Genomic DNA, 226,445 nt, shown 5'->3' on the forward strand with positions numbered 1-226,445 from the left:
CCACTCACGGCGCGCCGGCGGCCAATGGACTCTGCTCCTGAGCCAAGGCCCGCCCCCGGGACCCGCTTTTCACCCAATCGCAGCCGCCCATCCAATCCAATTAGCCAATGAAGAGAAACGAAAGCCCGAAAAGAGGTTACTGGGCCAATGGCACCGGGAGGCGGGGCGGCGGCCTGACCGACAGCTCTCCTCACCAGTGCTCGGAGCCGGTGGGCGGTGAAGGAGCCGCCGCTCCACAAATCACGGAGCGCGGCGCCGCGTGACGGATGAGGAAGCGGCCGGTGTGCCCGCCCACGGGCGGCAAGCGGCCAATGGGCGGAGGTTTTCTGCTGACGGGCGGCGGAAGGGGCCAATAGCGGCCCGGGGCGGGGTGAGGTGAGGACGCGGCGCGCGCGGGGTCACTGTGGGCGCTGAGGGGGCGGCGGAAGCGCAGTGCGAGCCGCGCTGAGGGCGAGCCGCGCTGAGGGCGGGCTGAGGGGCCGCGCCGGGTCCCGGTGCCCCCGCTCCCTGCTCGTGTCCTTGTGCCCTCCCACTGCCCGGTCCCGCTGCCCGCCGGCGGCTCCCTGCGTGCCCGCTCTGCTCCCGCCCGGGTCACGGTGCCCTCGGGTCTCGCTGACCGCGGCCGACCCCGCTCCGTCCCGCCAGGGCCGGTCCCGCAGCACGGGGGGGCCGGGCGGGGGCCGCCCGCGAAGGGCGCGGGGGTCTGTGGGGTTTTGGGGCCTGTTTTGTTAGTCTCTGAGAGCCGGAGAGCGGCCAAGTGCGGGCCAGCAGCGGGGCCCGTGGGCTGTGACAGCGGGCGGTGACACCATGTCACGCCGCGCGTGGGCTGCCCTTGGCAGGAAAGGCGAATAAACCGCTAATGAGAGGGTGTAGATATTCCCAGCAGCACGGCCGTGGCCCATTGCCCGAGGCAGTCTCTGCGAGGCTCCCTTCAGCGTGCTCAGAACACGCTCAGGGGGCTCAGTGCGAGGTACGTGCTAACCAGGACCCAAATATTTTTTGGTTGTTGCCTTTAGTTCCCTCACACTGTGAATCTGCATGCTGGGGAGCTGCAGTCTCTTTGGGTAAGGCGTCAGTGTTCCCTAAAACACAGGCATGGTTAAAAACTTCACAGTTTTAACACTTTCCATTTTCTCATGTGAATATTAATAATATCTGATTAATAGTTTTACCTCAGAAAAATTCTCCCAGGTACTTTTTACCTCAGAAAAACTCTCCCAGGAGCCTCTCCCATGGCGGTGCTGTTAAATTACCGTGAGGGGGATAAAAAGGTTCCTTCAGGTAAGTGAAGTGAGCGGTTCCAGAGGCAGTCAGAGACTGACGGGATCTGCTCCTGCTGAGCTGGCAGCCTCTCCTTCGCTGCCCCTGGCTCATGTCTGGGCAGGAAAAGAGCCCAGCAGAGCTGTGACTGGACAGCTGCAGTGCTCAGGTGTTAGCAGCACATCCCTGCAAGACTCCTGTCTTCTGTCCTTTCTGTTTGTCTCTGAAAACTGGACAAATGGTAATTTTTGCCTGCTCTTGGAGAATGTAATCAAGAAAAGTGATGCAGGACTGAAGATGTGTTAGTTTGTTAAAGCTATCCCTGTTGCATTTGGAAATACAATTACTAATAAGCCAGTCTGGAATTATATCAGAGTTTTACTGTCATGTCACCATTTAAAAAACAGAGACTGCACTTAAGGAAAAAAAAAAAAAACAAGCAAATATTGGTTTACAGCCATTTTATGTTACCTATTGGATGAAGAGGCAGAATACTTGCTTAGAACTTACATTTGTAGCTGTCTGGTTGAGGTTTCTGTTGGAGCTGATAACAAGCTGGGTCTGAACGTGGCGCACCCCAAGGGTTCTGGTTCCTGCTTCCCCTCGGGCTCTGGGGAGCTGTGGTGTGGGGGAGAAGGAAGCAAGCGGGTACAAAAGGACACAGGGCTGTGTTGGCAGGACTGGAAGGCTTTTAAAACTCTCCCACACAGTTCTATTATTCTTTTTCTCTCTTACTGCAAAACCTTTTCAAGTAGTAAAATGGAGCGGTGGCCTAATAATCCTTGTGTGGGAAGTTGGGTTCTCGGTGTATTTGCAGGGCAGTGTCTCAGTGCCATTATAAAAGTCCAAGCACCAGTGTCACCTTAAACGTTTGTTCAGTTAGGTGCTTTACTGGGTAAATAAGTGTCTTGCCTTAGAAGTACCCTGACAGTGTTGTTGGGTGCTGTCATGTTGGTGGATTCTCAGCAGCAGGAGCAGAAGTGCAGGGCTTGCAGTCCTGGCACTGGCACCTGTTTTCCTGACAGCCCTTGACCAGGGGTTTTGTGAACCTTTAATGCAGAAAAAAATAACATTAAGTAGAACAAAGCATAACAAAATGCACAGATTTGTCTCTGATCCACAAAAGAGGTGCTCTGAGCTGCACTATTGATAATTTATCATGTGGGTGTTTGACAAGCCCACACATACCCTGATATAACACTCTGCAGATACAGTCCTCAGTGTTCTGTAACACCCTGGAAATATTTAATTCATAAATCCTGATGCTGAAGCCCTTAAGGTGTGAGAAACATGGTGCTCATGCCTGTGAATCTGAGCAGGTTTGGTTAGTCAGATAAATACCACGCTCCAAATAGACTGTGATCCTAATGTGCAACAGAATAAACAAATACACGAAATATCATGGGATTAAAATTGCCATTCGAGTGTGTTAGCCCTTTTCTTTGCAAGGAATAATCTTCCAGAGTTTTTGTCTTTAAAATATTTTCTCTGTGAAATTAGAAAAGAATAAATTCCTGCATTAATAAAATGCAGAGAGGAGCAGGGGAATAAATATTTTGGTTTAGCTTTGGTTGTGTATAAAGGTTTCTGTTTGAACTTTTGAAAGGATGGCAGCATTCCTTCATCTAGGAGGAGGGCAGGATCTGCTGGTCTTGTGGAATGAGGGACAAATCCCTGCCCTGCTCAGGGCAACGTTCTAATAAGCCAGAGGGAAAAGAATTGAGTAATCCAACCGAGCAGGTGACCTCTGGTGGGGTTGTCAGTCAGGCCAGCAGGCAGGGTGAACTAGAGCAGCACTGTGGGAATGTCCACTGCCTTGGACAGCAGTTAAATGATGGAGTGCTTCCTGGAGCAGGGCAGCAGGATGTGCCACGAGGAGGTGGGGACAGCTGGTGTGAGTGACACATGGTGTCTGCTTCTCCCTGCTTTGGACATCCCATCTGCAGGCACCTGTGTTGCTCCCCTGGCCCGTCACCCCCTCTGGCTCTTGCAGAGCAGTTTTTTGTGGTGGGAACACAGCCCTGCCCCAAGCCTGTCCAATGTTCTGCATGTACAGATATGATGGTCAGGATTAGCACTGCAGCTTGAAATCATCCCAAAAAAAACACCTCCTAAACACTGAGCCTGTGCTCTGGAGAGCTTTCTAGCCAGAAGTGTTTTCTTTGGAGAGTTCTGAAGGATTTACTGAGTTCTTTGCTGACTGCAGCACTTAAGCATGAGCTTGGCTTTAAGTGGGAATGCTCAGGTGCTTACAGTTGGTTTGTAATAATTAATAATGTACAAACTTAAGCCTGATTGTTTAGTCCTTTGCTAAACACCAGTTGCAGGAGGCAGAGGGGACATCTTTATCCCCTGCTGCTTTCTGGAGAAATGTCAGTTCTGTGGTTCTCTCTGTTCTATATTTCTTTGCACCAGAAATGACCCTGCTGCTCTTTGTCGACAGTGTTTCCTTTTATCCCTCTCCTGGCAGCTGCTCTTGCTCCATTCTGATCTTGGAACAGCAAATGAATTCCCTCTGAAGCAAATGTCAAGCCAGTAAAGATGTTGAAGCAGCAAGAAAATCATCTCTGTCTCTGAAGACAGAATTGGAGATCTTTGTGAATGAGATGTTCTTAAAATAGCTGCACAGTGTGTTATCTTCCCTAGAAGGTGCAGAATTGAAAGCATCACCACAAGGCACTTGTCCTTGTGCGAGCAGCATCCCTAAATGATGGGTTTTGGAGAGGGGAGACAAGCAGGCTACTTAATTTTCCTCCTCTCCAGGCAAAAAGCATTGCATGATTTTAATCTCTGTGATGGTACATTTATGTTTTTTCCAAGAGTTGCATTGCTGTTTGCTGCTTGTTTAAATATGTCACGTGTTGAGTGACCTTGTTCTCCATGATCACTGTTTCTGGAGTAAGCTGGTAGCTAAAAGTGGTGCCAAGGCACAGTTGAGCAGAGGTGCTCTGAATTGCCCTGTCTGGGGATCAGGGTGGCTGTGGCCTCTGTGCAGAGCAGAGACTCTCAGCTGGTGGGGTGTGCCACAGCCTGGGTAGGCTGAGCTCAACACGGAGTCACATCGTGCACTTCAGTTCCTGTCTTGATTCAAACCTGTTGTCCAAGGAGCAGCAGCTTTGGAAATCCTCCATGGAACTTTGGGGTCACTGGTTCAGGTGGTGGAAGCTCCATCTCCGAGGTCAGACCGACAACAGGCATCGGCTGTACACGGAGAATTTGGTTAGTTTGGGAGCTTGTGCTGAGATTTTTCCACCCTCAGCTAGTTTGGGGTGTTTGATTCCCTGACAGCCTCAGGAGAGAGAAATCCAGAAAAGTCTGATACAGCCTTTTGCCAGAATCACAAATAGAATCTTTTACATGCCTGTGAATATCTGAATACTTCTATTTTTCTTCAACTTGGTGGAAGGGATAAGCAAAAATACTAGATGCAAAAATGAAATCACTAATTGAAGAACAGGGTTTTTTATAGCAGTTTCATAATTATATTCATAACATAAGTTTAACTAGGAGAAATGTTAAAATTTTGACATCTTCAGTTTTTCATCTTTTGTGTGAAGGTGGAAATAATTAGCTGTACTGATATAAACACAGAGTTTCCAGAGGTTTCTCGGTTGTTTTAAGACTATTATTGTTTTTCCTAGTCCTGTTTTTTTGACATGATAATATCTCTTTAAGGGCTTTCTTTAGCAGATCAATTCCTTTCCTACTAGGAGAACTAAAGCTTTTCAGCTGTCTGTCCAATTTATCCTTCTGGACTAAATTTCTCATCTCGAGATAACCAGCAGCAACTCTCCCCTCAGGAGATTTGTATCAATTAGTTCTGCATCACTAATTCCTGTGGTATTGGGGGACCAGTGGGTTGTGAGGAAGCTGCTCTGTAAACAGTTATGGCTGTTGGGGGTTTGTCTTTACTTTTTTTGGTCAGAGGCCGTGGGTGCTGTCGCTGGAGCTCTCACTCGTGCTTGCCCTGTCCTTGCCCACCAGGCCAGGCACTGCTTCACTGCAGAGGGCACACAGGGCTGTTCTGGGCTTGTGCTGCCTGCTGGATTTGGGGCAGGTGAGCTCTGTCTCTGGCTGCAGCAGTGCCACCCCTGGTGTCACCAGCTCTTCTCATGGTGGCCAGGTGGCAGGTGGGAAGTCACTGCCACTGTTGATAACCTGAGTGGCAAATGCAGGCTGGCAGGAAAGCAGGTTAGTGTGCAGCTGGAATGCAGGCCAGGCTTCACCTAATCCCTCCCTTAGCCAGAGAGGTGGCTTTAATCTGTTTATTCTGCATTTGGTTGTTTTTTCAGCACTGATCTATCTGCAGATGCCATTGCACCGTTAGTCTGTTTCTATCCATTTGCCATTAGCAGATGTGTGGGGACATGAGGCTGTTTTCAGTCACTCCTGTCTAATCCCAGCAGTGCTATAGGATCTTGGGAGCTGCTCTGCATTTATACAGAAGTAAATGACGTATAACATGTCATTTTTAAGAACCTGCTACCAGCAGTTTTAGGATTTTGTTAGACAGCTGAGTTTCTTTTTGCTGATGTTTTAGACAAAACTAATTTGATAGGATTATTAGAGGAGGAAAATTAAAAAGACAGAATCATCCAGGAAGCTCATTAAAATGGAAACCCTGAAAAAACTGGGTAATTGGGCATTGATTCTGTCCTCCCCCCTCACTTTATGAGCAGTATTGTATTAAAAGTAACATGTCTGCAGGATGATGCTTCAACATCTGTTACTGCTGAAACAAAATTATTTACTTGTTTATTCCTCTGTACATTCTTTCAACATCTGCATGTGTAGATCTATCCTGTGTATTTTTATCCCATCTAACACAGCTCCTTTGTAGGGAAAAGGCATCAAAGGGAGTGGGATCCTCCCTTTGGTTTGGAGGGGAATTCTGCATTGCCGCTCGCTTGGATTAGACCTTGGGTGAGTGGCTGTGAAATGAATCATGTGAGCGAGGACCCAGGGCTGCTCAGGGAGCCCAGGCACAGGTTTGGTGCTCTGAGATGTGTTTGTGTGCAACAAAGAAGTTCCCAGACTGGCAGCTGGCTGCCTCCTGAAATATCAGTGTCACATTATGTGATTAAACCTATGCAAATAATTCTCCTTATTTTCTATTCTCGAATATTTGCAGGGAAATAACATTTTTTAAAGTATTTCACTCTGAAGATGCTCTGTAATTGTACTGGGATTTAGATTTTTTTTTTTAATTTAATTTTAAAAAATTTATTCTAAATCTAGCTTGCTGAATATTTGCTATTTCGATCACTCTGGCAGTGATTTTGGGACAGTAAGCAATATACTTTCTCTGGTTCAAGTTTTTGATGTTTACTAAAATATACATGGTTGCATGTGCCAATCTTAAAATTCAGATTATTTACAAGTGTGACATTTTTCTTTCTCTTCAGTGTATGTACTATAAAAATACAATTGCATGAAGGCTCATAGCAAGAAGATAGAAAAAGCTGGCCAATAGATTTGAAATAATATTGGGAAATATTTTCTGATCTCTAGTTGTTATGACATTGTGTCTTTCAGTCTTGAAAGTAAGCATGGGAAATTTAAGCATGGTAAAGCACATGATTAAATCTATTCCTATCCAGCAAAATTCTTCCACTTGATTTGAAGCATGTGCTTTAGTTACAGTAATAACTCATAACTATTCCTTAAACCCAGTCAGTGTCAGACTGACTAAATATTAGAATTGCAAGGTAAATACTGCAGTAAATAAGATAAATATGGGTGTTGGCTTTGCCATGAACTTGTCAGTGCTTTTGATGTCTACAGTCATTTTTATGGCAGTTGAAATCAGAAAAGAATGGAAATTTCAACTAATTTTTTAATATGCTGAAATGTATTAAGTTACACAAAAGAATCCATATTATAGTAATCCTGCATATATACAGGGAAAGAGTACCCAGCGTGCATGGCAGATGGTTTCAAAGGAAATCCTCGAGAGCTAGGATTAAAAAGCAATTTTCAGCAAGTTTAAAATGGGTCTCCATATTTGGGTCACAGATATTAACTCTTTCATTGCAAACAAATGAGGGGGAAGTCTGGACAGATTGTTATGGAAATGTTTCTCCCAGCAGAAGCTGACCGGTTCGTGCTGGGGAAGAAAGGTGTGAGCAGGGCAGTTAATTCTGCTCCTGCTCCTGTTGTCACAGCAGAGTTATGGCACACAGAGACAGGGATATAATGCAATAAATGGGATTCATCATTCCACAAACAACACTGGCAGCCCTCTGAAAAATAATGTGCTTGGCTTTGATCTTTGCCCACTGAAACAAATTTCCATAAACACAAAGGGATAAATAAGTTTTAGCATGTTAGGAGCAGCAGATTTATACCTGTTTACCTTCAGTAAATGATTACCAATCACTTTATTAAAGTGCAAAGAGTTTACAGATAGCATTTCTGTATTCCTTTTGGATATGGTGAGCATGTATGGTGAAGATAAATAAGAAATAGAACAGCAATATTGTTGCTCCATCATAGATAGGAATGAACATGGGCTCCTAAGTTTTGCTTGCAAGGATGTCTGTGCACAGAGGCACACTGGTATTTTGTGATTTGTTTGTAAAGGTTATACAGTAAAATCAGCAGTACCACACAGCCACTGTTGCAGGCTGCAGCTGTTTGGAGGTGGCATAGGAACGTGCAGGAATCTTGTCACCAGTCTGAGGCACAGAAGGGATTGAGTGCAGGTCAGCTCTGTGCTGGAGGATCACGAGAAGGCACTGGGCTTTTAGTAGATAAAAATAGGGCAGCAAGTTGGAGATTATTGGCTTTAACTAACTTACACAAGTTAGTAACCGTGTCAGGAGTGTAACTCACATTGACATCAGTGCTCTTTATACACTTTGGCAGCACAAAGGAACCTCAAGTTTGACATGAACTTTGCTTTAAAAGATATTTCCACTTCCAAAGTGGAAATTCAAGTTAGATCTTAAGCACTGTTTATCACTGAACAAAGAAACTGAGCAATGATACTGTTTTATTGTGTTCCAAAGCTCAGCTGGGTCTATTTGGAGGAGGTTTGGAAAGCTTTCTGACCCAAGTGCCTGATGCTCTGCTAAGTGAATTGTAGAAGTAACTGCTGGTTTGAGTATCAGCCTAAGGAGAAGTTAATGGTGTTGCTCTCTGGGCATTGCATGGGCTGTGAGTTAGGAGAGGAGGGACTGCACTTCTGGAAGGGTGTGGTGAATGTCCCCTGGGCTAGCTAACTGCAGGTGGAGCTGCTAAGTGCTAATTAACAATGCTAATGAGAGGTGTTTTCTGCAGCACTCAGCCAAGGTATTTGTCAGAGATCCTCTGCTCTCAGAAAGGAAAATTTAGGTGATGGATGAAAATAAGGTCGTGTTTGGTGTTTAGTTCTTGTAGCAGAGCTAGAAAGTGTCAGTGGACTCAGGATGAGCTTTTAAGGTTGAATCTATTCTTCTGGGTCCTTGTTTCACATCACTTGTTACAGTAAGTCTGCCTGTGTGCATCTTGATGTGGCCTTCAGAGGGCAAATAAAAGTGCTGACATTAGATACCAAAGCTTGAACATCCCAGGCTCTTGTCAATCATCATCTGTCACCAAGCTGTGCTACTATTAAATACTTGGGGAAAAAAATTCATCTGTGGCAGCAGCTGTCTTTGATCCATGTGTTTGTAAATGTGCTTGAGAGTTTTGCCTTAGATATTTCAAAGACTCAAGTCTTTCAAAGGGAGGCAAAGCAGATCAGCTCAGAGTCTGTGTCGTTGTTATCTTCCAGGACTTTTGTTTCAAGTAGTTTTTGAAAGTGTCTGCGACAGGATCTGAGATAAAACCTGATCCAGATGTCTTTGGATAGCCAGAGAAATCTGTTTGCTTGACTTCAACAAACTTAGCATAGGTTCTAAATAAACAAATTAGTGTTGGCTTTAGAGAATGAGTTACTTTGCTTTACTCACTGTATAATCACATATTTAAGAAAAAGCAGTTTCTTGTGTGCAGTCTGTTGTCACCTGGGTCCAAAGCAGTTTTTTGTATACAGAATACTGTAAAGTAATTATGCCATTGTACAGAGTTCTGAGTGCAAGAAACTATGGCTCTTTAAAGGAGGTAAATGCTTTCTTACCTCCAGCAACTCTTACCAGGGTCAATTCTCCTCAGTCAGAATTTCTCTCGACTTGAATCTTTTTGTAGGGTATACTTTTTTTAAGCTTTTCAGAGTAGATGAGTGAAAGCAGCAGCCTGTTCATGTCAAAGCCATACATCCCTGTCTGATGTAACTGGTCAGACAAAAGTGAAAGTTCCCATAGGGATAAACTGAGCTATGGTTGGGCTTCTCAGCACTTCTTTATTAATGGCACTTCCAGTAGTGAGTTGAGGAGAAATAGATAATGAAAATTGATTCTTCTCTGCAGGTCTCTTGCTTACTTTTGGACTTGGACAGGCCTAATCTGTGAAGATAATTAAAGTTCCTCTACTCTGGATGCTGTAAGTGAATGTTTTTGTTGTGTGTATTGTATCTGGTTGAGAATATGCACCTGAGGTATCAGCGTTGACCAAAATGTCGTGTAGAGAGGTTAGAGGGCTGAAAAATCTTGTGGATGAAGAATGTTCCCATTGGCAGTGACACAGGGTGGTGGCCCTGGCTGTCAGTCAGCATGGCAGCTGTTTGAGTTCCAGGTGCCATGAGAACATAGTGGGACATTTCAACACTTTTTACTATTCAATGGACTTCTCCCAGAGAGGCCTTCCCCCTTTAAAAGCTGTCCCTGAGGCAGCAGAGCCTTTGGACATCTGGGCTAATGCCCCCCTGGAGCAGGGAGTGGGCTGCAGCTGGCACTGCAGGAAGGCAGAGCCTGTGTGGGAGGCTGGGAACAGAAGCCATGGCTTTGACCTTGTTGCAGCCTCCCTTCAGGGTCCGTAGGACACGGCTCTGCTGGGTGACTGTCACACGGGGGGGAATGACACATCTCTTATTTCTGCACTGATATCCTTCCATCAATTAAAGCATGCTAAGAGCTCTTCAGATCCCCGTTTTCTCCCCAAAGCTGTGGGAACAATTTTCTGGCTTGTAGAACAAAGAACTTGGAACAGATGACACAGCCAACATCTGCACCTGGCTCACTGAGGAAGCGAATGTTTGGATAGAAGCTGAGCTCCCTTCTGCCAAGAGAGCTGTGCCGATGCAGTTGTTCAGGGATGAGGATGGCAAAATGTCTTTTCCTTACTGATTCACCAAAGCAATTTCATTGATCTGTCAAAGTAAAAAAAAAATTTAGGAAGGAAAATGTCTTTACTTCTAAGTATCAAGAGTTTAGTCAATGGTTAATCCAATGCTGTCTAACCAACCCCGTTAAGATTTTGGTGGTGTATCACTTCAGTTCCGATGGCAGACACATCACATATGGGTTGCCATTTTGATGGCTTTGAATGGTAATCTGACCCATAAAAACTGAAGCATAATATGCAAACTGATTTTTTTCTGGCCTGCCCTGTTCTTGGTGCCATCTGTGTTAGGATGGAAACGAGCCTGCTCTAAACGTGGGCTGCCGGTTTTGAGCTGATCACAGATGGGGTTGAAAGAATAGCCCTGTGAGCACAAGGAGAGGGAGGATGCTCCTGTGCAGGAAGTTTCACTTGAAGCCATATCATGTCTGCTGAATCCTATGGCCTGTGGAGCAGCCACCAGACCTGTCCCTGAATCCTTCCATATGGATTAAGTAAACTAAATTTACCTTCTAAATATCAAGAAAACTCCCACAACTTCTAAATATTCATCTTCTTCCACCACTGCATTCTACTGCTCTCATCAATAATGGGACAGAGTACAGGAACCTGACATTACCTGCTCTGTCAGGTATTTGCTGTCCATCTGTTCAGCAAAACTGGGCACAGTAATTATTTCATGAGTTTTGTAGATGAGTTTTAATCTATAGTGTGAATCCTGCTGAACTTACATGATTCAGGCTGTTATTTCTGGGTTTCTGTCTTTGACAATTAATAAAAGTCTGTGTTGTAGGTGAAGGTGAGTACCTGTCCTCTGCTGTTGCATCTCAGATCAAAAGGTCAGATATTTCGGTGCCTAATTCTTACTGTGGTCAATGAGATCTTGGGTTTTTTTTCCTCATGTTGATAGAGTCTGTGCTCTGAAGGTAGAGATTGACTGCCCTTGTCTTAGGTGGAACCACAAGTGTCCTGGTGCTATTTATAACCCCAAGAAACACATGAAATAATTTTCACTGGTTAGCAATATGGTGAACAGAAGTCTGATTTCTTTTTTACTCTCTTTAAATCAATGACATTGTCTGAGTGACCATTTCTTTGTCAGAAAGGAAGCCTGTAGAAGGCGGCACTCATTGATGAGTTTCATAGTCGTGACACACTTGAACATCCCTCTCAAGACATCTTGAAACCTTTTATTTCCAGGCTAAATAAACACCAATTTCAGCAGTGTCTCATCTACTCCCTTTAATTACTGCTGCTGAGAGAAAGTTTCTGCCAATGCAAATGTGCTATTTTGTCATGTCACATCAAATTGCATCAGCCTTATATTTAGGAACAAAAAGAGGGGGAGGCTGAGACAGGATGTGGCTACAAATGGAACCAAAGGGTTTTCTTAAATATAGGCTGAAAATAGACAATCGAGGCAGTGATGCTTTTTCAAGCAAAAATCCATGAAAGGGAAAATGAAGGCAGTGACGGCAGAGCAGGGCTGGGATGGGCAGAGGGAGCTCTGGGGGAGCAGGGTGCTGGCAGGGAGGGGCTGCTGAGCTCCTGCCTTGCACAGACACCCTGGTGTGTCAGATGGGCAGGAGGGGCATTTGGGCTGGGTGAGCCCACACCTCGTTCTGTGTGTGCCTGAAGGGGGGAGCTGTGCTTCCCTGCAGCCTGTGCCTGCCCTTTCCCCGAGGATGGCTCCCCAGGCAGCAGTAACTCAGCTCTCTAAACTAAAGAGATTGTGGGAAATAGGCACAGATGAGTCTGAGTAGTTGTTCAGATAAATGCAGGAGACTTTGAACAATCCCTCACACCACTTTAAAATGTTGTGTCTCTATTAAAATAATATCTTTTAAAACTTGTTCTTTAGAAAACATTAGCAGCTTCCCCACGGAAAACACTTTTTGCCCCCTCAGTACTGGGCACAAAATGATCTGTTGAAATCAAATGCATAAATTATGGATGTAATGGAGCTTGCTTTGAACTGATGAGTCTGATCAGAGCCTGGTGGCAATTAAACAGTGTTCTGAAAGATCAGCTGTGTTTGAGAACGAGCAGAACTCAGGAGGGAAGTGATCTGGGGGTGTGTGAGCAGCACCTACTTAGCAAATTGGAAAAATACTATCCATTTCTTACATCTAAGCACTTGGAATCTCTCCTCAGAAGCAATTGGTGATGATAGAGGTAATACTTTTATTCTTGTCACCAAGGATAACAAAAATACAGTAGAAGCTTAGAAACCTCTGTATTTACAACATTGTGACAGGCCTGAGTCAAGCAGCACGTCAGGCTGGAGCCAGAGAGCAGAGGCACCCAGGTCTCCATGGCAGGGTGTCACTGGTCCTGCAGGGCTCTAAAACATTAAATACAGTGATGCTGCCTGTTGTTAAATTCTCACAACAGGCAGGTGCTAAATCCTTGCACACTGCTGCAGGGGAAGAAGGCAATGCAGGGTTTTCCTGTGCAGTGGGGGGGTCTGTGCTGGGCTGCACAGGGCCAGCCCTGGGTGTCCTGCCTTTGTCTGGCCTGGAACAGGCCAGGGTGCTTCCTCCAGGCTGAGGCAGCAGGGCACAGCCCTGAATATTCTTGTGCTGCTTCCAGCATTCATTTGTGTAGAATTCCCTGGATTTCATTGTCATTTAACCCACTTCCCAAGACATAACCACATCTGATTTTTGCCTCCACTGACATTTTCTTCTCCTTTTAAACACATAAGCATTAAAAAACCCTCAGCAAAATGTATGTATTTTCATAGCAAGGAAGGCATTTCTGTAATGTTTTTTCAAACCAAATCACAGAAATATTAAATAGGGGAGGAAAAAGATACATGTTTGGTTTTTAGAGTTGGGGTTTGTTTGTTTTGAACTGAATAAGTCTGAAATACTGGATAAAAACTGCAGATCAAATGAAAAGACTCCATAAGCAGCATCCTCCAGATTGTTCCTCAAAAAAACCACCCAACTGACAACAGTACAACTGAAGAGTGTTCTTAATTAACATCTTCAGTTAAAGGAGAAGCATTGTGGATCTCTTAAATGTATTATTAAATCTTCATTGTTTAGATAATTGGACGGGGACAGACACTTGTGCTGAGTGCTGTGTCAAATTCATCAGGGCCTGCTGTAATTCTAGTGCACTTGCTAGATTTCACAGCTATTTGTCTGGGTACAGGGGTAATTTGGAGGGTTGAGTAAAGCCAGATGACTGTAATGAACGCATTTTGTGTCTTTGACTCAGTTTGGGGGAAAAAAGATGCTATTTATAGGGTATTTTGTATTGTTAAGACTTCTGTTCATCCTGTCCTTCAAAGTTTCTCTGGGTTGCTGTCTTTGCTTTATCACTGATAATTATATAAAATTAATTCAGCATAATTGAGTTGATTATTAGCACCAGAGGTTACCAGCAGGACTTTGATCACACCAAAGCTTTTATTCCCCTTTTCCTGAGGTTTCACCAAATGTAAACGAACCAGAGTCATGGGTGAGCCTAAGGCAGCTCCATTTCCATCAAGTGCTTTTGCTGCTCAGAATTGTTTGTCCTACCATGCTCATTCACTCAATACTTATTGTATTGATACATGCAAAGGGAAAAGAGTTTCTCTCCCCGCCCTTCATCTCTGCCAGAGCTCTGAATTAGTTTTGTTACTCAGTAGAGTTGGTGTGCTGTGTGTAATCAGTTAAGATCAAGCCCTGTACCACCCAGAACAAACGTCCTGCGGGGTTCTGGGGGATGTCTGGATTTGCAAGAGCTGCTTGCTGCCCACACCTTTCTTTTTCTTAGACTGCCTTTCAGCTAGACTAGGCCTTGGAGAGTGACAGTGAAATTTTGGGGAAAACTTGAGCTGTGGCTTTAAGAGCTCAGAAGTGTCCCGAAGCCATGGCGGGATCTGCCCCTGATTAGCTGTTGGTATGGAAACAATCCCTGATTAGTGAGCTGGGCCAATCCCCCTAAGAGGCTAAAGGCACCCAGACCTACGTGTCCTGTAATGCTGCTGCTTACAAACATTGCTCAGGATGTGGTGGGTCCAATTCACCCGTGCTCTAATTCTACCGCAGACAGGGTTTATGCCAGGGAAGGGCTGGCTCAGATGATTGCTGTGATTGAGACTGAAGGATTGGCAGATGCTAAATTTCAGCAGGTGTGGATTTGGAATGATAGCCATGGAGTTGTTCCTGACACTGCTGTGAAGGATAATGTGAGTAGGGAAGGACAGCTCCAGGATGAGGGGTAGATCCCAGGGCAGGACACAAGCCCCATCGTCACCATCCAGGCCAAATATTTTTAAATTAAACTTTAGTCAACAGTGTGGATCACAGTGACTTCTTTTGCTGTTTTAAATTCTATCTCTCCTTTACAGGTTTGTCAACTCTTGTACTTTCCTAAGCAGAGCTCTTTCTGCACTGACAGCTCCTTGTTTTACCCATTGCATGAGCAAAGTGAGCATGTGTTAAAGAATAATAGTAAAATAAACTTTAACCAATTTCAGTCCTTCCTGAACAGTGAGAAACCAGTATAAAACCTTATGTAAGACTTACTATTCTTCCCATGCTTGTCTGAGCCATAGTCCATGGAGTTAATGTTGTCATTAATCAGCGTGGTTTTGCCCTTCAGAGGCACTTCCATGCCTCATGCTGCCAGCTGGGTATCTGTCTGTCAACAGCAGTTGTGGCAGCTTATTTGGTGCTCAGTTGGATGTTTTAGGAGGTGATAAAAGCTCAGCCAGAAAGTTGTTGCACTAACTGACATAAAGTAGTGGGAGAGAATCGCAATTGCTGAACTGGAACTGAGCGCTGGAACATTTCAAAATACAATATTTACAAGAAAGGAAGGAATGAACAGGCAGTTTTGGTTTAAAGTTGATAACTCAATTCCTATTCAGGCGTGATCCCAAAGGTAAATACTTACAGATTTGGTTGCTGAGAACAAAATTAATTTTAACAGCAGTTGAACTGAGCAATTCAGAGCTGGGAAGAAAAAGTTCTTTTGAGACTGTGCCTTTCAGAAGTTCCTTTTAGCTGGGAGAATCATTTTCAGGAGCAAAAAGTGGAGAAGTTTGAATTGCACCTAAACCAGGGAGGTTCCTGTCCTCACTAGTGAGCATGCACCAAAGAATATTGCTCTAATTAGTCTGATCATGCTTATTAATTATACAGAACAAGGTAATCTGGCCTCAGCATGGGCAGAATGTTTCCTCACTGGTGTAGGATTGCAAAAGCCTGAGTGTTTTATTTGTAGTATTGCATGTCTCTGCTGTGTGATACCAAACCAGGCTGTAAGGTAAGACATCTGCCCTGTGGCTTTGGTTAATTTATACAAGTGGTCATTATGCCCAGCTCTAGCACTCTGTCATTCTCAAGTTTTATCAATATCAGTTCTATATTTTTGTATTTATATTATATTTATAATTTCTTCTGGTTTATATTTGCAAACTGGTGATATTGTTGAATAGCATTAGGCCTGATCCTGATGCTGCAGAACTGCATGAAGGGTGTCCGAGCAGTGGTGAGTCCTTCTCAACAAAGATCTTTGGGATCTGTCATTTGCCACTTCTTAGTCCTTCATGTGCTCTACAAATACTGTGTAAAGCAAATTTTACACTGCAGGGCTGTGCCCCCAAATTGTTCTGCACAGTCACCTGACACTGCTTCTGCCTCATGCATCAATCAAAGCATAAAGGGGAGAGGAGCAGAAATAGAAGTGGACAGAGCAGGCCCTGCTAGCAGCACTCACGCAATGGGACTCTGCAGCTCGTGTTTGGAAAGGACAAAACCCCAACAATGCCCGGCCCCGGCTCGTCAGAAGCGATCACATCAAAGCGCAGAGCTCAGTGAGAGGCAGCGAGATGTGGCTGCTGGAAGTGACTGCGGCATTGTCCGTGCTCAGCCACAGTGGGGCCGGGCTGCGCACAGCTGGGGCTGTGAGCGGGCACAGACGGACGGACAGACTGACTGAGTGACTGACTGACTGAGTGACTGACTGACAGAGTGACTGACAGAGTGACTGCGGCATTGTCCGTGCTCAGCCACAGCGGGGCCGGGCTGTGCACAGCTGGGGCTGTGAGCGGGCATGGACGGACAGACAGAGTGACTGACTGACTGACAGACTGAGTGACTGACAGAGTGACTGACTGAGTGACTGCGGCATTGTCCGTGCTCAGCCACAGCGGGGCCAGGCTGCGCACAGCTGGGGCTGTGAGCGGGTACGGACGGACAGACTGACTGAGTGAGTGACTGACAAACTGACTGACAGACAGACAGACTGACTGACTGACTGAGTGACTGACAGAGTGACTGACTGACAGACAGACTGACAGACTGACTGACTGAGTGACTGACTGACTGACTGACAGACTGACTGACAGAGTGACTGCGGCATTGTCCGTGCTCAGCCACAGCGGGGCCGGGCTGTGCACAGCTGGGGCTGTGAGCGGGCACAGACGGACGGACAGAGTGACTGACTGACAGAGTGACTGACTGACAGAGTGACTGACTGACTGACAGACAGACAGACTGACTGAGTGACTGCGGCATTGTCCGTGCTCAGCCACAGCGGGGCCGGGCTGCGCACAGCTGGGGCTGTGAGCGGGTATGGATGGACAGACAGACTGACAGAGTGACTGACTGACTGACAGACTGAGTGACTGACAGAGTGACTGGCTGACTGAGTGACTGACAGAGTGACTGACTGAGTGACTGGCTGCCAGAGTGACTGACAGAGTGACTGACTGAGTGACTGACTGACTGACAGACTAACTGAGTGACTGACGGAGTGACTGACTGAGTGACAGACTGACTGACAGACAGACTGAGTGACAGACTGACTGACAGACTGGCTGACTTACAGACTGACAGACTGACTGACTGACAGGCGCTGGCTGCTTTGCCTGGGGCAGCAGAGCCCCTGACACTGCCCTGGACGTGCCAGGCACTCCCGTGCCCCGCTGGGGACTGAGGGCAGTGTGACTGTCATGGGCAGCTGTGCCCCAGAGCAGGGAGTTCAGTTCTGCTCCTGCTGCAGGCAGGACTCAGGCTGAATCTGGGAAACCTGGAAGGGAGGATGGATGTGACTGAAGAGTAAGAACCCTCTGGGTAGCAGCAGTTCACTTGGTGCCTTCCTGGACTGATGTCACAACATGAACTGAGGTGTTCTGTGGTTAAAGAGTTTTCAAAAGGTTTCCAATTTCTTTCTTATTTTGGCATTCTTATTTTTCCTGAGATCATGAGGTTTGACAAGGATGGGGAATCATAAATTCCTGAGTTAAGACTTCTGAGGGTGTAATACTTCTAAGTAGTAGAACACATGTCTAGCCTGTATACTGGGAAAAGAGAGGGCATAGCAGGAAGGGGAGCCAGCCTGTAAACAGCAACAGCTCAGGTAACTCTTGCAGTCCTTAATTAACACCTCTAGTCTCTGGAGCCCAGCTTTGGTGGCTGTTTAACTAGTTCCGAGGGATTGGGATCCTAACTGTTGAACTGTGGGGATTTGCCTGAAAAACACTCACAGTAGCAGGGAAAAGTAAAGTGAGAGCAGTGGCATAGTGTCATCTCAGCTCCATCAGCGTTCTGCTGTGCACGGGGTCAATTGTCAGACCTGCGAATGCACAGTGAAGATTAATTGGCTTTGGTCAGCCTTTGCTTCACTATCTGAATATCATTATCAGGAATGTAAATGATTATGCAATGCAGAGAAATGCCACAATAGTCTCAGTGTCTCCTTTTATACTTGTCTCTTTGTGAACGGGGCTTTATCTAAATGCAAATGTGATTTCAGCCTTCTGATTAGGACATTATACAGTCATCCATTCCAGAAAAGCACAATTAGCAGATTATTTTATTTCTGACTCAACAGTTCTTGGTGTAGATAGTTTGTTTGTTGTGCTGTGCATGATATTTAAGTTATCAGAGGGAGATATACATTATTAGTCAGGATTATAGCCAGATTTTGTGAGGTCCAGGGTTTTTGCGTGGCAGATAAAACTGGTAACGTTTGTGGGATTCGAGGGGAGATGTTTTTAGAACAAAAGGCAACAGTGCAGATTCTTACTGTGTTTCATTGTCCTTTTTGTGCTGAGGAAGGGGCAAATGACAGTAGAAGCTGTGCAGATTCTCCAGGGTGCACAAGTGCAGAGTGCAGCATCCCCTGTTGTCAGGATCTAGCACCTGTTGAGGGGTGCTTGTACAGCCACCAGTATCCTAGAACTTAACAATAGGCAGGTCATGAGATTATTTCTTATTAAACAGCCCCTTTACCAAAACAGCCATCAAGATTTCCATATGCTGTGGTAGATTTCTAGGGAAGTTTTCACTGGATGAAGTTACATCCTAAAAAAAACCATAGATCTTTGGTGATAAACTTCCCTGTGAAGCTTGCCCATATCACAGCATTTGTAGCATTTTTGGAGCTGTGAATGTGTCAGAACTCAGGTGGTTTGTTTTTTTTTAATTTGAATATGAGAGCCTCATAGAAGGAGTTTAGGTTTGATAATAGATGGAGTGAAAATTTCCATCTTCAAATAATTTAGAAAGTCCAGTATTTATGAAAAGGCAAAGAATTTTTCCCCAAAAAAAATAATCAGTGCAAATGTATTTCTCACACGAGTGGAATTCAACAGCTCATCATTTTCCTATGAAAAATTACTGCAGTGGAAAATTCCTAATTATCTATAGAGAAACATTTTCAGTTCCATTGATCAGCTTCATCTTTCCATATCCATATGTTTCCATGACTGGTTCCTTCCTCTCTCCCAGAGCTGCTTTTCTGTGTGCTGGAGCAAGCTGTCCTGAACAGTCCCAGCACATGAGGGATCTTTGCATTTGTGACAGGAAATCTATTGCACCACTTAGGTTTAATTAGAGCACAGTGACATCTGATGGGTTTGCACATCAAAGCCTAGAAACAACTTCACAAATTGGCTCTGGTCCCAAAGTGTGTTTGGGGATCTGTATTGAATTTTGGGATGTTTCACTGTATTTAGTGGGAATATGTGAAATGCAGGGTCAGGTTCTTGGGGTCAGTGGAATTATACAAATTCTTGCTAGCCAAGGATATAGCCAAAAAAACCGTGTGTGTAAAGTTAAATTTGGGTTCATATCAACTTGAATCCAACTACATGTTCCAGTTTTCTGTATTGGATGGTAAAAACTTCTCTCTGTCATGGAGAGAAGGGCAGGGAATAATTCAGTCTGTGTGTTATGAGTCACATTTTGGAGTTCTTTTCTTTCTGCTGCTGGAAGGGGAATGCAGGGATCTCTCAGCTGACTGTTGGGCGTGTAATCACCTCCCATACTTGAATGCCAAAGTGAAATGAATCCAAACCAAAAATGCACGGAGATGATGCCCAGCATAGGTTTCACTGCAAAGGAAAAAGGATATTTTATGGAAAAAAGAAAAGTTAAAAGAAAACAAGAGATGAATGTGTTGAAGCCTGGGGTATTTTGACCCCATTATGATGGGCATTTATAGGTGCATGGAGAGGAGATTTTCCCCACAGCAACAAGATCTAGTCTGTGCAAATGTACAGCCCAGGCATGTAATAGCTGTCATGGTGTACTCTGAAATACATTTGGCTAAAGAACTTAAATTGCTTAAGAAAAAAAACTATTCCAAATAATGAGTAGGTATCATAGTGGATGCTAAAACAATAGCATGCACCTACTTCATTATTCAGTTGCTTATTTATTATCTTTATTCTTAAGAGTAATGATGTAAAAGTGCTTTTTTTGCAAATGTTAATTTAGTTCTCTACAGATGGCAACCATCTGTTAAATGACAAGACATTTACAGTCTTTGATTAGCACTTTATAGGACTTGGATGGACTTACTGTTACGACATGTAAATATAATTATGGAAGTGAAACTTGGTAGATTTGTTCTTTTCCTGTTGCTGTTACCAATACATGTAAAATTTCAAACCTGGCAGTGTTTTTTCCTGTCTTCTCGTATATTTATCCATGTTGTTTCCAGCTGAAGCCTTGAAATTCTTGACAGAATGACAAAATAGGAAATATTGTTGAATTCCAGCACCATTTGTAGCCATTAGGAGCATCCTCATTCTAAAAAGCCACCATGTGGATGTGCTCCTAGGGATGCTCAAGGAAAGCACTGGAAGTTTGAAGGACTTTAGGGATCCTGGCTTAGCAAGGAGGAACTTCACTGTGGGCTGTGGTACAGCTTTGGGTACCTACCTGAAGTTACTGTGGCAGTCTGTCTGTGAAACACCGGCACACTCCCACCACAGAGTGATCCTCTGGGGTGAGCTCACACTCTGTGTTTTACTCCTGAGCAAAGGCAGCCAGCTCCTGTCCCTAAACTCAGCCAGTTCTCATTCATGTCATGTGGGGCTTTCTGCAGCGTGTGCTGTGAGCCTCACTGTGGCTGTGTTCTTCTTGTGTGCTGTCACTGTTCTCCTTGTGTGCTTTTACTGTGTTCTCCTTGTGTGCTGTCACTGTGTTCTTGTGTGCTGTCACTGTGTTCTTGTGTGCTGTCACTGTGTTCTTGTGTGCTCTTACTGTGTTCTCCTTGTGTGCTGTCACTGTTCTCCTTGTGTGCTTTTACTGTGTTCTCGTGTGCTCTTACTGTGTTCTTGTGTGCTCTTACTGTGTTCTCCTTGTGTGCTGTCAATGCGTTCTCCTTGAGTTCTGTGATTTGTTCTCCTTGAGTTCTGTGGTTTGTTCTCCTTGTGTGCTGTTACTGTGTGCTTTTATTTCTGTGCTGCTGGTAGCACTGACGGTGCTGTGGTTTGTTCTCGGTGCTCAGGTGTGCTGTTACTGTGTGGTTTGCTCTCCCCATGTGCTGTTACTGTGTAGTTTGCTCTCCTCGTGTGCTGTTACTGTGTGGTTTGTTCTCCCTGTGTACTGTTACTGTGTGGTTTGCTCTCGTGTGCTGTTACTGTGTGGTTTGCTCTCCCCATGTGCTGTTACTGTGTGGTTTGTTCTCGTGTACTGTTACTGTGTGGTTTGCTCTCGTGTACTGTTACTGTGTGGTTTGCTCTCCCCATGTGCTGTTACTGTGTGGTTTGCTCTCCCTGTGTACTGTTACTGTGTAGTTTGTTCTCGTGTGCTGTTACTGTGTGGTTTGTTCTCGTGTACTGTTACTGTGTGGTTTGCTCTCGTGTGCTGTTACTGTGTGGTTTGCTCTGCCCATGTGCTGTTACTGTGTGGTTTGCTCTCTTGCAGGCCCGGCCATGCCGCTGCCGCAGGCGGAGCTGGTGCGCAGCTCGCTGCAGCTGTACCGGTACCTGCTGCGCTGCTGCCGCCAGCTGCCCCCGGGCCCGGTGCAGCAGCACTAGAGACACGCCATCAGGCAGGTGAGTGCAGGGCACTGCAGACACCCATCAGGCAGGTGAGTACAGGGCACTATAGACACCCATCAGGCAGGTGAGTGCAGGGCACTGCAGACACCCATCAGGCAGGTCAGACACACACCTGGGCCTTGGGAGTTCTTCTGCTGCTCTGTGAACCAGCATCTCTCCTGGCTCCTGAAGAACTGCCCTCCTGCACGCTTGACACCTTAGTGGATGTGAAGGGTTATAGTGGGAGTGTGTGAAGGACCATTTCTTTTTGTTTGTTTTGAATATGAAACCTATTTTTCTTGGCTTTCATCTCTAATTCTCGTGTTAGTCAAGAGTGTGAGCAGTCATTACTTACTCCATAAGCACATCTTTTATGGTGGAACCTGCTGGTTCCTTGTCAGTCATTTATAGATCCCCCATCTGGGTAAATCTCATCTGACTGTTCATACTCCATACTTCATATGGAAGTAATTTCATGCCTTTGATCATACCTGATGTCCTGTGTCTAATTTTAACATACCAGACAATTTAAATTGTTCTGAATTGAAATTCTCTGGGTTTTTTATTGTTGATGTATGAAAGGAATAGAATACTTAACATGAAATCCCATATGACCAGATTTGTTATGGAATGAGGATGGCCAGGTATTACAATGTGTAGTTTTACCTTTTCAGACCAGCAGTTTATTTGCAACAAATATTTTTCTGAGATTTTAAACACCACCTTTATTTTGCCAACTGTTGTGTTGACAAGTCAGTGACACTTGGAATGTTGCAGAGTTTCAAAGTCCACGCTGATGAAGACGATCCTGAGCGAATCCAGCAGATCATCAAGAGAGCCATTGAAGATGCTGACTGGGTGATGAATAAAGTAAGTGCCTCGGATTGTCTGCATTTTGGTTTCAGTTCAGAACAAAGAAGAAAACATTGGAAAGAGAGTTCTGAATAGCAAATTGTTGTCCTGGGTGTTGAAGTGTCTGGGTGCAAGGAAATACCCAACCAGGAGAGATGTGATTGACACTTTTTGTTTAAAAATTCTCTTAGTCAATATAAGCTAATGTTGGATTTTTTTTCAGAGCCAGTAACAATTTAGGCGTAAGACTCTGTGTAAGTCTGTTTCCATGAAGAATTCTATTAAAAATCAGTAGTGGTGGCTAGTATCACTATTACAGGAGAAAAAATTGAAATACAGCATTTTGCAAGCCACATCTTGCTATGCATCATCTGTTTTCCTGGCAGAATCTATCCTCACACAATTTACATCAACTTCCAGAACTACTGTTGCTTTTTGTCAGACCTTGCCCATGGCTGCAGAGATCAGGGATAGACCACACAGGGGCAAAGCTGTGGGTGCACAGCTGTCACCAGTGGATCTGGCCCTGTGCTGTCAGACTGGTGTGTCAGATGGAACAATGGGGATGGTTTCCATTAGACAGCTGAGTGAGTGACCTGTGCTTCCTGGGGCTCAGTCTGGCTGGGCAGTGTGAGACCTTAACAGGGTGTATAATGAAACAAGTCAAAAGTTCAACTTGCTCTCTAAATATCTGTGATTTAATTTACTAATTGACTGTTAAGTCCTTCTCTCTGCCAGTCCATGAAATCCAAATGAGAATTGTTACAGGAGGAAGCACAGATTAGTCACAGATTATATTTCAGCAGTAACCAAATTCCAGCAGGTGCAATCTAGTCAATAACTGTGCCTGATTTATTTTATGCTGCAGAGGGAAAGCCTACCAAATTTCAGTCTAACTTGAAGAAAATGGACATAAATTTATGTGGATCATGAAGAGCTGTAAATCCTTGTTGGTATGAACTTTTACTTAGTTATGTGCTCTTTCCCACAACAAAAAATGCTTTTTTTTCAGTATAAAAACCAGAAGTAGAAGAGGAAGGATGAAGCCATGAAGCCAAGAAGGACCTTGGTAAACATCCTTAGAGGACTTGCTGTCAAGCCCAGTGCTATATTAGAATTATTGCCTGAAGTTTTGTCTTGGATAATATAAATACAATAATTTATATTTCATTGGGATGTCATGAAGCTAAATTATATTTCTGAAGTTATTTAATTCTGTAAATTGCTTTGTGTAATCACGAACTTCTAAGTTAAAGCCCAAGCTTGCCTAACATTTGAGTAACTTCTTGCATTATACTGCTAGGCCTGGATCAACCCCAGCAGTGCTAACGCTTGGTGTGCAGGATCTTTGGGGACAATGTTCCCCTGCACCAGTCACCCTGGGTGTGGGGACTGAGCCTTTCACCCAGTGTGTGACACTGGTTATGGCAGGCACTCTGCTGGGATGGTCACAGTGCCACTTTGGCCAGGTCTGTGCCTGCTGAATGGGGTCTGTGCCCTCTCAATGGAGTCTGTGCCTGCTGAATGGGGTCTGTGCCCTCTCAATAGGATCTGTGCCCTCTCAATAGGATCTGTGCCCTCTCAGTGGGGTCTGTGCCTTTTGAATGGGGTCTGTGCCCTCTCAATGGGATCTGTGCCCTCTCAGTGGGGTCTGTGCCCTCTCAGTGGGGTCTGTGCCCTCTCAGTGGGGTCTGTGCCTTTTGAATGGGGTCTGTGCCCTTTGAATGGGGTCTGTGCCCTTTGAATGGGGTCTGTGCCCTCTCAATGGGGTCTGTGCCCCTTCAGCCAGGTCTGTGCCCTGGATAGCGCAGTCGCTGCCTGGGCGATGCTGTGCACATAACAAACGTCCTTTCAGGCGGGGAGTCCCTTGGGGCAGCGTGCCGTGCCGTGCCGTGCCGTGCCGTGCCGTGCCGTGCCGTGCCGTGCCGGTTTCCCGAGGGGCCGAGCCGGGTCCGGCCCGCAGAGCCCGCAGTGCCCGTATTACCTGTAGTGCCCGCAGAGCCCGGCCGGTGCAGTTGCGGCGCGCGGCCTGCAGGTGGCGGTGCCGCCCCGAGGCCCGGGCCAGCCCCGCCGTGCGCTCCGGGCCCGCCGTGGGCGAGCGGAGTTGTGCAAGACTGGAACGGGAATGGGGCTGCCGCTGAAGTTCATAAAGTATTGGATCAAAAACCTTCATTTCCTCTGCTGAGCCTCTTCTCCTGGAATTCCTGCTCTCTGTTATACTTCCTCTGCCATCCCTACTATTGATCCTCTCTCTACTCCCGTGTCTTTCACATCACCCTTATGCACCCTTAACTTTTATTGTCCTTATTTTTACCTATTCCTTACTGCTGTTCTCATCTTGTCTCTCTACCCCACTTATTTCTCCTCCTCAAGTTCTTTTCTGTACCAGATGATACTCAGTGTTATGCTGGAGCCAGCCTTCTGCTTAACTTCAGATAAAGCAGGAAGGTAACAGACTTTCTCACAGAGTAGGTGTTTCTCCATGTGAGGAAAGCTACTTTGTCTTTCTACCTAGGTACATTATTTTTTGAAATTGCAGCCATGCTGGTTTAAACTTTCAAAATATTTTCATGCAAGGTAGAGCACAGAAAGCTTCAACCTTGGCAGTTGACAAAGAATATCCATTATGACCCTGAACACTAGTAAAAAAGCTCAAACATTTTTAATAGAAGCTCTCTGAATGTGCTGCTTCTGATCAAGACCATCGAACAGGGGACCTGTGCTGTTCTCCAGGTCTGTTCTGTGTGTGTGGTCTGTAACATGTAGATGCACTGAATTTTGTATCACTGCAGTAGTGATTAAAAACTGTGAGACTTAGTGGGATTGACAGTGTATGGAAGCATGGCAGTTTCCTGAACTTTAAATGTGGAGTGATCACATCCCTCTATGGCTTTAATTGACTTTGGTAGTGTGAGATGCAATATTTTGTTCAGTTAAAAAATAGGATAATTGTATGTGTTTAAATCATTCTTACATGCCTGTTATTTAATTTATGGCTAGTTCAAGAGGGAAAGGACCGTGGAGCTGGAAGGTACAGCCATGGCATGTCTGCAGCTCCAGATGTCTGAGGTGCCAGCTGGGATGTGGGAGCATCAGACCAAAGGTATGGTAGATGTAGTTGATATGGAGGACCAGGATCTGTGAATTTTAGGGTCTGGAAAGTGATAGAGTATTCAAGTCTCAGAATGATGCAAATGAGGAGCACGGTGAGGCAGCAGACATCATGAGTAAATATTTTGATAGTAATGATTCAGCTGGAGGCATGAGAAGATGTCTGTGGAACTTTTGTACAAACATCATCTGGTGTTCAAAGTAAAAAAACTTTTAATAGAGTCAAAGATAATTTTATTTACTCAATATACAAGTAATTTTCCTGCTGGTGAGGAGGTATGATGCTAGCAACTGTTTACTTCCTTGTAATAGTGAAAGTAACCCCCATACCTCAGACATGTCTCTGCAATGACTGGACTGAAGAGTCCTTCAGCTGCACAGCTGAGGCTTTTATGTTTCCAAGACATTATAGAAATTCCATTCTCCAGCACAATAATTTGAGACCAAAGATGTTAGAGTAACCCAGAGGTAGATGAGAACCTGAACTCTGAAAGGGGTTTTGGGCAGAGCTTCAAAATTTTCAACCAAAATTATTATTCCAAAAACTTCTGCTCAGAAGTCTTGTAACCCTGGAGCTGTCCAAATTTATCACTCAATGACCTGTCTGACCTGAGAGTTGCACAGTGAGTTCTCTTCACCTGTGTGTGAGCAGCTCTCTGCCCCCCAGCCCTGCTGAGCCCCAAGAGCTACTCCCTGTTCCCTTGGTGCTGCTGTGCTGGCAATTACTGCCCAGGGTGACAAAGACACGCTCACAGGCAGCGTCCTCCCGGGCTCTGCCATGGCAGAAAAGGAGAAAATAGCCACTCCAAACAGACTGGTGCACCTGTGTCCCCATTTTCAGTCCTCCAGGATCTCTGACCACAGGGATGGTGAGGAAATGAGGCTGTGTTGTGTTCTGTAATTATTTTTGGAGAGTTAAAAAAACTCATGATGCTCATGAGGCTGCTGACAGAGCAAGGGATAATGTCAGCAAAAGGAGATAAGTGTATTCATAGGCTTCAGTTTCTTTTACTGGAATGAGGAACCCATTTCTGTGCTAGTTCTGGTAAGTGATGGGCAGTTGATAGGTGACTGCAGTAACCCCAGGGCCAAGGATCCAGGCAGGAGGTGGTGTCAAAGCCCTGCTTTGTGGCCTCACTGCAGAAGCATTCAGTCACCACCACCATTTTCAGTGGGAAGAGTATCCTGTGCCACTGGCTAGCCCAGGGTTTTCATTGTGTTGACACAAATGTAATAACTGCATTCTGCCAAAAACGCTTTTGCAGCTGGTTCCAATGAGATCTCGAGTCAATAACTTCTCCTTGGTAGTCCACAAGTAAGAGCTGAGTGAAGTTAACAGTTCAAAGGTTGTAGCAAGGCTTTCACTGGAGGCTTGTTATGCAAGAGCAAGACAAACATTAGAACAAGGAAAGACAGTTGGAAAACTTCTGATTAATAAAGTGATAGCATGCTTTACATTTTTGAAGTATGGAGAAATGAATCATTTAAATCACTTTACAGACTTATCAGCATCCAGTCTAAGGCCAGAATCAACACTGGTGCTGTATTTTCTGTTCTGTGTGTAAACAGAAACCTAAAGCTGAAATTGTGTTAATAATGGAAGTACCATGTCAAAAGATGGAGCCTTGGGTTGGTCAATGTAATTTTAGTGTTTATGTTCCTGCTCTTAAATCCACAGAGAAATGGTAAAAACCACTTTGGTTATTAGCAGCCTTGGAGCCTCGTGCAGAAGCTTCCTGTGCAGTGAATATCTTTCCCTTTTATTTATTTTTGTAATTCATTTATTCATTTCAGGTCTTGGTATGGAAAGATTGTAAATTGATGTTTTATGTAATGTCCAGGGTAGCATTCTGCCCTTCACATGGCCAGAGACAAAAACACTTCTGATCACATTCTTGTGTCAGAACTGTTAGTGATTTCCATTCACACTTGCCACCAAAAGTCATTTGAGCCATGTGGGTACTGAATAGAATATTCCAACCCAGGCCAACCCTTGCTTAGCAGCATTTGTCAGTAATGGAATATTCTTTAAATAATTCTTGAGCACTTTGTAAACTTCCTCACGTGCTGAGTTATGTCACAGGCATTGCTTTTTGTCTAGGGCCACTTGAGCACGAGGACTTGATGCTAAACAAAAAGCTCCCCTCTGTGTTGTCTGGCTCATTTTCAAATGTCATAAGGAAGTAATCTTTACTGTGATACTGTAAGGAAGAGCAATACACGCTATTTCTGGGAGAAACAAATAATATTCTCTCACAACTTTTTAAAAGGAAACAGTTTCTTATTTTAATAGCTTTTAACTTGGCATTATAAATTATGCCTTCATATAAAACTCTGATAAGCTGCAAACTGAACAGGCAGCACATCTGTGAGTCTTAAATATTCAATATCATAATGTCTATTAATTGTGAGAGTCCTTGACCTTAAACTGTAAGAATGAGTCTTTAGAGCTTTATGCTCCACGTTGTCATGTCCCTCGGTGTCACCCCAAAGAGCAGGGGGGATTTGAGGTGAGCAGACCCTGACACACAGCACTGCTGAACACAGACCTGCACTGCTCACTGGGTCTGTCCTTTCCTGCAGCCTTGCCTGCTGCTCAGAGCCTGTAGCTCTGCTGGAGCATGAGCCAGCTGGTGCATCTTTCAACTTTTGTATTATTTGATTAATTTATCTTCTGTCAAGCCAGGTTTTATGAAATAGTGTTAACTGAAGTATACACTACTCATCAAGTACTCCTTTCAGCTTGTGATTAAGCAGGGCAGACACATTAACTTTAAAAAAACCCTGCTCTTTGAAGACTATTTTCTATTTTCCTCATAATTGTGTTTGATATTTAAAACAGTTTTTAAAAGTTTAGAAGCAGAGGGAGGCATCTGTCACTTGCACCTAAGAGCTTACCAGTGTTTGTGTTTGTCACTGGGGAGAGCGCTGGCATTGCTCCCTTCCCTTGTGCAGTCTGAAGGGGAAAGTTCTGGGGCTGCTGCTTGCTGTCCTCACCTGTGCACACTGAACTTAGCCCTTGTCTGACTATCAGCCTGGCTGACTTTTCCCCCAGAAGAATCTGCTTGCATGTTCTGCATTAATCCAATTTGAAAAGGATTACCTTGATTTTTGTCTTCTTAATCAGCAGCTTCTGAGCCAGCTTGGTTTGGGTGCTTCACAGAATCATTCAGGCAAAAGACTTGCAGCCCATGGAGTTCCAGCTGTGCCAGCTGTCCCAGCTGTGCCCAGTCCCCACCTTGTCCCCAGCCCAGAGCACTGAGTGCCATGCCTTGGACACCTGCAAGGATGGGCACCCCAAAGCTCCCTGGGCAGCCCCTGGCAATGTTTAACAACCCATTCTGTGAAGGAACTCCTCCTGATGTCCAACTGCACCTCCCCAGGACAGCTTGAGGCTGTCTCACTACCCCATAGAAAATCTTTTCTTGCAGCTGCACAGCTTCAGACTGAGTGGCCTCATTACCTGTGGGCTTCCTTCTGCCAGGGTTCAGCATCATCTCTTTAAAACACACTGCACTTAATACATTTTTATTGCTATACCTGATTTTATACCTTATCTCTGGTGTTCATTCTTGTTGAGAGGAGTTTACAACTGCTGCTGTTTTGATTAATATTCTCCCCTTCTACAGAATGGATTTTAGAAGATGCAAAATTGGCAGTAAATTCTTGTAGCTGATGAGGTTGACTCATATTCTATATTAAATAAAAAACACAGGATCTGGGATTTTCTCAATCTTGCTGCAATTTCTTAGCAGTCATTTCATCTACAGAAAGTGGTCTGTGTCTCAGCTGGTGTGGAACAAGGAACAAGGAAAACTGTTTGAAAACAAATGTAAAACAGAAGTTAGTCTGGAAAATACTACATCATGATAGTGGGCATGGGCAAAGGTTTTCTATTTTGGAACCACCTTCTTGATATTGAGCCAATACGAGGACTGACCTCTCGTGCTTAAAAATAGAGTATTTTGGTTTCCACAGTTGTGCAACTGCAGGGGCTTCTTTCTCTTTTATTTTCTGTGTTTCCCTCCCATTTGTAGAGAAATGTGTTTAACCACAATTTACACTACAGAGTGCTGACACCTGTTGAGTCTTGGAGCTTTCTCTCCCCCAAGAGCTCTTTTGAGTTTGTCCTTTTCCTTGCTGGAAGTATCTCACAGAGTACCTTGCAGCTTTCTGGCCAAGATTTCTAAAGTAATTCTCGGATTGCTTTTGAGGTGTTTAACTCGGGACACCTTCCAAGGGCAGCAGCTCTCAGGTTGGGGCTCAGGGGACAAGCAGCAGGAAATTGTTTATTCTCCACTAGCATGGCTCTGAGTTAGGGGGACTGACATGGTAATGATAATTTTACAGCTATTTCAGAAACATGCTTTAAAAAAACAGATCTCAAACCCTGCTCCCAGCTAATAGAACAGAGCCTGTAGGATGTCCCAGTGACACTATGCCAAGTCTGGTTACTTCTAATTGATTAAATGCAGTGAAAAGGCACCAAGGGTTTATTATGAAATTTGAGATGGAGAGCAAATCCCTGCACTCTGACTTCGTTATCCTCATAAGCAAAGGTGCAGATTTTATAGCTGAGGTAAATATATAAAAATGTACACAATATGAGTGGTATTTAGTGTAAAACTTGAATGAATCATGTCTGGTTGAGAGAGAACCATAAACCCTTTGATCGAACAATGAGGCTTTGAAAGGAACAGATTTGGTAGAGTGCTGAACCTGTAATCTGCTCACTTTATTGCATTATGTGAGGAAGACCTTATTTATTTGCTACTTAGGAAGTGTTTCCAATCACAGCTCATAATTATGTAGCTTTGCTCCACAGAACTCTGTAACACTAGTAAAAACCTCTGGAATTCATAGGGGCTGTGTTAAATGAGACACAAATCTTGCCTTTGTGCTCTGCCTTGGTCTACACTAACAAAGCCAGTCTGGATAATTGCTTATCTGAATATTTACTTTCCATGCTGTTCTTGGGTTCTGAGCTGAAGCCACTGGAATCAAAGGGAAAGACTTCAGTAGAGTTCACCATCTTAAACCATTTTTCACTTCCTGGAATTCTCAGATCTCAGAGGAATAGCCTATGCTAAATCATGGTTACCAGAATTAAAAGTGAAACAGTTCTGTTTATCCAGTTTTACAAAACATAGTGTCTGCATCAGCGTGGGTGGACAAGTTCCAGAGGTGGGTTTGATGCTGAAAGCAAATGTATTCTCCATAAATCAGTTGGAATCTGGGCCCAAAGACATCACTCTGTGTGAGGGGAAGGCAGAAAGAATTCTGAAGTTTCTTTGTCCAATAATGAGTTGCTTTCTTACCTCATGCTCGTATGTTCTTTTGGAAAAATAAATATTAAAAGTCTTGCTGCTGCTTTTAGTGCTGAAGAGCTGCCTTCCTTTTTTCTTGTTTTCAGCTGTGAGTGTTAAATCCAGCAGTGTATTTAAAAAGGAGCTGATGGTTTGCTGGGCAGTCATTTATACTGGGCTCATTTGTTTGTCTCATTTGCTGGTTAATCAGAGATGGGGTGCTGTATTTCCTGCAGAATTGTCATCCAGCTGGGTAGGAACTTACTACAGGACCCTACCAAAACCCTGCACAAGCTGTCATTTCTTACACCCTTTTCCAAAGGTGTCAGACACTGTGTGGGCAGAAACTGGAGAAGTCACCTTTTCTGCAATGGTTGTTCTACCAAATCAAGGCATTAACTGCAAGGATTTGTCTCTTATGAATGTGAAGTGATTGCAGGGTGCCAGTCAGCTGTCTCACACGTGCAGCTTTGCTCTTCCACTAGAAAGAAATGGGGCTTCTAAAGGAAAACATGGGAGAAAATCAGGATCAGAGATGTTACCTTGGACAAGGACTTTGACACTTCATGGAAGTACAGAAGCTGTTGATCCCCAAAATCACCACCAGGAAGAGGAGCAGTGTATTTTTGTGGAGAATTCTCAGATTACAATTAAGTCTTCGAAGCTGGTGCATGAGAAGAAAGAAGGAAATGTCATAGTGGTTTTCAGCTTGTGCTGGTCAGAGAGGTCTCTTGAGCTGCCCAAACCTAGTGGACAGTGTTGCAAGTCACAGTAAATTCCCCTTTATTTTCCCTTCTGCCAGGTTTCAGATGACTACAACGAAAGCAATCATCATAAAAACAAGGTGAGGCAAGAACGTGTTTTTGACCAAAAAAGTTTCTATTTCTTTCCCTTAAGTAACGTGGACAGTCTGCATCAGCAGCTCTTGCTTTGGAGGCTGTGCTCCAAATACCCCTCGCTGTAAGAGTTGGGTGAGACATTTACACTGAATGAAGTAGTTGTTTTGCATCTTATCCTTTCAGAAATGGAGACACAAATTGTTATGGCTAATAATAGCACCTGCTAATTAATCTGTAACAATCCTTTGATGTGTGTGCTAGGACTGTTGATTATAGATTAACCCCTGTGACTTAACCCGCTCCATAAAGCCACCCATCACTTTCTAAAACCTGACCCTGTCAACACATATTCCTCCATATCTCTTTTTGTATTTTCAGTAAGTGACTTTTCAAACTCCCAAGTGGAGTCCCCCATTCCAAATGTAGCTTCAAAGACCATCCTCACTGTGGTCAACAGTTGTCTCAATCAGCAGTGGGTTTGCTCACTGAATGAAAACCAAGGTAAATAGTATGTCCCTAGCCTGGAATTCCTATAGAAGGAGAGTGAAGGAAAAGAAACTCCACTGGAGTATCTGCATCCTTCACAGGTGAGCTACTGAGTCCAGTTTGGGCCTCCAGCACACAAAGAGTTCAGTGGAGGCCATCAAGGTGATTGGGGCTGGGGCACGGTGCTGCCTCAGGGGAGAGGCTGGAGGAGCAGGGCTTGTTCAGCCAGGAGAAGGGGAGCAGACTTGCAGGGGCTTTCAGGTCACTGAGGAGATGGAGCCAGCTCTTTGCAGGGGTGGGAAGATGAGAACCAATGGGCAGAAGTTGAAATTAGAAGTCCAGGCTGGGTATAAGGAGAAGTTTTATCCCCACAAGGACAGTCACCCTCTCCTCACAGCTGACCCTGCTTTGGGCAGAAGGTTGAACTAGATGAAGGGCTGAGGTCCCTTCCAGCCAGGGAACCTGTGCATAATGTCACTTGTTACTGAGTTCATCTCAGTTATGGGAGCCGTGTTTGAGGAATGTTTTACAAATCCCAGCACTATTCACTATCTCAGCAACTGCCTCAGGTTCCCCTAGGTGTTCCACATGAAGAAACAATTGTTCTATTCAGTGATGGAGGATTAATCAGAGTATGTGTGCCCACGTCCCCAAAGCACACTTTGTGTATGTGACAGGAGCACAGCACACAGGTGAGCCCCAGGTGTGAGCAGCACTGCCTGGAGTGAGCACAGCAAAGACTGCTCATTCCCTGCTGACTGACAAGCTGGAGTGAATGCTTCTCCACTTATACAACCATTGGATGATCAACTAGCAAATTGGAAAAGGGAAGAAGATGTAGTGAGAAGATATGTTCAGACTGAAGTATTTATTTAGATTTGTGGTAGGAGACAAAATTTCCTGAATTAGTTCAAAGATTCACTCCATTAATGGAAGTTGCTGCAGCGTGGCAGAAGATTGTGTTCTGGGATGCTGCACCCATATGGGGAAATTGTATTTCAGTGGGTAAGTATTGAGCTGGGCTTGCAGCTCGAAATCCATGAAATCTGTCTGAAGAATGTGCCATGGAAAATTGTTTTTGAATAGGGGAAGGTAGATAGTTGCTAGAGAAGGAGCTGTAAGCTCACACCCCACATCCTCTGGCACCACTTCCCTATGGGGAACAGCAGAAGGGAGGCAGTTTCACTCTCATGGAAAGTTTTGAAAATTTGATGTAATTCACACAGACACTGAAAGTTGTGCAGACATAGGCAAGGCTGGCCTAACTGTAATGCTTAGCAAGGAGTCCTTAAAAACAATGGAGGTAATAAAATGGTGTGTATAGATAAAGTAGAGTCATAAAATTACCTGAGAAAACCCCTTCATGGAGGAAACATGGAAAGTGTGCTTTGGTTTTGTGTAGACTAAGGTACACTGTCCTAAGTGTGACCCCTGAATGTGCAGGAAACAACTGAGTATTTAAAGGCAGGTGTAAGGAAAAGAGACTCAGAGTCACCAATAAAGAGATGCACTTAAGTTCTACTGAAGTTGTTCTAACAGTGCTGTGTGTTTTGGAGTAAAAACACCAAAGGTTTTAGATTCAGAACTCAAGTTACTTCTATACTTCAATATTCTGTTCTTCATTTTGGCCCAAAAATTTGTTCTAAACCTTTTCCCTATTCACATGCCACCTTTTCCTTATGCTCCACACTGGGACATCTTCAGTGTAGTGAAATGATGTCCAGGAGTGCAGGACACCAGGGTTTAGGCCCAGTCACCTGCTAATTGCTATTTTGCTCTTTTTTTGCTGTAGTTTTGTCTTTGCAGCTGCAGCTGTGGCTGAGGATCTCAGGGGTGGTGAGTCAGGGGTGTCAGCAATCACTTCTGCCTGGGCCAACGTGCAGCCAGGCACACCAGACTCTGCCTATTGATAGTGAGATGGCTTTGGTCCTCCCTCATTTCCTCATCCCTGGGAATTTTGGACAGGGTGACTGATGAGGGAATTCTGTTCTTTCTGCATGTCTGGGTTCAGCCTCACTGCCAGCGAGCAGACAGGAAGGAACGGATTTACTGGCACGTCTCTGCACATTTCCCACTCTCCTTAACTTTCATTTTCACCCTCAGAAGGTCTGACTGGGAAATTTTCCACCCTGCCCTGCCATCATTTGACATTCAATCTTCCACTGGAGAGTAGGACATGGCAAACAAAACGTTACACTTTCCACACTCAGCTGCTGCTTTAACATACCTTAAATCTGCAGAAACTAAAAAAGAGTCCAGACAGGGCTGGGACCCTACTTTTATTTGCAGATTTTCAAGAGCCTTCTTTTATGTTGCTTTTGATTCACTTGTTATCCCCACTTTGTCACGAACATTTTGAAATAATAAAGAAGCCCATGAAGAAGGGGGCTACAGTTAATGGTGAATATTTTAAAGTCCTTAAAGGAATAGTCAGCAGTCAGAACACAAACCAAAAGAAAACCCAGAGTTGTCATCTTGCAAAGTTTGGGGGAAGATTCAAACCAACCAAATTTTCTTTGGGAAATGAAAAACCAAAGCAGTGTAAAAGAAGGTGACTGAGGGGAGTCAGTGGGGGGAGATGGTTGGGAACAGCAATAGTTACTGTTGTTATTAATTGCATCTTTGCCAGAAACCACTGGACCTGAGGGAAGTCCTAACAAATCTGAGATGCCCAGTGTTCAGAGGGGCTGCAGTACTGTATTTATTGTGCTGTCACATGCACATCTCAGACAATAGTTACATCAGGTAGGAAAAGGGAGTTAGAAAGAGCTCACTAATAACCTATGAAAAGTTGGGAGAGCTGAACATTTCTTTGGGTTCCATGGAGTTGGGAGGATCAGCCCTCATTGTCATGAACTTTGCCTCAGTGTAGTTGTTCTTTGGAGACTCAAAATGCCCTGATCTCAGAGGAGGACCCTGACAAACAAAGTTTGATTTGCAAGTGTTTTCAGGAATATGACTTCTTGAGCTCATGCAGAATCTTGCAGATATTATGTAAATTGTAATATCAGACAAAATATGATTCACTTAGAAGGAAATTGCAGTGGGCTGATTGTTGAGGCTGCAGACCATCAGACACTCAGAAAGAAAACAAGATTTAACTCAAGATGACAGCATTGAATAGGTCAAAGTCTGCCCTGAAAGGGCACCTCTTTCATCAAATTTAATGCCAGATAAGGAAACAGTTTTTGCACTCTGTTGTGGCAGAGGAAGAAGTGTCTGTTCAAAAGTAGGAAATATGGGCAGAATTGGTTTTCTGAAGGAAAAACCTTCCAAGCACTGTAGAATATCTGTAAAAGGAGCGCCCAGTGAGCTTGTTTAGTTAATCTCTGAGGAATGAATGGTTCTCTCTTGTTCTTACTGTACAGAGGGAGTTTTATTATTGATTTCAAGTGAATAAAAGATCAGGTCCTGTTTGAGCAACTGGAGTGATTGAGCAGTTCCCTGAATGGCTGTACCTCAGCCAATCCTTTAACAATTCTCCTAAGGAAAGATGTTTCTCCTCCTGTGGTTATCCCAAATCTGATTTTCCATATCCAATCCCTACATGACCTTTCCTAGATTTCAGCAGTCCCAAGCACAGGGAGATAAGGAGGGTGAATACTGAAGGCTTAGAACCCACTGAATTCAAATAAACTTCTACTAAAGTACATTGTTCCTTCCAGTACTAGACATTAAGATTCCCTATGGTCTATAGAAGAAAGAAGTTAATAAGAAAGTGAAGGATGCAAAGAGAATTTTTTAAAGCCCTGTTACAAAGAAGAATGTAAAGGCAGAATTTTCTGGAATGGCATTGAGTGGCACAGCTCTCACACATTGTTTCTGCCATTGTTTCTAATTATAGCTGATGACTGAAGTATTTTAACTGAAGAGATTCACCTGCTAATTCTGGTGAGAGGAAAGAAAAACCCAACTGTGAAGATTCATGAGCAGTGGATGCTAAGCAGCACAGGCTTGATGAAGCCAAGCAGATGAATGCTCAGAAAACTCAGCTCTGTTTATCAAGAGATTCCTCTCTAGCAGTCCTGGATGGGATGCATACAGGGGATCTCGTGCATGAACACGTGTTTTGCCTCTAGAAGTGCTTTACACAATCATCTACAGTTCATTTTCAAATAGAGAAGCTAGACACAGAGAGAAGAAAACACCTTGCCCCAGCTTGCCCAGTAAAAGACTGACAGACAGATGAGAAAAGAACACACATTTCCTCATTTCTCTGGCTGCCTTATGCCTCATTTCTGTAGATCTTTGGTCAGCAACTGTAAATCTTTCCCTAGTTATCGATATACCTCATTTGACTCATATTAGTCAGCAGATTTATTATTCATCTTTAATTTGTAAACAGCTTCTTTGAAATAGCCATACATAATATCAAGAAAGAGATAAGGCACTCTCTGGTACCACACTCATGGCTGCAGCTGCGTGCCAGCCCTGTCCCAAGGGGGTTCTGCCTTCCAGACTGCAGGGAGAAGCCTAATTTTGTGAAAGGTCTGTGTCCACATGTTGCCTGACGTGGAAAATCAGCTCAACAGTCCCATCTTCTTCATCCAGCTGTCCCCCTGGTATTCCCAAATACAGCATGCTGGGAATGCTTTGTACTTCAGAAAGTTGCAGTTTCCTTGCAGTATTCCCAGTACTTTGGAAAAGTACCAAGGGACAGATCTCACAGGCAGCAACAGGCAAACAGCAGCTCTGGAGAGCAAGAATTACTCTATTGAGAAAGATCTTTTAAAACTTGATCAAAAGCAAAGAAATATATGTATGTGAAACTTAAAATTCCTGTCCTTAGTTACAAGCACGTGGTTAAATGCTTTCCTGGCCTGTACTGTAAAGCTCTACAGCTCTGTAACATTTCTCTTGAAGTCGCTCACTCGTTTCCTACAGCCACAGGTGGTGTACAGGAGGGTACCTGGGGACTGTCCACGCAGGGATAAAAGCTGTAAGAAGCCCTTCAGCATTTGTTTCTTTTAATTTTCACCCAGTGTGCAAGGCTGCAAACAGTGTTCAGTGGGATACCCTGCCCTTTCCAGGGGCACGAGCAGGATCAAGGCTGCAGCACACCGAGGCAAGGAAGGGATGCTGACAGCACAGGAGCTGCTTCCCTCCCTCACACATCATGTAACACTGCTCATCCAGCAGTCACACACCCTTCACTTCTCCAAGCAACTCAGAATCTGGGAAACCCCTAATTTCAATATCCATGTCCAGCCTTGCTGTCCTGCACTATAAAATGCTCTTGCCTTGCAGGAGGGATACAGAGCCTGAGAGGTGGAAGGCAAGAAACTCTGACAGGGAGGAGCCTCTCCTGGCAGGGCTGGGACACCTCTCACAACAGCAGGGTAAGAAGCACCATGTGCAGGTGTTCATTGTCATTCATTTCCTGCGGCTCACTGTAAACTGTACAGGTGGCAAACTGTATCTTTTTTCTGTATGAGAAACAAAGTGTGGGACTCATTCTCCTGCTTTAGTTCCAAGCTGTCTAGCCACTCTGAAAACTTTGTCCCTCCTTTCTGCTGATGTGAAGGTTTGTGCATGTCACAGGTAACGCTGGCAGTGCTCTCCACAGAGCCCCGTGTGCAGGACACAAAGCACCCGCCTGCTCGGAGTGCCACTGAAGGCAAATGTGAGTCTGCTCTCTTTCTTTTTGCTTTTTCTTCTTAGTTTTTCTTTTGATTGTTCTTTCTTTCTTCCTGTCATTAATTTTCTTTTTTTTTCCTCCTTTTCCTCCTTTTTTCCCCTGTATATTGTTTTTATGTTTGTGTGGGGTTTTTCCCTTTTTTCTGTCTTTTTCTTTCTTTCCTTCTTTTCTTTGTTTCTTTCTTCCTCTTCTTCCCCCTCTCAATTTCTTCTCTCTTTTCCCCCTGTATTTTACAAAGTTGTATAGACACACCACAGAATTTTTATTGCAGAATAATGATTTAGATTTTTTTTCCTATTTTGTAACTGCAGCGAAATGTTTATTACACATTGTTTTTCTCACCTGGAGTAGCAAACAATCCTAAGAGCTTGCAGTTTCTGCACAGATGGTTGGATGGATTTCTCTTCTTGTGTGACTACAGCAGACAGTATCTTCAGAGCCCAGCATAAATTTGACTTCTGCTGTAATAGCAATATAAATATCAAAATAAGACATAATTTACATCAGGAATATGTGACAATGTCTATTTTCTTCCTTTGTCTCTAACGTCTTGGAAACATCAGGTTTTGATTTCTGTTGTGAACCAGATTCAAATGCTGGGGCTAATTCTCTCTCTCCCTGAAATTTACTGGCTTGATCTTTCTTCTGTCACATCTTCCCTAATACAAAATCCATCTTATGTTCAGAAGTGAGCAGAAAATGTATGTTAAAATGAATAGCATGAACTTTGTATCCTCTTGTGTAAATGCTATGTGTTACATTGAAATAAGTGCTACAGATCTTAGAAACCAGACTTCAGCCTCTCAGAAGCCTGTTTGTCTCTGGCAGGTGGATACACTGCAAAATGTTGTGGTTCATTTATGAATAAGATTTTTTTTCATTACTGTGTGAATAACACAGCAACATTTCACATCCCTTTTCTAAGCTTGTGGTCTGCTCAGACACCAATATTTGCTGCCTTACTTGACCAGGGGTCATCTGAAATCATTGTACCAGTATTTTAGATTAATACATGGCTGCACATTACACTGACAAAAGTGTTAGTTTTAGTATCACTATCCTAAGAATCAAGCAATTCTCATTTTAAACACAGGATGTTAGATCAGATCAGTGAGGCTGGTGAGTTCTGAGAGATGCTAAAGGGAGTTGCCCTTTTGGGTAGAAACTGACCTTGTTGGTTTTTCTGTGTCCTTAGAAGTGTTCCACATCACACAAAACAAGGTTTCAGCACAGTGAAGCAAAACCACAAGAAGAGCATACACAATGCTGTGCCCCTGGCAGTTTGTGTTCAAACCTCACGGCGCCAGGAGCCGCTACCCCAAAGAGAAGGACATCAACAACAACGTGGAGAAAAATAGGAAGATCCATGGGTAAGATCCTGGTTTTTAATGGTTTCATAGTTTATCTTTGATTTGAAAAGGGAAGATATTAAGTGGTTTGGGTCCTGGAGAAACCCATAATGTGTTTCCAAAATACTGATATTAACCAAAGAACTGTGGGTCTCTGGGTGGTGCAACTTGGTAATGAACATAAAACACTTGTCAGAGTTAGTCATTGAGGATATAAATCGTCTTGCTTTCTCTTTCATAGTCTTAAATTTGTTTGTTATGGTTTCAGGTATTCTAAGTCTCAGGAATTGTGTATGTTTTAAAAATAACAAAGTGATTATACTGTCATTAAGTTGGTGGAGTAGTTCTGTGATGCAGTTCATGCACAACACTGTATAAAATAAGTTGCATATGCAGCTTAAATTTCTCAGCCCTCAGGGTGTTACTTATTTTAGGTTTCATACCCTGCCCTCCTTTCCTTGCACACAGTGCTCTGGGAAGGGAAATACTGTGGCTTTACTACTGAATCTGCCCACTGCACTGCTGGGTTTGGGCTCAGTACATATTTCAGAGCCAGCACTGAGCATCTCCTGCTGATGCTGAAAGCAAAGCCTAGCATAAAGCATGTTGCCTTGTACTGACTTTTCTCTCTCTCTCTGTTGAAGCTCAGAAAAGGATGATGCCAAATTGCAGAGTCCAAGCAAGAAGCAGATGGAGAGGCCACCTACCATAACTTCAGCAAAGCCCAGGGAGGGAGGAGAGGTCTGTTCCCAGCACCTTTGTTTGACAGTCACAGTTCATGAGTGGTGCTTGCTGCTCCCAGCTGCTCCACGCTCTCCTGGGAGGTCTGACTGTGGGTGCAGGGGGTTGGGACTGCTGGGACATCTCTGAGTGAAAGTTCTTTCCTGACAAAAATGGAGCATTTGTAACACTTAAAGGAAGAGGTGACCCTGTGGGGACTGGGATGCCTGATTCCTTTATATACCTTTGCAAACCTTTAGTAACAAACCTGTCCTGTCTCTAAAATTGGTTCACTGTTTTCCTGAGACTGTGACTACAATGCTCTGAGATACTCAGAGGACTTACTGAAATTATAACAGTATTTGCAGTGGCAGACACTGTTTGATTATTACAAAAATACTTTTTTCCCTCCATTTCATATTAAACTGTAGATTAGCTCAGTAGTTTTGTAGTCAAATAATCATGTTGGAGCAGATCACATTTATATCTAGTTTCTTGAATTTAATCTGAAATATTTTGATGTTAACATTGTCTAAAATTAAACTGAAAGATACTCAATAGGTCTGAAGATAGTATGCATTTTTATCTGTTCTTTTCCCAGAATCTTCCTTCAAATGACATCAAAGTTCCAAACCAAATATCAGGATGTCCAAGACATGTAAGAATAAAAAACTTAGAAAATGGATCCAGTTTTCTTGACACACTACACCTGACTGCAAGAGAGGTAAAATATGGACATATGAACAGGGATTTTTCAGAAATTTTAAAAGATACCAAGTGCAACATTGGTTTTTGACATTTTATTGTTTTTCAGGTTGTCAATTGCCGGACCAAAGCCTGCCAAGGGTCACTCATGGCCCCAAAGAGCCTGGTGAGAGGTACCAGAGATGGGCCAGTTCCACAAGAAGATCTTTTACCTCAGGCAATAGACTTCCTCAAGCAGTACTACAGTTCATTTAAAGAGTAAGTCAACTTGATTTTTGGTTTAAAATCCTCTGCCTACCTGTCTGTCTGTGAGCCTCCAGGAGGGTTTGGTTTCTTCACAGCTCTTGGTAACTATCCTGATCCACAGCACGCATTCAAAATACATAAGGATTGTGAAAAGTGCTAAATAAAAGTGTCATTGCATTTCACTGCCAGTCCTGGGAGCACAGGGAGGGACCCTGCACCATGCCCTGCTCAGCTCCATCCCTTTGGAGTGTGCTGCATTCCAGTACATTGAGGACTCTGCCAGAGCATTGCCTTCTCTTTTCTTGGGATTAGCTGCACTCAGATCAGTCTCAGTGTGGATCATGCCTTTTGTTTGTGCTGTTCCAAGTATCTTTTCTCTGTGTTCCTCTCAAGGCTTTAGCCAAAGACTGGAAGGCCAGTGTTGTTTCTGCCCCTTGCTCTGTGCTATCAACACGCGCTCACTGAGCATTGCGAGAGGGGTTTGTGTTGTCACTAAAATGGCATCCTGGTGCAGGAAATGCTGCAACAGCTGGGTGATGGCCAGGGGCTTGCAGTGACATTCCACATGATGAGCTTTCAAGCAACAGTTCAGTGTTTGCTCTTCCCATTAGAAAACATTATCAAACTTTCAAAAGGACTCAGCCACTTCTTTAGACACTTCAAACTCCTTGCAAATGTTTTTTCCCTCTGAATGTTTCTGAAAGTCCCAGGCTGTCCTCAGCAGCCTATTGCATTCGTACATCCGTGTCTCTGCCCAAGGCTGTTTGATCACATTGATTTACACTATCTCACATGCTTGCCCTTGATCTTTCATCTTGCTGAAAATGTGAAAACTCTCAGACAGTGCAGGCTATTTTCATTCTGTCTGTAAGACAACAAAACAATTTTTGTCTCTGCTCTGATAAATATTTTCTAATGTTTTGACTTTACTCTCTGTTATCAAACTCGAGAATTTTAGAGTTGGTTTCCCTGACAAAGGAGTTGCTCAGCACTTCCTTTCAGGAATGAAAATCCTACTTTACTGAGAAGAACTGTGGCCTTGTATACACAATGGAACTTTGAGAGGACAGTCACCCTCAGCCTACATGCACCCTGAAACTCACCTGTTCTCTGGTTTTCATTTCCTTGTGATTTAAAAAAAAATTAATATAGAAAATCCAAATTGAAACCAAAAACTTACACAGAATAACTTGTGGCCAATCCGTGCATGTACTGGGTGATGAAAGGATGGTGCCGCTGCTTAAATTTCTTGTGTGTTAGTTTCTTCATGAGGTCAGTAAGCTCTGTCCTTGCACTCCATAAGACAAATTCTGAAGCTAAAATATAAAGAGAACAACTGCACCTTGAATGAAATTCTGCTTGTTTCTTTTCATGGCTGTTTTCTGTTCAAAAGGCCAAAAGTCAAAGAGCATCTGGGCCGGCTGGAAGCAGTGGCCAAGGAGATAGAAAGCACAGGAACCTACCAGCTGACCAGGGATGAGCTGACCTTCGCTGCCAAGCAGGCCTGGAGGAACGCGCCCCGCTGCATCGGGAGGATCCAGTGGTCCAACCTGCAGGTGAGCTGTGCAGCTACACCTGAGCTGCAGCCAAACAGTCCCTGCTGTGCCTCAGAGCAGTGTCCTTTCCTTTGCTAGAGCATGTCCCTGTTGGGATTGAGGAGGACTCCCTCCTGTCCATATCAGGAGATTGGTTTCTTTGTAGCTCTCTGCTTCATGGCTGAATGAAAATGTGTAGCAGTGTGAGTGTAGGAACCAGGTGTGTCATGGAACCAGGTGCATGTTTTGGTCCTTGGTGGATTGTTATGGGTGAAAATGACGCATATAAGAACTATAAAAATGAACCTTTACTAGTGGAGCCACAATCTTTCCATTCCTTAAGTGCATAGAAAAAATAACTTTACATTACTGTTTCAAAATTAGTCTTCTTTACATTTCTTTTGATACACACAGGTGTTTGATGCACGGGACTGTAAAACAGCCAAGGAAATGTTTGAGCGTATCTGTTGTCATATTCAGTATGCCACAAACAATGGTAACATAAGGTAGGTCTCTATTTTTAATTTTAAACAACAAAAATCACATCCAGATCTGGCATTACAGACACATGAAATGGTTTCAACAACTTGTCTCTGCTCTTAATGCTCTGGTACTTACATTTTCCTCTCGTGTGTTCCATCAACCATATTGAAAATTTATAACTTTCATGGCTGATGTTACAAAACCTTTTGTAATTCCTGTGAGGAGATGATTTGAAGATTTGGGGAGGCGGGTAAAGAGAATGAATTATTTTATTTATAGCAATGTTCATTTCAGAGGTGTGAAGCCTTTCCTGTCGGTGCTGGTGTCAGTGTGAGCAGTGGGTGTGTTTGTGAGGGTGTTCCCTGTCCTGGCAGGTCGGCCATCACCGTGTTCCCGCAGAGGACGGACGGGCAGCACGATTTCCGTGTGTGGAACACCCAGCTCATCCGCTACGCTGGCTACCAGATGCCAGACGGCTCCGTCCTTGGGGACCCTGCCACTGTGGAGTTCACACAGGTACAGCTCCAAACTCACCACCACAGCTGCTTCCATCTTGGCTAACCCACCTCCCTGGGGCTTCTTCCTCATGTGCTTGTGCAGTGGTAGGGAGGTGAGGAGTGAATGGGATGTTCTGCCCCACAGGGTCTAGGTGCAGGCTGGATCAGTAATTTCCTACAGTCCTGATACAAAAGTGCTGCCCTCCATCTCAGAGCAGGGCGAGCTAATACAGTCAGGGGACACAACCAGGGACACAACCAATACTTGCCAACATTGTTTGAATGGCAAAGAGAACCTTTTTCACTTAGAATTTACCTCAGCAGGTTTCAGAGGGTTAAAATTCTTTTGTCTTCAGATCTGGAGGGGAAACCTGAAAAGACCACAGAATGTGCTTTCTGTATTTGCAGTTGTGCATCGAGCTTGGGTGGAAGCCGAAATATGGACGCTTTGATGTACTTCCACTTGTTCTCCAAGCAAATGGCCAAGACCCAGAAATATTTGAATTACCTCCAGAAATTGTCCTCCAAGTGCCAATGGAGCATCCAAAGTAAGCACACAGGATTTAGATAATTGCATTTTTGCCTCTGCCTCACCTTGGAAGGTTACTGGGCTGCGCCTGTGGCAGTTGTTTTATGAGTTCTTTGTCAGGATGAAATGATGGTAAATCATCCTGAAAGATAAAATGCCTGTTAGAACAATGAAATGAGATTGAAATTAAGGAAGCAAATGACAGTTTTGTTGGAAAACTTTTTCCCCAATCTATATTTCAATTATATTCAGAATTTTAAAAATCCTAATTTCTTTTGCTAGTGTAATACACATGCAACACTGCACTCATAACAGGGTTTATTGCCTTTCTCTCATGTTTTTGTTCTTGTTTGCTTTGGGACTGGCCTGCAGATTGCAGAACTCTGTAAATAGTTCTGCAGTTCCTGCAGCTGGTGATTCCCAAATACTGAACTGAGAACTCATGAGTTTCTGCTGACCCTGGTCCAGGGGTTCCTCCTGGAATTGGTACTCTTTATCTCCCTGAGCTTTCCTGGTTTTTGAGGAAGAGACACACAAGTCATAACTGCCGCTGCTTGTTTGCAGGTACGAGTGGTTTAAGGAGCTGGACCTGCAGTGGTATGCCCTGCCTGCCGTGGCCAGCATGCTGCTGGAGGTGGGAGGGCTGGAGTTCACTGCCTGTCCTTTCAATGGCTGGTACATGGGCACCGAGATCGGCGTGCGCGACTTCTGTGACACCCAGCGCTACAACATCCTGAAGGTGACTGCTGCAGGGGAGCTGGGCTGGGCTGCAGGGAGGGAGCTGGGGCCATCAACAGTTTCAGAAAAGAGACACTATCAGTGTTCACTGGGATGGGAGAGAACCACTCCCTGCTTTATGAAACTGGAACCAGAGCTCCAAAATTCCAGTTTACCTTTAATCTCAGATGTTTCTGCTGCCATCAGCATGATGACTGACTCTTTCCCCTTGTGCACAGCTTTTTCCTGATACAGAGTTGATGAGGTTGAGAAATCATGGGGTCTAGGTTCCACAGAGTAAATTTGCTTTTCCCTTTCATCTCTCTTTTTCACATTAGGAGGTAGGGAGGAGAATGGGACTGGAAACAAACAAGCTGTCATCCCTGTGGAAGGACCGAGCTGTTGTAGAGATCAACGTGGCTGTGCTTCACAGCTTCCAGGTAAGTCACTGAGTGTGACTCAGTGAACTGAGAGACACTCAGCACTCACTGTCCCTTTTTCCTCTCGCTCAATGGACATGGCATTATGATTCCAATAGAGCTATTCTTGATTTTCACCTGAGAAAGTAGAGGAATCCATATTTCCCCACAAGTAAAGGCAGAAGGAAGAGAAAAAAGAAAAGGAAATTAAGGGCAAGATTTTTTCATCCTTTTAACACATTTAACTATGTTTCAAAACCTGTGTAAAGCCATTGGATTAATATATTTTATTTTCAATTCCAGTTTAACTTATTATGACAATATGAAAAGTGGGTAAAAGTGAGTCAGAGGTTTTGCAGCATGCACTCCCAGTGCTGCAGAGGTAAAATGCTGATGTTAAAGAAAAGATCTAAGAGCTTTTAATCAAAGGCCCGCACTTTAATCTGTATCTTTACTGTAGTTGCTGATAGCATTTATTTCCCATAAATACTGCCTTTAGTCTGAGTAAAGTCCTTGAAATATTGACCAAAGCAAGAGGATTACTTTAGCAGCACCAGGAAGAAGGGAGGGTAGAGTTTGAATGCATGTTTTTGTCTTTTCCACTGTTGTAGAAACAGAATGTGACCATCATGGATCACCACTCTGCCTCCGAGTCCTTCCTGAAGTACATGCAGGGCGAGTACCGCGCGCGCGGCGGCTGCCCCGCAGACTGGGTCTGGATCGTGCCTCCCATGTCAGGCAGCATAACCCCTGTGTTCCACCAGGAGATGCTGAACTATGTCCTCACTCCCTTCTATTACTACCAGGTACACATCATCAAAAAAAAATCTGACTCTAGCAGACAAGCTGAGCAGTGCAGATGCGATACAGGACCTGAGGGAGTCTGGGTGCCAAGCCCTGGTTCATGAAAGTTCACCAGACAGATTCACAAGTAGCAGGCAGGAGCTATTTTATGTGGGAGGTGCTGTTAGTTTTGTTGAATTCTCTGGCTTTAAGTAAAATGTAGTTTAATGCACCAGAGACTGATCCCATATTTTTACTCAGTGGATTGTATATACAGATTCTATTTGATCTGGCCCCTTAAAGGTACACAGATTGTTTATTTACAATTTTGCATTCCTTACCTAAAGCATAACTTTTTTTTTTAAAGGTGGATCCATGGAAAACACATGTGTGGCGTGATGAGACCCGGAGGCCAAGAAAAAAAGAAATAAAGTTTAGCATCTTGGCAAAGTAAGTTGTTCAAATAAGATTCTTAATGCTTTGTCCAAATATTCTATTCTTGTTATGTTTCTGCTCTACTTCTTTAAAAAAAAGTATTACAGTAGGGAGCAGTGGAGTGGTTTCAATCACAGCTTACCTGTCCACCCTGAGGTAACATTCCTGTCTAAGGTTCTTGCTCAGGGCTGTCCAGAGTGTGTTGCTCCTGAACCATCTTCCAAAGAAAAGCCATGCTCAAGCTCAGTCTTTCCTAGCCTGTTTGTGGATCACCCTGAATTAGTGTGGCTGCATTCAAAGCTGTGTGTGACTGTTCCTTCCCCAGGGCTGTGCTCTTTGCATCCTCACTCATGCGAGGAGCAGTGGCCACCAGGACCAAGGTCACCGTGATCTACGCCACCGAGACGGGCAAGTCAGAGACGCTGGCCCACAAGCTGTGCAGCCTCTTCAGCTGTGCCTTCAGCACTAAGGTGAGCACTGCAAACCAGCCCACCACGTGGGGACAGCACTTTGACTTCTGCTTCTTCAAACCTGTGTTCTGAATGTTCTGTAAATACAAGTTGGACTAGAACTTTGATTTTGTATTCATTTAGTGTAATGCCATGTAAGTTTGGACAGTGGTCATCTGAGGTATCTAAGGTAATTCTTGTGTCTGTTAGCAATGTCTCATGAGCTTTTTTCCTTCCAGATTCTATGCATGGATGAGTACAATATTTGTGACCTGGAAAAAGAAACACTTCTTTTAGTGGTTACTAGCACTTTTGGAAATGGAGATTCTCCGGGTAACGGAAAGGTAATGTTCACCTCAGAAGTGTGAATGAGGCTCAGCTCAAAGACCAAAGACAAACCTGTCATTTATCTCATGTCCTTCAGTAAGACATGGATCAGGTTTCAAATCAGATTGTTCTGTCTTAAATCAGAGTATTTTTCTAACCTTAAGTGTATTTTATGTATTTTTATGCAGACCTTCAAGGACTCCTTGCTCAGACTGAAACTGCTGAGAAATAAAATTAGGTAAAAATACTTTGTTGTTTGGTTTGCATGCAACTGAGTCCTTTAGCAGTCCATATAGCATAACACAGCAATCTTCTTCTCCTCCCCTGGTGCAGATACGCTGTGTTTGGCCTGGGCTCCAGCATGTACCCAGAGTTCTGTGCCTTTGCTCATGCCATCGACCAGAAATTGGCCCAGCTCGGGGCTTCCCAGCTCGCCCCAGTGGGTGAGGGGGATGAACTCAACGGGCAGGAAGGAGCTTTCCACAGCTGGGCAGTCAGTGCTTTCCAGGTGAATACAGAAATGCACCTCATAGTCTATTCACTCATCCATTCATTGTAATTCAGTTCCATAAAAATGAGGGAAAATGAAGGAAACCAAACATGTGAAACTGATAGCTCCTTATTAGGATTATGATAATACTGAGTACATTTTTTTTTACTGTGAACAGCCTTAATTGTTGTGGTTTTTTCTATAGACTGCCTGTGACATTTTTAACGTCCGTGGGAGACACAGTATTCAGTTACCTGAGATCTACACCTCTGAGGAAAGCTGGGACCCTGCCAGTTACAGGCTGGTGTATGACTCCCAGCCCATGGACCTGGCTAAAGGTACTGCTCCCACCTTCCCCTCCCTCTGCCTTTGCTGCTCCAGAGGGGCTGAACTGTGAAGGTTGCTCAGAAGTGCTCTTGGCCCTGCTGGATGGTGGAATGCATACAATGAAGTACATGGTCAGATTTAAAAGGACACTGGTTTACATTGTGTAAGTTACCTTTTCCAGCACAGTAACACTGGGGCTATCACACATTTAGTCAGCCCCAGAGGAACAAAAGCTGAGAAGAGCTGCTTTTAGTCAGGGAGTGGGGCACACACACCTGACTGACAGTTGGCCACCTTCTAGGGCAAGCACAGTTCAGTTCTCCTCTGCATATTGTTTGAAGACATTTTAAACAAATCTCATCACAGAGTCACCAAGAGTCATATCCTCCTTTCTCACCAGCTCTTGCAAGCATTCATGCCAAGGATGTAATTCCCATGAAGCTGAAATTCAGGCAGAATCTTCAAAGTTTGAAGTCCAGGTATGCTCATTCTTTTGAATATTGCAATACTACATTTTACTAAAATCTTAAATATATCAAGTGCTGGTTTTAAACACCTTCCCCTGCAGTTATTAAAAATATATAGGAATTTTGTACTGTCCTTAGTAGAAGCATGTAAGCTGTGCAGTCTGCAGTGGGGCAGCCCATCCACTGGCTGATTCCAGGCATGGTTATTCTGTACTGGACAGGCAGAACTTCAGCACCCACTTGGTTTGGATACAAATACTTCACATGCCCGGACTCTGATTTGTTTAAGTCTCTGTGAAGCCCTAAGCTGGCCTGGTATTTGGTAATGAGCACAGGGAGCCCTTGCCAAGTGCCACTGCAGATTTATTCCTTTCCTGTGCAACCCAAGGGAAATCCTGTCAGTGTAATCAACATATGTCTCATTTCTCTTTCCTTGCTATCCAGTCGTGTAACCATTCTGGTTAAACTCCAGTGTGAGACTAATCAGGAAGTGCACTACCTTCCTGGGGAGCACGTCGGGGTTTTCCCAGGCAACCAGGCAAAGTTAGTGCATGGCATTATTGCACGTGTCAAGGATGCCCCTCCAGCTGATCAGACTGTCAGGCTTGAAACCTGCACTGATGGTAAGTTGGGTCTCTTTAGACAAAACAACAGAGAATGTTGGATAGATTCCTTTAAAATTCCTAAGAGTTTTTGTTGACTGAATTTGATTCTATGATCCTTTTCTTAAGATTCAGTAGGATTTTCTTGCTGCTTTTTAGTTATTCTTGGTTGTGATTTTGTCCTTTCTGGCAAAACCATCACCAGGTCAGAGGTACCTGGGGTGACAGTGTAATTCAGTTGCTGAATTGGCCATTTGCTGCAATTAAATTAATCAGCAGTTTGCTTATTGTTTCTTATGTAAGAGCCATAAAATAGATATGTATGTCCTGCCCATCTCCCCCATATTAGTAGGAACAATCATAGGATTCTGGAACATGAAAAGATGGTTTCCCCAAATGAAAGAATGTGACTTTCCAAGGGGTGTTTTGTTGTCATGAAGTTTTCTGTGTCCCCTTACAAAACGTTCAAAACCTCACAATAATCTCCTTCAGAAGGGCCCTGTGGTCTAGGCCTGCTGCACCCTCACATGAAGGGCATTTTAAAGGCCACTGAGTTTTGCAAAGCTCTACAGCTGTCAAATTCCACAGGTGTTGCTGAGTGTCCTTTTCTTTCCCTCATTTCCAGGTGGATACTGGACAAGTCACAAAAAGATTCCAGCCTGCACACTACCCGAGGCTTTGACATACTTGCTTGATATCACTACTCCACCCTCCCAACAGCTGCTGAAAAAACTCTCCCAGCTGGTGACAGCAGAGGGAGACAAGCAGAGGCTGGAGGTGTTGTGTCAGGTGAGCCTCAGGGCTGGAGTTCTGTTTGCAGTTCTGTGCACTGGGCCCTCTGATATAGCAGAACCTTAAGAATTTTTTATAGTGATGGATTTTTATGCCTCTGTTACATATTCTGTGGTCTTGGAAAGCCAACCCCAGTGAGAGAAAGAGGGGTCTAGAGGCTCAGCTTGGGTGTGGCAACCAAGATCCGGTGTTTCCTGTGTGGTTCTGGGTGGGTCATTTGCCTGCCTGGTTCTCTTGATTCACGGTGGTTTCTGATGTGACACCCTTGAAGACCTTACACTTTGCACGGGGAGGAGCTGCAGGGCAGCTGGTAGGTGTTTTTGTCAGAGAATTTGCTGCCCTGCCAGTCAGAGGGATGTGGCTTTAAGTAATGACTCAGGGGTGTGGTGAGTGCTGGCTCCTCCTGCCGGCTGCAGGGAGGCTCGGGAGGGGCCTGGGACTGCACAGCTTCATGGTTGTGCCATGACAAGGAGCTGAGAAATGGGTTCTGCTTCAGTTTCTGCACCCTCGCTGAGAGAGCTGCTGTCTGAGAACATTGTAGAGGGGCTTCTGAACTTCTGTGCTCAAAAGTAAATGATTTCTTAGGAAACCCCAGTGTTGGTGCTGGCCAAGTTTTGGGAATTTTGTTGATTTACCTGCATATTTAATTGAATGTAAAGCAGGAATCTTATTTATAAGTGACATTTCAAATACTCCTGCTCTTCTGAACTCAGCATGACCTGGTAACATTGTGGTGATGCCCTTTGGCTTTTAGAGCACAGAAGAATACAACAAATGGAAGTTTTACAACAGCCCCAACATCCTGGAGGTGCTGGAGGAGTTTCCCTCTGCTGAGGTCTCCACAGCTTTCCTGCTGACCCAGCTGCCGTTTCTGAAGCCCAGGTACTATTCTGTCAGCTCCTCCTGTGACATGACAGCCAGAGAGATTCACCTGACAGTTGCAGTTGTAAACTACAGGACAAGAGGTAATGAGCTGTTGTTTTCATCTCTCTCTTAAATAAATGGTATTTAGGCTACATTGTGGTTCAGAAAAAGAGCTGTCTGCCATACAGCATGAAGTGTATCTGTATGAAAAAAATTTGTGTTGTCATACTTGCAGAATGGTACCTGCAGGGCAGGTGTTCATACTGGGTCAAGATTTGCTAAAATCTGCACCATCATCAATGTATCCATGTTTTACACATCCTTACCAGCCATGCATTTATTTTAAAGCTATAATTTTAGGAATAAATTGTGCTTTTTTGAGAACAGAGGGCTTTTGGGTGCTGACAGAGGTGTTCTGCCTTGCTCTTTCAGATGGAGAAGGGCCTTTGCACCATGGAGTCTGCAGCACGTGGCTGAACACAATAGAGCTCAATGAAACCGTTCCCTGCTTCATCCGCAGGTAAAGGAAATTAAACAATCCAAATAAGAGCAGCTCTAGGTTCAGCTTCTTCAGGGGGTTCCTTGGTTTGGATGTTTTCAAGTGAAGTTGGAGCAGCTGGGTCTGAGAAGAGAGGGAATTCCCTGCATTCCAGAGATGAGATCTTTGACCATGCCCTACCTTTAGTAAAGTCACAGATCATTCGAAAATTCTGAAATAATTCTATTCCTATGACCCTATGCCCACTGTTGGCTTCTCCACTGCAGAGCAAGGAAAGGGGAGGGAACAAGCAGCACCCAGTTCAGCCCCATTGCTGCTTTCAGACTGGGGCTTGGACTGTGCTGCTCAGAGTTACTCAGGCAACTGAGCATGAGTTTCAGTCAGAAAGCAGTTACCTAATTAAGATATCCTTGCATTTCAGTACTAATGAGTTCCACCTCCCCGAGGAGCCAGCCACGCCCTGCATTCTGATCGGCGCGGGCACGGGCATCGCTCCCTTCAGGAGCTTCTGGCTGCAGCGCCTGTACGAGCTGGAGCACAGAGGTACCTGCGGGGCCCTGGGGCAGGGCTGGCTGCGGGACACCCCAGGGCTGCAGCCAGGGACACCCAGGGACACCAGCTAACGGGGCACTGGCTCTGCCAGCCCACCCCCAGAGCCCATTCCCACGGGCAGGGGTGCTCTGGGGACTGGAGGGCACGGCCTGTGTGCCAGCCCTGTGTGTGAGTGGCTGCCCCAGGCGCTCAGGGACTGTCCCACGCTGCTTCCAGGGCTCCGAGCAGGGGACATGACCTTGGTGTTCGGCTGCCGGCAGCCAGAGCTGGATCACATCTACAGAGAGGAAACTGAGGACATGAAGAGGAAGGGAGTCCTGAGAGACATCTACACAGCTTACTCCAGACTGCCTGGCCAAGAGAAAGTAAGGCTGGTTCCTCTGTTCTTTAAGGGTTAACTCCTCCAGAATCAGAGCTGGAGCAGATGGGGCATGCAGAGCCATGATGGATTCAGGAGAGCCAACAGCCAAAGCAGCATTTCAGAGCCCTGGTGTGCTGATGGTTTGTGTGTTTCCCAGGTCTATGTCCAGGACATCCTGCAGAGGCAGCTGGAGGCCCGTGTGTGCGAGGTGGTGCACGGGCAGCAGGGCCACGTGTTCGTGTGCGGGGACGTGCGCATGGCGCGGGACGTGGCGCAGGCACTGCGGGCGCTGCTGGCACGGGCCCTGCACCTCAGCCAGCAGCAGGCAGAGGAGTACTTCCAGCAGCTCAAGGTAGCTCAGTCACAGCCCAGCCCCTGATCCACCGCAGGCAGGCTCGGGTGCTGTGACTGCTGTGCGCTGCTGTGTGTGCACACGGGGATGGAGCTCAGAGGGAGCCGCTTGGTGCCCTGGGGCTGCCAGCACAGCTTCTGCTCACTCGGGGTCACAGAGGGGCTCTGCTGCTCTGCAGTTACACAGGGCTCCTGGGGATCAGCTTTGCAGGGTGCTGGGAGCATCAGGAGCTGCAGGCTTTATTGCACCATCTAAGCTGCTGCTTTTTAAGACCCTCTTGTTACCAAAACTCATCCTGGTGCAATTGTGCCTGGGATGCAGGGAGCTCCCTTTCACTGGCAGTAACAAAAGTCTGCAATCACAGAACCAGTGCTACAAATGCAAGAGGCCTTTTAGTTACTGAACTGATGGATAAGGAGTAGCTGGCAGCATTTCATTCATCTCTTGGGTGTCCTTTCCTTTTGCAGAGCCAAAAGCGATACCATGAGGATATATTTGGGGCAGCGTTCCCACCCGAAGTCAAAAGATCTTTGCAACCCACCAGCTGAAGAACAAATCCGCTTGTGTTTTAGTCAATACTCGCACCTTTGTTGTTATTTTCAAAAAACAAGGAGTCAAATCCTCCTTCTTATACTTGTTTAATCGTACATGTGTATAGGATTGCAGGATTTGACTCATAAACCTCAGCCTTAATTAAGTAAAATATTAAATATAAGTTTTGTTGCTATTTATTCTGACATGCTTTTAATACCTTATCTTAATAGTGAAAGTGCAAATTATTTTTAATACTGTCTATGCTAGTATAAATCTGGTGGGTTTTGTACATACAAGGAAAATGTTTTGCACTAAGTTAACTAGAGCTGAAATCTTTTATTTGATGCACTGTTTATCCTTGTGACCTTATTTATATCAGATTGGTTTACTTGCATATTATCCTCACTTGAAGGCAAGTGAATGGATGGTTGTGTTTCTGGGAGTTGTCTGGCCATGTGCCTGGATCTGGAGCAGTGTTTGCAAATGAGATAACAATGTGCTGGTCCCCGAGTGGCAGCACCTGCTGCATCCACCTCAGATGTGCTCAGCAGGCAGCAGTGAATTCTGCTTTGTGGGACTCGGGTACATGAACCTCAGCTCTTGTTACAGAGCCTGTAGCTGGAAGATTCCAAAAATTCCAAAGCACTTTCTACATTTGGTTTCTGTGCTCTGGTTCACTTGATTTGTTTGTAATAAAATCTGCCTTTATACTGGGACAAAGTGTGTGGGTCAGTGAACCTCTTCTCGCTCCTGGCTCCAGCCTGCAGAGGCAGAGGTTGTGCTGAGGGGGGTTTGGGCTCCAGCCAACGCTCCTCCTGAGCTAAGGGCATCTCCAGGAGCTGCAGTCTGTCTGGGATCAGTTTTGTATTTTTGGTACTGCCAGGCAAGTGTGAGTTAGTGCCAGGGAGTGAGACTGGCTTGAAACTGCCCTCGCTGTGTTTGCACTCGGGCTCTTTGTAAGCTGTGCAGTTACATCAGAACCAGTGCTGGGCTGGGCCTGGACTGGGAGTTACAGATTAACAGTTTCTGAAACAATTCGTGGCTTGTTTCATTGACGCTTAAAGCAAGTTTATGTGGCTTTCAGGGAACTCAGCATCCAGAGCAGGCTGTGTGCCAGGGCCCTGTGCAGTCACACCTTGCTCTTAGCCTGGGTCTGTACCTGGTTTGGGCTGCTGGTAAAACCCCCAGGAACTGGGCTGGACTGGGGCAGCTGGGAGAGTCCCAGGCTGGCAGAACAGGACAGGAACACTGGTGGCTGCCCAGGGTGCATTCCTGGGCTTTGGGGAGCAGTCTGACATTGGGGTATGCTTCAGTATAAAGTCACTGATTTTAATAACATAATAACTGAAGGAGAAGGAGCAGAAGGTACGGACAGAATCCATGGGTGCAGGGAGGGGACAGAAGGCTGAGCCTGTGTCAGGAAATGCAGGAAACTTGGGGTTGGTGGGACCAGGCAGGGGCAGGGAGATGAGGGATGATTGAGGCTCATTAGGAACATCTGAGCCTCATTAGGGGTGCCTGAGGCTCGTTAGGGATGCCTGAGGCTTGTTAGGGGGTGCCTGAGGCTCATTAAGGGTGCTTGAGGCTCATTAAGGGTGCTTGAGGCTCATTAGGAACACCTGAGCCTCATTAAGGGGTGCCTGAGGCTCATTAGGAACACCTGAGCCTCATTAGGGGTGCCTGAGGCTCGTTAGGGATGCCTGAGGCTTGTTGGGGGTACCTGAGGCTCGTTAGGGGTGCCTCAGGCTCGTTAGGGACACCCGAGGCTCCCAAAGGACAGCACAGGGCTGTGAGGCAGGGCCTGGCAGAGGCTGCTGGCGTTGGTGTGGTGTGCCGTGCCGTGCCGTGCCGTGCAAGGCTGTGCCGCGCTGTGCCGCGCCGTGCCGCGCCGCTGAGCTCTGGAGGCAGTGAGGCCGGGTAGGTGGAAGGTTTCTTTCTTCTCCTTGGTATTTTGGTGATCGTGTGTTCTATTGGCCTTGTGCAGAGGGGTTCTGCCTGCCTCAGTGACCCTGCAGGGAGCCGGGGCTGGAGCTGCTGCCTTGTGTGGGAGGAGCTGCTGAGCTCTGAGGATGAGGCCGGCTGTGGTGTGTCCAGCTGTCCTAGATGTGCTCCTGAGCTGTGCTTTGTGCGTTTTTATTTGGTGTCTCCTTTGAGTGAAGCCGTTTCTGTGGCTGCTCTGGGATGTTTTGCTGTTGAGCACCCAGCTCAGGGCTGGTGAAACGCTCCCGTCTGCTGGGGGGAGGTTAAGTGCCCTTGGGTGTTGCAGTGCAGCTGCAATGCTCCCTTTGTGCTGGCCTTGTCTCCTTGGGCTGTGCTGGCTGCTCCTGCTGTGTTTGCTGCGGCTCTCCCAGGGCAGAGGGACTCCGAGGTGCTGGGGTACAACTGAGCAGGGAAACCCCAAAGGGCTCCAGCACAGCCAAGGCAGAGCCTTTGTGCCTGGGGACTGCACTTGGTGTGGTTTGGGTTGTTAAATGAAACGCCTCTGCCCTTCAGGTGTAATTGAGATTAAATTTGTTATTTCTTATTATTTATGAAAGACAACAAAGCTCAACTTATCTGAAGGTTTTTCTTGTTTGCATGTGAGATGTAGGTGAGATGGATAAGATGTAAAACTCTGCTTTCTGCTGCCCTGGGTCATTCCTGCAGGATGGCACAACTGCTGCCGGCAGCAGAACCTTCCTGGGGTTAATTTTAATTAACAGCCGCTCATGGCACTTGCAGTGTGGAGAGCCGGGTGTGCCTGGCAGAGCCCTGCCCTGCCCTGCAGGACCTTGTGCAAAGGATGGAGAAGGTGCTGGGGGTCCCAAAGGGCTGTGAGTGCTGCTGTTGGGAGGGAAGCAGCTCCTCAAACAGCTCCCTGGTGGCTTCATTAGCCATTAATAACGGGACCCGTGGTATCCAGAAGGGAAAACCTTGGTTATTGCAGGGGAGATCACCTGGAGTGCCTCAGGGGAAGGGCAGGGAGCAGAGGCTGCAGAGCTGGGGGGCTCCGTGGGACTCTGAGTCAGGGGGAGGGGAAGGTCAAACCAGGACTCGGTAACACTTGCTTTACCCAGACCAAAGATTTATTCACTGAAAAGATTCCTACATATCCAGAATTCCAGTAGCATAGAGTGCACTCTTTTTTTTTTCCTTTTTTTTTCTGGTTGCATAAACTAATACAGAAACTGTTGTTAATTCTAACAATTTGTAATTAATTTAATAGCAATTCTGGAAGACACTCAGTTCATAGAAAATATAAAAAAAAAATTTGTACTGTACAAAGTTTACATCACATTTGAAAAGAAAACTTGTCCATGTTCACCATGTTACAACCATTTACATTCACTACTGACATGTGGCTCCTGTAGCAGCATTGCACGGCATTGTCACATTGACAGCTCCACCGGGACGGGGGGCGGGACTGTGGCACGAACACAACCCGGGACTGAGCTTGGTGTGCGGGGCTGGGACAGCTCCGAGTGCCCCGGAGCCCCCGGGCCCGGCCAGTGCCCCTGGCTGACCAAACCCAAAACCAGCCCCCAGGCACTGCCGGCGGCTCCTCGGGCTGCTCTGGGGCTCAGGAGGAGCTTTGTGCTCCAGGTCAGGCTGGGCTGCAGTCCCCGTGTCCCCGTTAAGGGCAGGCTGTGACCAGGGCACGTCCCAGCCTGAGCCGGGCAGGGCACAAAGGGCTCCCCGGGCACAGCCTGACCTGCCCGGGAGGGACCCAGGGACACAGAACCCGGGCCCAGCCGGGCCGCTGACCCCACCCAGAACTGTCCCAGCCCTCAGGGCCTGCTCTGTGCACCCAAAACCGGAGTGAGGAGCACTCTGAGGCTGCTGCTGCCCTGGACCCTGAGCATGGGCCAGTCTGCATCCAGCAGCAGCTCCTGCCCTGCCCTCCCCAGGCAGGAGCCCACGCAGGGCAGTGCCTTTCCCTGCTCAGGGTTTCTGTTGTGCTGCTCCCACTTGAACAGCACTTGGGCAAAACCAACTTCTGCTTCAGGCTGCTGCCACCCCGTAGTGAGAGCAGCAGAGCCCCAGGGGGACAGGGATCAGGACAGCGCTGCAGTGCCTGCCCAAGCCAAACCTGTTCCTCTTTTAGATCTGAGACACATTGAGAAATCTTTTCACACTTGTAAGATGCTACAACCGACTTGTACACAGGACTGAGGCTCTCTGCTCAACAGAACTCAGGTTTTGTGCCGCTCAGCTCCTCACACAAGGCAGCCAAACTGAGGCCTGGTGCTCTGCCTGCTCACAGGGGATGATCCTGAGCTGAGGTGGGGAAAGGGGAGCCGCTGGTACCAGGGCCTGCAAATGATTTATTTCCAAGGGGGATGATGCATCTGTAACCTCAGTGTGGTCACTGTCACCTCCACAATCTCCACACTGCACTGGAGGGAGAGTTGGGTTTTGGTTTTAAAACTACTGAAACAAGTTTGAGCTGTTTGGGTCAGGCAGAACCTCCAGGCCCAGACACTGCCTTCTTGGTTACAGGATTTCTGTCATTTGAAAGGTTTTTTCCTCAAATCAACTGCTTTAGTCCTATGTTTGTCAAACAAAGAACTTGCAAGCTCAAAGGTGGCCAACTGTAGGCAGTGGCACCGCTGTGTGTGTGTGCAGGGCTCTGAACCTCTGTGCATCAAGGCTTTAGTTAATGCATTATTGAGGGACAGCTTTTCCCTTGTCCTGTCTCTCTTGCCTTTCCCTGCACTCGAACTTGTGCCTGAACTTCAAGAGAAGAATTTGGTCCCTGTGCAGAGCTATTTTTTAAGGCCAGCAATTCTTAATTCCTCTGGGATTGTATGAGAAGGAGCAGGTTTTAGTGTGAGTTCTGTGGAGAAGAGCTCTGGAGTCATTAAGTGAGAGCCAGCCCCATGGCCAGCAGCTCTGTTCTGCTGTAGCTGAACTCAGGGTGCCCCAGCCCTGCTGAAACCAGGAGTGGTTTGGGCAAGTCCCAGTGCAGCAGGCTGGGCTTGACCTTCAGGAGAGACCTGAGCTGAGCTCTGGAGGCCAACACCTCCCCCAGCCCCGTCCCAGTGGGGCTCTGCAGGCAGAGAGAGGCTCCCACTGACCAGAGGAACCAGAACAGCTCTTCTCTTTTTCAGTGCTATTCGAGAATGGCTGTAGTTCAACTTGATTCACTGTTTATTATGTTTAAAAAAATATAGTTCACACAAAAGTATCATGTAAACATTGTTTAAATAACTGCTGGTGCTCAGGCAGGACACGGGGCTGAGCTGATGTCTTCAGCACCAGGCTCGGCGCGGAGCGGCCGCGGAGGTTCTGGTGCTGGGTGGGAGAGGCAGCAGCACGGTCACAATGCCACCGCCTACAGCTTTGGGTTACTCGCTTCCAGGATCCCCAAGCCAAATCTTTCAAATCGCAGGACAACTTTGCTACTGTTAATGCTGCAAAGAGTGGGGAGGGAGAGGAGAAGGGAGGGGGAAACAGTTACTGATGATTCATCTCACAAAGCCACTGCCCTATCCAAGGAGCTGAAATGAGTTTGGTTCTGCTCTCACATCACATCACCCAAGAGATGCTCAGGTAATTCAGTAGCAAACATACAAAGTTATTCATGCAAACCTCATCAGTGGGAAGAAACTGCACAATCTGATTCGTCCAAGGGGAGGAGCAGGAAGTTTTCCCAGGTCTCTACCATGGGTAGAAGCCTGACATTAGTTTTCAGTGGGCACCTGCTTCCCTTAAAGTAGAAGGGAAGGAAAAACTGACAGAATTTTCTTTGTAAGAGAAAGGGGAGTTTTGACAAGGTACATGAAAGGGTTAAGAAAGCCCAAGAGAACAAACCCAAACCCATTTACCCTTCCCCAGGCTCTACAAACACGTAAAGGTGTCTCTCCCTTGCTTTCACCCTGCTGGCAGAGCCAGAAGCACTTTCAGCTCACAGCTTTTCTGAGGAGGCTCAGGGAATGGGTGTGGGAGCTTGTCCTCAGACAGCAGAAACCCCCTTGGTGTGTGTCCTCCTGTGTCCCTGTCCTCTCCCCTCTGAACAGTGAGAAAAGACCTTTTCCAGAAGGCACGTGTTTGCTGTGGTAGCTGTGACTCTGCCAAGGCCCTACCCTGCCTCATTCTGCTGACCAGGGATGTAAACAGAAGCAAACTGCAACATTCCGAGCACTGGATCTGCAGGGGGAGGAGCTGAAGGGTGCTCTGGCTTTCCTCTTCTTTCACGAGGCTTTGTAACTGATCCCAGCTCAGCCACCTGGGCCTGCTCTGGACACTGCCCCAGCCCGGTCCTCAGTGGGCAAAGGACTCTGAGCTGCTCCAAGTGGAGCAAGGACCATCCTTCTTTCCACTCCAGAACTGGCCCTGACAAACTGACCCTGGCTCCAGTGCTGTCTCTGGGCCTGAGGGAGAACCAGCCTGACCTCAGCTCCTGCTGTTTGCAGTGCAAGTGCTGTGACAATGTCCCTGTCACCTGCAGTCACAGAGCTCCAGCACTGAGGACACAGCCCCAGGGGGGCTCGGGGGCCTCAAAGAACAGAGGTGCAGCAGTGTGGGGCCAGCCCTGAGCTGCAGGCAGGACACCCTGTGGCCCTGGCTGTGGTGTGCACCTGGTCAGTCAGGGCAGGTCCCTGTGCCCTTCAGGAGGAGTCCCAGCTGCTGGAGCGCTCCGGGCAGAGGAGCCGGTGTTAGCCAGGGAGGTCTCGCAGACAGGAGTGGTTATTGAAGCTACAGCCCACACCAAGCAAAAGGCAGAGAGAAGAACTCGGGTAAAGTGTTGATTATGTCCATGGGTTAATTTCGTGGTTTGATTTTGCTTTTTAATGGAAGGTGATTGTCCAAGTTGCCGGTTAGGATACGACACATGGAAGCATGCAAGGTGGAGCCCGTTATTGCACCAGTAGCTACAACCTACAAAGAAATATGGGAGGGAAGGGAAAAAGACACCATGAGAGTTAGTTTTGAGTTATTTAAAGCAAGCCCTTGAGAACTACACACTGTACAGCTTGGAGCAGGCTGCAGCAGGGGTTAGTGCAATGTGAGCTGGGGGAGCTGCACTGCTCAGTGCATGTTCCTTGTGTGAGGGTGAAGCCAGAGTCTGGGGAAAGCTTTCTGCAGTTTAAAGTTGTTGGACATCACTGGTGTGTCAAGGATCCAGTACATGTGGGGGGAATTGCACAGGAGAAGTGGCAGAATGTTCAACCAAAACTCCAAAGCCCCCAAACCCAGCAGAGACCAAACTGCCACGACAGCTCCTGTGCCAAGAGTCTGGGCGGCTCTGACCAGGTGCTGCAGGAAGAGGGTGAAGGATTATAGGAAGGGAAGGGGTGGGTTAAACATCAGAACAAAGAGAAGTAAATATGAACAGTGCAGGAGATGAAAAGAAACACAGAGCTGAGGACACAGTGAATGGACTCTGGGCACAGATGCAGCTGTGGCCTCAAACCCACCCAGTCTGAGCCACTGCAGAGGGACACACTGGGGTCTGTCCTGGGTCCTTCCCTTCCTCAGGCAGTACCTGCCATTACCAGCACAGGGGAAGCTCTGACCACCCTGGGGTCAGTGTGGGCCCTTCCCAGTGCTGCTGTGGATATTCTGACACCAAACAGGGATCAGTCAGCAGCAGAGAGGGGAGGTGGGAAATGAACTGTCTGAGGCTCATGGCTTAGCCACATCATTTCAGAACTAGAGAAGCAGAGGAGCAGTGCTCCCACCCTGCCAGGTCTGACAGCCCCAGGAAAGCAAACAAAGCTCAGAAATGAGCAGATAGCAAATGGCATGGCAGCAGTGCTGTGGGCAGCAGCAGGTACTCACTCAGCAGACTTCCAGAAGTGCCCTGGGTGGGAGAGCCGGCGGTTGAGTTTTGGCAGCTTTTCAAGCATTTCCATGAGGACAGTGAAGCTGGGCCTCTCGCTGAGGTCGAAGGCCCAGCAGGCCGAGAGGATTTCCTGCAGAGGACAGAGGTGCCTCATGATCTCAGTTCATGGGTCAGCTGTACAGACTAGAAACTGTCTGAGCACTGGGATGTGTGTGAGCCCAGGCAGACACTGCTCACAGAGGACACTGGCAGAATCCAGGAGTGCCCCGTGCTGGGAGTTCACTTCTGCACCTCACTCACAGGCTTAGCCTGGTCTCCCATTCTCATCTGTTCTCTTTCCAGTTATGAGCATAATAAATCTCTTGAAGCACCCCCTCTCTCCCTGAGAGCTGTCTGAGGCACTCCTGCAGCTGAGGTACTTACATTGACCTCTTTGCCCAGGCTGACAGTGGCCAGGACCTGTCTGACTCCCTCGCCGCTGCCGATCTGCCAGATGAGAGCCTCTGCAGGCTGGCTCTTGAACGGCCACTCCCGTGCCTGCAGCTCGTACCACACGGTCCTGCAAGGCCAGCACAGCTGTCAGCCCTGCCTGCTCCTCACAGACACAACACCCACGGCTGGCACTGCCCAGCTGCACCCCTGAGTCTGAGACAAGGGCAGCACTGACTGGGGGGCTCAGGCCAGCAGCCAGTCTCACTTAGCAAGCCCTCATGGCCCTCCTGGGAGTTCCTCCTTACCCAAAGGCGTAGATGTCTGCAGCTTTGGAGAAAGGCAGCTTGTCTTCATCCTTCCCTGGAGCCATCTCACGGACAATCTCAGGGGCCAGGTAGCACAACCAGTCATGAGGCAGCTTCAGTTCATTCTCCCTCCTGAGCCCAAAAGAAAGAAGCAGGACTAAAGCATTGCTGTGGAGGCCATATCAGTCCCACACCTGATGCTCTGGCTTTATTTACTCCACTGTTTTTGCTGATGTTTTGTTTCTGTTTTTCTGCCCTGTTAACAAATAGGCACTTGTCAGCCTGACTCTCACAGCTCCTTCCTGGCCTCAAGCTCTTGTTTATTCTGCGCTCTGAGTCTTAATCCAAACTCTCTAGCTGTGCTCCTGCAACTGCAGGGAGAACTCTGCTCAAAAGGAAAACAAAGCAAAGATGCACAATGCAAGCTGAGTGTGTATTAAACCAATGGACACTTGTCGTGCACTGCAGGAAATGTTTCCCTATTTGACCATTTGTTATTCTAGAGGTGGAACCAAGCACTGAAACCTCCACTTACCTTCCTTCCTGAACCACACCCGAAATTCCAAACAATCCAAAGTCGGTGATCACTACTTTCCCATTGTCATAGAAGACGTTTTTGGATTTCAGGTCCTTATGTACAATCCCCTTTGCGTGGAGATACCCCATGCCCTGGGAAACACAGCAGAGATGGAAATGGTTTTGGGTTTTTACTATTTCCAAGCACACTGTGCTTTCTAATACATTTCCTCTCCTAACTCCAGTGTCAAGGATTAGCTGTAACTGGGGGCAGGGCCCCTGTGGGACTGGTGCAGGAAGGTGTGGGGGAGGCTGAGGGAGCAGCTCCCAGTCCTGTGTGCAGCTCTGAGCTCTGGCTGAGGCCTTACCCAGTGGCTCCCTTGGCATAACCAGCCCTTACCTTAATGATCTCCTGTGCTATCTGCCTGGTCTTGTTGATGTCCAGGGAGATCTTGGGGTCCCTCACAAAGGAGTGCAGCGTCCTTCCTTTGCAGAAGCTACAGGGAATGTTTACATGTGAGAACAGTATTAGCTAGCTCTACAACACCTATCTCATAGAACCAATAGCAGGATCTCTCTCCTCACCTGGTAATGATTGCTAAGTGAGGGGGGTTCATGCAGGCCCCCATGAACAGCACCACGTTCTCATGCCGGGTCTGCCTGTAGTTCATCACCTCCTTCTTGAAGAGCTTGAGATGATCCTGGTTGTTGCCATCAATTTCCAGCAGCCTGATGGCCACCTCCCCGTGCCACTTGCCCTTGTAGACCTTGCCCCAGCGGCCCTGGCCGATGGGGTCCCCCAGCTGGATCTGCTCGAAGGGGATGTCCCACTCCTGCAGGTACACGCTGGTCTGGCTGGGTTTGCGGTAGATCATCCCCTGCAGGTGCGGCCGCCGGTTGGGCAAATCTTCCACCTCATCCTCATCGTCCTCAGGCTCTGACTTACTCGCCTCTGGCTCCTCCACCTGCCCAAACCAGGGAAGGGAAGGGTGAGCTCAGAGTCCCTCATGGGGCAGAGCAGCCCAGGCTGCTCCAGAGACCTCAGGGGCACACCAGCAAACCCACCTGAGCTTCCCGTGCGCCTCCGCCCGTGCCCGGCTGCTGGGCAGCACTGCAACACAAACAATGAGAACAACCTTTGGCATCTCTGGGGAACAGGGCCTGTGCTGCCACTAGGGCACAGGAGAAGGCAATACAGAACAGATCCTGACAGTTACAGAAGGTCAGAGAAAAATACAATTCCTGCTCCATGTAAAAGAGAAGGACTCTGAGCTCACTCTGGCAAATGAGTGACAAAGACTTGGAAGTGATTCTCAATAATGAAGTGGCAGGAATTGATTTGGCAGTGGCATGGCTCTGTTATCAGACTGTTCCAGGAACAGATACTCCCATCCCTGGCCCTGAAGCACCTGCAGTGGAGCAGCTGGCAGTGCAGGCTGGAAGCTTTTCCATGCCCTGCACTTGGGACCCTGAAGGAGCTGTTTGCTTGCAGCTCAGTGTGCTGTGCCCTTCCAGTTACAGAACTCCAACTTCTGTCTCATCTGACACCTCACACAAACAGGACTAGAAATTAAAGGCTTGGACTCCTTGGTGTGCCATTTAGAGTTAAGTGTCATATTCTTTATAAAACTGGGACTACCAGCATCACCCTCACTGACTAAAGTTACCCTGAGAATTCTCAGGTGTTCCAGCTGGTATTTGCCATAACACAGCACTTCTGGGCTGACCTGAGGGTTACCAGGTAAATGCTGTGCAAATGAAAGGATTTAAGATTCTACTTACTTAGTGTCTGCAGCAGTTTCTGGAAGCTGTGCTGTTTGTGCAGGACTGGGAATTTCTGGGAGAGTAGAAACAGTTATGATACATCTTTTACATCCTACAGACTGCAAGCTTTAACATTGCAATAGCAACTATTTGCTTCTTATTTAGGAATTATAAACTCAACCACAGACAATTGATTTTATACTTTTACTGATTTAAAACTATGCTCATCTCTCCTATGTCTGCATGTTGGCAGTCCTCTTCCATTTTCCCTACCTACCTGCAAGGTCTTTTGGGCAGGGACAGAGCCATAAAAGTGAGTCTTTAGAAAGGAAGAACATGGATGTGGATAGAATCCCATAGCAGGAAACAAATGTTCTACAGCTAAATATTCAAAGTTCCCTCTCAATACATAAATCACTACCTCAAATTAGGGGAGAGAGGCCTGAGTACACACAGAGCTAAGAGAAAGTCTGGGTTGTTTTAGACAGGTTTTTTAAAGCAGAATGATTGTTCTTGGGCAGCATGCAGAGGTTTACAAACAAGTTATGTTCTGGCAGTAGAAGCTGGTTAGTAGAATTAAAACAATCAACTCACCTGGGAAGACAAACTGTTGTCTATGCTGAAGGTAGTAGGCAGCTTTTTAATTAATTGGGGTTTTGTAAAAAAGGAACAGCAAAAAAATACCAGGAGAAAAAACAAAAAACAACACAAACAAGTTAGAGGATCATCAGCGAGTGCCTCACGTGCATTCAATGAATTAGTCCCAGGTCAATGCTGGGAACAGATTAGTGGATTATCAGCCTGCTGGGGGATTTCAGCACATGCATTTTGGGAGGGCCCTGACAGATGACAGGTATCAAACACAAGCTGTGCTACCTCTCTCAAACAGCCTGGTGGGCAAACACCACACTTGGATCCCCAGGGGCAGGAGCAAAGGGAGAGCCCAGGAATGTGCAAGGCAGCCCCACATCAGGTGTGGTGTGATGTGCTCCCGTGTCTCAGCTTTACAGAGGTGCCCCCACAGAAGCTGAAGTTCCTAAACCATCCACCTTTTTATTTTTTTTCAGTGAATCTGGGCAGTTTGCCCCAATGCAAAGTAGCAACAGTGGAATCCTTACACTGAGCTGCCTCTGGTCCTTTTTAGCAGACTCAAACAGCAACTGGAGTTCACAGGTCAGAAGCTGATCCAAATTCAGCAGTGTTGAAGGCCAGATGTAGCAGCTACTGATCACCTTGTGACTTCAGTCCAAGTTACAGGAATTACATTTATTCTCACTGTTTAGATCTTTGCCCTTGTCAAAGATTCTTGCCCCTCTCAGCTCTGGTTAAAGCTGCACACTTGGGCATGAAGGGTAAACTCCTCTCCACCAGTCATGCTTGACAGTGGTTTAAAAATGGGTGTTGATTGTGGGTTATGTTTTGGAAGGGTCTGGTAAAGTAATTCATTCCAGTTCTCATTTTCACAGCCTGCTCCAGCAAGCACCTCCCTCCTGACTGAAAGCCCCTGGTGAGCACATATTGCAGGCAGCATGCATTGTACAACACAAAGAGAAAAGGGAAAAATAGCTTTTTCTTCAGTCCTTTTCCAAAAAGGAAAAGGAGAAACATTCCTCAGTAATCTGTTTCCTACAAAGATATCTTACTGATAACCCTTTAAAAACTTGTAACAAAGACATTTTCATTGTATCAGATGAGATATACTGTTACACCTTGTTTAAGGCACAGCCATGCATTCAGAAAGCTGCAAGTCCCTGTGAATTGCTGGCAGGCTCTCCCTGCACAGAGCAGTTTACCTGGGAAGTTGAACCTCGCGTCCCTCTGGCCCATGGGGGACGGGTTTGGGGGCGGCGTCGCACTGGGAGGGTTGGAAGACTGGAAAGGTGCAGGAGAAGAGGGAGTGGATGAGGTTGTGGAAGAAGGATTACTGCTAGAGTCCAGGTGGTTTATTGCTGGTGGATGCTCCTGTAAAGCAGGGAAAGCACTGGTGAGAAAACCACGAAGAGGAAGGAGGAGTTCCCTCAGTGTCTGCTGGACAAGAGGGAAGCTGCTCCCAGGCTTGATCGTGGCACTGCTCTTCTGAGCAAGCACCTGGAGCTCTGCACAACCCTGTTTTACTGCAAAATCTCACATATCCAAGTCTTGCAAAGTGAAAGCTCAAGGTGCTGTTTTGGCTCCAACCAGTGAGATCCAACCTGTCCCTGCTGCAGCTCCCCAGGGACCCTGGGCACGCTTCAGCCACCTCGTACCTTTTTAGTTAGTGCCTTGGGGAGAGTTCCAAACTGGGGTTCTGTGGGTCTGTCTACTGGATTATTGATATCAGACGGGACAGACTCTGTTCTTCTTATTTTTGTTACTGAAAAACAGGTTGGAGAAGGGAGAAAAACAACTTTAATGAGACTTTTTATTCTTTCCATACCATCAATTACATTGAAATGCCAAGAATTTGTAGAAAATTACTTACTGGGAAGGAAGGATAGTCTACAAGCAGGTGCCTCTTTAGTACATTTGTTGTGACATTTTAATCTGAAAGATAACCATTATATGTTAAATAGCAACTTGTTCTTTCCCAAAAAGAGGAAGCCTCCCCTTAATTTGTAATTCTTATGGTAATCTCAGGAGGAGTTCTGGAATGCTCAGCCCCAGAGCAGCAGGCATTTGTTTGGAGAATCCTGTTATGTGTGTCATTGGGCTAATGAAAGCCATGCACATATCTTAGCATCTGATTTATTTTTAACAGAGTTACTTTCACTGACTCTCAGCCAGCAACAGTGAAGTAGTAAAATCTCAGTGCTCTGGACTAACAAGGCTGAGAGAAAAGCAAAAATTAATATCCTGGCTGTTATTTAGGGATCCAGCTCACACTACATGGTTTGCCCAGGATGAGGTAGGAAACCTGTGGCAGGGAAACAAGTTTGGTTCATTCATGTGTCAGGCTGCCAACTTCAAGTGTGAGTTGTGCCAGAGCATCCCTTTGCCAGGTCAGAAGGACTGAAAAAACAATGCCACTGCTACAAGTGCATCACAGCAAGAGACAGGAGTTACTGCAGGCTGTGCTGAGCCCAGCTCCAGGCTGTTCTGAAGGAGACCATCCCCATGTGCTCACCTGCAGTACTTACACTTCACCCCGAACATCATGCTCTTCTGGCACACCTGGCAAATCTGAGATAACCAGGACTTTGTGGAGAACCTGACAGAGACAAGAGGGGGAGAACTGATGTCAGCTGGTGCCCAAGGGAAAATGAACATTTGTGGGTAGCTGAACTTGACAGCTGAGACACCCAACCCAACTCCAAACTCATCTCAGAGTCCTGAGCCACCACAGCCCTGCCTGGGCTGCTGGGCTCTGTCCCTGAGCTGTCACCTGTGGGTCACAGCCAGAGCCAGTCCCTGGGCTGTCACCTGTGGGTCACAGCCAGACCCAGTCCCTGGGCTGTCACCCGTGGGTCACAGCCACACCCAGTCCCTGGGCTGTCACCTGTAGGTCACAGCCAGAGCCAGTCCCTGAGCTGCTCACCTGTGGGTCACAGCCAGTCCCAGTCCCTGGGCTGTCACCTGTGGGTCACAGCCACACCCAGCCCCTGAGCTGCTCACCTGTGGGTCACACCCAGTCCCAGTCCCTGAGCTGCTCACCTGTGGGTCACAGCCAGAGCCAGTCCCTGGGCTGTCACCCATGGGTCACAGCCACACCCAGTCCCTGGGCTGTCACCTGTGGGTCACAGCCAGAGCCAGTCCCTGGGCTGTCACCTGTGGGTCACAGCCAGTCCCTGGGCTGTCACCTGTGGGTCACAGCCAGTCCCAGTCCCTGAGCTGCTCACCTGTGGGTCACACCCAGTCCCTGAGCTGCTCACCTGTGGGTCACAGCCAGGCCGAAGTCTCTTCGTACCGTCTGGGGGGATCCCTGGGAGAGCTCTGATGGAGAACAAGAGGAGGGTTTAGGGCAGCACTGCTCACATGGGCTCACCACCCTGCACACAAACCAAGCACTCACTGCCCCAGGGCAGCACCTCAGCCATGAGGTGTCACAAGAGCACAGCTCAGACTGCTTCGCCCCCTGTGAAGTTGCTCTCGTATTTATTTCATGAAATTGCTCTTGTATTTGTTTCCATATCATTGGATAAATCATGATGTTTTACATTTAGGGATTACAGAAGTCCATCTGATCAGGTCTAAGCCATTCTTACAGTGGAAAGTCAGACTTAACTCCTAATTGGTTTACTTCCAACTGGTTTACCACAAATACCACCACCCAGTTTTCCTGCAGTGTCAGTAGATTTCAGAATATTCTATTTCACTGAAAATTATCTCAATTTTCTAGACAGGGCCAGCATGACCCAGAAGAATAAAAACATTCATGTGGGCTCACTTAACTAGCTGCTAAGTGCACAAAGGGAGATCTAGACTTCCAAATGCCAATCCAGCATGTGCTTAGAGCACGTAACTTCCTGAACACTCTCCAATACTCAGAATTCTGACATATTTACTGAACTAAACCTACAGAAATAATTGCATCTGAGGCAAACCCCAATGTGCACATGTCAGCAGAGCAGCAGGGCTGGCTCAGAGCCAGTCTCCTCACTTGACCATAGATGGCACCACAGCCTTTTTTATCTCTAGTCCAGGGAGCCTCTAAAGGCATCTGTGATGCTCAGCCTCTTGGCAATGGCTGCAGTGGCTAGCTGCTCTTCCAAGGAGCAGTGTGGCCATCCAAACCATCCCAGCACAGCAGCAAAGATGCTGTTAACATCGGGTCAGATGGTGAAATCCTCACTGAATGGTTCAAACAATTATCAGCCAGTTTGGGATTGTCTGGGACTCACCATAGCCCACAGAGGCTTCAACCCACCAACAGAATATGAAGAGAAGCACCAAAATCCTTCATTTCTGTTTGAATTTATTCCAATGGCTTTTGCATTTATCACACAGATTGTCTCACTCTCCCCAGGGAAATGCTCAGATTTCTGCTGCCATTTTCATTTTACTATCTTTCTATTTCTGAAAGTAATTCCTGAGATTTTTGTTTTAAAGGGCATTTGCAGTGCTATAATATCCTTATTTGGATTTTCGAACTTTTTTTATACTTGGATACTTCTGAACACTTTCCAAGCTGCTCCAATCTCTCTCCATTAGCACAAGGTTACAGGTTGTGTCTGGGACACACTTCAGGATGGCCAAAACTCCAAATGGCCCTGTAGAAACCCAGCCCAGCTCCTGCCAGCCATCACCCACACAAACAGACTCCTCAGCACAGAGGGAACACCCCACATTCCAGCACACACTGCAGCTCCCTCAGAATGCTGCACACAACTGTCTTAACTTCATTGCAGAGACACTGGGTAATGCATATCCAAAGCCACTAAATGGTTAGATGTGAAATTCCTGTACCAAGAGGCATCAGTGCCAGCTGCCTGAGGTCACAGATAAGCACCCCCCTGGCTTTAACCCTTGAAACATCATTATTCCTTTGCCTTGCTTGAGTCATCTTAGAAAACACCAGGTGCAACCAAGCAAAACCCTGCACTTCTGTGGCAGGCCAAGCTCCTGCTCAGATAACAGAAGCTCTGGGATAGGAGGGCCCATGGAGAACCTCCAGAGGCTGCCCAGGGACGGCCAACAGGGAGCTGACAAGCACAGGCTCTTCTCTCTCAGCAAGGCACTGCAGACACCCCAGTGAGAATCTCTTACCGAACCTAGAAAGAAGAAAAGACAATTCTTTGAGGCACTGATACTCCTGTGACAGGTACACGTTTTGCTAGAGCAGGAACTGCTGCCTGCAGCATGTGCTGTCAGGTTCACAGACACCTCTGGCTTTGCACAGGCTCCCGAGCTCGCTGCATTGCCAATCCTTTCCTGCCTAGGAAGGGCAGCCTCTGCCAGGGAGAGCCCAGCTCGGGTCTGGGAGGGAACTCACTTTATTGGCGGAACTTCGTCTATCCTGTTGCCCAGCTGAGACTCGTGGGACTTGCTCCTGGTGAGGGTGGGGAAGGCGGGCAGCAGCTGGAACACCTTGCGGCAGGGCGGCGGCGGCGTCCGCGGCGGCTTCAGGCGGTGCCGGCGCTTGGGCTGCGGCGTGGCCGGGGGGGTGACGGTGATGCTGTGCGGGGTCCTGGGCCTGCCCCCGGCCGCGGGCAGCACCAGCGGCTCCAGCAGGGCCTCGACCGGCCCACAGGGCCCGTGGCTCGGGGCCGGCTCGCAGGGCGGGGCTGTGGGCACGGAGCGCTGCTGCTGCTGCTGCTGGCTGCCCTTGGCCGGGGCACTCGGGGACCAGGCGGGGTCCGGCTGCGAGCTGGAGCTGTCCCGGCGCTCGGGCAGGGCCACGGGCACATCGTCCCTCAGCTCCCCTCCTGTCAAAGCAGCAGCGTCAGTGCCAGCCCGGCTGGAGGGTACAGCTGGGGCTGCCTGAGCTCCAGGGCTCACAGCAGCAGCGTCAGTGCCAGCCCGGCCGGAGGGCACAGCCCGGGGCTGCTCTGAGTGCCCACTGCACCTGGCACTGACCTCCCCTGAACCTCAGCACGGGCCTGATCTGAGCTTTAGAGACACAGACCCGCGTTTTTAAAAATGCCATTTCCTTCTAAGAGGTGAATGCCATGACTCCTGAGCGATGGCTGGTTTATAGGGTGGATGGGAAATATTTGACAGCCTGGGACAAGAAAGATTAGAAAAAAGGAAATATGAGACTGAGCTGTTTGCTGACTTTTTCCACTAACTAATCTTTATGATTTGCAAATGGATGAACTCTCATAATAGCAACAGGAAACATCACCTTCCAGTGACAGATTGATAACTGCTACAAAGAATGATGTGGTGCATGTGAGTCCCAGTCTGCTGGGACAGGCTCTGTACAAACAGATTTCACAGTGCCTGTGGAAGCACTTTGGGAAGCTTTCTCTCTGAGCTGACAATATCTGGGGAAGGAACAAGGAATCTGGTTGTATTTATGTAAGTCAAGGATGTGTACTGACCCATGGAGAATGAACTGGAGCATTAGGCACAACTCTGAACAGAAAGGGTTAACAAGGATATAGTCTACTGAGTGGGAGAGGATTCTACATACATTTATTTCTATTTCTTTATCTGCCTTGATGTCCAAACCAAACCCAATTAACAGCTCTAGCTAGGTTTGATCAGTGCACCTTTGTGCACACCCCAGAGCCACACACTGACTGTGGTTTCAGAACATCCCCAGACAGGGTCTGGAGGGCAGCAGATGGGGCTGGGCTGCCAGGACACCAATCCCACAGAACAGGGCAGGCTGGGCTCCCAGGACACCAATCCCATAGAACAGGGCACTCTGGGCTGCCAGGACACCAATCCCATAGAACAGGGCAGGCTGGGCTCCCAGGACACCAATCCCATGGAACAGGGCACTCTGGGCTCCCAGGACACCAATCCCATAGAACAGGGCAGGCTGGGCTCCCAGGACACCAATCCCATAGAACAGGGCAGGCTGGGCTCCCAGGACACCAATCCCATAGAACAAGGCTGTACCTGACTCCGTCACCTTCCGCAGGCAGCTCAGGGCCCCGTTGAGCCTGGAGCACTCCTCATCTCTGGCTCCACATCTCTTCATTGTTTCTTTCACCTTGGACTCATTCATTTCTAGTAAGGCATCCAGGGTCAGCTCCTCTGGTATTCTCTGCAGGAGAACAAGACAAGACCCTTTGTGTCACTCTGTGTACAAATAAGTGTCACCTGTGGTGTGCAGAGCAGTGGCACTGTCCCCCTGCCTGGGCTCACTCATGGCTCACTCCTTTGGGCTGTGCCCCTCTCTGTGGTGCCCACAGCAGCTCTCTCCCCTGCCTGGGGTGTCAGTGTGCTCTGCAGGACTGGCCATCCTCTGCTATTCCCCTTAGGATTACAAGGGAACAAAATACTCTTCTCGCCTTGGGGGAAATTTTTGCAAAGCTACTAATGGAACCTAACTTTTTCATTAAAAATAGAGTCAGAAATAGAACAGGTCTAAAACCTGAAAAAGTGTCAGATAAGGATGTTTGGCTTTTCAGTACTGAAGTGAACAGCAGAAACAGTGAGGAAAATTACTTCTTTATTTGAACAAAAAAAGAAATGTTTTGACAAAGATAGCAGCCTCCTCCTCCAGCAGCTTTTCCTTCATCAGAGAGCCAGCCTTGCCCGTATCCTGCCTGGAGAGATATCCGTGCAGAACTCCTTCCACATCTTAATGCACCAAAGCCCCACAGTGATAAGGTCCACATCAGGCAGACACCAAACATACAAGAGCCTGGAAAGCACAAAATGATCTGGTATTTCCTGACACAGAACTGAGCTGTGTCTCTCTCTCCTCCCCCATTCAAATGTTTCCAATGTAAGTCTGCAGCAATTGTGGTTAATAAACAAACCCAGGATACTTAGCCCAGATGCCCAGGAATTTCCCTGAAAAGTTCTGCCTAAACAAACCTCCCTGTTGCCTATTCTCACAATGAGATCACAAATTTCACAACATTTGGCCTTTATCCTAAAGTTTCAACTCCTGGAATCAAGCTATATAAAACACTTTGACCTTTATCTGAAGGGGAAACTCAAAAGTGTGTCTCACTGCTTGGTGAAACAAAAAGCTTGAAATCCTCTAGTCCTTAAACCCTACTTCTGACTCAAAAGCACACGTGAATGCCCTTTAAGAATTGCATCTTCCTTAACCCAGACTCCTGCTCTGAGAGCTGAGTCAGGACCTTCAGCTGTGACAGTGCTCAACAGCCCCAACCTTTGGAGCTCTGTAGGTGGCAACACAAAGAGTTTCCGATTTTAGTAACTGTGGTATGGAGCAAAGAAAAAGAATAAATTAAGAAAGAGCAGAATCTAAGAAACACATCCTGCATCTTCTGTCACATGCCCTGAACTGGATGAAACAAAACAGCTGACTCAAGGGGAGGCCAGGAATTTAAATGAGCAGTAAGCACAGAGCAGGACCAGAGCAGAGCCAGAGTTCAATGAAGTTTGCGTAGATTTTCTCTTTTTTTTTTTTCCTGTAACTAATTTTTGCAGAATAACAAAAGCACAGACATCACAACTGATGCTGGGTATTATTCATTTTTCTGCACATCTGCACCACCATGATGCAGGAATAAGGCTGCCCCCAAAAGCTTGTTCCTGAATGACTTGGACAAAATTCAGAAAAAACAGAGACAGTGCAAAATCTGTCTCCTGGGATTCCTGCCCTGCTATCACACTCCAAAAAACAAAACTCCCAGGGGTCCAGATGCTCAGAGCTGGAGCTGTAATGTGTCTCCCAATTCCAACACCCCAGCATGAAGACAGCACAGTTTGCTCACACAGACCCCAGCTGGGCAGGGCACACCAGAACTGCATCAAGTCTCTCCCACAGCCAGTCCTGCCCCCAGCACCCCCTGAATTCCTCTCCCTGCTCACAGAAGCAGCTTTGTTCTGCCATGCAGGACCAGGCCCTCGGGGACAGCAGCACTTTAAAGGGGACAGGGACAGGAGCAAACAGGGATCAAGGTTTAGTGGCACATGGACACAGCCCAGGTGCTCCTGGAGCTGGGAAGCCAATGGTGCCCCATTCAGCACAAGGAAAAGCCAATTCTTACAAAAGCATTTATCCTATTTCATACTGCTACACAGTGTTAGAGTAAGTGGGATTACAGTGATGCCATTTTTTAATTATCCTGAAACACTTCCTCACTGTCACCATTCCCCCTAGAACACAGCACAGACTCCACAGCCCTGCTGTGGACAGGAGCATCACTCCAGATCCACCAGGAGCTCCCCAGTCCCAACGCCAGGACCCCCTCACCTCCCAAGCTTTTCATGCACACATGTAACCAGGAACTTAGCAGAGTGTCAGTAAGGTGGCTGGTGAAGTGGGAGACACCAGGGTTTCCTGGGGAGAGCAGAGCTTTCCCACCACAGCCAGTGGCAGCTGGAATGCAGGCCCAGCTGGGGATCTGGTTTCTGCAATGCCTGTTCTGTGACAGGAACCAACCTTCAAGCTGGATCAACCATTCAAGCCTTCCTGGTTGCAGAGAGAACAGTTTTTTAAAGATGCCAAGCTACTGAGCTCTTTAGCTCAATCCAGAGGACACAGTCCCTCCCTCTCTGCCCAGAGCTGACTGGTGATGGTCCCAGGGCCCAGCCCTGCAGCCCCAGCCTGCTCTCACACTGACCCTGCCCGAGGGGCTGCACACACACAAAGCCCAAGCTCCTCTTCTGCTCAGCAGTTTCATTTCAGAAAGACAGAATAGCAAGTTGTAGGGAAGTAGAAAGAACAGAAAAGGAGATTATATTTAAACAATGCCAATGACCTTGAGCTGGGAGAGCTCAGACTTTCTGAACCTGCTGCCAGCCCCCATGACACGCGACAAAAGAAATAAGCCCTCAAAGAGGGGGAGGGAGGGAAGTAAGAGGCTTTCTTTAAACAGCCACTCATGTGCTGCACATATGTGGTGGCTTAATATAAAACTGGTCAACCTGATCCCTGTAAGATTGGCCTGCTGTGCCGTGCTGTGTGTCACCCCCCAGGCAGGGTGACAGTGAGGAGGGTCACTAGTTCAGGGTGGCTCTCAAACAGGTTCTGCTGCTGCCCTGGTGGAGAAGGGCCCCTCTGACCCCTCAGGGCAGCTCTGGGCCCTTGCTCAGGGGTTACTCCCACTCTTCACCACCGAGGTGAGAAATGTGAGTCCAGCTGACCTCTCTTTACCTGCTCCTTCTGTGGGTGCTGAGGCTTTTTAAAAAACAGCTTTAAAAATGGAGATGAAAGGCTTGCATTAGGAGCAAGCTCAACACCACCTCCCTGGGTACACCTTGTCTTGACAGGGAGAACTGCCAGGTATTCAGACAGTACTCTACTAATAAGGTCAGATTTAAAAAGAGAGAAAAAGCAGAAGACAGAATCTGCTTTCAATCTTCAGCACCTCATAACTGCCAGCAAAATCTAAAGCTTAGCCATGAACTGCTCTGCAGAAGGGATGCTAGAAAGTCCAAAGCAGGAAATTATTCCTCACTACAACAGGTAAGAGGACTTTTCCTAAAGCCCTCCTGCCTGTCAGACACAGACTGCACCTCCTGGTGCACATGTCTGAAGAGAGAAAAGTGAGTACCAATGCATCCAAGGAGCCATCCAAGGGTCAGTCTCAATTAGTCAGGGTGAAGAGTTCACAACAGTCTTTAATCTTGTCTGGTGTCCAACTTAAATCCCTGAAACATGGCAAAAATGCTGGTAACTAACACAGTGGAGAGGTTATTTTTGGTAAAGATTCCACCCTGCAGATAAGCCTATGTAGCTAATGCTGCTGCAGGCACTCTGCAAAATCAGCCTGACCTGCTCCTCGACCCAGTAGCCACAGCTCTTCCTGTAAAGCTGGACAATTGTCAAGGCCCCAAATGCCTCCTCTTAAATCAATACATTCCCTCTCCAATCACCCTCCTGTGAAGCAGCAGATGCTAGAAGAGAAAGCCCATTACATAAGGTGCTTAAATTCCCACCGAAAGCTCGAAGCAAAGCATGTAAAGATGCTCTTAAGAACATCTTGTGCCTGCTAGTTGTTATTTTGCATTTTTTTTCTGGTGCCTATGATGAAGGTACTGAAAAATTGCTGTATTATTAAATTCCTGGAGATTTTATGGGCATTCTGGAAAGCCTCTCACTTGAAATTTCCAGCTTGCATTAAGCTGTGAGCATAAACAGACCATGGTTTCAGCTAACATCACCCTCCTCACTCAGAGGCTGGAGAGGAGCTGACAGGCTCAGGGCATTCTGTCCAGCTGGCTCTTTGGGGACAGGAGAGCTCTGTCACTACTCCTCTGTGGCAGACAGGTGCAGCAGTTGCAGATCCCTCAGGCTGACCCCAAGGCTGCAAGGGGCACCTGGAGCCCTGGCAGGGAAGGGGAGCCCTGGCAGTGGTACAGGCTATTTTCCAAGAGCTGTTCACACTGGGGAGGAGCCTTCAGCTGGAACAGTGAAGGAATTTCAGCTCGAGGAAGCCTGCAGGACAGAGTTAATTAGCATACACACAATTAGCACATCCAGGATCTCTGCTATCTGGGGGGCCAGCCAGAGCTCCTGCTGCCAGACCCATGGAAATCCCCAACAAACAGCCACAGTCCTCATGGCCTGCTCATGCAGATATGCTGACAGAAAAAGATGAGAGGATACAGCTGTGGAAACCTGATAGGCACAGGCAGATCTGCCTCTTCTATCCCCCATCCAAAGGATGTACTCCCAAAACCCCCTCACAGCTCCTCCAGTGACAGATCTGCCACCAGCTGGGCCAGCCTGTGCAAACAGAACCCTCTGCACAGGCTCCAGCAGCAGCCCCAGGCCCACCCCTGAAGGAGCATTGTCACAGAGCAGTACAAGGCTCCTGGCACAAAATTCCTGCTCCAGGCATGAGCCCTTCCTGCTCTGTGCCCAGCTCTGCCCCTGCCTCACCCAGCTCTGCAGGTCTCTGCCATCAGTGCTCACTGGGGATGGGTTTCACAGGCAGGCAGGAGATATCCCCCAAAAGGGTACAAGGGTACAACTGGGACTCAGATCCCTTCCCAGAAGGAACAGCCACAAAGCAGCCCCAACCACAGCCCTGCTGCAGCTGCTCCCAGTCTCCCTGGTGGCACAGCCCTGCTCGTGGCCAGCAGACCCCAGGGCAGGATGTGCCCCTCCCTGTGCATGACAGTTACCCACTCCAAAAACAGCTTTCCAGGCTTGACTGACTGGCACCCCTGCTCCACAGCCAGCAGGGCTGGCCCAGACATGCTTCAGAAGATGATAAGAAGATGACTCTGTTCTTAAGTTACTTTTTAAGACAGTGACAAGTTACATGTGGGAACAAATACAATAGTTGTGTTTCTGGGAAGCACAGTGATAAAGGCAGAGAAAATTGCTTTCTGTGCTGAAGAAAACAAGCCAACAGAATTTCTTTTAGTCTCTTCTATCTGGCAGGCATGCTTCAAGCTCAGAACCCAGCAAATATCTCTGCAATAGACTTTTTCCATCAGCTCAAGAGTGGAGACAGCACTCTGTTCTCATTCCCCTTTATCATCCTCCCACTCCCCTCCCAATTCCTGACTCCAACTCCCAAGGCAAGTAGGACAATCCAGATCAATGTATTTTTCTAGGACCATTTTCAGAGCAACTTCTACCCACTCAGGATGACTACACAGCATGAACACATCTCCTGTCTGTAAGGCTCTTTGCCCTGTTTTTCCTAGGTCTCAGTTCTCCTATTTGCTCACTTTCAGTCCATCATATTTAACCACTTATACATAATTTTTGGCATTAAACTACACACACAATCACTCTTTAGAATTAATCAATCTCTAGAACTAATCATTTTCTAGAACTCCTAAGCAAAAACAAGGACTCCAGCATTCCCTAGAAAAATCCTTAAAAAGCCAAGTTACAGCACCACATTAGCCCAGCTCCAGCAGAGCCTGCTACCACCCTCTGTGATAAAAACCTGGCAACCCATTAGAGGACCAGCACCAAAGCCCCAGAGACAGCCCAGGCTGGGCTGGGGGCTCCAAGTTTAGCCCTCAGGACTGTGTATCCCAGGAGGATCCCAGCTGGGGCTGGCAGTGCTCACCTACCTGCGGGCCCAGGTCGGCACAGCCCAGCCCTCGCACGCGGCGCAGCGTCACCGGCTCGCTGCTCTCCTCAGCTTTAGCTGTTGCCCAGCGCCATAAACACTGCATTGTTACTGCTGTAATCTCTTCCAGAACTAAAGGATTTTACAGGCAGTCATTATTCTCGTTTTAAATATAGGTTTTCAAAGAAATAAAGGAGCCCAGCAATTATAATCACCAGAGCTTTCGAGCTTCATAATGTCTAGAGCAAGTCACCGAGCAAAAAATAGTCTTCACTCAGGAGTAGAGGAGTCAGCAGATATTCTAAATTGGAGCTGCTGCTCTATTTCTGACAGGAGAGCCTGGGAGCTTCTGTGCTTCCCTGCATGGCAGCTTTATTTGGGAGAGGCCTGGGGGGAGCGAGGGGAGGGGAGACAGAGAAGCAGAGCATTGTTCCTCTCACCGCTGAGCTAAAGAACTCCTGCAATTAGGCTGCTTTTCAACACTGTTATGTCACAGATTAGCCCAGTCTTGAAAATACTCCCTCCAGTAGCACTAGAAATGCAAAGGGAATCAGAACCTTTTAAAAAAGCAAAACCCCATGAACTCAGGCCCTTCTCCTGATCTGTCCCTGTCAGGCAGCAGGCACAGAGCCTCCACTGCACCTTCTCCTGTGCCAGACCTGCTGTTCTGTTCAGCTCTCAGAGGTGCCCAGGGCAGGGCTCTGAGAAAGCTCTTCTGAGACTCCACAGGTACTTGGCAACCTCTCCAACTATTTTCAGAGCCTAAAAGGCAGAAGGAGAGCTGTGTGCCACATGACCACACTGAGACACTTGTGCAGTTTTCCTTCTCTCTGCACCATTTTTTGGAAGCCTTAAGAAGGAAACCCATCATGACAATTTCCATTTTACAGGGAGCTAACAGTGTCTAGAGATGGAAGCTGTTCCCAGTAGCACAGAGCCAAAACCACTCCAGGGTTCCCATTTTCACAGCTGGACCTGCTCAATGCTGTCTGTAGAGGCTCCTCCCCAGCCTGTCACAGGCAGTGTGCACAAAGCAGGACACCACTCTAGATTCTGTAATAACTAACCTATTAAAGCTCCTTCTGTCAGTGATTTCCATTTTGAAAGCTTTCAGCTGAAATGCAGTTCAACATGCTGTATGAAATCTAAACAACAGCAGGAACAATCCCACGATACCTGAGACATTTCTGAAAGGTAACTCATCCCGACAGCTCTCAGCACTGTGCTGATGTCAGTGTCCAACACCAACAGTGGCTGCATGGCTATTTTCTGAGCAGTGAAATAACAGAACCAAAAAAACCACCAAACCAACACTGCAAGAGCAGAGCACTTGGTTTACTAGCCCAGCTATTTCCACTCCCCCCAGATCACAGCCTGTTCCAGCATGCCTACTCAGAAATTATTTTAATGACCCACAGGGTGCTGCAGTTCTGCTGTCCAGCTAACACAAGTGCCACAGAAGCTGCTGCAGCTGCACAAAGTGGATGCAGAACCCTTGAAAGATAACCAGAGGAATTTCATGGCTTTGTACACTTCTTACAGTCCTGTCCCAGAAAGAACAGTTCATTCAATTGGACACTGCTTGGGAGGGGGCAGCAAGAGAGCACGAATCAAAATAATAAAGATCTGGAAAATTCTTTCTGTCTTAGACCAAACCCGAACTTGTTCACCCTTTTTAGTGACCACACATACAGAAGGGCAGTCTCAGCTCCCTGTCTCTGCTCCCTGAATTAGCAGGATGTGGCAGATTTGAACTGTCCACCTCCCTCCCCCCTTTTCTTCACCTCTTCCCTGCTCCCCCCTCCCTTTCTGTAGGCATCACAAAGGATTTATAAAAGAGCTACAAAGACATTCTTTTAGACTCAGGCAATTCCAGTAACCTTAGAAACTAGCTGGGAGCCCAGCAGTTTGGCCACAGCAACAGGCTGCTTTTGTCCTCTCATTGTCACTGCTGCACCTTTGGCTGTGCCACCCAAAACCTTGCTGGGCTGGAAGGCAACACCAGCATCACATTCAAAATGAACAGCAGGAAATAAAAGGAACAACTTGGTCCTGAACCCATCCTGTTTCACCAGAAACCACTCAGTTACAGCAGAACCAAGCTGGAATAACTTCCATGAAAATTTGTGGAATTTTTCACTCAGGCAGATTTTCCTGCTGAGGTCAAAGAAAATTTTTGGTTGTTTAGTGATCAAAGGAAACTGAAAGAGAACATTGTGACCTGGCCTGCAGAGGCAGAAACGTGGGAAAAGAATAGAAAAAGCCTTTTCTGCCTTGTTCAGCTGTCAGTGGACTGAGCTCTACGTGTGTGTGAGGTTGTAGCAATGGTCCTGTTCTGGCTGATGCTGGAGACAGCACACAGTGCAGCACAGCACTACTGGTATGGAAAAGGCAGCAAGTGATCAAGTCCTGCCTTGGCTCTCACATCCAGCGGGCAGCTGGCAGTGCCCTGAAGGGACAGGAGCTCTGTGTGGGGCTGTGTCCCTCCCTGGTAGTGCCCTGAAGGGACAGGAGCTCAGTCTGGGGCTGTGTCCCCTCCTGGCAGTGCCCTGAAGGGACAGGAGCTCTGTGTGGGGCTGTGTTCCCCCCTGGCAGTGCCCTGAAGGGACAGGAGCTCTGTGTGGGGCTGTGTCCCCCCCCAGCAGTGCCCTGAAGGGACAGGAGCTCTGTGTGGGGCTGTGTCCCCTCCTGGCAGTGTGCTGAAGGGACAGGAGCTCTGTGTGGGGCTGTGTCCCCTCCTGGCAGTGCCCTGAAGGGACAGGAGCTCTGTGTGGGGCTCTGTCCCACCCTGGCAGTGTGCTGAAGGGACAGGAGTGCTGAAGGGACAGGAGCTCTGTGTGAGGCTCTGTCCCCCCCCAGCAGTGCCCTGAAGGGACAGGAGCTCTGTGTGAAGCTGTGTCCCACCCTGGCAGTGTGCTGAAGGGACAGGAGCTCTGTGTGGGGCTGTGTCCCCCCCCAGCAGTGCCCTGAAGGGACAGGAGCTCTGTGTGAGGCTGTGTCCCCCCCCAGCAGTGCCCTGAAGGGACAGGAGCTCTGTGTGGGGCTGTGTCCCCTCCTGGCAGTGTGCTGAAGGGACAGGAGCTCTGTGTGGGGCTGTGTCCCCTCCTGGCAGTGCCCTGAAGGGACAGGAGCTCTGTGTGGGGCTGTGTCCCCTCCTGGCAGTGCCCTGAAGGGACAGGAGCTCTGTGTGGGGCTGTGTCCCCTCCTGGCAATGTGCTGAAGGGACAGGAGCTCTGTGTGAGGCTGTGTCCCCCCCTGGCAGTGTGCTGAAGGGACAGGAGCTCTGTGTGGGGCTGTGTCCACCCCCAGCAGTGCCCTGAAGGGACAGGAGCTCTGTGTGGGGCTGTGTCCCCCCCAGCAGTGCCCTGAAGGGACAGGAGCTCTGTATGAAGCTGTGCCCCTCCTCACCTGCACCACCTCCTTCCTGACGTTGACGATGTCCAGCCAGTCATTGAAGCGGGGGTAGCTGTTGAGCTCGGCCGTGCGGTCGCTCAGGGGCACGCTCAGCTTGCACTGCCGCTGCCGGTGGATGTAGTCAATGAGCTTCACCTGCAGGACCCAGAACACAAACTGTGAGCTTCCAAAACCGTGCTGAGCCTTCCCACGCTGTGCCTGTACACAGGGGATGCTGGCTTGGGAGCAGGGCTCTTCCATGACACGAGCTCTCAGGGAAATCCATGCAGTGCATTTGGCACTGAGCATCTCTGCTCTTCAGCATTTCAGGAGAAGGAAGGAACTGCTGAAACCCCCATCAAGAGCAGCTCTGAGGCAGGAATAGCCAAGGTACCAAAGACTCTGAGGCCTGTTATCTGATGGGCATTTCTATGGCAAAATCAACATTACAAGTAGCTAACTTAACAAAAATTCAGGCAGCTGGACTAGATGATTGCTGCACATTTTCTCTTCTAAAGTTTTGTTCCAAAAATTTTATCACCTGACCATCTCATGGCAAATGAACTACACAGAATTCTTCACTTTAGGCACAAAAGAATAAAACAGCAAAAAGGAGTATTATTTGTGCCCTACGTTTGCTTATCAAAAAGAAAATCCTCTCCAAGGATTGCTCACTGTGTCACACATTCCCATGAGGCAGGCTTAGGCTTCAAAACCTTCCTAACAAAACAATGCCTCAAAGCAAGTTAGCTGATCCATGATTTATAAACCAAAACATGTTCTTAGTCAACAAATTCTAGCATTTGGGACATGATCAGACTGAAAATGTAAAGGGAAAAACAAACATGGATTCTTTGACCATTATAATGTGTCTCCTCTTTAAGTGCTTTCCTATGAAGTTAGTTGACAGCATGTTTTATGAGCAATCCATTCCTTACAACTATCAGGTATAACAAGTTTGTCCCTGCCCACACACTGAATTCTGACAGCAGTGCCATGCAGTTTGAGATTTATCAAAAAGTGTGTGAACACTGAAGTGATTCCAATTCCTGCAATGCCCAGAGCAATGCAGAGCACTGCCATTCCCAGGAGAGGCAATCCTGGACTTCCACGTCCTAGAAACTTTGCATTCTCACTCTGACCACCCTGCTGAAACCAGAGGAGCCTTTTCACCACAACTTCCCAGCAGAGCTTTGGAGCACCAGACCCACGAGGAACTGGAAATCCCGATCACTCGTTCTCAGTACCTCTTTTTATATAAAGGGACTGACAGCAGTTCCTTTTTTCCAGCCCTGCTCTGCTTCCTCTGGCCAGGGCAGAGCAGGGCAGGGCAGGGCCAGCCTGGGGAGGGACCGGCTGTGGTGGCACGCTGCTGTGTGCCAGGCAGAGCCCAGCCATGTGTGCCATGTGCTGGGCCCCGTGTGGGGCACAGGCTGTGCTGCTGGCTGCCCTCTCTCTGCCCTGGCCCCTGGGCTGCTCCCTGCCCCGAGTTCCCCTGGCTCTCAGGGGAGCTGGGATCCTGCAGGCAGCCCCATGCAGGCTGGGGCACACACGTGGCTGCCTCAGCCCTGACCTTCTGCTTTGTCACTGTCACACGTCCTTCCCCACCACAGCTGTTCCCAGAGCACTCCTGTTCACTGCCATGGCAGAAAGGAGCTTGGAGGGTTCTCTCTCCTCAGTGTGCTCTTCCCCTCCATGGACACTGCCACTGGGATGAGGAGATGGGCAAGGGCCCCTCAGGACACCCAGAAAGAACAGGCTGCAGGAAGTTTGTAAACTCAACAGCCCCCAGTGTGCCAAAAGTCAGCCTACACAAATGAGAAACAGCTTCCCAACTGTGCAATAGCTATGTCATGGAAAAGAGAAGGAAGACAGAAATCACCCAAGCCTTGCTTCTTTGCAGAGGCCACTCGAGGGAAGGGCCAGTGATGATTGTGCTCTGATACACAAACTGCAGCCACAGCAGTCAGCCCCAGGCGAGCAGCTCAGCACGTGTTTGTGAGCCTGTACACGGAATTCCCAGGGCTCTGCAGGATGTTCTGCTGCTGCCCCCGGCTCAGCTCACCCCTCCCCACTCCTGGGTACGCCTCAGGGCTGTGGGGCACCCAGGGACAGAGGCAAGACTGCACAGTGATTTTGGAACTGGTACAGCCAGCCTCGATGGGGGCCTGTGTGTAAAGCAGCAGCTCAGCTCTGCAGTCTGACTGTAATTTTAGTTATTTTAGTGTAGGATCTTCCATCAGGCAAGATTTACTTGTCCTGGAAGAAGCACGAACTATCAGCATACTCTGTAAAGCCAGAGCTCTGTGCTTAGTTATATGGAACACTAATTACAGAAAAATGTCCTAAAAGTAGCACATGATCCAGAATAAAGCAGGAACTGCAGGCAACAGAGGTGTCAGAATCTGTTCCAAAAAACCACACAGAAAGTGTGTGCCCCACGTTCTCCAATTCCAGCGTGCAGTGTCACGAGGACAGCACGCTGCTGGAGGCAGGAGATTGCTGAGGTACAGCCATTGGTTTTGAACTCCTCCCAGAGGTTCTGGCCAGCCCACAGTAACACCAGAAGCACCACATGAGTAAGGGCAGAGCTGGGCTGCACTCCTGGCTCTGCACTGACAAATGCACTGTCCCTGCCCTGCTCCCTGCACACAGCTCTGCCTGCTCTCCTGCAGGAACTCCCTGGGGCAGGCACCAGCCTCAGCTGTTTTGGTACTGCTTAAAAAACACTGGTTCAAGTATTTCCCTTCCCAAGCATCATCCACAGCATAAACTCCTAAAGGACACTGCTGGAAGTGACTCTGTGCAGCACAGACTTCAATGTCAAACTTTTCTTCTTTGTTGGAATGTAAGGAATTCTCCAAAATGCACAAGCACTGTGGCAGCACAGGTCTGAGTGTCTCAGAGGGCCAAGGCTGGTTTTGCCCAGATAACTCCCTCACATTTACTCCTCAAGTCCAACTTTGTTTTCCCCTAGCCCTATAAATAGTGTATTTGCATTCTCTTCCCAGCCTACATGCACCACACTTCTCCCCTAGGATGAATTTCATTTTGTTGTTTCCTGCCCAGACTTTTTACTAAACTACATGGTTTGGCTTTAATAGCTGAGCTGTTGCAAAACCCTTTTCTGAGAATATAATAAAATTTCTGGGTTCAGTGACGCACATAAAAACCCACAACCAGCACACAGGTCTCCAACCACAAACTAGACTGAGAGATAAAGCCAAGAGTAGCTCCTCACTGCCTGCTTGCTAAATGGCACGTCCTACTCATCACAAATGGCAAACCCCACACCAGAACAACAATACTCCAACTGCCTTGAACCCACAGAGATGGGAAAGGACAAGGACAGAGATACTGAGCAGCTGGAGCAAATCCCTGATGGCAGGGCAGAGCAGGCTCTGCCTGCTGCAGTGATGGCCAGGGCAGCTCTCACTGCTCTCAGGGCACACGGTGCCAGGTGCTCCTGCAGGAGTGCTCACCTCCTCACAGTGCCTTTAAAAGATCCCTTTTCAGCACAGACGAGAAGCAGGTCCAAGGAATTTAGAAGAAAACTGCCAAGCTTGTACTTTTTGATTTATTTCTGCAAAACAAACAGCAGATCTCTTGAGATACAAGTCTGCCCGTAGCCGTGACCTCCAGCCAACAGTGGGGACTTCAGAGGACAATAAACAAAAAGCAAATGCCTGCAAGTTTTTCAGCTGCACTTCTGCAGACGTGACACAGAAAAGCATCTGTAAAACCAGATCACTGACACCAGGGTGCAGAATTCAGGAGGTATTACAAGGAAGAGCTGGAAGAATTCTCTAGTCAAACTGCAGCCCAAGTATTTCTGATCTCTGATCAGAAATCACATTGTAACTTCTTCATTTGTCAGAGAATGTTAGTAGTTATGGTGTCTAACCAGAGAAATCAAGTTTCATGCATGTGGGGATCAACTCTCCCCCAGGCATTAAACGTAGATCTATTGCAGCTTCTGCACTTGGTCAAAACTCAGTCTGAATTCAAAGTACTTGATCCAAATAAACATGGGAAAAGAAGCAAAGGCTAAAAGACTCCCCATTTTTCTGAAGCCTTTGTGGCTTAGTCTCAAGCTTTTAATCTGCATATCTTGAAATACCCTATAAATGCAGCAAAAATAATAATTTTCAATTCACATAAAAGGAGAAATTATGGCATAGAATGGAAATTATAAATCAAGTAACTTGGGGACAAGAAGAGGGACTCTGCTATATCAAAGTGCCAGCCAAGATTCCTTCAGAATATCAACAGTTGTAGACCAAGTTTGATTCAATCATACATTTCACTACCAAATGCCACGTTTTCACACTTTCACAAAACTTATGATCTGCTCAGTGAAGCCTGTGACTTTTCTTGTTGACTTGAAACATATGCAATGTTTAGAAGAGGAGTTTTGCACTACCCATAACAAACAACTGTCACGATTTAATCAACAAATCAAGCACATGGTCAGGAGCAGATCTTATTGCTCCTGTGCCTGGAGATGCAATCTCAGGAAGCCTGGCAGCACTGGAGGAGACAATAAACATGAGCTTACACTGAAATTTCCAAGGCTGCAACCAAGGCCTGCCCTGCAATTTACTCAGCTGGTGGCTGAGGCTTTAAAAGGATCAGATCAATGCATGGCCCAGCTCTTGCATGTGGTTAAGAGAAATGCAAATCGTCTATCTTGCCTCAGACAGGAATTAATCAGGAAGGAACTCCTCTATTAAGCTCCTGCCAAGAACCAGCCAGAGGGCAGGGAGCACTCTCTGAAGCACCCCAGCAGCTCCTGGGGCAGCAGGACACTGCACTGGCCAGAGCACGGTCAGAGCAAAGGGAGCTTCTGCATTTCTGCCTCCTGAAGCAGAAGACAAAACTTCTGAACTGGAGTTTATCTGCACGGGGCACTGGGGAAAGTCAGATGAGTCATCTGAAGGCATCCAGTGAAAGTGGATTCACTTCACACCTTTAGCTGACTCTTATCTATTTTCCCCAGAGCCATTATATACACAAACCCTATGTCAGACCAAAAAAAGCTTTCTAGGCCACCTGAGCACTGAAGAGAACATAAAAAGGTCAGAATTGAACTTGCCAAATTTGTCTCTGAAGTCATGCTCAGCAACCATGTGAGAAAGTGATAAAGATCTCAGCAGCTACTGGGAGACCAGCAGCATGTGAGGACACTCCAGGGCACTCTCCCAAAGCCAAGCAGTTTAAAGTGAAACAAGGGTGCAGTGGGGTTGATCCATGCAAGGGAAACAGCCAGGATGCCACTGTTACACAGCACACTGAGTAACAAACCCGCAGATCCTCCACTAACCTTGTGGGAACGCCAAAAACGGTGGAAACAGCAAACACCAGAGGTAGAAGTGCTGTCTGGGTTCTCCAGGTGGGACTGAAATGCAGCAATGCTGAGCATGTCCTGAACAGAACCTTCCCCCAAAGGCAGGAATCAAGGCAGTCTCAGGCATGATCAGAGTGCTGTTAACACTGCTGTGGGGCCAGAGGGGTCCCCAGGAACACACCAGGACAAGTGTCTGAGGAGGGGACCCGGATAAGGCCAAGGAATCACTGCACAGAAATAGTGTCCAGGTTTTCCCAGTGTGCCCAGGAGGCAGGAGCAGGCAGATGGGGGATCACAGGACACAGCTCTAGGCTCAGCTCTGCCAGGCCCCTCTGTGCTGTGCAGCCAACCACCCAAACCAGTTCTGCTCCAGTGTGAGGGGCTGCAGGGTCCTTCAGTGCCAACAACCCAGCCGTGTCTGCAGCTCTGCCCACAGAGCCCTGAGCTGCTCCTCTGAACTCCAGCTGACTCATCTGAATGCCCCCAGCTATCTGCATGGTTATCAGCCTCTGATCACAGCAGCACCAGCACCAACTGCAGCCTCAGAAATTCTCCTTTCCTGCTGTGTTCAGTTGTGTATAAAGATACCTGACAGCAGTGTGAAGTGCTCCCTTTCCATACAGGGAGAATTGAACCACTGCCTGGTTTTGACTGGGTTAGAACCAAATCTGCTTGCTTAAACTGAGAGTGGGTCTGTACCCTTTTCACATGACATATGCTCAATTTGCAGTGAAATCTGATCCAAACCTGTTCATAGAACACTTCGTTCAGCACAAGAGATAACCATCCTTCCCATCTGTGCTTCCCCTAGGAGCAGTCACATAATGCAGGATTCAGCTGGAGAGTCTCACAATCCCACAAACTTCCAAACTACCTTGAGATCAGTATGAAATTTAAACAGCTCTTCCCAAGGCAAGCCCAGGATCTGCACAGGAGCAAAATTCACAGCCCATAGTAAGAGAAAGAGAAGCAAAACACTTCATTTCAAGGAATTATTTGTATCCTAAAAAATTAGACCAATCAGTTTGTCACCCACATGGTTTTGCCCTCAAAACCAACAGAACTGAAGCTACTAAAGGATGATATTGTGACCTGTATTTTCACCAGCCATGCATGGTAAAATAGGTATCAGACAAAATACTACAGAGAAATATCTGCCAGCAAAGTCATTTGCTTTTTTTGAGGTGGCATCTGAGAAAAAAAAAAGGGGCTCACTTACACAGACTCTGACCTGCAGCCTGTGGAATTCACATTCTCTACTTGAACCCAGCTGACTCATTCAGCAAGAAGCTTGGCAGTGAGCAGGACACCTGTCCAGAATGTGAGGCTGCTTTCTGGTTTTCAGCTGTGCTCAGACGGCAGCCAGGGTTCTTGCTTGCTTGGGTGCATCTCCTCTCCACCCCTGCACTGCTCACACAGCGCAGTCACAGGCACCAGGCTGTGGGTGACTGCTGTGCTGGGCCACAGGCAATGCCCTGAACAAGACAGGTGCACAAGAGTGCCCCTGCTTTGAATGCCACAGACACCTCAGGAACATCAACATACTCAAAGGACCCCATGCCGTAGCACCTTGTTAAAAATAAGAAAGGGGAAGAAGGATTAGAATTCATTTGCACCAAGTGAAGGAGCAGCTGTGAAAAGGAGCCATGAAAGCACTCAGTGCTGTGCTCTAAGCAGGGGCTCCCAGCAGCAGGGACTGAAAAGCACAGGGTGTCAGAAGGGTGTCAGAAGGGTGTCAGGGATGGAACAAGCCCCGGGGGGGCAGTGCCACCATGGAGCCCCAGTGCCAGCCCTGTTGCTCCTGCAGGACCCAGCTGAGGGACTTTGGGCTTGGTTTTAGCAGTTAAGAAAAGGAAATAGTTTCTCAATGCATTGCCAAACAAACCCTGCAAAACAGGACCCAGCACAAGCCAGCAGGAAAATGTGCAGGCAAGGTGTGCTGGGGGGCAGAAGCCTCAGGAGAAATTGGTCAGTACAAGCACAGAGAAGCAGAGGGGTAGGGAGAGATGGAGCACAGATGGATGGATTTTCCTTTGAACCCTCAGTCATGCCTCAGGCTGACACAATAGCCACTGCACAAACACTACAGTATGTTATTTCTGCTTTGTCAAATGATGCAGACAGCATCACTTCTGGGTCACTTGGAGGCCACATACCACTCCTTTTCTTCTCCCCTCTTCTCTTTTTCACAGTCCCAGCAACTGAGGCTGTAAACACTCAGCTGAGGCCTTCCCAGCTAAGAGTGGGAGGATGAAACTGCACAATCAAGTAGTTCCCTGAGCCTCATAACGTAATTCTCTTCAAAGATTTCATCCCAGCGAGGCATCCAAGCCTACTGCAGCTACAGGAACAGTCCTCTGCTTAAAGATCAGAGATTTCACACCCACTGAACACTAAAAATGAAAGCCCTCCCCCTTCCTTTGCCACCCGAGGACACACAAGTGTAACAGAATGACTGAGAGCAGCATTCTGCAAGACTAAGAACTGTACTTGCCATTTGCTGAGCACAGCCCTGCTGCTGCCACATCAGACCTGCAGCTCTGCTGCTCTCAGCTCGCAGCTCTCAGCACCAGAGCAAGCTCCTTCACCTCAGCCAGGCTTCACCAGCTTAGCTGTGCTTCATAGGGAGCACAGCAACACCTCCTGTCCCAACCCTCTCCTCAGGGTGTTGTAATTTCACACAGCCCTACAGACACAGACCCTCCTGCCCCCAGCCTCTCCTCAGGGTGTTGTTCCCTCACACAGCCCTACAGACACAGACCCTCCTGTCCCCAGCCTGTCCTGAGGGTGCTGTAATTTCACACAGCCCTACAGACCTGTCCAGGCTTCCCATCCCTCCTGGACTTGGTGCATGGCCATGGAGCAAGCCAATGTAACCCTGCTGTGAAGAACACCACAGGCTTCTCCAACAAGCAAAGCACCTGTCCAACTCTGTAAAGTCCTACAGAGGCAAATGCAGCCCAAACATAACTCTGCCTCTCTCTGTAACTATTCACTATCTTGGCAAACCCACTGGATCTCTCCTCCCATTAAGAAAACAATTACCCCCAACCCCCTGTGGCTTTTCCAGCAGCTGCAGCAGAAGGCAGCGAGTTTCCCAGCAGCTGCAGCAGAAGGCAGCAAGTGACAGGGAGAAGGACTATGGAAGGCTCAGAATCTGAAAAGGAAACACCAGGCCATGCTCTGGGCATAGGAGTTGTGTTGGATCTCTCTGTAAAATTCAAAATTTAAAGTGCCTTTAAAGAGAATATCCTCCATAGTTTTATGATGGCACTAATCATTCTCACACATCTCTGAAAGAACTCTCAGGTATATTTGACTGATAGTGCAGGAAGTGGAAATAAAGACACAACAAGCTGTGCATGTGTAAACTTAGAGCCTGAATAAAGGACAGTTTACAGCAGACAATATAAAGCCAGACACTTCCTTCAGCAAGGTCAGGAAGAGAATGACTAATTGTAGGTCCCGGTCATATTCCTGCACTTCCCTTTCCTCACTGCAAGCCTCAATCTGCAGGTCCTGAGCACCACAGGCTGGTACAGACAGGGAGCTCCAGGGGAAGCACCTTGGATGAGGCCTGAGCACTCCCCAGCACAGAAATGAGAGATCTTGGAAGGAACCAAGCTCCTTCAATGGAGTCTCTTACTGCCCAGGATGCTGTCCCTAATCCCAAAGGCTTTTCCCCATTTTTCTTGCCCTCCCAACCATCTTCCTTTTGCCTTACACGTTTCTTTTTCTGTAGCCTCAGTAAAACACAAGCACAAACCTCCAGTCTCTACCGTTCCCTCACGTACTGGCTGGGGAATGAGACAGATTAGCAGTTTGTTCTCAGGCTTATTAGCAGAGCAAGGGAAGGAAACAAAACACAACAAAATCAAATCCTCTGCTTGTTTGACTCGATTATTCGAGCACTTGCAGAGCTGCACCTTCCCCTCCTCCAGGGCACACACAGCTCCCCAGGCTGCTGCTGTCTGGCCCCTGGGGAAGAGGTTTGCACAGAAAAGTTCAATCTCTGTAGGAGCAGCTTGCAGGTTCTGTCTCTGCACCCTGGGAAATCTCAGCTAAGAAACGGTATTCTCTGAAATGCTCCCAATTATTGGGTTTCTGCTAGGAAGAATTGAGCTCTTTTGGCAAGGACTGGGGTCACATTTCTCTTTTCACAGACACTGAGTGAGAAAGCTGCCATGGCTCACTGCTCACATTTTGTTTTTCAAAAAAATCTCCTTGGGGCTCTCTCTTACTGGTTCACATTTGCCCGTAGCAGCCATGAGGGGTTTCTATCATTAGTTAAATACAAATACAGGATTTAGAGTGCAGACACCTGAACCCAGATTCACAGCCCCCAAACACTGTTTTTCTTGTGACTTTGAGACTTTCATCTAAACCGTGTTGTGCCCACTTACAAAGGAGAGGAAAATACAGCTGTTGAGGCAGTAATAGTTGTATGAGGAAAAACACAGAGGGGAGTGATAAGCAGCAATTGGCCACACACCAGACAGCTCTGCAACAGCTACTTGGCATCATACAGCAGCCGGGAAAGATTTTAATCAACACTTGAAAAAATATCACAACTACAAAGATAACAAGCTCCAAGCTCAGCATCTTTCAGGCAGGCACAATATCCAATATTTTTGTGAATTTCCACAGAAACTTTACACACCACATTTGTCTCTGTACCTAAGCAGAACAGGAGGTGGGGGCTGGGGCTGGTTTCCCTTCAATTTTGTTCATTTAAGAGAAGTGTATTGTGACAGTTGGCTAAAACCAAGTTTCTCATTTCCAAAGCATTCTATGGAAGCAAATTAAAGTTCTAAAAACATATTATTCTAATAAAAATCTGCATTAAATGTACAATGGATGAAAATGTGCCAGTTCAGGATCAGAGTTTAAGCATTCTGCCTGTGTGTCCAAAAATTATTTTCTGCAGAATTTGTGAAAAATCTGAACCTGACTTTTTTGCTCCAGTTGGGGGATGAAAAGAGGCTTTTAGAGCAGCAAAGTTCTCACATTTGCCATCACTTCCACAATTCAGAAAAAATTCCAGAGCATCAGCCTGTAAGAAACATTTCTAAAACGTGATTTATACACTTGTATGCTTTCATTCCACTTCTCTTTTTGCTTTTCATGCTCTACAGTCTCTTTAGCAAATACTCCTCAGAAAACTTCTTCATCACCCCTTTGCATTCCTTGTGCTGAGTTACATCCCTTGTGCCTTAAGGTGCTTCCTGGACTCTGTGCTGGAGAGAAGCTGAGCAGGGTCTGGTTCAGGGTTTCAAGTGCCCCTGCCCAGCCCAGAGAGCAGAAACACACAAAACCCCAACTGCAGAGAAAAGAAAAAGCCATTGTAACAGCCTGTGTGCTAGTCTGTCATGGAAATGCTCTCCTCCCAAGGAGCAGGGCACACACAAAGGGATTCTGTGTTGTATTTCTCTGCCTGCTAGCGGACAGCTCTGAGTGCTGGATACAAATTCATGCCACAAGAGTTGAGATTTCTCACTGCAGCCAAGCAGCTCTGCATCGTTATACAAAGATTACTCATGGGTTTGTCCCACTCCTTTTCTTTACAGTGCTCCACCTTGATCTCTCCAGAAGGGACATGGATGAGTTAGGCATCACTGAAAATCCTGCATCCTGAGGGTGCTGGGGAAAGCTCCAATGCCACACCTGTACAGCAGATGACTCCAAATGCCACTGCTTCTCTACTACACCTCCTGCCAGGTGAGAGGTAAGACACTACTGGGAGCAATCCTTTCTAACATCCCTCCAGAATACCAAAGGCAGAAACACAGCAAAGGCCTATGAAGGGCTAAAGGATCCAGCAGAGCTGCAGACAGCTTCTTACCTGTCTCACAGGCACAAAGTCAGTGCCCACACTCTGCTTTCCTCATATTTGGCTTGTCTGAAAATAGAGCACATGAGCTGTCCTTCCACAGCTCAGCTGCTCTGAGGATTTCCACAAATGCAAAACTTACAGTGCTCAGCCATCACAGGATGCACAAACAAAATAGCAGCACTCCCCCAGTATCAGCAGTCCTGCTTTAGAATCAGCTTCTGAATCCAAAAATGTCGTGAACAAAAGAGAAAGAAAACCTTTCTACCTCCATCCTTCCTTCATAGATAGTCATATTTCTCTTTTGTGTTTTGGCAAAGGAAATTTATAAATTCCACTAGATTGTTTACAGTAAAATCTTGAAAGTGCAAATAATCAGCAGCAGATTATTATTAGCTTTCCAGCTGTGATTGCATTCAAAGAACACTGAGGTTATCTGAGACTTGCAGATGCCCTGATTTCCCCAAATGCTGGATGAGGTCCTGCCCGTGCTGCCTGTTCCCCCAGCAGTAACTGAGCCTTGTGCAGGGTTAGGTTACAGACATTTGGGAGCTCAGCAGCAGCACTCTGGCTGCCCAGGCTCTGCACCCCATGCCCATGTCCTGCCTGCAAAGCCCTGCATGTCCAGTCTTGCCTCTTCAGCACAGCCACTGCCAATCATTCTCTTCAGCTGAAAAGAGAAAGGGAGAGGATGGAGCACAGTCACCCAGAAATAGGAAGCTGTAGCATTACTCACTACCTTGAGGACTTGCCTGCTCTTCCTTTTCAATGACTCAGCAGATGTTCTTGAATCAGTTACTCAGTTTCTACATGCACCTGCCAAAGCCCAATTTCGCAGGACAGGCACACACCCACTGAACTGAGCGAGGCACATCCTGCTCCCCTCCTGCAGCCAGGAGGAGCCTGGCACTTGGAGCAGGAGGAACCTGGCACTGGGAGCAGGAGGAACCTGGCACTGGGAGCCAGCCTGCAACTGCAGAGCCACCGCCCGCTCACGGCTCAGCACAGGCTGCAGTCTCTGCAGGATTCCCAAGGACTCCATCCCCGAGCTGCTTCTGAGGCTGCTGCAGTAAAAAAGGGCAAATCTACCCCCATGGAGGAAAATGCTGTTTCTAAAAAAAGCCACAGTTCTTAGAAATTCCAGTTTGCCACATACACTACAGTCCCCGTGCCAAGGCTCCATGTTCTGTTCTGAGACTCGGGAAGGGGAGTTTGCTTCAAGTATCAATACAGAGGAGGGGGCTTCTGTCTTGTCTGGGGTATTTTGGCTTCTTGCAGAGAAAACAGAGTAGGGACATGGCTGAAAAAAACATGCATTAAAAAAAAAAGTCAACTATAGGAAATTGCTTAACTGGAATGTGGCAAGTTGCCACATTCTCTCTTTTCAAACAGCAAAACAGCTTTATTTTAACAAGCTGCTATGAGATTGTATTTTGGGATTGTCAGGAAGAACAAAATACACTAAATCCCACTCGGTTCAAAATGCTTTGAACTTATAACACAAGATTTTAAGAGGGAAAAAGAAAAGCTTTGGTATGTTCTGCCATGCAGCAGGATCAGAGATTTTCAGTTTGCTCACCAATTATCAAGAACGCTCCCAGAGTACTGTGTACAGGCACTGAGACACAAAATACAGGACTGGAAAAGCTGTGAGTGCAACTGAGATTCAGCTGCCAAGTTAACTGGGTCCCTCACAGCTCAGGGACTCCTAAAACAGTTAAAAAGCACAGTGGTGTCTGTGGACTGTATGAGCTTTATCTTCCCTCCAGGACTCGTGGTGCCATTTGTCACTAAGTTTGCTTCTGAGCAAACAAACATTCTCACCAGCACCTGTCCCAAGCCCTCTCTCTGCAGTTCCACATCCTTGGGTTAGCATTCCTGCTGCTCAAGATCAGGAACATCCCAGTCTCACAAAGCTCTGTGCAGATCCTTTCTGAAAGCCCAGGATCACCCCACCGATGGAGTCAGTGTAACTGCAGTGAGAATGAAGGATTGAAGAAGTTTGGGTTAAATGTGGGCTGTGGGGAAAGGCTGTGAGACAGAAGATGGTATTACAGAAAGGTTTTATCCATGGCCTTTTCCCTGGTTTTGTTTTGAAGTTACTGGGATGAGCTGTGTGTTCCACTCTGCTCCAAAGCTGCAGGTCAGCTGCTGGGTGTCTTTGCTCAGTGAGGTTTGTACTGGACTAGTTCTTCCTTCCTACTCCCCTGCAGGGCCACGGGCTGAGTGAGAGGCAACAGGAAGAGCAGGAGTGTAGGAGTCACCTCTGCAGAGACAGGGCAGGATGTGACCTCTGCTCCCTGAAGAGGGCACAAATGGTCAGATCCTCATACCCAAGCTAGTCTCTCCCTAAAGGAAAGGCTATAGCAAGGACCAAGTGAAGCTATCAATCTTGAGTTAAAAACCTAATTTAATTATATCAGTGGTGCTTTGTAGGAGGAACTTAATTATTAACTGCAACTAAATCAAATTATTGACTATTCTGATGGATTCTTGCTAAACTAGGATTAAACACTCTAGTACCTGATGGAACTTCAATTCTGCCAAACTTTTATGTCACAAGATGCTGGTGCTGCTCCTACCTGAAAGCATCCAGCTCCTGCAGCCTTGGAGCTCTGCTCAGGTAGGACAGAGCCCGTGTGGAAACCTGTGAGACCTGTTTGTCCAGCCCAGAGGCTCCCCTTCCCCACTGGCTGTGCAGCCCTACTGCACTCTGAATTTAACAGCCTGTGAGCCCAGCCTGCTCCAGGAGCTGCCCGAGCCCCATTTCCCAGGGCAGCACAAATTCAAATTCCAGCTGGAAGGGGCAATGACAGCCAGCCTCCACAAGTCAGCCTCACCTCCATGTACAGATACTGAGCTGTGCAAAGTGTCTTCTCAGCCTCAAATCTTAACAGAAAGCTCTATTAGCAAGCAGCAAAGTACAGCTGAGGGAGGCTTTACTGCTACCAACTTGGTGCTCCCATCCTGGCTGTAGTTACACATGGATTGCTGCTGCTGGGTCTGCACAAACACCAGGCATGGCTCCCCAACACTACAAGTCCATACTCTGAGGGTAATGATTCACCTAGCTCAGCCCCTTTAATCTCCAGTCTCTCTAAGAGACTGTAGCAACAGCTTCTGAACACGCCTGCCTTCAAAACTCTCCTAGATCCTGTCTATTATCCTTCTGTAGGATCCTAGATAATGAGAAAAAAGGCACTGCAGTTAAGATGACCAGCTCAAAAGGCAAACCCAGGGAGCTCCCACTGCTGCTTCAGAGCTTAGTCCTCCATGTGTATCTTTTTCTACTGAAAGGGACCTTACTAGTCCAGCATGGATGAGTGCTGAACCAGCTTCTTGCACTGCTCCAGCTCCTGCTCGCTCTTCCTGTTTAGCTGAAACCCTTGTGTGTGAAGCTAAGTAAAACTGACCTAGAGGTTGTTTATGCTTTCAAAGGGTATGTGGTCTGTGCTGGAAATGAGTACCTCCATCCAGCCTGACTCCCTACTACAATAATAACTGGAAATGAACTCTGGACCATCAGTTCCCAGCCACTCTGGGTTAGATCACATTGCACAAGGAATATCCCAGCCCGGGGGAGGGGAAGGCTCCCAGTGACACACAACAGCACCTTCTGCTGCAGACTCTCCCAGCAGCTGCACCAGGCTTGGGACAGGGATGATCCATAGGGAACTGACAAACAGCAATGGCAGACAGAGAGAGGAAAATACCTGTGGTTTCCACAGCAGCTGAAAGGGGAAGGAGCACTATAAATACACAGTGTCACCTGAACGTGAACCTTGAGACAGGTAACCTGTCAGGTGTGTGCTCCAGATTCCCAACCCAGATAAGCAGTGCTAAGGCTCCCTTTGTGTCCCAGCCAGGCCATCTGCAGCACCAATGGGAGAAGCACAATGCAATAAAGGTGCAGTTAATTCCCTTCTTATCCCAACTTCCACATTGTCCTGTCCCAAACACTAAACAAATTCAGGACTAGAAGCACTTTCTCTGAAATGTGTCTGCCCTTGCTACTTGCCAAGAGAAGTTAGCAAAGCCTCTGATGAATAGCCCAACTGCTTTCAGTTCCTCTCAGTGAGACTGTAAGGTACTCAGCTTTCACTTGCCAACACTAAAAACTAAAAACTCCCTCTTTGGCCATTCTAGAGAATGAGGAAGGATCAAAGCATCGGCTGAGTGTAGGCAGCCGTCCCTCATTGCAGAGGGAACTGCAGAGTACACAACTTCTCACCCCATTGTCCCTCCTGAGGAGCCTGTGAAGCATCTGACACATCCAGGCTTTCAACACAAATTGTAAATTGGTCTTGTCCTCCACAAAAGGCTCATGACACACAATGATCTCCAATTAGATACAACGACCTGCTAAATTCTCTACTGGGCTCTTGGGGGTTTCCAGGATCTCCCTGTACATCATTTCCTAAAGTCAAACGACTGCACTCACCCATTGAAAGAATAGATTGGGCAATGGCAGGGGTCTCCTACACACAGCTCTTGATTGCAGCTGCACCAGTAGTTCACTATCAGCTCCAGGAAAAGGTCCAAGCACTTAAAAATTCAGAGAAGGTGCTTAAGAGTAACTGCATTTTAAAGCATTCCTGTAATCATTTCAGTGGCAGAGGTTTCAGAGATCGGTGTGAGCAAATTAAATCTTCACACAAACAGTGAATATTATTTAGGTTGTGGGTAGCAGCATTTGCATGTTATGGGTGAGACCACCATATCATACATTTCTTGCCACATACATGGCTCAAAAGGGAGAAGAACAATTAAGTGTCAGTTCTGGATGCCAAGAGAGAGCTGGACAGTTATTGCTGTAAGCTTCCAGGTGTACTTGGGTGGATGGCAGCCTCATGTTGGGGCTGTCTCGTGCAGAAAGGGAGCTGAACTGGCAAAAGAGCAATGTTGTTGAAACATGCTTTCAACAAGATGAAAAATGAAAGGTTATCTTCTAACTGCAGAATTTCTATCTATTTAAGAGTCAGGTGAAATAAGGCAGAGAAAGAATCCTTCTGTATTCTAAAAATATCCACTTTCTCAGTTGGTTATCCTTTGCTGTCTGAGTGTTGTTTAGTACTCCCTTGCTCATCAAAACACACTTTAACATCAGACCAAGTCTGAAGACAGTACAACAGTACTTGTGTTTAAATAGCTGGAGCTTCAAGTGGGGGTCAAGGCCATGCTGTTTAAGGTATTCAGCCTTGAAAGGCACTTATAAAAACTGAGCCAGCAGAGGCTACAGCTAAATTCAGCTCCTACCCTCGTTTTAAACTGCTTCAACTCCTTTGCTTTCAATACAGTCACATTCAATTGCTACTCCTGTAAAGCAAAGTGGGCTCACATTCCCAACATTGATCTGATGTCCACTGGACAACCCCAAGGAACACAAGTGGGGTCCTCAAAGCCAGCTCTACTCTTTGCTACAGATGTCACTTACATGATACCTTCAGCAGACCAAGTGTTCCATCAAGTGATACGGCTGTGAATAATTCACAGCAACCCCATAACACTTGATTAAAGCCTACTGAAAGAAGATCTAATTAAATTGTCTTTTAAAGAACAGACATGATATGATGACTGTGTGAAGGGCAGATGGCAAGCAGAAGCTCATTGGAACATGAGAAAATAAATTAGAGGACTGTCCAATACTGTGAACTTTGCAAGGCTGTTGGCTTTAAAGCTGTGTATGTGCTGTGCAATACACATCTTATTGATTAAATAATAATTGGACAATACATTATGGGACTGTAACAGCTACCTTGCTGCAAATTATATGTGCTTTGAGATAAAGCAACACAGCTCACAGCAGATTTTTCCATGTCTTTCAACCTCTGAGGAAGAAAAGAGCTTTATTTCATACCTCAAATCTAAGAAGAGATATGAACATAAAACTAACACCAGACAGTTAAATATAAATCTAAAATATCGCCCAAGTACAAATGTGTGATCACCCAGTTCAAAGTTTTGCATGAAAATAAGAACTCACTGAAGAAAATACAGACTTTTGTCCTCTGTATAATGAAGTCCATCCCAGCTGGGGGAAGAGAATCTACTGCTCAGAGACAGGCTTTCAAAATAATTAAATGTGATCCTGGTGCAGCTACCTGAGATCAAAGCAAAGCTGTGCCATGGTACCCACCCCAGCCTCCCAGAGGCCACTGTCTGTTTGCAGTCAGTCATCTTAGAGGAGAAGTCTCACAATTAATTTTCCCAAAGAAATTAGTGTTTCTTACTGATAAATTTCAAAATCTCCCATGCATCAGGGTGGCTCTCCAACCTTCCCCATGTTCTCTTTCCCAGAGTTTGAGGTTATATGAATCTCAGAGCCACAGCTACTTGAATGAAGAGGCTGAATGCTCAGCACTTAGAAGAACTCTAAAGAATTCTAGCAATGCAGAGCCTTGCAGAGCTCACTGATGCTGTTCCCACAGCACGGAGGCTCTGTCAGGGAAGCTGACAGACCATGCTGCTAACCCACCCTGTAAAACACAGCCTGAATGTGGAGACTCAGTTCTTTGCAGTATAAAGGGGCCATGCCTGCAATGGCAGAGACCTCACACCAGGCTCTGTGTCAGGAGTACACAGGACTGAAAGGGCTGAGCCAGCCTGTTTATGTGGAGGATCCACAGGAGTGAAAGGGAGAGGCAGGGATCAGACCAAACCAGGTTTCCTCATGTGTTTCCCCTTCCCCCTGCACCTTGGTTTTACAGCTGCAGGAAAGATTAAGCCAGAAGTGTGAAAACTGCTGAGTCAGGTCATGTCTGTGGGGCCTGGGAGAGGCTGTCACAGCGCTGGGGCCAGAGCACAAAGCCTTGTGCTGAGGCAGAGCTGAGCAGCTGGGGGGACACTGCAGGGGGGGGACACTGCAGGGTGGGGACAGGCAGGACACACTGGGCAGCAGGGACATCACAGAACTCTGCCTGGCAAAGATGAAGAACCAGAAGCATTTTGCATTAAGAGAACTGGAAAGAGGATGCAGGTTAAGCCTAGTAGGGTTTAGCCAGTCCTGGTGAAGTCAGCATAGGGAAGAAGGCCAGAAACCAGCATGGGTGTCTCTGTAAGCTCCCCTGCAGGCTCAGAACTCTTCTGGTGTACAGCAGCAGTCTCTAACAGTGAGAAACATGTCCTGGTTTGGCACAACAGTTCAAAGGACACTGTTAATAAAATGCTAGAGGCAGGATCTGCCCCTTCACTACAAGAGCAGCTGGGCTGGCTGAGGAGAGGAGCTGCAAGGAACCCCCAGACACTCCTGGGGACTCCAGCTGAGAGCAGGGCTGCACCACCAGTGCATCTGCTGCCAGCACACTCCCTCCCACTGCACTGACTGCAGGGCTGCCACTGCCTGCAGTTTGAAACCTTATGTTGCCAGGTGTCCATTTACTGCAGAGCTCTTCACCTCAAACCCCAAACTAGTTATTCTTGGCAACTCGGGCAATTTGAACAGCACAGTAGAAAAAAATAAGGAAAAAATACATCAGCAGAACTGGAACCTGCCTTGGCAGCACAATGGTGTTGAAGACTTAGTTTCCACAAGAATTAAGCACTAAACATGAATGCCACCCTAGCAGAAGTGTTCAGCTAGCTCTGACAAGGCTCAGTCAGTAAAAAGGTAATTACTGCTACAGAGGTGCATTCAGCAAGCCTACAGAAAACATCTCCCAAAGTGGGGCTGCATTTCCTACAAATGCATCTCAGCACAAACCAGCAAGTGTTTCATTGCAATAGCTAAAGATCCAGATCACAATACCTTTCCTTTTTCCTTCCAAACATGAGTTTCCACAGATGCCACTCCAGTCCCTAGCCATGACTGCAAGTGGCTCAGGAATTCAGGCTGCAAGGAGAGACATCCCACAGAAACTCTGCCTTGTAACCCACACAAAATGTTACCAGTACAGCAGAGCTTAAATCAGGCCTTAGCAGTCAGCCAGTGGTTCTACACATATTACACTTGACCCACAAAGCAAGACCAAACCAATTTCAACACACATAATACCCTGTGTGAATGCACAGGGGACTGACAAGCCCTTTGATATCTGCTCTGGGGTTTCTCCCAGCTTAGCTCTGTGAGCAAATGCTAAAAGTCTTGGGTGTTTGTGCTCACATTGGCTCTTCCAGAGCTATCTCAGACACCCTTGTGTTTCACAGGAAAAGGAAAGAAAACCTGAAACCTTTCTTCTTCCAAAGAGAGAAGGCTGAAGGTCTGTGCAGAACTCCCCAAACAGATCACACTCCTTAGAACAATACCTGTGGATTTTAGTCTATTGTTTCCTTAAAACAAGGGAGGATAGGCAAGTGCATAGCTTCCAGAATTTACTAAAATGAGGGGAAAAAACAATGCACCTGATCTGCACTCAGAGTTTTGTACTACTAGCTGATGCTGGCCTGAGCTGCTCAGATCTGCCTCTAAAGAAATTATGGGAAATTACAGTTAGAAGATTTTGTAAGAAATGTTTTACTCCGTGGAAAGTTTCAGTTTTGCTCATTAAGACAAAAGGCCTGAAGTGTTTTGTTTGGCAGATAAAGAACAGTTTTTAAGGAGACATCTAAGAAACTCAGGAAGCTTTAAAAAACAAAATTTCCCTACTTCAGCTTATTTCAGAGGAGCTACGTAACTGTATTTTAAAGCAGGATTTAGTCCTCTAGATTACTCTAGAAATAAAAGGGGGAAACTGCTCTGGAAGAAGAAAAATGTTGCTAGAAAACTGGTAGGAACCAGTGTGGAGAGCTTCTCCAAGAGCACTGTAGGCAGCATGAGGGGCACGGACACACATCTCCCAAGGACTGCACTCATTACAAACCTATCACCTCCCCTAGCAATGTCTTTCAGTGCTGATGGCCAAAAATCCACCTGTAGCTCTCTGTAAAACCTACTAACTGTTTCTTCTCTTCAGTTTATAAATAAAACCTCACACTGGAGCCTGCAGGCCTCACAATAACCCATACACAGCAACAATGAGGAGCTCAAGACTTCCTTTCCAAATTTAGATTGCTTCAAACAGAAGTGAAAGTTCTTTGATAAATCAACAAACCCACGTTTTAGAGGCATGTAAGGAGGGCAGACCTGGGCAGGAAGGTGCTAAACTCATTGCAGAAAGATTTCCAAGGCCCCAGCCCCAAGGCTCCTGGCTGCATGCTGAACACTGGGGTCAATGACCTGTTCTGGCAGCATCAGATCAGACCAGACCAGGGCCTGGATCTGCTGCATCCCAGCAGCATTCCTCAGTGCCACGTTAATTACTGCTCCAGAGAGAGCTCACAGCCTCTGCTATTAGAGTTCTTCCACGTGGGATAACTACTAATCATCCTATCAGGGGCACTCCACCACCCAACCAAAGTGTGATTCCTTTGATGCTGAAGCGTCCCGTGATCCTTCCCTGCTTCCACACAGAACCAACTGGATGTTCTCACTAGGCATGAAAGGAATGAGACCTGGCCTCTGCTCAATTTAGAGCTCATACAGAAATGACAATGTATTTTACCTTTAAAGACAGATTTTGAACAGCCTTGAGCTCAGGTGTGTAAGTCCAATGAGATTTGGATCTTCCAACTGCGTCCAGCCCCAACAGCTCAGGCTTCAGCTGCCTGTGCTGCACTCAGCAGGATAAACCAGACACCTATGACCAGTCTGGGCTGTGATTCCCTCAAACCCCAGGAGCAGGGCCTAAGCTAAGGTCTGAGTTTCCACCACAGCCCATTTTAAACAGGTCATGCAAGAAGCAGCTTCCCATGAGGACAGGGAGCTGAGCACAGAACAGGTGACTGTCACCTGGCACAGGTGCAAGTGGACAGCACACTGCAGCAGGGATTTCCTCATGGCCTTGGAGACGTGCAGCAGGAGCAGGGCTGGCTGGGACACACCTCTGGGATCCATGGTGGCACAGGAGCTCTGTGCAGCTCTGGCTTAAGGCAAAAGGCCTCTCTTTTACCTTAAAGGAAAGGTGAGGGTTTATCCCTCAAACATCTGACAGATTACCCTGGTTTAGTTAGAAATATCGTTGTAACAGACACTATTCCCTATGGTATGTCACATGACTTCTTTGTTAAGCGTTCCTATTTATGAGCAAAGCAGGTGATCAGTTTGTGTACCCCCTGCTGACTCATTGCTGTACATCTGTCTCCAGCATGCAGCTGGAACACTTAGCAGGGCTTTTTCCCTGGGTAAAAGGCAGTGCACAGCACTGGAACTGCAGTAGCAGCCCAAGGTCTGAGCAGGTGGGACCTGGCCAAGCTGGGTCACAGGAGTTCAGCTGGACACAGCTGGGGCTCAGCTTGGCTGCTTCCCTGATTAGATCAGTTCTGTGCACGCATAAAAGGTGAGAAGTCTGTGCAGAGACTGACGCTTGTGTGGCACCACAGGCTGTGGTTCCTGTCACTGTGTGCAGGCACAGACAGACAGAGCTCCCAGCCAGGCTCTGCTGGGCTGCACTGCAGCTCCAGGGCTGCAGGATGAGCAGGAATGATGCTCAGGCAGCCTTAGAAAGGCAAAGGTGGCACAGAGCCTTACTCTGACACTTCCTTTCTTGCTTCCCAGTCAGTGCACCATGGACTCCAACACAAGGCAAGAAGTACACAGAGCTTGACAGAAAAGTGAAGAGTGCCTTGTCCTGTCTTCATATTGATGAAAAGCTGCTCACCCTGGGAACTCCAGGTAAATGAAAACACTGCTGCTAAGTGTTTGTGTCAACATTTACATAAAATCAGTGGTAGGAGATGCGCTAAATTCCATTATGATGTGGAAATTCTGATCATACCTGTCACAAAGATGCTATCTGCAGACTAGATAATAATATATGGTCTTCCCTTCTTCCAAGTCAAACAATCTCTGTTGAAGACTACCTTGTACAAGAAGTGTACTAATTTAAGAAAGCAGAAAGAGTCCTACAAAAACACAAGACACTAGGAAAAACAAATGTGTTGCATATATGCAAAAAGTAAGATGAAGTAAGAGACTTTCTTCTTCTCTTACATAAGACCTGCTGGGAAAGGAAGTTTTTTCAGCTGAACAAAGCTCATAAACATGTGGCTACAGGTTGCAGTTTGGCTAAAAAATTCACTACTCCCACTACTTCCAATTTACAATCACAGCTGTCCTTCCCTTATGCATACCACACGCCCAACTTCCAGTCTTCAAGTGTGGACTGTTACAATCCTTCTTCCCCTTCTCTCATGCCTGCCCCCATTTTCAAAGCGTTTGTTTCTGCTCAGAGATTGCTTGGTAAGATAAGCCTTTTCTAGACAAATTGCCAAATGAATTGAGATAATGCCAAAGCAAGTCCAAACAGATTTAATCCACAGGTACCATTCAGCCACTGTGAACAACTGATTTGTGGAGAACAGACTGACTTATTTGTGACACAGCCCAGCTGGAGTCAGCCTTTCTGATCTGGTGCTGAACAGAAGGCATTCCTGAGGAAGAAGCCAAACTGATCTTTGCACACAGGGCCAGGAGTGTCTCTGTCACGGATCTAGCCTGGCCAGAGAGCCAGGAGGGCAGATTTCCCAAAGAGCAGGCAGAACTCAGAATGTGTGCTACGGCCTCACCCCGACACTCCCACCACCACCAGTGTGGAGGCAGCTGCCAGCCAGAGCCACTGCAGTCAGCTCTTCCTCAGAACCCAGCTAGAAAGAAACACACCTGCAGCCTAAATCCACTCCAGGTCTCACAGTTCAGCCTTCCTGCCTCATCTCTGCTGCAGTCAAAGCTGGGGGGTGCTGGGGGACGGTGTCCCACTTAGTCTGGGGATTCCCACAGCTCACCAAGGCAGCTGAGAAACCACAGGAACCTTTCCTGCTGCCAGCACCTGCAACTGTGCTCTCCTGCTCACCTCCAACAGACTGGCTTGAGCTGTGGTTGGAAGTTGGATGTGCTTCATCACAGATGTCTAGTCCTACCAGAAGTTTCCCAGCCAGGGAAATGAATCCAGAAAGATACTGCCTTCACAAAGAAATACAGATAAAAATAACACACTTCTAACTTTGCAAAACCAATTTGAGTCAAACAAGGGATTAGTGTAAGGACAGAGGTAAACACTGACAGAGTTATTTCTTTCCAAGGATGCTTGGAACAATGCTGAATGCTCACTACATGGCAGACATTTTTTGCTGTCTTACACATGGGTTAAAATTACCATTATTTTCCATTTCAGTTTTGTAGTTAACTTGAGAAGTGAGTAAACCTGCTAGGACAAAACTGAAAGCACAGACCAGAACTGGGTAAAAAGAAAAAACACTTATTGGGCAGAACATATAAAACTGAAAAAAACCCAAACCAGATTTTGTGGCATCAAAGAACCCAGTCTGCTAATAGCCAAACTAACAGAACCTACTTTCCACCACAGGGAAACTCCCTGCCCTTCTAAGAAATGGCCTTCCCACCCTGAAACAGGGTCAGCTCATGTAACACGTTACAGTCAACACATCCTTGGCAAGCAATTCCCACAGCCCTTTCTTTCCTCTCCTTCCTGTATCTCAGTCTTCCTTGAACTCTTCTGAGGCACCGTGAGTGCTTATCTGTACCTGCCAAGGTCCAGTCTGAAATCCTTATCTACCATGTGCTTTATTTTGAGAACACCTTACAAGGAAGAGGAATGAGGAAGGACTCAAAGCATTGCAGTGAAAGGGGAGGGAGCTGAGCAAGAGCCCAAGTGCCCTTGGTTAGCTTGGTGCTCTTGACCTGGCGACCACACGTCACTGCACAATTTATATTGATGGAACTAAGTTTTCACAATTCTTTTTCCTCTGAAGTCTTGGCACAGAAGAAAAGCCCTGTGAGAGTTCAGCCCCAGCCTAGATGAGCTCCCAGTTCAGGACAGATGTATAGTATAGATGTGACTCAGAGCACTGCACCACCTGTAGCCACTAATCATGACCCACAGAGGCATTTGGTGACTCAAGGAGGCCGCCAGGGAAGCACGGCAGGCCCTGGAGATCCCCGAGCTCCCAGCTGCACTCTGGACTCCTGAGGAGCTGCCTGCACTGTCCACACCCTGCAGGACCAGCACTGGTGTCCGTGCTGGCATGACCCCACAGGCAGAGGCACAGAGTGCCACAGTGGCACTGCTGGCACAGGAATCAGGGCAGGGAACTCCACCTGGTACCTGAGACAGCTCTGGGCCCACCTCCCCTAGGGGCACCACAAGCAGTGACAGCTTGAGAAGCAAACACAGACCGTGAGCTCCTGCAGCCTGGCTCTGTGACTGCAGTCTGGCACAGGCAAGCACAAGACCCTGACGTGTTTTGGTACAGGCAACCCAACAGTGCAAAGAACACGGAGTCTGTACCCATGCCCACAGCTCCTTGTGTGGGCAGAGATCCAGCACTTGGGTGAACTCCCAGAGAAATCACATACTGGACTGTACATCAAAGAGATTTTCTTCTGAACATAAATTTTATGATCATCAGTGAATATGGCACTCATTTGTTTAAACAGATAAATGTTGTAGGGGATTGTGTGCACACACTCAACAATTATCACAAGAAACAGCTTTTGTTGCTTTAAGAAGAGCCTCAAGATCATAAAAGGCCTTTATACTTTGTGCATAAAGGTTTTCTTTTAGAAACAGGTCCACTAGCAAAATAGTGATGATCATTTTCTGAAATGATCCTGATTGACATTGTTTGGGCATCAAAAAGGCCCTCAGTAGGGCTGCCAAAAGGCTATACAAATATTGTTTCACAGAGAATAGCCTTTTGAATACTATTTGGAGGTGACAGGAGGAAGAACAGTGCTATAAATTTGGGGGCAAAAAAGAACCAACCAAAACAAAACACCCCAGAACACAAACCAACCAACCAACCAACCAAAGCCACAAAAAAAGTCAGACGAAGAATAAAGTCAGTCAGAAGAATAAAGGAAGGATGATAGATTTCCATGAGGCTGTGCCAAAAGCTACCTACCACCTATTGTTTCACAATTTTCTTCCCAACCTTCATTTCTCATGTGATGGATTTTTCAGCATGTAGGTTTATTACAGTTACAGTGTTGTGATGACCCTTCTTCCTAAAAAGCCAAACGCTCCATCCAGCTGCAGAGTCTCCAGCACCAGGTAGAGAAGAGGAGCATTAGCATTTACACCAAACTTGAATCAAAGAAAGGGACAGGAGGGGCTTGCTTGCTTAAAGCAAAACTACCTGCACTAAAGGTAAAAGGAAATGTTATTTAAGTACTTAAAGGTCAAATGAACTACGGAAAAATACATCTACTTTCCCTTCCTAAATACTTATGCAGACTTTTGTACAGATCCAGCTCTTCTTTGAGAGCATCACATCAGCACACGTTTTGTGTTTGAAGAATTTCACATAATCTTTCTAAACAGCAGAACATCCCTCCAGCCCGGTCCATGATGCTGCTTGAGCCACAGCAACAGAGGGAAAAGGAGGATCAGATTAGATCAGTGAAACTGAGCCAGGGATAGAGAGACAGGCCTGGAGCAGAGGGCAGGAACCATCAGGAGCAAACACCAAGAACCTGAGGCGAAGGGGAGTTTTCCCAGCTCGGCAGCACAGCGTCGTGGGGACACACCTCCTGCCAGGGAGCCTCGAGTCACCTTAGCTCCGCGCCTCACATCGCATCCCGCTCCGCAGGGACACGGCAGCCCGGCACAGGCCCCGGGGCGCGGCGGGGCGGCCGAGCACGGCCTCACGGAGCTCCCGCGCACCGCCCGACAGAGCGGGACCTGCCCCGCACCTGTGCGCGCTCCGCCGGCACCGCGCTGCGCTCCGCGGCTCGCCCGGCCGGGGGGCCCCGCGCCCGCTGACAGCTCCGCGCCCGGCCGGGGCGCCGCTGCCCCCGCCAGCAGCGCTCGGCCCGCGGGAGAAGGGGACGGCGCCGGTGCCGAGGGGACAGGGCGGCGAGCGGCGGCAGGCCCCGGCCGCGGCCCCGGCCGTGCGGGGCAGAGGCGGCAGCGCGGCCCCGCTGCGGCTCCCGCGGCTGCCAGCCCGCGCCTTACCTCCAGCGTGCGGATCTCCTGCTGCGTGAGGTCGTTGGATGCGGCGCACTTGGTGCGGAGCCCGCGCAGGTTGGAGAGCGAGATGTCGATGAGGTCCTGCAGCAGCCCGCACTGCTGCAGCGTGCTCCGCACGGCCGGCAAGCCCCGCGGCCCCGCCGCCTCGCCGCCGCTCCGCTCCTTCCTCTCCAGCATGCCGGCGGCTCGCAGGGCAGCCGCTCTATCCATCCCTCGGCATCAGGGAGGCCGGGAGGCGAGGCGGCGGCGGGGGAGAGGCGGAGGGAGGCGGGCGGGAGGCGGTCCGGGACAGCCCGCCCCGCCGCGCTCGCCGGGCAATCACCGCGCGGTACATGCGCGGCCGCCGGGCAACAGGAGCGCGCCCGCTCCGCCCCCGCCACCGCCCTCAGCGCCCGCCGCCGCCCCGGGTGCTCCCCTCAGGGTGTACCTCACCCCTCATTTCCCGCCTCACCCCTCAGTGTCCCTCACCCCTGCTTTCCCGCCTCACCCCTCAGTGCCCCCCTCATCCCTCAGCCTGTCCCTCAGCCCTCATTTCCCGCCTCACCCCTCAGCCTGTCCCTCATCCTTCAGCCTTTCCCTCACCCCTCAGCCTGTCCCTGTTCTCTCACTTCCCGCCTCATCCCTCAGCGTGTCCCTCATCCCTCATTTCCCGCCTCACCCCACAGCCTGTCCCTCATCCCTCAGCCTTTCCCTCACTCCTCAGTGCCCCCCTCACCTCTCAGCCTGTCCCTCACCCCTCAGCGTGTCCCTCACCCCTCAGGGTATCCCTTACCCCTCAGGGTATCCCTTACCCCTCAGGGTATCCCTTACCCCTCAGTGCCCCCCTCACCCCTCAGCGTGTCCCTCACCCCTCATTTCCCCCCTCAGCCTGTCCCTCACCCCTCAGTTCCCGCTTGGCTGTGTCGCTGTCCCTGTCCGTGCCCCCCTCAGCCCCTCAGGTATGTCAGGGCTGAATCCCGCCCGAGGACCCGCGGCCGGCTCCGCTCCCCTCTGGAGGAAGCAGGGCCGGGACAGGGGCGGCCTGCCCAGCCCAGGGGAGGTGTGAGCAGCCACTAGGATAAATATGTTTTAGTGAATATAATCTTTGAGTACGATAAGTGTGTGGGTTCATCCATATCATGAGTAGGAGGAAATGTCACGATGGCCTTGTGGAATCGTTGTGGTTTCAGCTTTCACAATGGAGGTGTGAGAAAAATAGTCCAGGTAACTGCGTTACATTTGGTTTCGTAGCCAGCCTGTCTGAGAGACTTGCACAGAATTGAGCTGTCAGTGCAGGAACCACAATTATTAGAATTGGGACTGTTCATCTGACATGAGGGATCCAGAGAGGCAGTTAGGTTGTACCTTACTGACAGAAGACAGCCTCCTTAATTTGCACTAAATTGATACCTGGTTTCAAAAGCTTAAATGACATCTGAACCACGTGTGGCAATACAGAAGGGAAATTCCTGAAAAAAGAAAAAAAAAAAAAAAAAGAAGAAACCATGAATTTCAGACATGAGGCAGGGGAGCAGGGCAAAGCAGCTGACACTGAGTTGTTTTTCTTATGGTTAGAGAAATACTGGTATCCACATTAGTTTGTCTGGATTTGCATCAAGTAGTGTGGCATATGCTGTTTAGTAATTTTCTTAAGAATGTGGGTCAGGTTAAGTATTTGATTTCATTGTCATTATTCACATGCTGTAAATTTCATACGCAATAAGGGCTTTGCTGGATTAGGGTTTAATTAGTTTGCCATCTGATGAGTCCTGTGGTTTTGGGAAAGTAACTTTGCTTATTACCTCCATATTTCTGACCTTGTAAAAAAGGCTTTATCTGCCCTGTCTGCTCTCAGGAGCACTGGAAGTTTAGCACTGGAAATTTTTGTTTCTAGAACTCTGACAGGCTGAAATCCTCAAATACAGGTGATTGTTACATGTTATTAACAGGATACTGTTCCTGTAGACATTCTCTGCATACCCACCTGAGAATATCCATTTGCTTATAGACAGCAGGCCAAGAACATTGCATAAGAAAGCAACCTAGGAAACTTGTGGGCCGTGCATCACGGGATACTTGGCATTCCCTGCAGTGTTTGTGTGCTGGGAGTGCCGGCCTCATTACCCGGCTGCCATCCGTGGGCAGCATTCCAGTCCCGGCACACAGGGCTGCCCTTGGGCCTGCGGGAAGAATGTGCTGACTAAACAGTGCCTGTGCATCCATCCTGCTCAGCATCACTGCTGCTTCTGCTGTGCATCCATCCTGCTCTGCTGTGCATCCATCCTGCTCAGCATCACTGCTGCTTCTGCTGTGCATCCATCCCTGCTCAGCTGTGCATCCATCCTGCTCAGCATCACTGCTGCTTCTGCATCCATCCCTGCTCTGCTGTGCATCCATCCTGCTCAGCATCACTGCTGCTTCTGCCGTGCATCCATCCCTGCTCTGCTGTGCATCCATCCTGCTCAGCATCACTGCTGCTTCTGCATCCATCCTGCTCTGCTGTGCATCCATCCTGCTCAGCATCACTGCTGCTTCTGCTTCTGCATCCATCCTGCTCAGCTGTGCATCCATCCTGCTCAGCATCACTGCTGCTTCTGCTTCTGCATCCATCCTGCTCAGCTGTGCATCCATCCTGCTCAGCATCACTGCTGCTTCTGCCGTGCATCCATCCCTGCTCTGCTGTGCATCCATCCTGCTCAGCATCACTGCTGCTTCTGCATCCATCCTGCTCTGCTGTGCATCCATCCTGCTCAGCATCACTGCTGCTTCTGCTTCTGCATCCATCCTGCTCAGCTGTGCATCCATCCTGCTCAGCATCACTGCTGCTTCTGCTTCTGCATCCATCCTGCTCAGCTGTGCATCCATCCTGCTCAGCATCACTGCTGCTTCTGCATCCATCCCTGCTCTGCTGTGCATCCATCCTGCTCAGCATCACTGCTGCTTCTGCTTCTGCATCCATCCCTGCTCTGCTGTGCATCCATCCCTGCTCAGCATCACTGCTGCCTGTGCTGTGCATGCATCCCTGCTCAGCATCACTGCTGCCTCCCAGGTTGCAGGGCTGGCACCTTCCCAGGAGCTCAGGCTGCTCTTCCACCACAGATTTGGTGTGCAGTCCTGGCGGTTTAACTTGTCCTCAACCACAGCTCTCTGTCTGTAAGGAGACAGGGTAAAAGCACTGCTTGTCAGAGGGTTTGGAAAGAGAAATATCATGATTGGGTCATGCTAGAGGGACCATGTGAGCACACTGAATAAACTCTTTTCCCAGAGATTTCAGGAAGTGACACATTTCATGTTGTGCTTTACACATTTATTGATGCACCTGTTAGGATTTTTCTTTTAGTGTACAGTTTATGTAGGGTGGACATAAGAACTGCATTCTCCAGAGTAAAACAACTGCTTTTTCTTGATTTAAGTGAACCATAGCCACATTGTCATATTCATTACAATGTGAATTGTACAGTGGCCTTTTTTGCCACTGTCTCAAAAACCAATGGTTTTGAAAACAACAGCAAAATATGGAATGCTTCAACTGGACCAGAGAAAACTGCTAAGTCCTTGGTTAAGCCACTGGCCTAAGGACTGAGGGGAATTCTCTTCCTCACTGCCCCACCTCTCTTGCCCACACAGATCAGGTTCTAGCTACCTCAATAAAGCCCAAACCTTGCTAAGCACCCCTGGAAGTCCTGGACTGTAGCAATGGTCTGGGATTCAGTAACATAAGCTCACTGGGGAAAAAGACCTTTTTTTGTTCCTGAGAAAGAAAAGCACTGATGCATTTCACATGCTGCCTGCATGAAAAGCCTCTATTACCTTTTTAGCTAGCTTGCCCCAATTTCATTCAGCTATCACAACACTGAATTTAGATGATAAGACAGAATTACTCTATTTGATGTGTTTAACACATAATAGAGACCTGTTTTAAGAAAATGCAGTGTTGGGATTTGAAGAGCTGAAATGTTAGGTATTTCAGATAAAAGAGGCCTTTATTATCAGTGATTTTCCCCTCAAAGGCTTCCTCCTACACTGCCATGGGAGTGTTCCTCTCCCAGGCACAGCACAAGAATACACAGTAGCTCTGGCATGCTCCTCTGCTGGGAAGCTCAGAAACTTAAGTCCTATTTTTAGTCGTGCTGCTGGATGTTCTTGTTAGGATATACAGAGAAAGTGAGGATGGTGAGATGGTGCTCCCAGAACAAATCCTCACCATTCCCCAGTTTAGATCTCTCCATTGCCTGCAACTGAGCCAAACCAGTTCACACAAGTATAAGGTACGACCTGCACTTTTTTTAGAAAAATTTTAGTGTAGTTCCACTTCTTCCATGGATTTTTTCCTGCTCAGCTGTCTGTGTCAAATGGCACAGTCACAGGCAAGGGATGGAGCAGCAGATCCCCAGTTTGGCAGTGCTGGATCCTGGAGAGTCAGGGATAGACACAGGAAACTGAACTGTGTGCTGACAATAATGGAGGAAAAGATGTGAAAATTAAACACTACTCCTTTTCTTAAAAATTATTGTCATGGGTGGGGAAAACAGTTGTGTTTGGGCAATCTTAAGGGAGATTCTGCCCTGCATGTGGAAGGCACAAGGAACTGCTTCACTCAGTGTTTTCTGTGGACAGGTGCCGTGGTTTAACCCCAGCTGGCAGCTAAGCACCACCAACCCCCTGCTCACTTCCCCTTCAACAGAAAGAAACTTTGAGATGGGACTGAGGGGAGGAGGACTGGAGTGATGTGTTCATCTTACCTTCTGGAGTCATGTGAGTAAACAAGTAAAGCAGCTGTTACAGAAACTAGAAACTCTCTAGCTTTAAGAACATGAGAATTTTAGTTGTCTATAAAACAAATAAAACCCTCAGCTTTTATTTTTAGAGTAATCTCATGGGTTTTGTAGTCTTTCTTTAGCATTAGCTGTGTTGCAATAGTGCTGCCTTTTTGTCTGCTATTTATCACCAGTCACTTCTGTTTAGACTATAAACTGTTTGGGGCAGGAGGAGTTTTTGACTCTCTGCTTGCACGGCAACGCCTGAATCTCAGCGAGGAGCCTCTGAGCTCTGCTGTATTATAAATACTCAATATTGACAGGCCCAGAGGCTTTAGCCCCCACCCCACTTGGAGCCCTGCCAGCCCGTGGGGTTTGCTCTAGCAGCAGACATGCCAGCAGTGAAAAGTGACAAATTTTGTTGGCAAAAGATACTCATAGGTCTAACAAGGATAAGAAACACCCGCCTTTAGAAACAGAGGCTTATGTCTCTCCAAGGATAAACACACCCTAGATTGACTCATGCTGGCATAATCCCCTTGTGCAATTTGTATATTGGCATTAGATACGTGTGTGAGGCAAAAAGACAAATATTTGGTTAACAAAACAACACATGGGTAATAAAAAACAATTAGGCAGCTTTACCTCAGACCACTGCAGCAGGTGAGCTGCTGCTCTTCCCCTCGGTCAGGCATATCCCTGCAAGCAGAGTTCCTGATGTTTGTTTTATTTGCAGCAAAATAACCAGTTTATTTTGTTAAATGCTCTCGGAGTAAAAATAATTAATAAATAATTAAATGAATCAAGTGCAGTAGCATGCAGTCTGGTGAGGGAGGGGGTATACACTGTGGTGGAAAAAGCAGGCTCATATTCCACAAGAGAGCTTTGTCAAGTGTATTGCATAAGGAGATTACAGGCCTGAGTCTGAAACAGGCTGAAGGTTTTAGTTGTGTTTGTCATTAGCACGCTGTGAACTGCAGCACAACAGCCCCTCTTTCATCTGGGTGAGAAAAGGCTCCAGGTCCATCATTATGTCCCTGGAGCTGGGACTCCACATGGCTATTAGCTTCATTCCCCAGAGCCCTTTCTTGGTGTTTAAATAAAGGAGAGGAGCTGGGCGGGTTAATCATCTGCTCCATTATTCCGTGCTGGGATCTGTTTGATGTGACAGCCCTTCGGGAAGGCCCCGGGTCCAGGCTCTGCTGGGCACGCCCCGTGTGAGGCTTGTCCTGCACTCGGGCTTCTGCCAACGGAGCTGTGTTCATTAGCAAAATGAGAACAAACTCCTCCCACCCCCGTGCCCTGCTTTTCTGATAAAAGGAAAAAAAAACCCTAACCATCCTTCTGATGCAGCCACTTCTGTGTCGAGATTTTACCACCAGCTCTTGTCCTGTTCTGTGGGAGGCCTCCTGCCCAGTTCTGCAGCCCTTCCTTCACATCTGTGTGCACAAATGGGGTGACCACAGCCATTTCTCAAGCAGTACATTATGGCTCTCACTGCATACCTAGCAGGAAGGCTGTCCTGGGATCAACAGGGTCTGCTGGATAATCCACATCCCTTTCCATGGGAGGAGCAGCACCACAAGGACCACTAAATCCACTATCTGCATTCTTCCCAACATCCAGCTCACATGTGATGTAGCTGTGTCCCTGTGCTGTGCATGGGACCTGGGAGGATCTGTTGCCATCTTCCACTTGTGAAACATGCAGGAAATATAATTTTCAGAAGCATTCTGGCACATGTCTTGTAGCTCTCAGTTATGTAGGGTGAGCCTGCATGCCCTGACAGTTCTGTTTCAGAAGAGCTGCAAGAACTCTGCCATGGATAAAATGGAAGGAGCTGACTTCTACAGGTTTGTAAACATTGAGACACTGTAAAAGAGGCTGGACCAAGTGATGTGAGCGGAGGGACTGCCCCAATGCATCTGAGGAACATTGCCTGTGGCATTCCTTCATTGGAGATGGAATTCTGCCTGTGCCTTCTGCTGTTCCTCCTGCTCCTGCTCTACTGAGCCAGGCTCTTGGAAAGCAGCTCTGTGAAAAGCCTGCTTTCTAAAGAAAGCTTGCAACATTGTGAAGAATATTTAGAAACCTGTCCCCTGGAAAAAAAAAAGAAGGCTCATCAGGAAGTGCTTAGAGTGATGATAATAGAAAGGACATTTTATTCAACTATCAATCATTGTCACTCTTGATGAGTTGAGAATTAATCTGCAGAAGGAAAAGCAAACACAGATCTTTTGTTCCTTCCGATTCAAAGTCCTTTGAAATCAGTGTCTTCCCAGTCAGTAAGTTTTGGATTAAGTCCTTGTTCTGCCCTGCTTTCCCCTATCCCTACAGTGCCATGAAAACTCAGGCTGTTTCTCTTTACTTCCTTCCTCTTCATAAAATGTCTAATAATCAGCCATCTGGTGTCCAAGATGCCTTGAGTATTAGGGCATTTCCTTTATCCAGGGGAGGCTTGTGAGCAGGAAGATAAATGTGTCCATGACCCATCCCTGCTGTGTGCTGATTAGGGTCTGGCAGTTTTTCTTTGTTCACCGTGATTACAGTAGTGCTAAGTTGTTTAGGAGAGAAACATATTTAAAGGGAGAATCTTGGTTTCTGATCTACTAGATTTCATGACATTACTTAATGATGTTTAATGAGAATTCTGTAGAACAGTGTAATACTTATATGTTAAAGACAGGGGGATTTTGGAGGGAAGATGCAAAATGAGATCTGTAGAAAACACCGTGTATCCTAAAGAACTGCAGTCTGGATTCATTCTCACTTTAATTCTGCCTCACAGTGACATGCTATTATTCAGAACCAGCTAAAAAACTTAACTCTTTCCTTTCATTCTGTGTTGCACAGACCACAGCTGCAAGACAAGCTGTGTGCAGAGCTCTGTTAGTCAGTGTCAGTCCCAGGGAACAGGGTTCTGTGTAAAGGCCATGCTGTGTAAAACTGGCTCAGGTCTCAAGGCAGCTAATGGCTCGAGATTCAAGTTCAGGAGGAAAATATTGAAGGACACAGAGAAACTGTGACTGAGCATCCACTGGACAATTGCAGTTTTTTAAAACAAAGCCTGGAGATAGAGGGCAAGTCAGACTACAAAGAAAACAAAAGCAGCAGGACAAATCTGCAATCTTAGCTCTGAAGTCAAAGGAAAAAATCTGCTATTATTCTGTGACAATTTGCAGGCCAAATTCGTGACATAAAGGAGGTTGGTGTCTTGATTAGTGAGCCCCTGAGAGCTGCAAATTTTTGTGCCTTGACTGTGGTGGCATGAAGAGATGCCAGCAGGGTTCTGTTCATATTCACAGAAGGGTGCTCCCATCACCTCACCTTTCAGGACATTTACTATCCTAATCCTGCCTGAACTCTGCCTGCAGTTCAGGCTGTGGATTATGGCACTCATACAGTATAGAAGCTATTTAATGCACCCATGAATTAATCAGCTAATAGCACACATATCATGAGTGTGAGGAGTGTGGCAGGCCAAACTTTCTGTGCAGGACTGTGCAAATCTTCCCTTTAAATGAGGGCTCAGGGCTTCATGCATATGTAGAACTCTCACACAGGAGATAGATGCTGCCCAAACTACTCTAGAACAAATGCACAAATGAACCTTTTCTGATGATGCCAGAGAAAACAGTGAGCCACATACTTGCAGTCTACTCAAACACAGTGAAAGTCTTTATAAAATCCAATGGGCATAAGTTTTACATTAACTGTTGACTTGAGTTTCTCATTTTGAAATGAGAAACTGTCAGTAGCTGCCAGCATGCTGGGGCTCAGCTGCCCCAGCTCTGCACAAGTGCACACTCTGATCTTGCTGAGTGTCTGAGGAGAGAATGGTCTTGGCCAGTTCTTGTCAGCATTTGAGTTCAGTCTCCTGATTTTGTGCTCACTCTTCTTCCTCAGTTTCCATCACAGCCATGGACTCTCTCCATAGCACCATCTCTGGAAATAGTTTGCACCAGAAGCAAGATAAGAAAACATGAATGCTGGCAGGAGCTGAGCCAAAGTTTTGAAAATTCTGGCTCTTACCCCACAGCACCAAATAGGAAACCTTCTGCATTCATGGCAGACAAATGGACAGGAAAGGACAAAGTAAACCCTTACCACTTTCCCTCATACTTGAGTTTAGTTTTCTCAGATCCAGCAGCCTGTATGTTTTTCCCCCTGCTCTGAGTGCAGAGTGGAGAATTCAGCAGCTCAGGAACAGGGAACTGGCCCTGGCTGCTGCTTCTGCCATGCAAAGATCCAGGTCCCATTGGTGCTGAGGGGAATATGGCCTGACAAGAGCACAGTGCCTGATCATACACAAGGACAGAGGGCTCAGTGCAGGGAAGTGGTTGTGTTCAGAATGTTGCATAAGCACAGAGTTAGTTTGAAGTCCATATCCATACTTTAGTGCATGATTTCAGAAACCATTTCAAGGCAGGGAATGATGACCCTGTGGTTGAGACATTGAGACTGGACCAGTCTGGTTCAGTTCCTGGCTCTTTTAGAAAGTATAGCCATGGGCAAATCCTCTGGTCTGTCTGCCTCCCCCATGAAGCAGAGATGAGAATGTTTCCTCTGTGTGACATGTCTATTTAAACCATGGAGAGCACTGAGGAATTAAACTTGGAAGATGAAAGGGGTTGATGTGTCCACATCTGTGCTTCCCAGAACCCTTTCCTAAAGGTCACATTTTACCCTTTACATGGGGCATAATAAAACATGAATCCATGGGTTTAGTGGAGTTACTCCACATATTCACTGAGCTTAGTGAAGTCAGGATCAGAATACTGGACTTTAATGCTTCATGTGGTGCTCCTTTGATGAGACTGTGGTCAGAGCTATTTGATAGAACGCCTCCAGCTCCCATCCATCCATGAACCCCCTTTGCAAACTCCTCCGAATTCAAGAGTCTTGTTCAATTGTATTGCCTGTCTTTTACCAAAACATGAAACAGAACATCTCTCCTCAAACCATAAACACTGTAATTTACCCTAAATAATTCACATTTAAAGTAGGAAATCAGAAATATCAAACCCACAAGCATCCAAGTATTTTCATGAAGGATAATCAGGATGTTGAGTTGCTAATAATTTTATGTAGATGTCCAAGCTATGAAAGAACCCATGTGGTCCTTTTCCATTCTGCATTTATGTTTAGAAATGAGATGTCTGTAGAATTTCAGCAGTTGTTGACTGTCCTAGATGTCTTCAAAAGAACGTGCTGTTCACCTGGGAATTTTAGCTCAGCCAATGCTCCCTGTACTCCCTCCACATCCTGACCCCTCTGGTATCCTTCTACCCAGGAAAGTTCCACCGTCACCAGTGGTTTCAGGAATTTGCCCGGCTCGGCTCAGCAGCCTTGGCCCGTGTGGCAAACAGCAGCCCCGGTCAGCTTGTGCTGGGAAAACAAACCGGCCGCTTTGCTTGGTGCAGCAGGGAGGGAGGGAGGGCTGCCAGTCGCCTCTGACAGGGACATTTTGCCTTGTTAAGTGTTGTTACTGCCATGTGGCCAAAGCATTTCAACCCAGCTCTTAGCAGGCCAGGCTTAACGCTCTTCTTTTTCCACACAGTGATGTGCAGAGGGACTAATCCAGATTGGCTTCTGATTGTGTTAGTCATTCCCCAGACAGCTCCCAGTCCCAACCAGTGACTGTGTCAGGGTGTGAGGGGTGCAGGTGGGATGGGCTGTGCTCCCAGCATAGAGCTGGGGCACACAGAGCTCTGCTCCACGTCTGTGCTGTCTGCCTGTAGGGAAATAATGGCTGCAGCAAGGCAACTTGGGACTCCCTAATGGAGTATTTATGTATTTCAAACAAATGTCATAGAAAGGTAAAGGTATTAGTGATAATTAAATCCCTACCTGACTGGGGAAAATAATCTTATGATGCAAGTGCCAAACTGTAGCATGAATTCATTGCTGATTAGACACCAAAGGAAGGTTCTCAGCAACATCTTTGCCATTAGAAATGCTTTGTTTGTAGCGTGTTTCCTCAGTCAGGTTATCCAGACTCTTGCAGTCAGCACAATCTGACGTTCCCAGAGTAGCTTTGCTCCCAGAGAACCAATTGGGAATTACAGAGGAGAAGTAAAGTTATGCATTAGCAGCTGAGCTGAGAACACAGAGGGTTGCATTTGGGCAAGTGAAAAATCCCCACATGGACTGCAGGGTGCTGGGTGTGCCAGGGGCTTGCATGCCTTCCAGAATATTCCCAAGGGTCCAAGGTTCTAAGTGTACATGGGTTTTTTCCTAAATGGATGGAGTTAGAATGACACAGCCTTGCCTCCCTGGAGACACTAGAAAAGCAGCCAAGAAGTGCCTAATTAAGGCATAATTTATTTTTCTCCTCTGCAGCAGCTATTGCTGTTCTGTTAGACAGATAAAGCAGCACATTAGGAAGGCACATAAACTGTGCTGCCAGGGAAACCTGACTTTGGTTCTTGTTTCCTTTCCTCCTTTAATCCCACATACAGGGTCCCTGCTGGGAGCAGATTGGTAGGAGCTTGTGAATAATGGAGAGGGGTAATGCTGAGCAAAGTCATCCCAGTGCACATCTGCTGCACACAGAGTTTGTATTTAACCCTTTCTTTTTAACAGGTGCTTCTAAGGTGTGTAGATTGAGGTAGTTGCATGTATAGAAATTGAAAACAGAGCTGGCTGCCTCCCTCTGCTGTGCCACAGGTAGTCTGGGCACCTCTCACAGGGTTCTTGTGATCTCCTGTGAGCTGGGGCTGATAGAACTTACACAACTGCCTCTTTCACAAGGCTTTGGAGAAGGTTGGTGATTTTATTAGGGGTAATTTATCATGATGACTCCCATGCAGAGTACTTTTTGGAGGCAAGCCCTAGACAAGCTCTAAACTTGCCTTTAGATGTGAGTTCAGTCCTGCAGGAGCTGGGAAAGGCAGGGAGGAAAGTGAGGAAAGTGTCAGCCTGAAGCTGTGGGCTGCTGGCAGAGCTGAAAAGGGGGCTGCAGCTGTTCGTTTGGAAATGCTCTGTAAGTGTGGAATGATACAAGAAATTGTTGGCCCTGAAAATCAGGAAACAGGCTGGACTGGCTCATCCCTCACGTGATGGGGCACTCCCTTCTGATTATTACCTGGGGCTGAGATAGCAAAGAGCAGGAATGCAGTCAGGGTGTCACAGGAGGCTCTGACCTGGGCTCTCCAGATGTGTGCTGGATGGGCACAACACCTCCCTGCTCTCTTGAGAGCTGCAAAAACTGAGATGAAGGGCAGAGTGCCATGCTGCAACTCCAACAGAAGCAGTACAGATTCCCCAACCGCTTGTGGAAGCAGTTGTGATCACTGTACTTTCCCTCACACACAGAACAACCTCAGAGAACTTACACATAAAGACAGGAGAAACAAAAAGCCACTGGCAAAAAGAGACAACAAAAGCCTTCAGGAGACACTCTCTTATCTGCAGTTTGCACTCAAATAACCCCAAATGGCTGCTTATCTGTAGTAACAATGGAGTTCTTACCGATTTAAAAGTGAAATAAATAAACCCCAACAACCCAGCCCTGGAGGGCTTATCGAGTTACTCAGATAACTGTTGTGCAGTGATGTCAGGAAGAGAGCAATTATGAGGTCATAGGGAAAACGCAGTGCTTTTCTGTCACTGGGAATGAAGGATCGTGTCTGCCAAAGTCAGGTGAAAATTTGAAATATTGACGGGTTTGGGTGGTGCAAGGCTGAGATCTCAGCGCTCGGCAGTCACAGTAAGATGGTCAGCAATTGTCGCACAGATTGGGGCTGTGTAAGGATGCTGGGATGAAGGAGTGTGAACACTTGTGTGCTGTAACAGGAGTTTCAGAACTGATGGCAGCTCGCAGAGAAGGCTGCAAACACGGAGCGCTGATGTTAGAGCAGAGCTTATTTCCTGTTCCCTGTGGACTTCATCCAGCGCCTCATTAAGTCTTGCAAAAGCTCCCAGCTGACTTGTCTCTAAACCAGCGCTGTTTCTGCCCAAACCGAGGGATGGTTTTATGGGTTTTATGCCATTCTCCCCCATGCCATGCAGAGCTTCCTGCAGTGAGCCACGGAGGGACACAGACTCACTGAATTTATCAGAGGCTAAAGGACACGGTCACACCTAAAACTCAGCATTTTATGTCACTTCTAGTGACATCCCCTGTGCCTTGAGGTGACACAAGAGGGAGAAAACAGCTGCCCAGGAACATTGTGCAATTCTGCATTTTCTCCCAGTCCGGGAAATTACTTAAGTAAGACCCGGAGCCGGTTGGGCCGATGTGTTTATTGCTCCTTGTTCTGGCGTGCAGCCAGTGCCCAGATGAAGCCGGTCCCCCGGGGCTGTAAATCCCTGCCCTGCTCCTGGCACAGCGGCACCGCAGCAGCGCTGCCAGATGGTCCCGAGGCTGGGGCAGCGTTTCGTAACAGCTGGGGGTGCCTCGGACAGCCTGGGGTACCCGGGACAGCCCTGCGGGCTCCCCGGAGCCTGCCGGGGCTCTCTGGGCGCTGGGCTGTCCTTGTGCCCTCTCTGCCCGGGCTGGGCTGGGCTGTCCCTGTCCCCTCTCAGCCCCGCTGTCCCTGTCCCCTCTCAGCCCGGGCTGGGTTGGGCTGTTCCTGTCCCCTCTCAGTCCCCTGTCCCCTCTCAGCCCCGCTGTCCCTGTCCCCTCTCGGCCCCGCTGTTCCTGTCCCCTCTCAGCCCGGGCTGGGCTGGGCTGTCCCTGTCCCCTCTCAGCCCGGGCTGTCCCTGTCCCCTCTCAGCCCCGCCATCCCTGTCCCCTCTCAGCCCCGCCATCCCTGTCCCCTCTCGGCCCCGCTGTCCCTGTCCCCTCTCGGCCCCGCTGTCCCTGTCCCCTCTCAGCCCCGCTGTCCCTGTCCCCTCTCGGCCCCGCGGTCCCTGTCCCCTCTCAGTCCCGCTGTCCCTTGTCCCCTCTCAGCCCGGCTATCCCTTGTCCCCTCTCAGTCCCCTGTCCCCTCTCGGCCCCGCTGTCCCTGTCCCCTCTCAGTCCCCTGTCCCCTCTCAGCCCGGGCTGCAGCAGCCCCTGCCCGGCGCTCTGGTGCCCTCTGCAGCCGCCGGGCCGGGCGGGGAGCGGGGCCGCGGTTCCTGCGGGAGCTGCAGAGCACGGCAGGCAGTGCAGATGGGGAATCCTGCCCGAGACAGCTGTTTTCCTTAGGTTAACTTTGGTTAGATTAACTTCACACGCTGCTGCTCCCCCGGCCCGAGTCACGGCCTGCGAGAGAGGCAGTCGTGCGGCCCCAGATGTGATTTCTGTCCCCTCTCAGCCTGGGGACAGATCCCTCTGCTCTTTAGCACAGATAAGGGACCTGCATGCTTCTGATGCACAAAAATCAGGGGCAGTCCTGTAGAGTAAGAGCAGCATAGCCACGGAGAGAGCCAGCCCCTTGTGCTCCCTCTCCTCTTGTGCCTTGTGTCCAGGGGCTGTTTCATGCACAAGGAACACTTTAAGGGGGGACAAATGCAATCTGCGCTCCTCACATCGAGTCCTGCTTTCACAAGCCTCTTGCATCTTCTGTGGACTACCATTTATGAACCTAAATATTCTGCTCTTCAGTGTGCTAAGCATTTATTCATGGCTTTGTCCTGGGAGCCTCAGTCATGGTCTGCCTCCTCACTGTTTGAATCACTAGGGAATATAGTTAGGGACAGATCCAGAGTAAGAAAATTATTCTGGCCCAAAACATTTGAAACCCATCCTTGTGTGTGTCATAAAATAGCAGACGTGTGCATAATTTCTTAACAGACTCACTGCATAAATCTTTGTCAAATCTACTTTCTCTCTCAGTTTGTGAGAGTGTATGGTTTCTGGGCACGATGGAATTAAATACATTCCTTCTGAGGGAGAGCAACCTGAAGGGAATGGTGTCTATCCTTGCACCTACCCAGCCACCCCTACTGCGAGCTGAAAGGGGAGGTCAGTGTGGGGAGTGCTCTTAGACCTTCTCACAGTAACAATGCCTGATGAAATACTGTTTCAGGTATCAGGGAATTAGGTCTTATCCCTGGAGTCCTGTGCAATAAGGTAGTTTCTGTTGCAGAATTTGGTTTCAGGTCTTTCCCTTCCTTGTTTCCTGTTGTTGAAGTTGTTATTTTTATTTTAGACACAGCTATTCTATTCATCACTGATGTCCTGCATTGCAGTATCCTACTTTCCTCAAAGTTTCAGTTCCAGTAGAAATTGGCTTTGATGTTCTTGGCACAGCTTGGCTGGAGCCCCTGTTGTGTAGGGCAGAGCATCTCTGCTCTGGAAAAGGAGCTCGTGGGGTGGTGCTGCTGAAGCCCAGGTGTTGTGTGAGCTCAGAGGAAGAGGATGTTGGACCTCTTGGGCCCGGCTCAGCTCTTTGAAGTCACTCCAGGCTGGTGGCCAGCTGTCAGCACATGCAGGGCTCTGCAGGAGTTTATTTGTAGCAGGCAGATGTGTCGGTTCAGCGGCCACAATGGACACTTGTCCTGTGGACAGAGCCCCCAGGCACTCTTGGCATCCCTCCTTTCCTGTGGAGACAGAGATCTGTGGCACCCAGGGGACCCTGCAATTAAACCCCCTGTGACACTGCTGGGGAAACCTGATGGAAGATTTTATTGCAAACTAAAACTTCAGGGCAGTTTTGCCATCCAAGAACACTGACCCTGCTTAGCCACGAGGAGATTTCGTGCCCTGTAATCCCACATTGATCTGGATTACTTTTTTATTTAAAGAAACTGACCTCCAGTAGACACAGCAGGTCTCTCTGGCCCAGCAGGTCCTGAGCACAAGAACAAAAACAAAAGTTCTAAGTGAAAAAAAAAATGGTGGAGACCACTATTGTCCCTCAATAAAAAGACCAAAGAGTACAGGAGAGTGGTGTCTTACATAGGTCTTGATATTTTATTAGTAGATTAAATAGTTTAGCTAGTCTTGTTCATTCTTTTTCTGAATTAAGAAGTTAAGGGTTACCAAATACTCAGCACATTTGCTTAGAAACAGGGCATCATTAAAAATGCTGCCTTCTCTTTCCAGCAGACAGGCTCATTTCTTTTGGGTGTGAAGAAAATGCACACCTCCATAATGCAGTTTTAACCAAGAAAAGCTGTGCTTCCATCTCTGGTGTGACTCTGGGTGAGGTACCCAGCTCCTCTGTGTTTCAAATGTATTCCAGAACTTCTCCACCTCCCAAAGGTGTCCTGATGTGAAAGCAGGTGATGCTTAGGTGTGTTGTTAGTGAGGCCCTGAGGGTCATGACAAGCAGAAGTAAGTGGAAGGTGAGAATGTCCAAGGCACAGGTGCTCAGGCACCCTTTGCCCTGACTCAGTGCAGCCATGCAGGTCACCCAAGTCCCCTTTCTGTCTCATGCATTTTCCTGTCCTGCACCCAAAAAGCCTCTGTGGCAGCCTCAGGTATTCAGGTGTCACTGTCAGCTCCAGCACTGCTCACTTAACTGTCCTCATCTCCGTGACAGAAACAAGGCTGACAACACTCCCTGTGAAATTTCCGGTTCAGAATTCCTCCTAAGAATAGCCCTTGTGTTGTGTGTGGGCTCTCACAGCATTTCCTACCTGCTATTCCTGGAGCTGCTTTCCTGACCACGAGCACTGCCCATGCAGCCCCTCCCAATGCACTCCCCTAAGGACACTTCTGGAAGATGAATGCTGGGGGTGACGTTGTGAGCCCGAGGTCACTTTGTCAAAGGAAGGGGCCCCTCTCCCAGGTGAGGGTGTGATGGAGCTGAGAGGTGAGACATGGATTATCAGTGCAGTGCTCCAAGAGACCCTGCATTCCTACCCTGGCTGCTCTCCCACTGCTCCTCACACTGCCACACTTCCTACTCCTCCTTTCTTACAGAGCTGTAACTTTCCAGCCCTGGGAAGTGTTTGATACCAGAAGCTAAGTGGTGGCATCCTTTGAAAAGGAACAAACCCATTGTTTCTGCAGCAGCTTCTGGACAGTTTCCTCAGGGGTGCAGGGAGGGGTGGTGTCAGGATGGGAAATTCTGAGCTCCACATCTGCAGTCCATGCTTCAATGCTTTCACTTAAAAGCCCCATTGCCAGGAGTTACATGGGTTCATGTAATCCTCAGATTTCATTTTAAAAACAAAAAACAAGGAAATTCTTCAGGACTCCAGAAAAAAAAAAACAAAACAGATATTTAACAGGTCATGCATAGGATAATGGGAACGGAGGCACCACGAGGTTAAAGCTGTGTGAAACAGGAAGATGATTGCAGAGATGGAGGTGGAATCAAGTTACCTGTGTCTTAAATCCAACTTTCCCACATGTGCTGTGCTGGAAAAGGAGCTGTTAGCTTTGGAGCAGTGAGAAATGGTGTTTGCAAGGCTCGGGTGAGGAATGGGGAGCAAAACAAAACCTCGAGATGTTGAAATTGCAACAAAGCCTCAATTCTTTAGTGAAATGTCATCTGTGTGTGACAAAGTTGTTATGCAGCTGGAAGGCTGTGAGGTGACTGAGGGCTTCATTGTGTTTGGCACAATTTCAGAAAGGCAGTTCCTCATTTCGTGCTCTAAGAGCAGTTTTCCCACTCTTCCTTAAGCCAGGAGTCAGTCTGGTGTTCCCAGAAGTGATGAAAGTAAGCAGCTTTAGCTGGAACTCTGCTGCCACTTCCCAGTAAAAGGACTGTGCAGTGCAGCCCCACCAGGGAGCTGCAGGACTGTTCACAGGCCCGGGGAAACACGGCTGCAGATGTCACGTGAAGCTGCAGAAGAGGAAACCAAGTGTTGATAGATGCCAGTGCAGCCACTGCCGTCACGCTCCGGTGACTCACACAAGGGGATCAGGACAGGCCTAGAAAGCTGAGCTAATTTGTCATTTCCTTCCTCTTCCTCTGCCAGGGCAGCAGTTCACAGGGGCCCCCCTGACCTTTGGCTCTGAAGGGGTGAGAGAATAAAGAGCTGACAGAGGTGTGTGTGTGTGTTCAGGGAGAGAAAGCATCAAAGGCTTGCATGTCTATGGCTTTCTGCACTCCTTGTGTTTCATGCTCTGGCTCTTTCCTGAGTAAAGCAGGAGAAACAAAAGAAATCTGAGGTTTGTCTCCCAGCCTCGGCAGGACTCTCTCACACTCAGTGCTGTTGTTTGCAGCACACACAAGCAGCTTGATGGGAATCCCACCCAGCTCATTTTCTTTCTCTAAAGCTGACAGATTCACCCTGCAGCAGGACACAAGGGACTGATACAGTGCAGAGTGGAGTGCTGCAGGGTGCATGCCCAGGTGTGCAGAGTCCTGCATGCCCAGGTGTGCAGAGCTGTGCATGCCCAGGTGTGCAGAGCTGTGCATGCTCAGGTGTGCAGAGCCGTGCATGCCCAGGTGTGCAGAGCTGTGTCCCCCCAGGTGTGCAGAGCCGCCCGTGCCCGGCAGAGGGCGCCGCACGCCCGGCAGGTGCCCCGAGCCCTTTCCCGGGATTTGGGGCTGGGGAAGGATTTGGGGTTTGGGGAAGGATTTGGGGCTGGTGAAGGATTTGGGGTTTGGGGAAGGATTTGGGGTTTGGTGAAGGATTTGGGGCTGGTGAAGGATTTGGGGCTGGTGAAGGATTTGGGGTTTGGGGAAAGATTTGGGGTTTGGGGAAGGATTTGGGGCTGGTGAAGGATTTGGGGTTTGGGGAAGGGGTGAGGGAGTTTGAGTTTCCTCCCCTTCCTGCCCTCCCAGACCTTTCTCCCCAGGCACGAGGGTGCAGCAACAAGCCAGAACAATCCCAGCTTTCCAGGAGCACAGGGCTCAGCCCAGGCCGTTTGGCACGGTGAAATCGTGCCAGGATGCCCGCAGGGTCAGGGCTGTGCGGGGCTGCCAGCTCCCTCCCCGGGCACTGCGGGATGCTGAGCCTGTGAAGGCAGGTGGCTTTCAAAATAACTTCCAGAGGTGCCTTGGTACCTCTGGGATGTGGTACACAACTGATTAGAGATCTTGTTCTCAAACATTTCTCTAGAAATACAATAGAATTTTGCTTTGAGAAGGGATTCAGCTTGCTCTGGAGATTGAACATTTAAGAGCATTGGTACTTGGTGTGAAACCACAAGACCAGAGTTTGAAAGAGCAGAGAAAATCAGGCAGCAGTAGAGCTGCACCTGAATGAGGAAAGTCCCTGGAGCAGGCCCTGCACACTGACCATATGGAACTGCATTTGCATTTGACATTTGTTTGGAAAGCATGATAGGCCTGTGCCAAAGGGACTTTCTGACCACATCAGAGAGGAAAAACAGATTCTGAGGTTGGCCACAGTTTCCTTTAGAATCTCTTTCTCTGCCTCATTTATTCCCCTAAGTGAGGGATTATGTTTTCTGTTCAGAGCTTTGTCTCTTGTCTGTTTTACTTAGGAGTTGTTTGGATTAGAGAGACTTCTTTATTAAAGGCTTGCATGCTACTGTAGTGCACAAATGAAGATAATTCAAACATTTCCATGTTCCCATAAATATTCCAAATGTTATTAATCTTACATTTCCCCATAAACGCTAGGGAGTTATGTTTTGTTTAAAGTATGATTTAAGATAATTGGTTAGGCAGAATACTGGTTTGTTTCTGAATAATAAGTAGTTAATAATATCTGCTGGGGAAGCCAAGAACAATTATAGCTTCAAGAAAAAAAATAGGCTAAAAAAAAGCCCTCAACACTGTATTTCTTATGAATTACTAGATGGAAGTGACACTAAAAAGAGGGAACCCTTCTCACCACACCTCAGTGCACAGAATGGCTTCCCAGACAGTGTTGGAGGATCCCTGGTCAGGGCAGTCTGAGGGCTGGTGCTGGTTTAATTTCCTTGGACAAAGAGCTCCCATAGGAAAAGTGTAATTTCAGAATTTCTCCATCCACACAGATGGACATCTTGAATTCATTTCTATTGCAGTCAGGTGCCAAAAGAGCTCATGGGCTGGCCCGTGTACCATGCTGCTCTGGGGGCTGTGCTGGGCAGGGCTGGGGCTGTGCTGGGGCTGTGCTGGGCAGGGCTGGGGCTGTGCTGGGCAGGGCTGACCCTGCAGTGTGTGTGTGACACTGCCCAGGGCAGGGGGTGTGTCTCAGGCAGCTTCTCTTCTGCTGCTGTTCAGCAGTTCCAGCACAAGCTGCAACACTCATGTTGGCCAAATGCCATCCTGGCAGCTCCTCACCAAACACAAACCTGAGAGCAGGCCAGCCCACTTCCAGCCTCTCTAGTTCTCGTGATCCAGTGGACACAGTCAATAAACCTGGGCATGCCAGGGGGTCTTTGTACCTTCCCCTGGGAGGTAAATGCCCTCCCAGTGGCTGCCTTTGCCCTGCAGTATTGTCACTGTGCAAGCACCAAGCTTTTCCCAGGCTCCAGAGTAACCCCTGGCAGTGAGTTACACACATGGATGGAGACACTCCCCCCACACCAGCACACAGAGATATACACAATGTATCCCAAACTTCTCTTGCTTTATTGCAAGCCTTTGCTATGAATATACTTCTTTAGAGCCTGGGCAGTTGTTGCCAGGTTCTTGGCATGATTTAATTACATTTTTATTTGTAATGTTGTGCTGGAGTAGAGTCAGGAGAGGATTCTCCAGGCAGCAAATCAAATTCATCTCTGAGAGCACTGAGGTCAGAGAAATGGCAAAATGCAGCCAGATTTAGTGCTGATTTATGCAAGCACAGAAGCAGCATGCCACCTCCTAGTTCCTGTTTGCTCATTGTGGCTGCCTCACCTGAGTGTCAGAGCTATGGGAACCTTTGGGATCAGCTGAAGGAAAACACCTGGCAAGTTCAAACCTCCCTCAGAGGCCAGGTGGCCTTGGGCTGTGTCCCAGACCTGTTGGAAGGCAGGGAGGGCACTTCCTCAGCTGCTCCTTTTCCTGACGTGCTGTGACCTCACAAAAGGCAGAGCAGCTCTCTGGGCTGCAGCAAACACGGACCTGTCTTGTGACATGCCACATCAGGATCAAAGTTCTGCCCAAACTCTTCTCACTGCTCTTATCTGCAGTGGACCTTGGAATTTTTTTTTGGTTTTTTTCCTTTCCTCTGATGCAATTAAGATGAAGCAATATTTTAAGTCTTTCTTCTGGACTTGTTCCTTCTGCAGTGACCACAAGGAGCTGTCATAATTAATCATATCACCAAACACCCTCATGGCCCCTGGGCAGTTGCCCCAGGAGGTGTGAATTCACACTCTTAACAACATACACTGATAGATTTTTTTCCCATATTATTTCAGTTTAATTTTTTCATCCTGGCATTTATTTTGGTACTAGACTTTTACTACAATTGCTGTTGTATCAGGAAGCAGATTGAGACAGTCTTCCCAAAGAAGTGCTTGCCCTTTGAAGCAGGAGGGGAGAGCAGCATCAGTGAAACTTGAGTGGCTTGGTTAAATGCTCCCATGAGCTGACCTGGGCTCACACAGGAGGGAGCAGTGGTCCTTACCTGCACAGCTGTAGATGAGCTGTGTGTCAGGCACCTGAAGTGGGCAGAACTCTCCAATTAAAAGGGAGAAATTCCTCTCCTCAGTGTGCAGGGGGCAGTGGTCTTTAACATTTGCATAGGATGAGAAGTGAGCTCAGACAGGAGAGGGGGTTATGATTTCTGTCAGGGAACCCCAGTGTAGCAACTCTTATTAGAGCCCATAAATAAATATTTTTCTCCTTGATGCAACAAAGAACTCAGCCAGCTGTAATAAAAGTGAGCATTCAGGAGCTTCTAATCTCCTGTTAGAAATAAATCTTATCTGCCCCAGAACTTCTGTCTGGAATTAGCTGGCAACACAGGCATAACCTTGCTGATAACTAACAGTGTTATCATGACTTATCTGAAGTTTACTCTGGCTTTCTTTTGGTTCTAGTACATCAATAGTGAGGGCTGTTCTGATCCAGCTCACTGAGTGGGATTTGGGTGCAGAGCAGTGTTTATAAAACAAACTTGTCCTTGTGCAGAAGCCAGAATCCCACAGAAACCCTGCTTGCCTTACTCAGGTGGTTCTAATCTGCAATAATTACTTGGATAAACAGTTTCTGCCTGACACCTCTACCAGATTTCCCATGGGATCTTACATAACCTCTGTCCTTTATGAGACTATTGTAATATATAAGGAAAAGGTCACAGGATTCATCCACCCTGTTTTTAATGTGCTCCAATAGAAGCCCTTGTCTAGCATTGAAACAACAAGCCCCACACAATGCTTAGTGTTATTCAGTCATGATTCAACTAAAATGCCATATGTGAATGTGGAAAATAAACCCTTCTCAGAGCATTCCAGAGAAACTTCCTCATGGATGAAGCCTCAGTTTTCTCTAGGACTTGCTTCTCCCCCATCAGTTTCAGATGGCCACTGCAGGCCTTGGGCACAGGCCACTCTGTCCCCTGTCCCTGCACCCTGAGCCCTCCTTGCCCTGCCCTCACCAGCCTGGATGGGCTCGTGGGGCTGGAGCTGTTTCTCAGTCCCTGGTGCTGTCCCTGTCCCCTTTCCCACTGGTACTGAGGAGCCGTGGGCCTGCTGCTGCTCCAGCTCTGTGCTGTGCTCACAGCTGGGGTGGGGGGGATGCTGGCCAGCAGGCCTCACCTTGTGGTGTCCCACCGTGGCAGGAAGAGGCTTGTAAACGTGCTACATTATTATAAATAGCCTCCCTAATGAGGAAAGCTTGTGTACTTGGTCTAACACTATCATTTGTGTCCTGGGAGAAAGGTGAGAGCAAACAGAGAACTGCAGGCAGAGCTGGGAGAAGCAGCTTGCAGAGGGGTCAGAGGGGGAGCTGGGATGTTGTTTCCTCCCTGCACTCCCATAAATCAGAGCTTTTGGAGAACACAACCTGAGGGCACCCAGCACTAAGCCTCTCCTGCCAGACCCCACATTGAAGGCTGCCTGCTGACCCAGGGCTGGAGCTGTGATCTTGCAGGAACAGGCTCATGGCAAGCCCAGCTTTTAGCTCAGCTCATGAAAAGTGCTACAATAAGCAGATTTGTAGCTCACACATGCTTTTAACAGTCATGGCTTCAGAGAGCTGTGTAAGCATCTGTCTGGGAGCACAAAGCAGGCCTCACCAGCTCAGCCTGGAACCCTGCAGCCACACAGTGCTGATCAATCAGTCACCAGAAGATACCAGAAAACTTTTATACAAGTTTTTAATACAAAATTCAACAAAAATATATATAATCAGGCATTTTATGCAATGCATACATTCTTTATATCTGCAGGTACAGATAAATAACAGAAGGCAAAACCAAGTATTTTGCTTATCTTTGGCCATTAACCAATAATCACCCCCAAACAGATATTATAGGGTTAAAGGATAATAAACTGAGTCTGTTAATGTCTCTCATTACAGACACAGTATCAGGCAATAATACAGTAGTGAGATTTGCAGAAATGTAAGGAAACAGTTCTCTCTAACACTGCCCAATACTGAAATTTCACCTGGTTTGCTGCTATGGAGCACAAAGCCTTCAGCTGACGTGGTCCTGGGTTACTTTAGATACACTGCAACCCTTTCAAGCTCCTGCTCTTCCCCACACTGCTCTCCACAAAGCCACGCTGTACCTCCTCACAAACAAACTAGCACAAAGTCTGACCTGGGGGCAGCTCCCTGGACCCCACCAATGTACAGAAGGAAGCTTAACTGCTCTGTGAGTCAACAGTTTTCCTACCTCAGTGTGCCACAACAGCTGTCCTTCCACTTACAGCTCAGATGCATCATGGCTCTACCAAAGCAATATATACATGAGACACATGAAAAATCATACAAGCAATTTTCAAAGGTACATTGATAACATGTAGCAGCTTATGTCTATATATGTACATGTTTTCACAGTTATATTTTAGAAAATTGAGAACACCGGGAATACTTCTACTGTGTTTTCTATAAATAGTAAAAAAATTACCTGTCAGGCATTTTGATAAAATAGTATTTAGGTTATCACTTTAAATAGCTCTTGAAAACCTGTAGAGTTTTAAGCTTAAAGGCTGTACAGTTTGAGGATTCTGTAAAGTGTTTGTAGCCAGTTTCAGCAGCTGGGCCACTTCCCAGTTGTTGGTCTGGGGTTTTTTTTCTTCTCCAATCACTCAGATCTGGTAACAAAGGAACTCCAGCACTTTGCAGGGGATAGGCAGGTTCCTGACTTGGCTGGTGGGCATCACCCTGCGGATGGCCAGGCGACACAGGTGCTGCAGGCTGCACACCTGCCTCGGCGTGGCCCAGAAGTACACACTGCCATCCTGGGTCCTGCAAAAGCACAGAGCCCTCCAGGTTACTGCACAGAACACAGAACCACAGCCCAGCTCTCACACACACCACTGGGAGGGGACTTGCTGGTGCCAGCTCCAGCTGCTCCAGATCCTGATTTACTCCAGTCCCTATTTTAAGCTACAGCAGCACAATGAGCAACTTGTCTGTGCAACAGGAGCAGATCTCCCAGCAGCTGTGCCACCTGACACAGCAACTGCCCCCAGCTATCTGATGGGCTTCTTCCAATCCTTGTGTTTTGGGTCTCTCACATATTTATTTTTAAAGATAAGAAATGAGTTTATCAGCTGATTGATTTTACTGCTATTCCAGACATGTTTAAACAAACCAGTACCAGTCAGAAGCACCAGGCTGCAATTCACAACTGAAGATTTTCAGAACACTGAGCCACTGTTTCCTATCTCTTGTGTTACCCTCTTATTTCAAAAAGGAAAAGTGTGTACTTGCCCTGCAGCCAGAACACTGCCATCGGTAGAGAAAGTACAGCAGAGCCCATTGTTCAGAGGTGCAACTTGTACAGGGTATTCTTCATCAATCCTCCAGAACCTGACCATTCTGAGGGGGAAGGACAACACAAGGAGTTAGCAGAGCAGCTCTGTCATTGTGCGTGCTGCTTTCTCTGTGCTGCACAGGACAGCACAGGAGCACAGCTCAGGCAGCAGGAGCCACGCTGAGAGGCTCCTGTGGCAGGGCAGGGATGCAGGATTCAGGGGGGCAGGATTCAGGGGGGCAGGATTCAGGGGGGCAGGCCCCTGGCCACACTCACTTGTCATCAGCCAGGCTGGCCACGTGCAGCCCGTCGTGGCTGAAGGACACGGCGCGCACCCAGCGGTCGTTGGCACCGCCCGCGAAGATGGGCGTGGGCGGGGGGAACAGGTGCCTGTGGACAGGACAGACACACTCAGGGACACCTCTGCAGCTGGGGAGAGCCTCAGGCAGCACAGCAGGGCTCAGGACTGACAAACAAACTGTGTTTAACCACGGACTGGGGCTGAACTGCTGTGTGCTCTCAGCCTCCTTTAACAGCTGAGCACACGTTAAAACACCACTGCTGGGAATTCTCCCTCAGCTGGAAGAACAGCCTCCAGCCTCTGCCACTTCAGCACTTCCACCAGCCACTGCTCATTTCCAAGCCTGCTCTGGGAGAAAGTTTCCAGATTTGAGAGCTTTACTTACCCAAACTCCCTAAGGATCACTCCAGTGTGTGGATCCCAGACATAGACTCGAGTATCATAAGATGCAGTAGCCAGTAATGCTCCATCAGGAGAGAACTCACAAGCTACAACATCATTGTGATGGCCTTCAAGTTTCCTTAACATGGAGTATTTATCCATATCCCAGAGGAAAACCTGCAATTAAATGAGCTGATGTTATAGATCTGCTCAGAGAGGCAATGAAGCATTTAATTTGTTTTTTAAGTATAGCTAGTCTTATTTAGGATTACATTAAAATCAGGTATTATGAATTACTACAATTAAGAAATATGCTCAGTGTCATACTCAGATTAAAATCAAGGGGGTTTTTTAAAAATAATTAAAGCAGACATGCAAGTTCTAACTCAAATTTGTTAAATGTTATTAACAAAATAAGCCAAAATATAAGATAAAGGCAACATAATTTAACCATGTAGCTTACTGAAATTCATGTATTACAAAACTATTTTATTAAAATATTCAGAAATAAATAGGGTTAAACTCTACAATCCCCTCTTTTCAGTAACTACCAAAATTTTAAGAAATATACAGACAGAAAATGTAAGGTTAACATATTGTTACTCCAGTGGCATCCCTTTGAGTTTAAGATCACTTGTTTACAATTGCTTGGATCACCAACGTCAGCCTAGGAAGAGAAACAGATACTGCAAGCAAAAAGAATTTTCACAGCCAAAAGTTATGTCTTTGGCAAAACAACAGGGAAGTCTAACCACATTATTAGAAAGAATTTAGGCATTTAAAATCAAGTCAACAGTAACAAACAACATTAATATTACAATTTACCCTAATTGCACAGTGTATTATAAGAATGCATAGAATATTACAGTATTCTACATGCAGTTGTACATTATACATAATCAAAGTAAGGACTGCACAGAATTACTTAATAGGAACTATCCATATACTGCAGCATGGTTTTATAGGAATATAAGTCTTTAGCAAAAGCTGTTATGTCCCTCAAAGAGCTCATTAGCAGCCTTGGTTTTTCCCTTTTACTGCACAGGTTAAATTCTGACATCTTGGATAAATTTACATTTGACCAAAACAAACTCAGCCTTAGTGCCTCCCACAGTGCCTAACTCTGAACCATTTTACAATCAGTTACAAACACGTTCGCTAATTTTTTCCAAGGAGACCCCAACATTCCATAAAACTAGAAACTAAGTTTGAGGAGTCAGTGTGTTTCACTGCTGTGAAAATTATTTAAAAAAAAAAACAAGAACAAAAACAACAAAAAAAAAAAGCAAGCAAGCAAGCAGACAGTGGACATGGAGCAGCACCTGCGTACGTACAGGACCCCTTGCAGCCGAGGGCAAGGTTACTTCGTCCTACGGTACAGACGGTACAGCTCGCCGGGCTGGCGGCCAGAGCTGCCACTCTCTGCCCGCCAACACCACTGTGCTCCTCAGAGTGGTGCCAGCTTAACTCAATCACACCAATATTGCTGCCACCACCTGTGACAGGGAAAGCAAGAAGCTTATGGAAAACACACAGCCTCGAGACAGCAATGTACACATCCCCCTCTGCTCCACCTGAGCCACACCCCAGAGCTCGGCTGCTCTCACCGAGGTGGACAATGAGCACTCCCGCTGAGCAATGGCAGTGCCTGAGCTGGGCCTTTGGAGGCTCACTACACTGCCTACAGAGCCCCTGGAAGCAGGCTGAGCTCCCCTTTCTGGTGTGCCCTAACTCTTCAGTGCCAGGAGCAGCTTATGGCAAACATGCGTCACCTGCACTGCTTTCAGTTCTCTAGCAGGGCATTAGGATGGAAGCAAAACCAGAGTGCTCCTCTTCCCTCTAACTCTTAGCACCATTGCCATTGGTATGGGAAAGCAGGGAGAAACGTTTTGTTCAGGAGGAGATGCCCTGACTGGCTCAGACTTTATGAATTGAGCATGAAATAGGAAGGATAAACTCAAAACCAAAATAGTTTTATGCATCAATCTACGTATCTTTTAACACTGGCAGCTTTAGAGGTCTTTGCTTTATGCCATGACCCTGTGCAGACCTATTTTTCCACACTTACAGCCTCTTCAACTAAAAGCAGTGCAAGTTCATTCACAAATCAGGGTCTCAATGCACCATTTGCCAGTTTAATTTCATGCACTTTTACATCATCATCAAACATTAGAAGTTCATGACACCGAGCACAAGCGTAATGTTACTTAGATTTCAAATGATTATGCACACAATTCAGGAGAATTAAGGAACAAGAAACTCTGACACATACTGCTTTACTAGCTCCAACAGAACAGAGGATGGAGGAGTCTGGAGAGAATGCACAGCCATACACCCAGTTCGGATGGCCTCTCAGCACCTTCATCATGTTTCCTAAACAGAAAGGCATTGCTGTAAGAACTGGTTAAATATTACAAAATTCAGATAGAAAAGCTTCTCCACATTAGTTTTTCCTTTGTGAAATTTTGTGTTATTTTCCTCAAACATCTTGCAGAGTCACTCTACAGAGAAATAAACCCCCTGGGAGGCAGGCTCTATTTCCATGTCCCTATTCAGAAAGGTCACTTCATGCCCAATACCTGCTGCTGCCTCCAGGGTTCAGGCAGATAAAGCATTCCAGGGGGGTGCAGAGTGAGTGACTAAAGAATCCCAAGTGCAGGGTGAGTGACTAACAGGACACAAAGTTTTTAAGCAATCCTGACCAAGCTGAGCCTAGAGCAATAAAAGAGCACACGGATACTTCTCCCAGGTGTTAGAGCAGATAAAGCCCAGACATTACCATCATCCTTCAGGTCCCACACTCGCAGGGTTTTGTCTCTGGATGCAGACACAAGAATCAGGCTGCCATCAGGGGCAAAGGTTAAATCTCTGACGACTTCTGTGTGGTCCATCAGGTTAAGGAGGAGTTTTCCTGTTACATGAGAACACCACAATTTAACATGAAGGACTACTGTACTCAGATAAAATGCTTTATGGGTACAAATATTAAATATAAAATTACAGCATGGAAAGATAATTTTCTTTGTAGAAATGCTCCCTAGGAATAAGCAGCACATGGATCCTTTCACCCTCCTGTATCAAGAGGCAACTCCTGCAAAAGCTCCAAAATCTATATACTAGAACCTCAGAAATAAGGCAGGACTTGTATTTTGATAGATATACCTGTTCCAAGCTTCAATTTACAAGGACAAATTACTCAATAGTCATTATTTTTCTCAACTGAGTTCTCTCCAACCTAGCAGCTGTGCTACCAGCTTGAAAGTCCCTAAGTTAAGAACCCATCTTTTTGAGTAATTTGTTTTCTTTTTTAAAAAATAAAAGGCCCTCATCAACATGAACCAGCAATTTCATGCTTTTAAAGTAAGGTAAAACTAGGAAAACTATTGAGTAAAAAACCACTGTATGTATGCACACATTTAATTATTTTCTATCTTCCATCTCTCACATCTCAAAGCATGACCTGCCTCTCTTGTTCCTCTGGCAGCTTTTCCTTACTTCTTGTTGCAGGAGCTGATGGTTTTCTAATAGTTTTAAATTTGTATTCAAGGCTCAGCTCCATTACAATTGTATAACCAATCCTGATGTGTACTAACACTATTATCACTGTGAGAAGCGTGAGCTGGCACCTGAGCGTGGCACTGGGACAAGGCTCTCAGGGACAGGGTGGCAGGGCTGGGATGTGCTGAGGAGAGCTGGACCCCAGAGCTCAGGATGTGGGTGTGCCCTGCACCCACCTGTGTACACATCCCAGATCTTGATGCGGCCGTTGTTGAGGCCGGTGGCCAGCAGCAGCTGGTCCTGCCCGAACTTGAAGCGGTGCCACTCGATGTTGACGCAGCGGCTCTGCTTCTCGGGCACCGAGGAGCCGAAGGCCAGGCTCCACACGATGTCCCCGCAGTCGATGATGTGCTCACAGGGCTTGTTCTTCTGGCTGCCGTCGCTGCTCTGCCGCGGCAGCCGCGCGCCGGCGGCGTTCGCGCCATTCTTGGTGCCGTGCAGCAGGCTGTGAGGGCAGCACAAAGCACAGCTCCAGTTATCCCCAGAAACAAACCTTGTCACAATGTGCAGGCACAAAACTGCGCAGTTTTACTTTAAAATTATAAAAACGGTTTTTTCTAATAACTGAGAAAAATTGCCAGCACCTGGAAACCTTCCAACACAAAATAATACGAATATTCTGTACACAGTTTTACCTCTGTACAGAGCAAGATGCTAACAGCCTACTGCAAAACCCAACGGTTTTTGAAGTATTTACAGAAAAATGAGCCACAAAAATTTCTAGGATTTTCTGCAAAATGAGAGAAGTTTCCTTCAATTCCCTTAAATGTGTTAAACCCTGAGAAGAGATACCGAGCGTCCAGCACATGGAAAACAATTAACACCTCCAAAAGGAGGAAAAAATGGGTCAGAGAAATGTAAGCAGCTACAGAACTGCAGAGGCTGGCTACCAACTCCGCTAACATGCAACCTGCCAGTGCCAATAAAATGTGTGTTTTGGAACTCCCCTTGCATTCTGACAAGGATGATAAGGAAAGAGGTCTGCCCTTAAGCAAATTCCTAAAAGGTAAAGCCAAACAGCATCGTGATAGGAAGTGTAAAGGGCCAGATCTGCCCAAATCTCTAAATTCCCTTTTCATTCTAACTTCCTCTTATTTTACAGTGTGTGAATTGATTAACAAGCCACTCCTCCATAGGCTTTGTGAGGTTGCAATAGTTCCTCATGCTGGCCATGCAGGAAGAGACAGAACAGCTGTTATTTTAGAAATTAATTTCCCCCCAAAGTGTCAAAGCCTAGAAGACCAATACATGCGTTTTAATTGATTTGAAGCCATCTCCCTGCTGTTTTTCAGGTGCACCGAGAGCCACGGCTGTTTGTCTTACAAGTTGTTGAGGCACTGCGCCCAGGGGACCAGCTTCACTATGCGATGTCCCTGTGACCACGCCAGGTACGAGCCATCGGGAGCGAACGCGACCGTCCAGTTCTCGCGGCCGCACTTCTTGTCGAAGGGAGACGTGGGGGCCAGGAGCTCTCCGACCGTGCGCGCCCGAGCTGGGGGGACAGAGATCCGTGACAGGGACATCCGTGACAGGGACATCCGAGCAGCATCACCCTCCTTACAGCTCGGGCACCCCGCGCCACCTGCCTGGGCTCATTAAAGCCATCGGGAGGGGCCCGGTGCCACCGTGTAACCCCGGCAGGGAGGCGCGGTGCTGAACGCACTGCCCGCAGCGTGAGCCGTGCCAGGAGCGGCACGGAACGGGCAGCGCCACCGGGCCCGCGCCTGTCCACGGCCGGGAACACGGGCCCCGTGTGCCCGTAGTGTCTCCGTGTCCCCGCAATAGCCCCGTGTCCCCGCAGTGGCCCCCTGTGCCCGGATCCCGCCCGGTTCCCCGGGCAGCTCCGAGCGCGCTGCGCTGCTCTGGGCGATGGGCTGAGCGCCCGCCCGCCCCCGCCCGATCCCCGGCCGATCCCCGGGCCCGGCCGCGCTGCTCCCCCCGAGCCCGCCCGTCCTGCCCCGCTCACCGATGAGCTTCTCGTTGACACTCGGGGGAAAGCTGGCCATGGACGGGCGGCCTGAGGAGTGACGGGACTGCCACGGAGCGGGACGGGCGGGCGCGGGCTGGGCAAGATGGCGGCGGCGGGCGCGGGGCGGGGCGGGAGCGCTCGGCGGGGGCCGGGCCGGGCTTGGGGGAGCGGCTCGGAGCGGCCCTGCCCCGTGCGGCCCTGCCTTCTCCGGCTGTGCCCTGTGCTGCCCTGCCCCGTGCGGCACTGCCTTCTCCGGCTGTGCCCTGTGACGGCTCTGCTCTGCCCTGTGCTGCCCTGTGCTGCCCTGCCCTGTGCCGCACTGCCTTGTCCGGCCCTGCTCTACCCTGTGCGGGTGTGCTCTGCCCTGCTTGGCTCTGCCCTGTGCGGCCCTGCCCCGTGCGGCCCTGCCTTCTCCGGCTGTGCCCTGTGCTGCCCTGCCCCGTGCGGCACTGCCTTCTCCGGCTGTGCCCTGTGACGGCTCTGCTCTGCCCTGTGCTGCCCTGCCCTGTGCGGCTCGGCCCTGCCCCGTGCGGCACTGCCTTCTCCGGCTGTGCCCTGTGGCGGATCTGCTCTGCCCTGTGCTGCCCTGCCCCGTGCGGCTCTGCCTTCTCCGGCTCTGCCTTGTGCGGCCCTGCTCTGCCCTGTGCTGCCCTGCCCTGTGCGGCTGTGCCCTGTGCGGCTCTGCTCTGCTCTGTGCGGCTCTGCCCGGCCCTGCTCTGCCCGGCTCTGCCCTGTCCGGTTCTGCCCTGTGCGGCTCTGCTCTGTTCTGCCCGGCTCTGTCCTGCCTTGCTCCGCCCGGCCCTGCTCTGTCCTGCCCGGCTCTGCCCTGCCCGGCCTCCCGAGGCTCTGCCTTGCCCTGCTGCCCGCAGCCGTTCGCGGTCCTGACCCCGGTCCTTTGTCCATCCCCCATCCTTTGTCCGCTCCCGGCCTGACCCCCGTCCTCTCGCCGTGCCCCTCCCTCCTCCAGCTGCTGCAGGAGTCTCCAGCTCCTCAGTGTTATTTTCTATACGTGTGTAGTTCAGCGTTTCAAATCCAGCAGCACCCGGTTTATGATAACATTTTGAATTTGCTGTTAGTGAAGTTGTTCACAAATAACTTGGAGAAAAGAGACCCTGCGAGCACTGCATTGGCTGTGATTTTGTACTAACATCTCTGTACATCCCTCTCTGCTTCCATTACCTCTTTTCTCCTTTCGCATAGCCAAATTCTGTCTCTCTTCTTGACTAAGCGACCCTTCCTTGCTCTACGGACTTCAGAGAAGCGCCCAGCAGGATAATTAACTGCAGATAATAACTGATTTCATTCCAAAGCAGTGGCCTCACTGGCAGACGCATTGCAATAGCCATGGGATCAGCTATTCAGCTGTAGCAGGAGCCAGGAATTACCCCCGAGTGAGCAAGGCCAGCAAAGCAATTTTAAAATTATGCAGTGATACAATGTCAAAGGAAGGAGCAGGGAGAAGTCTGGAATGTTTTTGACTATGTGAACACTAGCACGGATTAGTGCTGGCTTGTATAAAGCCCCCTAGCACATCGCAGCACTCATTTGGAAGAGCCCCATCCTGTCCTGCTCTGTCCATCCCCCACTGGCAGAGGGAAGAGCTCTGAGCAGCTCCCTGCAGCTAATCCCGGACAACTCCGTGCAACAAGGCAGACTTGTAGCCGGTGAATATTGTGAAATGCTGCTCGGAATTGCTCATGGGCTGTGAATGTTTGCGCTGACTCAGTAAGGATTCTCTGGAGTGAGCCCCGCTCAGAGCCAGCACACACTGCTCACCCTGGGGCTGTTAGAGCAGCAAACTGCAGCTCTGGGTTACTCAGCTCTGCAGGGCTGTTACCACACCGATGCCTTTCTCACCCCAGGGTTTTGCAAGCTTGTTAGGAATGGTTTGGTGTCACAAGCTGTCCTGGGGACATTGGTAGCACCTTCTCTGTTCAGAGGGCTGGAAGGGCCCCTGTCCTTGTGTCTGAAGCCAGAGTGGGAGGGGTGAAAAGCTGTGTTCTGTCTGCAAGCTGCCAACTCATCCTCTCTGCTCAGTACAATTTATCTGTCCCGAATTCAGTCTAACCTTGAGAAGATAAAGCAGCCACACTTTGCTTCCTCGGGACTCTTGCTGTGTTTATTTTCCTTGCAAGTGGTGCATGCAGGGTGATTTTTCAGATGATTTTTCAGTTCTTCCTGGGTGAGGTGCAGCTGTGGGATCCAGGGTGTCACACCCCAGGCTGTCACTTACTGCCAGGGCCTGCAGCAGGTCACTCAGGCTGATTTATGGTTTTTCCATTCTGTCCCTTTGGGGATGCAGCTGCCAAACCTGCACAGGGCTGCTCAGCTGGGAAGCTCACAAAGACGGTGCCAACATTCTCCATCAAGTCTTTGCTCTTTACAATAACCTTTCACAAGTGAAAGGGCTTTTGTCCTTTTTGCCTGTCCTGGAAATACCTTCAGGGATCCAGGCTGTGGAGCTTTTCCCCAGGCTGCTGGAGCACCAGGATCTGCTGATTTCACATTCCTATATTCTATATTCTATACTGGTGAATTCAGTTCCAACCATTTCCTTTGTCTTTTCTTTTTAAGGCCCACAAGTTATGTTCCTCCTTCTCACAGCTGTCATTCTGTAAAGCACTCCTGGCAAATTAGGAACAGTTAGGGCCAGTCACACTTAAGTCCAAGGTAGGTCATCTGTGCAGTAGTGCTTGCCATTAAAAATTATGCTATTTTTAGTCCACACTGTTAATAATTCACAAGCCCCTGTTTGTTTTAAGACCTCCTGGGGATGGAGAAAGTTCAGCTTCAGGTTGTGGAGGCAGAAGAGAAGGTGAAAGGAAAAAGCAGAATGGAGGAAAGGAGGAGATGGCAAAGAAGGTTGAGGAGGAAAAGGGCTTGCAGTGAAGTGAATGGTAAGCAGCAGAGGATTGAGACAGGAAAGTGCTGTCAGGAGCTGGACTTCAATGGTCCTTGTGAGTTCCTTCCAATTCAGGACATCCTGGGTTTCTGTGATCCTAGGGAGGTTCAAGTGACAGCCACCCCCAAGCTGCAGGGTTAAAAAACTCAAATACAAGTAAAGCAGCAGCCCAGCCCTGCATGGAGCTGGTACAGTGCATGAGACCTTGCATATGAGCCATTGCCAGCTCTTGGTCTGTAAACACATCCTCAAAACTCGCAGCAGTCCCTGCCCCTGAGTGTCTCCTGCCCCCCCTGCTGCAGGTGTTGTGCCATGAGGTGCTGCTGGGCCTGGCACTGCTTCAGCTGTTGCTTCATTTCAGGTACCTGTTGTTTGTGCCAGGTCACTACGAGCAGCATTGGCACCACTGTGGCCCTGGAGAGTTTGCAGTCTAAACAGACAAGGCAAACAGCAGCTGGGAGGAGGAACAGGGGGATGAGGCCACTTTCTCAGGGTCACCATGGAGCAGCCAGGAGCATAACTGTGTGATTTTCCCACAGGCACCAGATAAGGCTGCCTCCCTTCCTGGAATCCTGGGCTGTCATCTCTCTGTCCCCTTTTGTCCATTGCTCTGTGACTTATTTACCATTGCTTCTTGTGGAGAATTTTAGGTGATTCTGAATTGATGTACATCTGGTACTCGAGGGGTTAATTTGCAAAGGTCTGCTAGAAGAGTGTGCAGTGGAAAAGCTGCACAGATGGAATATCAGACTATGGGAATTTTTTCTCTGCGTTCTTTTGGTCTCGTTGGGATTTTGTAATTTTTGGAGCACGTCTTTGGGTATAATAAATAGAGCAGATGGCTCAGTGTATGGGGGGAATTCAGTGCTTCCATGATGAGTAGCTGCACTGAAATAACAGAGACAGGAGTTTGGGGTTATTCCTGTTAGATTCAAATCTGTAAGCCAGCCATGGGTGCCTTGTAAGGGAGCTGCTTTCAGAAATATCTGAGCTAAATTTACCCTCTGAGGGTACAAGAGGTCTTACCCCAGATAGCTGGAGTGACACTGAGAGTTTTGAGCTGTCCTAAACAAGGGCAGGGGAGAGGGAAGCTCTGCAAGTCCTGAGGAGCCGAGTGCTTCACTCTCCTGGTCCCATCGGGCATTGGCCAAACAGGCTGGGACTGGGGAGCTGCTCTAAGAGCAGAGGAATTCAAAGCAGTCACTTAACAAGTCAGAAAAAGGGCTGTGTCTTGGCCAGCTCTGAGTGTACAGATCACAAGACAGCAGAGAATGTTCTGAATTGTTCCAAACCCAAATGCTTTTGTGTTAATATGAAATATTTACCTTTAAAAAAAAATCTGACCCAAGGCAGAACTTTACAGTGGTTTCTGCTAACCTTGGGTGCAAGCAGTAATAAACTGCTGAACATGTTCACAATGGAAAGAATATTTTGCTTGTTTCGTATTGTTTTGTTTAAAAAATGTTTTGGCATTGGACTATCAGGGTTGTGCAAACAGAGGGAGAATCAATGGCAGGAAGGGTGTTGGGGTAAATGTCAATAAATCATCTATAAATTAAATTTATAGAAAAACAGAAAATTGCATTTAATAGGAAAATCAAATGGGATACATTCTGTAGAGCAGATCAATAAAATAACCAGGACAGGATGAGCCAGCCTGCTGGGGAATTGCAGGGCTGTGTGTGACAGCTTCTGCCTGGAAACAGCCGAGGCGGCATTCCTGCTGCGGGCAGTTGGGAAAGAGCAGGTTGCTGATAGATAAAGAGTGTTTGCTCACACATCAAACAGCTCGAGGTGGGCCTGAGCTGGTGTTGAACTGAGCTTGAAAATATTTGGGTGGCTTGTGCCCAGCCCTGCTGCTACAGGGAGCACATGCAGAGGGCTGGGGAGAAGGTGCAGAACCTGAGACAAGTGGAGGTTGGACAAGCAGATTTCTCCCAGTCCCCATTTTTGGGTTGCAAAAATGCTGCCAGCGTAATTCACCTCCTCTGTAATTCATCACCTTTCTCTCCACTGCAGGTCTGGCCCGGATCAGCCAGCCAGGGTCACTCCAGTGCCTCTGAGAGCTCTTAGGGGAAGGCCCTGCCCTCTGCATTAACGTAATTGCAGGTTATTTGTGAGATTCCTTCCATGGCTTACTTCCTGAAGGTCTGGCACAGAAATCCGGTTTTGTAATTTGAGCCCTAACGAGTGGCTGGATGTAATTATGGGCTCCATTATCCCAGCAGCTCTGTAGCATGGAAAGTAAAAGCTCAGTGCAGCCACTAGCACTGAGAATGCAGCAGTTGGTAGCTAATAAGTCCCTTGTGCAGGCAGTGTGTGGGCAGTGTGTGCACAGGTAGGACCATGTTCACTGGTCTGTTCATCAAGGTTTCCCAAAAGAGGTTTCTGGTTATACTCTCATTACAGCTCTCCTGAAGGCACAGATTGCACACAAAATATCTAACAAGATTCATAGGTTCCCCATTAAAGCAAAGCTGGGTTTGGGGGAGCATAATTTACCTTTCTGCCAGATGTCATAAATGGGGGTGAGCTGGATGTGCTCAGACCTGCAGACACAGGAATCAGCTGCAGAACAAAGGCTGGTTGAACGTGGGGTGTCGAGGCTGCTGAGCACTGGGAATGGCTCTGGGAATGCTCTGGTCACTGGGAAAAGGCTGCTGGGAGCTAAAGACATGGCACAGAGAGCACATTCCTGCCAGAGCTGCCTGCAGCCATGCTCTGAGCTGTGTCCTGCTGAGAGTCAGGGAGAGCCCCAGCTTTGGGGGGGCTGCTGCTCACCCTCCTGAATTGTGCTGTTCCATCTTTTCAGGCTGCAGGGATGGGATTTCTCATGGGTGCCTGTGCAGCACTGACTCAGGGGGTCTGGGATGCAGAGGGAGCCCTGAGGGGTCCCTGCAGCGTTGTGCAGTGAAGGCTGAGTTACACAACTCGGGTGCAAGGTGATAAAGCTGCCACGTGGAGATCAGGCAGATTTACTCACACTCAATCTACATGTAGCTTCTAATCTTTAAATTACAGTAGGAGTCCCTTCCATGCTCCTGGGTCAAAGCCTTCCAGCTCCCACTTGGCTCAATCCAGGCCCTTTTTTGGGCTGCATTTGAAGTTCAGCCATAACTCTGTCAAAAAAAATGGTGAATTTTTCTTTTTTTGATTTGAGATCCATATATGGAGGTAAAAGATAAATTGACCACTTGAATCCTACCAATCTAACATATGAAATATTTTAAGTGCAATTCCATTACACGATTTAGCTGGAGGAAGCTCGTGTAGCCTTTTCCTTTCCTTCCTTGCTGAGCCTGGAAGCGCTGCCTTCTTTCTGCAGGATCTGGCTTTTCCTGTCATACTACATACTCTGAGACAGCTTGGCGTTTTTCCCTGCCCTCTGCAGCTCTGGAATGCTTTCTTGCTGTTTCTTAATGCCTGTTATGACTGCAAGTAAGGCAGAGGTGGTGCCTTTGTTTCGCTGCTGCTTTTGAGTCACATGATGATATTTGAGAAATCCGTGGACCTGCAGCACCGCAAAATCACACCCACAATGAAAAACGAGTCCAAAAATGCAAAGCAGGTGAATGAGCCCGTAAAGGGTCAGCTTCAGGTTTAGGGCAAGGAGAGTTAATGGCCAGCAGCGCGATTCTTCAACATTGCATTGCCCATGTGGCCAGAGAATTAAAAAAATAAAACGAGGACTGCATCTGTGTGTGGATTCCAGCTGGGAGCTCCTCAGGAAAGTGCAAATGCAGCCGTGGTGTTCACAAGAGGGGCATGGCTCCAGGGCAGGCTTTATCCCCAGTTCCCAGCTCCATTTAACAGCAGCTCATGGCCACAGCCTCTGTGCTGCTCAGCCTTGTTTGGAAGCCCAGAAAAGCAGCACAATGTTTTATCCAAAGGATGTTGCCATGTGCCATCCAAACTGCTGGATATCTACTGCAAGTAAGCCTTTTTAAGGCTTTTTAAACCAAGCTGTAACTTCACAAAAAGGCCATTAAAACTTATATCTAACTAAATATTTATTTTAAATGAATCATGATATAAAAGCATTAATTCAGGCTTCTAATTAATTTTCCAAAGAAACTGTAATATACTCCCAAAAATCAGCTGCTTCGACCCTGTGGAGCATCTCTCATGAACCAGGTGAGCAGGACTTTGTCTGAATCTCTCTTTGCATTTCCAGATGTTCACATGAATTATTTACTGAGGTCCCACCTTTCCATAGGAAACAAACCAGATCTGGAGCTGTGTTGAAAACACTTTTACACTCTTTCTTTTCCAACAGCTTCCCTTTTTGGGGGGTTTTACCTCTCCAGCTGGTCAGCCCCAGATCAGGTTGGTGCAGCTGCTGTGGGACCTGCTCTGGGGTTTTTATTCTTACGGGGAGTTGTCCTGGTTTAAAGGGGCAGTATTGCCAGGAGAAGGAAATTCAGGAACTCTCAGGCAAAAAGGTATGGGTTTGGAATAACAGTTCTTTACTGATATATTTATAAGACAAACAAAAACAGCATCAGCTATATGAAAGAAAAGAAAAACAGTGACAGAACAGAACGGAACTCAGTCCCAGTCCCCTTTTTTTTACAGTCCGGTGGAGCAGGGCAGGGCAGGGCAGGCGGCCTCTCAGCCGCCTCTCAGGACTCCACCGTTCTTTCCCTAATGGAGCCATCGGGCTGCTCCAGGCATTCCTTTGTCTGGAGCTCTTCACGGCTGATAGGGGAGCCACCCTGGGCAGCTTAACATAACAATGGGAAAAATGTCTAAACCTCCCAGCCCACAACACGAGTGTGAGACAACACACGTTTGTGTGCTCGTGGTTCGCGTCGTGGGTCTGCAGCAGCGACCGGGACACACCGGGGGAAGGGGGGGGCGGGGCACCGCGGTGTCCCGCGGGCTGACACGGGACCGACACGGGATCGGCACGGGACCGGCACGTGACCGCCACGCGACCGACACGTGACCGCCACGCGACTGCCACGCGACCGGCACGCGACCGGCACGCGACCGGCACGCGACCGGCACGCGACCGGCACGGGACCGCCACGCGACTGACACGTGACCGGCACGCGACCGGCACGCGACCGCCACGTGACCGCCACGTGACCGGCACGCGACCGCCACGCGACCGGCACGTGACCGGCACGCGACTGCCACGCGACCGGCACGCGACCGGCACGCGACTGCCACGTGACCGGCACGCGACTGCCACGCGACCGGCACGCGGCCGGCACGTGACCGACACGCGACCGGCACGTGACCGACACGCGACCCCCCACGCGAGTTTTTTTCCACGCGAGGTTTTTTCCACGCGAGATTTTTCCACGCGAGATTTTTCCACGCGTGATTTTTCCACGCGTGATTTTTCCACGCGAGATTTTTCCACGCGAGATTTTTCCACGCGTGATTTTTCCACGCGTGTTTTTTCCACGCGAGTTTTTTCCACGCGAGATTTTTCCACGCGAGATTTTTCCACGCGAGATTTTTCCACGCGTGTTTTTTCCACGCGAGTTTTTTCCACGCGAGTTTTTTCCACGCGAGATTTTTCCACACGAGTTTTTTCCACGCGTGTTTTTTCCACGCGAGTTTTTTCCACGCGAGTTTTTTCCACGCGAGATTTTTCCACACGAGTTTTTTCCACGCGAGTTTTTTCCACGCGAGATTTTCCCCCGTGAGTTTTTTCCACGGGTGATTATTCCCTTTTTTTGGGGTGTTTACCCTGCTCCCTGTCCATGGCTACAGCGCAGTGTTTATGGACCAGCTGCAGTAGAACATCCCTGTCAGTGTGCTGGGTTTTTACACAGTGCCAGGGGAAATGTGTCAGCCCCAGTCCTGTGTTGTGCAGACTGAGGCTGGTGTTAATTCTGCAGCTCCCATGAGTGATGGGCATTCCCAGGCACTCCTTGCTTGGGTCCGAGCCGCCTTTGGGAGCTGATCACGAGGCACTGAAGGATTTCTGGAGACGAGCACTCAGACAGGTTTTTATGAGTGATTTTATGGAGAATTCTGCGTTGCTTACAGTGGAAGCACTGCAGGATGCAGAGGAGATAGGGACCAGGACCCAGCTGAAAGCTCCTCTTGATGACCCTGTGGTGTGATAAACAAAATCAGAAAGGAAACAAAATGTCAGAGAGAGGAAGTGATAACCTCGAATTATCCTTTGGGGCAATGTTCTAATCTAGGCTGAACTGATTAGTCATCCAGAACAATTAAAATACTGCTTTATAATATTTAACTTAACCTCTTCAATGACCGTCATGTGTGGGGATGGCATTACTCACCAGGGAAGAGAAAAGTAGATCCACAAAATGATCTCATTCTGCTGAAGTCTGTAGAGCATGAGCGCACTCGCTGGGAGTGATGGAGATCACACAAACTTCAACTGGGGCTCACAAAGAGCTTATTTATAGCCCAAGGCAAACAGGCAGGCACTAACAGGGCTGTGTCCCTTGCCCGGCACGGCATCAGCCTCCATTTCAGAAAATACTCTGTTCCATTAAGTGCAATTAGAATATCTGAGCTCTTAGGAGGCCGTGGTAATAGACTATCTCTTTTATCAGATCGAGTACCAGGGATTAAACTCCTGGTGTTTTGCATCCAAATGAGATTTCTGCTGGAACAGAAATATTTGCTTCTAGAATTGATTGTGTGGAACATCGTGCTACAATTTGAATGGTCCTTTGATGACTGGACTTTTCTGGGATAGAAGTTCCAATACGAGTATTTTGTACAGGATCTCTAATTTCTGTGGAGCTCATTCTATGAGTACCATTAATCTAGTCAGACTGTTTGCTGGCTCTGTTCCTGTTCAGCAGATCCTGCTGCAGTCAGGGAGGAACTGTGAAGCAGAGAACACGAAGGAAAATCCGTGATTTACTCTTCAGAAAAGGTTTCTTCACGTTCAGCGATACCTACACGCGTGCGGGTGAGTCAGGACAATGTGCGGGCAGAGCACGGATCGCGGATCCGACAATTTCTGTTCCCGGCCCGAACCCGAGGGGTTTCTTGGCCTCTAATGCCCTCTGATGGACAAAAGCATCGCGGCGGATGCTCGGAGGAGCGGGGAGCGCTCGGGTGTCCCAGCGCAGGGAGAGCTCCGCTCTGCCCCGGCTCTGCCCGCTCCAGGTTAAACCCGAGCCTAAGGGTTTTAGGTTAAACCACCTCCTACTAAAACCCGGCACATCCTTTCCTTCCTCCCTTCCTTCCTCCTTTACTTCGGTTTGTTTGTTTGCCTTCTCTTAAGAACAGGAGGGAAATTTTTTGACCCTGATGACAGATTTGGCACAGCTCCTCCACGGTGACACCCTGTCCATCAGGAACTGGGATCAAACCACAAGGGATGGCAGGTTTCTGGGCCAAAGCTGATAAACAGAAATTTAAAAGTATCACTCTGCATGTTTGAGCCATTGCTGGAGTGTTTGACACGTGCTGGTGAAAATGAGAAACTGGAATGGGAGGAATGGAGAGAAAAAAATCAAAGGGTGAAACAGAGGCTTCAGGGAGTCAGAAGAAAAAAAGGTTAATAAATAAATAATTTGAGTTGAAAACACAAAATAGAGGAAAGCAGAAGACAAAGATGTGAGAGGGAAAAAAGAATAAAAATCCATATTCTCTGGCAAGAGGCCAAGAGAAGTGTCACCTCCAAGAGCCAGTTCAGGTGTAGTGCCAGAGAGGCCCAGGTCTCCTGGGTACAGTGGAGGTGATGTTCAGAAATTAACTGAATCTGAAAGGGTAAAATGCACAGGAAAAAAGGAAATGCTGCAGGGCTGCTGCCTTTGGAGTGGCTTTGCTGGAGGTGGGGCTGTTAACTGATGGTGTCTCTGACACAGCATCAGCACCTTCACTCCAGCAAGGACAGAGCGTCAGCTGAGAATCCCTGGGGTTTTCCTGCAGACCTGGCCAGGTCCTTTCCTGTGTATGCCTCGACCTTCTCATCTGCCTCCCATTCCTCTGACTCAGGCAAAAAGCAGAAGTGCCAGAATACCTCCAAGGAAGTGATTCAAGGGGCATTTTTGGCTGGATTGAAAACATCCGCGGCTGGAAATTTCACGAGGGGGACTCTTCCCACAGAGATAAATTTCCAACTCACACTTCATGGCTTGGCTGTTCAGGCTCTAAACCTCTGCTGAGAGGGAATAGAGAATGGCAGGGACTTCCCTGTGCCATGTGACTCCTACCACAGTGCCACTTTGACAGCCACAATGGGAAATTTTCAGTGAGGAAAAGTCATTGGCATTCGCACTAAAACCTGACAACACTCTGTGGATGCCTTAGGCTGCAATTCCTTATTTTAGTTTTCAGAGAAGCCTAAGGAAGTGCATAAAAAAGCTGTCCTTAAAAACCCAGAAGCAGGAGGTTGGCAAGAGCTGCTGAAGAAATGGTGCCACAACTCGGAGCTGTCAGGAGCTGGGGAACTCAGAGTGGTTTATTCTCCCAATACCCAGCTGGCTGTTACAGACTGTCCTGCACGGACCCACAGGCACTGAAATGAACAGCAGAGATATTGTGGGGGTTTGGGGAACAGCAGTGGGAGAATGGGTCTCCAGTCTAAGTACTGGCTGAAATTTTTCAAAGAGTTTGGGGGAACACTGTGAGAATTTCTGACATCATCATTCGACCCTGCATGTGAAATCTGGGAATACCACAGCTAATCGTGTTTGCTTTCAGGGAACAGATTTGCTTTGGGAAAAACACTGCCAGAAGCAGGAAGAAGCACTGTTTGTTTTGTTTAGTACATTTTGAAAAAAGAAATAGCCTGTCCTTTTCTACCTCAGTCAGGAGTTCCCAGGATGCTTCTCTCTGATCTAATCATATCACCCTGATTTCTTTCTGGCATTTTGGGACATGTTTTTCACAACCGTATCAGTCAGCTGAAGCCCTTTCCTGCCCCCACATGAATTATTATTGTTTAGATTTTGGCAGAACGTAGAGATCCCTGTGAAGATTGTGGCTGGATTGCCTTCAGTGGAGATAATTCCTGTCTGACTGCTGAGGGACACCGAGGGGTCAAATACATAAACAGTTGGAACAGGAGACGTGACAAGAAGGGCCCAGTGGGGTCAGCTCTGCCTCCAGCAGGGAGAGCCAGCCCTCGGGTTTAATTGTGAATTATTAACCCATCCTGGGTGAGGGCTCTGCTCCACTGAACCCGTGGGTGTGTTGTGTTCATCTCTGCCTGTTTGGTGTTTTGTGTTCTCTGCCTTTGCACTCCCTGTGACAAAGCCTTATTCTTCAACCAACTAATTGGGTTGAATTGTTTTGTTTTTCTTTAATGAAATATTTGCAATAGATTTTCGTCTTTTTATGAAACACCTGCTCTCCAAAAATTTGCTGTCACCCAGGTTCCTGGATTTGATGCTAGAGTGCAATGGAACTGTTTGTCCCGTAAATCCAAATTACGGGATTTTTATTACTCATTATTTACAAGGAAAGTTAACTCAGGATAAATTTGATATTGCTGTTGCTGATAATAATTCCTATGTGCTGTGATAACAGCAAGAGTCTCTGAGTCACATCAAGGCCCTGACTGAGTGGGGGGACAGAAATTCCGTTTGATTCTCCAGTTCTTCTGCCAATTTTAAATCTGCTGTTCCAGAGCCCTCACCTCAAGCTGCGTCTTTATTTATATCACCAGAATTTCAACGTGACTCTAGTATGAAAGAACATTATTTTGTGCTTCTGTCTACCCAGAAGGAAAACAAATTAACATTCCCAAGAAGGAAAGTGGAAGTGGATGTTTATTTGTGTGTATCCTACTTTTCTGAGTCACTGAGTAAACAGTTGGCTGGGGCCAGTGTGACCGGGCTGGGGACGAAGGTGCCACACTCAGCTCTGCAGTGAAGACTTGGAACGTGACAGAATAAGTTAATTTAGAGAAATAACCGCGGTTATATTTGAAAGATAAAATTTATCTGTTCATTCCAGCCTGAGACAGCAAACCTGTGGGTGATCTGTCACACACGGCGGCTGGAGGGGAATAAAGCATCAGCCGTGGGTCCTGTGTGCGAGGGAGCGGAGAGGTCCCGGGAGGCGCTGCGGACACGCGGGGACACCGCGGCCGTGGGCAGGAGGGACATTGCCGGGGGGAGCGGGGCGGCGGTAGCTGTGGGGTCACCTCGGGGGAGGGACGGAGCTCGCTGTGTTCGGTGAGCGCCGTCCCGGCCCTCGGGAGCCGCCATGGGCGTTCCTGCCCCGCCCTCCGCGGCCCCGCCCCGCCCGGCCCCGCCCCCCGCGACCACCGCCCACGCAGGCCCCTCCCACAGCGACCACGCCCCGCCAGGCCCCGCCCCCCGCAGCCACCGCCCTCCGCTGGCCCCGCCCCGCTCCCGCCCGGCCCCTCCCGGCGCAGGCGCGGCGCACGCGCAGGAGCGCGCGGGCGGGGGCGGCGCGCAGGCGCAGTGCGGGGCTCCGTGTGCCCCTGGCGCGGCGGGCGCGGCGGCGGGGGCGGCGCGCGCTCCCGCTTCCGGTGAGGTGTCATGGCGGGCCCCGCGCGCTGAGGGCCCGCGACACCGACACCGGCCGCGCGCACCCGGCGCTCCCCGGGCGGGCGGCGGCGGGACATGGCGGCGCACAAGCCCGTGGAGTGGGTGCAGGCCGTGGTGAACCGCTTCGACGAGCAGGTAGCGGGGGCGGCGGCGCGTCCCCCTCGCCGGGCCGCGGGGAGGGCCGGGGGCGCGCGGCGGGGGAAGCGGCCCCGCTCCTCGGGCGGGGGCGGCCGTGGCAGCGCCGCTCCCGCCGCCCCCCGCCCGTGCCGGGGCCGAGGCCCCGGGCCCCCGCGCCCTTTGTGCCGGGCGGGCCCGGGGTGGGGCCGCGCTGCCCCGCAGCCCCGAGCTCCCGCCGCGGGGGTCCCGGCGCTGCCCGGGCCCGCGGCTCCAGGTGCGGCGCATCCGTCCTTGCGCGGCCGCGGCCCTGAGGAGGGGCCTGGCTCCCCCTCGCTGCTGCTCCCCCGCCTCTCCCGAAGTGTCTCTGCTTTCCGTGGACATTCCTGTGAAATTCACCTCCGTGCTTTGCATCATCTGGCTCTCCAGAAGGGAGGGGAAGCCCGGAGAGCGAGGTGAAGCAGGGCTGGAGGCGCTGCAGCGGTGCTGGCCGTGCCCCCCGTGCAAGGGCGATGTCGGTGTGCAGTCCCGTCCCCAACCCCAGCACGGCTCTGGGCCCTGCGGAGGGGCTTCCAGCCCTGGTTTCTATTGCAGTGATGGGTATTTACATCTCCTTGCGAAAGTCAGCCCTAGTAGTTTGGAGAAGGATTTTCTGAATGGAGGGAAGAGGGATTTGTTGGCCTTAGACTTTATATTTCTCTGATCCACCAGCAGGAACTGCTTACTGGGATTAGGTGTGTGACTCCTAGTGGGGCTAAGCTCAGTGCTTACACTCCATCCCTACTCCCAAGGTGCTTTCCTTCCGTGTGGTAGCTCCCTGGAGGCTCAGTGGTCAGTTCCTGTGTTGTCTGGCTCATTTTGCCACACTGTGAGTGCAGCCTTTGTGTCACAGGAGGCCCAGCTCTGTGAGACCCTGCTTGGTGTAAATCCATGGAAAACGTAGAGCTGATTCTCTAGACTGAGCCTTGTTCCTGTACTCATCTGTCCCTCAGTGCTGCTGGGCTTCAGCACCCTGCAGGAGGATGTGACCTGGCACAAGAAAAACAAACTGTTTCTTTTTGCATTTATATCAAGTTCATTTTGAAGAGGAGAATATCAAACTTTGTGTTTTGACATTATAATAAGGCAGTTTTTGCAATACATTATAGATATATTTGCATAGTTACCCTATTCTCCCCCTTATCTTGAGTCATGGATTACTTTTTCCATAAACTTAGAAAACACAGGATTGATTATGCTCCCAATAAGAAAATATTTCTTGATATAGTGGTGTTAAAAGGCCCTTGGCTTTCTCCTCTTCTTTGTGGTGTATGTTGTGGAATTGGGCTTGCCAGCATCTGTTAGGAGTTACAAACTTCTTAGAACAGAATTATTTTTCTGTACTTTTTATGGCTTGATTATGGATAGGTGTAGGGGAGGAGTTCCTCTCTGGATAGGAAGGAAGTTCTGATTCTTGAGAGGCTGGAATAGTGGAGTTACAGTGACAATGTGCATCATGTACATCATTGTCACTCATGGTGTCTTATCAGAGTATACTGAATATGTGCAATTATTTCAGTGGTGTTTGTGCAGCTGTGAGGGTTTGCATCCTGTGTGTGTCTGAATGCAGGACCTCTGGATTCACTCAGGAGCCACTGCTTGGCATGTCAGGGTGTGTTTGAGTGAGCAGGGGGAGAGGGGCAGCTCGGGTCTGTTGTGCTGTGGATTTTCTGTGCAGGGGAAGACAAACTTTTCCAGGGTTTCTTCCTTCCTTTGCAAAGAAGGAAAGTGTAACCATCTTTCCTCCAAATTTACAGATGTAGACAGGCTTTTCATTCATTTGCTGAGTGCTTGAATTCATTTTAGGAAAGATGAAACAGCAAGCTGAGAGGATGCTAATCGGTATTGAAAACAAGGGAAATCAGGGCAAACCAGTCTGTTCTGGTCTGCTCTTGTTTATTGTTATAAATGCTGCTTTAACCAAAATCTGCTTTTGTGTGTACAATTCTGTGGGCCTGGAGTGACTGGCAAGCAGAGTTCTGTGAATTAACCAGTGCCTGGCTCATGGAATAAATCTCTGGAGCTGCTGCCAGTCCTGCCCTGTGCTCCAGGAGGCCTCACCTGCTGCAGGGCTGTCCTGGGGCTGTGAGGGGAGAGCACTCAGCACAGCCTGCCTGTAGTACTGGTTATTGTGTTTTTCAAAACTTGGGGTGAGCAGGATAAAATTAAACTGCAGTAGCACAAAAAACCTGGAAATTTATGGCATTCCCTGTGATTTCAGACATAGTCTTTGGAAAATAAAATTCTCTGGTTTTGTATGGAAATATTCACTTCCAGTTTTCATAGTGTTGTGTTTTCACAGTGCTTTAAGTGTGTTACAATGTGAAATCACAGGAGGGCTGGCACAGCACTGGAATAGTTGTGAGCATAGTTGGAGGAGTCTGCCCAAACCATTTACATCTAGATTGGTTTAAAACTATCAGATGTAATAAAAACTATGAATCCTGTATAAACTTGTGGCCATGTAGGTGGTTACTGTGGTAGAATGCCCTCCCTGGAAGTGTTCAGGGAATGACTGGAGGTGGCACTCAGTGCTCTGAGCTGGTGACAAGGTGGGGATCAGTCCCAGGTTGGACTGGGTGATCTCAGAGGTCTCTTCCAACATTAATGATCCTGTGATTCTGATATGCTTTAAAGAAAGAGGACTTTTGTTCTGTGGATTTTGGCTTGGGCAGTTCATGAGGTGTGATGGCTCTCAGTTAAACTGTATGAAAACTGGAAGTCAGTAGTAGTGTTCTAGTCTCCCTTTAATTAAAGGTATTAAACTAAAGCAAATACTCCCTCATCCTGTTGATTTTTCTCCACAGTGTTTGAAATCTGTGCAGAACCAGAGACCTGCAAAAGCAGTGGTTGCAGGTACCAGCTCTGGTTTTCCTTGTGGCTTGTTAGGAAATCACTCCTGGTAATGGGATGTACTGTGAGGTGTTTCCTGTGTTGTGCTGGCTGTGCCCCAGGGCTGTACCTGGGCTGGCACAAGGTGCAGCTCCTGTCCCCAGGTGCTGTGTGGGGAAGGTTCCCCCAGAGCTGGGGGCTGAGGGGGGCTGGAGCCCTGCCCTGCAGCACAAGGTGTGCTGTCTCATCTTCCCCATGGCACAGCTTTGGTGTGATGGCTCCCAGAGTGTGAGCAGTGGGTTTGCAGCTGAGGTGCTGCTGTGCACAGGGCTGGAGCCCAGGGACAGGGAATGAAGTCCCAGTGTCACAGGTGTCACCTGGCTGCAGTGAGGAGCTGCTGGCAGTGCCCAGGTGATCCTGGCCCTTCCTCACCTAACACAGTGGTTGTGTTGGCAGGATGGGTAAATAAATACTCAACTGATCACAGCACCAACTTCAGTTCTGACAATGCTTTATTTTAGAGCAGCCTGTATTAAACCTTTGGGAAGTTGTGTGTTCTTGGGAAGGCTGAGCTGTGAGGTTCTTTTCAGGGACGGTGCCTCTTCAGCAGGTGTGTGTTCCTACAGGGCAGGAGGGTGCCTGTTGATTTTGAGGGTTTGTGTCTGGTTCTGACATTGTTGATGCTGAGGAGGGCTGGTGCTGTGGGGATTTCTGCCACCAGTACATGTGTGTCTTTGGGTGTGCTGAAAAGCTCCAAGAAATCGTTTGGAAGGATGAGCTGAGGTGGATTTTGGGGCTGTTAAGGACAGCACTAGGGACTCTTTGCTGGATGTTGTGTGTTTCTCCAGACTGTTTAGTACAGACTAAACAGAGATGATTTAACTTTGTGTTCATTAACTACAGGTGGTAAAGCAAAATCCTTGGCTCAGTGTAGCTTTTCTTTTTTACACAACTTACAGACACTCAGGCCTGTCAGTGGTGGTAGTTCCAAACCAATGTCCATGTTCATTTAACAAAAGATTGGACCTTCTTTCATCAGACTACAGAATACCTGAAACAGGTACTAATCACTTCACAGGCATGAAGAACACTCATTTTTCTAAATAATTAATCGATGACCAAGGCAGGATTCCTTAAACTGAACATTTTTGGATAAAAGTAAAAAAAAAAACCCCAAACACAGTAAATCTCTTTTCTTTCTACATCTCAAACATTTACAATTTGATAGCTGTAAGGGTTCCAGATTTCATGTACCTATTTTGTTTTTGTCCAGTACATGAAATAAGGCAAAACTGAGACCCAGATGCCATTGTTGCCTTGGTGTGTGGCTCGTTGGGCTGAGGGAGGTGTGGGGAGCCCTGGTGTGAGCTGGATGTGCCCAGTGCAGCTGCTGCTCCCTCTGTCAGGGCATGTGTTCGGTTTGAAGCCCCAGTTATATTTAAGCTTTGTGCTCTAATTTTTCTTTCTAATTCAAATAGCTCTACAGGAAACCATTTGTCAGTATTTATTTTTTCTAAAATAAAATCAAAGTCAATGAAAGTAGCATTTCAGCTTTTTTTCCCCCCCAATGTTTAGATTAATGGATATTTGTAGAGAAGTAAAGTAGATTCTCTTTAGTCACTCAGCACTGGCACTGCATTCTGTGAGGGGAAATAAAATGTTCTAGTGTGTCAGAGTGCACAAAGAAAAGAGCTGAGAAATAAAAAACCCCGAAATAACAGTGCTAATATTTCCTTTTTGTATGGTTTCTTATTTTAAATGGTAGTATAAAAAGCAGTTTTACTTCTAGGTGACCTTGTTGTAGTAGCTGTTGTGGCAGGAAGCTCCAGAAGTGTGTAATGTGATGTTTCTCTGGCATGGGAGCACACAGAACTAGATCTATGACACAGTTTCTTTGAGAGGCTCTTCTCAAGTGTTTTAGCACTCAGTGGTATCAAGCTTTGCTGCTGCTGTCAGCACAGATACTTGAAAATTCAAATAAAAAGTACTAGCAATAGTGAAATTTTAAATTAAATGTATCTATCATCCACCAATGACTTCCAAAAATGTATTGTAAAAATAACATCTGACAGTGAAAACAAAGCTTGAGTCATAAATGCTGTTTATTCTGCTTTTGCAGGGGTAAAAGGAGCACATTGGAGTGCCTGGTGCTGCTGTAAAAGCACTGCAGCCCCAAGTGCCAGGGAGTCACAAATTTGGGGGGCAGTGAGCTGGATTGCCCAGGGGAGCTGGGAGTGTCTCTGCAGACCCTGAGGGGCAGCAGCAGGGCCCTGAGGGGCAGCAGCAGGGCCCTGAGCAGCAGCAGCAGGGCCCTGAGGAGCAGCAGCAGGGCCCTGAGGAGCATCTTTCCTTCATTAACAGTCAGCCATGAACATCCTAGTCCATGGTACCAAAGGAACTGAGCTTGACCCCACCCCAAAGCTCAGCTTATACAGAGAGAGGGGGTCCCCCATGGCATCAGGACAGGGTGCCAGTGCCCTTTTCCCTGCCAGGGACAGGCTGGCTCAGGCACACTGCATTCAGGACTCTTGGATAAAAGTGCTCCAAGCTGGGGTTCTTCAGAGCCATTCATCTTGTATTTTAAAAGTGGGTGTTTGGGCTTCCCCCAGCAGACAGTGGTGTCAGGGGCTGCAGGTGGGGAGGGTGTCCTTGCAGAGCCCCCAGCCTGGGAGGGCCTCCTAAGGCACTTTGCAAGTCCTTGGAATCCTTCTTTTACCCTCTCTTCAATTCTCTGTCTGATAATCTTTTCTAATGCACAAATATTACACCAGGGCATTTCCATTGAGCTATTGCTGTCTTTCAGAATACCTTTATTCACAATTCTGGTCAAAATTGGTTAAAACTTGTAGTAACAATTCAAGCTTCTATGGATAGGGGATTCCAATTTCACACTTTAAAAGTGCAAGTGCCATAAATACTCCTATCTTTGTTTGCCTTTAGAAAGTATAAATCCTGAGTAAAACATGGTTTGTGAAGAGTGGTGTCCCAGAAGTGGCAGCTTGGAGCAGGCAGGGGGAGTGGGAGTGTGCCTGGGAAGTAACTGGTTTGTGACCCCTGAAGAATTTGGGTACAGCAGGAAACAAAGTGCCCAGTGTTCACACAGCAGCAGGAGCATCCTGGGACTGTGCAGTCACTCTGGATCTTGCCTTGCTGGGAAAAGATGCATTTCAGGTCCAGTTTTACCACTGGATGTTGGGCAGGGACAGGTAACATGGGGCTCATAGGAGCGTGTTTGAGGCTGAAATTCATCTCTGGGGGTGTTTGTGGGGGAACCCCAAAGATCCCCACATCCCTGGGGGGCTGCAGGGCCACTCCTGTCCTGTGACACAGCAGGGGACACACAGAAGCAAGCTGCCTTCCAGCTCTGGGAGCTGCTGGGGCTTTCCTCCCCTCAGGTCCCAAGATGCATTTTTTTCTTGCAGGTATTTGCCTTGGAAGACTTTTGATCTTTAATAAGCCCATTTTAAAAATACAGAATCTTTTCTTGGAATTCTATCTTATATTTTTCTACTCCTTTTCATTGCTTTGACAATCAGGTTGTAGAAAATTTATCACAAAATAGAGGTTTGGTTTCAGTTCAGAAAAAGGAGCAGGTGAACTTAAGCACTTTGTTTTATAGATAACTAATGGGAAGATGAATGTAGAGATGACATAATGCATCTGCTGTTGTCTCTTGTAGAATGTTTTTCAAGATAGTTTGTGCTGTCATAAGTTTTTAATTCATGTTCAAAGCTGTGAATTTCAATGTGAAAAAGCTTATAACAGTTCTCTCTTGTAGCTTCCAATAAAGGCTTGCCAGCAGAATACCCACACCAAAGTCAGCACGGAGCACAACAAGGAGTGTCTCATCAACATTTCCAAGTACAAGTTTTCCCTGGTCATCAGTGGTCTCACCAATATCTTAAAAAATGTTAATAACATGGTAAGTTTTCTAATTTTGCATTGTTTGTTGATTTTTTTCAAATAGTTGTTATTTATTTGTATTGTACAGTCTGCAGAGAATTACTTGAAATTTGGTCAAATTGTTGCTTACCTTTTACACTTAGTTGTTTTCTGTTCTGAAGTTCACCAGCAGTATCCATCAGGGCCATGTTCCACAGAAAGGCATTGGGATTTTGGGGCAGGGAGAGGATTTAAAATTAGGCTATTTGAATTTTCCAGACTGCCTGTGTGTTTTACCGTGTGTCTGTGTATGTAAAACAGATGTATTTTGTAACAACCAGGTGAGTTTCAGTCAGAACCTTTGTAATGAGAAAAATTTAGTTGATTGACTTTTAAATCCATGTAATTTGGGATCATTTGGAATCTCCCCAAACAGGTAACAGAGCTGGCCAGGCTCTGGCAGTACTTTTTTATGGTTTTAGAGACATTCTTTGGAGTGAGCCCTTGGCTGTCAGTTTTACAGGGATGTGCATCTGCTGGAGCTGCAGAGGACTGATAAAATGAGAAAATAGGCTGCCCTGCTGCTAGGGATTTTAGGCTGCTTAAAGCTACCTGTAATCCCTTTGGAGAGAGAATTTATTTTAATTAAACTCTACAGGCATGAGAAAACATGTTGATGTGCAAGATGATTGGCTGATAAATGAGAAAACTGTGCAGCTGCATGCAGTTTGTATGTGTGACACACAGATTTTGAGAGGAAGGACCTAGCTAAAAGTGTCAGTTAAAAAGTCAGCATTTGCCCTGAGGAGCAAGTGTGGATGTTTGTCACGTGTGAGCTTCAGTGGGAGCCAGCAATAATTGGGAAGGATTTCTGTAGCTGAAGCAAACAAGAGACAGTCAATGATAACACTCTTGGTTTCTGAAAGTCTCAGCTGCAAGCTGGGCTTAGGTGAGCCACCCCTGGTGTGGGGTGGAGTCAGAGTCTCTGGGTGGCTCTGGCAGGTGCTGTGTGTGGGCAGCTGTGCCCAGGTGGTTTGGATGAATCTTTCCTGCTTTATTTCGCTGTCTTCACTGCCTGTTCTTGGCACAGGGCTGGTGCTGGCTGAGCCCCCCGAGGGAATCCTGCCTTCTGCCCATGTCTGCAGTGGGGCAGCCTGTAGGTAGCTGGAAATGTCAGCTGTAATGGCACCAAAATAGGTTCTGAGAGGTGGAACCTGCATTTCTGAGCAGCTGCTGGGCCTGGTGGAGGGGAGGGGCTGCAGGGCACCTCCAGCCTTACTTTGCAGGGGCTGTGTTCCTTAGTGCATTTGGCTTTGCAGACTGGATGAAGATATTTCTTTAGTGATAAGGTTTTAATTCCTGTATTAATCTGATTTTTGCTGGCTTTATGTCTGATTTTCCAAACCAGAGCAGTAATGGAGCCATAATTTACTGTGCCACTTTGCTGCTTCACTTGCATGCATTACAAGTCAAATATCTGTGTCTTGGACAAATCCATATCCTTTCTACTTCTAGAGAATATTTGGAGAAACTGCTGAAAAGAATTTATATCTATCTCAGCTGATTATCTTGGATACACTGGAAAAATGTCTGGCAGGGGTGAGTAGGCTTGCATAAGTAATTCTAACTTGGAATCCAATGGGTTGGAGAATACAGGTCAAATGCTCCTGTATCTGTTGTTACTGGTACTAAAAACTTACCAGATTTAGAGCAAAGTAGAATTAATGCCATTTAAAGAATACTAAAAATCCTATAAATGCAAGTAGTTGATGTAATTAATGCATTAACGATTTGGAGGGTGCTTTTTATTGTCTAAAATTAATGGTTTTTTTCATGTTAAAAGTAGCAGAGAATTCAGTACAAATTTTTCATTTCGTGCTACTTAGTTCTCTGCACACTGCTGAGTTTTCTTTAAATGCCTTAAAACTTTCATTTGTTGAAGTAATTTTCCATGTGCTTTTATATAGAGCAGAAACTTTGCTACCACTGCTCTGGAGATGATTTCTGCAGGTGTTTCCTAGATTACATGAGTTAACCATGTCCAAATCTCCGCTGGGAGCCCAGGCCTGAGGTTTGCAGTCAGAGCTGCTCGAGGCAGTTTGCTGCTCCCTTTGGGAGGAGAGCGGTGCTGCTTGTACAGCTCACTGTGCTCAGCTGGAACTGCAAAGCCAAACTCCACTGAGAGAGACATTTGCAGTGGTTTATTCTTTTAACAAGAACAGGATTTTATTTTTAAGCTGTGTTCAATTTCCAGCTTTTACAGCTGAGGAAAGCACCTCTTTTTTGGCACTTTTTGTCTTTGGTGCATTGAGTCAAAAAAGCAGTTTGAGTCAAAAAAATGGAATTTAAGCTTCAGAATTTACTTATTTTTAAATACTCCTTCTGTGCATAATGTTTGAAACAGTGGTTTTCCTGATAGATCATCATATTTAAATAGCCTGAAATTGTGCTGAATGTTTCTTGCTCTGCAGTTTGAGGCAGAATATGTTAAATTGGAGTGAGCCAAAGCTCCGTACAAAGCGTGTTGTGTTCTGTGGTATCTTCAGATGGATTTCTTGCTCAATGTTTCATCAAGTTCTCATGGCAACAGGACTCAGATCAACTAAGTGGGAGTCTCTGAAACTTCCCAATTCCCTATGGAGAATTCATTGGTAGAATTTTAGAAAGCTTTAGTGCTGACCCTTCTGTTAAAACTTGCTCTTAGTAGAGCAAAGTTTCACTTTGAATTCTTTTGTAAATAGTTTCCTTATGTCTCACACTGTGCAAACTGGCAAAAATTAGATTTTTCTTTTGCAGGGAAATTAAGCCATTTTTGATTTGTACAGAGCAATTCCCAGCAAGAGTGAGAGAGAAGCACCTCTTTTTTGGTTCATTTTGATATAAAATACTTGCTGTCAAAATTTGACCCCCAAGCCCCTACCCAAAGGGAGGTGAGGGCTGGCTTTGCCCTTTAGCCCTCGGTGGAAGCCAAGGTGGTCTGGGCTGTCCTGGTGCTGGACACAGAGCAAAGTGTGTGCTGCTCCAGAAACTGCATTGGTGTTCTGCTGCATGCAGAGGAGGGTGGTCAGCCTGGAGTGCTGCATGGCCAGCTGCAGGTGTGGGGTGGGCTGGCTGCAGGTTCTGCCTGCCCTGCAGAATCCAGGAGTTTGTTTCTGAATTCTTTTTGTTTGCTTGCAGCAACCCAAGGACACGATGCGTCTGGACGAGACCATGCTGGTGAAGCAGCTGCTGCCCGAGATCTGCCACTTCATCCACACGTACCGCGAGGGCAACCAGCACGCGGCCGAGCTGCGCAGCTGCGCCTCGGGGGTGCTCTTCTCCCTCAGCTGCAACAACTTCAACGCAGTCTTCAGCCGCATCTCCACCAGGTACTGACTGCTGCAGGGCTGACAGGGACAGCACTGCACTGCTGCTGTGGGCTGGGGAGGGACCGAACTGCACTGCTGCTGCAGGCCTGGGCAAGGACAGCACTGCACTGCTACTGCAGGGCTGGGGAGGGACAGCACTGCACTGCTGCTGCAGGCCTGGGGAAGGACAGCACTGCACTGCTGCTGCAGCCTTGGGGAAGGACAGCACTACTCTGCTGCTGCTGCAGCCCTGGGGAGGGACAGCACTGCACTGCTGCTGCAGGCTGTTCGGAGGAGCCAGTGCTGTGCTTTAAATGCTCTTTAGTGGAGTAGTTCTCAAGTGGAATACCCTCAACCTTCACTGCTTTACTTGGATTTCAGGTTATGAAATGAACCTGCTTCAACCCCATCCTGGGTTACTGCTGGCTGCATTTATTGCTTTTTTAATCTACTTTCAGAAGTGCCAATGAAAATAGGGAGTGAAAATAATGCAGAAAAAGTTGAATAAGTTCTTGTGGGTGCCAGGTGTCTTGGGGTAAAACGGATGCTGAAGCTAATGGTTGTATCCATTTACTTACAAATTTAGAATGAAAATTGGTGATTGTCCACAGCTCTGCTGGAGCCCCGTGGTTGTTTTCCTGCTAGGAAGCTTTTATGTTAAATCTCCCTTATGCCTGAAGGGGACAAACAGCTGGGCTGTTTGTTAGTTGTTGGAAAAGACCCATTTGTCTTCTGACTGACTTGAGTTTCACAGCACATTTACTGTAAAAATAACTGGATTTTCTGCTTTTCTAAGTGAGAAGGGAGACAGGCCCAAAATTTCCATCTATTCTTTGCTCTTTTTGCTCTGTTCCAGATCCTTCTGATGCTTCAGCATTTGTCAATCCACTAGAGTGGTGTGCTAAGCTTTTTATTGCTGAAATACTTTGATGTTTCTTGAAAGGTGCTTGAAGTAGCTTAGTTCTTGTCATGCAGTGTTACAGTTGACATCATTCTTGATTTATTAGAAGTGGAGCTTGGGCAGCTTTACATGATCACATAGCAGTGAGTGAGCCAATTCAATTGAAACAAAGGTTTATATTTTCCTCATATATTTATATATTTCTTTGGAAAATGCATGTGTTTTAGAAATCAGTCTAAAGTGATTAATTTAAAATTTTAAGTATTTTCAAAGTTGTTAGAGCCTTTAATAACTTCTATTTCAAGAACATAGACTTGGCAGCTTCCATGGGGGATGTGGTTTTGCTCTGTAGGTTGATTGTGTTTTGTTGCTTATGGAAATGGAAACACTTTCTCCTTTTATTGGAAGCATTTTTCAGTTGAAACTTTAGGGAATCGTTGTATCAGGTTGCTGAACCTGAGTGCATTTGTGTGCCTGTAGCAGGGTTTGTTCCCCCACCCAGAGCCCCCTGAGCATCCCTTGGAGCTGGAGCAGAGTGCTTTTCCCCAACCTGCTTTCCTCACAGATGCCTTGTACAGCAACAGTTAAATGTCTGACCAATTGTTGCTGGTCTCCACAGGGGTCAGCCTGCTGCCAGTCAGCACTGCTGATCCCTGACCTGGGTTTCCTGTTTAGGCATATTTCTGGGCCTTGCACAGCAGCTGGGGGATTTTTGGCATGAAAAGCGCAGCAGTGGGGACCTTCCCATTCCCAGCGAGGGCTGTGCAGTTTCCCTGGCGCTGAAGACATGAAGAACTGCTTTTGTGTCTAGTGCTGGAAATCACATTCCATGTCTGAAACACATCTGTAGCCTTGGAAGGAACTGTAGCAGTCAGAGTTTGTGGGAACAGATGCTGTAGTGATCAGTGCCTTGGTGTCTGGGAGATGCTGAGTAAATCCTCTGAGACACCAGTGTGAAAAGATGCTGTTGTGTTTAAACTGTGTGGTTAAACTTCATCCTGAGTGCTCAGGCCAGAGAAACATGGACCAAGAATGGTTGTGGGTCCCTGCAGTGATATCCTGTACCATCAGTCCCTGCTCTGCCCTGAGGTCTCACCTGGGGCAGGAGCCTAAAGGTGTCAGGAGTCCATGACTTTAACGTTAATTGAAAAGATGACAAGGTTACTGCCTCAGGAGGGTGGATAACACAAGGAATTAGGCAAATCTTGGGCACAGTCCATCCACAGAAGGTACTGGCATCGTGTAAGACTCACTTCTGGTGTTCTAGCTCCATTTTCAGTGTGAGGATGGCACAAGATCCTCCTAGTCATGCAAGATCTTAATTTCTAAATCTGGAAATGTTTATCTGAGATGAGGGAACATTCCCCTGCTATTGAAATGTCTCACAGGTGTGTTCATACCTGAGAAGATCTGGTGGAAAAGTTTATTTACTTTGTGTATTTTTAGATTGCAGGAACTGACTGTTTGTTCAGAAGATAATGCTGATGTTCATGATATTGAACTTTTACAGTACATCAGTGTGGATTGCTCAAAACTCAAGCGACTCTTACAAGGTGAGAGCTGAGCCTGTGTTTTGAAATATTTGTTTGAATCTGGTTAGTCAGAGATGACACAGTGCAGTTGATATATCTGGGGTTTATTGCTCTTTTACTCCAGTCATGTATTTACTGAAGTATTTAAAAATTGTTAAGTACTCTTAAAACATCAATTTGAAAATTGCTTTGTGTTGTTTTTAGAAGAAGTTTCTGTTCTAAATGCAGAAATGTTTTATCTTTGCAGAGACTGTATTCAAGTTTAAAGCCCTTAAGAAAGTAGCTCAGTTAGCTGTTATCAACAGTCTTGAAAAGGTAAGTGTTCAACACTTCTGTCTCACTGCTTATTTTCAGACTTTATTCTAGTTTGGGAATAGTTGCAATTTAGTAATTTACTATAAAATAAAAATTGCTGTCTCCCTTTGATGCAAATATATTTTTCGAGAAATTTAGAGTGATTAGAATTAAGAATAAAACCTCTTTGTTTAAACGTGTAATTCAGTAAAAATCTTGGAGCTCTGGAATGTAAAGGTGTTTTCTGTTATCTGCAGGCATTTTGGAACTGGGTGGAAAACTATCCTGATGAGTTCACAAAGCTGTACCAAACCCCCCAGACTGACATGGCTGGTAAGGCATAACACATGACAGTGTTCCAGGTTGGTTCCTCACACATCCCCAATGCATTCACTTGCATTTTGTGTCCTCTTTGCTCCTCGTGCAGCCTGCAAATACACAATTATTTCTGCCAGCCTTTGTCAGGGCAGGCAGGGGTATGTTCCTGTCTCTTCTTTCCTGACTCCCCTCTTAAAAGAGATTCATTTTGTGCTTCACAACACAAAGAAATAAACCCCAAAAGATGGAGACTCTTTAAATGTATATTTTTCATCTTGATACAGGGTAAAAACTTAGAGAACATCACCTTTACTTGTCTCTAGTGAAAAAGAGAGGAGAATTTAATATTTTCAGGTAAACCATGTCTTTAACTGGGTTGAGACCATTTGATCCCCAGTAGCATGTCAGTAATGTGCAAACCAGAACTTTCCTTCTGTGTAGGTGGAACTGTCCCTCTGCTCTTTTATACCTGTTCTTTACCTCTTCATGGTTAAAACTGGTATTGAACTGGGCCTTATGTTTTATGCAGATTGTGCTGAGAAGTTGTTTGATTTAGTGGATGGCTTTGCTGAAAGCACAAAACGTAAAGCAGCAGTGTGGCCACTGCAGATCATCCTCCTGGTCCTGTGTCCAGAGATAATCCAAGACATAGCAAAGGATGTGGTAGAGGAAACTAAAATGAACAAGGTAGGAGAAGTAGCTGAATTTTGGCTCTGGTTTTTAGAGTATGCTCGGTTTTGCTGATTCTGTATTTCAGGGATGTTTAATTTTGTCTTTCCTCCTTAAAGGGCACATTGCAATTCCATATGTAAATTTATGCACTCTTTTTAAGTTCTCACCTTACATATGTTCTTTTAGTGTCAGTAATTCATAGAGATAGTATGTCCCAAACAATGTTATTTCAGAACTTTTCCATCTCCTTGGAGATGTGAATCTCTGTGCTGTGATTTCCTCTGCCTCCCCCTGCAGCACAGGGCTGTGCTGGGGTTCTGGGGTCTGCAGGGGGCTGTGAGCCCCAGAGTTGCAGCACCTGCAGCAGCTGCTGGGTGTGGTGTGGCTGCAGCATCAGGGCTGAGAGTGAGCAACCTCCTGTGCCAGTCTGATTGCCCTGGGTCACTCGAGGGGAATGTCTTTAATCATGACAGCATTTCTCGAGTGCTGCATCCAGTTGGTTTTTGCCATCACAGTGTCTGGTTATAACTACCCCTGGTTTGAATTCTGCAGAAACTGTTCCTGGACAATCTCAGGAAGGCCCTGGCAGGGCACAGTGGGAGCAGGCAGCTGACTGAAAGTGCTGCCATTGCTTGTGTTAAACTGTGCAAAGCATCTACCTACATCAACTGGGAAGATAATTCTGTCATTTTCCTGCTAGTGCAGTCCATGGTGGTGGATCTTAAGGTAAGAATGTTTGTTTCCTATTTGCAGTGAAGAAATTTGAAATAATTAAGTGAACTTTGAATTTCGTCTTAATTGAATACCAGTCATTTTCAGTGGAAAGTTTTGTATTAAAAGTATCAAACAATAATCATGGTACCTGATTTATGTATTTGTTTTTCTGAATTATATAGAATTTGCTGTTTAACCCAAGCAAACCTTTTTCAAGAGGCAATCAGAATGCAGATGTAGACCTGATGATTGACTGCTTGGTTTCCTGCTTCCGCATAAATCCTCACAATAACCAGCACTTCAAGGTAAGAACACTGCTTATGGGAAGTCATTCTATTGATGACCTGTCAGTTATAAAAGCTGTGCTAACAGCAGCTTGAAGCTCATAATGAGTTCAACTGTATAAATATCCCTTAGTAATAAATCCCTGCATGTTTTGATAAATCTTTTCACAGCTGATTAGGCTTCTCTTGTTCAGATTTGACAGCTTTGTCAATTTAATAAAAAGGCTCCAGAATGTTTTTCAGGGTGATAAGAAAGATGGTAAAGACAAAGATATTCCTAAGTGGCTTTTATGTATTTTTATTGTAGATCTGCTTGGCACAGAATTCCCCATCAACATTTCATTATGTGCTGGTAAATTCACTCCACCGAATCATCACAAATGTAAGTTCTGGCAGTATTTCATCAGCCCAGTGTCTGGGGCTTCTGTGCAGATCAATATCTGCTTAGTAAATGCCATTTGGATAGCAGACCAAGTCTTGTGAGTGCAGAACATCTCAGGGCTGGTGCCTGTTTAGGGGGCAGAGCGATGGAGCGAGCAGCTAGGTCAGAATTGGTGCTTCAGTTGCAGCCTGTTTAGATGTTCCGGGTTTGATAAGGGGCATGCAGAATGGTGGTGGGGATACTGATAACAGGGTGCACTTGGGTGAGGGCTGGGTCCCCTCAGCCGTGCCTCGGGCTCAGCGCTGCCCTTGCCTTGCAGTCGGCGCTGGACTGGTGGCCGCGGATCGACGCCGTGTACTGCCACGCCGTGGAGCTGCGCAGCATGTTCAGCGACACGCTGCACCGAGCCATGCAGGGCTGCGGGGCACACCCTGCCATCCGCATGACCCCGGTAAGCCTGGGGGCACTTCTGCCTCTGCCTGCCCCGTGCCAGCCCTGCCCTGAGCCTGGGGGCACCTCTGCCTCTGCCTGCCCAGTGCCAGCCCTGCCCTGAGCCTTGGGGCACTGCCCCTTCCCCTGTGCCAGCCCTGCTCTGAGCCTGGGGGCACTGCCCCTTCCTCTGTGCCTGGGGGCACCTCTGCCTCTGCCTGCCCCGTGCCAGCCCTGCCCTGAGCCTGGGGGCACCTCTGCCTCTGCCTGCCCTGTGCCAGCCCTGCCCTGTGTCTGCGGGCACCTCTGCCTTCCCCTGTGCCAGCTCTGTCCTGAACCTGGGGGCACCTCTGCCTCTGCCTGCCCCGTGCCAGCCCTGCCCTGAGCCTGGGGGCACCTCTGCCTCTGCCTGCCCCGTGCCAGCCCTGCCCTGTGTCTGCGGGCACCTCTGCCTTCCCCTGTGCCAGCTCTACCCTGAGCCTGGGGGCACCTCTGCCTCTGCCTTCCCTGTGCCAGCTCTGCCCTGAACCTGGGGGCACCTCTGCCTTCCCTGTGCCAGCCCTGCCCTGAGCCTGGGGGCACCTCTGCCTCTGCCTTCCCGTGTGCCAACCCTGCCCTGAGCCTGGGGGCACTGCCCCCTTCCCCTGTGCCTGGGGGCACTGCCACCCTCCCCTGTGCCAGCTCTGCCCTGAACCTGGGGGCACTGTCCCTTCCCCTGTGCCAGCCCTACCCTGTGCCTGGGGGCACTGCCCCCTTCCCCTGAGCCTGGGGGCACTGTCCCTTCCCCTGTGCCAGCCCTGCCCTCCTCTCAATCCCCCTTGCACTGGACACTGCAGGGGGAAGGACGTGGTGCTGCACAGAGCAACAGGGAGCCCACAAGGGCTCTGCAGCCCTGCAGTGGTGGGGGTTTGGCTGTTCCTAGGTCCATGTTTCCCGATTTTCCTGCTGCTTTTAAACTGGTGACATGCAAGTGTTTGTCCTGTAAATGTCCTCTGTGGCTAACTGTCCATTTTAAGCTTCTGTCTCTGTGCATAGCCATCTAACATGTTCACCCTTGCTTAATGTGAAAAACCAAAGCATTCTGTAAGTGAAGATAATCACTGAAATCTCTGATACTTTTACCATGATTGGCATGTTCATTTGTCTTGCTTTATGTTGAGCAAGTTGACTGCTTGGTCTTGGTGACAGCAACAAAATAGAAGATTTTTCAGTCATTATGAAATAAAGTCAGTATTCTTGGCTGTCTTGGAAAAAGTCTTGAGTAAATTCAAATTTGTAGTTCATCCAAATTCTTCCAGTAAATCCACACACAGCTGTGTTGCTGCATTCTCCTCTGAAAATTCCGTGAGGACTTCTGCTGTGGCAAGTGGCCTTGGTGGGTTGGTTTAAAAAGCCTAAAATGAAACATAAAAATCCTCCTGCTGGGCTTCTCAAAGGAGAGCAAATGAGCACAATGCTTTTGGTTGAAAGCTACTCCATATTTAACTTGCTTTTCACCTGTGTGTATTCATCTGTTGGAGAATAGTTGCCCTGACAATACCCCTGCTCTGACTGGTGGTGCTTTGTCTTCTGCTTCTCCCTTTCCCCGTGCCTGGCTGCTGTTCCCACGTGCTCAGACGCCCGCCAGCCCCTGCTTTGCATGGCCCTGGGCCTCTGCTGCTGTAAGTATGACCTGTAACTACCGCAGAAAAGCCTTTCCTTGCTGACTTTTCTGTGCATAGTTACTGCAGAGGGAGCCCTGGCAGTGCCACTGCAGCTCCTGTCCCCAGGCAGGCTGGGGGACAGGTGGTGCTTCTGGTGCTTCTGTGCCAGCACGGGGCCCTTCCCATCCCCATCCCCTGCTCTGCTTCAGAACTGGTTCCTGATTGCAGCCTGAGCTCCTGCATGTGTGTCCTTGTGTCCAGTGCTGTCTGTCCCCAGTGCATGGCACAGGGCCTGGCCTGCCTTTCTCACTGGCACCCTGGCCTTGGGATTGTGTGGAGGCAATCAGTGACCTCACAGAACACACCTTTCACCACCTACCTTCCTGGAAATCCCTCAAGTGTGGCAAACTAAGGCTTGGCACAGCTAGCTACTCTACCACTGTGCTATCAATTTCTTGATCAGATGCTTTATGTGGTAGGCTTTATTCCATATATTTGCACAATAACTAATTACTGAAATAACACGAGGTCCTAATTTCTTGTAGAATTTAATCTTGCAGTGTCACAGCTCATCAGTTACCTTGAAGGTGATTTCAACCTAGGCTTTCTCCTTTTGTTCAAAACTTACAAGTAGTTCACTGGTTTTCCAGCTGGAGACAGATTAATTTTATATTTAAGCAATGCCCTGTGTGCCTTTTAGAACTGAAAGGTACATTTTCCAGAGGTTGTTGAGGTGAACATGCAAACATCTGGCCTGAGGCTGTGGCAGAAAATAAAGACATCACTTTGCCTGTGGAAAAAATTCCCTCTCATTTACTTAGAATGAGTTGGAAAGATTTATTTTTATTTGTCTCAGACCAGAGAAATACCTACTATTCTTTTTGGTCCTTTCTTTTTCCTTTCCACTTTTCTTTCACCACAATTGCTTTTCTTTTTTTCTCTTTCGCAAAAAAATTTCTTAAGTCCACATGCAGCTTACTGAAATAATTAAGAGAACTTTAAAATAGTGCTTGCCTGTGAGAGAGGGATTTTGAACTAGGCTGTCTATACTTGAGTTTTGTATACTTTTAAAGTTTTTCTTGAATTATAGATGATAAAAGCAATACATTTCATAAGATATTTAATTATAATGATTGTGTTTGACTGTCTTCTTGACAAGGGCTGTGATTTTTTTCCTTCCATCAGAGCCTTACATTTAAGGAGAAAATGACAAGCCTTAAATTTAAAGAAAAACCTACTGATTTGGAAACCAGAAGCTACAAGTTCCTGCTGTTGTCCTTGGTAAAACTGATCCATGCAGATCCAAAGCTTTTGCTGTGTGTAAGTAAATCCTACTGTCATACTGTTCAGTTGTAGTGGAGTTTACTTTTGAAACTACTAAATGAATAAAAATTAATGGGCACCTGGCTATCTAGGACACTTCCTACTCATGTTTTTCTCTGGTTTTGATGCTCCTGTAGTTTTAAAGGGAAAAGAAACTGTAAGAGACCTTACAGAATCAGAGCAACAATGAGAGGGAGAATGAAGTTCTGTGACTCTGAAGGGGAAGGTGGGGGAAGGAGAAGGGAATAGAAGAAAATTAAAATAAGGGGGTTGGAAATTAGTCATCATTTCAATGAGTACTGTCTTAGATCTTCCATTTTCTCAGGCCTGTGATGGTTTAATATAAAAATATTTCAGTTCTGTCAGAGACATGATATGCAAGGCGTGCTATGGATTAAAAATAAAGTGACAGATTCTCTGAAAGATCCCAAAATCCCCCTGGCTCAGCAGCACAAAGGCTGCAGTAGCTGTCAGTAGTGTGGTCAGGCAGGGGAGGTTCTGAGGCTGAGGCTGTTGTGTGTTTATGTACAGAACCCAGGAATCAGGAGGTGCTGAGGCTGTTGTGTGTTTATGTACAGAACCCCAGGGATCAGGAGGTGCTGAGGCTGTTGTGTGTTTATGTACAGAACCCCAGGGCTCAGGAGGTGCTGAGGCTGTTGTGTTTCTGTACAGAACCCAGGGATCAGGAGGTGCTGAGGCTGTTGTGTGTTTCTGTACAGAACCCCAGGAATCAGGAGGTGCTGAGGCTGAGGCTGTTGTGTGTTTATGTACAGAGCCCCAGGGCTCAGGAGGTGCTGAGGCTGTTGTGTTTATGTACAGAACCCCAGGGATCAGGAGGTGCTGAGGCTGTTGTGTGTTTCTGTGCAGAACCCAGGGCTCAGGAGGTGCTGAGGCTGTTGTGTTTTTCCCTGCAGAACCCCAGGGCTGAGGAGGTTCTGAGGCTGTTGTGTTTTTCCTGCAGAACCCCAGGAAGCAGGGCCCTGACTCGCAGGGCAGCACGGCTGAGCTGATCACGGGGCTGGTGCAGCTGGTGCCGCAGTCCAGCATGCCCGACATCGCCCAGGAGGCCATGGAGGTGAGGGGCACAGCCTGGGGCTCTGGGGGTGGGCACTGCTGCTGCCACAACCTCTCCTTCACAAACACTGTGTGTGTGTGTGCACAGCATGGCTTTGGGCAGAAATGCCAGGGAAAGCCTCTGGGTCTGCAGCATGAGTGTGAAGACTAAAATGAAATGCTGTGGACACAGACTAACAATGAACTCTTGCTCTTCTATGGAAAATGCTTTTTATATCTTTTGATGTTCTTAAAGCAGTGTAATAAATATGTGACCACTTTGCCTGTGCTCAGGTACTCTGTCAAGTTCTGTCTTTAAGTGAAACTCTCTTTGGCTTTAGGCCTTGCTGGTTCTGCACCAGTTGGACAGCATTGACTTGTGGAATCCTGATGCTCCTATAGAAACATTCTGGGAGATCAGGTATGTAAATTGACTGATAGAAATGAGAGAAATAGCTGTTTTGAATTAGCTGAGTGTTTTGGGAAAGCTTTGCAACAGCAGGGAGTTCATGGTCTCTTTGGGTGGGGGGAAAAGCCATCCCACTGACACTAATTTGGACCCTTTGGCAGTTTTAACAGCGAGTGTGAGGCCTGGCAGGATGTGAAGGAGGAACATCCCTAGATGTGTTCCTTCAGAGCAGTGTAGGTAACTCGTGCTGCCCTGTCTGTGCTGTCTCTGTCCCGGGCAGCGCTGGAGCTGCTCCAGGCCGCGGGCGCTGGGAAGGGTCCCAGGGGAGCTTGGCCTGTCCATGCACACTCTCAGCTCTCTGCTGTACTGCTGGAAGCCCAGGGTAGTGTTTGCACAGGGTGTTCATGCTGAGTGCCTATTTCTGTGTGAAATGTAGTGTAATACCTTCAGAAGTACTGGTGCTCCATCGGAAGGCTGATGCTGAATTTCATTTTGCTGCAGCTCACAAATGCTTTTTTATATCTGCAAGAAGCTTACAAGTCATCAGATGCTCAGCAGTACAGAAATCCTCAAGTGGCTGCGAGAGATTCTCATCTGTAGAAATAAATTTCTGCTAAAAAACAAAGTAAGTGAACACCACCAACTCCCTGTTAGGATCGTTAACATGAATTGTTCTCTGTTGTGTCACTTCCTTTATTTACCAGGTTATTTTTGATTGGAAGAGATTTAATAGCTACTCCTACATGTTCTCTTCTCTGATTTCCTCTCTGCTTTGTGAGGCACCTTGGTTAGAATTGCTAACCAAAGTTAGGTTTGAGATTTTTTTTTCTTTAGCTGCACAGGTTGCTGTACTTGCCTAGAAAATGAATGTTTCACAGAAACCTGTGCCTTGTGCCTCTTTACCTAAAACAGGGAAACAGTCCCCAAGGTGAGAGAAATGGTAAAATACACATGTTCATGGACAAATAAGTGTCCTTTTGGATCTCAGGTTCTTCTGAGTCCCAGAATTCTCACTTGCTTCTTTCTGATATTCTGGAAGTATCAAGTAATGCATTTCTTAAGGGGAAATATCAGTCTAAGATACTGTTATCACAAGGAACTTGATAACACCCTGAGAGCAGTGGTGGAAAAAGTACTGTGTAAATGTCCAAGAGCTTTTTACTTTCCTCAAATCTATGCCTTTTACTCTTTTAAAGTATCAGTTAATATATTCTTTTCCTCCCCTCTCTTTATAGCAATCAGATAGGAGTTCCTGCCACTTCCTCTTGCTTTATGATGTCTCTGGAAGTGGAACTAGTCAAATGTCTCTTGACCATGACGCACCAGGGGCTACCCTGAGGAAAGGGAAGGGGAATTCTTCCATGGTAAATAATACATGTTGATAGCTAATTTTAACACTTGATAAAAAACTTGTGGGCAAGTAGAAATTAAATTACTTCTAGAGTAATTTTTGAAAATAAAATCATTTACTTCTGAGGAAGAAAAGACATATGTATCCTAAATAATGTATGTATTTAATGTGCTGGTTAGCAGTGATGTCTCAGACTTTACAAAGTCACATTGTTTCAGTTAAAGTGTTGGTGAATATTTTTTGATTAGGATTGCAAACAGCATCGTGACAGCACACCAGAGCTCTGATCCTTTTTAGGGTGGCTCATTCCTGCTAGAGCAGAAGCAGTTTGGCCAGGGCTGAGTTTGCCAGGAGGGTTCCCCAGGTGACAGTGGTGTGTTTGTTCCCAGGAGAGCACGGCAGGGTGCAGCGGGACGCCCATCTGCCGCCAGGCCCAGACCAAGCTGGAGGTGGCCCTGTACATGTTCCTGTGGAGCCCGGACATCGAGGCAGTGCTGGTGGCCATGTCCTGCTTCCGTCACCTCTGTGAGGAGGCCGACATCAGATGTGGGGTAGATGAGGTCTCGGTGCATAATTTTTTACCGAACTACAACACCTTCATGGAGTTTGCATCTGTGAGCAACATGATGTCAACAGGTAAGAGTCAGGAGTCAGTTCAAGTGACTTTGGACCTGGGCACAAGACTGTTACTTGTGTTTGAGTTCTTTAAACAGGTTGAGGTTGTTTATTTCATGCTGCTCTGGCTTTTCCTGGAATGTCTTAATTATTAGAATTGCTAGAAAGTGTAAGGAATTTGGGTGACAGCTCAGGAGGATTTTACAATTGTGTAACAAGAAGCTATCTTTCTAAAGGCTTTAAGGGGGATATGTTCCTCTTAATTCAGTAATTACTTTCAAAGATCACAAGTTAAATGTAGGTGGGTTTTCAAAAACTTTCAATGTTGTGTGCCCTTGGCAGGGAGAGCTGCTCTTCAGAAGAGAGTGATGGCATTACTGAGGCGCATTGAGCACCCCACTGCAGGCAACACAGAGGTGAATTAGCTTCTCACTTCATACACTGTGTGTGCATATTCAGAAAACAAACACAGAGATCTTGTTGCTACAAGTAGTTTTGAAGTTAAATCTTGGTATGTCTTCTTATCTTCTTTCAGGCCTGGGAGGATACACATGCAAAATGGGAACAAGCTACCAAACTAATCCTTAACTATCCAAAGACCAAAATGGAAGATGGGCAGGTGACTATGAATTTTTCCATTGGTTCAGCCTTTAGAAATTCAAAATAAGTCTTTATTTACTTCAGGGAATTGGAGGTTTAATGTAGCACCCACCCCCTGTGTCACAGGTGACCGAGAGCCTGCACAAGACCATCGTGAAGCGGCGCATGTCGCACGTCAGCGGCGGCGGCTCCATCGACCTGTCGGACACGGAGTCGCTGCAGGAGTGGATCAACATGACAGGCTTCCTGTGTGCCCTGGGAGGGGTGTGCCTGCAGCACCGCAGCAGCGCAGGGCTGGCCACCTACAGCCCCCCCATGGGCCCCCTCAACGAGCGCAAGGGCTCCATGATCTCCATGGTCTCCACCGAGGGCAGCGTGGAGACCCCGGTCAGCAAATTCATCGACCGCCTGCTCACCCTCATGGTCTGCAACCATGAGAAGGTGGGGCTGCAGATAAGGACCAACATCAAGGACCTGGTGGGGCTGGAGCTCAGCCCAGCGCTCTACCCAATGCTCTTCAACAAGCTGAAGAACACCATCAGCAAGTTCTTTGACTCTCAAGGACAGGTAAATGGTGATTCATGTTGGTGTGATACTCACATTTGTGTCAGTCCTGAAATGGGTCCCTGTTTGTGCTGTGTGCACACCCCCTGTGAGCAGAGTGATCCTCACAGCACATGGGAACGATTATTGGGGTTGTGATTCCAGGCTGTATTTAGCATTCTTGAACAGTGAGCTCTAGAGTGTGGAATCTGTGAGATTGTTTGTGGAATCCTTATGGCTGGCAGTGTTCACATACTGAATCTTGACATGTATTGCAGTTCTGTTGGCTTGATGGTAACTAGGAAAATGCTTGTCCATGAGATTTTTGAAATGTTGCAGTGTATTTGGCAAATATGCTTTCTTTGTTTTTATGTGTGTATTTATGTGTATTTTATTATGTGTATTTAATTTTTATTAACCAGAAATTTTCATCCTGTAGGTCTTGTTAACTGACACCAACACCCAATTTGTAGAGCAAACCATTGCTATAATGAAGAATTTGCTTGACAATCACACAGAAGGGAGCTCAGAACACCTTGGACAAGCAAGCATTGAGACAATGATGCTGAATCTGGTTAGGTAAGGAGCCCTCTTGACCTTCCCATGCACAGGCATTGTGTTAAAGAAGTGATTGGAGCCTTCTAGTTTATAAATTTTCTGCTTGTGTCCATGGAGAAGCAGCAGCTGATTTTCTGATCCTCCTTATGGTTCTGACAGCTTCAGTAATTGTGGAAGAGTGATTTTTGTTTTTTAAAGAGCTGACCATTCCATAACTGGACCCTATTCCCATAGGCATTCCTGGACACTTTTGTGTACATTGATGTTAGTGGTTAAAAACCAGCAGATTTCTGCTTAGTTTTACACTGCTAGAAAGCTTCTTTGGGCAGAAAAAATTTGATACTGATGGAGGGGCTTTCTTAGGGGGGAGGAAGTGAAGTAGCATGAAAGATTTAATTCTCTTTTTGCTTTTTTCTTCAGGTATGTGCGTGTGCTTGGAAATCTGGTACATGCCATTCAAATAAAAACCAAACTCTGTCAGTTAGTGGAAGTAATGATGGAGAGGAGGGATGACCTTTCATTTTGTCAAGAAATGAAATTTAGGTAAGGATGGCATTACCTAGCTTATAGGGCAAGTGTAGTTTTCTTTGGTTCAAATGAAACCAAAGCCCTGTCACACCAGTACTCCTGGTACAGGGATAGTTCTCTTGTCTTTGTCTTCAGAATGATTGTGAGCCTGGTGCTGCATTTAAATATTATTTACTTTGTGGTGATACTGAACACATGTAATAGTTTATGTGTGACAGAGGCTGGTAAAAATCCCCACAAAGCTAAAACAATCTGTTTATGTGTAACAGGAACAAAATGGTGGAACATTAACAAAGCTAAAACAATCTATTTATGTGTAACAGGAACAAAATGGTGGAATATCTGACAGACTGGGTAATGGGAACATCTAATCAAGCAACAGATGAGGATGTGAAATGCTTGACAAGGTAAGGGGCACTCTTCACCTGTGACAGCATTCCAGCTGGCATTTGATATTCATGGATGAGCTGACATGTTGGGCTTGCTGTAACAATAATAATGTTGAGGAAAAGACAAAAATTGAAACTGAGGCTTTGGTGAGCAACAGCAGAATTATATTTAATGTGTAGTCTTAAATGACTTGATCCCTTTTAATACTTTCTCTGATTTAGAACCTCTACCACAAAATACAAGAGCTGCTTCATGATGGACAGAACTTCAGTAGAATACCTTTTTATTATTAAAAATGTTATTTTTCATCTGCAGGTAGAGCTATAAGCAAAAGTGACTTCTATTTTGTTTGTTAAATTTTATTTTTCAGAGATTTGGACCAGGCAAGTATGGAAGCAGTGGTGTCTCTTCTTGCTGGGCTTCCCCTCCAACCTGAAGAAGGAGATGGTGTTGAGTTGATGGAAGCAAAATCTCAATTATTTCTCAAGTAAATAGTGACTTTTAACTATTTCTCTTTACAATCTCTCTCAAGAAAAACCCAATATGACCTTTACTACAAGCTGTGCTTTTCTTCCAGCAGAAGTAATTTTATCCCAATAGGAATTACCTTTCTATGGCCCATTTCAAAATCTCTGCCTTGTAGGTTTATGGAAACATTTTCATGTAGAAAATAATTAGACAATTTGGCTTTGTTTCTGCTTAATGCAGATGTGCAATGGGTTAGCTCCATTTGATCCTGTATTGTATTTCTTTTTATCCACAAAACTTAAACTCTTTGAAGAGATCTGTTGGTAGAGGCACAGCAGGTTTGGGACAAAGGGATGTTCTGGGGGCTGAGTTAAGGTTTGGGCTGTGCTGTGAGGAGGCTCCTTGGGGCAGAGGTGAGGTTTGAGGGGGTTTGTTGTGTGATTGCTGCCATGGGTGAGGGTTTAGGGGATTTTTGTGTGATTGACACCATGGATGAGGTTTTGGGGGAGTTTGTTGTATGATTGCTGCCGTGGGTGAGAGTTGGGTGGGTTTGCCGTGGGTGAGGTTTGGGTGGGTTTGCTGTGGGTGAGGTTTGGGTGGGTTTGCTGTGGGTGAGGTTTGGGTGGGTTTGCTGTGCTCTGGCTGCTGTTGGTGAGGGTTGGGTGGGTTTGCTGTGCTCTGGCTGCTGTGGATGAGGTTTGGATGGATTTGCTGTGCTCTGGCTGCCATGGGTGAGGTTTGGGTGGGTTTGCTGTGCTCTGGCTGCCGTGGGTGAGGTTTGGGTGGGTTTGCTGTGCCTTGGCTGCCATGGGTGAGGTTTGGGTGGGTTTGCTGTGCCTTGGCTGCCATGGGTGAGGTTTGGGTGGGTTTGCTGTGCTCTGGCTGCCGTGGCAGGGCACATTTGACCACGAGGGCTGTCCCCAGGTACTTCACTCTGTTCATGAACCTGCTGAACGACTGCAGCGAGGCGGAGGAGGACGGGGCCGCGGCGGGCGGGCGCAAGCGCGGCATGTCGCGCCGGCTGGCGTCGCTGCGCCACTGCACCGTGCTGGCCATGTCCAACCTGCTCAACGCCAACGTGGACAGCGGCCTCATGCACTCCATAGGTAACCCCCCTGCCCTGTGCATCACCCTGCCCCCTGCTTCTACATCTTCCTTAGCACTGCTGCCTTCTCTCCACCAGGCTTGGGCTACCACAAAGACCTCCAGACCAGAGCCACGTTTATGGAAGTGCTCACCAAAATCCTGCAGCAGGGGACAGAGTTTGATACCTTGGCAGAAACAGTGCTGGCAGATCGGTTTGAGAGATTGGTGGAGCTGGTTACAATGATGGGTGATCAGGGAGAGCTTCCTATTGCTATGGCTTTGGCCAATGTGGTGCCTTGTTCTCAGTGGGTGAGTTGGTTCATGCATTGTATTTCCTACATTTTGTCAAAATAATGAACTTGAAATAAAAAGTGTGATAACAGTCTGGTACAGAGAGAACAGAGCTACCACTGATAATAGCTAGCCTTTCTTAGTATGGTCTTAAAAAGTGTACTGAATCTGAGTTCAGATCTTGATGATAAACTGCATTTTAATTAATGCCTAGGAACGATTTTATATACAGTTATTATAATAAATGCATTTGGGCTGGTTATTTATTACAGGTGGTGTGTGATACACACACAGAATTGTATTTGCTCTTCTGGATTTTAGCAGGATGAGTTAGGCTTTGTTGTACAGCAGAGTAACTGCTTGTCTGTCTGGATAACCATTATGAATTTGTAAGACTGGAGATGCTGAGGCAGATTTTTAGAAAAGCAGTAGCATAGGAAACGTTTGCAGAGAGATTGAGTTTGTGTGATTTGTTATTTACCTGCCAGAGCCCATAGCAGACATGAAGCTTTATTGCCAACTGCTCGGTGGCTTTGTCATGATATTGGAGTTCATGCTTGCCTTGGCTCGCTGTGGCTCACATTAACCCTTCCTGCTCCATCAGGATGAGCTGGCTCGTGTCCTGGTCACACTCTTTGACTCCCGGCACCTGCTCTACCAGCTCCTCTGGAACATGTTCTCCAAGGAGGTCGAGCTGGCAGACTCCATGCAGACACTCTTCAGAGGAAACAGCTTAGCCAGTAAAATAATGACTTTCTGTTTTAAGGTACATTATCTCTTCTTTTTTCTCTGCTACAGATCTCTTCAATAGCAGGAAAAGTTCAGTAGTACAAAAATACAAAGCCACCAGTCTGTGAGCTTAAGCATTTGAGTAATGGCATTAGATAAAATCCATACAGAGTTGTCTTTGGGTCTCAGTTTGAATCATTCTCAGCTCTCACATCTGTCACATTTAGGGAGTTTTCTTCTTGTGTTTTAACATTTCATGAACTAAATCTTGTAGAAAACTTATGCTCAGGCCCTTAAAAAGTAGGTGTCCCCCTGGCACTAAGCTTTTGTGTTTCTGACTTGTTCAATTATGTGAGTGATTCTGGGCCAGTGCCAGCTGGAAGACTGTTCCTGGTTAATTCTGAGGTCTTGTTTATGCTCCCATTTCAGTTTAAGAAGTTGTGTACAAACAGAGGTGAAGTGTGGAGTCAGGGCTCTAAGAAAGAATGTCTGCTGAAAAATAGGGTTGTTTTTTCTCTAATTGGAAATTAATTAAAATACCTGTAGAAATTGATCTTGGTTGTGTTCCAGAAATGAGACTATTACATGGAAACCTGAGTTTTACAGGAATTCAGCTTATGCCAAAACAGATCAAGTGTTTTCAGGCTGCTGACAGCTCCCAGAAGCTGCTGTGTCAGTGTGCCCTGTCCTTGTTTCCCCTGCACACAGGTCTATGGTGCTACATACCTGCAGAAGCTCTTGGAGCCTTTGCTGAGGACTGTGATCACATCCCCTGAGTGGCAGCACGTCAGCTTTGAGGTGGATCCAACAAGGTTTGAGATTCAGGGCGGGCAGCAGATGTTTTTATCTATAAACAAGATTGCCACTCGTTGTGTGTAGTAGGATTCCTTTTTCCTTGTTGCAGATATTTTTCTCATGCTTTCATACTGTTGTACCTTTTGCTTTTCCAGACACAATTAATGTCTCTGCAACCCTCTTACTCTGTCACTTTAAATTATTTCTAACTCTTTGAAAAATTATAAGTATTCATCTCTTAAGTAGCTTACCCAAATATAGGCCTTCTAATTAATACTTTAACCATCAACTCTCTGTGTCTACCTCAAAAATTCCTTTCAGAGGAACCATCATGAACTGATAATGGAATTATCAGTTGGAATTGTGTATGCATGTGTTTGTATGAAATGGTCTGAGAGAATCCCACCTACAGCTGTCTCTTCATTACTGAGTTTCACATGATCTTTTATTTGTATCTTATGTGCTTTAAAAACAATGGAAACTTTTGTGTAAAGAATCACAAGGGTTTCCATAAGGAAAGGAGGAAATGAGTTTCTTACTGAGGATGTAAGTGCAGCTTGTGGTGTTTGATTGCTGGTCATACATGTGTGGGTCTGTTTCAGGCTGGAGCCCACAGAAAGCCTTGAGGAGAACCAGCGGAGTCTCTTGCAAATGACAGACAAGTTTTTTCAGGCAATCATTAATTCCTCCTCGGAGTTCCCACCCCAGCTGCGCAGTGTGTGCCATTGTTTGTACCAGGTATGCCTGCAGTGCCTTCCCCTAAGCTTTGGGGTTGGCTTGTGAAATTCCAGTGGTGTGGAGCTTGGTGCTAGACACAGGGGATCTCTAAAACTCTGCTGAGACATTTGTTAAACAACACCAGTCTGCAGGTAGGGGCTAAGTGGTGGTTTAAGACTTGTTGGCAATTAGGAGGTGACTGAAGGTACCCAGGTCCCCTGACCTCCATCCCCAAGTGCTCTGCTCTGTCCCTGGCTGCTGAGCCCAGTGTCCAGCTGGATCTCCTTGTGTGTTTGTGTTGGATTCAGCTGAAAATCTGAGTAGGAGTTCCCTTGGGGCTCACTGGGAATTCGGTTTCCAGTCCAGCTGGGGGACAGTCACAGAAATGCTGTGCCTGGTGGAATGTTGGATTTGTGGTCTCAGTGGGGTGCTCTGGCTCTGGAAGAACTACTGCTGCCCTTGCAGCCATAGTCTGTGTTCAGGATTAAAGCAAAGCCAAGCAAATGGATTTTCTGACCTGTGTGAAGTAATGATGAGTAACAAAAATCCTGTCCAGTCACATTTGCACAGAGGGTCCTGCAGTGGTCAGGGCAGCTGGCCCAGCAATCCCCAGAGCTTGGGAGTGAGAACAGGGAATGTGTGTTGGGACTGTTGTGCTCTGGGGTGTTCCTGTGAGCCTTGCACTGAACCAGGTGTGCAGTGCTGAGCCTTGTTCCTGCCTGACAGCTCTGTAAAAGCCTCTGAAGGCATCGGTGTCTCTGCCTGACAGCAGCTGTGTTTGGGTTGTGGCAGAGTGACTTTGGGGTTTTTTGATGTGTTTGGGGTTTGTAATCAGGAAATGGGGTGGGCAGATTGGTCTCCTTCATGGCCACAGTGTCACAGACATCAACTAGAAGAATATTTGAGTGTTACTGAAAGTACCACACAGAGCCTTGGTTGTTCCTTCTGTTATTGGATGTTGTATTCTGCACACCTCATCCCAGAACTGGGTTTATATGCTGCTACCAGGATGTATCAGATTAGTGCCATTTCACTGGTACATTGGTAGCAATTATTTCTATGCAAACCATTGGTAATTCCTGCATGAAATGGAATTTCTAAAATGTGCTCACCAGCAGGCATTTCCAGAGATTCTGCTGTGGAAACTCTTCAAGTCTGTTGGCTTTATTCTTGCCTTTACTGTGTGTGGTAATAAGGGTAATTTGTTCCCAAAAGAGATGATTTACTGGCATTAATTGATATTTAGCTTCAATATTTACTACTTTAACTGTTTCTAGTAACAACTAGATTTCTGTACAGTGTTTGTTCATCACAAAGAGTGTTAGTCATTCTGTACTTAAAATTCCAGAGACTTTTGAGGAGTCTGGCCTTTATATGAACCAAGATCTGATTTGGGGGCAATAATCCGTTTTTCTCATAAGAACCAAATGGGTGGTTTTTATAAGAGAACTTCCCTTTTAAAAAGGTGATCGTGTTCCATCCCAATCACTAGTGTGAGAGTAAATGATTATGAATTTTGTGGAGCTTTTTTCGTGCTTAGAGTTTTAAAGTAACTGTGTGCAAAGAATGCTTACTAGATGTGTTCTGTAAATGATTAGTAATTAATTTTAATCACTGTAGCAACCTCACAGAAACATGTCTTTAGTTGTATATTGGTGTCTTGGCTGGCTGGTGTTTCTGTTGTGGGAACAGAGCCCAGTGAGTGTTTTCCTTTGGAAACATCAATAACTGGCTGCTGGGACAGACTCACCTGGCTCCTTACAGGTAATGTATGTTCAGGAGTGTGCTGTGAGAACAAGCATGCTCACAGGAACTCCTGCACAGGGTCTGTGCTGCCTCTTCCATGAAATCCCCACAAGCAAACACAACTTTTTTTGTGAAAGCAAGGTGGAAATGTTCCTGTAGCTGCAGTGTCCCAGTGAGCAGAGTGTGTGTGCAACTCCTCCAGAAGGCACTGGTGGAGATTGCACAGGGAAGGTTGACAGAGGTGCCACTGATTAAATATTGACAGGTCTTGCACAGGTCTCAGTTCAGCTTGCTTAGCAGAGAGTTTTACTGGCTGCTTTGGGCTGGGGGGTTTGCTTTTCATGCTGCTCCATCCTGAGCGTGTGGAGGCTCTGTGCCAGTGCCACTGTGACCCTCTGGAGGGGGCTGAGTGCTGCAGGCTGGCTGGGACCAGCCCTGGGGCTGCTGGAGGCTTCCCTGGGCTACCCAACCCTGTCCCAGCCCTGTCCCAGCCCCAGGAGTGTGGCTGCACCTCTGGCTGAGGAGCAGGGCCCTGGGCTGGGGGCTCAGATCCTGCTGGGGGCTTGGGGCTGGGCTCAGATCCTGCTGGGAGCAGGACAGAAGTGGGGGCTTCTTGCATCTCAGTGAAATGCAGAAATAAGCAAAATCAAGTCAGATCTCTTGATCTGGAAATCTCTAATAAATTAACATAGACTGTAGCTTTTTTTCTTCCTTTGTCCAGAGAGTGTTTCATGGCAGTTACCTCTCACAGGGGCAATAACCCTGATGGTTCCCAGGTCTAACCAAATTGAAGGACACACAGAGAAACATTGGGAAGATTTAAAACTCTAAATTTAATTTAAAAAGCAATATGTATTTCAAAGGTATAACACTAATATTTGTGCTGTTAAAATTATTTGGGAATGGTAAAATACATATGAAAGCTGAATACACCATTTAAGGCCCAAGATTGTGTATCATGAGCACATTGATGTGGTTTGACTTCTAATCTAGCCAGAAATAGTAGAAATGATTGAAATTCAACATTTGCTTGTTTTGTATTTAGTGCTTTGTAAATAAGATGTAATAAAACTGTGGAATAAAAACTCCATCATCAGTCTTTAGTTTATATATTTCATTTTCTGTTGGTTATGTTCGTTACATTTTACTGTGTAATTTATGTACAAGTCAACATTGGTTTTTTGTTGCTGTATGTAGTTGGTGCTGTGACTTGTTTGTGCTCATCTCTGTTCTGTAGGCAACTTGCCACTCTCTACTGAATAAAGCTACCGTAAAAGAAAAAAAGGAAAACAAAAAATCAGTAAGTTTGGAGACCTTTTTATTAGCCATTTCTTTCAAAGCACAACAGAAGTCTTTTGCTGTTTGTTCAAAATATCTTCACTTCAGTCTATTTGACCTCACTGTAAAATCATTCTACTAATTCTGGCACAAAATAGCTCTCATTTCAATTAACACTGGAATTAAGTTAGATTTAAAATATTCTCTGTGTGCCTGTTTGAGTAAATGAGACATTTTTAACATTACTGCTTAGTATTTAATACTCTGACTCTTCTAGCCTTACCACCATCTTCAGATTTAAAAATTGTGGGGAAAAAAAGTTTTCTTTAGTTTTGAGAAAAATCTGGGTCTGTTGAGCTGCTTTAACACTCTGGCAGATAACCTGAGCTTGCATCCTGGGCAAAGAACAATTAATATTGGTGGGGAACTGGCAGGAGGCTCGTGGCACTTGTTTCTGACACATTTTCTTCTGTTTGCTTTGTCATTAAGTGAGAAGACCCCAACTTTAGCACCTGTATTATTTCCTGAGAAAAGCAGATTTTCCATTTTAAGTAACTTTCTGTGTTAGATCCGTGGGTTGCTTTAGAGCATTGTCTTTAAAAGTTCAGACTTACTCTTTTCTTTGGCAGTGACCTCAAAATACAAAGTATGAACCAACCAGAATGGAAATTTAGACTTTCATTAAATACTCTCTTATTTTTGCTGTAACTGAGCAGAATAGTAATCATGTTTAAAATGCAAAAGCTGTGGGCAAACCAGTATTTTACAAGAAAACAGCAGTAATTGCATCACAGGTAACTGACTGGAGTTGCTACTGAACCAAAGTGATTCCTTGGTGTATTTTGTGCTAATGGTATTGTCTGGTTTAAGCAGCATGATTTGAGATTGCATTAGTTATGTTTTGAAGTATTTTACTAAACTGGGATTTTTTTGGAGCTTTTTTTTTATTTTTAACTGTACAGGATAATACCAAGTTTGCTAATTTTATTCTGTGAAAAGAATCTGACTAATTTTGATTAACCATTGTTATTCATTACAATGTACACATACAGATACTGATGTTTTATAGAACCATGTGTTGCATATCTAAGAACTTTATTTTTGTCAGGAAGCTTTGTCTTTAACATTTCAAAGTTAAATGAAAGATATCTAAAGAACAACTCTCCTCATAATAATGCATAGTTGATTTCCTAAAGGAAAAGAGTTTGCTGGATGGCAAAGGACAATATTTTAAATCTGCTCAGTGGTTTTGCAGTGTATGTGTAGGCAGAGGAGTGCTGGGGCCACTCAGCTCTGGCTCCTTCTGTCCTGCTGTGCACAGATGATGCTTCTGAAGGGTATTTCTGCAAAGAGCTCCTCCTCACAAATTGAGAGTGACTGCTGTACAGCAGTGCCTTTGCTGGAGAGGCTCGTGGCCCAGCTGTGCAGTGACAAACACAGATCACAGCCCCAGCAGGTGGAAGGTGTTCTGTGCTGGGCAGGGCAGGGCTCACCCGAGTCCTGCGGGTCCCTGCAGGGGCAGGCCCTGCCTGGGTCAGCTCTGACACATGGCAGGAGCTCTGGGAGCCTGTCCCTGACAGGGGGATTTACAGCAGCTGAGGGAGAGGCAGCTGCTGTCTGGGAGCCCCACTCCTGTCCTGCTGGTCCTGCTTCTCTGCCATGCAGGAGAGTCCCACTCCAGTGTGCTGAGCATGAGCGGTGTGGAAAGGATGCTTGGGCTTGGCTTGCCAGGCGAGGCTTTAGGGAGCCCCTGGCCTTTGCTAAACGCAGACCTGTTGTGTGTAACTGTCCTTGCCCAGGTGGTGAGCCAGCGCTTCCCCCAGAACAGCATCGGGGCCGTGGGCAGCGCCATGTTCCTGCGCTTCATCAACCCCGCCATCGTGTCCCCGTACGAGGCGGGCATCCTGGACAAGAAACCCCCGCCCCGCATCGAGCGCGGCCTCAAGCTCATGTCCAAGGTGAACCCACAACCTTTTACCTGCCCCTGCTTTGGGCTGCTCCCACCAGGGTGGGGAATGTGGAGTTTATTGCAAGTGCACTGTCTGTGCTGTTCGTGCACCGTGGTGTTGTTTGGGCTCTCAGCAGTGTAAGGGTGGGGACAAACACTTGGCCAAAAGGATGGATAAGAGCAGGTTTCCAGCCCTTCACTTGAGCTGCTCGTTTGGAAGCTGACAGAGACTGATGTTCTGTGAGCACAGAGAGGGTAGCAGCAGGCAGCATTTACCAATTCATCCCGCTGCTAAAGAAGGGATTTTTCCTGTCTTTAATCTCATTTCGTCATATTTCTTATAAAAACAAAATTTCAAAAGGTTTAATGATGGCATACAGATTCTGTGGCCTGTGTGTGTTATCCATTGTAAATGTTGTGAATTTATATTTTTCTTTAGATAGTGGTGTGCTACTGCTTTTACTTACCTGTCTTAAGTTCCAGGAGAGATACTTAATAACTTACTGGTGGTTCAAAAGATGATTTATTTTCCTAGCTTCAAGTTCATAAACAAATGAGCTGATTTCTAGTATTTAAAAGTATGATGAAGAAAAGACTTTGAAAGTGAATGTATTTTAAATTATTTGGCTTACTGGCCTTTGGTTGTGAAAACTTAAGACAACAAGTGAAAATAAACAGTTTAACTTCAGTGGCAGAAATATTTGTGTCAATGACTGTAACAGTTAATGCATTAACCCTTGGTGTGCCTTTGCCGTGTTGTTTTCCTTTAGATCCTTCAGAGCATTGCCAACCACGTGCTGTTCACAAAAGAGGAGCACATGCGGCCTTTCAACGACTTTGTCAAGAGCAACTTTGATGCAGCACGAAGGTACGGCCTGGCCCCCCCAGCCCAGAGCCCTGTGTGTGCCCCCCAGAGCCCTGTGTGTGCCCCCAGCCCTGTGCCCCCAGCCCTGTGCCCTCTGCCCACCCTGAGGGCTGCTCTGGCTGCCCTTGCAGGTTTTTCCTGGACATCGCGTCCGACTGCCCGGCCAGCGACACCGTGAACCACAGCCTGTCCTTCATCAGCGACGGCAACGTGCTGGCCCTGCACCGCCTGCTCTGGAACAACCAGGAGAAAATCGGCCAGTACCTGTCCAGCAACAGGTGAGGCTGCAGCCCTGCAGCAGGGGCTGTGCTCAGGGACAGCCGAGTCCTGCAGTGCCTTGTTTGGAAGGAACCATGAGTCCCATTCCCATCCCATCCCATCCACCCCTTGTCATGGGACTCCTTCCCCTGTCCCAGGTGCTCCAAGCCCCATCCAGCCTGACCTTGAGCACTTCCAGCTTCTCTGTGCCTGGGCCTCCTCACCCTCACAGGGATAGATTTTTCCTCATATCCAATCTAAATCTCCCCTCCCTCAGCTAAAAGCTGTTAATATTTGGAAGTACTCACTCACTTATTACTGAGAAGAGTATGAGTCATCGCTCAGGTTCCTCATATTTACTTTAAAAAAGAAAATCCAGCTTGTTCCAGCTGAGGAAGGGTAGTTGGAATTGCTGAGTAAAGGAGTTTCCTGACAAAGAACCTGTTGTTTGTAGGGACCACAAGGCTGTTGGACGACGACCTTTTGACAAGATGGCAACGCTTCTTGCCTACCTGGGGCCTCCTGAGCACAAACCTGTGGCAGATACACATTGGTCCAGCCTAAATCTCACTAGTTCCAAATTTGAAGAGTTTATGACAAGGTAATGAGATGATTGTGGTGGGGACACACAGTGTGGGTTTCTAGACTTCACTGTGAGGAGGTGTCAGTGGTTCTTAAAACTCTGCTGTCAAGACTCTGTTTCCAAGGGGAGTTTAAAAAGCTGAGTCTATGCAAACCTTTTATGTTTGAGTAGATTTTAATTTAAAAAATTGAACTGAGAACCAGAAATGGTGGTAATGTGATTTAATGATGGCTCAGGATTGTGAGAACTTAATACTTTTGTTCAGAGGTGGAAGTAAAGAGGGTTTGGGAATTTTTAAAATTTGTTTGAAAGGCAGTTGTTAAAGTTGATGTCAATGTATTGCTTTTTAGGCATCAGGTACATGAAAAGGAGGAGTTCAAAGCACTGAAAACATTAAATATTTTCTACCAAGCTGGGACATCCAAAGTTGGCAATCCTGTTTTCTACTACATCGCTCGGCGGTAAGAAACCTTTCACCTTCCCAATCTGAGGTGAACCTGTCAGTCAGAGGTGCCAAGTGTGTGAGATACCAGCTTGGTAACAAACAGGAGCCTGGAAATAGCTTATTTGTTAACATTTACTGACAGTATTCTGGAGCTGTTTCCTAAACCAAAGCTGGCATTTCAAAGTAATTGCACTCCTGACAGAGTCCTTCCTAGAGGTGTTTTATAAAGGGAGATGCCTGTGCTCAGCCCCAGGTGTGGTCAGAGGCAGCTCTGAGGATTGGGTGAGCTGCTGAGGCTGCTCTGTGTGCTGAGTGCCGCTGGTGGGGGTGTGCTGGCAGCACTGGGGGGCTGGTTTGGCCTGGGGGGCTGTGGGGGTTCCCCAGTGCTGTGTCACCAGGCCCTTTGGGATGCTGGCACAGCCCCTGGGGTGTTCATGGCCTGGTCATTGCTGCTGTTTGTGCCTCTGGGAGCAGAGCCCTGCCTGGGGGTGCTGGCCTTGCCTTGTGCTCCCTGCTGGCTGTGGTGGCAGGGGCAGTGTTGGCACTGTCAGTGTTGTCATGAGAGGATGTCACCAGTGATGATTCTTTGGATGGAGTGAAAGAGCACAAGATGAGGAGCATCACTTACCTTCTGTCCTGTTTTCTGTCTTCCAAAGCAACACAGGAGTCCATGAAACCTGCAGGTGTGCTGACAGAAGGGGCTGGCTCAAGGGCAGCCTGGATGCTTTTCCCCCCCTTTAAAATTTATTTTTTTTTAGCGAGATCCCCAATGTTTAAACCCCTCACACACACAGAGTTAGAAGCAAAGGCAATCTTTTGAATTCTCTTTAAAAAACCATTTGCTTGCCGCATTTTTCTTCTCCATTTTGTTCTATTAGACACACTCTTATTTCATGTCAAGTCAAACAAAATGCCTGCATTGTTATCCTGCCTTGTTCAGACAAGAAATTAGGCATACAAATGCAGAGAGTGGTGATAACCCATCTTAAAAAGTGACTGTGCCTGGCAGTGATCCGAGACATCCTTATGTATTCTGTGCAGACCTGGCATGCAGTGTTCCCTTGTTTGCAGAGCAAGAAATGGTTATTTCATCTGCAGAGAAAGGATTTCTGGAAATATAGCAAGACAAAAGTTTGCACCACATGTTTGCTAGGCCTAACTTACCTCCCTCTTCTTTAAAAGCAGAAAAATTAATTTATCCAAAGATGCCTCACTAGCCAAAACTGCATGGTCCAGTCAGTGTTCCTGCCTTCAGAGAGGGTGGGAAGATGTCTGAACATTTCATCCAGGTGTGGGATATTAATCAAAATATTGTTGTACTTGCACATGAGCCTTGCTGCTAGGTGAGTTATTACCTTTGCCTTCAGCATCTGCACAGTTCAGTAATCCTGGCAGGGCTGCTTTGGAACCAGCAGGAAGGGTTTGCTCTGGGGTGATGCCCTGCCATCCTCTCTTCTCATAGGATGTGGCTTGGTGGAGCTTATTAGGGGCGTTTGTCTTCTGGTTCTGAACCAGGTGTTGTGTTTTCAAGGTGTGAAATGTGGAAAAATTGTTTAGATTGGAGCTGCCAGGTTTTTTGAGGGCTTGTAGCAGACTGGGTTTTTTGGGGTTGTTTTATTTTTTTAATTTTTTTTTTTTTAGTTGGAGATCTTGTTGCTAAGGCATTGTTGAGTCATTTTACTGATATATCTGGATCGGTTTATGTCCTTCTTGTGCTGTGAAATTTAATTCCTTCTGTCATCTATCTTCACATTTTGTTTCCTGGGCAACAACCCAGCTTCTGGGGCCAGTGCTCTTCTGTTTTTAATCCCCACCCAGTTACAAAAATGATCCATAAATCAATAAATATTGATCCTGAACTGCTGCCATTAGGTTTTCAAGCTGATCCCAAACTAATTAATAGGAATAAAACCTCTGAGCTATTGCTGCAGACCGCAGCAATCCCCACAGCAATTGCACCCTTTGCAGAGCGAGCACACAGCTGCTAGAGGTGTGCCAGAGCTTTTCTGGGTGTTTTGAGTATTGTCCTGAAGTGCTAAACATTTGTTTTGGATAGCAATTTCACTGAGAATAGATGATTTAGTATTTCTGGAGGCCTGGGTGTGCAGGCTGTTTACAAACCAGAGCTGGGCTCAGCTCAGAGTGGCTGCACAGTTGCTCAGCAACAAGTGCTGGGCTCCCACTCTGCCTCCTCCCTGCTGCCTTATCGACTCATTCGTATTCCAGAAAAATACCAGGAAGCCTCAGTTCCAGTCTGCTCTGCTGAAAGCAGCCTGAGCAAGAGGAGCTGCAGCAGCTCAGGCTGGCTCTGGGAGGGAGCACAGCCCTGGTGCCTCTCCTTTCATCCCCAGCTTCCCAGTCCTGCCCCTGCTGCTGGAAAACCCACAGCCCCATGTGCACTCCCAGGCTTTTGTTACCTGCTGAGGAGTTGGAGGGCTGGATAGCAAGTCCTTTAGGGTGGGAGTTTGCAGATTGCCCCAGATAACCTCTGGAAAGCAGTGTTTTCCTGTTGGTGGTCACCAGATTGTCTCATCATGGGTGAAACCCTCTCAGAGCCTTTACAGTTGATTCCATGTGGTATTTTTAATGCAATAGAATTTGGCATCCTGTACTGATTCTGCAGCAAAGACACATGCAGTATTTCCTGTAATTTCCTCAAATCAAGCAGTTTAGCCACAGTCCCTCATTTTGTGATGAGTCCTGCCCTGCAAGCCCAGCTGCTCCCTCTGTGTGGGGTGAGGCAGTTCTGGGAATTGCTGAGTTCTGAGCGTGGGAAATAGGTTGGTGCTGTGCCACAGTCAGTCAGCACTCAGCAAACACAGGGACTGCTTTGGTGTTTATAAGTTCTAAAGGGCAGGAAGGGGAAGGATATCCCAATGTTGCAATCCTCTCATCAGCTTATTGCTAAACAATATTAGAGATACATCAGTATCTAAATAATACAATTTAACATGACCATAATTTCCCCCCACAAGACATGATAATGGAGCCAAATATCTGCTTTAAACAGGTTTGTATAATACAATGTTGTCTCTTTTTTCATATTGCTCTGCTTATTAGAAAAGAAGCACGGTCACTAGTTCAGTTCAATACAAACATAACTTTATTTTTACTTAAATGCCAATGAAATAACTGTACAAATCCTTTGTGTAACATTTACTGTTAGAAATTAAAACACGTTTCCGGTTGTAGAAATACTGTTCACAATTGGAAAGTTGTCATTTCTCTGATACCAGTGGTTGTAAATGATCTACAGCCCCCATTGACACCTTAGGAGAAACAGGTAGAGGACTCCAGTCTCAGTTGTGAGGTTTTCTGGGTTTTGCAGCACCTTCATGCTACAATAACTGGAAATTAAATGGCCTGGAATGAATGGAAAACATCGTATAAGATCTGCAATATTAAGTGGATAATACTTTTTCAATTAACTTGTTCTTCAGTTTTCGTTTCATGCTGTTTGCAAAACTTCATCTGTAGTATATCAAGTACCTTTGCCATAATTTAAATAATTTTCCTAGAGTGGGCAGAACCATGCGTGCAGCTATTTCTACTAGCTGATGTTGAGAAGAGCATCCATGCTCGCCCTTAGGAAGCAGGTTTGGGCATGTTCAGTGCCATGGACTGGGTTCTTTCTCTTGGAAGTCACAAGAGGCAGGATTGTTTCAATGACAGCTCAACAGCTAACTGCTTAATTGATTTGTTACATGACTTGTGTTAGAAATCAGCTGATATTTCCTTTTACTGATAGTAGCTTGCTACGTTCTGGCTGATTTGTGGTATTTTAGGCAGAACATATTAACATTTCAGGATGTCACTTGACATAAAGTCAAGGAGTTCCAGGTCATTAATTTGGGTAGATAACTCCTTTGTGTTTGACAGTGTCATGGCATTGAACATCTGGCATTTTTGTCTACTTTTATCTTTTTTTTTTCTTCTTTTTTTTTTTTTTTTTTTTTTTAATATGGAGAGAGCAATAACTTGCCTGTAGCCTCTAAGTCAAGCCAGAGCAGGAGGATACTGGCCCCTACCACTGTCCCATGCTGAAGTTGGACCATGTTGCCATCTCAGTTTACACCCTCTTAGCAGACATCACAGCATTGTCATATTTAATTCCTAAATTCAAAACTGTTCTTCATATTTGAAATACTCTAATACATATGAAGCAAACATAGATACACATGCTAGCGATTTTGCTCAGGAATAACTTCTGATTAGTGAAACAGTTCAGTTTAGTTCTTTTATTTTTTTTCCCTTTCTTTTGCATGTCATCATAACTTACAAAGAATCTGTGCTGCTATATTACAGGAATTGCTCACTGGCAAGTCAAGCAAGACAATGCAGATATGATACAGGCCTTCTGTTTTTTTCCAGTTGTTCAATGACAAAATCATACATAAAATCAGTACTTAAAATTCTGGTGTGTTTATTCTGTGCAAGTAAAATGAAAAATTTAAATACAAAATAAGCACATTTTAAAAAACAAAGTAACAGATTAGTTGTACTCAATTAAGACATATGAAAATAAGTAGCAGCTTAGTACCAAGACATTAGTGTGCGCGTCTTTGAGAACCGTTACTTTCCTTAGATCAGAGTCAGGACTTTGAGTTTCCTCCATGTGTGATTTCAGCTGGAGGTGTCCCTGCTGTCCCAGGAGCAGCCCCAGGGGTTCCCGGGGTGCCCTCAGTCCATGGCCAGGGCCAGGGCGGGCAGCAGGGCCAGGCACAGCAGCGCCGAGGGCCAGCGGCCGGCGCGGGAGGGCGCGCTCGGCGTGGCCTCCTCCTGCCGTAAGGTACCGGTTGTGCTTTGAGGCATCTTGGGGTAGTTCGTTGGCATTCCACTGGTGATGCTTAAAGTCAGGGGGGTGGTGGAGGATCCCGTGGCAGGGGCCAGGCTGGCGTTGCCCTCGGCGGAGCCCTGGAGCAGGACGGTGCGCGTGGCCGCAGCCTCCTGGGGGCCGTCGGGGACATGGGTGCCAGGGAACAGAGCTGGGGGCCTCTGGGTGCCCAGGGGAGGGAACTCCTTGGCTTTGAACTGTTTGTGCGTTTTGGTCACTTTGGTGGGCTCGGGCGCCGCGGCAGGAGCCTCCCTGTCCGCTGCCTTGGTGCCTTGGAGCATGGGGCTGGAGGCCAGGCCCGTGGGCTGGGCTGGGGCTGGCGTGCTGCTCGCCCAGGGCCAGGGCTGCTGGGCACAGGGAGCCCCCAGAACACGGGCAGCTGTGCCCTGCACCCACTGCAGCACGTAAGGGATCAGCTGGTTGTCGCCGCAGGACCAGGGGTTGTTGTACAGGGTTATTACCTGCAGCTGGGACAGCTGGTCAAAGGCTTTGTCAGGAATGTATGAGAACTTGTTGTTGTGCAGGTAGAGGCTTGTGAGGTGTTGTAGTCTCACCAGTGTTCCTGGGAGTATCTGGGACAAGAAGTTATTGGATAGATCCACTGTCTCTATGTTGTAGGGCATATTGGTTGGAACTGTCCAAAGTTTGTTGCTGCTGAGATTGAGAAACTTGAGACTGCTCAGTGTGTTGTTGATCAGGACAGCTCTTTCCACCATATTCCTGGAAACATCGAGCACTCTAAGATTCCACTGGTAAGCTGTATCGAGTTTCTGAAGAACTTTAATGTTGTTGTTTGTGGCATATAATTCCCATAAGGACTTGGGCAGATGAGCAGGAACATTCTTGAGCCAATTATTTGAAATATCAAGGGTCCTCAGATTGGTGAACCTCGTTAGCTGATGATCGAGATCTACAAACTGGTTAAAGGACAGATTTAAATATGTAAGGTTGTCTTGAAGTCCCTGGGGCAGTACAGTTAAGTTTCTGCCTGAACAGTCCACATTCCTGTCGTTTCCTGAGCACTTACAGCTAGAAGGACAGATACCCAAACCAGTGGGTATGAAAACCAGAAGGACCAGCAGACAGGTAGATGTATTCAACATCTGGTATTCCATTGTTGCCTGGAAATAAATATACCAAAATGACACCCTTTAAATCCATGTAATACATTTTATCTGTGTATAAGGGTTGTCTTGGCAATGGCCACTTGCAGGAGAAATTAAGTAAAAATATCAATAACCCCCTTTGTGGCACGGTCCTTTTTAGAATTGTTCAAGAGAGACTTCACAAAGCATCCCTTCAGCCTGTCATGTTGTCTGGCAGAATGAGACTTGTTTTTTTCATCTCCCTTTCCCCCTCCAGCTCAAATGAGGGCTTTCTTCCAAAAACGCAAGTCTCTTCCAAACGTTATACAATGTCTGCTTCTTGTTTTTAGTGATTTCAAGCCTATATTATGTTTGGAATAATGTGTTCATTTATAGAGGATGAAAAAATGGCTGTCAACTGGATCTTCACAAATCTCTGCAGTAATGTAGCAGTCCCCCCCATCCAGGCATGCTGTTCGCTTAAGTAAATCAGTTAAAATACATCGTAGGAATTTAGCTTGCAACCCAGATTCCAGTGTTCATGCTAACATGCACCGCAGCATTTTTCCCTCCTTACAGTGTTAAACAGGATCTCAAAGCTGGAAACACATGTTTAGAACCCGAGTTACCGTTAGTAAGAAATCTCTGTCACTGCAGCAAATTTCTGGTGCAAGCATCTGTCATCAGCTCCTAATTGCATTCCCGTTTCCATCTCTGATTTGGTAGTAGGATTTTGCGAGTAAAATCAAAAAGCACAAACTTACCGTGGTGTCCTGCAGTATCAGCACATCGTTTCTGTGATGGATTGGAGCTTAGAGGTCGCCTTGTTCTGGAGAGCAGCTCCAGAGGCTGCCGGGGGCTGTGCTTGTCTCAGCTGCATCGTACGGCTGCGCCCGGCTCCGCAACCACCTGATCCTCCGGGCACTGCAGAGCCGGCCTGAGCCCTGCCAGGGACCTGGGCTGGAGCAGGGCTGCCCTGCCCCACAGCCTGCCTGCTGCTGCTGCACCTCTCCTGCTGCTGCTGCTGCTGCTGCACCTCTCCTGCTGCTGCTTCTGCTGCTGCTGCTTCTGCTCCTCTCCTGCTCCTGCCCTGTCCCAAGCCCTCTGTGCTGCTGCCCCTGCCCCTTCCCCTGTTCCTGCTCCTTCCCCTGTTCCTGTCCTGCCCCACAGCCTGCCTGCTGCTGCTTCTGCTGCTGCACCTCTCCTGCTGCTGCTGCTTCTGCTGCTGCACCTCTCCTGCTGCTGCTGCTTCTGCTCCTGCCCTGTCCCACAGCCCTCTGTGCTGCTGCCCCTGCCCCTTCCCCTGTTCCTGCTCCTTCCCCTGTTCCTGCCCTGCCCCACAGCCTGGCTACTGCTGCTGCTCCTACCCCTGCTTCTCTCCTACTGCTGCTGCTCCTGCTGCTGCCCCTGCTCCTTCCCTGTTCCTGCCCTGTCTCACAGCCCTGTGTGCTGCTGCCCCTGCCCCTTCCCCTGTTCCTGCCCCTTCCCCTGTTCCTGTCCTGCCCCACAGCCTGGCTGCTGCTGCTCTCCTGCTCCTCCTCTGCTGCTGCTGCTGCTCCTAGCCCTGCTTCTCTCCTACTGCTGCTGCTCCTGCTGCTGCCCCTGCTCCTTCCCCTGTTCCTGCTCCTTCCCCTTCTCCTTCCCCTGTTCCTGCCCTGTCTCACAGCCCTGTGTGCTGCTGCCCCTGCTCCTTCCCCTGTTCCTGCTCCTTCCCCTTCTCCTTCCTCTGTTCCTGCCTTGTCTCACAGCCCTGTGTGCTGCTGCTCCTGCTCCTTCCCCTGTTCCTGCCCCTTCTCCTGCCCCTGCACTCACTGCTCCCCCTGCACACCCACAGGCTCTGTGCTGCCACTCCACTTCATGTTTCTATTTGAAAGTCAGGTTAGCCTGGGCTCTTTTTGCCAGCCTCTATTTCTGAACAGAGGTTGATGTGAATTCAACCTTTCTAGCTTAAGCTTTTTTAAGTTACACTGCCAGAATATATTTTCATAATTTTAAAATACTTTGTTTTCTGCTCCTCAGCCTATCATGGTGTTGTCAGGTATAATACAGCTCACCTTGTAGGATGGTACAGGTTTCTACAGAAAATCTCAATCTGATTTTCTCAAAGCAGCATGAGAGTGAGAGTGTTTATAATGTTTCATTTATAGTGCTGTTAATTTTAACAGGGTGTCATGTGAACAAGCCTTACAAAAACATTTGTATAATTGTAATACAATTCTTTAGGCATACCTTATCATACAGCTTATGTAAACAGTAATGAAAATTGAAAATATATTTTCTTACAGTCATTGTATGCATAGCAGCCTGGAATTGCGTTTGGATAATGTACTACTCTTTATTAGTGATAGTTTGAAAATTCTGATGTTTATTTTGTGCAAATCTTTGTTCTGTGCTCCATCCACAAATCTATTCCCTCCTCAAGCAAACTGCACACTGCCATTTTGCTGAGCTCTCATGGAAAGCTAGCTTCTTTCTATAAATATAAATATTCAATACTGGTAAAAAAAAAATTAATTTACTTCTGATACCAGCTTGCTAGTGCCTAGCCTAGGCTGGTGTGGGGGAGATGAGCTGTGCTGGTACTCAGGGCCCAGAGAGGAGCATGTGAAGCTCTTGGGCACTGGGAGCTCAAAGGAATCCATGAACCATTGCATGAGTTTGTATTAGTAACTGAGTGCATTCTGTAGGTAAGCAAATATTCAGGTGGGCTTCAAGTGACCAAAACATCTTTGAGTTAGAAAGCTTTATTGAAGTGTCCTGGCCCAGAGGAGCAAACCCCGCTGGGACGCTGGGCTGTGACATCTCTGTGTGTGTCACCTGTGTCTGGCTGTGCTGGCACACACAGCTCTGTGCTCTGCCTTCTGCAGTCTCCAGTTACACATGATGGCTGGGCACAGTCTGAATTGTAGTCAGAAATGTGCTGCAGGCAGAGGCAGGTTCTTCTCTCGTGTGAAAGCTGAAGTGGGGAAACACCTGGGAAATGTCCAGGAAATGCTCAGGCCTCACTGTTCTTGCCTGCATCAAGTTCTCCTTTTTTCACTTTTTTGAAAATTACTTAAGAAAAATATGGAGTATTCTGTAAATTAATTTGGCAGTCTACAAAGGATGTTCAGGCTGGGGCAGAGCTTCATGGATCTCCTGGATCAGTGGGTCAGGTGCTGAGTGCTGTGGTTCCTCTGCTTCCAAGTGAAGTGCTGAGTGCTCGTGGGGATCCCAGCTGGGCTGCTCAGGGGGCTCCCTGAGCCACTCAGGGGGTGGTGGCAGGTCACAGCACTCGGGGACAGCGTCTGGGGCAGGACAGGAGGCAGCTGCAGAGCTGGCTGGGTCAGGAACAGGGTCTGGGGAGCAGCTCAGGGCTGGGGCTGGGGCAGGAACTGGGTCTGGGGTGCAGCCCAGGGCTGGGTCTGGGGCAGGAGCAGGGGCTGGGTCTGGGGAGCAGCCTAGGGCTGGAGCAGGGGCAGGGGCTGGGGCTGGGGCAGGGACTGGGTCTGGGGTGCAGCCTGGGGCAGGGGCAGGAGCAGGGGCAGGGGCTGGGGAGCAGCCCAGGACTGGGGCAGGGGCAGGGGCTGGGGAGCAGCCCAGGACTGGCTGCCCATTCTCAGAACTCGTAGTGTGGGGTGGGTTCTCTGACAGAATCAGCTCCTCCTGCAGGTTTGTGCCTTGTTTCAGTCTCCAGGGCAGCATAAATAAGAGTGAGGAGCGCTTGGTGCCCTGCTCAGAGTCCATCAGGAGATCTGGTGTGTCCCCATCCACGAAGGGCGAGCGGCCTGCCCAGTGGGACTCGGCCAGAGCTGGCCTCATGCAGCATTTCCACAGGAGAATGACGATGATTGCCAGCATCATCCCAATCAGAATGCTGCCCAGCAGCACTGCTGCTACCCAGCTGCCATCCCCAGCTTCCTCCTGCCCTGGGAAGGGCTCTGTGGTAGCTGGGGCTGTTTCAGGCTGCTCTGAGCTGGGCCCAGGTGCTCGCAGCTGCTGCAGAGGGGCTGTGTCTGCTCTGCTGTGGGTGTTGGTGCTGGCAGCGTGGTGAGGTGCTGCTGCACTGAGGCAGCTCCAGATTTCCCCACAGAACAGAAGCAGCAGGACCTGGTTGCTGGCCATTTCCCTCCAGCCTCCTCACCAGGGTCCTCTCCTATTGCAGGGAACAAGTAGGACATGGTAACTTGCAAACTGTATTTCTGCACTTCACTGCCACAGACATTTCTGTGGTAATACCATCAAAGCTAAAACAACCATCTCCACAGTATTTCACATTTCAAGCCTGTTCCCATCTGCATGATCAGCAGGTTTGGCACTGACTTTACCAATAACAGCAGATTTTCAACATTATCAATCCTGTTAACAAAGTGGCTTGTTTGAAGGTAATGGCTTATTATCATCTTTTTTCACCTCATCAGAAAAAGGCAGAACAGTCCTCACAGGGTTTCAAGCTAGCATTTATCAATCATGTAACTGGAAAATACTCTCCAGCATTGACAGACAGGGCTGTTGGAAATGGAGAAATGGCTTATTGTGATACAAACTGAGACAGAAGTAAAAGTTTCTTTACAACTCTCTCAAACTACTATTTCCTGTTCTCATATTTGTTCAGCAGAGCAAAATATTTAAAAGTTTTAATGCTGTAATGACACAGCATTCTAATGGTAAAGTGTTTTATAAATTAATTCCTGCATGCAGATTGTGCAAATGTTGAGTTGTTGGCATGAAACAGACTTTTCTTCCTGGACTGGTGAGAGTTCAGCTCTCTAAATGTCTCCATATGCAGTAAATTGTATAAAATTCGTCCCCTACACAGCTCTTTTCCTTCTGAAGTCACTTTCATGCAATTTGAGCTAATTCATTAGTTACTGTAGTGCTAGTCCTGTGAAGCTATTTCTGGGAAATTAATATGCATGAGTCTTTATGGGTTTACAAATAGAGAAAATTAAATTTTAAATGCAGCAGTGTAAACACACACGAGCAGTAAGTTTGTGACTCAAGAACAGCGTGATCTAAACCGTTGGGTTTGTAATGGATTAAAATGACCCCGTTCAGTTTTTATCCTGCTCCCCTCTTTTCAAAAGAGACTCAATACTTGAAGTTGATCCTTACCTGGACATTTATCCTCTCTGAGGCAAGCAGAGTGTCCTGTGTTGTTTGGAGGCTCGGGAGGGCTGTGTGTGCTCGGTCAGACAGTGGAAAATGGCTCTGTTCATGCAGAACTTTGTGCAGGAGGGAGGAAGTTGCCAACACAGGCAGGAAGCGACCGCGCCGGCAGCTGTCGAGCTTTTATCAGAGATGGAGACTTCTGCGGGCAAACCTCTGCTCTGCCTGTGCTGGGCTCCTGGAAAAAGGGCTTGGTGACCCTTGGTGCCACATCAGGCACCTCTGTGTGGTTGTGTGGGAATTCTCAAACACCTCTCTGCCTGTCCCTGTAGAAAAGAGTTACGGTTTCTTCTGCGGGTTTGGGCTGGATTGGAGTTGCTGATGTGATTCAGTGGTGGGTTTGCTGTGCTCCCAGGGGTGTTAGTGGGAAACCACCCCTGGGTTCCTTGGTGAGTCATGGAAAGCTGTGTGATCGTGGGAGCTGGCTGCTCACATCCTCTCTTGTGGAGCTGCATGGGGAGGCAGAGGGCACAGTCTGATTCCACCCCCAGCCCATCCCTGCTCTCGGTTGTTTTCTGTGTGGACAGCGTTGGGACCTGCTGCCATCACAGGTGGGGGGCTGTGCTCTGAGCAGCTGTTCCCTCTGTCTGTCTGTCCAGACCATGGAGTGTAACTCAGCTGCTCTCTGCCCTCTGTGAGCATTTTTGCCTGGAAGGGCTGCCCGGCGGAAAGAGACCCACACCAAATATGTCCTCATGGCATTTTGCAATTGTTTTCTGCCAGTAGCTACTGACAGATTGCTCTGCAGCCCTTCCTGTGGTGCCTCTCTGCCTGCTCTGCTGGCTCTTGCAGCACACACACATCCTGATCCCATACTCACACTAACTCTTGTCTCATTTCTTTGCCTCCTCCCCGTTCTCTTCAACCCCTGTAACTGATTCCCAAGCATGCAAACTCCTTCCAACTTTATTTTCCTCACTACACAACCCACCTCTGAGCCTGGCAGTTGCATTTTTTGAGCTCTGTCTCTCTCCTGGCTGCCACAGTGCTGCTGCTGGGTCTGCCCTGCCAGCCAAGGTGCTGGGTGATCTGGTGGAACTGGGGTGGGGTTTCAACCATCCTGGTCCTCTCAAACTTGTGCAACCATCTTATGTGTCACAGCTGTTGGTCACAGCTGCACAGGATGTTTGGAGCTTTGGCACTGTGCAGTCTCAGCACTTGTAACCACAGTGCAACAAGAGCTGCTTCAGCCCCAGGGGCAGCCTGTGGAAAGCTGCTCACGTTTCCTTAAAAGAACAAAGCTCTGCTGCAGAGAGAGCAGCCACAGGCACCTCCCTGGCATTATGGGAAGGCCAGGTCTCTGGGAATAGAGAAACTAAAAGTTGTGGTTTGAAGGAATTCCTGGCATGTTCTCTTTGGTGTCAGGAGAAAGTGGAGTGTGTTTCCCTGATGCAGGAAATCACAGCGAGTCATCAGAGACCTTTACTGAGCTCAGCCAGTGTTACAGGGATGAAACATTCCAAAATGCCTGCTCATATTTTTTTCTAACTTTTTGACTTAGAGATATAGTCATGTAAGTCATTTAAACACTGGTATTGCAAGTTTATTGAAGATAGCAAATTGAGCAAGTTCTCATGTTCTAGCAACTACTACAAAGTTCATCTATTCATAGACAATGTCGAAACACAATAAATATGGTTTAAATCAGTCTGTTTCAAAAGTAATTAAGCTGGTTGTAGAAGTTCTTGATGGAAAAAGCTAAAAGGGTATTTTGAGAGGCACTAGATCCTGGATTAGTGGTTGAATCAGAGTTGTGACTAATGTATGGTTTTCTTTAAAAAGCATCGTGGTTATGCCTGTGCAGTGTCTCAGTGTTCAGAGTGTTGATCTGACTGACAGTCTGTTCCTTGTTCCTCTCTGTGGTCTTTGAGCATGGGCAGATTCTGTCTTTTTGATTTATTCTGTTCAGCTCCTGTCACCCTGATTTCTGGTCAAAGGAGTAAAACCAGTCTTGACACCACTTACAGAAAGTTATTTAACACAGGCTTACTTCCTTCTGCATCCACACGTGGCTGCAGCATTCTCACTGGCATAAATTGAAAAACTCTGTAAAGTCTGGATTTAGCTTTCCTGGGGGGAAGTTCTTGTTGTTACTTGTAGTCCAAGTTTTTGCCTTACATTAATGGTGTAATAAAGGCAAAATATGTTTTTTTATCTGAGTGTGAATTAAATCTCAACTACAAAATTGGTTAAAATGGGTTTGTGGGGCTGAGATGGTTCTTTGCTTTCTTTTTCATTATCTTCTGCTTTGGTGAGCTTCTCAGTAGTTTCATCTTCAGTTTTCCTTTGGTTCCCAGCATCCCTGCCTGATACCAGCTCCTGCATTATCAGCTCAGTCCCACTTGTCTCCTTGGGCATCCTCTGCCACGTCCCTGCTGCCGTGGGCCACAAGCTGTTGGTGGCCAGGAGGTCCCCATTGCTCCTGGGCCTGCGTTTGCCCTGCTGGGCTCTTCTGAGATAGGAGATTTTGTTGGCTACTATGACTGTGGACAGAAACAGGGAGATGCAGATGAGCACCAGAACTGCAATGATAATGAAGCAAATCAGTATGAGAGATTTATTGTCTTCACAGGTTTCTTTGGTCGCTGGGCTCTTGGGTTTGCCGATTTCCCCCAGTCCTCCCGTGCTGGAAACTGCACTTGGGGCAGGGGAAGTCGAGTTTTGAGTCATTGTGGGGGACAAGGATGGCAGGGTACTTTGCATTTCAAAAGTAGTCATTTGGCTGCTGAAATTGAAGTTCAGAGGAGAATCTGTGCTCTCTTCTGTCCTGCCCTGGTTCCTGCTGAGGTTTGGGCTGGTGGGACTCCAGGTTCCCTGTCTGAGGTGAGGGTAACCAGTGTGGTTTGCACTCGTTTGCAGGCACAGGGAGAAGAGGATCATGACAGGGAAGGCCATGTGTGGGTCACTGCATCTCTTTGTCTTCATATTCCTGTTGAGTCCCCTGCAAAAACACAAATGATAGTGCTAACTTAGCAGGTGCTGGTTCTTAGAGGTTTGGATTGGACTTCCCAGGGAACAGCAGGCTGCTTGATGAAAAATGCATGGTCTCATTTTGGGGGGATGTAGGAGGACAAGTTCAAGTGCCCAGATTGTGAAAGAATAGATAGTCTCAAACTTCTGACACTTGGAGGTTTATAGAAAAATACAAAGATCAGAAAAGCACATGGAGCAAAGAGAAAAAGGGAAATGTTTCCTGCTGAGGGCTTGGTGATGTCAGAGCAGACTCGGGGAGTTCCTTCTCTCTGAATTGCCCACCCACAAAGACCTGTGCAGGTTACAGATCTCTGGCTGCTTCTCACCTCCCTGAATTCCCCTGGGCCAGGCAGGGGAACCCTGCAGGGAACAGATGGGCAAGGGAAGAACTGGAACCCAAAATGTTCCTGTAAGTGACAGCAGCAACTTAACATGAATTGTGTGCAGCTCCTAGCTCAGCTGGCTGGAGTGCTTGAAAATGCCCAGGAAAATCTTTCTTCTCTTGTTTTTCTGCTTTTTTGTACAAAAAGCTCTTTATCACAAATGTACTTCATGTGTTTTTCTCCTGAACATTCTACAGATTGTGACATTTTCTTTAAAACACCACCAATAATTATGCAAATGAGAATAACCATTCACATGTTCTGTTCCACATTTGTGTGGCATTCAAATCTGGACCTGTTGAATTTTTCTGGAGGGTAGGAATGTGAGAGTGGGGTTGGTCTGATAGGAAGATAATAACCACAAATTAAGAGGGACAAATCAGCCAAGCAGTGACCCAGGCTGTGTCCCACCAGTGTCTTTGGTCTCTGGTAACTGGCACTGTAATTTTATGTTTGTTCTTGAACAAATGTGTTTGTAATGGTACCAAAAGTGTGTCTGTGTGTGTCTAAATATGAAAAATGAGGGAAGTGATGTTCTTGGTGTGTGACCAGCTGAAGGAAAGGCAGGGATCCACCTGGTGTGTAACAAAGCATCTGTGTCTTTAATGTTCACCCATAACATAAAATTATTCTCCATCCTGAGCTTAATCTTGTTAGTTCAGTTTGAACTAGAAACCATCTTAGTCATGAGCTACAGCTCAGGTAGGATTTTTTGTTTGTAGAAGGCACCTGGATGATTCCTTGTAGCATGCTTTGGAAAGGAAGAGAAAAGCAAGCCCAGCAAAGCTTGGGTTTTTTATCATTTCAGCTGTTTTGAGCAGAAGAGGCAGAGCCAGCAGAGCTACACTGCAGCACTCCTGTCCCTGCCCAGGGTGCAGCTCCCAGCTCTGCCCCTGCCAGACCAGATGGGATTTTCTTACAAATCAGTGGGCTCGTGGTGAGAAGGGCTGCTCTTGAAACCACCAGGGCAAAGGGACTGATTTTTAAAGAGCTGGTTTAATTTTTAGTTGAGCCCTTTGTGTCTGGGTAGTGATAGGGTCTCAGTACTCAGCAAGATCTGCAGTGCAGGGACAGCAGAGCCAAGTAGTGACTGTCACTGTTAATTCCTTGGAGCCTGACTGTGAATAACCTTTAACATGATGAAAAATAGAGTTTATCAGCTTCCCTGATTCAGCTGGAGATACTATTTTTACAGTTTGCTACTATTTTTTAATTACTCAAACTTCAGTAAAAATACTTCTGCGTATAATTTTCTACAAAATGTAAGAAATTTTGAAGTACAACTTAAAATAGAAGGAAAATGTGTACTTACCTTGCCAAGATGTGGTCAACTGAGATGGATGTTTCAGATATTTAGTCCTCTGACAAGAAATTTCTTAGTGCATGTATTTGCTCCTAGGATGCAAACAACCATCAGTGCACAGCAGGGAGATTTGGTGATTTTTAGGCAAACCTGTGAGTGCAGTGACATGTGGCTCTAAGGGGGGAACTAAAACCACAGTGATGACACACTTCCTTTGGGTAACAGCTACACCATGACACGCTGGGGGGAAAACACCAACTTGCCCAAGCTAGCTCTCAGAACCACAGGAGGTGATGGGGGAAAATCTCTTGTGCAGATGAAAGTTCTGTGTTCTGTCTCTGGGCTGTCCTGCACTCAGGTGCTATCAGAGGTGTCCCAGAACCCTTACAGCTCCACCCCTGCTTAGAGCATTTATCAGCTCTTCTGTAGCCTGTTGTTTGCCTTGGAAGAGTTAATGACAGCTCAGAACAGTGACAGGTATTTAAAAATACCTTAAATTTTCACAAGCTGCTGATGAATTTATTTTTAATTAATTCTTCCTAGTAGAATTCAGTCTTCTGTGTGAACCCTGGAGATGTGGTTTAGGCAAATGCATTGCCCACTGTCAAAATTCAGAGAATCTCTAAGTGAGAAAAAATATTCTCAATTATGTGGAAGTTTTTGAAAAGAGCTGTTTTTGTAGGCAAATCCTCTGTACTCAGAGGACTGACCATGCTTAGAAACACCCCCAGGCACTGGAGTGCTGCAGGATAGAGTAACTGCAGGGGCTCTGGGCCCTCTGAGGAACTTGGGGTGTGGATGTTGGATTGTTCTTAAGACTCCTGAGATCACAGGACGGTGCCAAGGGTCAGTCTGGCTCCAGGACAGGACTGGGCTGCTCTTGGTGTGCTGTGGCCTCAGACATGACCCAGCTGTGTCTGTCCTGTGTCTTACAGGTTCAAGACTGGTCAGATCAACGGGGATTTGCTGATCTACCACGTGCTGCTGACCCTGAAGCCATACTATGCAAAGCCATATGAAATCGTGGTGGACCTCACACACGCTGGCCCCAGTAATCGCTTTAAAACAGACTTTCTTTCTAAATGGTTTGTAGTTTTTCCAGGCTTTGCTTATGAAAATGTCGCAGCAGTTTTTATTTATAACTGTAACTCTTGGGTCAGAGAATACACCAAATACCATGAAAGGCTCTTGACAGGTTTGAAAGGGAGCAAAAGGCTTGTTTTCATAGACTCTCCAGGGAAGCTGGCAGAGCACATCGAACACGACCAGCAGAAACTCCCAGCAGCTACCTTGGCTTTGGAGGAGGACTTGAAAGTGTTTCACAATGCTCTCAAACTGGCTCATAAAGACACCAAAGTTTCTATTAAAGTAAGTGCTTTTAGTGCTGTCCCTAGTGGTCTGTTATATTTGTATAAGGATTGGAATCTGATTTTACTGTCTCTCAGTTCTCCTCCCTTGTCTAGAGGAGAAATCACAACTTTCTGGTATGCCCCACTAGGAAGTACAGAATTTCATAGAGTGATCCTTTCTGAAAGTAGAGGTGTGAGGCTGTTCTCAGTGGGTGTGAATCCCAGGAGGTGCAGCAGCAGCTTTCCCTTGTCCCCCAGGTTGGCTCCACAGCGGTGCAGGTGACGTCGGCAGAGCGCACGCGGGTGCTGGGCCAGACCGTGTTCCTCAACGACATCTACTACGCCTCTGAGATCGAGGAGATCTGCCTGGTGGATGAGAACCAGTTCACCCTGACCATTGCCAACCAGGGCACCCCGCTCACCTTCATGCACCAGGAGTGCGAGGCCATCGTCAGGTCCATCATCCACATCCGCACGCGCTGGGAGCTGTCCCAGCCCGACTCCATCCCCCAGCACACCAAGATCCGCCCCAAGGACGTGCCTGGGACGCTGCTCAACATTGCCCTGCTCAACCTGGGCAGCTCAGACCCCAGCCTGAGGTACAGCACTGACACTGCTGCTCCTCTGCTCACTGCTGGGGCCTTCCAGGGCTGCTCCGCTGCCAGAAATCCTCTCCTGAGCAAAGCAGTTCTTCTTTCACCACAGCTCTGTAAAATGCAATTTCTAATAAATAAAGGTTGGGTTTCTGTCAGGGAAGAAGGGCACACACTGTCAGAGGAAGTGAAGGCATGAAGGAAGCTTAATTTCTCTTCATAAGAAGTAGTTCTGCTTTTCTGTGTTTGTTGGGTACATATGATTTCCGTGGTGTTGAGCTTCTTGTTTAAGAACATGGGAGCTGTACCCCTTAGAGCAGCTTGTGATTTGTGTCAGAACAGGGTCTCCCAGCAGCTCAGGTACACCTGGAGGGATTTAGAATTTCCTGGAACTCCAAGCTGTTCTGAGAAGTCCAGTACAAAGCCCTTCAAACATACTCTGTAACCTTATCAGAGCAAATGGAGGAATAATTTCTTCCATTTCTCCAAGGAAATTCTTTTTTTCTCAAATTATGATCAGTGCAGGGAAAAAGTTTGGGATTTAGATGTCATTTCTACTACAGCAGCATTGAATTGATTTTTGGGATGTCAGTACTGTGGTGTATAACATGTATATATTCAAAAATACAAGAAAGCTCTTACAAATCTCATTGTTTGTTTTGTTACAGGTCTGCTGCCTATAATCTTCTATGTGCCTTAACCTGTACCTTTAATTTAAAGATTGAGGGCCAGTTACTGGAGACCTCAGGTCTGTGTATTCCTGCCAACAACACACTATTTATTGTATCTATCAGTAAGACTCTTGCAGCAAACGAGCCACACCTCACCTTGGAGTTCTTGGAGGAGTGTATTTCAGGATTTAGCAAATCCAGTAAGTAACTCCAGTGCTTGTTGAAAATGAATTTGAAAATATTCTAATCTCTGAGAAGATTTTAGGCCTGACTTAGTCCTCTGAGCTTCCTCATTTAGCCTTGCCTTTTTGAAGCTGCTCTGTTTGCCCAGTGTTCTTTGCTCAGCTCAGACAGGAGTGATTTTAGCACTGAAGCTGGAAGGAGGAGTTGTGTGTGAGGAGAGGCCGTGCTGGCTGTGTGTGATGAGTGCTGCTGTTGCAGGCATTGAGCTGAAGCACCTGTGCCTGGAGTACATGACCCCCTGGCTGTCCAACCTGGTGCGTTTCTGCAAGCACAACGACGACGCCAAGCGCCAGCGCGTCACCGCCATCCTGGACAAGCTCATCACCATGACCATCAACGAGAAGCAGATGTACCCTTCCATCCAGGCCAAGATCTGGGGCAGTCTGGGACAGGTACAGCTTCTGCAGCAGCTCTGAACAAACACCCATTTTCCTGCACTTCAAATCATACTGCTTCTTACTGGGGTCAGCATTTTATAAAGAGTTAGGCTTTAAAGTGGAAAATGAAATTAAAATAGTGCTAAATTGTAGTTTCTACTTCTGAACAGGTAGCAAAATCTAATGGAATTCAGCTTTATGCTTCTAAAATTTGCATGGGCCTTTTTGCCAAAAGGTTGAGTCATTGAAATGGATGCTTCAGTTTGTGACAGTTGTTGATTGCTGTTACAGAAGTGATTCACTGTGGAAAAGTAAAGTTAACCTGACTGGTAAGAAAGGATTCTTTTTCTCTGTCAGATAACAGATCTCCTGGATGTAGTGCTGGACAGTTTCATCAAAACCAGTGCCACGGGGGGCTTGGGCTCCATCAAAGCTGAGGTGATGGCAGACACAGCTGTAGCACTGGCTTCTGGCAATGTCAAACTGGTGTCAAGCAAAGTGAGTTCCTTCCCTCTTTGCCTTCATTTCCTTTTGTAGAATAATTTCAGCTTATTTACTAATGTGACATTGAGATGTTTCCTGGTAACTCAGGACAGGCAACGATGCAAAACCCATGATAAAATTGGTTCCAAGCAGCAGAGTCATTTCAGTGTTAAGTGCTGATGGTTTTTACTGAAGTTCTGAGCTGTGCTCCCTGTTTGAGAAGAACAAAATGGTTGCTGTCTTTCAGGTGATTGGGAGGATGTGTAAAATCATCGACAAGACGTGTCTGTCCCCCACGCCCACGCTGGAGCAGCACCTGATGTGGGATGACATTGCCATTCTGGCTCGGTACATGCTCATGCTCTCCTTCAACAACTCCCTGGACGTGGCAGCACATCTCCCCTACCTCTTCCACGTGGTGACTCTGCTGGTGGCCACGGGGCCCCTGTCCCTCAGAGCTTCCACTCACGGGCTCGTCATCAACATCATTCACTCTCTTTGCACTTGCTCACAGCTTCACTTCAGTGGTGAGCTTTTTTGGATTTTCAATGACGCTGATTGCTCCTTAATTTGTTTAACAAATATTTGAGTTGTCTTTCTCTGCAAACTATTCTGAGAGTTTGAAAATAGTGGGTTTTGGTTCAGCGTGAATACAAATCAGAATGAGGATATGATCAACAAGAAATGAGTATGGAATTAAGAAATATCTTAGAGCAGGTGCATAATGTAAAGTGTTTGTATAATGAATTTTAGAAAAGGAGAAGAAAGTACCAGTGATTTTCTGGTAAGGCAAAAGAGAAACTATGTCTGTGCTAAAACTGGCTCATGTGCATCTTGTGAAGGGTTGCATAACATGGCAACAAAAATACCAATTACATAAGGGAATTGTGAAGTTACAGTGTTAAAACAGGTATTTTATCTACTGTTGTATTTCAGCAGTCCTAAAAGAATTGATCTTAGCAATTAGGCACTTCTTAGCCCAGAAGCACAATGTAAAACCAGGCTGAATTTTGTGCAGAAGAAAAATTCAAAATTTATGTGGTCTTGTCTTTAAGTGTCTGAAATCTCATTTTCTGTGTGTACATATCAGCAGGGAGAGTGGGGGCACACACACAGGTGTCTGTGCTCTGATGCACGGGGTGCTGAGCCTGCTGCTCACATGCTGGGTTTGGAGTGCACTGACATCAGCTGAAAGGTCAGAACTGTAAAGATACTCAGTGCCAGAGCAGGGCCATCATTTTCTTCTGCTTCGTGTCTTTCTTCATGTGAGTGCCAGAGCCAAAAGCAGAGTCTGCTGCAGTTTGAACTTCCAGTTCTGTCAGTACTTCAGAGCAGGAGCACTCTGGGTTTCCATTATCTGAATCACTGTGAGGAGAGCACACAGAGCCACATCTTTAGACAAGTTGCTCTGTAGCAGTCTGCAGAGTCCTTTCCTGGTGCCAGGTTTCAGCAGTCAGGGCAGGGAGCAGAGCTGCTGTGCCTGCCTGGGGCAGTGGCAGGGGGAGCAGAGCTGGGAGGGCACAGGCACCGCTTGGCTCTGCTCTCCCTGGTGGGGCAACGTGCGTTTGAATTTCCCTGCTGTAAATCTGAGATGTGCAACTTCATTCAACAGAGGAGACCAAGCAGGTTTTGAGGCTGAGCTTGACCGAGTTCTCCCTGCCCAAGTTTTATTTGCTGTTTGGGATCAGCAAGGTGAAGTCGGCGGCGGTGATCGCGTTCCGCTCCAGCTACCGCGACCGCTCCTTCTCGCCCGGCTCCTACGAGCGCGAGACCTTCGCCCTGACCTCGCTGGAGACGGTCACAGAGGCCCTGCTGGAGATCATGGAGGTGTGTGGGGACAGGAGAGGGACCCCTGGACAGGGCAGGGACCCTGGGGAACAGGGCAGGGACCATGGGGGACAGGGCAGTGACCCCTGGGGACAGGACAGGGACCCTGGACAGGGCAGGGACCCCTGGGGGACAGGGCAGGGACCATGGGGGACAGGGCAGTGACCTTGGGGACAGAGCAGTGACCTTGGGGACAGTTGGGGGACAGGGCAGGGACCCCTGGGGGACAGGGCAAGGACCCCTGGGGGACAGGGCAGGGACCATGGGGGACAGGGCAAGCACCCTGGGGACAGGTCAGTGACCCTGGACAGGCAGAAGTGCAGGGGTTGTGCCTCCTCCCTGCTGACAGCTAACAGCTGATTTCTGAGAGCCAAATTTCTTCTGCACATTCCCAATTGTACAAATACATTTTCTCCATGTTACATCTGTTCAAACCATCTAATTCTCTTCAGGCTTGTATGAGGGACATTCCAACGTGCAAGTGGCTGGACCAGTGGACTGAACTAGCTCAAAAGTAAGTCACAGACTCAAACCCTGAGCCCTCCCTGCCTGTGCAGTACACCTGAGCTCTCATCTTTTTGTTGTATTTATATTTTGTTGTGTATATGTTGTTTAATGCACTGTGCTCTTTTCTCACAGGTTTGCATTCCAGTACAACCCCTCCCTGCAGCCAAGAGCACTGGTTGTCTTTGGCTGTATAAGTAAAAGAGTGTCTCATGGACAAATAAAACAAATAATCAGAATTCTCAGCAAGGTATTTGGGTCTGTCTCATTTCCTTTGTGACTCGTAAAGCAGCTGTTTTTAGCTTTATCTTCCCATCAAATATAGAACTTGGCATAATTTTAGGATAAATCTTTCAAGCATATTCTGGTATAGAACTGATGAATTTAAATTGATTTGATGACTTCCAAATTTAAATTGAATGAGTTCCATCACTGCTGTGACTTGTAGAATATCAACAGGTCTCAGTATTGAGTTTAAAACTCCTGACACAGGTGGATCCAGCAGTCAGTATTTGAATAAATGTGACATTTTCTGTTAAGGCATTTACCAGCATGCACATGCATAGCTTCCTTTTTCTCAAAGGAAGTGAATCACCTCATGTGTTGTAAGTAAATATAGTAAAGAGCTGATTTAGATCAGAAAACTTTGAAGCAGGTGCCTGGCTTGAAAAAGATGTTCCACAAAGCAGATTGTGTCCCATAGCAAGACACAACTAAATATGTGTCCGTTAAGCATTTCATTAGAGTTTCATAGACACAAACTTGAATAGTGTATAAATGATAAAGGAGTTTTTCTACAGCTCTTATAGCCCCCTGCAGCCTGACTGTTGTGCAGCCATACATTTATTTCTGCTGTCTAAATCTCCATTTGGGAAAGTTCTTGAGAGTTGGTTTAAAATGAACTCAGGCTTTGTAAGTAATTGAGAAAAACATTTATTGTGCAGAGCTTTGATCTTCTTTTTACAAAGCAAAATGTAATTATGGTTGTATTTTTAATTGTTCTCTTTTCTCAAAAAGGGACTTGAGAGCTGTTTAAAAGGCCCTGATAATTATAATAGCCAAGTTCTAATAGAAGCCACAGTTATAGCCCTCACCAAGCTGCAGCCTCTTCTAAACAAGGTAAATCACTGGCTTTTTGAATCAACAGAAAATGTGTTTTGTACACTATGATTATGGGGATAATCTCAGAAATACAAGTGGAGTGTTGGGGTTTCTGAAGTTCACACTTCACTGTGACTCATGCATGGAAGGAGCACAGATGGGAAGTGTGGCAGATTGTGGGACCAGTGCAAGGCTTGGGAAATGCTGGGAATGTTCTGTTCTGGGCAGAGGCTGTGCCCAGGCTGTGCCCCTTCCTTCCACAGCCCCAGTGCTGCCTTCAGCTGTGTGTGCTGGTGCCTGCAGCCAGGGCTGGGGAGTGGCCCTGTGTGGGTGCTGCTGCTTCAGGCAGCCAGGGGCACTGCCAGGCTCCTGTCTGAGAGCTCACTGGGGACACAGCGAGGGCAAAGGGCCTCCTGCAGCTCCTGGGGCTCAGTCAAACTTGGGCTGGAAAAAGCTCTGCTCCAGGGACCCAGGATGTGTTGAATGCCAGTTCTTTCTGGGTCTGGGTCTGATTTTGGTGAGCTCTGTGCAGAGCTGCAGCCCCTGTTCAGATGGAGAACAGCAGACCCATTTCTGGTCAGGCTGGCACAGGGCAAGGTGGGTCTGACACTGTGAGCAAGGAAGGGATGGAGGTGAGGAGGAATGGCTTGGGAGGTGCAAGCAAGGCTGGGAATTAATTTCCTTTCTGCTGTTCACCATGAAGTGAACAGTGAGCATCTGTTCCCTTGGAATGGATGCAGCTGAGGACAGAACCTGTTACAAGGGCACAGACCCTCCCCTCTGTCCTGGTTGTCCTTCCCCTGCAGGAGCTGGCTCTAAAGTGGCTCCTTGTGTCCCTGCAGGACTCCCCTATGCACAAGGCTCTGTTCTGGGTGGCCATGGCCGTGCTGCAGCTGGATGAGGTGAACCTGTACTCAGCAGGGACAGCCCTGCTGGAGCAGAACCTGCACACCCTGGACAGCCTGCGTGTGTTCAACGACAAGGTGAGCCCAGAGCCTTCAAAGGAAAACCCCACCTCTGTCCTGTGAGCACTTGCTAAGCAACTAAACCTGAATTTGCATTAGAAATTGTTTCACTTGGATGATTTCCACAGACAAGGATGTGGAGAGAAGCTGTCATTACTGTGTTTGAAACTGGCACAGAAATGTCCAGATGTGAGCTGTGAGAAAGTGTTGATGTTTTCCTGTAGCCTCTAAAAGAGCTGTTCTGTCACTTAAACAAAAAACCCAACAAGCTTTACATGTCCTGAGTAACTTCCAGTGAGGTGCTCTTGTATTTTGTTTTTGTGGGTCAGAGCCCAGAAGAAGTGTTCATGGAGATCAGGAGACCACTCGAATGGCACTGCAAGCAGATGGATCATTTTGTTGGGCTCAATTTCAACTCCAACTTCAACTTTGCACTAGTGGGACATCTCCTGAAAGGTAAGAGTGCATGCTGCTCCTTGAGAGGAACACTTACTTCAGGACTAAAACCAAGTCAAGGGATAAAGGGGCTACACTGGGTGGTGGATTTTAAGTAACTTGGACTAATAAAGAATAGATACAGAATTAAACACACTTGGATTAAAGGACTCTGCCAGATTTCCTTTATACATCTCCTGTGAAGGCCTTCAGTGCTGCTGCTGAAAGTTCTGAACTGTCACAGGGTGCAGGGCTTCATTTGCTGCAGTCCTTCTTCCTCCAGGAGTGTCTGTCCCTGTTTGCCTGTGCTCAGGCTCTCTGGGTTTTTTAGAAGAGTGATTTGTGAGATAACAGGTATAATGTATGCACAGACATTTGAAATGATGCAGTTTTGAGGGGAGGGACAGAAAGAATTAATCTTAAATGTGCCATTTCTGGTAGCACTCTCTTACCCTTGAGATGGAATGTCTGAGAACGTGCTGGAAAGTATTTCTAAATGCTTTCAAAATATTAGTGCTTCATAAATATGGATTCAAAAGTTAAATACAATCTTTTTCTTCTTAGGGTACAGGCATCCTTCCCCTACCACTGTAGCAAGAACAGTGAGGATTTTGCACACACTCCTTGCTCTGGTTAACAAACACAGGAACTGTGACAAGTTCGAGGTGAACACCCAGAGCGTGGCTTACCTGGCAGGTAATGAACCAAACCCCCTTCCCAGCCTGGGCTGACTGAAAGGGAGAGGATAACTCTGGAATTCCTTCAGGTGCAGGTTGTTAAAATTGTACCAGCACAAAGAAAAATTGTAACTGGTGGACAGGAGTGTGGGCAGGGTAGGCACGTCAGGAAGGCTCTTTGGGGACAGCCCCTGCTCTGCAGCTCTGGGACTCCTCCAGGGAGGATGGAGATTTCTTGCTGTAAATTACTGCACTGTGTGCCTGACAGCATTCAGGTTTCCAGTGGTCTGGACATAGAAATTGTCATGTGAGGACAAATTTGTAAATCTTGTCATTGTAACTGGATGGGAAACAGAATTCTTTTTACATGGCTGTACATTCCCTAAGTGTAAGTGCAGCTCAGTGGTGTTGGTGTAACTGCACATGGATGGATGGAAGGAGTGCAGGTGGATGGAATACTGTTCCTGCTGTTCACACTGTTGCTGCTGTGGAAAGCTTCCCTTCCCTTCCCTCCCTTCCCTGCTGTCTGTGCCTGCAGCCCTGCTGACGGTGTCCGAGGAGGTGCGCAGCCGCTGCAGCCTCAAGCACAGGAAGTCGCTGCTGCTCACGGACGTCTCGATGGAAAACGTTCCCATGGACACCTACCCCATCCACCACAGTGACACTACCTATCGGTTGGTTCTCACTTTTACCCACTTTGCAGAGCCTTTCCTTGAGTGAGTGAGCTCTGGTGGCTCCTGAGCAGTTTGCTCCTTACACTGGATCAGGAGTCATTGAGAAATTTGGATGTGCAGTTTGTACAGATTTCATTTTCAGAGCTTAACTGCTCTGGAGGCTGTTAAACCTTTTGCTAAAACCTTTCTACAAGACCTGATTTAATCTCATTTATATTTTAGAAGAACATTTAGTTTGTCCTTGTAAGGACTCCATAGCATGTACCTGTCTGTGGCACTGGGAAGCCTTGGCACCTTGTTAGAGCCTGTGTGCAGCCAGGGAGATCAGCCAGGAAATGACCTGGAAGTGCCATGGAGAGCCTTGTCCTCAGCAGGGAGCACTTCACTCATCATCTCTCTTTCTAGCACTGAGATTGGAGTAGCTGGTTACTAAATGTGTTTCATCTTGCCCCACAGGCCGATTTGCTTGTGTTCTTTTCATTGCTTTATTTTGTATTTTCTCAGCATCACATTCACATCAGATTGTATGTTTGTTTTCACTAGCTCAGACATCTTTGCAAGCAGAGTAAAGATGGGTTTAAGAAAGGGCAGTTTGGCTGCTTGAGAAAACTGCCTAAATAGCACAGTTTTAAGATTTTCCTGATTGAATTTCTCTGCCCTTTCAGGACACTAAAGGAGCACCAGCCCTGGTCATCCCCCAAGGGGTCAGACAGACACCTGGCTGCCAGTTACCCAACCGTGGGACAGATCAGCCCTCGCACCCGGAAATCCATGAGCTTGGACATGGGGCAGCCTTCACAAGCCAACACTAAAAAGCTTCTAGGTTATTTACATAACTAATTATTCATCTGTCTACAGAACACCCTGGGAGGCGTTACTGGAGAAAAATTGTTCTTGTATCTGGCTTTAAGGGCTTATTCCTGATTGAGAGGAATAAGTGCAGTTTCTGCAAAATGCAAATTTCAGGGCACTGGACAGTTAAAGAGGACTCAGTTCTTTTGGACATGAAGGGAGGGAGCGAGAGAGATCCTCAAAATGTGCATGTTGAAGTGGAGAAAAAAGCTATTCCAGATCCTGAAGATTACTAGTGCCAGTTTTGTGCTCCCAGCCCTTTCCAGCAGGATATTTAGCTGCTCCATGGAGTGCTGTGGTTGGGGCTGGAGGAGATGGTCCCAGAACATGGTAGATGTGTAAACAATCTGATTTGTCCTCGTGGCTTCTCAGTGCATCATGTTTACAGCTGAGTTGCTTTGCAGAACTTGTGGAAGCCCTTTGGCATTACACAGGTGGAAGAGGAGGGGCATTTCCTTCATCCCAGCCCTTCCCTGCTTCCTTCTCAGTAACCACATCCTGGCATGTGTATTCTGTGGGGGCCAGGAGTCCATGGCATGCCCCCCTGACTAATTGCATGCTCCCTCCTGTGTGTTGTGAAGCACTCTGGAAGCTGTGATGGAGAGCGGCATGGTGTGATCGTATTTTCTGTCCCATCCCTGAGAATGGTGAAAAGGTCCCCAGATTCCTGGCAGCACATGGTAGAGAGGGGAGTAGCTTGGCCAGAAAATCGGAGAAAGTTAGAATATGGATTTAGGTTTAATGTTTTTAATTGCCTGATAAATTGTTTTTAGGTACAAGGAAAAGTTTTGACCATTTGATATCGGACACAAAGGCTCCTAAAAGGCAAGACTTGGAATCTGGAATCACAACGCCTCCCAAAATGAGGAGAGTAGCCGAAAATGATTATGAAATGGGTGAGACACAGGACTAACATTTTAAGAATAATGCTAATTATAAACACTTTGTATATCTATACAAAGGGCTGTTTCTAAATTCAGTGTTTATTTACAAGGTTACTCCAAGGTAAGGGAGAAGCACCTTCCTTAGCAGTGGCTTCTGCAGGGTGCAGCCTCCATTTCTCTGCCAGCTGCACTGGAGCTGCTCAGGGTGCAGGTGCAGAATCAGGGCAGCTCTAAAGGACTGCATGTAGGAGTGCAATGAAATAAATGGCATTTGGCCTTCTCTAAGTCAATGAGCCCCAGCTGCAAATTCCTGCAGGAGATGGAACGTGAGCTGATGCCTGGAATGCCTCTCTTCATCTTCTCCCCCATCTGCTTCCTGTGCCCCCACCCCCAATTGCAATGCAAGACCAGGGTTCTTCTCTTGTATCTGCCTGACCCTAAATTTGGTACTTACACCCCTGGGCCTGTATTCCACTGAAGAGGAAATTGGGGTTTTTGTTTGCCATCTGATGACACATCCCATGTAGTGGTGCGGTGCTGCTGCACTACAGCGCGGTCATTGTGAGCTCTGAGGTTTGCACACGACTGACTCTGCTGTGCACAACCTGATTCTGTCTTGCTTTGGGTTTATTTTGCTCTGGATGAGTTGCTCTTTTTTATCTGGCAGAAACCCAGAGAATATCACCACAGCAGCACCCACACCTCCGGAAAGTTTCTGTTTCCGAGTCAAACGTCCTCCTGGATGAAGAAGTTCTGACTGACCCAAAAATTCAAGCACTGCTGCTTACAGTTCTTGTAAGCTTTCTTCTGTGTGTTGTCTGCTATTTTCTGATGTCCTTTTATCTCCCAGCAAAACAAACATGTGTTCCTTGGAGTTTTTCCTGGCTGAGTTTATGACAAACTATTTTGTATAATAAAAGCTTATTAATATATTATAGTTTAAAAGAAATTAGCATTATTGGAATCCCAGCATAATTCAGTTTAAAAGTCATTAACTAGCAATAGAGGTGCACTGTGTTCAGCTGTACCTCTGCAGTTCCCACTCCAGGTACAATTCAGGGAGACTCAGTTGTGTAAAAACAGATGAGATACATTGATTGGCAAAATACAAGTGTCCAGCTGGCTCTGTTGTTTCCAACAGAGACATAAATCAATCTTTTCTAAGGCTGCTTTCTGCTAGTGAGAAATCTGAAGCCCTTTAGCAGAGGCTGTGGGCAGGCAGGTGCACTGATGGCTCCTTCCCTGCAGGCCACGCTGGTGAAGTACACCACGGACGAGTTCGACCAGCGCATCCTCTACGAGTACCTGGCAGAAGCCAGCGTCGTCTTCCCAAAGGTCTTTCCTGTTGTGTGAGTACCTGAGCTCTGCTTGCAATAACTCTGTACTGGCTCTGCAGAGGGCTCTGGTCCAGGACAAGCATCTGCAAGGCTTGTGTGGAGGTTACAGGCTGCAGTCTGTCCCTGCTGGTTGATTTTAATTTGTGCCCCAGGTGTTTCAAAGCTGATTTAAAGCCTGGTGCAGGTGCCCTTTGGGGGTTTCTTTAGACACCTGCTGTAGTTTTTGGAGTGAATATGTGTAAAGGAAACCCAGCTATCAGAAGCTAAGGTGAGCAGGTTTTCACAAGCTGACATCATTAGAATCCTCATGGAACAGACTTGGGAATTGTGTTCTGAAATCACTGGTGGGGCAGAAATTCCCCCTGAACTGCTGGTTGCTAAAGTCAGTTGGGAACTGCAGGTTTATTTTATGTAATGACCAAGAACTAAGCCACTTCTCCTTTCTTCAGGCATAATTTATTGGATTCCAAGATCAATACCCTTTTATCGCTGTGCCAGGATCCAAACTTGTTGAATCCAATTCATGGGATTGTGCAGAGTGTTGTCTACCATGAGGAGTCTCCACCCCAGTACCAAACATCCTATCTACAGAGTAAATACTTTTCCTTGTTTTTTAAGAGAAGTGCTGTACTGGAAGCACTATGTTGTTCCCTGTCAGGTGAGAGCTGGACTTTCATGGTGATGTTCCCTTTGTTGTTGCAGGTTTTGGATTTAATGGGCTGTGGAGGTTTGCTGGCCCTTTCTCCAAGGTGAGAGCTCTGTGGGTTCTGGGCTGTTTGGCCTTTCTGGGGCACGTTGATGCTCATAAGGGGCATCATTGTGTTAGGAGAGAGCAGAGAGCTCAGGGGCAGCTCCAGGGCTGAAGCAGGGGCTGTGATAGATGAGTCACCAGAGCGGGGTAGGAGCAGCCAGGTGTGTGAGTGCAGCTTTTCCTGCTCCCAGGGTCACTTTGTTACCTGTATCTGACAGGGTAGGGGGTTAATTTGATAAGTGATGGTTCCACAAGGGTAAATTCTGTGTTGGAGCAGAGCCCATGGAGCACTGCCCATGTCTCCAGGCATCCCAAGGGAGGTGGCCCAGGTGTGGGCTGGGGCTCTGCAGCTCCTTTTCCTGCCCCTGGGCTGCCACACTCTGAGATCACACTGACACCTGGTCTGCACTGTGTACATTTGGATTGGTCTGGACAGGGCCACAAATCAGTTTCTACAGATACATGAAATGGTCTTGAAAATATGCAGGCAAAATAGTGGGACTTGAGAGTGAGCTCTGGAGCAAAGCTCAAACTGACAGGAAACTACAAAGGAAAGAACAAACTTTTTTCTCCCCATCTCCCACAGCAAACCCAAATCCCAGACTATGCTGAGCTCATAGTGAAGTTCCTTGATGCCTTGATTGACACATATTTGCCTGGAATTGATGAGGAAACCAGTGAAGAATCTCTCCTGACCCCCACCTCTCCGTACCCTCCAGCGGTGCAGAGCCAGCTCAGCATCACTGCAAACCTCAACCTCTCCAACTCCATGACCTCACTTGCCACTTCCCAGCACTCCCCAGGTCAGTGCCTGTTCTGGGGGAAATGAGGGAATCTCCTGCTTTGGGAGCCTCCCTGGCTCTTTGGATGTGTTAATGTGTCAAACATTGGTGTGTTGTGGAGTCAAGTGAATATTAGCCTGTTCCTGAGCTGTTACCCTGTTGGCTCAGATCCTGGATTTTATCCTGCACAAAAATTATCTCCCAGGTCACTCCATGTGAAGGGAAGAGAATTAAGGGCATCAGAACAGCAGCACCTGTGTGTGGAATTTGTGCCCTGCAGGGACCCCAGGCTCACAGGCACTGGCATGGTTTGTTCAGGGGGCAGAGGAGCAGCAGGAGTAAGGCAGGGCTGTTGGAACGATTTAGGAACAGGTTTCTTAGGGAACAGACCTTGCAGTCAGTGTGGAAACACTCTGGGCAGCATCTCTGTGTCTGGAACACAGCATCAGCAGCAGCTCCAGCAGTTTGTTTCCAGGGATGAGGAGATGGTGCAGGACTGGGCTCTCTGCAAGGGAAAGAAGAATTTTGCTCTGTAAATGTCCTCCTTCCTTCTGCCCCACTTTCCATTCCCTCTTCCTTTACAGGCTGGGAGGAAGGAATTAATCCAGCTCAAACATTCCTTCCAAGTGCTGTGCAAACAGATGGCTTTTGTCAAAGGCTGGTTAAGAGTCTCCACAAACAGAGCTGGGAGCTAGGGAACTCGTTCAGGTTAGCAGTGAGTCTGAAACAACACACTGCTGGCACTCAGCACTGTTTGCTTGGAAATGAAATTTAAAACACCAGTGTGAAGGCCACGTGTTCAGCAGCACTCAGTTAAAAGAAACATTTTCAGCCAAATGAGTTTTTTGTATTATGGCTACAAATACTAAGTTGCAGATACATGAACAATTAATTTCTTGCATCTGGAAACAACTAGGCAGGATCATTGTTTATAAATGTTTTGTCTGTCACCATCTCTGTTCCTTTCCCTCCCCTTCCCTGTCTCACAGACATTATTCACTTACGTTTATTTCTTTCATTCTGTGTCTGTGAAGCTTTTCTGCCTTGCTCTAAGTCTGCAGTTTTCATGCAGCTGCCTCATCCAGGTACTCTCTTCTTTCATCATATTTGCACGAGATGCTGCTTGAGCTGCGTTAGGGCCTGGCTGTGGCATGAGGAGCAGTTTCTGACACGGGAATGGCTTCAGCAAGGGCTAAGCTGGTGCATTTCTTGGGGGGTGCCAATAATATTGGTGGTAGAGCAGACAAAGTCACCCACAGCCTTGAGAATAAATCTGGTAACAGACAAGTGGATGCTTAATGTGGAAATCACTCTGCTGCACGTGTGAAGCTAAAATGAACTGTTTGGTGTGAGCTCTTTGGAGTCAGCAGGACTCAGCTCTGACTGCAGGGACACAGGCACAGACAGTAACACAGTAACACAGCTTTGTTCTGACTTTTGTATTTGCTGTCAGACATCCTTATTTTTGCTGCTGATTGTAGTTGTATCCTCTTTGATAAAACCTCTGGTCCTGCTCTGCATTGCTGGTGCTGCACTGTCCCATGGGTGTGAGGTGCAGGTGGACACTCCCCAGACACACTCACAGTGTGGCAGTGACACGGAGGGGCTGCTGCAGGGGACAGCTCAGCAGTGTCAGCAAAAAGAGCAAAAAAGGAGCTCCTGCACTGAGCCCAGCTCTGGGCTCTTGGGTCTGCAGTGCCCAAAGCCGCTGCTCAGGGCTCTAGCACCAGGCTTTGGGTGGTGGTGTCGTGTCAGCCTGGGGTCTTCACTGAAGCACCTCAGTTTTGAGCTTGGTTTGATGGGAGATTTTTAGCAAAGCATAACAGAGTCCTGCAGAGAACATGCAAAGCTTCTCAGAAGGGCCTGAGTTTGTGGGCACAAACCTGTCTGGTGCCATCCTCATCCTGATCCCCACAAGCCTCTTCCTGCCCCTGGTGGGGCTGAACTCAGCAGTCATAGCTCTCATGAAGAGTTGGCTTCAGTTTCTCTGTGCCTATTTCCAGTCAAGACCCTCCTTAAGGAACTGTTTATTTTCTCATTAAGAGTCAGTTTGCTGGGTTGTTTTGCGTTTTCCTCCTTCCTTCACTTAAGCAGATTTTTGTTTTCAGCAGGACAGCCAGGTTTTCTTGGTTTTGCTCTCCCCCTGCCCTCGGCCGGCCCCAGGAGCGAGCGGCTCTGCAGCCCTTGCTGCCACAAACGTGTTTGATTCCCGGGGGAGCCGGCCCGGGGGCAGCGGGCTCAGCGCCGCGCTTGTGTCTCCGCAGGGATCGACAAGGAGAACGTGGAGCTCTCGCCCACCGCCGGCCACGCCAACAGCGGGAGGATGCGCCACGGCTCCGCCAGCCAAGTGCAGAAGCAGCGAAGCGCCGGCAGCTTCAAGCGTCACAGCATCAAAAAGATCGTGTGATTGTCGCTTTTTAATTTTATTTTTTATTTTTGGACCTGACTGACACGCGCGGCCCCTCGCGAAGGGCCCCCGCCGGGGGTGATGCTGCACTTGATCTGTACAGTTCCCATCCCGCAGCCGCGTTGCCAGATGATCAACTCCCGACCCAGTGCCCGAGTTAACGCCGCCATCCCCCGCTCGGCTCCGGCCGCTGCTCAGCGCCACGCGTGTGCCCCGCGGGAGGGTGGAGCTCTGCAGCGCCGCAGAGCCGCGTCTCGTTCGAATCCAAAGCCATTTCCCAGCCCCGCCGTGTCTGCCCTGGCCTCAGGTGTTCCTGCTAAGGGAAGTGTTGATCCTGAACCCTCTTTGCACGCCTCAAGGTAGTACTGGCTTCCTGAGCCAGGGAAGTTTCTCTGACCCTGGTTTTAATTCAAACCTATCAGATTTTAGCTGTGTACTTTTTTTTACCACACTGAGAAGTTCATAATAGCTGCAGTACAAGGAGCTTAACAGCAGTGGTGGATTAGGCTAAATTTCAGGTAATTAGCAATAAAGGGGGGAGGAAAAGGAGGCTGCAGGAGTCCCTCATTCCCCAGACCAAGCTTCACACACTTGGACTGTACGTGGACCAGACTGGACAAACTGGCTTTTTTTCCCAAAGCTTTTTTTTGCTTTTTTTTTTTCTGTTTTTGCTGTACTTTATCTGCCCTGAGGAAGTTGTACAGGGGGAAATCCCTGGGAACTGACCCTTGGGCTGTCATTGTAGCACCTGCTTTAGTTCTGCCCTTCCCAGCAATGTGCACCTTGGAGAGCTCCTGGCAGAATATGCAGTGGGGAATGGAGGGAAGATGGCGTGGGTTCACTGGTTCACTGGGGGGATGGTGTGTGGCAAAGCCGCCCCTGTGCTGCCCGAGCAGGGGCAGGGAGAGCCACGTCTGCTCAAGGTACATGAATTTAAATGAACTGACACTGTGTGCAATCGCAGGGGCTGGCGAGGTCACCTCCCAGGGGTGGCTCTGGGCTCCCGCGGGGTTTCACAGACCTGAGGCTGCCGTCACTGTCGGGGCGGTCGGGCATGGCGGCTGGGGACGGGCGCTGCGGTGCTGGCAGGGAGGAGCCGGTGCTGGTGCCGGTGCTGGTGCTGGTGCTGGCAGGGAGGAGCCGGTGCCGGTGCTGGCAGGGAGGAGCTGGTGCCGGTGCTGGCAGGGAGGAGCCGGTGCTGGTGCCGGTGCTGGTGCTGGTGCTGGCAGGGAGGAGCCGGTGCTGGTGCTGGTTCTGGTGCTGGCAGGGAGGAGCCGGTGCTGGTGCCAGTGCTGGTGCTGGCCCCGCTGAGGGTGCCGCGGCCCCGCGGGCACGGGTGGGCTGAGTTGAGACGAGCTGGAGTTCAGGCTGGGGCTGTGTCCCTGTGGGCTCACACAGCTCCTGCTCAGAAACAGATCCCCTTGCCAGTTTCAGATCCCTCTGCTGTGGTAGGAATTAACAATCCTTCAATGGCTTTAAAGGGAAGAAAAAGTACAGTAATTTTACAATTATAAGCCGCACCATTTTGACAAAAATTTTGGTCCGAACCCAAAGAGTGGCTTATAATCAGGTGCGGCTTATATATGGATAAAGAACGAAAAGTTGCTGTTTTAGTTTGGAGGACAGGTGTCTACTGAGAAAGGCAGGAGCCTCTCTTTGAAATGGAGAATGTAAACCCCCTCCCTCCAAATTATTGTAATTTTGAAATCAAGGGGCTTTCAGGCAAAGATATGGGAATTAGGAATAACAGTTCTGTACTAGGGAAATTAAAATAGAAATACAGTACTACAAAGAACAAACCCAAACCCTGACACAGTCAGAGTACAGCCTGACACCCTGTCAGGCAGGGTGTTGGCAGCAGTCCCATCCCATGGTGGCTGCATCCTCCTGCAGTGACAGATGTGGCTCAGCTGGAGCAGTGCTCCTGTACAAGGTGCAGTTTCCCTCCGGAGCTCCAGTGGGGATGTGGAGCAATCCGGTTTTCCTCTGGAGTCCAGTGGAGAAAGGGGCTCCCTTAGTGTCCCAAAACCTCTGTTTTTATCTTGGTAAGAAATGTTGGTCTCTTCCCCCTGGCTGGAGCAACTCCCAATGGGATGCAGTAATTTTATCAGTCCCACAGTGGGACTCAATGGCCATGAGCAGAAAATGACTTGCTGGAGGAAGGATGGGCTGTGAAAAGATAAAGAACACTGCCCTGCCTGGTTTCAATGGATGCCCATTAGCAGAATATCTGCCGTTGAGATCAGGATCACTGCCCCACCCTCAACAGATGGTGATAGAACAGATACACCTGGACATGCGGCTTATAATCGTGAAATTACTGTACATCCATTAGGTAAAAGCCAGTCCTCCAGTGCAATCGTTAGTGGCTTTCAGTAAATCAAACTCCACAGCTAAATTATTAGAGAATGGTACAATTAAGGGTTCCAATTTATTGCTATAGCACATAATTCCCATGTATCCACACAGTAACAATGTAACATTTATGTAAATAAAAATACCTTTATTGTATTGATTCATAAAATAACAATTTCTTTAATTTGTTTACAGTCCTGGAAAAACTATGAACACAAACTTCATATGCAAATGGTTTGCCAAAACAAGGGGAAAACTTAGAATTAGCAGTCATGGAGAAAACAGGCTAGAAAGGTGAAGTGGTGCAATACCCAAATCCCCTCAGTGGGGTGGTGCAGGCGCCAGGGCAGGAACGTGGTCACTGCTGACACACACTGGGGGCTGAGCTGGGCCCAGGGACAGAGCAGGGGCTCAGGCCTTGGGTTTGGGGTCCCCAGTGTTCCAACCATTGTCATCCCACAGCTCAGATGGTGAGGAGCCACCCCCGGTGTCACCAGGGTTGGCACTGGGCTGTGCCCAGTCGAGCTGGTTCCAGCCCTTCCCGTTTTGCTGAGGACAAGAGTTGTAGAAGCTGAGGATTTGTATGTAGGAGGAAAACAAGAATCTCTTGTAAAGGTGGTGTGCTGTTTACAGTTGTTTCTCGTGTGAGCAGGTCTCCTGCAAACAGGAACAGGAATTCCAGAGAACTGATTTTGTTTGGGCAGAGAGCAAGCCCTCCCTGTTGTGCACTGCCCGTGTCAGAAGTGTCCATCAGAGCTGCTGCGTTCCCTGCAGCACAGAGCGGGGGGAGCAGAGGGGACAGGGATGAAAGTCACCTTCCCTGTGAGAACTGTTCCAGGCTCTCAGTCCCAGCTGAAAAACCGGTCCCTTCACAAAGTCAGTGAACAAAACTGAATTTCCTCTTTCCTGGAAGGAGGGAGTCTGTTGGAGTTCTCTCTGTATGAGAGGTTCAGTGAGAGGGCCTGGACTCTGGCAGAGCAGAGGTATCAGACACCTGTGGCAGGTCATGGGTGAAGTGGGGTGTAAGGACTGCTGATGGCCAAGGTTTAATTTGGGATGGTGTGTGCCCCGACAGACAGGAACGTTGTCTGCTCGTACTGGTGCTTGGGAAGCTTGTGCTTGGCTCCCAGGGAACTATGGCCTTTGTGTAATGATTAAACTCCCATCAGTAATTAGTTGTTGAGTGCCTTACTGTCACTGCATTGCTCTCCCTCTCCCGCCAGCAGCTGCTGTTGGGATTTGCCTCTTTTTCTTTCTCACATCCTCCTTTCTTTGTTCTTTCCCTGTTTGAGCACTCTCCATCCCATTCCATCCCTGGGAGCTCTGCTCCATCCTTCCTCCACCTGCTGCTCTGTTCTCTGGTGACCAGCAGGTTGTTGCTGGTGACAGTGTGGGTGTGAGCCCTGACCTGACCCGTGGGAGCCCCATCCCAGGGTCCCCAGTGCCCTCTGGCAGTGGCTGCTCCAGCCTCTGCTGCTCCAGGCTCTGCTGCAGGGCTGGAGCTGCAGCCTGAGTCCCTGTGCTCTGACAGGAAAACTTAAAATTCCCAAAAACCCGATTGGAACACGTGGACCATGTAAGGCCCTCCCGGGGAGCGTGCGTGACCCTGCTCAGAGCCCGTCCCCTGTCCGCCTGGGCACAGCTCAGTACTGTAAAGACAATTCCCATTCTGTTTGTGTTTGTGTTTTCCCTGACTTCAGGATAACTCAGTAGTATTTGAGTAGTGCATAACTGACCTGTATTGATGCCGATGTTCCTGCTTTACCGTGCATGAGGTTTCCCAGGACAGGGAGCATTTCCCTGAGTCTCGTGGGCTGAGCCCCTGGCCCGTGCTGGGGCTGCCTCTGGCCCAGGTTGGGGTTTTAGGTTTTAGGGCTTTTTCTGTTTCATTCTGAGGTTAATTTTTTCCGAAGTCACAAAGCACGTCCTATTGTTATGCAACAAACCACAGACAGTCACTCAGAGTGTTGGTCCCACCTTTTTTTTTATGCAGTATATTCACCTGTAAATAGTTTTTGTGTAAAATTTGACAGAAAAGTATATTTACTACACTGTAAATACATGTGACAATATATTGTATTATTTTGCTTTTTTTGTAAAGCAGTTAGTTGCTGTATATGTATAACATACAAATTTGATTATTCTAGTGTTAGTAACTGTTAACTACTCCTCCTCCCTCCTGCTGGTGCGTTCTGTCATTTAAACCAGAAGCTGTGTCCGACACACTCACCCTGTGTATGATCTCACTGCCTGCCCAGGGTTCCGTGAGCCCGGCCGTGAGCCTGGAGAGCCCGCTGCTCCCTGCACCTGTGGGGCACAGTGATGGAAACCTGGTTTCAGATAATTATTGTTCACCCCATTCTCCCCTCATGTATGTACTTCCCCCTTTTTTTTGAAGTAAAATGTAAATTGAACCTGCTCCCAGTTGTTCGGAGGTCATTCCCGGGGCTGCGGATGGAGGTGCTGGATGCTGATGTCCTCTCTCTCTCTGTTGGCACACTTTGGGTGGGTGCTTTGGGGCTGAACCAAGGGATCCAGCCCCGTTCCACAGCCCAACCCCCTATTTCTTCTGGGGAAAATTAAAATTCCAGTTAAAATCCAGTGTCTGGGGTTTGTCTTCCCAGACTGGTGCTGCTCTGGGTGTGGGATCCTGCACAGATCTGAGATTGCCTGCGGTGACTGAGGAAGAAGAAAGTCCATTATCATGAATTTCATGTCACTTCAATAAGATTATCATAACTGAATAATAAATCAGAATATTTCTTTTTAAAATGTAAATTTAATATTGTAATAAAACAGCTGCTTGGTCTTTAAAGAACAATTCAGTATAATTTGTCTATTTGAGCTTTTTTTTGCCTAGAAGCTTGAGGTTTCAGCTGTCAGGCAACTTCTCTGACAAATGATTAATCACATCTATTTTTCTTTTAGGGGGATACATTACTTTCCCATTAAAAATGTATAAGTACTTATATTCTGGCTTTGTGAGTCGTAAAAGGATGTAAAGACACATTAAAGTGTGACTGCATTGACTTCTTCTGAGACATCTTATTGTTCCTGCACAGTGAACAAACAGAGCTGCAGACACCTGGACAGGTGATTCCTGTTGTGCTCCTGCTGCCAGCTGGGGCTGCACAGTGGAAGAGCAGCAGTGTGTGAGCTGTTAAATTGCATTTTCTTTACTTTGGAGGAAATGTTCCCTAGTTCTGAGTTGGACCTGGAGCAGGAGCCAGCTCCTGAGCAGCACCTGCTCAATCACTGCTCTCACAAACATTCCTCAAGCTCCTCTTCTGGACAGTGGAGCCTCCCTGCTGCTTGGGATCACAAATACACTGTAGCCACAGGGAGGGAATGAAAGGAGAGTTTTGTTTTAGTTACATATACAGTCGGAAAAACTGTATTTAGGGGAAAATTGCACTGTTGGAGCAGGCAGTTCTAAGGAAATAGCTCCAAAATCCCTGCCCAGCTGATGCTGCTGAAATATTTTACAAAGGAAAATAATGAAGTAAAAATGCAGAACTTACTTGAACCTGGGGAGTGAATTCTGTTCTGGAGATAAAAACTGCACAAGGAAGAAAAGAAAGTTGTTAATGGCTGAGCCCAGGATGGCTCAGAGCTGGTGGTGAAGCTGTCCAGGTGAGATGGGTGATACCTGCTCCCTTAGGGCCTCTCACAGGACTGGGTTCTGCTTGGTCACTTGTGCCATCACCAAGTGTGTTTTATGTGTCTGTCCCCCCTAAGGTCCCTCTGAGGACAGGGGACAGGTGATGGATGAGCCACCTGAGCTACCTGTGTCACAGAACTAACTGCCAAAGCCAATTCCTATGGCACTGAAATGCCTTTCCCCTATCAGAGAGGATTTTCAGGTGTGAATCCTTTGTGCCTTCCAACAGGGGCTCTTCAGTTGGCTGTTCCTCTGCTTAGCAAGCTCTCAAATGAAAATTACTCCCAGGCTTGTGTGGGTGGGAAGGGTACAAAAACAACTCCCATGATGTGACTTGTTCAAACAAGTATGGGTTTGTTCTTCAAAGGAATCATTAAAAACCTCTGATGACGGGATCTTCTGGGCTATTTAAATGATGGTGCTATAAATAGCCAGGAGTAACTATATGCTCAAGAAAATCCCCCTGAATTATTAAATTGTATTTTTTTTTCTCATGGCTTACTGTCCTTCAGACAAACTGGAAATGTCTGTTCTGCTGCCTCCACCCCCAGTTAGGTACTGAGAGAGCAAGGTCTGCTCAGGAGAGCTGGCTGAGCAGCGAGACAGTGCAAATGCTGAAGAGCTGCTCATCCAGCCCTCCTCCTCCTCCTCCTCCTCCTCCTCCTCCTCCTCCTCCTCCTGGGCTGTGAGGGCACAGGGGAATGAAATGGCCAAGTGCACAAGAGGTTTCAGCAGTCCTGTCCCCATGTGTGTCTCACAGGCTGTGGCTGTGACCTTGACAAATCCCTGCCTGTTTGACCACCAGGCACTGAAAACGCTGGAATTGCCCAACACCAACAGCCAAGGGTGGCTGTCGGTTGGGAATTCTTAACGGACAAACTTCGGAGATCCTCAGATTAGGGACACCAAAAGGGCAAAGTCTCAACACCGATGGATTTTTCCACTTCGTGTGTGCCACACATTGTAGTTTCTAAGTGGGTATTTAGTATTAATTCCCAA

At 47.4% G+C, this 226,445-nt stretch overlaps 7 protein-coding genes across 17 annotated transcripts; 3 read left to right on the top strand and 4 right to left on the bottom strand.

Moving 5' to 3' along the window:
• The first annotated feature begins 20,537 nt into the window (after window positions 1-20,537).
• Window positions 20,538-31,089, top strand: LYRM9 (LYR motif containing 9). Its single transcript, XM_033078445.1, is given in 5 exon segments — window positions 20,538-20,703; window positions 21,627-21,757; window positions 22,520-22,612; window positions 23,607-23,663; window positions 25,595-31,089. Coding segments are annotated over 4 exon segments (408 nt in total). The 3' UTR covers window positions 23,625-23,663; window positions 25,595-31,089.
• NOS2 (nitric oxide synthase 2) lies at window positions 25,614-53,917 on the top strand. Of its 4 annotated transcripts, none has more exons than XM_033078438.2 (29): window positions 25,614-25,697; window positions 31,814-37,675; window positions 37,878-37,959; window positions 39,170-39,344; window positions 39,968-40,064; window positions 40,645-40,767; window positions 40,858-41,006; window positions 42,388-42,550; window positions 42,944-43,035; window positions 43,387-43,528; window positions 43,918-44,057; window positions 44,603-44,777; window positions 45,094-45,195; window positions 45,786-45,980; window positions 46,325-46,407; window positions 46,718-46,862; window positions 47,081-47,185; window positions 47,357-47,406; window positions 47,502-47,676; window positions 47,864-47,996; window positions 48,386-48,464; window positions 48,897-49,075; window positions 49,680-49,843; window positions 50,601-50,811; window positions 51,143-51,230; window positions 51,631-51,752; window positions 51,978-52,126; window positions 52,280-52,474; window positions 52,942-53,917. In XM_033078438.2, the coding sequence occupies exons 4-29, from the start codon at window positions 39,238-39,240 to the stop codon at window positions 53,020-53,022; spliced, it is 3,444 nt and encodes a 1,147-aa protein (XP_032934329.1). In that variant the 5' UTR covers window positions 25,614-25,697; window positions 31,814-37,675; window positions 37,878-37,959; window positions 39,170-39,237; the 3' UTR covers window positions 53,023-53,917. The 4 variants fall into 4 exon arrangements, with proteins under 4 accessions (XP_032934329.1, XP_032934332.1, XP_032934333.1 ...); XM_033078441.2 differs by having other exon boundaries at window positions 31,814-31,855; window positions 37,584-37,959; XM_033078442.2 differs by lacking the exon at window positions 31,814-37,675.
• A 2,138-nt stretch (window positions 53,918-56,055) lies between these two features.
• KSR1 (kinase suppressor of ras 1) lies at window positions 56,056-107,131 on the bottom strand. 5 transcript variants are annotated; one of them, XR_004419937.1, is made up of 21 exons: window positions 106,862-107,131; window positions 80,755-80,895; window positions 71,279-71,426; window positions 69,702-70,134; window positions 69,476-69,480; window positions 67,642-67,702; window positions 66,897-66,980; window positions 66,255-66,316; window positions 66,040-66,146; window positions 65,587-65,755; window positions 64,388-64,429; window positions 63,812-63,866; window positions 63,095-63,140; window positions 62,615-62,994; window positions 62,430-62,526; window positions 62,049-62,182; window positions 61,514-61,645; window positions 61,200-61,335; window positions 60,773-60,906; window positions 59,569-59,869; window positions 58,316-58,401 (listed from the first exon to the last, which is right to left on the bottom strand). XR_004419937.1 is itself a non-coding variant. In XM_033078186.1 (20 exons), exons 1-20 carry the CDS (start codon window positions 107,084-107,086, stop codon window positions 58,323-58,325), a joined length of 2,670 nt encoding a protein of 889 aa, XP_032934077.1. In that variant the 5' UTR covers window positions 107,087-107,131; the 3' UTR covers window positions 56,056-58,322. The 5 variants fall into 5 exon arrangements, 4 of the variants coding, with proteins under 4 accessions (XP_032934077.1, XP_032934078.1, XP_032934080.1 ...); XM_033078186.1 differs by lacking the exon at window positions 59,569-59,869 and having other exon boundaries at window positions 56,056-58,401; XM_033078188.1 differs by having other exon boundaries at window positions 58,309-59,869.
• A 22,494-nt stretch (window positions 107,132-129,625) lies between these two features.
• Window positions 129,626-137,580, bottom strand: WSB1 (WD repeat and SOCS box containing 1). Its single transcript, XM_033078408.2, has 9 exons — window positions 137,457-137,580; window positions 136,814-136,982; window positions 135,667-135,935; window positions 134,712-134,843; window positions 134,205-134,305; window positions 131,937-132,109; window positions 131,527-131,640; window positions 131,208-131,315; window positions 129,626-130,739 (listed from the first exon to the last, which is right to left on the bottom strand). The coding sequence occupies exons 1-9, from the start codon at window positions 137,494-137,496 to the stop codon at window positions 130,580-130,582; spliced, it is 1,266 nt and encodes a 421-aa protein (XP_032934299.1). The 5' UTR covers window positions 137,497-137,580; the 3' UTR covers window positions 129,626-130,579.
• A 13,293-nt stretch (window positions 137,581-150,873) lies between these two features.
• NF1 (neurofibromin 1) lies at window positions 150,874-220,269 on the top strand. 4 transcript variants are annotated; one of them, XM_033077935.1, is made up of 58 exons: window positions 150,874-150,965; window positions 157,594-157,737; window positions 159,213-159,296; window positions 160,875-161,065; window positions 163,392-163,498; window positions 163,725-163,792; window positions 164,029-164,104; window positions 164,619-164,776; window positions 165,314-165,487; window positions 165,658-165,780; window positions 166,067-166,141; window positions 166,461-166,592; window positions 169,399-169,533; window positions 170,498-170,611; window positions 170,931-171,010; window positions 171,500-171,623; window positions 172,234-172,362; window positions 172,739-172,985; window positions 173,307-173,380; window positions 173,500-173,583; window positions 173,691-174,131; window positions 174,547-174,686; window positions 175,086-175,208; window positions 175,517-175,600; window positions 175,954-176,070; window positions 176,976-177,157; window positions 177,235-177,446; window positions 178,033-178,194; window positions 178,866-178,969; window positions 179,555-179,690; window positions 182,653-182,715; window positions 184,493-184,651; window positions 185,412-185,509; window positions 185,638-185,784; window positions 186,219-186,365; window positions 186,698-186,808; window positions 203,454-203,886; window positions 204,126-204,466; window positions 205,129-205,331; window positions 205,573-205,766; window positions 206,109-206,249; window positions 206,482-206,761; window positions 207,847-208,061; window positions 208,514-208,575; window positions 208,701-208,815; window positions 209,583-209,684; window positions 210,509-210,649; window positions 210,961-211,087; window positions 211,631-211,762; window positions 212,282-212,417; window positions 213,083-213,240; window positions 214,043-214,165; window positions 214,821-214,948; window positions 215,402-215,502; window positions 215,940-216,082; window positions 216,193-216,239; window positions 216,828-217,044; window positions 219,288-220,269. In XM_033077935.1, the coding sequence occupies exons 1-58, from the start codon at window positions 150,906-150,908 to the stop codon at window positions 219,428-219,430; spliced, it is 8,487 nt and encodes a 2,828-aa protein (XP_032933826.1). In that variant the 5' UTR covers window positions 150,874-150,905; the 3' UTR covers window positions 219,431-220,269. The 4 variants fall into 4 exon arrangements, with proteins under 4 accessions (XP_032933826.1, XP_032933828.1, XP_032933827.1 ...); XM_033077937.1 differs by lacking the exon at window positions 214,043-214,165; XM_033077936.2 differs by lacking the exon at window positions 182,653-182,715.
• OMG (oligodendrocyte myelin glycoprotein) lies at window positions 189,878-193,717 on the bottom strand. The gene is made up of 2 exons (XM_033077939.2): window positions 193,476-193,717; window positions 189,878-192,747 (listed from the first exon to the last, which is right to left on the bottom strand). Exon 2 carries the CDS (start codon window positions 192,739-192,741, stop codon window positions 191,473-191,475), a length of 1,269 nt encoding a protein of 422 aa, XP_032933830.1. The 5' UTR covers window positions 192,742-192,747; window positions 193,476-193,717; the 3' UTR covers window positions 189,878-191,472.
• On the bottom strand, window positions 199,388-201,247 carry EVI2A (ecotropic viral integration site 2A). Its single transcript, XM_033077940.1, has one exon. The coding sequence runs from the start codon at window positions 200,782-200,784 to the stop codon at window positions 200,026-200,028; it is 759 nt and encodes a 252-aa protein (XP_032933831.1). The 5' UTR covers window positions 200,785-201,247; the 3' UTR covers window positions 199,388-200,025.
• Window positions 220,270-226,445: the final 6,176 nt, after the last annotated feature.

This window comes from Catharus ustulatus, chromosome 22 (genome assembly GCF_009819885.2).
Source record: "Catharus ustulatus isolate bCatUst1 chromosome 22, bCatUst1.pri.v2, whole genome shotgun sequence".
NCBI lineage: Eukaryota > Metazoa > Chordata > Aves > Passeriformes > Turdidae > Catharus > Catharus ustulatus.

What these genes read in the sequence shown, in the direction of transcription:
- OMG (XM_033077939.2), bottom strand. Translation starts at nt 192,741, where the DNA reads ATGGAATACCAGATGTTGAATACATCTACCTGTCTGCTGGTCCTTCTG.
- NOS2 (XM_033078438.2), top strand. Translation starts at nt 39,238, where the DNA reads ATGCTGTGCCCCTGGCAGTTTGTGTTCAAACCTCACGGCGCCAGGAGC. An exon ending in GCTTGAAACCTGCACTGATG is followed by an intron (nt 49,076 to 49,679) that starts GTAAGTTGGGTC and finishes CCTCATTTCCAG; the next exon opens with GTGGATACTGGACAAGTCAC. An exon ending in GTTCCCTGCTTCATCCGCAG is followed by an intron (nt 51,231 to 51,630) that starts GTAAAGGAAATT and finishes CTTGCATTTCAG; the next exon opens with TACTAATGAGTTCCACCTCC.
- EVI2A (XM_033077940.1), bottom strand. Translation starts at nt 200,784, where the DNA reads ATGAAGACAAAGAGATGCAGTGACCCACACATGGCCTTCCCTGTCATG.
- WSB1 (XM_033078408.2), bottom strand. Translation starts at nt 137,496, where the DNA reads ATGGCCAGCTTTCCCCCGAGTGTCAACGAGAAGCTCATCG. An exon ending in GTGGGACCTGAAGGATGATG is followed by an intron (nt 134,306 to 134,711) that starts GTAATGTCTGGG and finishes CTTTCTGTTTAG; the next exon opens with GAAACATGATGAAGGTGCTG. An exon ending in GCCAGCCTGGCTGATGACAA is followed by an intron (nt 131,316 to 131,526) that starts GTGAGTGTGGCC and finishes CTTCCCCCTCAG; the next exon opens with AATGGTCAGGTTCTGGAGGA.
- KSR1 (XM_033078186.1), bottom strand. Translation starts at nt 107,086, where the DNA reads ATGGATAGAGCGGCTGCCCTGCGAGCCGCCGGCATGCTGGAGAGGAAG. An exon ending in TAGACTATCCTTCCTTCCCA is followed by an intron (nt 66,147 to 66,254) that starts GTAAGTAATTTT and finishes CCTGTTTTTCAG; the next exon opens with TAACAAAAATAAGAAGAACA. An exon ending in GCAGACATCTACGCCTTTGG is followed by an intron (nt 61,336 to 61,513) that starts GTAAGGAGGAAC and finishes CTGGCCTTGCAG; the next exon opens with GACCGTGTGGTACGAGCTGC.
- NF1 (XM_033077935.1), top strand. Translation starts at nt 150,906, where the DNA reads ATGGCGGCGCACAAGCCCGTGGAGTGGGTGCAGGCCGTGGTGAACCGC. An exon ending in TAAAAAATGTTAATAACATG is followed by an intron (nt 157,738 to 159,212) that starts GTAAGTTTTCTA and finishes TTCTACTTCTAG; the next exon opens with AGAATATTTGGAGAAACTGC. An exon ending in TGCAGCCTCTTCTAAACAAG is followed by an intron (nt 209,685 to 210,508) that starts GTAAATCACTGG and finishes GTGTCCCTGCAG; the next exon opens with GACTCCCCTATGCACAAGGC.